Source organism: Taudactylus pleione, unplaced genomic scaffold (assembly GCF_031769625.1).
Source record: "Taudactylus pleione unplaced genomic scaffold, aTauple2 ptg000005l, whole genome shotgun sequence".
NCBI classification, from domain to species: Eukaryota; Metazoa; Chordata; class Amphibia; order Anura; family Myobatrachidae; genus Taudactylus; species Taudactylus pleione.
Genome location: NW_028284408.1, coordinates 27865698 through 28154055, shown reverse-complemented (window position 1 = coordinate 28154055; position 288358 = coordinate 27865698). Strand labels below are relative to the sequence as shown.

At 44.0% G+C, this 288358-nt stretch overlaps 3 protein-coding genes across 4 annotated transcripts in view; 1 reads left to right on the top strand and 2 right to left on the bottom strand.

Moving 5' to 3' along the window:
- Positions 1–20379, top strand: part of MCRS1 (microspherule protein 1) — a 30294-nt gene extending 9915 nt beyond the window's left edge. Inside the window, exons 8-13 of the mRNA XM_088448998.1 lie at positions 1351–1379; positions 1465–1557; positions 5549–5631; positions 5734–5821; positions 12401–12528; positions 19961–20379. Of these exons, the coding sequence (XP_088305124.1) occupies positions 1351–1379; positions 1465–1557; positions 5549–5631; positions 5734–5821; positions 12401–12528; positions 19961–20047 (508 nt within the window). The 3' untranslated portion in view covers positions 20048–20379. The remainder of the gene's footprint in view (positions 1–1350; positions 1380–1464; positions 1558–5548; positions 5632–5733; positions 5822–12400; positions 12529–19960) is intronic.
- A 3585-nt stretch (positions 20380–23964) lies between these two features.
- Positions 23965–105544, bottom strand: KCNH3 (potassium voltage-gated channel subfamily H member 3). Its single transcript, XM_088480094.1, has 16 exons — positions 105447–105544; positions 104352–104465; positions 88565–88798; positions 74661–74795; positions 74422–74552; positions 73816–74065; positions 69926–70083; positions 59751–59958; positions 54558–54827; positions 45583–45782; positions 45183–45432; positions 43014–43231; positions 27389–27639; positions 27207–27292; positions 26148–26209; positions 23965–25312 (listed from the first exon to the last, which is right to left on the bottom strand). Exons 2-16 carry the CDS (start codon positions 104428–104430, stop codon positions 24839–24841), a joined length of 3006 nt encoding a protein of 1001 aa, XP_088336220.1. The 5' UTR covers positions 104431–104465; positions 105447–105544; the 3' UTR covers positions 23965–24838.
- A 28449-nt stretch (positions 105545–133993) lies between these two features.
- On the bottom strand, positions 133994–261277 carry SPATS2 (spermatogenesis associated serine rich 2). Of its 2 annotated transcripts, none has more exons than XM_088448996.1 (13): positions 261151–261277; positions 221643–221838; positions 175130–175209; positions 161803–161911; positions 161189–161238; positions 156947–157205; positions 155851–156051; positions 154318–154453; positions 143445–143503; positions 142304–142413; positions 141448–141550; positions 139129–139328; positions 133994–136144 (listed from the first exon to the last, which is right to left on the bottom strand). In XM_088448996.1, the coding sequence occupies exons 2-13, from the start codon at positions 221665–221667 to the stop codon at positions 135833–135835; spliced, it is 1644 nt and encodes a 547-aa protein (XP_088305122.1). In that variant the 5' UTR covers positions 221668–221838; positions 261151–261277; the 3' UTR covers positions 133994–135832. The 2 variants fall into 2 exon arrangements, with proteins under 2 accessions (XP_088305122.1, XP_088305123.1); XM_088448997.1 differs by lacking the exon at positions 261151–261277 and adding an exon at positions 260915–261012.
- Positions 261278–288358: the final 27081 nt, after the last annotated feature.

Sequence of the window (288358 nt, the reverse complement as noted above, 5' to 3'; positions counted from 1 at the left end):
GTGCTCTCTAAAAGCTCCAGTGCATCTTATGCATCAGGAGATTCTTATAGATCCAAATGTAGTTTTATATATAAAATATATTACCATTTATGACTCCTTATTACCTACACTTGAATGCTCAGTCCTCACACAACACTTAGAGGGGTATTCAATATGAAACGTTAACTTCACTGTCAAAGTTAACGTTTCATATCAGAGTTTTTTTCTGCGTTAAGGTATGGTGCGCACTCCCACTTATCCCCGTATTCAATATAAAATTAACGAAAACTGGAAACTCCGAAGTTGGATTTGCGTAAAGTTACGAATTTTTCCTTAAAATAATTGTAAGACCCCCCTAAAGTTGTAAAAACATGGGGGAACACTATGGGTACCCCTGTTTTAGCCTTTAATTGAAAGTCGGGGATTTAAATAGCCGCAGCAGGTGTTTTTTTCCCGACATTGAATAAGTGATGCAGAAGAGCACATAAGGTGCGTACACACTGGGCGATAAAGTGGACGACTGAACGATAACGATATCGTTCAGTCGTCCACTTTATCGTCCATTTTTAACCCCAAAAAGATGAACGATAACGACGACGCGCGTTCCCGCGGGTCGTTCGTCATTATCGTTCATCGGGCTGACATGCAGGCCAACCTGCCGACATTGAGCACAGCCTGCCGGGCACAACACTATACGATATTGCTCAGGGAGCATATCGTGTAGTGTGTACCCACCATTAGGTTATTTTTTTCGTTTTTCTAAGTGGTCCCATCAAATTTGGGGTACATGAAAATGGGTTCTAGCATATTTTTAAGTCCCTAAAGTGTTTTTAAAAATTCTGCATTTGTGCACCTGCCGCTATAATTCTATTCTAGAAAACACCTGCCGCATACTTGCAGAATAGCCCTGAACCTATTTCCCTATTGTTAAACAATTTTTTCCCATTTTTTTCACCCTAATTTTTAAATAAATTTTTTGGGGTGTCCCTAATTTTTTTTTTTACTTCTTTTGACACAGTTCTTTTTTAAATGTCATTCCCAGGGGTGCAGGCTATTTTTTTAAAGCCTGCACCCCTAAACCCCAATTCTGCACTTTTTTTTCGACACCTATTCAATGGTGAAAAGTTATCCCCGTTTTTTATCAAAGACTTTTCAAAACTGCGATAAGTCTTACGGTGTAAAAGTAAAACCTGCGATAATGACGTCATACCTCCGATATTAACGCAAAAACGATGTTATCGAACCCATATTGAATACCCCTGTTAGATTTTTGCTGTTGCAGTGTGCAGATTTCCATGTGTATCATTTTCATTTATGTATTGTGAGAAAGCTGTTTTGCTTATATGCTCATTGATTTATTTATATTTGTAGGGATACTCGGGATGAGGTTTTAGAACACGGTGAGTTCTTTATACAGTGCCTGAAATAGGCCTTGATCCCTCAGCTAAAGGGGTCTCCCGTATTTATACTGTTGCCTTTTCACAGAGTTGACTGTTGCTGACCGTCGCCAGAAACGGGAGATCCGACAGCTGGAGCAGGAGTTGCATCGGTGGCAAGTGTTAGTGGACAGTATAACGGGTCAGCAATTTGTTTTCCCTTCACTGCAATTTCAGGCTTTATTTTATCTAAGCTTAAGAGAAGTGTATTTTTCTTTGTTAGAAACTAGAGTTAGTTAAGAGACTAGTATAGCTGTCAGTTTAACTCACTAGAGGGTGGAAAACAAATGCTTAAACCTTGCAATTGTATCATTTCCCCATATGACTTTCGGTCCTAGTTTTGCTTGTACATAGCAATCTTTCTGCTCTATATGAAATAAAAGCAGCGATTGAAGGTTTATTAAGCTGCATAAATTGCACTATATATTGTCACGTACCCACCGGCACCTCTGTGCCACTCTTGTCTATCTGTCCATGGCCTATAGATTGTAAGTTCTGACGAGCAGGGCCCCCTTTCCTCATTTATACCCCTTTCTCCTCCCAATTTCCAACAGTGGGCTGAACTTTCTGGTTTAGCCGGTGCTGAATATTTGCTGTAATGGTTTAATGGCTTATATCCTCATATGCTCTAGTGTTCATTCTAGCACCCTGCACCTGTCAAAGCTCGATCAGTTCCTCTTTCCTGCCTGGGGTGTCGCTCTCCGCTCTGGTGCGTCTAGCACACTATGGTCTGTATCTCAGTAGTTTGTTGCATCAGCTGAGTGTGCTAGAGCGACACCCCAGGCAAGAAAGAGGAACTGCACGGGTTGTGACAGGTGCTGGGTGCTGGAATGAACACTATGCACTGCACTGCTTTCTATTAAAAGTCTTTTGCACTCAAATCTGCATGGTTTCTGTTAATGCAATATGTAAGGCGCTGTGCACCCCTTGTGTCGCCATATAAATAACGGATAGTGATATTTGTTTTATCAATGTTTAAGAACCACTAAACCGAAAAGCAACTTTGCCTTCAGAGGTTCCCAAACTTTTTTGAATCATGGCGCCCTAGAGTATCAGCATTGTTTTCACGGCACCCCTATGCAAAAAGTTTATTATTGAGAAATTCAGAACCTTTTTAATAAAGTAGTAAAGTGAAATAAATTGTGCTTATCTGTCATCCTCAGGGTCAGTTATGTGGTGGTGGACAGGTTTGTGCTTCTGTTTGTCCACATATTTACATTACATTGACCATAGATAATTTGATTTGGTGCTGGGCCACCAACCTGAGGCACCCCTGTTAGTGTCCCAAGGCACACAGGGTGCCACGTCGCACACAGTTTATGAACCACTGCCTTGCTTAGAATGGTCATTAGTAACCAATAATACATGTGTAGCTTAACCCTTTCATGACAAGGGGTGTTTCATAGTTTGTTGACCAGTCCACATTTAACAGTCTTGTAGTGTGTTCAACTAATAATGCATACACACGTAAAGATTTCCTGTCCAACCATCCAACTAGCTGATTGGTTGGAATGAAAATCTGGTAAGGTATGACAGCAAATGACAATCAGCAATTTGCTCCCAAATGCTGGAAAATGGCCAAAAACTGTTGTTTGAACAAATTGTTTAGATCAAACATTTAACAAACTTGTCTGACCGACCATTTTCATCTGTTTTCTGGCATTTAGGAGCAAATTGCTGATCATCAGTTACTCCCATACGTTACCAGATTTTCATTCCAACCAATCAACTAGTTGGATGGTTGGACAGAAAATCTTTACGTGTGTACCCATCTTCAGAATCATTGTTCATATATTTTTTTATTTTTTGCAAGTGTAAATGGGTGATTTGTTTTGTTAGCATATGGAAACAAATAGCCCTTTATATTAAATGTATTTTATGTAGTAAACTGACAAAATTAGAAAAACATACTTTCCCAAGATTATCCCTATAGCGTCTATCAGTACAGAATTACCCTTTAAACTATCTATTTTTCCTTTAGTATAGTTATTCCAAATAGGTATACTTTATGCATAGTGATCGGGCCTAGAATGACATGTCACCCACTGTTAGCTTAGACTGCACTGTGTCAGTGCTGACAGGCAGGAGAAATCTGAGACCATTCTCCCTGCAGTTGCCAGGGCTTACCTACACATAGGGGGCATCATGGAGATGGAGGGCTTACCTACACATAGGGGGCATCATGGAGATGGAGGGCTTACCTACACATAGGGGGAATCATGGAGATGGAGGGCTTACCTACACATAGAGGGAATCATGGAGATGGAGGGCTTACCTACACATAGGGGGAATCATGGACATGGAGGGCTTACCTACACATAGGGGGAATCATGGACATGGAGGGCTTACCTACACATAGGGGAATCATGGACATGGAGGGCTTACCTACACATAGGGGGAATCATGGACTTGGAGGGCTTACCTACATATAGGGTGAATCATGGACATGGAGGGCTTACCTACACATAGGGGAATCATGGAGATGGAGAGCTTACCTACACATAGGGGGAATCATGGAGATGGAGGGCTTACCTACACATAGAGGGAATCATGGAGATGGAGGGCTTACCTACACATAGGGGGAATCATGGACATGGAGGGCTTACCTACACATAGGGGGAATCATGGAGATGGAGGGCTTACCTACACATAGGGGGAATCATGGAGATGGAGGGCTTACCTACACATAGGGGGAATCATGGACATGGAGGGCTTACCTACACATAGGGGGAATCATGGACATGGAGGGCTTACCTACACATAGGGGGAATCATGGACATGGAGGGCTTACCTACACATAGGGGGAATCATGGAGATGGAGGGCTTACCTACACAGGGGGAATCATGGACATGGAGGGCTTACCTACACATAGGGGGAATCATGGAGATGGAGGGCTTACCTACACATGGAGAAGTTGCCTTTGTGGTGTATGTGACAGGATTTCCTTTGCCCAGTTGGTTACCCTAGTTTTTCTCATTGAGCTTAACGAAGTGACGTCCAGTTTGAACACTATGTACAGTGATTATAAGTCACTGTTCTTTTTTGGAACATTCATGGGCAGCCAGGTTTCTTTGATGGGGCTGTGTGGACATTTGGGGGTGTTTGAGAACTAAGGGCTGATTCCGAGATTTACGCTAATGCAATCACAACTGCATGCTCTCACACAGATCGCAGTTGCTAAAATATGCTAATACCTTCCAAAGCATAGCCGGGTATAGGGACGCACATTGCGGATTCGTCCCACATCGTGTATCAGTGTAAACATCGGTACTGTCGACGCACATCGGGCAGCCACGCAGCATGCAAGTCAAGTCTGACCAGCCACAAACACTGCAGCTCTCCTGACACATGGAGAACTGTCATGCTGCGAGGGCGATCACAATGGCTTATTTATGCACACCCATGAAACTGCATTTAATCTGTCCGACGCGCCTGCGTTTTACTAAACACCCCCTGTTACTTTCCCAATCGCTGACTTCCTGTCACTCACTTTGAGAGGGGTTCCTAAGTACGAGAGTAATCGCAATGCAATCGCTGCAGGTGCACAGTTTGGCTTTTGCGCATATACATTTGCAAACAATCGCTTGATCTGCAAAAATATCGGCTTTGTGTAAATCTCTGAATCACGTTGTGAGCACAGTGGATGTTTTCATCTGTTATTTTTTTGTTTGTTTAAATACGTACATTGGGGTGATTCTCTGTGTGACACACAGGACATTTCCATACATTCAATTATGTGAACTGTTACCATAGCACATTTATTTTTTCAGTCTCGTGCATCATGCAGATTTAAAATAAATAAATAAATAAAAATTCCAGTAGGAACGGATTACTGTAGTAACATTTGTGCAGGTGTATATTTTCTACTAACAACGTATTTAAGACTTTGACACCAGGAAAAAAAAAATTGTGTTATAGAAACAGCTCATGTTCTTGTATGTATGTATGTATGTATGTATGTATGTATGTATGTAAATGTCCCTGTGCGTCACACAGAGAATCACCCATCAGACTTCCCAAGACACTGCTGAGGGCTTCTAGGGCTGAAATGGCTGGCAGCAGGGGAAATGTGCATTGCATTAAGACGTAGGACATTATTACTTTTGAGTAAATTGTGGACTCTGTTCTGTAGGAATGAGCTCACCTGACTTTGATACACAGACATTGGCGGTGTTGCGGGGACGCATGGTGCGATATCTTATGAGGTCTCGAGAGGTAAAATAACTAATGTGGTAAGAGAGAACCTGTTATGTTATTTGTTGTTTGTTCTATCGGAGCCACAAATTCTTCCTTTTTTTTTTTTGTTTTCTTTACCAGATAACTCTTGGTAGAGCCACCAAGGACAACCAGATTGATGTGGACCTGTCACTAGAGGGCCCAGCTTGGAAGATTTCTCGTAAACAAGGTTAATTTCTAGGCTGTTTTAATGAATAACTATAAAACCTTTATTGTCATAGGACATTTATTTCTGTAAAATTTATGTATACATTTACCCTAAAAATACTAAATGTAGAATGAAACTGCTATTTCTACTTCAGGGTTCATAGGGGGTCCACAGGGTTGACCTTGGGGTATAGCTGGATCTGGATCCACGGCCACCACGCAGTTAAAGCTTTCACTTATCCCAGGATGCACTTGGGTCCGTCCTCCTCTATACCCCGCCCCCGAGTCACAGGCACCACAATTTTAGTTGGTGCCCGGCCGGAGTCGGGTCACCCTGGCGCAGTGGGGCTGCATTAGCAGCCCCTAAGCTAATTTAAAATTTTTTAATGAAGATTTTATTTATTTATTTTTACTATCTTCTGAGCGGCAGCATCAGACTGTCCATCTGGACGTCCACACTGCCGCTCCAACACCCCCTCTGGCGCTGCGACGCCAGTACTGATCTGGGGATCGCAGCGGGACCCCGGAGTCAGTACTAGCGTGGCTCTGGGACCTCCCACTGACTGCTGCTGGGCTCACGGGGATCAAGGTAAGCCGCGAGCTCCCTCTTCAGGAATACCCCGCGCGTCCGCTGGACTACCATGGAATAATGACTGGAGGGGAACCAGCGTCCCTGGGGTTAATTGCTAGCCAGGGGAGGCAGTCTTCCCTGGTTTAGCGGCTCCTTCCCTCAGCTCAGCGTGCCTTCTCTTACGTGTGCTGGCGTCGCTGAGCTGTTCCTCCTGCGGCCACTCCTCCTCAGAGCTCTCCGGCGGCCATCTTTTGCTGGCTAACAACGCAGACTCCCAGGCGGTGCGTGGACCGATCCCCCTGTGTACTTCTCCTCTGCAAAGGGACAGTGTACGCAGCGCTATAGCCCTCCCAGACATTGAATCTGGGAGGTTGATTGTAGCAGAAGGTGCAGTGAGTAAATGATCTTATTGCATTGAATGTGACTATTGCTAGTGCTGCTGTCTGTGACTTATTTCTAACTTACTGTCAGCTTATACCTATCCCTTTCCTTCTCCTACGGCCCGGCAGGTGTGTGGGGGAAGGGCTTCTTCTGTGGACCTCACTTATATAAATTAACTATTTTTGAGGCCAGTCACATACAGTTGTGTGCTACACAGTACCATATTGTGGGCTGTTTGTGTTGCATACTGGTGAGAGCGCGGGTGTTGACACCATAATTCCTCTGGTGATACGTATTCCTTGAATATTTGCTGTATCATGTCTGATGAGGAGATTGAGCGCTCCGTGGCTCCTGTGTTGTTTTCCTGCAGACACTGGGCCTGATTCAGAGCCGAACGCTCTGACCAGAGCGCTCGCTCTGAATCAGGGCCCTCCTCCATGAAAATGGAGCGTCCTCCTGGACGCTCGCATAGCTGTGGGTGACCACCCACAGCTTATGCGAGCGTCCATGATGATGGTCGCGATGGTCAAGACCATCGCGACCATCGGTCTTGCGACGGAGACCCTGCGGTAAGGTCTCACTGCCGCAAGCCCTGGAGTGATTTTGGCTCACTAGTGATGTCAGTGGGGCCGGCTTCAGACGGTAGGCGCCTCCGTCTGGCAGCCACGCCCCCCAAAGGGGGTGTGCTGTCAATCAACATCGACAGCACGCCCCCTTTGGTGCGAGACCCGGAGCGACGGAGAGCCCGTCGCTATCCGGGTCTCGCGCATGCGCCCGACGGAAACAGAAACAGAGATAACAAAGGTAAGTTCTTACCATATCTCTTGTTTTATTTATACAGGAGAAAGTCTGTTATGTTGTGCTAGTGTGAAAGTTGGGATAATCTCTAATTTCTCTTTCCGTCTCTTGGGTTTGACAGGGCGCCGGGTTACTATCCGTGATACAGCCCTTGCACTAGGTGCTGCCCCACAATGCACATTTGGATTACCATACCTTTTGGGCCTTTTTCCCCGGTTTAGCTTCCCATTTTTCAACCCATGCTGAACAGACACTGCAATCATATTCTGGGACCAGCCATTTGCGGGGAAGTAGCAATGAGGTGCTGGGTTTTTTGTGGGCTCTTCCCTGTCTGTGGGATCTTACTTTTGCAGCTCAACATCTTCTTGGATTGAACAATTACAGCTGTCATAAGCTTCTTGTCCCTCATTTTTCCTATGTCCAGGAAGGGGAGTATTTGCAAGGCTCAGTCTGAGAGACAGTGGCCAAAATGTTTGTCTGCTGCAGAGGTCAATCTAAATTGCTTTGTGTCCAGTCCAGGACATATGAGGCAGCATCCCCTGAGATAGTGATGCCAGCATATGGTCCAAGCTATTGCAGAGCTCAGGCAGCTTTCCAAAAGCCCTTGAGAGCATAATAAGGATTTTGTAATTATGGAGTCATGGTATGCACAAGAAGCACTCGATGACCCGACTTGCTATTTGGCTATGGCACTGTCAGGGACAATAAGGAATCATAGATTCTGATCACTTTGTTGTTAAATGGAAAAAAAACTGTGTCTTTCCTATTTTCCACTCACTCGGAGGATCTGCTTGCTGAATCATGGACTAGGCCTGAATGAAGATTTCATGTACCTCAATCCTCTCCCAAGAATGGTTATGGCGTAATGGGAAACCACGCCTAAGGTGGTGCTTTCCACTTTAAGACCACCACCATTTCAATTCCCACACTGTAATCATAGGGCATAGCAAGCATAGGACAAATGAGGCCACATGTGCACAGGCCTTACTTAGACCAACTTATCTTTTGCTTGGGTCAATAAGACTGTGGAGGGCTGCAGAGAGGCAAGCAGGTTTGGGCAGCTAAGTGACTAGCTCCCAAGCCCTCTGACAAGTGGTCAACATGACTGGAAAGTAGCCTAACTTTAGCACTCCTGTGCTGGTGGCCTGTCTTTTCTTCTTGTTGAGAGGCATCATAAGTTGGGATACATTCTAGATCTCCTGAGGTCCTCATCGAGGCTCTGTTTCTCTTTGTCTACCTGGAGACAAGAAAAAACATTTTGCCATGAGTGAAACCATTCAGTCCCTTCTTTACGCAGGAGTAGTCACCCCAGTCCAGGATTGGCAGAAAGGTTTGGGTTTTTAGTCCAAAAACTAGATGGTTCTTTGCAACCCATTCTGAATTTGAAATCTCTTTAAGTCCTGTTAAGACGTAAGACTGTTGTTGGATTCTTTACCAACAATTGTCAACATCACGGGACAGGACACGTGCTTGGTGTCAATTGACATCAAAGATGCATACTTACATGTTCCAATCTGGGAGGGACATCAGTGCCTCCCTGGTTGGCTGTTCTTTTTCCTTTTCAAGCCATTCCGGTTGGCCAGGCCACAGTGCAGAAGGAATTTACAAAAATGATGGCATTTATGACTGCCCTTCTCAGATCCTGGGTGACTGTGTTCCCTTACCTGCATGATCTGTTGATAAGTGGAAATCCTCTGGCCTTGCTGTGAATGTCTTGAATGCAGCCTGCACCTTGGAGGCTCACCGTTGAATTCAAAATCTCATTAAATCCAATCTGACCCATTGGATGTTCATGTTGTCACCCAGCATCAGAGTGTATTCTTACTGGAGGACCAAATTATCTCTATACAGGATCGGGTCCCTCCGTTTATACACGATGGGCCTTATTGAGATTCAGGGTGTGATTTAGAGATGGACACAATGCTGACGTTTACACATTTGAGTGATGTTTTGCTACTGCACATGCTCAAAAAGCCGTGGAATCCCTTACTGCGCATGCGCAAACCCAAGTGTCCTATGGTGTGTGCAATTGCCTACGGCATCGCTTGCACCTTAAAACGCCTGCGATCCCTGGGCGTTTTAAGGTGCAAAATGGGGCCGTTTTATGGGTGTGTCCTGGCAGTGTCCCGGTCGTGTCTGGGATAGCTGCCGTGTTCCCGATCGCAGATCCACTGCTTCAGAGGCCATATTTATGTGGATTGGAGGAGAGTAGGTAGAGTACTACAAATGTCGATGGTGTGACCAATGTTGGAGTGTTTACATACTCCAATGCAAATGCACAGACCACGCAGACTGATGGTGGACATCTCGCCACTCGTACACTCCAGCACACAGTGTAGCATAAGGCTGAGATTAGCATTTGCATATTTCCGCAGCCGCATGGTGAGAGAGCGGCTGCATTACCAACTATCTCTGAATCAGGACCTCAGTCTGAAATCTCATCGCAATTTGTGATTTTTTTCTTTTTGCCCTTAAAATCGTATCTCTGTGATCTATTCACAATTAGTCGCATCTGTAAAGCTCGAGCTGTGACTCCCACCCCTTGACGTACTTCACTGGAGTTGTGACTTCATTGACCGTACTGCAAATGCTAAAACATGCAGCACACAATAGAAATATATGGAATGTAATGACCGGTCAGTGCACCTAATAAGTAATGACTTAGAGCATCAGAATGGCTAAGATGCAAATGTTGTTTATTTTCATTTCAACACCAAATATATGTGCAAGCTTCCCATTTCACGCCTTCAATGTACAATAAATAAAAGTATGTTTCCGACAGTAAATGATCTTTTGAAGATTGGTATATTTATTGCATAGACAGATGATTTATATACTGATCTTTCCGAATGTTATATATATGACATCTGTATAAAAATCACTCTTTTACTAGTATATGTTGTCAAATAATAAGGTACAGAACTATCCAGAACATGTCTGAGCTTTAAGGGGTAAGAATGGTGTAACACATGCACTGGGCAAATTAGAGACAAATCTAGTCATACCTGCACATGTCCATCAGAAGGTATTTAACACAACAAGTAATGTAACAATTTGTTCTGTGTAAGGTAACAATCTGTTCTGTATGGCTTATAAATACACTATAATAAAAATACAAAGGCCTCATAAGTGTGCAGGGAAAAGAAGAGCGGTTTTCAGTGAGCTCTGATGCAAAAATCTAATATGAAATTTCAGAAGTACAAGTTATTTTGATGATAAATGTGAATTAGCTATGAGATAACAGTGTAAATGCAGTTGCGTATGGATTAATTGGTGTCACAGAAATATAATGTTGATGCAGTTTGGCAACCAGTGAGCTATAATATGGGAATGGGTATGAAATACCGGCGGTTCGATTCCTGTCAGCGGCAGCCCGACAAGAGCAGAGTTAGAAGCAGCGGAAGCCCGACAGCGCTGGAAATCCCGATCGTGGATAGATAAGTATGTACTAACCTAACCTAACCTAACCCTCCTTAGGGGTGCCTAACCCTAACTTCCCCCCCTCTAAGTGCCTAACCCTAACCACCCCCTTCCCTGCTGCCTAAACCTGTCCCCCGGGGGGGTGCCTAACCCTAAGTCCCCCCTGGGGGTGCCTAATCCTAACCCTCCCTCCCCTAACCCTCCCGGGGGTGCCTAACCCTAAGTACCCCCCGGGAGCCCTAACCCACCCCCCCCTGCGGCTGTCCGCTTTCGGCGCCCCCGGCATCACTACGATCGGGATGCCGGGCGCCGGTCTCCCGGCATTGGGGAAATGCGGGCGTCTACATCTAGACGCCCAGCATTTCACCCTTGCCGGGATTTGACAGTCGGGAAGCCGGCTGCCGGTATTTAGGCAGTCGGCTTCCCGATTGCTTCCCATAATATGTGCATTGTCCATCTAGGCGGAGTTCTCTAATTATAAATAGTCCAATGGTAGTTATATACAGGTTGAGTCTCCCATATCCAAAATGCTTGGGACCAGGGTTATTTTGGATAACGGAATATTCCGTATTTTGGAATATTTGCATTTAATAATGAGATATCTTGGGAATAAGACCCAAATATAAACACAGAATGCATTTATGTATTATATACACCTTATACACACAGCCTGCAGGTCATTTTATACAATATTTTCAATAATTTTGTGGTTCAAACAAAGTTTGTGTACAGAAATGAAATTCATTTATGTTTCATATACACCTTATACACACAGCCTGAAGGTCATTTTATACAATATATTTAACAATTTGTGCCTAAAGCTGGCCACACACTAGACCAACTTGCATCCAACCAGCCAACTTGTTGATTGGTTGGAATGAAAATCTGGTAACGTATGGGAGTAACTGGTGATCAGCAATTTGCTCCTAAATGACAGAAAACAGATGAAAATGGTCGGTCAGACAAGTTTGTTAAATGTTTGATCTAAACAATTTGTTCAAACAACAGTTTTGGTCCATCTTCCAGCGTTTGGGAGCAAATTGCTGATTGTATTCCTTACCAGATTTTCATTCCAACCAATCAACTAGTTGGCTGGTTGAACAGAATCTTTAGATGTGTGGCCAGCTTTAGACAAAGCTTGTGTACGTTGAACCATCAAAAATCAAAGGTTTCATTATCTCAGTCATGCCAAAAAAATTCTGTATTTTGGAATATTTGGATATGGGAGACTCAACCTGTACATGCAATATATAAATGGTTAGGTGATGGATTTGTGGCTCAGTGAAGTCATGAAAGTACAGATAGATGTTAAAGTGCTTGTATTACAAAAGGGGATTGCTTCTGACTCCATTTGTACCATACGATGTCTGCTGACCTGCGCTTGGTGTGAGCTGTTAGTGAACCTGACTGATTTTATTTCCCACAATAAAGGTGTCATTAAGCTGAAGAACAATGGAGACTTTTTTATAGCAAATGAAGGCAGACGAGCTCTGTATATTGATGGTCGCCCAGTGCTGCCAGGCAGTAAGTGGAAGCTGAGTCACAACTCTGTGGTGGAAGTAAGTACATGATAAAGAGCATTATATTGTAGAGTGCATTGGCTCTGTGTAGTTACTATATTTCAGCATACCGGGCCTGATTCTGACTCGTGGTTACATCTCCCTATATATTTTATATATAGTGCATGCATTGCGGGCTGCATGCGGTCTGATCAGTGTTGTATGCATCTTAGCCCATTCTCTGTGGCTGCTTAATGGGCTTTTCTGGGTAGCAGCAATGTAACAATACATAAGAGATCAGTTCTGGGATGTGTAGCCAGAGATGCGTTCTATTCTGAGTAGTGTGTATGCACAGTGCATGACCTATAGTATGGGCTAGATGTAACTGCCAGTGATAGTGACAAGTTACTGCTGCACTTGTGGATAGAGGAGTGGAGCATAGATGGAGACTTACTGGCGCATAGTCATTTTTGCATTTTGTTTGCGTTCCGTTCGCAGCGCGAATCTGAATCTGACCCTATGTGTGCTGTTACTATGCTGTTTTATGTATTTGATGATTATTCAATTGTAGGGTGGTTATGCAAATGGGTCCTTTGTGGTGCCCTTCTTTATCAGCACAGAAACATAGACATTGCTTGGAAAATGTTTCCATAAAATAGATTAGTAATTTACTGTGCAATAAAACAACCACTGTAGGTACGCTTTTTTGTAAGACACTGGGGAATAATAATACAAATCTGAGTAACCCACAGCACCCGTATAGATGCTAGCTTGAGTGCTTGTTTGTTGCTTTATACTGACCTGTCTGGTCCTGCGTTTCCTAGCACAAGGTTGTGTGTTCTGGTGATTTGGGGTTATAGTCTGGACCAGTGTTTTCCAAACTCATTCCTCAGGGAGCAATACCATTGCATGTTTTCTAGGTCTCCTCATAGATTACCAAGTGAAATAATTAGCTCCACCTGTGGATCTTTTAAAATGTGTCAGTGAGTAATGACTACACCTTTGCCTATTGCTAGGAAAATTGGAAACCATGCACTGTTAAGCTGGCTATACACCAGACCAAGCAAATTGCTGATTGTTGTTTGCCCCCATACATTTCCGGGTTTTCATTCCAACCAACCAACTAGTTGGAGGAAAGTTGGTCTGGTGTATGGCCAGCTTTAGTGCTCCCTGAGTAATGAGTTGGGAAACACTGGTCTGGACAGATCAGAGACTTGGCTATTTGTTGGAAGTTATGGCCCATCTGATATTATTTACTTTAAACCATGATACAAATATAACTTCTGCAAAACAGGTTTGGGGTAGACACAACTAAGATCCAGCCATTAATTGTAGAGTTATGGTGCTCGTTCAGATCAACGAGCTCACGATGCCAGTATCCAATTTGGATTACATAGCACAAAGAGAAAAAGTGTGTCACTATTGGGTGCACTAGATTATAACATATCTTTCTTCTTTGGGGTCCACAGCCATTACGTTGGGGTATGAATCCCGGTCACCAAACAGTTAATACAAACAAGCTCTCTGCTCCCAGGATGCACCGGGTTTCCTCCTCATATACCCCACCTCCTGCCTCAGGTAGCCAGTTTCTTCCTGTTTGGTGTGTTCACCACATAGACAGTGGGACTGATGGAGCAGTCCTGCAGACGAGTACAAAAAAAGCGAGTTTTACTCTCTATCTCAGCGGGTGGTCTGAGCTGTCCTGGAAGCAGCCTCGTGCCTGATTGGAGGCGCACCGGCCACGCGCTGCAACTACCTCCTCCGGCGCCGCACCGCTAGCCTCGGTAGGTCCTTGGCAGGGGATTCGGCAGGGGCTTTCTGGCCCTGGACCGCAACCGGTTCAAGGGGATGGCAGGTAAGCAGGTGGTCGCGGCGGCCGGCTGTGAGACTGGCCGGAGGCGCGCTGCAGTCAGGAGGCATACGGCTTGTTCTCCTAGCCTAGACCGCCGGGATTTGATGTTCCTGACCAGCCGGGGCTTGTGGTCAGGTCAGTTTACCGGGCAGGTCCAAGCAGCATAGGGGAGGTACGCTTCCCCAGCGGCCCCTCCCCCAATCCACACGCTAGTTCAGTCCTCTGGCGCAGTTGATTGTGGATTGTTCCTCCCAGCCTCCATATAGTGCAGCCAGAGTGTATGTCAGTTGCTCTCTGAACGCTGCTCCTACAAGAGGGACGCTGGGCAGTCTCCCTGTATACCTTGCCTACTGCTGGTCTAGGTTTTTACAGGGCTCTATCCTACCTAAGCTGAGGCTGATTGTTGTAGTGAGAGCTTATATGCATATGGCTCGCAGAGTATTTATGCATGACATGTGATTGTTGTTTATGGATACTGTTTCTTCTGTAAAAGAACGGTAATTCCTGTATACTGTCACTGTCTCTCCCCTTCCCTTGCTACAGGTGTGTGGGTTGAGAGTAGAAAGCAGCACATATACACTCAGAACCAGTGGCATAGTGTTAGGTCTAAGGAGTCTGAGGGTCAGGTGGCGGGAGCCCCGTTGCTGATATCCTGTGTAGCCTGCAAGGCAGGTCTGTCCCCACAGGACTTTCTACAAAATGGGCTTTGTGGGAACTGTTTCAGACAGCCACCACACCAATTAAGTTTGCCTGTTTCAGGCCCTGAGCCTCCTTGGGCATCTTTTTCTCAGGTTATGGCTCAGGTGGCGGAACGGCTGGCTGCCCCGGTACCACCGGTTTGGGGTTTGCCTCAGCAGATGCATCCTATGCCTATGATGTGGCCCCCTTGGATGGACCCTGGTGCTGGTAAGGTTATGGCATCATCCTCGGGGGTTTTTCAGCCTCAGGCTGTCAAGCCTAAGCAGCCTAAATCTAGGCGCCATGTACCGCCTTACATGGTGAGTACTCGAGTGCCTCCTCCGAGGAGGAACAGGCACAGGACTTTTCGCAGGAGTCTAGCTCCGAGGAGGGTGATGATCATTTCCCAGTAGCCGATGTCCCTTTTCTGATAAGGGCTGTAAAATCGGTGTTAAATATCAAGCGCCAAAAAGTGGTTAAGGCAGAATTCCCAAAGTCTGAACATTTATCAGAACTTATGGAGGAAGCCTGGGTCCGTCCGGATAAGATAAGCCATTCTTCTAAAAGAATGACGCTTCTATATCCTTTTCCAGCAGAGGACTGTGCCAAGTGGGAGAATCCACCATCAGTTGATGCACATGTGGCACAGCTGATTAAACGTACCACTTTGCTAATCCCAGCAGTTTCGCTGAAGGAAACCACGGATAGGAGACTGGAGTCTTGTCTCAAATAAATTTTTTCGCTGGCATGAACGGCCACCCGCCCAGCTATATGGCCACTGCCTGGGTAGCAAGAGCTATTGAGGAGTGGGCCAAAACTCTAACAGAGTCTTTACCAGATGCCTCTAAGGAGCAACTGGATATGATCTTCTTTATTAGAGAAGGGGCCTCTTATTTGGGTGATGCCGCCTTGGATGCAGGGATCCTTTCCTCTAAAGTTTCAGCAGAGTCCGTGGTGGCACGTAGGATCCTCTGGTTGAAAGATTGGAGGGCAGATGTCGGGTCCAAAAAGGCCCTAGAATTCCTTCCATTCACAGGAGGTGTGCTCTTTGGTCCAGAACTGGACAAAATTGTATCCTCCATGGCAGCCTCAAAGACGGCAGGTTTACCATCAGCAACCTCGTCTAAATTGAGGAGGGCATCCTTTCGGGGGTTTCGGCCGCAGGGCAAGGCCAAAGGTCAGCCCTCAGCGAGATTTCCACCAAGAAAGGGAGGACCCAGGAAGCCCTGTCAGAACAAACGTCCAGGATCTAGGGTCCAGGATAAACCAGTGGCCTGATGGGACGGGCCTCCCCCTGGGGGATCCCAGGGTGGGGGGCCGACTGCTTCGGTTCTCAGAGCCCTGACACCTCACGACGGAGGATGCCTGGGTTCGGGGAGTTGTTTCCCGAGGGTACGCCCTGACGTTTTGGAGGACTCCTCCTCAAAGGTTCTTTTGTGTAAACCCGCAGGTGGGTTCTGACAGAGCTTTGGCCCTTCAGAAGGCTATTCTTGCCTTACTAGCATCAGAAGTAGTGATTCCGGTGCCAGAGAACCAGTTCCGAGAGGGGTTCTACTCCAATCTGTTCTTGGTTCTGAAACCGAATGGGTCATACCGGCCTATTCTAAATCTGAGAGAGCTCAACAAATTTGTTCGAGCCCCCGGGTTCAGGATGGAAACATTGCGATCGATTGTGTTGGCAATTCAACAGGGGGACTATATGGTGTCCCTAGACATACAAGATGCCTACCTTCACATCCCAATCACACAGGCTCATCAAAAATTTCTTCGTTTTGCAGTAGGGGAGGAACATTTTCCGTTCCAGGCCCTGCCATTTGGCCTGTCCACAGCCACTTGGGTATTCACCAAGGTGATGGCAGTGTTGATGGCATGCCTCAGGCGCCAAGGCGTCAGGATTTTGCCTTACCTGGACGACCTCCTGTTGCTGGGGCAGTCCCCACAGCAGTTACAGGATCATTTGAGGCTGACAGTATCATGTCTGTACAGTCACGGCTGGATCATAAACTGGCAGAAGTCGTCACCCTGTCCGGTACAACAGATGTGTCATTTGGGAGCGAGATTGGACTCCGTGGTGCAGAGAATATATCTGCCGGAGGAGAAGATCCTTGCTCTACAATCACGAATACGCAGGTTGCTTCGCAACAGGCAAATATCCGTTCTAGTAGCCATGCAGGTCCTGGGATCGATGGTGGCCACCTTCAAGATGGTGGAATACGCTCAATTCCACTCCAGACCACTGCAGCAATTCATTCTGTCTCGCTGGAACAAGGATCATCGCACGATCAGGTCCCAGCTGCTGCATCTCTCTCCAGAGGTACGGTTGTCCCTGAACTGGTGGTTGCAGACAAAGCATCTCAGGCAGGGTCGACCCTTTTGGGTGTCGGATTAGACATTAGTCAAAACCGACGCGATGACTGGGTCACACACTTTCCAAGGAAAGTGGTCAGTGACGGAAAGCCGGCTACCGATAAATATCCTGGAACTAAGAGCTATATTCAAAGCTTTAGTGCAGGCTCAGGAAATCTTAAAGGGCAGGTCGGTGCAGATACAGTTGGACAATCGCACCGTGGTCGCCTACCTAAATCATCAAGGGGGCACGAGGAGTCGGGCCCCCTTGGCAGAGGTATCAAGAATCCTGGTATTGGCACAGACTCATCTGCCCACGTTATCTGCCGTGTTCATTCCTTGTGGACAGGTGGGGTCTACCAGAAATAGATCTGATGGCATCAAGAAGGAACAACAAGGTTCCCAGGTACGGATCCTGGACAAGAGATCTGAGAGCCGAGTTTGTAGACGCACTGACAGTAAAGTGGCGTTACAAGCTGGTATATCTGTTTCCCCCGTTTTCTTGTGGTCAGAAAGATCAAACAAGAGGGCAGCACCGTAATATTAATAGCTCCGGCGTGGCCGAGACGGCACTGGTTCACAGATCTACGGTCTCTCTCTCCATAGACACTCCATGGCCTCTGCCATTGAGACCGGATCTGTTGCTACAGGGTCCCTGCTGGTACCTGGATCTTCATCGGCTATCTTTGACGGCATGGCTCTTGAGGCCTCCGTCTTGAGGTAAAAGGGGTTTTCCGAGTCTGTTATACGCACGATGCTGAAGGCACGAAAACCATCCTCAGCCCATATATATTATAGGGTTTGGCATACTTTCTTTCAGTGGTGTGAACTGAAAGGGTATGATCAACATAAATTCCTGATATCCAGACTGCTGGATTTTCTTCAAAGCGGTCTGGAAAAAGGGCTACGTCTGGCCTCTTTAAGGGTACAGGTGTCAGCTCTTTCAGTCTGGTTCCAACATAAAATTGCTCTGAGACCGGATATAAAGACCTTTTTTCAGGGGGTGTTGAGGATTCAGCCTCCCTTAGTTTCCCCGGTTGTTCCGTGGGACTTGACTCTAGTTCTGAAGGTTTTACAGGCTCCTCCGTTCGAGCCTTTAAATTCAATAGACATCAAGTGGATAACAGCAAAGACGGTATTCCTCCTTGTTATGGCATCTGCACGTAGAGTGTCAGATTTAGCTGCGCTTTCCTTCCAGGAGCCGTTCTTGATATTTCATCAAGATAGAGTAGTACTACGTACTAGGGAGGGTTACCTTCCGAAGGTGGTGTCTAAATTTCATATTAATGAAGAAATAGTAGTTCCAGCATTTCAGAGCACAAGTCTCTCACAAGGTGAGGCTTCCCTGGATGTGGTCCGTGCGTTGAGAATTTATGTTAAACGCACGAGCAAATGGAGGAAGTCCGATGCACTTTTTGTTTCTTTATGGTTGTCATAAGCGTGGCTGGCCAGCCAATAAACAGACACTGGCCAGGTGGATTCGCATGGCAATTTCATTGGCTTATACACAGGCTGGTATGCGTGTGCCGGATTCAGTGACGGCACATTCTACTAGGGCGGTAGGTCCATCATGGGCGGCCCGCCGGGGTGCTTCTGCTGAGCAATTATGTAAGGCAGCCACATGGTCTTCCATCCATACCTTCGTCAAATTTTATGCCTTTCACACTTTTGCCTCTCAGGATGCCTCCTTCGGGCGTAGGATTCTCCTCTCTTCCGAGAGTCAGGAGCGTCCCCGCCCGTAGGGTTAGTGCTTTGTGATATCCCCAACATTATGGCTGTGGACCCCATGTACCCCAAAGAAGAAAATAAGAGTTATGGTATAACATACCTTTGTTAACTCTTTTTCTTCGAGGTCCATGGGGTCCACAGGACACCCACCCATACGCACCTGTAGTTCTGGGGGAGGTTTTCCGTAGTTTCTTCTCTTGAGAGTCTGGACTCGTAAGTATGGGTCTTTTCTTTCTTACCCTTTGTTTGTTTCTGCCTGCTTGAGCTTGGTAACGAACTGGCTACCTGAGGCAGGAGGTGGGGTATGTGAGGAGGAAACCCGGTGCATCCTAGGAGCAGAAAGCTCGTTTGTATTAACTGTTTGGTGACCGGGATTCATACCCCAGCGTAATGGCTGTGGACCCCATGGACCTCGAAGAAAAAGAGTTAACAAAGGTATGTTATACCATAACTCTTATTTTTTTTAATTCAAGCATCTAAAATTCAATTCATTCCATATAATGTACCAGCAAGTTTTTTTTTTTTTTAAATATAGAAAAAGTATGGGGAAAAAAAAGAAATATTAAATTCTAAATATTAAAATATTGCAAAAAAAAAACTGTAATAGGGTATATAATCGCAATGTTATAATCTACATGGGAACACCTGTGTGATAGGACGGTGTATCTGTGAGAATCCAATTTGGACAAGTAGCCTTATCTTTTCTAGATCATTCAGGTCTGTTAGTGCAGTTGGAATGTGATCTTGGTTTCACAATACAATAGTCATCTTTCAACTACATTTACCAACATGTACCGTAACATGTGTTGCCAACATTTAATATTTTTAGTGGTGAGGTGAGAACCAACCACCCATTCATAGTGTATAATCACCATTTCTTTCTCATAGATATCTGGCCTCCGCTTTGTATTCCTTATCAATCAAGATCTCATAGCTCTCATTAAAGCAGAAGCCGCTAAGATGACTCAATCTTGAAAAAAATTGGTTTCTTCAACTCTAGAAGATCAGCTGACCCAAGAGCCTAAAATGACAGGAGCCGGTAGGATAGGTCTTCTGTCCTACACTCTGCTGCAAGAGAGATCCTCAGAATCCTATACAAGTAGCTGCCTCAGCAGTGTCTGGGACAGCTGAGCAGGTGACGGGAGACCAGGCTATACATAAAATAAACCTTTCTGCTGATTAAAAACATTGTTGGTTATATACCGTAGGGTATTTTCTGTTTATATTTTTGGTTTGTTTTTGTTATTAATGTAAGTATTTCTTAACTAAACTGTACTCTTATTAAATGAAATGTGCTTTGTAAGGAAGTTGCTTTCTGTTTTTTTTTTTGTTTTGTTTTTTATTAGATCAATGAGACCTTTTACTATATTGGTAAATATCAGTAAGATATTTGCATGTAAAAGTTATTGGCCATAGACAGTAATAAAAAGATTACCATGTCCTGCAGAACTTTAGAGTTAACCACTATTCCGGCTCCGTACCTTCCTGCTGATGACCACAATGCACTTGTCCTATACAAAAGCTGCACATCAGTAGCAAACGCGTCTCCTTCCCCATGCAAGTGACTGGAGCAGATGCAGCAGTAATACCATAGAGAGTGTGGCTTCACTGCGAGTACAGAAGATGCTAAGAATCACCGTACACAATGCATACCCAAGTTGTTTGTGGCATGTGATATGCTAATTGAACAAGACAAATATATATATATATATATATATATCATCATTTATTTATATGTCGCCACAAGTGTTCCGCAGCGTCTTGCAAAGTACATGAACAAATAAGTAACCAGTGACATACAATACAAAGCAGGATATGTATAATAAACATTGCTATATTAGCGGCCTTTACGCCCACATAAGCAGCCGAGTGTTGGTTGCCCTAGTGGGGAGAAAGAGATAAATTAAATTAAAGTAGGGAGAAGCACAAGAGGGTAGAGGGCCCTGCTCGTAAGAACTTACATTCTTTAAGGGAGGGGCAGACGAACAGGAGTGACACAGATGGGGTAGGCGGGGAGGAAGGCAGATGTAGCAGCAAGTTAGGATTAGATCTGGAAGGCTCTAATGAAGTAGTGGGTCTTAAGAGCTCGTTTGAAAGATTGTAGAGAGGTGCAGAGTCTGATGGGGAGAGGGAGGGAGTTCCAAAGGTGGGGAGCAGTACGGGCAAAATCTTGGCGGCGGGAGTGAGAGGAAGTAATCAATTGGCATGAAAGGCGGCGTGTATTAAGTGAACGAAGAGGGTGGACAGAAGAGTGAAGGGAGTGGAGATCAGAGATGTAAATGGGAGAGGAATGGGTGAGGGCTTTGTAAGTGAGTGTGAGAACCTTGATTTGGGTTCTGAAAGGGAAGGAGAGACAGTGGAGGGCTTATAAGAGAGGGGAGGCAGATGTAGAGCGTTTGGAGAGGAAGATGAGCCGAGAAGCAGCATTGAGCACAGACTGGAGAGGAGAGAGATGGGATTTGGGGAGGCCAGATAGGAGGAGGTTACAGTAGTCCAATCTGGAGATGACCAGTGAATGTCTGAGGGTTTATATAATATATATATATATATATATATACGCTCAGACATTCACTGGCCATCTCCAGATTGGACTACTGTAACCTCCTTTGACTAAACTTTAAGTCAACACTAATCACATATGGGCAGTCTTCCCCTTCCCAAACAGCGCGGTAAACATTGTATTTTTGAATAACGAGTGTTCAGTGCACTTTCATTTATTATATATTGGTCTCAGCAGTTTAACTTCATTTGCATTAGTGGATGTGACTAAGATGTATTCTACGAATCTGAAATGGCCTGCGGCCGTCATCCTTATTGGCTCGCAACTTGCACCAGGATTTGAGTACACGCAAGTCCTGTCTCCCCAAACCGGAACATATGTGACTTTTCCTCGGGCACAATTCTCATTAACCTGTCTACCGCCCCCCACCATTGCCATAGGGTGCTACAATTGCAAATTGCCTGGTGGAAAAAGTGTGCACTAAAAAAGAAAGCAAAGTGTGACCACAAAAAGTTGCAACTTGTGATTTACGTCCAGCTGAATGAGGTTCAGAGTGTCTTTATTTAGTTCCGTGTGACTTAATATGACTCTCCCCTTATGTACCAAATAATACACAATGCTGTAAAATATAATATTATTTTTTTGTTTGTTAATTTGGTTAGTATTGATACCATTTGGTGTTTTAGCTTTGCTGGTGTTCTTACCATATTACTCTCTGGACAGTGTAGCCACTGACCTACAATAACAGCTAAACATTATACTAAACAGACTACCTATGTATTATTTTTTATCATAGTTAAGTCCATTTCCAAACCCATCTACCTCTCTAGAAGGGATCATGAAAATAGTTGATGGCTTATGCCTTATGCATTATTTCCAAGTTATATTATTGTCCTAATCCTGAATTACCACATAGGCAAATACTTTCCAAAGTGTATCCCTTTGCCAACCAGAGCACCTGCATTTATCTGAATGTGCACCAGGGAAGGTTCAATGGGAAGACCATTAATGGAATTGTGGCTTGTGACTGGTTCTCACTCTCTGCCACCATTTAAAGATGGTGATATTTATTGGTCCAATATTCCGTCACTGGGAGAACAATGGTCCCAAATGAGGTTTACTTGCTGTATAGACATTTCATAAAGTGAGAAACTATTCTTGGGGGTCAATCCAATAAGGTGCGAGTTGCTGTTTTCTCTGTGAAATCACATAGTGAATTAATTTTGCAATCCAATTAGCAACTCGCACTGAACCAGTCAGTGTAAACTCGCATTTTTACATTTGCACCTCACTGAGGGTGATAGATGGAAGGGAAAAATCCTTTATTTCAAGGTTAAAATGCCAGGACACGGTGCTGAACCCCTTAGACACCCCCCTAATGACTAATTAGGCATTTAGAAGTTTACAATCAGCTTAATTAGTCCAATGTAATTTTTGGGGGTTAAAAAAAATGGCCTCAAATTAAGCCCCAAAATCAACTCTTTCGTTAGTTTAGGTACCTCAAATTAATTAAAAAAAATGATGAGGCAATTATTTTCAAAGTGCCCTCAAAGTACCCCAAAATCACCCTTTTTCTCCACTTTTTTTTTTTTTCAGTTTTTTTGGTTAAATCGTTTGAGATTGACCCCTTATTCCATTGGTTGCACTTTACAATAAGGATTTAGTCCATGATATTTCATGTTACACACCAAGCTAAACCGTATGTACTGTGTGTTGGTTGTGTCTTTCATTTAGGAGCCTCAGTCTTCCTTCCACTGATAATTACCTATTTGAGAGCATAAGCACAGCCTCTGTTTTTGTACATATGTTTTGTAACCATTCCAATAAAATAAATGAACACCAATCAATACTTGCTTGGTAGCCAAACCAAAAAGCTGGGGTGCGGGGAGTATTCCTATAGTCCATGCCAGCGGAATACAGGATGGAAGAAGATGCTGTTATGTAGTTTATTGGCTGTACCAACTTTTTTCCTTTATCAAGGAGAATTTTTTTTGCATAATCGTTTTCTGTCCAGTTTGAAGGGCAAGATAAGTTGTCAAAGTGTAGCTATAAGCTACTTTGGCCGCAATTCAATTCAATGTGATGTTGAATAGCCCCGGGAGGGAGCTCCCGAAGCTATTAAATTCAACGCGCTGTTTGGTCGGGCTAAAGGATTTCTTCTTGCACCCTCCTGGGGATACGAGGAGAAATCCAACAAAAGCGCCGGTCGCGCGGCTGTTTTCGGCTTAGCACGGGCAGCACTTTAGTCGGAGAATGCCGGTTCTCGCGTCTAAACAACCAGGTTAAGCCACGAGAACTTGTATTCTTCAACTTAATAGCGCACCGAATTGAATAGCCCTGGGAGCCCCCTCCCGGGGCTATTCAACATCACATTGAATTGAATCGTGGCCATTGTGTATTTCATCACCTGCTACATGCAATCAAAATTAGTTGTCTCTCCCCCCTTCTGCTCGTGATGTAGCTGTTCTAATCAGCTAAAGCGTTCCAGCATCCCACAGAAAGCAACAACTCTTATTTAGCAAGTTGTAGTTATTTAAGGGTTTGGTATAAAAGATCTTACATTAAAAAGACAGACCTCCACATGCTAGACAACCAAGAGGTAGACGGGTACAAAAGGTCGACACAAAAATGGTTGACACTTTTTTTCTAACCCTAACCTACACCTTAGCCATCCCCTTGGTGCCTAACCCTAACCATCTGGTAAGTCCCTAACCTTAAAAAAAACAAAAGTGTCAACCACTTTTATGTTGACCTTTTAACCCTGTCTACCTTCATCCATGTTAACTTTTTGTCCCTGTCTACCTATTGATTGTCTACCATGTGGTGTCTATCTAGACATTGTCAACCTTTTTAATGTAGATCCTATTGACTGGAACCTGTTTGTTGTAGTTATAGGCTACCTGTAACCATGTGTGGGCGTTGCCATCTTTCATTCACTCATTGAAGTCTAAACACGAGAAACATCACAGGCTGTGGGGTAATCTATGCCTATCATGAACTAAAGCAAGCAGGACATCTTTAAGGTTTGGGGAATTTTTAAATAACTAATACAGAACTACACCTGAGCTGCTGCACTACACAATGCACAAGGTACCTCCTGATCATGCCTCCTTCGGGAGGACTTTGCATATATTCCCGGACGTTTGTGTAAAGTGCTCCTTCTTCGCAGTTTTGCAAAACATAGATTCAATTAGTCACATTTTTACTGTTCGTAAGAAATCAGGTTGGTTGTCTAAATGACAGTCTAATACTGATCTGCTGCATCTTCACACCCCTGTTCCTTCCACTCCAGACCAGCATTCTGGCTCTGTGTTGCTTCCTCTGTGTGGAAGGATAAAGTGCATTTCTACAGAGTGAGCATCAGAAGTACTGCAAGGCTCTTCTGCAGCTGCTGTGGAAGAACCGGGCTGGCTAAAGTCTCTCTGTTCATATCCTGTGCAGCGCAGCCAGAGAGGAGTAGGGGGAGCCCACAGCCAAGATAAATGTCCCTCAGAGCAGGCTGGGGAGGCGTTGTGCATGTAGCAGACCTGAGAAGCTTTTTCTACTCTTGGAGTATGAAAAATTGAGGGACATGTACTTGTTGCATCCCCTGGAGAGTTTACACTGCTCCCACAGTGTGTATGGAAGTCTCCATGGCAGCAGGATGAAGGGCTACATGGCATTAGGGATAAATGAACTGCATGGCTGAGTGACTGCAGGCCTTCCCGCAGCTCCTGCACTTGGCAAGATAGATCAGACACCTGTGGGGGAAGGGAAGTTTGATAATGAATATATTCATAGGGTCTGCTACATGTCATTTTAGATGTTTAAGTACTAATCCATGTTACTGCAAGCTGTAGGATGCACCTATTGTTTGTTTTCGTCAAAGTAATTAGAACATTCTACTTATCCATGTACAATGTAGAATTCCTTTTTGTCTTAAATTTTCTCTACAGATTATAAGCTTGCGAGCAGGATCTTCTTACCGGTCAGTCATTACCAAGTCTTCTTTTATTACTGTGTGCCTGATTCAGCGGTGCTGATCGCAGACTCATTCTGCGAGTGTGTAGAATGGGTCCTGCGTAGTCGAATGGGTCTGCCTATTTGACAGGCAGAGGCATTTAAGGGGCGGTGCGGGGGCAAGGTTGGCCAGCGTGCCCCGTTTTCCGTGAGTGGCCAGTCCAGGATCTGCGTTGATCAACGCAATGTCCTGGGCTCGCAAGCCGGCCAGCATAAGTAAGCTGAGGCTTACTCAGCTGGCCGGAGGCCCGGCACCATCCACCATCACGACCGTCGCAGTGCTGGGATCGTAAATGCAGCAGGGGGTGTCATACACCTGCTGCATTTGCATAACAGCAAGGATCACCTGCGTGCAGCTTTGCAATTGCGACCCTTGCTGAATCAGGCCCTGTGTTCCTAATTGTACAGCGCACAGGAATATGCTGGTGCTATATAAATACTGTGGTCCATTAATCTTTTCTATTCTCATACTTGTCTACTTACAGGTGTCTGAAAGCAATATTTTATATATAAAAATGGACTAATAAAATATGTTTAGACGCTAATAATTCCCCGGGCAGTGCACTAGGTACTCACCGCCTGACTGAGACGATCCATACTTTCAGTCGCTCTTGGTTCTGATGTCAGAATCATATGATCTGCAAATAATAAAGCAGATTGCTGAACTTGAAAATAACTTAGATGTGAATGGTAAGATATGCTCTGTAAAGCGCTGCGGAATATGTGTGCGCTATATAAATAACTGATAATAAATAAACTTATTGCTAGCATGTGTGATCAGGAGCCATATTATAGCATTCAATTCAGTAGCTCTCGGCATGGAACGGCCTCATACATGCCGACTTCCATGATGGAATGGATTTATTAACTCATACAATTCTCACCATATCCTGAATCTCCAACTAGTGTGACAGTGATGGTAACTTGGTAGGTTTGACATCTGCCATCGCCTATTTATGACCAGATCCAATGAGTTGTGTGTTCTGATGGCTACTTACATACCACATTTCTCAGCTGTTTGTTCTTTACAAATGTTGAGACTACACTGACTCTCTTTCACCAACACTGTCTCTGACCACCATAATTATGTGACAATTGATATAATCATTTTGCCAAACACTATCAAGTCATCTATTCAAAGAACACCCTCTGGATAAAATCCATATGATATATCGGCGGATAGGATGCCGGTGGTCAGAACACTGACAGCGACATCCCAATGGTGAAGACCCTGACGTACCGGTAAGTAACTTAATCATCACCCCCCCAATGGTGCCCAACGCTACCCTACCCTCTCCCTGTTGGTGCCTAACCCTAACACCCCCTTCCCGCAGCCTAACCCTCCCCAGTTGGTATCTAACCCACCCCGGCAGGTAACTAAACCTTACCCCATCATCCCCAGCCTAATTTTAAGCCTAACCTGCATACTTACCTTCGCGATGCAGGCGGTCGGGATGCCAAAGTTGGTATCTTGATCCCTTCGGGATGCCATCGTCGCCATTCTGATGGGCTTCGGGATTCTGCCGTCGGTATCCTGACATCCCTCATCTTCATTGGATCTCTCTGGACATAATGCCGCCCTACTGGCTGAACTGTGCATTACAAGGGAACGTGGAATTAAAAAGTTGGTCTTACCTGAAGCATTTGGAAGTGTACTGCAGTTTGAAAATGTGAACTTCTGCTGGACTGAACCAGATGTTTCTTCTATGCCATCTACAACCCTAAGAGCAACAATTGGTAATTATTAGGTATATATACAGTGAAAGAACTGAATGAATGGTTCATGAAGAGTAAGACCATGTTTTGAGGCTCCTTACCTAGGGCTTAGGTCTGCTGGTCTGGTGCAGGGCACAAGTGGTACATGTTGGTCAGCAGAGCGCACCCTCTGAGGTGTATGCCTGGGTGTCACTTCCCTCGACCTTTGTCGAGGACTGCAGTTAGAAAATCGAGATGGGGAGAGGCGCAGATGGGGAGATGTCTTTGGAGTAAGTAAAGAAGTATTTATATTTGGGGAGACTTGATCTGGTGGATTTTCTTTCCTAGGAGTGCGCGGTGTATGGATTTCAGTCTAAAACATACAGAATAACATAACAATGCAAAAGTCAGAGGGTAACACTAAACAAACTGCCCCCTCTATTGTTGTGTATTTGTAATATCCACTAAGAATCATATACAGTAATTGCCACCATATACACATCAACTGCTAAATAGTTATGTTTGACAAGACGGTAATTGAATAAGCATACTAAATCCCACCTGTTCAAAAAAAGCCCATCCAACCACCACTTAACCATGTCACCACGTAGTATGCCTCACTCTCCAATTCTCTCACTCCTGCTTCCTGCCTCTAGCTCCCCTTACACTGTCTCACTCCTTATGTCTTCCGTTGTCTCCCCTCTCTCTTTAGACTGTAAGCTCCATGAGCAGGGCCCTTCTCCCTCTTGTTCTCACTGCCTACTTCTCTTGCACACCAGCTACACTGTACACCTCCTATTTGGGCTCTCTGCCCCCTGGACTCCACTCCTCCAGTTTTCGTTTCTTCAGATGACCTAAACCAGTGGTTCTCAAACTCTGGACCTCATTCAGAGGATTTCGCACGGGAGCGATAGGTCGCACCCAAAGTGATCGAGAATATGCAAAATGAGCGCTCAGTCGCAACGCACATCGTAAGCGCTGAAACACCCACAACAATGAAAGCACACCTATCTCTACGGCCTAATTCAGAGTCGGTCGCAGGCGGCAACCTACGTCAGCACGATTAACACCTGTTACATTGTTAATTGCCTACAAACATCGGTTGAAGTAGAAACCATCGCCTGCACTCGCAATGCTTAAGGTAGACCCTGGGCTACCCTTAGCACTATGAGCAGTAGCATCGTTATTGCAACGAGATGACGTGTGTGATGACTCGCTCAGTAATATATGCACACCCTTAAAACGCCCTTTTTAAGGTCAACCACGCCTGCGTGCGCACCACCACACCCCCGATCACAAGCACCTTCCCCTGTAACCACCCACAAACGGCACGAAATGTCAATCACAGCTACGACCTCGTAGTGACTAGCAAGCAAGAGGATTGCGGTCGGGAAGACAGGCTTGTGCACGCGCACTGTCATGTACACGCATGCACAGTTGAAATAAACATCACTCGCTACGACAAATCGCTCTGTGTGACCGCCTCTGAATGAGGTCCTCTGTCCTCAGGACCCCACACAGTTCACATTTTGCAGGTCTCCTGGCAGGTGCACAGGTGTAGTCATTACTCACAGACACATTTTAAAAGATTCACAGGTGGAGCTAATTATATCACTTGTGATTCTATGAGGAGTCCTGGAAAACATGCACTGTTTTGGGTCCTGAGGACAGAGTTTGAAATCCTGTGACCTAGACCCTGCGGTAACAGCTACAGGTTTCAGCTTACTTACTTGACTATTTCCATTGCATGAGTGGCTGTATTGAGGTTTGTACTGCTATTTGTTACTTGTCTACTGTATTGTTCTATACTGTTTTACCCTGTACTGTCATATTGTGTTGCCCTCTGTATGGCGCTGTGGACCACTTGTGGCGCCTTATAAATTAAGATTATTATTAATAATAACAACAATAATAATAATAAAGTTAGGGCTTTTGTAAATTAATATAGGTTTATTACATTATATTTTTCACGCAAGTTTTTATAGATTTGTGAATTGTCAGATGAAACTCTTTCAGTAGTTGATGCATGATAATTCCATACAAGTATTTACTTTGATACATGGTCATGTAACTATTGGATGGCACTGCTATATATGATAGATATGTTGGATGTGTGTCAGTTGTTTTTGCTTACGGTATGCATATATCTGTACAGTATATATCTTTTCTCATATAGTTGACTTGTATAATTCTAAACCCGAAGAAGCGGAACAGTGGCTGACAGTAATGATGTGTTCAATTAATTTATAATTTAATTAGTAATCACTGATTTGTGTTTATATGTGTTCGCGAGTGTCGGAGGCCTATCAATGAAATAGAATGCCTGTTCTCCAACCAGCTTTACTTTATATATTGGAAGCACATTTCTATTTCCCTTGTGCCAATGTAAACATTAAATTGTTTAAATGTTACTCATGAATTCTGACACTTTTTCCTCTCACTACTTACACAAGACACAATGAGCAGTGTTTTTAAAGAAAAAAGTAAGTTATGCTGGGTACACACTGGACAATATATATTGTTCGTACAACCGACACACGAAATATTGTTTAGTGTGTCGCCTACATGGACAGAGGAGGACCGGAACAAGGAATAGGTGAGTGTGGTATTTCTTTTTAACAGGACCCGATCTTGGGGTCATATTCAATTGGGCACGAGGTTTAGTGAGGAAAAAATGTCGTGCCCAATTTTGGATTACCGCGGGTATGCGCGCTCCCAATACCCACGGTATCCATTTAAAAAAAAGTGATCGGAGGGTGTTCAGCTGTGGACACCCCGCGCCACGTAAAAATTTTCTTTTAAAATTCTGCACTTACCTGCCCGGGGGTCTCCGGTGTTCTCCAGGGGCAGGTGGGAGAAGCAAGGACTGCTGGGAGATGTAGTTCTCCCAGCGTCCATTCCGGGAGCAGCACACAGACACTGGGGGGGTCATACACACTTACAAACACTCACACACACTGACTAACTCACCCTGCAGCAGAAGACCTGGCTTCCGATGCTGGATGCAGAAGTGTGTACCCAGCGTAAGGTTACTCTTATGCAGTGTGTGGATAGACCCTGATAGCATGATTAGGCTACTCTACTTTACACTGCACTGTCACTCTTTTTCCATTTTTCGTGTGATGCCCTGGGCTGGACATTTTTTGGGGTGCACTGCGAACCGGATGTGAACCCCTTAGTGTTAGGGACTACTAGTGACAGAGAAGCCGTGACGTGGCCTAGCAGCTTCCCATGTATTTGCAAATGCATGCAACTAATATCTCTGATTTCTATGACCATATAGTTTTCATATATTGTTGCAGGTACTATTCAGTGTGCTGAGGAATAATAGGGTGTTAAACCCCCCTCCTTTTTCTACTTAGTGTGTGCGTAGACCCTGATAGCATGCTTAGGCTACTCTTATGCAGTGTGTGCGTAGACCCTGATAGCATGCTTAGGCTACTCTTATGCAGTGTGTGGATAGACCCTGATAGCATGCTTAGGCTACTCTTATGCAGTATGTGGATAGACCCTGATAGCATGCTTAGGCTACTCTTATGCAGGGTGTGGATAGACCCTGATAGCATGCTAAGGCTACTCTTATGCAGTATGTGGATAGACCCTGATAGCATGCTTAGGCTACTCTTATGCAGTATGTGGATAGACCCTGATAGTATGCTAAGGCTACTCTTATGCAGTATGTGGATAGACCCTGATAGCATGCTTAGGCTACTCTTATGCAGTGTGTGGATAGACCCTGATAGCAGGCTAATGCTGGCCATACACCTACACGACCAGCATAAGATCCGATTCATTATACGATTTCCCTCGACTCCCCGGAGCTCCCTGGCAGTCCCGGCAGCATGTTTGTTGTTTTTCTTAGCACAGGATCTGTCGTAAGATCGATCCTGTGTCTCACGATTCTGCACGATGGATCGCATGAACAAAATAAAAGGCACGATCTGCACACGATACGATGGAACATATGGGCTGCACATCTGATCATAAGATCCGATTATAGGAGCTGCCGGAGCGCGCATCGGATCGTATCTTACTAAAATAATACACGGTTTTCACAAGATCCATCTTATGACTCATTGAAAATCGGGCAATCGGCCTGAAATCATGCAAGTGTATGGCCAGCATAAGGCTACTCTTATGCAGTGTGTGAATAGACCCGGATAGTATGCTTAGGCTACTCTTATGCAGTGTGTGGATAGATCCTGATAGCATGCTAAGGCTACTCTTATGCAGTGTGTGAATAGACCCTGAAAGCATGCTAAGGCTACTCTTATGCAGTGTGTTAATAGACCCTGAAAGCATGCTAAGGCTACTCTTATGCAGACTTGCCGACTATCTGGCTGCCCCTTCCGGGAGGGAGCAGCCAGATCGGCATTACTGGGGGACGTGGCCAGCAAACGGGGGCGGGCAGGCCAGATTACAAGGTTTCGCGGGCGGGGCGGAGCCACGTGAGTGCGTCATTTTGGCTCCGCCCCCTCTACACACTGCCGATATTACAGGCAGTGTGAAGCAGGGGGCGGTGCCAAAATGATGCAAATCGCATCACCGTCCCCCTTCGCTGCCGGGGTTTTACAAGTAATTGCGGAGGGACAGGAGGGGCCGGCGGCAGCCGGGAGACTTGCCTGCCTTCCCGGGAGGTCGGGAGCGGCACCTGATTTTCGGGAGGCTCCCGACCAAATCGGGAGGGTAGGCAAGTATGCTCTTATGCAGTGTGTGGATAGACCCTGATAGCATGCTTAGGCTACTCTTATGCAGTGTGTGGATAGACCCTGATAGCATGCTAAGGCTACTCTTATGCAGTGTGTGGATAGACCCGGATAGTATGCTAAGGCTACTCTTATGCAGTGCGTGGATAGACCCTGATAGCATGCTTAGGCTACTCTTATGCAGTGTGTGGATAGACCCTGACAGCATGCTTAGGCTACTCTTATGCAGTGTGTGGACAGACCCTGATAGCATGCTTAGGCTACTCTTATGCAGTGTGTGGATAGACCCTGATAGCATGCTAAGGCTACTCTTATGCAGTGTGTGGATAGACCCTGACAGCATGCTTAGGCTACTCTTGTGCAGTGTGTGGATAGACCCTGATAGCATGCTTAGGCTACTCTTATGCAGTGTGTGGGTAGACCCTGATAGCATGCTTAGGCTACTCTTTTATGCAGTGTGGATAGACCCTGATAGCATGATTAGGCTACTCTACTTTACACTGCACTGTCACTCTTTTTCCATTTTTCGTGTGATGCCCTGGGGGGGTCCTGGGCTGGACATTTTTTGGGGTGCACTGCGACCCGGATGTGAACCCCTTAGTGTTAGGGACTACTAGTGACAGAGAAGCCGTGACGTGGCCTAGCAGCTTCCCATGTATTTGCAAATGCATGCAACTAATATCTCTGATTTCTATGACCATATAGTTTTCATATATTGTTGCAGGTACCATTCAGTGTGCTGATGAACAATAGGGGGTTAAACCCCCCTCCTTTTTCTACTTAGTGTGTGCGTAGACCCTGATAGCATGCTTAGGCTACTCTTATGCAGTGTGTGCGTAGACCCTGATAGCATGCTTAGGCTACTCTTATGCAGTGTGTGGATAGACCCTGATAGCATGCTTAGGCTACTCTTATGCAGTGTGTGGATAGACCCTGATAGCAGGCTAATGCTGGCCATACACCTACACGACCAGCATAAGATCCGATTCATTATACGATTTCCCTCGACTCCCCGGAGCTCCCTGGCAGTCCCGGCAGCATGTTTGTTGTTTTTCTTAGCACAGGATCTGTCGTAAGATCGATCCTGTGTCTCACGATTCTGCACGATGGATCGCATGAACAAATTAAAAGGCACGATCTGCACAAGATACGATGGAACATATGGGCTGCACATCTGATCATAAGATCCGATTATAGGAGCTGCCGGAGCGCGCATCGGATCGTATCTTACTAAAATAATACACGGTTTTCACAAGATCCATCTTATGACTCATTGAAAATCGGGCAATCGGCCTGAAATCATGCAAGTGTATGGCCAGCATAAGGCTACTCTTATGCAGTGTGTGAATACACCCGGATAGTATGCTTAGGCTACTCTTATGCAGTGTGTGGATAGATCCTGATAGCATGCTAAGGCTACTCTTATGCAGTGTGTGGATAGATCCTGATAGCATGCAAAGGCTACTCTTATGCAGTGTGTGGATAGATCCTGATAGCATGCTAAGGCTACTCTTATGCAGTGTGTGGATAGATCCTGATAGCATGCTAAGGCTACTCTTATGCAGTGTGTGAATAGACCCTGAAAGCATGCTAAGGCTACTCTTATGCAGTGTGTTAATAGACCCTGAAAGCATGCTAAGGCTACTCTTATGCAGACTTGCCGACTATCTGGCTGCCCCTTCCGGGAGGGAGCAGCCAGATCGGCATTACTGGGGGACGTGGCCAGCAAACGGGGGCGGGCAGGCCAGATTACAAGGTTTCGCGGGCGGGGCGGAGCCACGTGAGTGCGTCATTTTGGCTCCGCCCCCTCTACACACTGCCGATATTACAGGCAGTGTGAAGCAGGGGGCGGTGCCAAAATGATGCAAATCGCATCACCGTCCCCCTTCGCTGCCGGGGTTTTACAAGTAATTGCGGAGGGACAGGAGGGGCCGGCGGCAGCCGGGAGACTTGCCTGCCTTCCCGGGAGGTCGGGAGCGGCACCTGATTTTCGGGAGGCTCCCGACCAAATCGGGAGGGTAGGCAAGTATGCTCTTATGCAGTGTGTGGATAGACCCTGATAGCATGCTTAGGCTACTCTTATGCAGTGTATGGATAGACCCTGATAGCATGCTAAGGCTACTCTTATGCAGTGTGTGGATAGACCCGGATAGTATGCTAAGGCTACTCTTATGCAGTGCGTGGATAGACCCTGATAGCATGCTTAGGCTACTCTTATGCAGTGTGTGGATAGACCCTGACAGCATGCTTAGGCTACTCTTATGCAGTGTGTGGACAGACCCTGATAGCATGCTTAGGCTACTCTTATGCAGTGTGTGGATAGACCCTGATAGCATGCTAAGGCTACTCTTATGCAGTGTGTGGATAGACCCTGACAGCATGCTTAGGCTACTCTTGTGCAGTGTGTGGATAGACCCTGATAGCATGCTTAGGCTACTCTTATGCAGTGTGTGGGTAGACCCTGATAGCATGCTTAGGCTACTCTTTTATGCAGTGTGGATAGACCCTGATAGCATGATTAGGCTACTCTACTTTACACTGCACTGTCACTCTTTTTCCATTTTTCGTGTGATGCCCTGGGGGGGTCCTGGGCTGGACATTTTTTGGGGTGCACTGCGACCCGGATGTGAACCCCTTAGTGTTAGGGACTACTAGTGACAGAGAAGCCGTGACGTGGCCTAGCAGCTTCCCATGTATTTGCAAATGCATGCAACTAATATCTCTGATTTCTATGACCATATAGTTTTCATATATTGTTGCAGGTACCATTCAGTGTGCTGATGAACAATAGGGGGTTAAACCCCCCTCCTTTTTCTACTTAGTGTGTGCGTAGACCCTGATAGCATGCTTAGGCTACTCTTATGCAGTGTGTGCGTAGACCCTGATAGCATGCTTAGGCTACTCTTATGCAGTGTGTGGATAGACCCTGATAGCATGCTTAGGCTACTCTTATGCAGTGTGTGGATAGACCCTGATAGCAGGCTAATGCTGGCCATACACCTACACGACCAGCATAAGATCCGATTCATTATACGATTTCCCTCGACTCCCCGGAGCTCCCTGGCAGTCCCGGCAGCATGTTTGTTGTTTTTCTTAGCACAGGATCTGTCGTAAGATCGATCCTGTGTCTCACGATTCTGCACGATGGATCGCATGAACAAATTAAAAGGCACGATCTGCACAAGATACGATGGAACATATGGGCTGCACATCTGATCATAAGATCCGATTATAGGAGCTGCCGGAGCGCGCATCGGATCGTATCTTACTAAAATAATACACGGTTTTCACAAGATCCATCTTATGACTCATTGAAAATCGGGCAATCGGCCTGAAATCATGCAAGTGTATGGCCAGCATAAGGCTACTCTTATGCAGTGTGTGAATACACCCGGATAGTATGCTTAGGCTACTCTTATGCAGTGTGTGGATAGATCCTGATAGCATGCTAAGGCTACTCTTATGCAGTGTGTGGATAGATCCTGATAGCATGCAAAGGCTACTCTTATGCAGTGTGTGGATAGATCCTGATAGCATGCTAAGGCTACTCTTATGCAGTGTGTGGATAGATCCTGATAGCATGCTAAGGCTACTCTTATGCAGTGTGTGGATAGATCCTGATAGCATAGTTAGGCTACTCTTATGCAGTGTGTGGATAGACCCTGATAGCATGCTAAGGCTACTCTTATGCAGTGTGTGAATAGACCCTGAAAGCATGCTAAGGCTACTCTTATGCAGTGTGTGAATAGTCCCCGAAAGCATGCTTAGGCTACTCTTATGCAGACTTGCCAACTATCTGGCTGCCCCTTCCGGGAGGGAGCAGCCAGATCGGCATTACTGGGGGACGTGGCCAGCAAACGGGGGCGGGCAGGCCAGATTACAAGGTTCCGCGGGCCGGGCGGAGCCACGTGAGTGCGTCATTTTGGCTCCGCCCCCTCTACACACTGCCGATATTACAGGCAGTGTGAAGCAGGGGGCAGTGCCAAAATGATGCAAATCGCATCACCGTCCCCCTTCGCTGCCGGGGTTTTACAAGTAATTGCGGTGGGATAGGAGGCGCCGGCGGCAGCCGGGAGACTTGCCTGCCTTCCCGGGAGGTCGGGAGCGGCACCTGATTTTCGGGAGGCTCCCGACCAAATCGGGAGGGTAGGCAAGTATGCTCTTATGCATTGTGTGGATAGACCCTGATAGCATGCTTAGGCTACTCTTATGCAGTGTGTGGATAGACCCTGATAGCATGCTAAGGCTACTCTTATGCAGTGTATGGATAGACCCGGATAGTATGCTAAGGCTACTCTTATGCAGTGTGTGGATAGACCCTGATAGCATGCTTAGGCTACTCTTATGCAGTGTGTGGATAGACCCTGATAGCATGCTAAGGCTACTCTTATGCAGTGTGTGGATAGACCCTGATAGCATGCTTAGGCTACTCTTATGCAGTATGTGGATAGACCCTGATAGCATGCTTAGGCTACTCTTATGCAGTTTGTGGATAGACCCTGATAGCATGCTTAGGCTACTCTTATGCAGTGTGTGGATAGACCCTGATAGCATGCTTAGGCTACTCTTATGCAGTGTGTGGATAGACCCTGATAGCATGCTAAGGCTACTCTTATGCAGTGTGTGGATAGACCCTGATAGCATGCTTAGGCTACTCTTATGCAGTGTGTGGATAGACCCTGATAGCATGCTAAGGCTACTCTTATGCAGTGTGTGGATAGACCCTGATAGCATGCTTAGGCTACTCTTATGCAGTGTGTGGATAGACCCTGACAGCATGATTAGGCTACTCTTATGCAGTATGTGGATAGACCCTGATAGCATGATTAGGCTACTCTACTTTACACTGCACTGTCACTCTTTTTCCATTTTTCATGTGAAGCCCTGGGGGGGTCCAGGGCTGGACATTTTTTGGGGTGCACGTCGACCCGGATGTGAACCCCTTAGTGTTAGGGACTACTAGTGACAGAGAAGCCGTGACGTGGCCTAGCAGTTTCCCATGTATTTGCAAATGCATGCAACTAATATCTCTGATTTCTATGACCATATAGTTTTCATATATTGTTGCAGGTACTATTCAGTGTGCTGAGGAACAATAGGGGGTTAAACCCCCCTCCTTTTTCTACTTAGTGTGTGCGTAGACCCTGATAGCATGCTTAGGCTACTCTTATGCAGTGTGTGCGTAGACCCTGATAGCATGCTTAGGCTACTCTTATGCAGTGTGTGCGTAGACCCTGATAGCATGCTTAGTCTACTCTTATCCAGGGTGTGGATAGACCCTGATAGCATGCTTAGGCTACTCTTATGCAGTATGTGGATAGACCCTGATAGCATGCTTCGGCTACTCTTATGCAGTGTGTAGATAGACCCTGATAGCAGGCTAATGCTGGCCATACACCTACACGACCAGCATAAGATCCGATTCATTATACGATTTCCCTCGACTCCCCGGAGCTCCCTGGCAGTCCCGGCAGCATGTTTGTTGTTTTTCTTAGCACAGGATCTGTCGTAAGATCGATCCTGTGTCTCACGATTCTGCACGATGGATCGAATGAACAAAATAAAAGGCACAATCTGCACACGATACGATGGAACATATGGGCTGCACATCTGATCATAAGATCCGATTATAGGAGCTGCCGGAGCGCGCATCGGATCGTATCTTACTAAAATAATACACGGTTTTCACAAGATCCATCTTATGACTCATTGAAAATCGGGCAATCGGCCTGAAATCATGCAAGTGTATGGCCAGCATAAGGCTACTCTTATGCAGTGTGTGGATAGATCCTGATAGCATAGTTAGGCTACTCTTATGCAGTGTGTGGATAGACCCTGATAGCAGGCTAAGGCTACTCTTATGCAGTGTGTGAATAGACTCTGAAAGCATGCTTAGGCTACTCTTATGCAGACTTGCCGACTATCTGGCTGCCCCTTCCGGGAGGGAGCAGCCAGATCGGCATTACTGGGGGACGTGGCCAGCAAACGGGGGCGGGCAGGCCAGATTACAAGTTTTCGCGGGTGGGGCGGAACCACGTGAGTGCGTCATTTTGGCTCCGCCCCCTCTACACACTGCCGATATTACAGGCAGTGTGAAGCAGGGGGCGGTGCCAAAATGATGCAAATCGCATCACCGTCCCCCTTCGCTGCCGGGGTTTTACAAGTAATTGCGGTGGGACAGGAGGGGCCGGCGGCAGCCGGGAGACTTGCCTGCCTTCCCGGGAGGTCGGGAGCGGCACCTGATTTTCGGGAGGCTCCCGACCAAATCGGGAGGGTAGGCAAGTATGCTCTTATGCAGTGTGTGGATAGACCCTGATAGCATGCTTAGGCTACTCTTATGCAGTGTGTGGATAGACCATGATAGCATGCTAAGGCTACTCTTATGCAGTGTGTGGATAGACCCGGATAGTATGCTAAGGCTACTCTTATGCAGTGTGTGGATAGACCCTGACAGCATGCTTAGGCTACTCTTTTATGCAGTGTGTGGATAGACCCTGATAGCATGATTAGGCTACTCTACTTTACACTGCACTGTCACTCTTTTTCCATTTTTCGTGTGATGCCCTGGGGGGGTCCTGGGCTGGACATTTTTTGGGGTGCACTGCGACCCGGATGTGAACCCCTTAGTGTTAGGGACTACTAGTGACAGAGAAGCCGTGACGTGGCCTAGCAGCTTCCCATATATTTGCAAATGCATGCAACTAATATCTCTGATTTCTATGACCATATAGTTTTCATATATTGTTGCAGGTACTATTCAGTGTGCTGAGGAACAATAGGGGGTTAAACCCCCCTCCTTTTTCTACTTAGTGTGTGCGTAGACCCTGATAGCATGCTTAGGCTACTCTTATGCAGTGTGTGCGTAGACCCTGATAGCATGCTTAGGCTACTCTTATGCAGTGTGTGCGTAGACCCTGATAGCATGCTTAGGCTACTCTTATGCAGTATGTGGATAGACCCTGATAGCATGCTTAGGCTACTCTTATGCAGTGTGTGGATAGACCCTAATAGCATGCTTAGGCTACTCTTATGCAGTGTGTGGATAGACCCTGATAGCAGGCTAATGCTGGCCATACACCTACACGACCAGCATAAGATCCGATTCATTATACGATTTCCCTCGACTCCCCGGAGCTCCCTTGCAGTCCCGGCAGCATGTTTGTTGTTTTTCTTAGCACAGGATCTGTCGTAAGATCGATCCTGTGTCTCACGATTCTGCACGATGGATCGAATGAACAAAATAAAAGGCACAATCTGCACACGATACGATGGAACATATGGGCTGCACATCTGATCATAAGATCCGATTATAGGAGCTGCCGGAGCACGCATCGGATCGTATCTTACTAAAATAATACACGGTTTTCACAAGATCCATCTTATGACTCATTGAAAATCGGGCAATCGGCCTGAAATCATGCAAGTGTATGGCCAGCATAAGGCTACTCTTATGCAGTGTGTGGATAGATCCTGATAGCATAGTTAGGCTACTCTTATGCAGTGTGTGGATAGACCCTGATAGCAGGCTAAGGCTACTCTTATGCAGTGTGTGAATAGACCCTGAAAGCATGCTAAGGCTACTCTTATGCAGACTTGCCGACTATCTGGCTGCCCCTTCCGGGAGGGAGCAGCCAGATCGGCATTACTGGGGGACGTGGCCAGCAAACGGGGGCGGGCAGGCCAGATTACAAGGTTTCGCGGGCGGGGCGAAGCCACGTGAGTGCGTCATTTTGGCTCCGCCCCCTCTACACACTGCTGATATTACAGGCAGTGTGAAGCAGGGGGCGGTGCCAAAATGATGCAAATCGCATCACCGTCCGCCTTAGCTGCCGGGGTTTTACAAGTAATTGCGGTGGGACAGGAGGGGCCGGCGGCAGCCGGGAGACTTGCCTGCCTTCCCGGGAGGTCGGGAGCGGCACCTGATTTTCGGGAGGCTCCCGGCCAAATCGGGAGGGTAGGCAAGTATGCTCTTATGCAGTGTGTGGATAGACCCTGATAGCATGCTTAGGCTACTCTTATGCAGTGTGTGGATAGACCCTGATAGCATGCTAAGGCTACTCTTATGCAGTGTGTGGATAGACCCTGATAGCATGCTAAGGCTACTCTTATGCAGTGTGTGGATAGACCCGGATAGTATGCTTAGGCTACTCTTATGCAGTGTGTGGATAGACCCTGATAGCATGCTTAGGCTACTCTTATGCAGTGTGTGGATAGACCCTGACAGCATGCTTAGGCTACTCTTATGCAGTGTGTGGATAGACCCTGATAGCATGCTTAGGCTACTCTTATGCAGTGTGTGGATAGACCCTAATAGCATGCTTAGGCTACTCTTATGCAGTGTGTGGATAGACCCGGATAGTATGCTTAGGCTACTCTTATGCAGTGTGTGGATAGACCCTGATAGCATGCTTAGGCTACTCTTATGCAGTGTGTGGATAGACCCTGACAGCATGCTTAGGCTACTCTTATGCAGTGTGTGGATAGACCCTGATAGCATGCTTAGGCTACTCTTATGCAGTGTGTGGATAGACCCTAATAGCATGCTTAGGCTACTCTTATGCAGTGTGTGGATAGACCCTGATAGCAGGCTAATGCTGGCCATACACCTACACGACCAGCATAAGATCCGATTCATTATACGATTTCCCTCGACTCCCCAGAGCTCCCTGGCAGTCCCGGCAGCATGTTTGTTGTTTTTCTTAGCACAGGATCTGTCGTAAGATCGATCCTGTGTCTCACGATTCTGCACGATGGATCGCATGAACAAAATAAAAGGCACGATCTGCACGCGATACGATGGAACATATGGGCTGCACATCTGATCATAAGATCCGATTATAGGAGCTGCCGGAGCGCGCATCGGATCGTATCGTACTAAAATAATACACGGTTTTCACAAGATCCATCTTATGACTCATTGAAAATCAGGCAATCGGCCTGAAATCATGCAAGTGTATGGCCAGCATAAGGCTACTCTTATGCAGTGTGTGGATAGACCCTGATAGCATGCTAAGGCTACTCTTATGCAGTGTGTGGATAGACCCTGATAGCATGCTAAGGCTACTCTTTTGCAGTGTGTGGATAAAGGCTACTCTTATGCAGTGTGTGGATAGATCCTGATAGCATAGTTAGGCTACTCTTATGCAGTGTGTGGATAGACCCTGATAGCATGCTAAGGCTACTCTTATGCAGTGTGTGGATAGACCCTGATAGCATGCTAAGGCTACTCTTATGCAGTGTGTGGATAGACCCTGATAGCATGCTAAGGCTACTCTTTTGCAGTGTGTGGATAAACCCTGATAGCATGCTAAGGCTACTCTTATGCAGTGTGTGGATAGATCCTGATAGCATAGTTAGGCTACTCTTATGCAGTGTGTGGATAGACCCTGATAGCATGCTAAGGCTACTCTTATGCAGTGTGTGGATAGACCCTGATAGCATGCTAAGGCTACTCTTATGCAGTGTGTGGATAGACCCTGATAGCATGCTAAGGCTACTCTTATGCAGTGTGTGAATAGACTCTGAAAGCATGCTTAGGCTACTCTTATGCAGACTTGCCGACTATCTGGCTGCCCCTTCCGGGAGGGAGCAGCCAGATCGGCATTACTGGGGGACGTGGCCAGCAAACGGGGGCGGGCAGGCCAGATTACAAGTTTTCGCGGGTGGGGCGGAACCACGTGAGTGCGTCATTTTGGCTCCGCCCCCTCTACACACTGCCGATATTACAGGCAGTGTGAAGCAGGGGGCGGTGCCAAAATGATGCAAATCGCATCACCGTCCCCCTTCGCTGCCGGGGTTTTACAAGTAATTGCGGTGGGACAGGAGGGGCCGGCAGCAGCCGGGAGACTTGCCTGCCTTCCCGGGAGGTCGGGAGCGGCACCTGATTTTCGGGAGGCTCCCGACCAAATCGGGAGGGTAGGCAAGTATGCTCTTATGCAGTGTGTGGATAGACCCTGATAGCATGCTTAGGCTACTCTTATGCAGTGTGTGGATAGACCCTGATAGTATGCTAAGGCTACTCTTATGCAGTGTGTGGATAGACCCTGACAGCATGCTTGGGCTACTCTTATGCAGTGTGTGGATAGACCCTGATAGCATGCTTAGGCTACTCTTATGCAGTGTGTGGATAGACCCTGATAGCATGCTTAGGCTACTCTTATGCAGTGTGTGGATAGACCCTGATAGCATGCTTAGGCTAATCTTATGCAGTGTGTGGATAGACCCTGATAGCATGCTAAGGCTACTCTTATGCAGTGTGTGGATAGACCCTGATAGCATGCTAAGGCTACTCTTATGCAGTGTGTGGATAGACCCTGATAGCATGCTTAGGCTACTCTTATGCAGTGTGTGGATAGACCCTGATAGCATGCTTAGGCTACTCTTATGCAGTGTGTGGATAGACCCTGATAGCATGCTAAGGCTACTCTTATGCAGTGTGTGGATAGACCCTGATAGCATGCTTAGGCTACTCTTATGCAGTGTGTGGATAGTCCCTGATAGCATGCTAAGGCTACTCTTATGCAGTGTGTGGATAGACCCTGACACTTTGCGTTTTTCAAAAAGCTGACTCCGCTAATAGAGCAGCTTTTCGGAAGTGATACTTTTGTTAATGTGGATGATGAAAGCCTCCAAACAGCTTTTTAAACTCGTAGTAAGTTTAAAGTAAGTTTTGTAATGATGAATAGAGTCCCTAGTCTCAGTCAAACAAGAATACCTATAGGTGTCCCTGACAACTCTCCATATACCATTCTGGATGAGTGACAACAAAGGTGCCTCCACTCATTTCATATAAACAGTCAACTACTCATTAATAATTATGCTAATGTTCAAAGATGATGTCCCTGATTACCAATCAAGAAGTGTGTGGGATAAGAACATATTAATTGATTAGAAATATTTCAATAATGTTCTCGAAATTGTGTAAAAAAAAAAAGCAGAAATATGAAGTATTTGTAGCAGAAAGGTCCATTTTAAAATGTGCAATAATAATAATATTATGGTTCTCTGTATTTCTATCTAGATTTGGATGTTTTTTGCTTACCTCAGGCTCACATCTGCTGTCTCCCAAGTTGTAACTGAGCTGCTGTGTGATTTGACTTGTGAATTTATGTGCATATTCCGGATACAGTGACAGCGTGTCACGTAGTCCCTTCAAACTGATGCCCTGAAGGTCACAGTATGTCAGGCCTTTGACATCCGCATTTGTTTTAATCACAGTGTCCTCAGAAGAAACCTCACAGCCAATCAGGTCACCTTTCCCTATAAACAGAGAAGCACAGAATTAATTGTGTCACTGAAGAAAGCGGCCCTACCAGGTAATCCACATATATATATATATTTTTTTTTATTTGTAACTGCAGTATTGGTTGGCAGGAAGACAGACACAGATACTGAATAGAGCAGAACTTTGGAGGTTCATATAAATTATGAACACATCTCACAAACAGATAATTGGACACATAAAGGTTCCTACAGCAATTAGCCAACAAAAATCTGAAATAAAATTATCTAAAGAGCATTGTAACCCTGCAAACATACCCTCTGGTATACACCTTGTTGGTCAAGGGTTCATCCTACAACAAGATAATGACTGAAAACATACCATCAGGCTATATCAGAACTACTGTACCATCGAGGAAAGAACATGGTCTGCTTCAAATCATGGAATGGTCAACACATTCTCCAGACTGAAACCCTATTGAGCTGGTTTGAGTTGAATTGGACAAAAGGGTGAAAGCAAAACAACCTACAAGTGCAGGCGATTTGTTGGAACTTCTGCAAATTCTGTTGGGAAGAACTTTGTGAATAATATGAGATTTCACTGCAGAAAGAATGCAAAAGGCCACTTACTTTGATGAGTCAAAACTATAGATAAAATGTTGTTAATCATGATTTCTTTTCCATCTCCAGTTGTTTAAATTCAGAATAGATAGCGATTTCAATAAAAACTGGAAAAAGGTAAATAATTTGCCAAATTTTTTTATTTGAGGCGTTTTAGTTGTTTTTCTTTGCATAGGGGCCCTGAAGCAGGGGTGACCCACTTGACCAGCAGCTCTATACAGACTGGTGGCAGCAGCACCTTCTCCTACACCAATGCCCTGTGCACAGACTGCTATGTAGCCTATCCTATTAAAGTGAACGTGGGCCCAAAACACCTCTCCCCCACCTCTTACCAGCCTCGTGCATGGTGCCACACCTATCTCTTGCATTGGGAATGTCAATAGATTTTTGGTATATATATAATTATATATATACACACACACGCAAACAGTGCTATTTTTCAGCAGGAACTCAGTTCCTGAACCTCTCATTAACTATGATGTGATGTCCTGGGCCAAGAAGTATTTTCCATAAGTTCCGATTGATTTTCAATGTCCCTTTTGAGTGCCTTATTTTCTAAACACTATATATAAACACTATATATATATATATATATATATATATATATATTTTCTCTCTGTCTCTGTCTCTCTCTGTCTCTGTCTCTGTCTCTGTCTCTCTCTCTGTCTCTCTCTGTCTCTCTCTCTCTGTCTCTCTCTCTCTCTGTCTCTCTCTCTCTCTCTCTCTTTTAAGAGCACAAAATAACTTAAAACAATTCTTAGCCTGTCTAGCTCTCACTAACATACAATTCCTTCTCTCAAGGTGGGAGTAAATCCATAGTGTCTTGGAGTGTCACACAATATAAAAACATTGAGACTTCAGCTCTAGTCCAAAAGTATTTTAAAGATTCATTGGGATCTAAACGATGGTGTTTTCTACTTAATGATATGCTTCAATAAAGTAAACTTTCTATGCTACTAAAGGTGTGTGCACCGCCCTTTTTAGATATATATCTCCATCATGTGTGTGCTAGGTGCTTTATGAGGTAGAAGATTGTATGAGGAAGAGGAAGTTTACTGTGCAACTGGGCCAGCGAGAGGGGGGGCTAAAACACAGAAACTGTACACTGGCCCCTTCCTCTCTTGGCCCAATGACGTTAAGCACCTGGCCCCACCCCTGGTGTGATCACCTGCATCTCCTCTCCAGGCTTCTTACAGGGAATGGGGGAAAAAAAGTAGACAAGTATGCCTTTTCCACTAATGAGCAAGTAAAGTGTTATTGTTACCACTTCAATGGGTGTGATCTCCCAATATGGCCTCAGACTAGAATAGGCTGTGTGATCTATACTATGGGTGTCACAGAGCATGCATCACAGCCTCTCATCACACACCTAGTATGGCTAACACGACTCCATCCTTGAGGACTTCCATGGATCCTGAGCACACACAGTACAGGGCTTCCAGTGCATCCCCTTGTCGAATGAGATACTCCCCTGGTGTGCAGAATGATGGTCTAATGTTCAGGGACAGAGAGCGCAGGCAGCCACGACTTGCTAGGGTAAAGAGAGGCATTTGGAGCAGCTCCTTGTTGAGATGCATGGCAATGTCTGCCCGCAGCTCATCTGGGAGACTGTGCAGGAGCTGCAAAATATGAAAGGACACTACAGTAAAAGGGCTGCTGAACGGAAAATACAACCTTACCCAATATGACATGCACACACGGATGTCACATACAGATACAATTTTATAAAATGAAAAAAATAAACCTATACCCTACTACCATGGTCTTACCTCATTAGTATCAATACCGTTGTTCACTGCCCACGTCGTCTGGACATACTCTAACATACGCTGTTTTAGAGGCTTGGGGATTCCATGGATACGGATGTAATCCCGGAGATCCCGAGTACGGCTGTGATATAGGAATCTCCTTGCATACAGGCGCTGGATAATTGCTGTCACATTTCCAAACACCAGAGCATGCATCAGTGCTGGAGGAAAAAGGTGAAAAGACAACATACATAAATTACTATGAACAAATGTGCAATATTCCCCAGCAACTTATCAGCAAGTGGCTATGATGCATCTAGTGCAAGTTATGCTGAGCATACACTATACAATTATCTGTCAGATATCTGTCTGGTTGGAATGACAACCTGGTAATGTATGGGAGCAAATGACAGACGATCATATGGTTTTAAACACTGGAAAACGGACAAAAAAAAACAATTGTTCAAATTGGTTAAATTGGTGTGTTTTAATCAATTTGTCTGAATGAGCATTTTTGTCTGTTTTCCAGTTTGTGAGCAAATGGTTGAATCAACCATTTGCTCCCATATTTTACCATATTTCACTCCAGCCAGATTGGACAGATATCTGACAGATAATTGTATAGTGTATGCCCAGCATAAGACAGTGAAAACAGATGTCTGATTGGCTTAGGTAGGAACATCTGACCTGGAGATGATTCCAGCTGTGTTTTACTCTTGCTGAAAAGGTAGTAACAGCAGCCAAAGGAAATGGTTTAGCAGAAGGAGGGAACAGAGATCATTATGGCAGGTATTGAATAATGTAATACTGCTCATGATAAGCCTAACCCTATCAGATGCTGTTATTTTATTTTGCCCTGTCTTGGCCTCTCTTTGACAAGTGTGATAAGATGACAGGCAATGGCCTAGGATAGTTGGAGGCTCTCTGTTAATTTTTATTAAAAAGAAATTTTTACAAAATATGCAAACACTACAGGTTGAGTCTCCCATATCCAAAATGCTTGGGACCAGGGGTATTTTGGATAACGGAATTTTCCATATTTTGGAATATTTGCATACCATAATGAAATATCTTGGGAATGGGACCCCAATATACACACAGAATGCATTTATGTGTTATATACACCTTATACACACAGCCTGCAGGTAATTTTCTACAATACTTTCAATAATTTTGTGGCTCAAGCAAAGTTTGTGTACAGAAATGAAATTAATTTATGTTTCTTATACACCCAACCTGAAGGTAATTATATACATTATATTTAATAATTTATGCCTTAGACAAAGTTTGTGTACATTGAACCATCAAAAATCAAAGGTTTCATTATCGGATTCATGCCAAAATAATTCTGTATTTCGGAATATTTGCATAAGGGAGACTCAACCTGTATTACCTTTTAAGCATGGGCAGAATTATTTCCATCTAATTTTTGTAACGGAGTATAAAATGGGACAAGAAAACTATAGCACGTTGTGACTGCCCTAAAAATGGGCTGAGGGCAAGAAGAAGAAAACAAAGAGGAAAATTGGGTCTTTATTGTTTTCTTGATAAATAGCTATTTTGGACATCAGGAAGCAATGGGATATCAGATGACGCTGTCTAAGCTGCAGGTTCAAAAGGGGGTAGTCAGCCCCCTATATAAAGAGAAAACACAAAATGGTAGAACCGCGCTAAGAATTATTAGAGTGAATATCAATATATGTATATATTGTGTACAAGTAATTCACATAACAATAAGCTCAATGCAATGAATATTCCATAGGCAAACAGAGATATAGGTATGGTAAAAAAATATAAATACGGCTTGGTTGAAATAATCAATAAAAATAGTTTAATAGCATCAATAAAAAAACATTAATGGTCTAAAAAATCAAGAAAATGATATATAAGTCTTATTGGGACGCATATTATTGTCCACTGATGGTAAGTCACTAAAAAAAAAAAAAAGAGTATTCCTTCAAAAGTCACGGAAATAAAGTGAAATGTTGAAATAGACATATATCAGTTCTCAATCCAGATTAATGTCCAGCTGTAATTGTATTTACCAGCCTCCAATGGAGCATCACGTCCTTATTGTAATTCCACCAGGTGATATTCGGCGTGGGTCCAAGGTATGGATTTGGCTGGATAAGCAAAGTCGCCGTTCCGGAATAGAGTCAGATGAATTCCCACTGGGATGAATGATAAAGGAAATAGCTAAACGCGTTTCGATGTGGAATAACCCACACCTTCCTCAGTAGCAGTGTTCCCTTAGACTGAAATGATGGCTTTTTATACTCCTAATGGGATGTAAATGGTATCAGCAGAATCAGGTGAAAAAGATGCATATAATAACTGAAGAGATGTTTCCAACCCGGGTCCAACCTCAGCCATCAATCCTCATCAGTCCCACACTGGCTCTGGATAGGTCCTGTGATCACCCTCTGCAACCAACATGGTTCTACCTTTCAAGGTCTTTATCAAGGGAACACTGCTACTGAGGAAGGTGTGGGTTATTCCACATCGAAACGCGTTTAGCTATTTCCTTTATCATTCATCCCAGTGGGAATTCATCTGACTCTATTCCGGACCGGCGACTTTGCTTATCCAGCCAAATCCATACCTTGGAACCACGCCGAATATCACCTGGTGGAATTACAATAAGGACGTGATGCTCCATTGGAGGCTGGTAAATACAATTACAGCTGGACATTAATCCGGATTGAGAACTGATATATGTCTATTTCAACATTTCACTTTATTTCCGTGACTTTTGAAGGAATACTCTTTTTTTTTTTTTCTTTTTTTAGTGACTTACCATCAGTGGACAATAATATGCGTCCCAATAAGACTTATATATCATTTTCTTGATTTTTTAGACCATTAATGTTTTCTTATTGATGCTATTAAACTATTTTTATTGATTATTTCAACCAAGCAGTATTTATATTTTTTTACCATACCTATATCTCTGTTTGCCTATGGAATATTCATTGCATTGAGTTTATTGTTATGTGAATTACTTGTACACAATATATACATATATTGATATTCACTCTAATAATTCTTAGCGCAGTTCTACCATTTTGTATTTTGGACATCAGCAGCAATGCTTTAATACCACCTGAGGAGAATGATGTGGGGCAGGAAAAGACAGGGAGTACTTGCACCACGAGTTCTAGTGCCAACAGGTTTAGTTATGATATACTTTATTGAAGGTTAATGGTTAATTATGACAAGAATAGGTGTAGTGAAAGGTAGGCCTGTGCCTGGCCAGAGCCAGTAAGAAAGAGCCTATACCCTCTGTGGGTTCTTAATTGTCATTTCCATTTCACTGCACATGTTTAAAATGTTTATTCCTTATTTCAGAGGTTCCCAAACTCGGGCCTCAAGGCACCCTAACAGTCTAGGTTGTAAGGAGATCCATGCTTGACCACAGGCAGAGGCATCACCGGGTGTGTAGTGACACCTGGTGTGCACTCTGGATACACCCCAAGCACCGAAGGCATGCCCGGACAAAAAGGGGGCATGGCCTAAATAAAGGGGTATGGTCTCACGGGGGATCCTAATAACATCACTCTGGGGGCAGCCCAGCATCTCCGGTGAGTGTCTGCACTGTCGGCTCCTCTTCTATGACAGGTGGGCTGCAGGAGAATGTTACACTGCAGCACCCGGCTCCTGTCACTGCAGAGAAGACGGCATAGCCCTCGCACCCCCCTCATGACACCACTGACCACAGGTGACTTAATTAGTACCTCAGTCAATTTGATTTAACCACCTGTGCTCAACCATGGATATCTGTAAAACTTGAACTGTTAGGGTGCCGTGAGGACCGCGTTTCAGAACCTCTGCCCTATTTGTATAGTTTCAGCAGTTGATTGGAATGATGTGTAAGTAGCCAGAAACATCCAGTCACCAGGGGTAAGAAATTGGTCATTTTCCACTGAAGGGTTAAACACACAGGCAGCCATGGCCCAATCCCTTAACAGGTCTTATCTGACCATTGTCCTCTCTGTTTACTAGGTATTGTGTAGTTGGACCAACAGCCAGGCTAATTGGAGCCAATTTAGCAGGGAACAAAGGTGGTTTTGTATAACCGGACTAAGCCCAAACTGATAAAGTCATCCAATAAGAGTCCTTTATTGGGGAAAATGAGCCTGGAGCCCGGAAAGCGATGGAGATCAGTAGTCTCTCATTAGTGGTCAGCCAGTGAGAACAACCCCAATGTAGTCCTTTGTTCCATGGTTATGGTAACAATAGGACAAGAACTGATTTGAAATTCACTAGGGCAGGACAGACGGTGTAATTTTTCGCATTACTGCATCACAGCACTGAGGTCATGGGTTCGATTCCCACCACGGCCCTTTCGAGTTTGTATATTCTCCTTGTGCTTGTGTAGGTACTCCGGGTACTCCGGTTTCCTCCCACACTCCAAAAATATACTGGTAGGTTAAATGGCTCCCAACACAAATTTAACCCTAGTGTGTGTGTGTGAGCATGTGATAGGGAATATAGAGTGTAAGCTCCACCGGGGCAGGGACTGATGTGAATGGCCGACTATTCTCTGTAAAGCGCTGCAGAATATGTATTGGGCTTACTCTTCCATAAATATCTGTCCCACATCCCAAGTCACATACTTGCAGGCCTGTACCGAAGGTGGTGCAATCTGTGCTGTTGCTGACAATATGCACAAGGAACATGAAGTACCCTGGTATGGCACTGCTGACTTAGTAAATATAATAAACCTGTTATCAGCTATGTATTCTTTCCACCTAAGGTCTTCCTTCGTTAGATCCATTTGTAATTTAGCTGGGTCTACTATGATATAAATGCAGGTTATCTAAATGATAGATTACAGTTTCATAGGCAGCTATTAATACACAGATTGGGACACAATCCACCAGCCAGCACATGTAGACACATACACCCACACACACCAGTCTCCATAGTAATGTCCCACACATGTACAGCTTAGAAATCTGTCCGACTCTGAAAACTGCTAATTAACAATGAAAAAGACTAGAAATAATTACCTGCAAAAGTAAAAGTGACCCTATAAAAAATGAAGAGATCTGTAACCCATCTCCTGCACGTTACTGCTGAAGTTACAGTTTACATTGATCTCAAGGTTTTAGCTACACACAGTTCTGCTCGTGTTTATGGGCAAATGAGGAGACAAGACCAGGAGATGAATATAGACCATGTAATAGAAACCGCCCACAGATGTATAATTGAATTCTCATTAGATTACAGCAAGGAATTAATATGAGCAATGAAAAGTGCTTAGCACCATATGTGTAATTCCAGAGAGTTTTCAAGCATTCTCACCCCATTGCAGAAACATTTATACTGTAGGTGTTATTGGAATTGATTTGAAATAAAATCGATATGGTCTTCAACTGAGTCCAAGTGATAAATCAAAAGTATCCGAGTAACAAATAAAATACAGATGTCATGATTGTCATTACTGCACACTTTGGTCCCTCAATGAGTGTGCTTAGTCTATGAATCTTTAGATTTAGTAACTGGTGCGTCTCATATAGCACTAGTCATGGCAAACGTTTCCTGTATCTGTTGTTCAATTCAGCTGGGAGGTACTTGGACCCAGTGCCCTTTAGCGATTTGCATCATCTCATTGATAGTTTTGGATTGATATAGTGATCTAATCGGTCATCTACTGGTGTGTACGGATGACCCACCGATCGCCCGTACACGTGCTGCAAGGACCGACGGTGATTGACATCTCAGCTGGGCGGGCAAATTCAAATGCCCACCCAGTTGTGATATAAAGCCTGGCACTTCAAGCAGACGATTGGTAAGTGTGTATGCACTTAACAATCGTCAGATAGGTCGATGGGTCGGCCATTTCGTCCACTTAGTGTGGTCTGGGCTTTAGTCTATATCTCTGAACTCTGACTTTAAACAATGCAAGAAAGGACTGCAGACCACAAGCTGTTAATATGAGTTCTTTGTGACCTTCCTCTTAAGCTGGGTACACACCTAAGCGGTATATCTGCAGATCGACTGATGATAGTTGTTCATACAACAGCAGCTGTCCGCTCATACACATAGCATGATATGCAGATATATTGGGCATCGGCTGAGCTGCACAGCCGACGGGATATGTCGTGAACGAGGTCATACACAGACATATCGCTGGTACACGCTGGCTGACGCACACATGATATATTGGCTGATCAATTGATCGGCCAATATACTGTATCTGCCACTGTGTATCAGCATTAGGTTTTAAAATTTTGTCATTTGTAAACAATCATAACATCCGCTTTTGGTTAGAATCCTGAGCACAAAGTACAACAATGTGATTTATAATAACCCTGTGTCTTTGGAAGTCTCCCCATTGTTCATGTTTTAAAAGTCAAAGCTGATATTTTAACATCCTCTTGTTTAAGGTTCTCCTATAGTATATGCCCAGCTTTGGAAAAAACTTTTCCTTGGATGAGGACCAGTGAAGTTTAATATTTTCCATTTAATACTGACTAATATACGGATATATTATAATAAGTACTTCTGGTTATTACATTTGCTTCCATCCTACACATGCATTTTATTCTTATGAAACACAAACTGGAACTGCAGCTCCGGTGATTATATATAATCTGGTGCTTCTAGGATTCTGGGATGGGCTATTCATTACCAGTATCCTGTGGCTTAATAAGAACCAGGCCGATTGATTTTGGACTTCTTTGTATGTATTTGTCAGTGATGACGTCACTTTTAGTTGCTGTACACGAGGAGCAGCCATCTGTTATATATGTATAAACATGCTCTGATATTTAGGAAATGTCTTTGAAAGCTGTACATTTATGTTATTGACATATGTCTGGAGCTGAAATTTGAAGTAAGCTCTAGACAGCAATCCCACACTAAGGTAGTGTTCTCCCTTTCCTGACCAATGTAACCTATTGTACAGATGTGTCCTCCTATGCTATTGCGGCTGTTGCACCAAGCAACCCTTCTGGGCGCACCAGGTCCTGTCTATGGGCCTGATTCAGAGCCGCTCGCTATTTGCGTTCGTTCGTTCTGAAACAAGGGGTGGCTATTCAAATGAACCGTTCGCTAATTGCGGTCTGTTCACGCCTCTAAGTCTGAACGAGCGAGCAAAACTTGCGGTTGTAATTTTGAGAAATACGCCCCCTGCCCGCTCGCAACCTACGTCATGTCCGCTATTTATTAGATTAATCGAGTACATCGAACAGCGTATGAACTGCTCGCTATTCTTGTGGCTGGTTTTTTCAACCGCTATTTTGCGAGCAGTTCGGAGTAAAAAAAAAACAAGTGACGTGGTCAATGACGCTGCTGTATTAATTATGCACTCCCTTAAAACGCCCGTTTTGACCTTTAAGCACGCCTGCAATCTAATTCCACACCCCCATTTTCAAGCACCTTCCCCTGTTACCACCCACATACGCCTCCCTCTGTCTCTCAAAATAGCAGGCATTCGCTATATAGCGAACAAACGATTTTCGGCCGCACTGACTGGTTCGCGCATGCGTATTAAAATCCGTACGCATGCGCAGATGTGCGAACATCGGTCAGAACGAGCGAGCGGCCGCTTACGAGAGGCTCTGAATGAGGGCCAATATTCGGATTGTGTTGAGCAACTTTTTTTGTCTGAAAATGAGCAAACAGATGTGAGAATCTGCTCTTTGAGATGTCACCGATTAATTTGATATGTGACACTTGTACATCTGTGTGCTAATTAGTCTGGATCTGTACACAAAGTGTTACCATGCAGCAGGCGCCGTTTTTTTCCACGCCATGGTCTGTTGTGCTTTGTATAAAGATTCAGCCACACACAGATATACAAGGGTCACATATCACATTAATCAGTGCAGACTTGTGAAGCAGTTTGTCACATTTGTTTGCAAATAAGACACATTTTCAGACAAAAAAGATGCTCTGCGCAAGCTGAGTCAAATGGGACCTGACAGCTGACTCGCACCAGGTGCCTTGCGTATAAAGTGGAGATGTTTCCCATAGCAACCAATCAAATTCTAGCTATTATCTTCTAGAAGGTGCAAGATAAATGCTATGGGCAACATCTCCACTACTAAAAACCCGCACTTTAATAAATATACTCCTAGGTGTATGAGGACACATCTATACATGATCTTTTATAATGAACATTAATCCACTTTCAACCTCTCAGAGCTACAAACATGTGCTCATCACTGGTGCTCCTATACATTGGTGCTCTGGGCCTACTAATGTATAAAATGGGCCTGACTGACTATGTAGATAATGGGCCTGATTCAGAGCCACTCGTAAGTGGCAGCTCGTTCGCTCCGAGCGATGTTTGCCCAACTGTGCATGCGTACGGATCGTTATACGCATGCGCGAACAACTCAGTGCGGCCGAAATTCATGTGCTCGCAAAATAGCGAATGCCTGATAATTTGAGTGACAGAAAGAGGCGTATGTGGGTGGTAACAGGGGAAGGTGCTTGAAAACGGGGAGTGGAGATCCGATCGCAGGCGTGCTTAAAGGTCAAAACGGGCGTTTTATGGGTGTGCATATTTAAAACAGCAGCGTCATTGACCACGTCACTGGGTTATTTTAGAGCCAGAACTGCTCGCAAAATTGTGGTAGCAAACACCAGCCCCAAGAATAGCGAGCAGTTCATACCCTGGTCGATGTACTCGATTAATCTAATAAATAGCGGACATGACGTAGGATGCAAGCGGCCAGGGGGCATATTTTTTCAAAAAATGAACGCAAGTTTTGTTCGCTCGTTCAGACATAGAGGAGTGAACAGATCGCAAACAGTGAACGGTTCATTTGAATAGCCACCCCTTGTTTTAGAACGAACGACCGCAAATAGCGAGTGGCTCTGAATGAGGGCCAATGAACCTTACACAGCAGAATGTGTATCCCAGGACTTAACCATATGTTTTATTACATTATTTAGATTTACATGAGCAATGAGCGGTTATATTATGCTGTACCAATCTTTACTTACCAATCTATGCATGGTATAACAGATTATGAGCATACCTCCAATTAGCATGATACAGATGGAGAAGATCTTTTCTGTGTCTGTGTTAGCTGATACATTCCCAAAGCCAACACTGGTCAGGCTGCTGAGTGCAAAGTACAGGGAAGTAATATACGAGCTTCTGGGGGAGGGTCCTCCTAGTAACATCAGGCTGGTCTCATTGGCAGTATCCTCACTGTAATTGTTCTTAGGGGGCAAGTGCCTGGTGATGTTTTTTCTTCCTATGTAATAAGGGGTTTCCAAACGCCGTGCTAGCTCTTGAAGCCAACCTGAAAAATAATATAGATGCTGTAGCTGCAAGTTTTAGAAGTGGCAGCACTTTGAATTCTTAGCCCACAGAACTAAAGTAGGTAACATAACATCAAAGGCCTAGTAATGTGATTACTTAAATGTTACTTTAATATTTGATACAATATAAAAAACATTTGAGACTGTTATACATAGAAATAAAAAGTAATTTTAAAAAGCCTGCAATAAACACAAGGATAGGTTCAATTAGAAGTACATGAGTGACAGTAGTTTGAGGTCTAAAAAGACCCCACCCACAAATCCGTGATCACCTCTATAGCAGGTTGCCATAAGAAACCTATAACTGACTTTTGATAGTGTCTGTGGATTGCCCTGACATCTGTTAAATAAACTTGAATTGCAACCTGCATTAGTACTGCACAAACACCTTTTTTTATTCATGGGGGTTCTACCAAAATTTGGTGGATGGTGAGCAAACCTCCTGATTAATGCTGCATCGAGGTAAAGTGCAAAGCATGTTGTACCAGAGGAAGAGCTCATGTTGGATGGTCTGTGAAGGTTGGGGCGAGCACTAGCTCTATGACCTGACTGTCATGTGACCACTCGAGCCCGCCCTTCAGGCAGATGTGCCTCAGCACAACAGGATGGAGGACATATTATCTGTGCAACTGATACTGTCCTCCGTTCCCCTTCTGACAGGAGAATGGACACAAACAAGGCCAGAAAGGCTTGTGTCATTGACAATTCTTCTTCAAAGGAGTTAACAGTAAAAGGAACACGATTCAAATAAATCCACTTAACACTAATGAGAGTAGCATTACCTCACAGTCTGAGGTACATTCTCAGGGGAACGCTCCTCCTCATCCACCAGAGAATATTATTTGCCGTAAATGAGAAAACATGAGAACGATGATAATGTGGAAGAAATGTCACACAGGGATGCCTGTTCATCTTTCCCTAGAATTGTATGCAGCAGACATAGCTCCCCTGCCTGTAGCTGGCACAGTACCTTGCCTAGAGCAGACGCCATGAGAAACATAAGGGGTCTCAACACCATGCTTCAATATTTAACTCTCCTGAGTTTGTATGTCCACCAGGTCCCTCTTCATAAAGACTAAGGGGTCTTTTTTCTAAGCAGATGGAGATAAAGTCGACGGAGATAAGGTGCAGCCAACCAGCTCCTGTCATTTTTCAAATACAGTCTGTGACTAGGCAGTTAGGAGCTGACTGGCTGGTACCTTACCTCCGTTGACTTTATCTCCATCCAAGGCTTAGTAAATAGATCCCTGGGTGTCAGAAGATATGAATATGTCCTCTACCTGTTCAAACAGAGGTGAGTATAGTGACATACAGATGGCCAGGATGGCACTAACTGGTAAGACCCCCCTACACCACTCTTATACCATTAAACGGTGCTTATACCATTATTAGGTGCTCTATAAAAGGTCCAAAGAATACAAATTTGCCCAGCTGGTCTTTAGATAAACGCTAATAAAAAAATTGTAAAAAGTTTTAAGGAGTTATGCATTAAAATTAGTTTAAAACAGCTGATGCTACTGTACTGGTTTTTTACTTTTTTGTTCTGGGCAAAACAGAAAAATTGGGTTTATTAGTCTGTTCATTAGAGTATCTAGTAGCTTCCAGCTATGCCCTACCTGAGACAGTTAGTAGAGACACCCTCATTATTGGCCAGACATTGAAGTATATTACAAATACATGAAGGACTCTATGGTTGGTTAAGTCTGTTAGATGCAGCTCCCTTGGCCCAGATTTAATAAATGAGGTCAAGGCTTGATACAAGGTCATTCTTGAACATCACAAGAAGCTCTTTTGGTAAGGGGGTTGTACTTCAAAAGTCAGGCTCAAGAAAAAGCATTCAAGGACATTCCCAGATCCCAAACAGGAGGGTTCTCTAATAGAACATAAAACTCCAAAGGTGCTGTGTCCTCCACCTGGAACTCCTCCAAAAGAGGCAGAAACACAGGTAAGCGTGCCTCTGTCTATTCAAACCCCTACCACTCTAACAGACGCACTGTCCTCATGAAGTCAGACTACCACAGACAGGTGGACATAAAAATTATTTCTAGGTGACTGAATGTTCTCATGATTCACTTAAAGTTCTAATAATATCCTTAGTTGAGGAGTTGCAGACCCTTGCTAGTTGATGTCTTGTCTATATATTGATAGCAGGATCAGTGTGCAAGGGCTAGCAGACAACCCATTTCTTTTATCCAGAAATTGGTTTTGCCTCAAACATAGATCTAAAAGAGTCTTTCCATTCAGTCTCTGTCCATCCTAACCACAGACAACTTTTGCGTTACTACTGTAAAGACCACATATAAAGACTACATAATGTAGACTACAATAGTGTTTGGCATCTCAATAGCAACATACATCTTGAAAGGTTTAATGAAAGCAAAGGCATCTCACCTTTGAGAGAAGGGAGTCCACTGCATAATCTACTTGAACTATATACTGCTGATACATTCAGGCCAGGACATATTAATCAGTCATGTTACCTACCCTGGCCAAGCTTGGCTACACCATAAACGAGCCAAAATCTATTCTTACTCCCTCTCAAATCAAAACCTTTTTTGGGATTTTCTAGATTGTTATAGTAATAATTATTATTTTTAGATGCATCTCTGAGAGGTTGGGGAGCGTACATCCAGGAAAAAGCAATGCGAGGCAGATAGTCCACACAGGAGCAGGTTCATATCAATCTGCTCAAATTAAGTGCAGCACAGTTAGCCCTACTGTAGGTGGCAAGACAAACTCTATTGGGTGATGTTGCCCACAGCAACCAATCAGATTCTACTTAACATGTAATTAACATCTTCTAGAAAATAATAGCTAGAATCTGATTGGTTGCTATGGGCAACATCTCCACTCCTAAAAACTCTCACTTTAGTAAATATACCCCTAGTTCTAGGGAATAGGATTGCCACCTAGTTAGAGCACCTAACTCTTCTCCACTAGATGCACCAGGAAAGAAGCCACAGACATCAATATCTAGAGACATGATATGATTTTCTCTGTCTTAGTAAGGCCCATATTCAATTAGTTTTGCGTCCATGGAAAAGTTTCATTTGCCTGACTTTCCGCCGACATCGCGTGTTTTGGATGTGGAAACTTATTGTGCGCATCCCCACTATTCGCCGTATTCAATTCCAAAACATGCAAAAACAATAAAGTCATCAATAATAGCCAGTAGCTGGCTTTGAATAGTCCGTATCCTGATATCAATTCTTCCTTAAATTGATGTGGTCTCGTTGATCAATAGATGAACGTTTTTCTTCTTGGATTAAAACAAAAAAAGTGTCCCATATTATGAGCGGAATGTCCTGAAATCATAGCCTCTCACCAAAAAATTCACCCAAAAGGAGCGGCCAATAGGCTTCTTATTAGTATCAGAATATTTATTCATGATAAAATGATATACATATATAAAATTGCTTACTTACATAATAAAAAACGGGGTCAGATAACCAACACCTTTGTGGAACAGATATTACTACCCACCAACACCCTTGAGGGTGTGAGTTCAATGGTGGGGACCTCACAAATGGCTAAGGCACTAATAACCCTACGTGTTTCATCCCCTAGGTGGGACATTTTCAGGGTACAATCAAAAACCAAGTCAACAGAAAAAATGCTCCAACTTTGTTACCCAGGATATTCATCCAGTTATGATTTGTAATCTGCTTGTAGTCCCATGTAATCCAAGTGGGTAGTGACTGACTGGTAGTAGTGATATATATACAGTATATATATAGATGCACAGATATAGATAGACATTCACAAGAGGATTTGAGCTTTTGAAGTTGGCTTCCTTTGTTCTCCAGTATTCATTCATATGTGGTGGACCACATAAACGATACCTCTATTGACCTTTTAATGCTATAAGACTACAACCAGTTAAGGTCTGGTATCGTGTGGCAGCTTTCCAGTGGACCACTTGTTCTGATTCATCTCTATAAAATATCTTGTTCATGTTTTTACAACTACTAAAGATATACCCCTGATGAAGTCTCTGAATGAGATTAAACACGTTGGTTCAAAAAAGATGGGAGATTGGGAACCAACTTTCCCTAATGTAAGGGATTTGAGAACGTAAAGCTAATATTTCCTTGTGTGGACTCTAACAGCACTTTACTACATTATGTAGCAGTTTTTTTCTAGATGACCCTTATTGGTGTGAGGGTATACTTTTAGAACCTCTGAAGAAATCACAGACAAGCTCAGACATTTAATTGGAAGTTTTGTGGCATCTCATTCTATTGCATTTAAACATGGATATACAAGGAAATTGAACACTTGGGTCAAAATCTACAAGGCTGGAATCTAGAACCTCAGAAGGATTGTGTTTATTTACAAACAATATTATTGTTACATCTCATTTTGGAGTGTTACATTATTCAAACAATTTATGTGCCCACTCAGTATACATTCAAGGTATTTGTTATCTTTGATGGGGGAGGGATATATATATATATATATATATATATACACACACACACACACACACACACACACACACACACACACACACACACACACACATACATACACACACACACAAGCAATGCAGTCATCATATGGTCATGCAGCTGTTCTTACTTATAGGATTACACATTAAGAATGTATATAGTATACATTATTCTATTTAGATAATCACAGTAACATACATATATCATAGATATCATCTGTGAGACTCTCGAATTCTGGGGATCTTTCCTGGATGCCCAAGAGAGTAGACCAACCTCCCGAATTCACCCACTACCTCAGAAAAGTTGGCGGTCCGGGAAACCAATGGCATGTTTCATGGTGAATTGCGCCATCCTGTCCCTGCCCCCTGATGCAGCAGGGCAGGTAAAAAGAACATATGATATACATCTAAAGTTGCCTGTCAAATAAAGTAATAGTAGTTTATGTGGGCTTACCAATCTCGGGCACTTCTGACTGGTTACTTTCAATTTCTCGCTGACCAATGAAATACCAGATACAGGCAACCCAGTGCGCTAGGAGAGCAAAGACAACCATCAGGAAACTGAGGACGACCGCACTGTACTGGGAATACCAGTCCAATCGTGGGAGGAGGCGCAGCAGACGCAGTAGGCGTACAGTCTTCAGAAGGTGAGCCGCAAAATACTTTCATAAGGCAGAAGATATAATACAATTATAAAACAAAATCTACTGTCATGTAGTTACAATAAAATGTTTTCCTATGTAAAGTGATACACAGTACTGCATAAGAATATTTACCAATACACTACACTGCTGGTCAAGGTTTTAGCACACCAGCATTTTTCTAATTATAATTGAAATTTAAGCAAGTCTAGTAAATAACCTGAAATGGTACAAAAGTAAGCGGGAAACCACTAGAGGTTAACAAGACAACGTGTAGGTTAGCAAAGACGGAAAAATAATGTAGATTTCAGAGTTATGAAAAAAACAACAATTTTCAAGAAACAAGTGATGGGCTAAGGAACTTACAGCTGTTCTGCAACAATGAAAAAGAGGTTTGCCTGGGCCATGAAGCGCCACCTGTGGGCTACTGAAGACTGAAAGAATGCCTTATGGACCAATAAATCAAAATGTGAAATCTTTGGTTCATCACACAGGGTTTTGTATGTTGTTAAGTAAGCAAAAGGACGGTTCCTCAGTGTGGCGCTTTTATTTACTAAGTAGAGGCTTTTAAAAGCCACCTCTTCCCAGTGTGTTTAAAACATCCCGTTATAAGATATCATACACTGATATAAAATACACTATTATACCATATCATAGACTAATATAAACTACATCATTATATTATATCATACATTGAAATCATATATACAATTACATCATATCATACACTTATATACACCATTATACGATACCAAACACTCATATAAATAAGCTAGGGATGTGCAGGCTCGGATAGGTTCGAGTTTGCATGTGGAGTTCGGATTTTTCCCTCCAAAAAAACGGAACTCAGAAAGAGGCAAAACGTCATCTTGCACGGACGAACATCATCATTCCTGGACAAAACATCATCATTCCTGGACAAAAGTCCAGGAATGATGATGTTCGTCAGTGCAAGATGACGTTTTGCCTCTTTCTGAGTTCCGTTTTTTTGAAGGGAAAAATCCGAACTCCACGTGCAAACTCGAACCTATCCGAGCCTGCACATCCCTAAAATAAACCATTACTCCATATCATAGACTAATATAATATAGATAATTATACTGTATCACACACAATTATGAAATACACCATTACACAATATCATACACTGAAATATATATATATATATATATATATATATATATACCTTTTATACCATATCAAACACTGATATAAATAATCTATTACACCATATCATATACTGTTATATTATTTCATAATTACATCATATCATAGACTGTTACTGTATAATACATTATACACTATTACATTATATCAAACACTGATATAAATAATCCATTACACCATATCATAGACTGTTATATTTTTTCTAGGGGTGAGCGGGTTCGGATTTCTGAAATCCGAACCCCCCCGAGCCCCCCCGATCCGAGTCCGATCCGAGTCAGGCTCGACTTTTCCCGCCTGACTCAGATCTGAAATCGAGGCAAAACGTCATCATCCCGCCTTCCGAGTCTCGCGGGTTTTGGATCCTATATAAGGTACCCACGTCGGCGCCATTTTCTCACTCGGCTGTGGACAGTGAAGAGGGAGGGTGGGAGTTAGGGCTGTGTAGTGTAGTGTAGTGTAGTGCTGCTGTTGTCCACTACTTCAAAGTCCATAGGGGCTGGCTGTGTTGTGCTGTGCTGCTGTTGTTAATAGGGGCTGTGTCCACTACTTCAAAGTCCATAGGGGCTGGCTGGACTGTGTTGTGCAGTCAGTTCTCCATAGGGGCTGTGTCCACTCCAAAGTCCTGTGCAGTGTCCCAGTCCTAAAGGGATGCTGTAGTGTTGTCCAGGGGGTGCTCTGTCCATCAGGGGTGCTCCCCCCAAGTGCTAAAAAATAATATATTTTCTGTGTTTGTGAATTGTGTGCGCAGTAGCCGCACGTGCATCAACAAAGTAGTGCCAAGCGTGCGCCTGTGTCATAAGTAAAGGGCCGGCTGGCTTGACCGTTAAGGGTGCTGTAACCCCCGAAAGTACACTCCAGTCCAAACCAAAACAAAAAATTATTTTCTGTGTTTGTGAATTGTGTGCGCAGTAGCCGCACGTGCATCAACAAAGTAGTGCCAAGCGTGCGCCTGTGTCATAAGTAAAGGGCCGGCTGGCTTGATCGTTAAGGGTGCTGTAACCCCCGAAAGTACACTCCAGTCCAAACCAAAAAAAAAATTATTTTCTGTGTTTGTGAATTGTGTGCGCAGTAGCCGCACGTGCATCAACAAAGTAGTGCCAAGCGTGCGCCTGTGTCATAAGTAAAGGGCCGGCTGGCTTGACCGTTAAAGGGTGCTGTAACCCCCAAAGTACACTCCAGTCCAAACCAAAAAAAAAATTATTTTCTGTGTTTGTGAATTGTGTGCGCAGTAGCCGCACGTGCATCAACAAAGTAGTGCCAAGCGTGCGCCTGTGTCATAAGTAAAGGGCCGGCTGGCTTGACCGTTAAAGGGTGCTGTAACCCCCGAAAGTACACTCCAGTCCAAACCAAAAAAAAATTATTTTCTGTGTTTGTGAATTGTGTGCGCAGTAGCCGCACGTGCATCAACAAAGTAGTGCCAAGCGTGCGCCTGTGTCATAAGTAAAGGGCCGGCTTGCTTGACCGTTAAAGGGTGCTGTAACCCCCGAAAGTACACTCCAGTCCAAACCAAAAAAAAATTATTTTCTGTGTTTGTGAATTGTGTGCGCAGTAGCCGCACGTGCATCAACAAAGTAGTGCCAAGCGTGCGCCTGTGTCATAAGTAAAGGGCCGGCTGGCTTGACCGTTAAAGGGTGCTGTAACCCCCAAAGTACACTCCAGTCCACTCCAAACCAAAAAAAAAATTATTTTCTGTGTTTGTGAATTGTGTGCGCAGTAGCCGCACGTGCATCAACAAAGTAGTGCCAAGCGTGCGCCTGTGTCATAAGTAAAGGGCCGGCTGGCTTGACAGTTAAGGGTGCTGTAACCCCCGAATGTACACTCCAGTCCAAACCAAAAAAAAAATTATTTTCCGTGTTTGTGAATTGTGTGCGCAGTAGCCGCACGTGCATCAACAAAGTAGTGCCAAGAGTGCGCCTGTGTCATAAGTAAAGGGCCGGCTGGCTTGACCGTTAAAGGGTGCTGTAACCCCCAAAGTACACTCCAGTCCAAACCAAAAAAAAAATTATTTTCTGTGTTTGTGAATTGTGTGCGCAGTAGCCGCACGTGCATCAACAAAGTAGTGCCAAGCGTGCGCCTGTGTCATAAGTAAAGGGCCGGCTGGCTTGACCATTAAAGGGTGCTGTAACCCCCGAAAGTACACTCCAGTCCAAACCAAAAAAAAATTATTTTCTGTGTTTGTGAATTGTGTGCGCAGTAGCCGCACGTGCATCAACAAAGTAGTGCCAAGCGTGCACCTGTGTCATAAGTAAAGGGCCGGCTGGCTTGACCGTTAAGGGTGCTGTAACCCCCGAAAGTACACTCCAGTCCAAACCAAAAAAAAAATTATTTTCTGTGTTTAGCCGCACGTATATATCAAATAGATATAACATAAATGGAGGACCAAACTTTCTCCGATAAAAATAAAATAGAGAAAGATCAAGAACCACTTCCTCCTAGTGCTGAAGCTGCTGCCACTAGTCATGACATAGACGATAACATGCCATCAACGTCGTCTGCCAAGGCCGATGCCCAATGTCATAGTAGAGGGCACATACAATCCCAAATGGCAAAGTTCAGGAAAATGACCTTGAAAAAGACATTTAAATCAGCTGAAGAGAAACGTAAACTTGCCAATATGCCATTTACGACACGGAGTGGCAAGGAACGGCTAAGGTCGATCCCTAGTATGTTCATGACTAGTGGTTCAGCTTCACATGACGATGGAAGCCCTCCTCCCACTAAAAAAATCAAAAGAGTTAAGCTGGCAAAAGCACAGCGAAGAACTGTGCTTTCTAAGAAGATATCACAAATCCCCAAGGAGAGTCCAAGTGTGGTGGTGGTTGCGATGCCTGACCTTCCCAGCACTGGACGGGAAGAGGTGGCTCTTTCCACCATTTGCACGCCCCCTGCAAGTGCTGAAAGGAGCACCCACAGTCCACTTGCTGATATGCAAATTGAAGATGTCACTGTTGAAGTACAACAGGATGAGGATACTGGTGTAGCTGGCGCTGAGGAGGAAGTTGGCGAGGAGGATTCTGATGGTTATGTGGTTTGTTTAAATCAGGCTCCGGGGGAGACAGTTGTTGTCCGTGGGATGAAAAAGCCCATCACGGTCATGCCTGGGCAGAAGACCAAACATTCCACCTCTTTGGTCTGGCAATATTTCTATCCAAATCCGGACAACAACTGTCTTGCCATATGTACCATATGTAAAGGTGAAATAAGTAGGGGTAGGGACGTCAACCACCTAGGAACATCCTCCCTTATACGGCACCTGCAGCGCGTTCATAAAAAGTTACTGTCAAGTTCAGAAACTTTGGCTAAGACCGTAAGCAGTCCAGGGACACCTAAATCCCGTTGTCCTGTTGTATCCAAGCGCCTGCAAACCACACCGTCAACTCCCTCCTCGTCAATTTCCTCCTTAGTCAGGATCGGAAGTAGTCCTGCAGGCCATGTCACTGGCATGACTGACTCTCCTATCCGGGATTCCTCTGGAGGATCCTGCATTGCTACGCCTACTGCTGCCGCTGCTGCTGTTGCTGCTGCTGGGAGTCGTTCATCATCCCAGAGAGGAAGTAGGAACACCACTACTTTTACTAAACAATTGACCCTCCAACAGTCCTTAGCGAGGAGGATGAAGTACGACAGCAGTCATCCTGAAGCAAAACGTATAACTGAGGCCTTGACTGCTATGTTGGTGTTAGACGTGCGTCCGGTATCCGCCATTAGTGCAGTGGGATTTAGACAATTGATGGAGGTAGTGTGTCCCCGGTTCCAAATCCCGTCTAGATTCCACTTCACTAGGCAGGCGATACCGAGACTGTACAGAAACGTCAGAAAAAGTGTCCTCAGTGTCCTGAAAAATGCCATTGTACACAATGTCCACTTAACCACGGACATGTGGACAAGTGGAACAGGGCAGACTAAGGACTATATGACTGTGACAGCCCACTGGGTAGATGTATCACCTTACGCAGCAACAGCAGCAGCGTCACCAGTAGCAGCATCTCAGAAACGCCAGCTCGTTACAAGGCAGGCTACTCTGTGTATCACCGGTTTCAGTAAGAGGCACACCGCCGACAACCTCTTAGAGAAACTGAGGGAAATCATCGCCCAGTGGCTTACCCCACTTAGACTCTCCTGGGGATTTGTGATATCTGACAACGCCACCAATATTGTGCAGGCATTACATCTGGGCAAATTCCAGCACGTCCCATGTTTTGCTCACACAATAAACTTGGTGGTGCAGAATTTTCTGAAAAGCGACAGGGGCGCGCAGGAGACGCTTTGGGTGGCCCGAAAAATTTCTGGCCACTTTCGCCATTCAACGACTGCGTGCCGAAGACTGGAGCGCCAGCAAACACTCTTGAACCTGCCCCGCCATCACCTGAAGCAAGAGGTTGTGATGCGGTGGAACTCAACCCTCTATATGCTTCAGAGGATGGAGGAGCAGCAAAAGGCCATACAAGCCTATACATCCACCTATGACATAGGCAAAGGAGGGGGTATGCACCTGACTCAAGCGCAGTGGAGAATGATTTCCGTGTTGTGCAAGGTTCTCCAGCCCTTCGAACTTGCCACACGTGAAGTCAGTTCAGACACAGCCAGCTTGAGTCAGGTCATTCCCCTCATCAGGCTTTTGCAGAAGCAGCTGGAGAAAGTGAAGGAGGAACTAAGACGGAGCGATTCCGCTCAGTATGTGGGACTTGTGGATGAAGCCCTTCATTCGCTTTGCCAGGATTCCAGGGTGGTCAATCTGTTGAAATCAGACCACTACATTTTGGCCACCGTGCTTGATCCTAGGTTTAAAGCCTATGTGGTGTCTCTCTTTCCGGCCGACACAAGCCTGCAGAGGTGCAAAGACCTGCTGGTGAACACACTGTCAGCTGAAGCGGAACGTGACACGTCAACGGCTCCTTCTTCATTTTCTCCCGCAACTGGGGCTGCCAGGAAAAAACTTAGGTATCCTAAGCAACCCGCTGGCGGTGATGCAGGGCAGGCAGGACCAAGTTTGGACATCTGGTCCGGACTGAAGGACCTGGCAACAATTTCTGACATGTCTACTGTCACTGCATATGATACTGTCACCATTGACAGAATGGTGGAGGATTACATCGGTGACAGCATCCAAGTAGGCATGTCAGACAGTCCATACCTGTACTGGCAGGAAAAAGAGGCAATTTGGAGGCCCCTGTACAAGCTGGCTCTATTTTACCTGAGTTGCCCCCCCTCCAGTGTGTACTCCGAAAGAGTGTTTAGTGCAGCCGGGAACCTTGTCAGCGAAAGGCGTAAGAGGTTGCTTCCACAAAATGTGGAGAAGATGATGTTCATCAAAATGAATTATCAGCTCTTCCAGGGAGACCAGCCTCCAGAAGGTACAGAGGGACCTGTGGTGGTGGATTCAAGTGGGGACGAGTTAATACTTTGTGAGGATGAGGATGTACACACTGAAGAGGGTGAGGAATCGGTGGATGAGGAGGATGAGGATGACATCTTGCCTCCGTAGAGCCAGTTTGTGCAGGGACACATTAATTGCCAGCTTGTTTTGTGGGGGCCCAAACGAACCAATCATTTCAGCCACAGTTGTGTGGCAGACCCTGGCGCTGAAATGATTGATTTGTTAAAGTGTGCATTTCCTGTTTATACAACATAAGGGTGGGTGGGAGGGCCCAAGGACAATTCCATCTTGCACTTCTTTTTTTTCTTTGCATTATGTACAGTTTGGGGCCTAGTTTTTCTAACTGCCATCCTGTCTGCCACTGCAGTGTCACTCCTAGATGGGTCACGTGTTTGTGCCGCCCACTCGTGTCGCTTAGCATAGTCATCCAGCTACCTCGGTGCAACCTTTTGGACATAAAAACACTATTGTGAGGTGTGAGGTGTTCAGAATAGACTGGAAATGAGTGGAAATTAAGGTTATTGAGGTTAATAATAGCATAGGAGCAGAGAAACCAACAAATTCTGTGATTTTAGCTGTTTTTATGCTTTTTTTAAAAAAAATACAGATCCAAAACACAAAACCCAGAACCCAAAACACGGAAGGGTGGTTTTGGCAAAACCAATCCAGATCCAAAACACGAAGAAAGATCCAGATCCAAAACCAAAACACAAAACACGAAAAGTGGCCGGTGCACACCCCTAATTTTTTCACCATTTTATCATATCACAGACTGATATAATATTCACCATTACACTCATAAATGACTAATACAGAGGTTCCCAAACTTTTCTGAACTATGGTGCCCTAGAGTATCAGCATTGTTTTCACGGCACCACTAAGCCAAAAGTTTGTTATTGAGAAATTCAGATTTTTTTTTTTAGTAAAGTAGTAATGTGCATTAAATTGTACTTACCTGTCATCACTAGGTTCAGTTATGTGGTGATGGACAGGTTTGCACTTCTGTTTGCCACATATTTACATTACATTGACCATAAATATTTTGATTTGGTTCGACCACCAACCTGAGCACCCTTGCAAGTGTCCCGAGGCATCACAGAGTGCTACGGCGCACGGTTTGGGAACCACTGGACTAATATATGATAATTATACTGCCACATATACTAAAAATACACCATACACTGCAATAATATATACCATTACTCCATATGAAATGCTAATATAAATAAAACTGAAATAATATACTCCATTATACCATATCAAACACTGATATATATAAACCATTATACCAGATCATATATAATATCATACTGATATAAAATTGACTATTATGCTGTATCATACCTGTCACGTTCGGGCTACGGTGGTCCCCTGTAGAGGGATTAGAAGACGTAGACCCAGGTTGAGAAAGGAATCTGAGGTGAGGGGGTTTACAAAGGAATCTGAGGCGAGGGGCTGGATATATGCCTTCCTCATCTACAAGTACTGGATGTTGCCTAGACCTGACCAAAGGTGCAGAGACTAACTTATTGGGAGGTGTTCACCAGTGATCCCTCCAAGTGGGATTTCGGCTTAAGCTACATCCAGCAAGCAGGTCGCTGCCCTTTCGTCAGGTATCCGGCACAAGTACAAAATGGAAGAACACTATCACAGGGAAAGCACAGGAGAATGATACTGGAAGTTTAGCACTTGGGTGATGTACTGGGTACACACCCTGTTGATCCAAACACAGGGCTGACATAGGAGAATGGCACTAGGAGATTGTACTTGGATGATGTATTAAGTACACACACTGTGGCTTCAGACGCAGAACTGGCATAGGAGAATGGCACTAGGAGTTTGTACTTGGATAATATTCTAAGTAAACACGCTGTGGCTTCAGACGCAGAACTGGCACAGGAGAATGGCACTAGGAGTTTGTACTTGGATGACGTACTAAGGGCTCGATTCAGACACGCTCGCTAGATGCGTACGCTCGCTCGATGCATATGCAAATCCAGCTAACAGCAAGATAGGCGATCGCACAGCAAGGCATAAGCACGCCCACTATGTCTTGGTGTGCTATCGCCCTGTGTATGTAGACGCCCACCAGCCTGTCTTAACATGCCCGCTAATGCATGTCATCTCCAGGAAGTGTATGCAACCATCGGTATCATCAGGTACCATCGGACGCGAAGGATTTGCTTGTGGTTGACCATACCCTACCACAAGCACTGCGAGCACTTCAATGTAAAATTCAGCCAGGTGACGTGTACTATGACGCTGCGTCTTAATTATGCACGCCTCTGAAACGGCATTAAGACGCTCAGACACTCCTGCGTTCGCACCTCCACCCGTTTTCATAGACCAACCCCTGTCACCACCCACAAACGGTTTCTCCTTTCACTCACTTGGCAGAGCAGTCTATTAGCAGCGAACGTACAATTCCCGATCGCTCAGACTGGTTCGCGCACACGCACTGCGACGCGTACACATGCACACAATGCAAACATTGGCAGTCTGCGGGGTGAAAGTTTCTTAGCGAGTGTGTCTGAATCGGGTCCTAAGTACACACGCTGTGGCTTCAGATGCAGAACTGGCACAGAGGAATGGCACTAGGAGTTTGTACTTGGATGACGTGCTAAGTACACATGCTGTGGTTCCAGACGCAGAACTGGCACAGGATGATGACACTTCGGAGATAGAACTCTGATGAAGTACAAAGTACACACACCGTGGGTAACACTAGGAGAGCATCACTGGAAGAAAGGAGATTGGAACCTGGAACGCTGTAACAGCAAGCATACACTGGAAGTAACAACGTTGTACAGGCAACTTCCTGTTGTCTGGAGCCCGGCTAAATACCCTAAGGTAGCAGTCCATTGGAGGATAGTGTTAGCTGACAGCAACCAATGCTACCGTTGGGTAAAGGGCAATCAGGTGATGTAGACTGTCATGGCTGCACCCATGATGGCCACCGCAGGAACCAAATCACGGAGCGAGCACATGGATGTCCTAGCAGACCGCAGGTATAATCCTCAATGCGTCACTCACTGCCGCACATGGCGTCTGACTGCTTGAGAGGTCAGGGAAAGCCGGTGCTGAGGTGAGTAATGGCCGATCCTAGGCCGCAACCTGACAATACCATGACATAAAACTAGATAATCATACTTTATCACGCACTAATACAAATAGACCATTTATACTATATGATACATTGGTGTAAAACTGACCACTATTCCATATAATATATATGGATATAAATGTTTTATAGCCATATAAAACTATATCATACACAAATATAAAACAGGTATAGAGCATCAAGCACTGATGATACAGACCACTAGCCTATACTGTAAAAATGTAGGAATACTCTGCTACAGATTAATATACAATAATGTATCATACACATAGTGCTGAAAGAAATAAAAGAGATACAACTAAGGAGGCAATGTAGATACTCACTATATTGACTTTAAAGCTGTACAGCAGATCTACAGGCATGGCAGCCAGAAGATCCAACAGAAACCATGTCCTGATGTAATGGAGGAAGATGAGACGTGGAGAGAATACCACCTGTCCGGACTGACTGACAAATGTTGTACGGAAATTCAAAATAATATCTGTTAACCAATTGAAGAGCAGACTGTTAGAAAAGTTGTTGTGTATGAAATGACATAATCTATTATCTGTAGAACAGAAGCATCTAGTAGTAGCGGAACCTGTACAAGATTCAGTCATATCAAGTGTTACCCCATTTAAAATACAGCACTTTAATTCCTAATGGGATTTAAAGCAAAGTAGCCTACCATCATTATATAGAATTATGGTAGCTGAAATGGCACCAAAGTAAGTGAGATGCGCTTTCTATTAAGTCACTGACGTTTTAGGGCAATTCCCCATTGGCAATTGATCACATCTCTTTTAAGCAAATGCTCTAATTGTGTTTAACATCTTTCTCTCTGGTGGAGCTGCTGTCTAATTGGGAGGTGCGACATATGCCACGGCACAGGGCACCACAGGGCAGGGGGCGCTGCTTGGACCTGTCAATGTTCTGTTTATAATCATTCTTACTTGTAGCTTACTTTTATTTATCCCCGGCATCTCCTCCCTGGCTGACTCCCCCTCCATCTGGCCACCTCCCCAACACCTTCAGTCACATCCTCTTTTAATTAAAACACACATTTCAAACCTATCATCTCTCACATGGCAGTCAGACACCTTACACATGGAGCTATCTGCCCCACAATTTCTGATGGAAGCCCTGAACACAGCCACCGATACCTGGCCCAGGTGTTACCAGCACACCTCAAGAACCTTTGCCGGTGAGTGCACCATACATGGGTTTCCTAGCCGCTGATATTTGCTGCATATACACTATAGGTAGCACTGTTTCTATACCTGCAGTCTGTGATCTACACTGCTGGCTCTAGGCTTGTACACGGCTGTTCTGAACAAATCTTGCTACAGGTGCAGCTTTACCAGCTCTCTGCTACATCTAGAGCTGGTGACTTACAGTGCATCTGGAAAGTATTCACAGCGCTTCACTTTTTCCACATTTTGTTATGTTACAGCCTTATTCCAAAATGGAATAAATTCATTTTTGTCCTCAAAATTCTACACACAATACCCCATAATGACAACGTGTAAAAAGTTTTTTTTGAGATTTTTGCAAATTTAATAAAAAAAAACCCCCACTAAGAATTCAAATATACATAAGTATTCACAGCCATTGCCATGAAGCTCAAAATTGAGCTCAGGTGCATCCTGTTTTCACTGATCATCCTTGAGATGTTCCTACAGCTTAATTGGAGCCTACCTCCAATTCAGTTGTTTGGACATGATTTTGAAAGGCATACACCTGTCTATATAAGGTCCCACACTTGACAGTGCATGTCAGAGCATAAACCAAGCATGAAGTCCAAGGAATTGTCTGTAGACCTCCGAGACAGGATTGTCTCAAGGCACAAATCTGGGGAAGGGTACAGAAAAAATATCTGCTGCTTTGAGGGTCCCAATGAGCACAGTGGCCTCCATCATCCGTAAATAGAAAAAGTTCAGAACCACCAGGACTCTTCCTAGAGTTGGCCGGCCGTCTGAACTGAGCGACCAGGGGAGAAGGGCCCTAGTCAGGGAGGTGACCATGAACCCGATGGTCACTCTGTGAGACCTACAGCATTCCTCTGTGGAGAGAGGAGAACCTTCCAGAAGGATAACCATCTCTGCAGCAATCCACCAATCAGGCCTGTATGGTAGAGTGGCCGGAAGCCACTCCTTAGTAAAAAAAAGCACATGTCAGCCTGTCTGGAGTTTGCCAAAATGCACCTGAAGGACTCTGGTCTGATGAGACAAAGATTGAACTCTTTGGCGTGAATGCCAGGCGTTATGTTTGGCGGAAACCAAGCACCGCTCATTACCAGGCCAGTACCATCCCTACAGTGAAGCATGGTGGTGGCAGCATTAGGCTGTGGGGATTTTTTTCAGCGGCAGGAACTGGGAGACTAGTCAGGATAGAGGGAAAGATGAATGCAGCAATGTACAGAGACATCCTGGATGAAAACCTGCTCCAGAGCGCTCTTGACCTCAGACTTTGGTGACTGTTTATATTTCAGCAGGACAACGACCCTAAGCACACAGCCAAGATATCAAAGGAGTGGCTTCAGGACAACTCTGTGAATGTCCTTGAGTGGCTCAGCCAGAGCCCAGACTTGAATCCGATTGAACATCTCTGGAGAGATCTGAAAATGGCTATGCACCGACGATTCCCATCCAACATGATGGAGCTTGAGAGGTGCTGCAAAGAGGAATGGGTGAAACTGCCCAAAGATAGGTGTGCCAAGCTTGTGGCATCATATTCAAAAAGGCTTGAGGGTGTAATTGCTGCCAAAGGTGCATCAACAAAAGTATTGAGCAAAGGCTGTGAATACTTATGTACATGTGATTTATTATTATTTTTTTTAATTAAATTTGCAAAAATCTCCAAAAACCTTTTTACAAGTTGTCATTATGGGGTATTGGTGTAGAATTTTGAGGACAAAAATGAATTTATTCTGTTTTGGAATAAGGCTGTAACATAACAAAATGTGGAAAAAGGGAAGCGCTGTGAATACTTTCTGGATGCACTGTATACTGCATAATTATGTGTATTGTCACGGGAAGCAGTCGGGAAGCTGGCGGTCGCAATGCCGACCGCTCGCTTCCCGACTGCTTAATCCCGGCATGGTACAAATGACAGTCTTCCACTCACGCCCAGGACAGAGCAGCGTGTGCTGGGCTGCTGACAGGTAAGAGGGAGGGATGCGGCATCGGACCTGGGCCCCCGCCAGGCCCCTCCAACAAGCCCAGGCCAGGATATTTAGTACACGCTCCCCCCCTCCTGCGTCCCAGTCCAACATTAATATTTATTTGGCCTTATACTAATTTTAACCTCTGTTGCAGCATAACTCACCTTCTCTCCCAACAATCATAGCAAAGCGATCACTTATCTCTGTCCTCTCCCTATAATATGACAATTGTCTAGATTTCTGATGAGCAATGATGACCAATCACAAGTTTCTCAATGTTTGGAGAGAAAATACACAGGGAAACAGCTTGCTACAGAAAACGCAATCTAGCAAATAAACTTTTACATTTGGTAAGAGAACAATATAAACTTCACTACTGTACTATAAATAATTTTTTTTTCATGTATAGAAAATCCATGAGATATTATCACTTTAATGTAGATTATTGCATAAACTGCCACCAGGTTTTGTCTCACATAAGCAAGTCTTCAACTTTCCAACTCATAGCCTAGCCATTGTGCATTCTTGTGAGACTAGTTCTGGTAGTGTAACTAGCGCCCCTTCTGAATCAGGCACCTAGTTACTAACTAGGTGTCTGATTTAGAAGAGGGTGCTAATTCCGTTGCGGCTGTCTCTTTATATGCAGCGGTAGTGAAACGTTATGCTAATGGCGCAGCCTCTGTCATTTGTACAAAGCTGCCCGCCAGGCGCATCTCTAATCTGTCACTTGTGTGCACAGACGCATCATTGATCGTACATCGGTTGCAGTTGCTGGCTGCTATATGCCCACAAAATGCTCACGTCACACCCACATTTGATTGATTTACTTCCCATATATGCAAACTGACTGTCAATCAATCTGCGACCAAATACTCACTACGACCGCCATTGGGAAACCATCACGACACATGTACAGTGCAACAAAGATGTATGCACATTACAAAGAGCATCAACCAACTGTGCAACCATCGGCATAGCATCACCTCTGAATCAGGCCCTATGGGTCTGCTTACCTGCGAAACCAACACTGCATTAATGCTTTGGACTGTTTTTGGAACAACCCATAATTACCTAGTATGAAGAGGATTTCCACAGCAAGATCACATGCACTGGGCGGGCTACGTGGACTTTGGGTACCTTCCTCTTTCCCAGCACTTAAGCAGACACTGTAAGGGACGGTCACTGCTACATAGAGGGTGGCAAGAAGGATCAAACAGTCCCAACAGGCCTTAAAGTGGCCGTAGTGCAGGAGTATGAAAGGAGATTTACGCATAGAGACAACTTTATATTCTGGAACCCGGGGCGTCTCGCCAAAAACACCCTGAGAAAAGAGGATGTAGTAAAGGAGAGCTTTGGATTAAGAGCCATTATACAGTGTTATACAGTTGTAGATTAACAATGTTCTGTAAGGACTAATCATTGTTTTTAATCAGCAGCGTACTGTCTATGGTGTTTTTGTGGTCCTTATATGTATATATGTTGCTTAGTGTAAATCAAAGTGTCTACCAAGAACCTGCATTAAATATACCCTAATTATTGGACTGCATACACATAGCTTCCTTTAGTCGTGTTATCTCCCTCTCTCTCTCTCTCTCTCTATATATATATATATACACACACACACATATATATATATATATATATATATATATATTTAGATGTGAAGACTGTACTTACCTGTCCAAGTTTAGCTTTGGCCTTATTTGGTCTCTGCAGATGCCCTGAGAGGTGGTAAAGCACAGCACGGCTCCGCCTACGGTTGGCATTAAAACCTTTTCCTATAGCACGAGTCTGCTGCTCTCCCCTCCCTGCCAAGCAAAGATGCTGCCATCAGCCAAGTTTATTTTATACTTCTACTATTAAAGAATCTAAAACACAACTTACACAGAACACGTATAGTAAAGCTCTACTTGTACCTGTCTCTTTCCAGCTCTCTGTTCCAGCCCGAGACTTGGCATCGGTGATGTCTTTGTATGAAACTAGAAACAAAACCACCTCTCCTTTCTCATTTTTGATGGGAACAACATCCAGCAAGCACCAGAATTGTGAACCTGCAAAATAGGAATGCAATTGAAACTATCAACAGGATACTTGTCTACTTGCTGGAACGTCCAGGAGACTCACAAATTTGTGGAGGTCCAACAGGACTCCCATAAGCGCTGTGCAACCTCCAGCATCCCACCCACAGCCTTAGTGAAATGGACAGGACAGGGGGTGATGATGCGATTTGCATGATCATGGTCCTGGCCACACTGCAATGAGGCAAAGAGAGTGGCCATAATGATGGGAATTGCATCACAATGCCCCCCCACACCCACACCCACACCTGCCAGTTGGGTCTCTCACCTGAGGTCTCCTGTAGGGGAGATAGAAAAAAGTAAGCAAGTAATTTCACTGCGGTCCCAGAGTAGGCCTCTCTTTCCACCCCTTTTCCCTTTCTCCTTTCGTCCATCCTCTTTCCCCTCTGTTTATTATTTCACTGTTGACTGTTCAATGAGATAATATGCTTAGATCACTTGTATACTGTACAACCAACTTTGTTTGTTGCCTACTGATGTCTATTTTTGTACCAAATTAATTGTGTGCTTCATGTTAGTGTTGTCTCTTTTTGTTTATTAGGAGTATTTTCATAAAGTATAATTGTACCTATTTTTCCGCACGCTAGAGCAGATCTCCAATTAAGTTTTTATTTTTTTCTGTGGGAGTTTTGGCTCTTGGCAGAAATGTGCATGTTGTCAAATGAAAAAAACAGCTTAGATATGGTTGTCAGGTACATTTATTTCAATTGTCAATCTTCGCTTATGAGTGTTCATTTACATTAGTTTATGAAACAGCATACATATTATCCTGTGAATCATTAGTATCCTGATTCGTACATAAAGCTGTTGCTTTCAGGTGTAAGTTCTTCACAGTTTCAATCTATAGTTTTGCTTTCTCAATATTATAGAATTGACAATAAAATTATAATTTCCTAGTTAAGAGCCTGTAAAGGTCTTTTCAAGCTAAAAGTCAGTTATACTGAAGATTTAATACTCCATTATTTATAATTGTTGTCATTTAGAAGATTAAACTGTAAGAAAACAAACATTAATCATTTAATAGTAATTTGATATATATAAGTATTATTCAATATTTGCGTTATCTGTTTATGAACTGTGAATGTCACTGTGACTTACCAAAGAGCAAATACCACTCATTTCTTATGAATCTTCCTACTTTTTGTGGTCACGTTTTGATTTCAATGTAACATTTTTGAAGTCTGATTTTTAACTTGTGATACTGTGTTTTTCAATTATTTGAAATTATTTGTATTTTAATTATTCCACTAACCATTGTTGCCTACAATAGTGAAAACTATTTTGTTAATTTTAAAATTTGTTTATCCATAACAATAGAGTTGATTATGATTTCATTAATCTAACTCATAAATAATTGTATTATATTGTTAATCTATTTTTTTGTTGTGTCTTCCCTTATTTGCCAATTCCAGCCCATACTTCATGTTTGGGTAAGAGGGTGTTTGACCACTTATATCTTAACTAGCTTTAACAGTCCTATATTGCTCAGCTCCCATTTATGGAGAGTAAAGGACTAGTTTTGCATAGCGGAAGTGTCACAGCACCAGAGATACTTTCCTGTTTTCAATTCTATTCCCTTTGGGTTAAGTTGGGAAACTCACTAGTTCTCCTTAGGTCGCACAGAATGGGTACTCGTTGGAGCCGAGGTCACACAGAATGGGTACCCGTTGGCGCTGCCCCTACATTAATTTATTACTCTTAATGCTAAACACATACTATGATCCTGTACATTACAGATTGCAATACATTTTACTATTTAATCTAAGAAAAAGGAACATACTTAAAATTTCACCACGTGTAAGTCCAGAGTTTTCATTCATTAGTTAGCCTACTTGGAGGCAGCCCATATGTGTTACCATTTTGTAGGACAGAATGTATAAAAGTTTATTAAACAGTAGCTTTTTATTTATTAATTTTTGCTATTACATAGATGAAGGTTACCCAGCAGCTGCTATTTTTTTTTACCAAAAAAAGTAAAATGTTTAAAAAATGTTTTAATGTGATTAGATAAATTCAACTCCATCTATCAGAAGTAAAAAGCATAGCCAAGGATTAAATGTTAGACCTTTATCCAAGATTCTTTCTGAGAAATTGTATATAATATCACAATTGGGGCTGGGGTTCTTTCTATTCTGAATAACCTTTGTTTGTAATAGATTCTATGGGTGAATTTTTGATAAACAATTTTTTATGTTTATCTGTACAAAAAATAAAAAATATCACATAGACCAGTTTGAACCACGACAAAGAGCGAAAAGTACATAAGGCAATAATATACATACAGGTTAACAGTATAAACATGTATAATGTACAGAAACAGAGAACTAAACAATCGGTTTGTGGGGATGAGAAATATTGGATGCCCACAGAAATAACAATAAATGGACCTGGTCTAAAAATGTAAATGAAATACAGTCAAACAAAAAAATATTAACATATACAAAGTATACATAAATAATAAAGAAAATAATAGAAAAGAATAATATAAAAAAAATATTAAAAATAGTAGTAAAAGCGCATTCTCACACAACTGAAATTCAATTCCAATCTCTGGTTTTTTACTCTCAGTTACTCTGGCTTTCCCCCTCTGGTGCTCAGACTTCCCCTTCCCGTCACATACCCAAGATACATAAACATATAGGGACTTATCAGAAACATTTCTATTCAAGTGAGGGGTCTATAAAGAATACATGTTGTTGTTTCAAATACCTTCAGGATATGATCCTTGAGGTATCCAGTATTTCAATATATATACCCCACGATTATAAAAATTAAAAATACCTTTTTCAATGTCTGGTAAGCTGGCCTCGCTGTCGATATATAAGATCTGGAATAAAATAGATTTAAGTGTGCCTAAAAAGGGGGGGTGGGGTGGCTACCGTCCAGGTTTTCAGGTTTACTTTCTTGGCAACTGCCAAGACCAGGATAAGAAAAGGTATAATCTCTTTACATTTCGGACCTAAATCCCAGTTACCAAAAAAGTAAAAAAAACATCTCTAAAAGATCACGGCTTAGTCATAGACCTGAAACTGGGCTTAGAAATGATGAAAGCTTGTCCCAAAATGTAGGGATTTTTCAGCATTCCCAGAACCGATGAATAAAACTAGCCTTAGAATGTCTACATTTGAGGCACACCCTAAGTCTCACCTGCTACAATATGTCTCCTTTGTCCCTGGGATATATAGGCTCTTTGTAACGTTTTAAAATGTACTTCTTGAAGCCTTGCTGAATGTAAGATTCTCATGGTTTGCTCATAGCGTAAAATGAGATGGGCAGGGGGCAAATCCATACCCAAATCTGCATGTCATGTAGAAATAAGTGTATCCCAAGGGCTGTCAGCTGAGCCACACATAAAATCAGTAATGATAAAATGAATTTAATAACAGGTAGTAGTATACAAAACCCAGCAGAGTATCCATCTCAGAGTAAGGGAGACAGGATATAGGGCCTGATTCAGACCCGCTCGCGAGCGCATAGTGCTCATCGATGGTCGGCCAGTGCGCACGCATGGTGTGCACAATGCGCATGCCCCGCAGCGAGTGAGAACTTCACTCGCTCCGGGGCTCACTACAAAACGGGGCGGCTGTCGATGTTGATCGACAGCTCGCCCCATTTTGTAGGTGGGGAGGGGGGGGTGGCTGGACAAACTGAGGCGTTCCCGAAGGAACGCCTGCTGTTTGTGGGCGGCCCTACTGACATAATTCGTGATAGAGCAGGAAGTTCACTCAGGCTTGCGGGAGCCGAGACCCTACCACAAGGGTCTCGTCGCAAGCCCGATGGTTGCGATAATCGCGACCATCGCCAGGCCGCTCACAAAAGCTGTGGGTGCGGCCTGGAGGCGGAATTTTTTGTAAAAAAATCCGCCCTGATTCAGAGCGAGCGCTCGCAAACAGCGAGCGCCTCTGAATCAGGCCCATAGTGTCTGACCTGTAAATACATGTAGAGAAGTGAGTGTGATAAAAAATATTTCTCACATAGCAGTGCAGTGCAAAGGACAATAGTATGCCCCCAGGATTGAATACATCTCGGATAGCCGAAATGCCCTCATCTTTCCAGATTAAGAACCGATGATTATCCAGACAAGAAGAGGATAATGGGTTTCCCATAGTGTAATAAATGTTGTGGTAAGATGGCTTCTTTTAAACCGTTTATTAATCACCAGCCAGGAGCGATAAGTATCTATAAACATGACATTAGATTGCAGTTCAGGCGGAACGTTAGATGGGGTTTGATGCAGAAGGGCGGCAGGTGAATATGGTGTAAAAAGGGCTTTAATTTATTAGTGTAGATTTCCTGTTCCGTAGCTATTCTAGAATATATCTAAGAAAAACTGGTCTGGTGAAGGTCTGAAATCTGTAGCACCCAATCCTCCCTGAGCTTTAGGAAGATGTAATTTAGAAAGAGTGACCCTAGGTTGCTTCCCCTGCCAGAGAAACGTAGCAAATTTTTTGGGGAATTATGAAAATCTTTTTTGGAAAGTACTATGGGGCACATCTGTATACTGTATGACACATGGGAAATACCACACTCTTCAGCAAAGCCACTCATCCCAATAAGGACAGCTGTAAGTGAATCCAAGTCTCTAACAATTTGGTGGTCTTGTCAAATATTGGAGGAAAGTTACATTTATATAAATCAGTAAGAATAAAGGGAATATTAATACCTAAATATGTAAGAGCATGAGTTGCCACTTAAAAGGTCTGTCTAATTGAAGTAGTATTTTGCAGAATACGTCGACCCGACCGAGGCATCACTTTGGATTTATCTAAATTAACCCAAGAGCTTTGGAAAGACAGGTAATACTGTCTATCAGTTACATGTAACGCCATCCACACATCAGCCAAATGTAATTGTTGTGAAAGAAAAGGGATACCCACTGGAACTGGGTGCACTGGTGCTAATTTAGAATATTGCCTATCCATTTTCGGGGAGGCTGATATGTTGAAATCACCTCCTCCTATTAATAAATGTAAATCAGCATGTATATAAGGCTTAGGAAGCAACTTTTGGAAAAACACTTTACTGTATACATCCAGTCGCATATGGATTACAGATAACATAACAAGATCCCTTAATAGTCACGTATACCACCACAAAATGTCCCCCCAGATCAACCACATTACAGTGTATAGTATATTGCAACAACTTTCGCAGTCTATGGATGTCTTTTAATTGCCTTAGATATCTAGGGCTGAGGTTCTGAAACTCATTCCTCAGGACCCCATACTGTTCACATTTTCCAAGTCACTAAGTAGGTGCACAGGTGTATTCATTACTCACTGACACATATTAAAAGTTCCACTCAGGCGCAAATGCAGGATTTTTATGAGTGGGGGGGTTTACAAATAAATATATATATATATATATATATATATACACACACACATACATACATACATACATACATGAATGATATACACCGCCAGCACAAACAAGCTGCGGCACTCGGACATTTGCAAAAGTAGTAAGTAGTAAGTCTGTATTCAATTTACATATATGTTACCACCAACGTTTCGGGACGCACCTGTCCCTTTATCAAGGTTCAAACAACTAGTTGTGGTTTACCATGATCTGAGGTTTGTCCCTTTTTTAAAAGCAATGACTGTTCTAAGATAATTATAACAAAATATTTAGACAGACTTAGGGGGTTCCAACCAGTTAAAATATACCTGGAGATGCCAATATAACAGCAAATCTGTGCACTGGTAAACTTGTGTTTTTATGAAAATGTACTGCCATATTTCTTAAAATAGGGGAATGTTGGGTTTCATATAAACAAGTGTTTTCTTTTCAAAATGTATTTTCTTAAGTTTTGCCACTACTAAACCATTTGCATACTTCTATTTACAGTTTCACCTTGTACTTTTTTGTTTATTTTTTTCTAGTAAAAATATATGTAGAGAATTTCTATTAAGCTAATTTGTATTTGTTGATAATAAGGGAATGTCTGAAATGCCTAGTGTTACAACGGCAACTAGCTTTAAGAATATGCATTTGTAGTTCTACTAAAAAAATAGATAAAATGATGTACTGTGCAATGGAATTGTTGTATGTATGTGAGAATGCTTATAATTGTGAAGAGTATGTATGAAATCTCAGTTTAATCCAACATATTTGGAAATATCTATACAAAGTTGTGATGATGATTTTAAAGGCAATTGATTTAGAGTCAGATGATTACATTTTGCTATTGTGTGTTTCTGAGAATTCTGACAGTCTCACTTCAATAAATTCTGAAGGGAGGGGTACTGAGCTTTCAAAAGTAAAAAGTTGAAATGCCAAGTGGGGATTTACACATGGTAATTGGTAAAGCAGTTAGTGAGCTTGAAATACAGAGAAGTGTGTGAAGTTACACAGATAGAATTTTACACTGAGATTAAGCAATGTAATCACACTACAGAATATGTGTGTGATTGTGTGATGAAAATGTCTGATGATTTGGAAAAAAAATAAAAAATGTTGAGATCCATTAATGCAGAGAATATATCCAGAAGTTAAAGTAAAAATTGAATGCAAGTGGGGTTTCTGACAAAATGTCATTGGTTTTTTGTTACTCCTGAGATGAATGATGGTATGTCTGAATTAGAATTACCAAGGATTGTCCATCTTGCAATATGTGGTTGCCTGAATGAAAATCAGGAAGTATTAGGTACCCATTAGAAGGGGTGGAGTCAAGAGAAGGAGTGGAATTGACGCCTGTCTCATTGCTCAATGAGACATGGGAGTTACCAAAGGGGTGGTAGGTAGGCAGGATTGCAGTCATAGACCATGCCTCTGAGACAGGAGATGATGCCTGTGAGAAAATTACATTTACATGGTGTGGGACACAAGCTGTAATTGTAGATTTAATGGAACATAAAAAGAAAAGAAAAAAAAGTGGAAGTGGTGATTTTCAGTTATCCAAAAGAGGGGTCAGTGAGAGAAACACACTGACACTGATGAAAAACAATGGGTCATCACATATAGTGCTGTACAGTTTTACAAACTGACTAGTAATTAGCTAACATAGGTTTTGTGAAATAGGAATGAAATTCAGATTCCAATGTACTCCCTGACAATACCTCATCAGTTAATGTTTTTTAGAAGCAGCTGAAAGATGTAGACTGAGATGTTACTTACTGCAGCGATATCAGCAGAATAAAATGTTCCTGCACATATAGAACATAAGCAGGAGAAGGGTTAAGCAGTACAGGTCTACTATAACTTAATACTTTGCAGACATAAAGATTAAGGGTTTGAGTTAGCAGAGCCAAAAGTGATAAGACTTTTTAATAGTATTTAATGTTCTAATTTTACTCCTTAGTGTGTCTATGTTATAAACACGGATAACAAAAACAATATAGACACCACTTAGCTGCCAGATTCACCAAGTATGGAGTAACATTAATTTAATATCACTATCAAAGGATGTATAGGTTTGAACACAGCTATTCTATTACAGCTGTGTCCAAAAAGAGGGAAACAATTATGATGCAGATGATAGTGCAGGAGATAGCTATGGGATAGTAGACTCAAAAACCTTTACTTTTTAATGACCATGATTGTTTTGAATTAATGCAAACTTTTTTGATAGGTCATGTTATTATGTAAAGGGTGAGTTGCACACAGATTATACAGATTAAATTGGATTTTCGTTTGCTGCTTTTCAATTGCCTAAAAATGTAGTTTTAAATAAGGTTGAAGCACACACCAGAGAAGTTACTCCAGAAGTAAAAGGAAATGCCTTAGTACCAAGCCACCAAGCAGGCCGCAGTAAAACTCCTACCTGATATTTTAATACTGGTGGCCATAAGACCACAGACATTGGACCTGGACCTTCTTAGAAAGTTGCAGGCTCAGGCTCCACGGACAGAAGTAGAAACTTGGAAAAGATGCACAACATGGTGCACAACTTCAGGCTGATGGATGGATGGTTGAGCACCATCTCTGTCTGCCACATGCACTGTTCCCAGTCTTAGCCCAAATACTTCATGGAAACACTCACTCATAGTCTAGAGACGCTATGGTGAGAATAGCCAAGAAGCGCTGAATAGCCCCAGGCTTCAGTCAGGCCACGCAGGTCTATGTTGCAGGGTGTGTAAACAGTGATTTGCACAAACCAGGAAAGGTGGTCAAGGTACCAGTAAGAAGGTACCCCACAGACATGTTATCCCTTCCAGAGATTATAGATTGATTTAATCCAGTTACTTAAGTGTTCTGGGTATAAGTATGTTCTGGTGTGTACGAACCTGTTTTCAAATTGACCATGGTCTTGTAGGGCAGCAAATGCTAAGACAATTGTAAAGAAACTGTTACCAGAAGTTGTATGCAGATTTAAGATACCAGAAGTAAATTTAAAATGACAGAAGTATCCATTTTATAGGGGAGATACTAAGATGTATACTATCAGACCTGGGGATTTTCAGCCAGACATAGTTCTATTCTAGTTAGAACAGAATGTTATTTTCCTCAGTAATTGCAGCATGAATTTGCAGATTTATCACAGTATGTCATTCATTTGCAACAAGAACTAACCAAAATATACCACCAGGTGTCTGCCTCTATTCCAGATCCCAATTTCTTAGGAAAAAACTGTAATCTGGAGCCTGAAGACTGGGTGGTTGTAAGGAAACACTGAAGAAAAGATTGGACCCACGATTCAAAGGTCCTTACCAAGTCATGTTGACTACAGTGACATGGCTGGCAAGGATACGTGGATTCAAGCTTCCCATTGCAAGAAAGTTACAAAGGAAGTATTATCCTGTAATCATTTTATACTATGTACAGATATAACCTCATAGGCACAAAGTCTGACAAAGGCCTTTGGGGATGCATTATGTGTTTTGCTATACTAATGGTGGTTATTGTGACTTTTATTTGGTCACTGATAATTGATCCTATGAGATATGATGGGTGTCAAAATTGCACACGTGAGATAAATAGTGACAGTAGAGGTAAGAGGGAGCTTACCGAACCTTCGGCAAATTCTTTTGTACAGTCACATTACAGAGCAGCCCAAAGTCAAGGATTTGCACACATTCACCAATAGCAGCAACATACATGAATTGGGTAGAAGTCACTCTTAATATGTCTGAATCATTAGCCCTTGATTTTGGAAAAGAAGAAGAGTTCAGTAAGGCATTTGCTCAGAAGTCTGTGCCTCTCATGATTGCTATGGCACGAGATCCAGGCTTTTGTTTTGAAACACCCATAACTAAAAAGAGTTACATACAGTAATCACAGGGTAGGGTAATGGTAATATAGATGAAAAGACTACGTTTAAAAGCAACCCCCTTAAGACTGGGACAAGTAAATTGTGCCCATACATAGGTAAACTTTACTCAGACCCAAGGCCACTAACTGGGATGTGAATACAGATAGCAGAGACAGCCCAGGAATGGTGGAATTGGCTAAATGTAACTCACAAATGTGAACAATCCCCAGACCAAACAGGTATGACCCCAGACCCACAAGTAGAGAGAAATGCATTGATAAACTTTCAAGCAGCTGTGCATAATATTCCATACATGTTGCCAGGAAATATATATTATCTTGTTATAGAGTTGACTAAATTGTTAGACAATATTACCCAATTGTATGGTGAAAGCTTTGAGCTTGTTTTACAAGAATAGAAAATGATAAAATGGGAGATTCAATTTCATGGAATGGTTTTAGACTACCTGACAGCTAAGGAAGGAGGTATGTGTATGATTGTAAAAACAGCCTGTTGTAATTATATTAATGATATATATGAAGTGGATGAGGCAATTGAAGACCACTTATCCCAAGTTAAACAGTTAAAGAATCAATTTGCCAAAGATCATCATGAAGATGGATGGTTTTCTGGATCATTTTCATGGCTGAATCCAGCAAACTGATTTAAGGGCATACGTGGCTGGTTTATGGGAATATTACAGTTAATTGGGAAAGGACTGTTATTGCTACTAGCCATTTAATTAACTTTTAATTTGGCTGATTAAGAAAATACTTACACTGAAATGTTCTTTTAAAGATAAAAAGAAGACTCATAAAGAACCTGCGACAGTTGGATTGGCTTTGGATCTTACTACCCCATTGTACCAGGCAAAGACTTACTACTGTAAAAAGTGCCACACAAGACAGCCAGAGGGAATTGGTTCATGTCTTGATTGCAATTGATCAGTATTAGACTTTTAACACGAGCTTTGAAACATATTTTGCTCCATTATGATTCATGCTTTTATACTTTATAATTTATATATGATGTTATTTATATATACATATATAGGGATAAGGAAGGTTCCCCAGGTAGAGGGAATGCGAGGTAATGAAAATGCTTTGCATGCACGCTAGTTTGATGAAACTTATGTTTATTATTTTTAAGTGAGGTTGAGCATTGATTCCCGTATGAAGATGTGAATGAATTTACAGAATTCCATATATTGTGTCTCTTATAGTGCAGATATGTGAATATGTGAAGTAGTGTCTTCTTAGGAACCAATGATAAGGAAAAGGAAGGAACTAGGGTGTAGATTTGAACAAAGAGAAGGGAATTGTTAAAGTGAAATATGAAGTAGAAGCATGACTCCATTTTGTGTTCAAATGTTAAAAGAAATTAGATTCTGTGTGAGACATTATGCCTGAGAAGGGCCTCATTCCTTATCTATCTATTCTAGCTCTTAGGAATGTATTCATATAGAATAACTTATGTTAGCCTATTAAGGCTAAATTCTGATTTATATGACAGGAAAGATAAGAGATTCTATGGTTCTATTCAGAATAGTGGTGTAAAATGTCAGACACTGTCTAGGATCAAGGATTTACATTTTCCAAGACTAGACATAGCTAATAAATCTGTCAAGGAGATGTCATTTAAATTTATATCTATAGATACTAATATTCGTTTATTGAAAGGTTAGGCAATACTGCCATCTACTGACGATGTATCTAATGCTTGAAATATATTCATAGATATTATAATTAGATCAGTTAGACAAAATTATTGAGCATGTGCAGACTAGATTTCTTTGTCTCTATGTTAATTTGAGTGCTATAAAATAATCTGTCTGTCCAAAATAAAGGCAGAGTGGTTTTAAAAACACACAGGTCTTTTTGTTTCCCATCATTCTCCGGCCGTAAAAATGCATTGTGTTAACTGGTGGCTGACCGCTGTATGTGAGCTGTGGAGAATAAAGGGTCTATTAAGATCAGCGTTATCACCTCATTAAGGGGTCCTTATCACTTAATTTCTACAAAAACAGGTGAAAATTTCACAGTGTTTTGAGCAGCACTGAGAGACCCAACGTGGGACCTCGGAGAGGTAAGTTTTAGATAATATGGGTGCAGGGTGTGCGGTGCGAGCCCCCCTGGACCCGGGGGTCAGTGTGCACCGCACACCCTGCACCCATTATAGATACGTTCCTGCCTCCACTCCTGTCCGGCTCCTTCCGCTGGACGTCGGGGCTCTTGTGCGCATGCGTGACCTTTAGGTCATGCATGCACACGGCTCACTGCTCCATTCGGACCCTGATAATTAACATAATGAATAGAGCACTAAGGCACTATAACTGAAAAAGGGGATTGTTGTACTCACATGTCAAGTAGCTGTTAATTGTGTTACTGGATTTCTTACATGGAAGTTGAAACTATGTAAAAGTTCCTTAATAATGCAGTAAAGGCCTGTGCTCTCCAATCATAAATTCTGCGTATCTTGGTTAGGTATAGAGCTGAATATTTTTTAATAGATTCTACATGTGGAATCTTCCGGCTGCGAATAGTAGTCTTTGAGTTTCTATGTCAAAGTCAATATAGGTAGCAGTGGAGCTACCCTTACACTGCAGTGGGCTCTCTTTCATTACCAGCAACAGTTGCCTTTCTTTATCAATAGAATTCAGACGTTTGCTATAATCGTGTGAGCTCAGGCACCTGGTGGGGAGGTCTTACCAGGGATTGGATGTGCCCTTTTAGATTACAGTAGTAACATGAAGTAAACAAGGCTCTTCCTGCAAGACTGCTGAGCAGTCATTTTCCTTATAGCTGTCCATTTTCCTGTTGCCTGTGACCTTAACGTTATTCTGTATTGCCACCTGGATTGACCTATTCTTGTGACCATAACCCTGCTTGTTATGATGCCTGGACCAACCATATGCTTGTATACTTAATTCTGCACTGAATGCCAATCACGCTCATCTACTGTCCACTATTCCACTTATGCTATAGCTGTGCATAACAGATTCGCTATTGGTAAATATTGATGCACTAGAGAATCATATAGACTGTATCATCTGACATTACCTTTTGTTGGAGCCACTCCGCTTTTTCCCATTGCAGCTGCAACTATCAATTTCTACCAGTTGCTTGACCCTCATCGCAGATTCCCTGCTCTATAATGCAGAATTGTGCTACTGACCATTCTGAGGTATTACCCATCCTGCGTGCAGCTAAACTGGTGGATTGCTTCTGCTGTAACTTGTCTATTTCGTGCACGCCAACCTTTACAGTGTTTGATGATTTCCATTGATGCTTCACTAGTACCTTGGATTTGTACCTACAGGTCAGTCTGTTTACTAGCATCCTATCTTGTGAAACAGCATCTGATAGGTTAACACAATTTTAAGATCCTAGGGACAACATTGTACTGGCAAACACATAGAGTTCTGTAAGTGAATTACTTTTCAAGACTGGTTCTGATAACTTGTGTAAGGGTTTTGTTACACCTACCTTTAACTGTAACTATTTACTCAGACATCTATGGCACTCCAACATTGATCTACTACTGTTCTCTGCTCCTCCATACCATAACTAATACTCACCATGGGGCCTATTCTTCACCACTTAAATGGCCAGTTACTCATGTGGAAATGCTAGTTCTGCATATTTAATGTGATGGGCCATTCATTATTAGGGATCCGATAGAGCTGCCTAATTAATATTCAGCAATCCCTGAAAACATAAAGTTTGCGGAGTTTGCTTGCAAGAAAAAACACACAATTTCAGATGGCACTGGTTCTCCGAGCCCCCCTCCTTCCTATGACAAGGAGGTCCAGGGTTTTGAAGGGGGATCCCTCCGCCTCCTCCGCTCTGGGTACCCAGTGACTTTGTGTATGTGTGACCTCCGGTCACATATGCACAGAAGTGTGCAATGGGGGTAGTGTAGTAAGTAACACTGCTAGTAGGATACTTAATCATCAGGGGCCACTTGGCCCCTGATGATGAATAGGACCCCATGTCACTCAGACTTTCTTAAGTCACATACACACTAGACGCATTTTATGAATGATATGGACGATAGCTATATATCGTTTAGAGTGTATGCAGAGAACGACCAACGATGCATGCTCCCGCGGGTCGCTATCAATGTCTTTGGTCGTCCGTACATGCAGGCCAATCTGACGATATCATCAAGAATTGCCTGTTCAGAGATGTGACAGGATGACTTCACTGAAAGATATCTATCAGTGTGTACACCCAATATCATTTGTCCTGCACTACAGAAAGTTCTTGGGAAATCTTTCACCAATATCGTTCATACAGCACATCGTGCCGTGTGTATGAGCCTTAAGACTTGCCACATGCCACCATGATGTCACCATTTTCTAGCCACTAGTGTTTAGTCAATTTACATTGTCATAACAATTGCTCCAACCCACTTTATAAAGGAAGGACTAGGTTTAATGGAACATTATACTGAGCAATAAATATATCTATAAATAATAAATAAATAAAGCTTCTAGTTTGGATCTTTGAACAATGACTTTGCAGAGATGAATTGGACAGTTACTCACCATTTTTCCTATAAAGTAGCAGCTCAGCCTTAAGCTCTTGTTTATCACTCAGTGCTTTCTGAATACACTGTTGGATCTGCTCCCCAGTGTCTGCACCATACAAAAAGGTGCAAGAGCACGACCTCTGCATGACCTCTGCACGGGCAAAGCCGGTGAGCTCACAAAACCCATCTGAGCAATACACCACAGGGTAAGAGTGTGGCAGCTGAGCATTGCCAAGGACAAAGTTGCTGTCTGCAAAGAGAAAAAGGGGAGAGTTAGAAGAGAGAGGGATGAGTGAGGACAAGGGTAAGAGGGACATTAAGGAAAAATTAAAGAAAGGTAACTGGGACAGGAGGGAGTGAAAGTGAAGATTTACAGGAGGGTTAGTAAGCGAAAGAGCAGAGGGACAGGAGGAGGAATAAGATATTATTATTATTATTATTATTAATAAACTTATTTTACAGGGTACCACAAATGATCCACAGCATCGTACAGAGGGCAAAACAATAAGACAGTAAATGGTAAAACAGTACAATACAGTAGACGTGTAACGTGTAACTGGTGTATAAGTAGTAGGTAGTGAGAACAGGAGGGCCCTGGTCATGGAGCTTACAGTCTAAAGGGAAGGTGGAGACAAACGGAATACATAATTAGTGAACCAGTGTATGGAGAGCTAAGGGCAGGAGCAAGGGTGAGAGAACTGGAGAATGTAAGAAGGTGAGCTAGACTATGTGGTGACATGGTAAATGGCGGATGGATATGCTTTTAGGAACAGGTGGATTTTCAGCGCCCGCTTGAAGCAATGCAGGCTGGGGTCGAGGGAGATCGTTTCAATGGTGGGGGGCAGCATGGGAGAAATCTTGGATTCTGGAGTAAGATGTGGTAACCAGATGGGAGGACAGGCGGTGGTCAATAGCCGACCATACAGGGCGGGAGGGAGTGTGAAGGAGATAAGGTTGGAGATGTAGAGGGCTGTGGAATTGGAGAGGGCCTTGTACATGACAGATAGGAGTTTGAAGAGGATTCTGTAGGGGAAGGGAAGCCAGTGAAAGGCTGGTGAGAGAGGAGAGGCAGATGTGCAGTGGCGAGAGAGGAAGATAAGTCTAGCTGCAGCGGAGTACAGATTGGACAGAAGCAAAATGGGAGCATGGGAGTCCATTGAGGAGAGAAATGATCAGTGAGAGGACAATGGAAGGGTCTGATGTGAGCAATGTTACAGAACATGTTACAGAACTGGAACTGACAGGATAGGGAAAGAGATTGAATGTGGGGGGTTAAGGAGATAATGGTAAGAGGGACAGGAGGTATAGTAAGAGAAAGGGCAGAAGGACAGGGCAGTAGTAATTAAAGCATAGTGGGAGAAGAAGGAGAGTAAGCACAAGGCAACAGTTACAGGAGGGAGAGTCAGCAAAAGGTAAGAGGGGTAAGCAGGGTAAGCGATATAGCAGAAGGACAGGGGGGGGTATAACAAAGCATAGTGTGACAAGGAGAGTAAGCAAAAGGGCAGAGGAACAAAAGGGTAACCGTAAGAGACATGGCAGACAGATAGGAGGGAGAGTAACAGAAAGTGTGACAGCATGAGGGAGTAAGAAAAAGGTCAGAAGGGACAGGAGGATGAGTAATATGAAACATTAAGGGGAGTAAGAGGAAGGGCAGAGGGACAAGAGTTTGTATAGAGGGACAGAAGGTAAAATAAAACAGAGGTAAGAGGGAAAATAAAAGAAAGCAGAGAAGGAAAGCAAAAGACATAGGATCGAGAGTAAGGCGCCTATTCATTATAACTAAAAATTCTCTGGAGGTAATTAGGTTTAGGACTCGCATGGAGTTCTACCTAATTACTGGAGGAATTCATCATTCCTCCTCTCCATAAGTATCTATTCCAAAAAGCTGTCATTTTTTTCTCTGCCTACACCTACCTTATCGCAGCTGTAATCAGTGCTGCGCATGCGCCGTTCCATTCACAAAAATGACGCATGCGCAGCAGAGATTACACCTGCAATAATTCTGTGTCCTCCCCCCCTTCACTTACCTGGCCGGCTGCAGCCGCGGATCCCGACCTCCTGCCCGGGCCCGGTCGGGCGGCAGACAGCACGGACAGGCAAAGGGGGCTGAAGATTTATTTATTTTATTTAAACTTTAGTTTGTTCTCACAGCCGCAATGGTGTAAGAACACAGAGCAGCAGCCGGAACCTAGGAAAAGACCAGAGCGATGGAGGGAGCCAGTGAAACCTGCTATACGCCACCTGAGAGTGGTGTATAGTAACACCATCAAATTCCGAAAATACATAATTTTCGGAATTTGATGAATACCATAATTTCCATATTCCCCATACTAATGTATGGGGAGTGTGGAAATTAACGCAGGGGGACTTAGCCAGGAGATATCAGTGATATCTCCTGTGTTAAGTGTCTTCATGAATACTACAAAAAACGGTAATTAAGGAAAATGTCCTTAAAAACTTTATTTTAGTGTTGTTGAATAGGCCCCTCAGAGTGTTAAAAAGAAAGTAAGAAAGATAGGGATAAAAGGGAGGGATAGTGATAAAAATGAGGGGAGAGGGATGAGGACTGGGCAGGTAAAGTGAACACACATAATGTTAGAATATAGTTTTACATGATTACATATTTATTTTTACATCAATATATTTATTAAAGTGAAGTTAAGATGTAAGGTCTAACCTAGAACTCATATTATTTGAATTCAATATACTCTAGAGCAGGGATGGGGAATCATTTGGTCTGGCCTTCGGAGCTTTTTTTCTGGTTGCCTCATCTGGCTAGCAGGGGGCCTAGAATGGCACCCTGCAGCCAGAACCTATGCAGCAGTGTCGCCTGGAGCATCCTTAGGATGCTTCAGATGGTCACACCGCTGCCCTTACAGCTCCCCGGAGCATCCTTAGGATGCTCCAGGCATTGCTGTAATCACCGGCGATTGTGGCCCGGCCCCCGTGTGATGTCAAACAGAGGGTCGTGGCCTGCACTGGGCCCGCGAATAATGTTATATATATCAAAATGGCCCTCGGCAGAAAAAAAGGTTCCCCACCCCTGCTTTAGAGAAAGATAAACAGGTGTCGGCTAATAAGATCAAAGATGTCAACTGAATACTTACATGGGTCATTTAATAATAAAGTGTACGTTATGGTACACACACAATTAACAATGACAGCAAAAGCAGCAAGACAGCTGAACTACTGGATGAGTGGCCAATTTGTCCACACACATGTAATAGTATCAGTTTGTTAAGTACAGAATCACATTTAGTCATTTGTTGCAATTGTTAGACAATGAAAGTAAATGTCTGCTACATGTACTTCAATATATACTTGTGAGTACCCTAGAATATGAACAAAACTTTTGGAAAACAAAAAGTGCATTCAGAATTATCTATATGTAAACCACAACAGTTTATCATGTTCACCGTGAAATGGCTAACTGATGGGATGGGCACAGCTCATAAACTAAGAAAAACCAATTGACAAATAAAATCAATTACTAAAAAAGATGACATAATGAAATCACTGTAACGTGCAATGCTGGCATTTTCCCTTTGATTTGTTGCTGTGCTTACTTTCATATATCAAATTATTGTTCAGTAGCTTGCTTTGGATACTGTTGCACCAAGTACCCATCAGCTTGATAAATATGCCCATATATTGTTTGTGCTCAATACTTCTATATCAACTACTAGGTGAATGTACCACTAAATCATTCCAGACATGTATTTTCCTTATAGGAGAAAGGGGGTCTTCAGGAAACAGTATTGATCTTCCCTGTGAAGCCAATTTACAGGTTTGTATGCTTTAACCCTATCGCCTCTTCCTCCGATATTAAGCCTTTCATGCATCTTAAGCCCATAAATCTTTCTTAATCTGTTCAATGTATTATCTGGTGATGCTCCTGCTAGGTGTTTTTTGTGCAATAATCATATTTATAGTGACATCTGCATTGTTTATAGAGATAGCTGACAACATATATCAGGAGTAAGCAACCTAAAAGTCTCCAGATATGGTGGAATGACAAATCTCAGCATGCTGTGCTGTCTTCTGTTGCTGCCTGTATGCACTAAACATAGGGATCAATGCTGTTTTCCTTTTTATTGTCTGTGTCCTTTTCACAGTGGGGCAGATTCACGCCACCCGGCAGTAATTACACTCACATTGCGCGCACAATACTAAATGCAGATAATCACCTATGTGCTGCACTCGCCGCCCCTATCCATAAGCTTGATTAATAGCTGTCAACACCATCAGCATGCACTTTTGCCAGCCCTATCCTTGATGCAGGGCTGGGTTAACAAAGGGGCGGATGGCACTACAACTCCAGGCCCCCCATTACTATAGGCCCACAGCATCTGTGACTTTTATGCTGTTGTAGACAGGAAACAGTGTTTTTACTGCTACAGTAGTCTGCCAGTGGCCTCCAGGCCCCGCCACCGGCTGTGACATTAATAACCATAGTTTGTAATTTTTTTTTTTTAGGTGGTTGAAAACAGGTGGGTAGCTATGCCCTCCATTGTGCTAGCCACACTCCATGTACATCATGCAACAGCATTGTGGCTGTATATTGAGCATAGTATATGCATTGTACACCTGACATACACTTATAGAAATAATACTCAGTGGCGTCACTAGGGGAGGAAGGAGGGGGGGGGGGGGTGCCAAGAACTTACAGATGGCACACTGGGTGTCACCACCCATAGGGACACCACTGATAATACTGTGTTTTTGAGACTGGCATATTATGAATATCTTGAAATACTTGTGTATGTTGAGTTCCATGTCAGTCTTCAATTATGTCAACCTCTGTAGCCTCTGAGCCTCTTACTATTTGCACTGTTAGTAAATTTCTCACAATAAGAGCTATATTTAAAAAAAAAAAAAAAAAAGGAATTGCTCTTTAGTTATGTACTAGCCTACTCTCGTGCAAATGTACAACTTTTACAGGGAAGCACATGGATTTGTTTGGCCCAAAAGGTGCACGTTTTGCTATAAAATATATGTTAGCCTGCACACGGCTTTAAATGTTTGCTTTCTTTTAGTAAATAATCCCAGTTGCATTCATATCAGCATGTGCCTTTCAGTATTGTTCTCCTGGAAGCTAAATCCATGGCTTAAAAATGAATGTGGTTGTTTAAATCCAGCATCTCCTGCCTCTTGCTTGTATTCCTAAATCGTTTTTCTTGTTGTTGACTTGTTATACAATGCAATCCTTCATCTAAATAACATGTATTGATGTCCCCCTGGGGGAGTGAGAGAGTTCTCACAGAGTATCATTACTGCTGGCTCTCAGCCCTTCCTTTCACCTCTAGTTACACAGAGGGAGGACAGAAAAACACACAGGGTGTATAAAGTCTCTCTGCTCTGCATGAGCTGCTACAGACCCCCTATTAAACTACACTGGAATCTCGGCAAATGTACCTCAGCTGGTTAACTAGAGCCCTTGTCTCACGGAAAGCTATGCACAAAATGGATTCTGAAGTGTATAATTAAGGAGGTGCTGTATGTGCCATATGGTTGTCTTATCTTTTGTTTCAGGGAATTTAGAGGGCTCATGCACATTGTAACTCCATTACATCAGCTTCTTGTTACAAGTCTATAAAATGTATATATTTATTTTACATATGCATATATCCAGAGTAGTAAAAATAAAAAGGGAAATTGTATATTTATTTATTTTATTAACAGTTTCTTATATAGCGCAGCATATTCCGTTGCGCTTTACAATTGTAAGCATTAATAGAACAAAACTGGGTAATAACAGACAGATATATAGGTAGGAAGGCCCTGCTCGCAAGCTTACAATCTATTAATTTTTGTGTACAGCTTTTGCTGAGACAAGGGCTCTAGTTAACCAGCTGAGGTACATTTGCAGAGATTCCAGAAATAAAATTGAACATAATTTGATTTAGCTGAAATTAGATAAATCAGCCTATTAGCCAGTCCACAAGTCTCTGACACAACCAGGGTAAAAACAGGATTTTGCCTTTCATTTCTTATCACCGCTATTCGTGGCATTAAGAAATCAACATCCACATGGATGCATTAATACACACATGCAGGGACAGGGGCTCCGAAAAGAGGCCATCCCTGAGATGTGTTAGGACTGAAGTCAGGGGTGTATCTACCCATTGGCCAGGATGGCATTTGCCAGGGGCGCCGGCCAAAGGGGGGCGCCGTCCGGCAGTGCCACCAGCTGCCAATGGGTGGAATCAGACCGGAACTACCATGACCGGAACTAGATGCCACTAGTCCCCCGGGCCCCACAAGTGTAGGGCAGACTGCAGTGAGAGCGGTCTGCCCTACGCAGTAACAAGCACACAGCCGCCAGAGGTTGCTGTGTGTTTGTTATAGCAGCCAGCCAATGAGAGTCGGACAGACTCTCATTGGCTGCTGCGTCCACAGAGGGAGACGGCTGGAGCTCACTCATGAGCTCCACCTTCCGGCTCCCACCGCAGCGGGTGATGGGAGAGTCGTCATGATGTCTCTCCCATAGTGCAGAGCGGGCCGGGAGGAGTGGACAGCGGCGATCATCGGCAGTATCAGGTATGGTATCAGGTAAGTTGTTGTTTTTTTTTATGTGTGTCCAAGAATGGCACAGGAGGGGGGGGAGTGTGGCTACTAGGCGGCACTGTATAGGGCGTGGCAGCTACTGGGGACACTTTATGGGGGGGGTGGCTGCTACTGGGGGCACTGTATAGGGATGACTACTACTGGGGGAAATGCAGCATAGGGGGATTACTACTGGGTGCACTGTATAGTGGGGACTATTACTGGGGGAAATGCAGCATAGGGGGATTACTACTGGGGGCACTGTATAGGGGGGACTACTACTGGGGGCAATGCATTGGGGGAACTACTACTGGGGCACTGTATTAGGGGATGGCTGGGGAGACAGATGGAGGTGCTGGCTAATGAAACATGTGGGCTGGCTGGGGAGACAGAAGGGAGGTAGCCGGGGGAAACATTTTAAGTACTTATTTAATGTATAGTGTAATTATTCAGAAATTATGGGGGAGGGGGCGCCAGTACATTAAATTGCCAGGGGCACTCGGATCCCTAGATACACCCCTGACTGAAGTGATCACATTAGCTGTCACTTTGCTCCTCTATCCGGACCCCCTGTGGCCATTCCCGGGGAGGGCTCTGGAGGAAAAAACTGTCAACAAAGTGTAATGTCCATTTCAGCACAACCTGGTTTTGCTCCCAATATTATTTGATTTGTGCTACTCCTGTTGTCCACATATGTATATCCACTCTGTTATGTTCTGATGTTACCTTCTATTATATTAATGCAGCATTGGGCATTATGAGTATGCATTTCAATTCTTATTAGTAATGGTTACAGCAGGTTACAGCAGGGTTGGTTTAAGAAAGGAGGGGGCCTGTGTGCAGGCTCCGTGCGGGCCACCTCCTCTCCAGCAGTGTGGTAGACTCCGGCTTTGTTCCAGAGTCTACTGCGCCAGGCTGTGGGAACATGGCACCTGCATTATGTTCATGTGCAAATCTCCGGGAAAATGGCCGCTGTGCCTTTTTCCTGGTGATTTCTGTCAGCACACCAACTGACACAGGTCTCCGGAGAGGTAAATATAATTATACAGGTGCAGTGTATGCCGTGTGGGCCCCCCTGGACCTAGGGGCCAGTGTGTACCACACCCTCACCCATTATAGATATGCTAGTGTGTTACAGGTAGACCCACAGATATCTCCACAATCTGTTCTCCTTATATTTACATCCTGGTCACATGAACTCCTGTGCTGATGTATATTTAAAGATACACTAACTCAACTTACTACTACTCCATAACGTACATAAACAATAATTGCCTATCCTCCCATTTCAAGCTCTAATCTCCCGCTGCCCCGAATTGTAAATCAAAACCTCCGGATTCTTTGGATTCTTCACTGTACCCGGGGCGCCACCAAGGAGTTTCTGGTCAAGGACAGCGATTGGCCGCAGTTACTTTGACTGCTGTTGACTCTCAGCAACTTCTTGTTGGACCCCCAGCTATACAAAATGCAGCTTGCCTGACCCCTGCTATCACTGGGCCTGATTCAGAGCCGCTTGTAAGCGGCCGCTCGCTCGCTCCGAGTGATGTTCGCACAACTGCGCATGCGTATGGGTTGTAATACGCATGCGCGAACCAGTCATTGCGGTCGGAAATTGTGTGGTCGCAAAATAGCGATTACCTGCTAATTTGAGTGACAGGATGAGGCGTTTGTGGGTGGTAACAGGGGAAGGTGCTTGAAAATGGGGAGTGGAGATCCGAACGCAGGCGTGCCAAATGGTCAAAACGGGCATTTTAAGGGTGTGCATAATTAACAAAGCAGCGTCATCGACCACGTCACTTGGTTGTTTCTTAGCCTGAACTGTTCGCATGATTGCGGTAGGAAAATGCTACCACAAGCACTGTGAGCAGTTCATACGCCTTTCGATGTACTCGATTAATCTAATAAATAGCGGAGATGACGTAGGATGCGAGCGGCCAGTGGGCGTTTTTAAAAAAATAGCGAGCGCATGTTTCGTTCGCTCGTTCAGACATAGAGGCGTCAACAGACCGCAAAGAGCGAGCGCTCTATTTAAATATCCGGCCCCTTTTTCTGAACGAGCGCGCGCAAATAGCGTCCGGCTCTGAATCAGGCCCACTGTCTTCTTATCTCAGAGTCTGCTGCTATTGCTAGTGTGAGTTGTGGCTGACAGTAAGAATTATTTATTAGTAATCTTTATTTAAACACCCAGAAAGGACTATACAACAAAACATTTTAAAATCCGTTTTTTTTTACAAGAGATGATCATTAAAGTAAGTCTGTATTTTCTTATCATATGTTTCCAATTGTAAAGCAAACATAATATGCTGCACTATAAAAGTGACCGTTAATGAATAAAAATAAATAAATAATAATAATAAATATGTGGTAAACCAATAATAGTTAAACAAAATATACTGTAGGTTCAAATGTAGTTGAACAATATATATCTAAAATAATGGCTACCTCAATAAGCTTGATCTAAAGCAATGATTCCCAACCTCGGTCCTCAAGGCACACTAACAGTCCTGGTTTTAATGATATCCATGATTGTACACAGATGGTTATATCAAAATAACTGAGGTACTAATTAAGTCACTTGTGCTCAAGTATGGCTATCCTTAAAACCTGGACCGTTAGTGTGCCTTGAGGACCGTGGTTGGGAACCCCTGATCTAAAGGTAAGTATATTTTTTGTAGCTGTGTAATACAGTGATTTGTGATACACTAAAAGCAGCCTGTTTAAATACTGTCAGGATCCCAAACACAATTCCTCTTAGCAACATATTCTCAGTCAACCCGGCAAAAAATATATGCTTAGAATTCACACAAAGTCAAATTGCATTTGAAATGTATTGTATAGGCATCACATTTATCATGTACTTTGTGCTGAGTGAGAAGAAAATAAATATCATAGCGAATAGTTGCAAATAAGAACTTGAGTGTTACAGGCAGCAATGTTATGGTGCACATCCACATGCCGATATTACTGAGCGATTGTACGATTACGACATCATGCAATCGATCAGTAATCGAGCACAAATCGTGCACTTATGTTGGAAATGACCAGCGATGCGCGCTTCCACTGGTCATTTCCGACATCAATCATCAGGTGGACATGCCAGTCAATCTGTCGATAACGACAGATTGAGCATGTTCACAGATGATGGAGGCTGCCTACACTGAACGACTGTAGGCACAGCACAGACTGTGAAACGACTGCACAATTACAATGTCCTAATCGTGCAGTCGTTTTTTGGTCTGCTAGCGGATGTGCGGCATTACTATCTATATTTGCAAAATGTCCCAAAATATATTGCTACTAATGTTATATAGATATATCTTGCAATAAGCATGTAAGCACAGATATGCCCATATATGGAGCTAGATATGCCCTTTGGGCAGAGCAAAATGCTCTATATTTTCCCTAAAACTACTTTTCAAAAGAAGACAAGAATGACATCAACTGTATATATTATAAGATGCTACACACATTAGGTAGTATGTGTTAAGCACTAGTCACGGATGCCATAGCCGGAGCAGAGGATAGTTACAATGAGGGGGTGTGCTACACGATATCTGGTACCCCAAGTAAATCAATGTCTCTCATACTACCAGAAAAAAAGCATGGTTACTACTATTTTAGACAGATACCTCATTAGCAAATGAGAAGCAATAGAGGGACACTTAGAGATGTACCAAGCCTTCTAAGAGTGGACAAGTGGAGAAGTAAAAAGTGGAAAATACGCCCATAACAACCAATCAGCTTTTTCCTATCATTTTATAGAATGTATTTGATAAATGTAAGCTAGAAGGTGACTGGTCACAGCTTTGAAAAAACGGCTTGTGCCGAGAAACGCGTCAGAGACACACCCCCAGTGATTTCGGAGGCTCCAGCCACACTACTCCAGAGGCTCCATTACCTCACCACCTAGTGCCGCTCACCGCTGTGTGGATTTTTTTACGCGGTGCACAGACACCAGGTGCTGGCTCCAACTGCGGTGGCTCCTTCCCACAGAATGAGCTTGGCCAGCCTGCTCACTTAGCAGCACGTACATCCAGGTGCATCTGGTCTGCTCAGCGCTGAATCCCAGTGGCCGTATACCCACACTGGCTCTCCACGATTCATGCTTTCAGACCCGGAGGTCTGTTAAACACATGCCGTCTCCTCTCAGGTACCTGAATTCATTATCTCCTGATGAGCATTTACTGTGTAAAATCAGGACCCTTTAAAGCCATTTTTGAGCAGTTTCACTGTTACCAAGTGTGAGTACATATCTACAAGTCTTTTATTTCACCTGTTGGGATCTTTATACTGATAGACCACTGTGAGACTGATTCCCACCAAGGTGGGCATTTGTGGTGTATTGTGGCACTTAAGGTGTTTATGGCCCTCATTCAGAGCCGCTCGCTATTTGCGGTCGTTCGTTCTAAAACAAGGGGTGGCTATTCAAATGAACCGTTCGCTAATTGCGGTCTGTTCACGCCTCTAAGTCTGAACGAGCGAGCAAAACTTGCGGTTGTAATTTTGAAAAATACGCCCCCTTGCCGCTTGCACCATACGTCATGTCCGCTATTTATTAGATTAATCGAGTACATCGAACAGCGTATGAACTGCTCGCTATTCTTGTGGCTGGTTTTTTCAACCGCTATTTTGCGAGCAGTTCTGAGTAAAAAAAAAACAAGTGACGTGGTCAATGACGCTGCTGTATTAATTATGCACTCCCTTAAAACACCCGTTTTGACCTTTAAGCACGCCTGCGTTCGAATTCCACACCCCCGTTTTCAAGCACCTTCCCCTGTTACCACCCACATACGCCTCCTCTTGTCACTCAAAATAGCAGGCATTCGCTATATAGCGAACAAACGATTTTCAGCCGCACTGACTAGTTCGCGCATGCGTATTAAAATCCGTACGCATGCGCAGATGTGCGAACATCGGTCAGAACGAACGAGCGGCCGCATACGAGCGGCTCTGAATCAGGGCCTATATCGATAAGGATTCCTTTGAATTATTTACAATATTCAATCATTGGCTGCTACTTAGAGGGACCTCAATTAAGGACTTTTTACCTAGAGACAATTTAGATCTATCAATATATTTTTGCTCTTTTTCAAATTTGCTATAACAAAAGTTACATCTACCTCAAGTTTCACTAAGGATCTCTAATAGAGACATTCCAGAACTGTTACAATTTATCATTTTCTCAATTGTTTCAAAAGAAGCTACAATTACTTCAAGGCTGATACATGTGGTCCCTTTCTTGCCATTTAGGAGGATATCTTATAGCCTTAGGCTATCTACCTCACTACCAGGAGTGGGCGGCAAATTTCTATTGATTATTGTCATAGTAACTATATGTATTTATTAAGTATATTTATTATGTTCATATGATTACCTTTTTTATGTTTTATTGACTATTCTTCCTATCTCTGATTTTATGTCTAGTTATTAATTATTTTTTATAAAAAAATTTATTTGTATATACTTTATGTATTAATTAATTTATATTTTATCATATGCTATATGTCCAGTGACTCTACGCTTCCATTGTTGTTTTTTGTTCTGTATTATTTGTATGAGGTCCAGCTCCTCATTGGAAGCTGCGGGACTCTAGACATATAAAGACACTTTCTGCTACAACATTTATAGATATTAATTTACATCTACTCTGACTAGCGCCCTATTGTCTTTTTTTCAGAATGTATTTGATAAATGTAAGCTAGAAGGTGACTGGTCACTTGTCCACTCTTTAGATGATTTCATACATCTCCCCTTTGTGGCCGGAGGCCGACCACACGTGATTAAAATGTTTGCCACGGCGCCGTAGGGATTAACCCTCATGCCGTTGCGCCATTTTTAAAAGGACAAAAGGCACCAGGTGCCCATTGTAAATGTGTACTCTGTGCTAGGCGCCGAGTGTTTAAACATAAAAGCGTATTCAAAATGGTATGTGCAGCACTGAGCCAGGATATGTATTTAAAATGTATGATTTTAAATATAAAATGGGTTTAAATTCACTTTTTGTATATGACATGACCAGCCTCTGTGTCTGCAGAAACTAGATGCTGATTGTGATTTCCTAGCAGGAGGTCTGATGAATAGGAAGACCTGTTGTGGTCAGTGAACTCTGGCTGGAATGTTTCTGTTTGAAGGTGTGAATGGTGTCATATAGCCAAACCCTTCAGTTACAGAACTTCCTTTGAAAAGACAATTTGTTTGTTTTTCAGAACCTTTTGGATGTCACAATGTTTTAAGGTTGGGAATGCCAACTGATTGATACTTCCATTGGGAAGATTGAATGTCATTTACTATTTCCTTTGAAATGTAATATGTTGTTAAATTATATTATGTGAGACAGCATGATTGGTTGAGTCGAACCCAGGGCGGATTAAGCCCCCTGTCATATTGTGTGTAAAAATGATATAAAAGGGGGCCCTGTGAGCCCTGTATGTTGTACATCTCTGAAAATCCTTTGTGGAGAAGAACTGCTGACTTGATAAGATTTCCTGTATGCGGAATGTACCCCTTCATTCAGAAGGTTGAGTCTTTTTTAAGACTTTGAGCAAATAAACACCTTTTCCCTTTAAATTCGACTACATCTGTACCCTGCGACCAACAGAATTGTGCCAAACACGGTTCCGTTCTCCGGCTGTGCTGGGTATTTGCAAATGTATGTAACTAATACCTCTGAATCTCTATTATCATGTAGGATTTAAGTATTTTTGATTTTGCTACAGTGTGCTGGGGGCAAATCCTTTTTTTCTGTGTTCAGTGCAAACCCCGCCCTTTACAAGCACCTGTGCTATGTCATGAAGCTGATTTGAGCAACTACCGTATTTTTTGTTTACTCTCCCGGAATGCCAGGGGCCTCCTGAAAATTGGATGGCGCTCCTGGCCACCCAATTTGAGTGGGCAGGTCTCCTGGTGCCAGCAGCCGCAGCCGCTACCAGCGTACATCGCGCCCCCCCACCCTGCTGACGCACACATCACCCACATCTGCTCACTTACCAAGCAGATTGGGGGGTGCGGGTGATGTGATGGACGCTGAATCGCGGCATCATCCCCCGCCTGAGCTTTGTAACGGAATTGTATAGTGGGGGGTGTGGCTACAATAACATGATCATGCTGGCACACCCCCCGCACTACCCACCTATGCTGTGCCATGCCCCCTCATTTTACCCCGCTGTGCTCCAGAAGGGGGCATCCAGAGTGTCGGCAAGTATGTCGCATGCTCAGACTTTGCCTGTATACAGAGTTGCATTCATCTATGCGGATGCACTGTCCCTATCCATCCACTATCAGCATGCACTTGTACCAGCCCTCTCTATCTGAGTACAGATGGAAGTCTGTATAGGCTCATCTCTAAATAGATTTTATATCCGCCTACACGCTCACAACATGCTCTTAGAACACTTAACATATGTGCAAATGTAATTTCACCCTTTCAGTTGCAAGTAAGATAGGCATTTTTGGTGTGTGTGTGCGTGCGTGAGTGTGTATGTGGGAAGGGGGGGCGGTGTAATTGACACAGTCACAGTAGTAAAGCACCTTTCTATGTATTAATGAATTTGGGTGCATGACCTAGGGCAGTGTTGGCTAACCTTGACATTCCAGCTGTTGTGGAACTATATATCCCAGCATGCCCTGCCACAGTTTTAGCATGCCCTAATAGCAAAATTGTAGCAGTGCATGCTGGGTTATGTAGTTCCATAACAGCTGGAGTGTCAAGGTTAGCCAACACTGACCTAGGGCCTGATTCAGATATAGAAGCTAATGCAGCCATGACTGCGTCTTCTTCCTTTAGCGCAACTGCGACTTTTTGCTAATGCCGCAGCCAACGCTTCCTATGAATGTGAGTCACCTATGAGAGTGGTGTCTAAGACACTGTGATACTCAATAGTACAAATGACTTAATTGTATAAAGGGTCTGGTTCAGAGGAGCATGCAGTTGCAGGGGTGATAATATGCAAATGCTAATTTCAGCACTAGTGCGCACCGGACAGTTCAAGCCCTGGGTCATCTACTTTCAATGCCAGTGGATGGTGCAATGCGCTGGTGGTTCCCTCCACCATTAACACACCATCGACACTTGCACCAACCTGTTGCTGGCACAGTGTCTCCTTCTGCACTCTGGCATGGCCTCTTTGGATGTGGGTCTGCATTTGGTAATGCAGCTGTGTTCACTAACCCCCATAACACGCCCATGAGACCTTTTTTTGCGCACACTTCAGGCCACCTTCCAGACAGCACCCAGGATGCCCATGGTTTTGCCTCGCTAGATATAATGCCAGTGCCTCCATATGCAACCGTGGTTTCCACATACACTAAGTGGAACACATGCGTCTTAGTGATTTGAAGGACTTTTTCAGCATGTGTTGTAGCAAATATTTGCTCAACTGCGCAACCATTGTGTACACCCTCTGTATCAGGCCCAAAGTAAGATATAGAAAACAATAATGGCCAAACAGAGGATAAAAGTGCCCGAGGAAGCGGGCTGGGGCTGTGAAACACGTAGCAGATGTTGGTGAGACTTTTACATTGATTTTTTATTGATTTTTTGTACTATCTGATACTGTGATCTTATTTTAATTTTATTGTTTAATGTTTCTTTTCTAACTATTTAGATGCAGTGTGTTGTCTCAAATAGTGAGAAATGTTTATATTGCGATATTTATACACTTGTCGCCATGACATATAAATAATTTGTGGTTTCAACTTTTATCCTCTGTTTGGACATTCCTGATCTATACAGTATAGCTCACTATAAGTGACTAAGGTATTTCTCCTATTGTGGGTCACAGGGTCTCCAGTTTCATAGAAGACACATTCCTGGGAACCAGGGGTAGTACCCCAAATAGAATTACAGTTATAGACACTATCTCTAGTGAATTAAGTGTTTCTATCAGCGCAGGAGAGTATTTTCCTTTTACAGAATACCCGGCCCAGGGCATAGTTGGGAGACACTTTCTCCTTGGGCCGCTTTAAGTAAACTTATGATGTTCTCCCTCATGTACATGACCAATATGGCCCAAAGTCACACAAATGATAATGCAGTACTTTTCTAAGTGTAAAGATGTGTGCTCCTTGTTATATGATAGACAGCAGAAAAACCTATAGAAATACAGTAACTTTTACAGAAATTCTCTTTAGGCATGTATTACCCCTGCTCTATATACTATTTACCCCGGAGCGCAACATAGTTCTCTTTAGACTAATAGAACATACAGTGGCTGAGGAAATACATAGTATAGAGAGAAACCAATATGTTTATTACTTACGTGTTCCATCAAACCTGGTCGCTATGGTATCTAGGAAGGTGTTCTGAGGAGCAAGCAGTCCCCTCATGGCTGGCATCATGCTACTTCTCCCTGTTCCTGCTGCACAATCTCAGGCTGGAACAGAGACATTCAGTTATGTTACCACTATGCAAGTCTGCCTAACACGAGCCATGAGAAAGCGAATGCAATGCTTATCTTTCTAGCATAGGGCTCACAGACTATTACTCTTGTAAGGACAACAGTTTAGAATAGCAATTTAAGCATCACCTGCAGCGAGTAGGCAGTTATCACTGGGTAATGGTATGATGCTCACCACATGGAATCTTTCCTGTAGTTTTACATTCATACTCACATGTAACTAATCTGTCTGCCATATCCACACAGTCTACGTATTGCTAGGCATCAGCAACACTAGTCACAGAGAGAACAACTATCTGTAGGTATCTCGGGGTAACCAGACCCACTGACGCTGCCCATGCAATATATCAGTAAAGGTCCTCATACACCAGAGATTGATTGCAGCAATCGTGCAATTTGCAATCGATTGTGTATAAAAATCTTTCCCTTTTTCAATCGATTGTGGCAATTCTGCAATCGAATAAAAAAGGGATAGATTTTTATACACAATCGATTGCAAATTGCACGATTGCTGCAATCAATCTCTGATGTATGGGGACCTTTAATCTGACCTATAGCTTTGGATATCTATTTAATCTGAAATAAATACTAACATTTAGATTCTTTACAAAGTACATGCACATACGTTTTGTCATTTGTATATGATATATTATAGAGCATTAAAGTCTAGTTGCACAGTGAATACAACTAAATATATTGTGTAAGAAGCACTTAGAACGAAACTAGCAGTTTATGGGAATAATAGGTCACTCATCCTAGACCCAGCCAGAGCCAGTGCATTTAGTATATGTATTGTAGGAAATAGATTTTAACACACTTGCATTTGCTTTCACCATAATAGGGTAATTTACATATTTCTAATTTTTCAGTATAAGTCAATAGTAAATGTGAATTAGTAAACTGAGCAGCTTGACGCATATAGGTGTGACATACACATCACAGCTTACATCTTCTCACCTGATGTCCATCATTCCCCAGTGGTCCAAAAGCAGATGTATAATAGCAGGAGACACCTGTGACAGTAATCAGACAATTCTTCTTCTCAAAGAGTTCCTGCTACCTTGTCCCACCTGAACTTCAGCATCCAGACCCCTCATCTCCCTTCTCCCAGTCCATCTGCCTGCTCTACAGCTTCTTCTAAACTGCTTGGAACAGAGAAGCCTTTTTTCTCAGCTTTAAGTTTCCATAGCTACTCTTGACACACCCGCTCTTCTTCTTAAAGGGACAATGCTTTCATCACCACTTCTATGACAGCTTCATTTCTGCACCCATGTGACCATATCTTTCATCATGACCCATTCACCCTAAACACAATGGTCTGCTCCCATTCCTCCTACTTGTGGCATTTTTAACAGCAATTACATAATTGAGCCCAGATTACTTACGTATTAATAATTTAGAAGAAGGGAAGCAGATCATTGTGTCCTGTATGAACATGTATGCTAGATGCTATGTACAGAAGCATTTCATTCTCTTAGTAGTATGGCAACACGTGTATCTTACAAAATTATCCACATTATCAATGCTTTCCACAAAATTCCCAAAAAGAATTTACCTGGTCTGTATTGAATAGTAGGATACTAAAGTATATTTTTACATCAGTTCTTCAAATCAACTCTGGGTAGTTCTATGGGGACAAGGGATGAAAATTAGAACAGATACTGGGCCTGATTCAGAGATGTACACAATGGCGATTTTTACGCAGAACGAGCGATTTTTCGCTATAGCGCATGTGTCAAAGTCTGTGCACGTGCAACGATTGTCTTGCGATTCCGCGCACACAGAGAACCCATTCATAAAGTGAGTGACAGGTAGTCAGCATTTAGGGGATGTAACAGGGGAGGTGGGGTGGTTTAGAAAAACGCAGGTGTGTATTACCATTTAAACACCGTTACATGGGCGTGCATAAATTAGCCATTGCGATCGCTTATGCAGCATGAGAGCTCTCAGCGTGTCAGGACAGCTGCTGCATTTGAAACAGGTCAGACCTGCTGCAAGGGCTGCATGGCTGATCAATGTGTGTCGATATTACCGATGTTTTATGCTGGTACGCGACACTGCACGCAGAAGACAAGGCAGCAGGGGGCGCCCCTTTGCTCGGATAAGCTTTGGAAGTTTTGGCATATTTTTGCAGCTGTGGTCCGCGCGAAATCGCACCTGCGATCAAATAAGCGTACATCTCTGAATCAAGCTCACTATACCCTGGGTAAAGTAGATTATGTAAATTGTGGTCAGGGCCGGATTAAGGGTCATATGGACCCGGGTCTGAAAATATTCAAGTATTCAAGGGCCTATATTCAGAAAGAGCCGTGACCAGAGCTGTGTGGGTGTGGCCAGATACACTGTGCAGTATACAACCCTACACTATCAGCCCCACTGTCTCCCTAAATACATAATAAATAGAAAAATTGCATTATTTTGTGAGAAAACTGGAAAAACTACTTTAATACTTATGTATGATTCATGGATGACTGTGTGGCCATATAGGCAGCTGGTCATCATCATGCTGCCATAATGATGGTCAGGCCCGCCAAGAGCTGTGGCGGGCCCCGGTAATAGGCGCTCTGAGCCCCCTCAGCCTGGCGCAAAGCCAGAAGGGGCGCGATCAGTGTAATCGCTCCCCTGCACAGGCATAGGAGACTGCTGTGGCTACTGCTCAGCAGCCACGAGCAGTCTCCAACTGCAGCTCAGCACACGCTGTGTGCTGGGCTGCTGTGAGGGGGGGGGAGTGGCGCCGGACCCGGGCGCCCGCCGGGCCCCTCAGGAAGCCCGGGCAATCTGTACCCGCTCCCCCCCCTCTCTGCGCCCCTGATGATGGTCAGGTCTGTAATTAGGGGTGTGCGACCGGTGCTGACAGAAACAGTAGCGCACGCATGGGGGGTTTCTGAGTACCCAGAAACCCCCCTAACAGACTCAAGAGCAGGCACCATGTTCTTAAGCCCCACCCACATCACTGCAAAATACCTCAATTTGAGGTCAATCTGGAGGAGGTGGAGCAAATATGATGCAGTTCCATTAGAATTGCGGCATTTGGCTCCGCCCCCTCCTGATTGTCCTGTAAATCATGGCACTTTGCCACTAGGGGGAGGAACCTAATGACATGGTAGTGTGTGAGTGAAATGCATGTGTGACACATGTATGTGTGCGTATACATGTGTGTTTTTATATATATATATATATATATATATATATATATATAGAAACCCCCTTGTAAAAATTGTGCATTCAGGGACTCGGGGGTGTGGTATAAAGATAGACAGTTAAGAGGTAGGCAATGTGTAGATAGACACCAGATGTTAGACAGGCAATAGGTCGACAGGGACAAAAGGTAGACACATTAAAGGTCGACATGGAAGAAGGTTGACAGGTACAGATGGTCAACAGGGTCAAAAGGCCGACATGTAAATGATGGTCACAAAAAGTGGTTGACATGTTTTTTTCTAACCCTAATCTTCACCATAACCCTAATCCTCTCCTTTACGCCTGACCTTAACCCTCCCTCCTGGTACTTAACCCTAGCTGTCAGGATAGGTGTCTGACCCTAACCGTCCCTACTAGTGCCTAACTCTATCTCTCCGGGAAGTGCCTAAACCTCCCTCCTGGTGCCTAAGCCAAACAGTTAGGGTAAGTGCCTAACCCTTAAAAAAAAAATGTGTCGACCAGTTGTGTGGCAACCATTTTTGTGTCAACCTTTTGACCCTGTAAACAATTTGACCCGGTCCACATTCTTTCATGTCGATCTTTAGTGTGTCGTCGTTTTGTCCCTGTCTAACATCTGAGGCTAAATGTAATAGGGTGGGAGTTTAGAAAATGTGAGAGTTTAGCAATAAACTCTCACATTGGTCGAGTTTTATCTTCAAAATGTGAAAACATCTGAATGGAGTCTGAAAAACATGCGAGTTTGCTGTGTTGCTTTGTTCTCGGACTCTATTACAATGGCCTAGTTTAAAAAGTGTGAGAAAACTCACATTTTCTAAACTCTCACCCTGTTACATTTGGTCCCTGGTGTCTATCTAGACATTGTCGACCTTTTATCTGTCTAATTATAGTCCAGGTACCGGCACTCAGACAGATTAGGATGGAAAACCAGCCCAGGAAATATCTGAAGCAGCCCAAAATGGGGAAGGGAGGAACTGGGCCTGTGGAGAGGGCAAGGTTTGATGGCGTATCTAGATGGGCCTAATGGTATATAAGGAGCATGTGAAAGAATGTGATGACATATAAGGTCATATGAAGGAGTCTGATGGCATATAGGGGGCATCTGGATGATCTGACTGCATAAAAGAATGTGTTAAAAAGCGGGGAGGGTAGTTAAGACTTTTCCGTGGGCGACAGAAGCAACAGTCACTGATCATTTTCTTTCTTCACACCATGGCCACATCCTCTCCTCCAACATCCTCCTTTCCTCACCCAGCCACATCCTCTCCTCCAACATCCTCCTTTCCTCACCCAGCCACATCCCCTCCTCCAACATCCTCCTTTCCTCACCCAGCCACATCCTCTCCTCCAACATCCTACTTTCCTCACCCAACCACATCCTCTCCTCAGGGCTGGATTCAGGGGGGCGACAGGGGCGGCATCCCCAAGGCCCCACACACATAGGGGCCCCCATACAGGGTCGGTGTGACTCTGCCAAGAGCAGGTGCCCAGTGGCACTTGTTCCCAGACGTGGGCTCAGCTGCCGTGGCTGCGTTCTACTGAATGCAGTCAATGCTGCTCCATACAGTGCAGGGCGGCTCCAGTCCTGACTGACTGACTGGGGGTTTGATTCAGCAAGTATCGCAATTCTGCTTATACATACGCACCACAGTTGCTAATATCAGCGGTGCTATTTATGTGTGTGCATTCACATTGCGCGCGCAGTCTGACATAAGGACACCCACTTCATCTTACTCACATCCGTATACTAGGGCAACATAGCAAAACAATCTGTAACATCGAGTAACATCAGGGCTGCCATCAGAAATTCTGGGGCCCAGTACTAACAAAATAGGCAGGGCCCCCCCCGGGGTTGTGGATAACGTGAGTGGAGCTATATCAGGGGTGTTGCCTAAATTTGTGCGTAAACCAGGGAGGATGGCTAGGCATGGTGGTGGGGGGTGGTACAGGGCAGGGAAGACTGGACTGGGGTGGCAAAGGGCAGGGAAGTGTGACTGGACTAGGGGGGCATGGGGCAGTAGGGGAGGGGCAGAGAAGACAGGCAGGCTGGCTGGACATGGGAGGGGCGGCAGGGAAGGCTGGCTGGACTGGGGCAGAGAAGACAGACTGGCTGGACTATGAGGGGGCACGGGGAAGACTGGCTGGACTGAGGGACAGGCAAGGCAGACTGGAAGGACTGGGGGGCATAGGGAAGGCTGGCTGGACTGGGGGGGCAGGGAAGGCAGGCTGGCCTAACTGGGGGGGGAGCAGGAAAGGCTGGCTGGCTGGATTGGGGGGGACAGTGCAGGGAAGGCTGGCTGGACAAGAGAGGGGGGGACACAGGGCAGGGTCAGCTTACCTGTTCTCCTGTCCTGAGAGAAGGGAGCCCAGCTGGCAGCGGTGAGGAATGCACCAGGCGGCAGGAAGGGAGAAAGATCATCAGCGCTGTGTCATTCAACTAAGGACTCGAGCCGGCCTCAAACATCAGGGGTGCTGCAGCATTTACTATGGAGCCGACCGTGAGCCCATCACACCACGCGGAACAGCGGCCAATCAAGAGCGGCCGCTCCTGATTGGCTGATCAAGAGCTGCTGTTCCTGATTGGCTGCCGTTCCGTCAGCCAATCACAGCTCGCGGAATGGCAGCCAATTAGGATCGGCCGCCCCTGACTGTCGTTCCGCGAGCCAATCATAGCTCGCGCCCGGCTCCAGTGACAGTCCATAGTTGAAATGTCACAGTGCTAATGATCTTTCTCCCTGCCTGCCGCCGCCGGTGCATTTCTTGTCGCTGTCAGCCGGGCCCCCTCTGTCTCCGGGCCCGGTACTGGAGTGCCGGCAGTCCCCCCCTGATGGCGGCCCTGAGTAACATTGTACCCAAAACGCACAGTTAAGGCAGGTCAGACCTCACTCAGGAATTGCTAACTTCTGCGCATGCTATGAGTACTCAGACGGCATCTGGTATCGCAGTGGCTAATTTATGCACGCCCATGCAACAGCGTTGAAGCGAACTCAAATGCCTATGTTCACCTGACCACCCCCCGGCACCACCCACACATGGCACATCCTGTCACTCACTCTGCGTAGCCTCTGCAAATGCAGTTCCCATTGCAATTTCTAGTTTGCGCACTGCAATGCATACGCAATGTGAATTAATCGTCCGATTGTGTGCGTATCAGCAACTGCATTCCTTGCTGAATCAGGCCCTGAGTCCCCTCATCGGCGTCTTGTGACACATGACATCAGTGATGCTGATGAGGGGTCTAGGGGCCTTCACAAGATTTAATCTGACCCTGCCTATCCTCAATCACTCTGCTCCAACCCTGGCCACAACCTCTCCTCCATTACCCTACTCCTTTCCTCATTTCAGCAGCATCCTCTCCCTCACACCCCAGCCACATCCTCTCCTCAATCACTCTGCTCCTTCCCTCAAACCCCGGTATCATCCTTTCCTCCATCCCACTGCTCCTTCCCTCACACCATGCCCCCTTCACTCTCCTCCATTACCCTGCTCCTTTCCTCCATCACCCTGCTCCTTCCCTCACACCCCAGCCGCATCCTCCCCCGCTCCTTCCCTCACACCCCAGCCACATCCTCTCTTCCATTACCCTGCTCCTTCCCTCACACCACAGCCGCATCCTCCCCTCCATCACCCTGCTCCTTCCCTCACACCCCAGCCACATCCTCTCTTCCATCACCCTGCTCCTTCCCTCACACCCCAGCCACATCCTCTCTTCCATCACCCTGCTCCCTCCCTCACACCATGCCCCCTTCACTTTCCTCCATCACCCTGCTCCTACCCACACCACAGCCGCATCCTCCCCTCCATCACCCTGCTCCTTCCCTCACACCATGCCCCCTTCACTCTCCTCCATCACCCTGCTCCTACCCACACCACAGCCGCATCCTCCCCTCCATCACCCTGCTCCTTCCCTCACACCCCAGCCACATCCTCTCCTCCATTTCCCTGCTCCTTCCCTCACACTCTGGCCCCACCCTTTCCTTCATCACTCTGCTCCTTCCCTCACACCATGACCCCATCCTCTTCTCTATCACCCTGCTCCTTCCCTCACACCATGACCCCATCCTCTTCTCTATCAGCCTGCTCCTTCCCTCACACCCCAGCCGCATCCTCTCTTCCATTACCCTGCTCCTCCCCTCACTCTCTGGTCCCACCCTTTCCTTCATCACTCTGCTCCTTCCCTCACACCACAGCCACATCCTCCCATCCATCACCATGCTCCTTCCCTCACATACGAGCCACATCCTCTCCTCCATCACCCTTCTCCTTCCCTCACACTCGGGCACCACCCTTTCCTTCATCACACTGCTCCTTCCCTCACACCATGGCCCCATCCTCTTCTCTATCACCCTGCTCCTTCCCTCACACCATGGCCCCATCCTCTTCTCTATCACCCTGCTCCTTCCCTCACACCCCAGCCACATCCTCTCTTCCATTACCCTGCTCCTTCCCTCACACCTGAACCACATCCTCCCCTTTATCACCCTGCTCCTCCCCTCACTCTCTGGCCCCTCCCTTTCCTTCATCATGTCCTACTGGATAGTGGCTGCCCCGTTGACGGCCTGTCTTCTGTTGATTTGACCTGTCTTTTGTTGATTCGGCCACACCTACCAAATTGCTCTAGCCTGGTTTCTATAACCATCTTTTTAACGATAGGCCGCTGCTCATGGGCCAGTGGTGTACTTGACCCCTATGCAAATTTGCTAGCCAGCTATGAGAACTTATACAGAAGCCTTGATGCCAGCACAGGTGTTGAGTTATCCAAATGCTGTTTACTCTTTGGATTATCTGTGTCACTATCCTCAGAAGACTCTTAATGTGTCTCCAAGCAACCTGTCTCTTGGTGTTGGAACCTCCTGAAATAGCTGACCACTGTCATGTGGAAAATCCTCCCAAAATATATTTTCAAAAGTTTAAAAAACAAACTTGTCAGAGCAAACAATAATATTGTAGACTGTGCTTTTATGAGCCTATCTGTAAGCCAGGAAACAAAGCATTTAATATTACATCTGGAGAAAGCTTAACTGTGCTTAGCGTATTACATTTCAACAATATTCTATCACTGTTTGGGAAATGTGAAGCACGTACAATTCTAGACATAAAAATGACAAGCATATTTTTTCAGCTACTGCATTTGTCTAACATTATCATCCAGATTATATGCATACTGCAGATTAGACTGATTTATGGTTAGTACAGCATTGTGTAAGAAAATCCCCTTTCTCCTTCATCCACCAGGGGACACTGGATCTTATACACTGGGATATAGATGGGTGTGTGAGTCGAACCAGGCACTTTAAATTTTCAAGAAGTGTAGCTGGATCCTCCCCCCTCTATAAATCCCCCTCCCTCCACCAGGCGTGCATTCTGTGTCAAAATGCCGCCTTTGTACTGTGCATGACATGCTCTAGCATGAGGGCGTGCTTCTGCAGGTTCCTTTTAAAGGTTTTTTCCGCACTTATCTGTATCTACAAACTAGCCTATGCCTCTTCCCTCTCTAGGGTAGCTTTGTGAAGGCAGTGTGTTTTCTCTGGCATAGTGGCAGCGCGGATTGTGTAATGGTTACCAATACTGCCCCACAGCATTAGAACATCAATCTGTGTGGAGTTTGCATGTTCTCACATTCAGAGTGATAAGTTAAGTCTATCTATGCTGGCTTTAGTGGCTAATTGGGCTAGAGGCACTACCATCGCTTACAATGCCCTGGTGCCCGGGTTTGTTTCCTGAAGGTAATTACATTTTAACGCAATGTTAATGTAACTGCAGGGGTTGTAAGAGGTTGGTGTCCACAAGCACTTGATATTGGAAACTAAGCAGAATAAGGCCGGGTTAGTTCTTGAATAGACACCGCCTGGGAATACCAGGTGTGATAACTGTGCCGTGATACGCACACTGAAACCACCACTGCTTCCTTCTTAGGTCTATTCTCTGTGTACAATCTTAACTGTTAGAGCATCCCGGTGTAAAAGATTCTGCAATTAGTATATTGACTGCTGACAATGGACCTGATTCAGACCCGGTCGCTAAGGTGCGGTTGCTCGCTGTGAGCAATTTTCTCCTGTCTGCGCATGTGTATAATTTGCAGTGCATGTGCGCAAGCCAGTCTTTGTGATCAGATTTTGGTTGCTCTTAAGCCACTATCAGGTCGCTGCTTTGAGTGACAGATAGTGCCATTTATGGGTGGTAACAGGGGAAGGTGCTTGTGAACAGGGGAGTGGTGTTGCGGACGCAGGCATGTCAGGCCACCAAAAGGCAGTTTAAAGGGCGTGCATAATTAGCAAAGTAGCGTCATTGTACAAGTCACCTGCATGTATTTCAGCCCACACTGTTCGCAGTGCTTTCGGCAGGGAAAGGCAACCTCAAGGGCAGCGAGCAGCTCCGACGGCTCTTGATGTTACCGATTTAATCCTACAATTCCCGGAGATGACGTGTGTTGCGCGTGGCAAGGGGGCATCTTTATACACTAGTGAGCGCACTTTGCCATAGCTCGCTAAAACATAGAAGGCGTCCTTACACGATGCAATGCGAGCGCTTAATTTAAATATCCAGCCCGTTTTTGCCAGCGGGCGGCCGCATTTTGCGAGCAGGTCTGAATGAGCTCCAATGTCCGTCACTGTTAACAGGGTTATATGTTAGAGTCTACAGGCCAATTTTAACTTGAACTGAACTATTTAGCCTATTGTACTATGGCTCAATAACTATATGGCCTCTCAGGAAATTTGGCTCTCTACTATGGCCTGTGTGTTTTACTCCCTCTCACATAAGATGGAGAAAGTACGTGTCAATAGGGCAGCTTGGTTAGTGTAATGGTTAATGCTCCTCTCTCACAGAGCTCAACTCATGTGTTTAATACCACGGCCCTATCTAGGTGAGTTGCACACTCCGTGCTTGTGAGAGGTTTTCCCGGGATGCTTTGTTGTCTTCTCAGACTCCACAAATATAACAAGGTTATACCTCACAGGACCAGTAGCTCCATACATAAAGCATCGGACTTCCTTACAGACATGTTGAGGCCTACAGACACACCAACCTCAACAGGTGTGTAGTAGCAGGTAGCTCCATTGGTAGGCTGACTGCAAAGCATGAGGACATGTTCGATTCCTATCTATGACGGGGCCCCCTTTCTCACCTCTGGTAGTAGCCAATAATTTACACTTACGTTTAAACTCTCAATCCTCTAACATCACTTTCCACAGATCGTCTTCCTCAGCGGTGTGTCAACTCTTCACCACTGCAGATTAATTTTATAACCATTTTAGAGTTTTTAAAACCATTCCTTCTCTGTTGGGGGAGAGGTTTTTCCTTATCCCTCCTACAAGGAGGACAATTTACAGTTTAGTCTGTTCCCCGGTGCAGGGATCTCTATTACCATGTATATGCATATTGTACTAAATATGATCTGTCACTCCATGCCCACTAGGGTTAGAGGGTACCCGTTACTCACTTTGGTGTTGGTACCATGCTACTGGGTTTCTCTACTTCTCTAGCTGTGCACTGCTTTGTGTGTGTATATATATATATATATATATATATATAATGTGTGTGTATATACACACACACAATATTTACATTTATTTGGTACAGCATCAGTGTGGTCTATTCATTAGCCATGTGTGTCTCCAGGGGCAAAGCAGTTACTTTTGCTATAACATTTATGCCAGTTTATCTACACAGAATGTGTTTCTTGCTGAAGCAACTCCACTCCAGGTATAAGGTAGATCTGAATCCAACCGCAACCAGACCGGTCTACTCTCAGTTTATCCTCTCGGTGACCAGGTGACTCTTAGGTGAGGTTTTTCCTCTATAGTCATATGTGGAGAAGGCCTCCTTTTCATCCATTACTAAAGGTCAGTCTGTATAAGGGTGTCTATGTTCATATAGCTACATAGATTCAACATAGACGGTGGTTTGGTTGCCTTAAACATCATGCGGAGAGTTACCTTCAAACCTGCCCTTCTCCGGGTGAGCAGTAAAATCCGAGGTTGCTGAGCCTCTTTTCACAGATTCTCCATGCATACGGTTTCTTTTACCCATGACAGGGAGGACTGGGAACACAGAACCTCCCTACGATACACCTTTCCTTGCTGGGGATGGGCTAGTTAGAAGGAACAGCAGGGCTGGGACAAAGTCTCCCTTTTCGAGTAATCTACTTGATAGTTGTTTGTTTCTAAGGGTTCTGCCAGATATACATTGATTGTCAGTGTATCCTCATTGCTCATTAATCCATTTTGGCCTCTCTCTATCCCTGAGTATTACAGTGGCCGGTTTCAGGTGCCACCTTAGTAGGTATAGATACCCATAGCCTACTGGGCTCATGCACTTGTATTGCTTAGTCTGCAGTTCCAATCTCCTGGGATCTTTTGATGTCAGTTCTACCACCTTCATACTCTATACTCATTATTGAGGACATTCCTTGCTGGTGTTTTGGTAAGTTCTCTATAGTTCACCAAGTTTGCCCTTCCAAGGGAGTCCTAGACTTGTGTCTGCTTGGGGTTTAGAGATCCTTTGCTGTACTGCATAGCTGACATTCAGCTTCAGACAGATGTAGCACAGACATTGGCTGGTTTTTTTTTTCAGGACTCACTCCTACATCACGACTTCCTACGGTTTGGGAATTCCGACTTTTTCTCTGTACCTACTGTCGAAGCTGGATTATTGGCTGAGACAAGATCAGTTTAAAATTGAATCGCATTGACACCATCTTGCGACTGTCCGCAAGACGCCATCTTGGAAATGAAATCGCCATTTTGCGAATGACCGCCTAAGTGCCATTTTAGATAAACTCACACTTTAGTACATGTGGCGATATTACTATTAGCATCATGCGATTGCATCTGTGACCATCGCCATAAGTTACGGCGATTCATCAAAAGCCCATTTCATGACTTTACGTAGTTTGGGTGCTCTGGATAAAGTGTATATTATTATAATTCCCCTAAAGGATATATTTCAGAAATGGCTGTACAGTATGTCAAAATTGGATTGCATTAGCTAAACAGAGCAAATGGCCACGTGACACCTAGCCTGTGTAGACAAGCTTCATGGACATAACGTCTGCTCTCACTCCAGGTGGCCCTGCTCAAATACAGCAAGAGGGTCGTTTGTAGCACCTTACATTAGCAGGCTTCCTACAATAAAATACCTTCAAAGCCAAGAGTGTTATCTGAGGTTTGGATCTTGTAGCTGTGCTAATTTGCATCCACACAGGCCCTGGGAGAACAAAGACCAGTATTTTGGAGCCTGAAAAGGGTGGGGGCTGCTGGGGAATGAGCAAGTCATGGAACTATAAGGCTCAGCATTCGACACAGCTAGGTGTTCACTTAGTTTAAGCGAGATTTAAGTGCACCATTTCTCATACACACATTAATACGCACAAATGCGCTGTTAACTAATCGCATATTAGCGAATTATTAAGATCCTGTATGAAAACGCTGTTTATTAGCTTCATGCTCACGCATCTGCCCCAAGTTAACTAGCGTCTTTACATCACACCCCGCATACTTACACATTACATATTCACATAAAAGGTTTAATAAGCTTTAAAGTATAAGATTTAAGTTTGTTCATTCTGTGAAATAAAGATTATTTGGTACCTTAGGTTTTATACATGATAAGTAAGCCGTGATTGGCATTGTACTGATGCGTACTCTTTCAACAGTATTCCGGTACCATCGGTGTGGAGATCGCATCATGCATTCTCAACTTATGGACCGCAGAGACTTCAAGCAACAAAATGTACATTATATGAACAACTGTTAGGATGTTGCATGAGGCAGGAAACCAGAGACTCCCAGTTGTTCGAGGCTGGGTTGTGTCTATTTGAATCAACCTGTTAAATGCCTTGTAACATATGCCCTCTCCTTTCGGACCAATGGTATTAGCAACAAACTTCTCTATTGTGTTGTTTATTTCTGGGGGGTATAAATATGTGTGCTCTGACCCTGGGTTCCTAGTCTTTGTGCTGAATGCTGATTGACGAGGGGTTTCTTGCTGATGCCTAACATCTGGACCAGAGAGCGCTGTGCATGTATAATTGTACTTGGGTCTGTAAAATCTCTTTGCGCTAAGATTATATGAGGATCATAGCGTGTAACTTACATGAATAATACTTCGTGCTTTGGAACCACATGTTCTAGGTCTGGAGTCTTTATTTACTGGATGACTGCGTATGCAAATTAGTGTCATCCTTAGAGGTTTATAGGAAGGATATTAGAAGGTATAGGCAGGGGTATATAGAGGTTCAAAGGCAGTATCCTTACTACCTTCGCTTCGGAGCCATGCCTCTGATGGTCCTTCTAGAGCTAATTGCTGAATGACAGTGGTTGCTACCACGACAGCTGGGTTTTTGTTCTTCTCTATCTGGAAATTGGTTCCCCCAATTTCCTTCCAGATGACTAGAACGCCATTACATCCCTGAGGCTGGTTTTCTTTTTCCTTTTAGGATTCAGCATACGTGTTGGGTGGCGACTGCGCACACTCGTGCCTTGCTACCTCTCAAATTGCTTTGGATGAGTGCCTTAATTTTGTCATCTTCATCTTCTGGACGTTCTTTTCACCATTCACTCCTGGGAGTTTTTTGATCTTGCCTGGCCTTGCTCAGGCTTCAAAAAAATGCCCTATTCAATTTCTTTGTCTTGGATTGGTTCTGTTACCGGTTCTTCCATCTCCAGGCTCCTGATTCTGTGACAGACAGGGTCTTCTATCCAGCTCGGTCGGGATTAAGGTTGGTCCTCGGCCTGGTCCCTCTCTTTTTCTCTTAGTCAATATATATATATTTTACATTCTGTCAGCTGTTGGGCCTGGCAGGTGGCTGACTTCCAGGTCATTTCACCGTGGGTGCTTCCATTGCCAGCTAGGTAGGCCTCTTCCCGTTCGGGTTAGGGATTTTTCTACAGCATCTGATTCTGGTACTACTTCTGTTTGCATGATATTATATTTGTACTCTGTGCATCTCCAGATGGGGCTGGACTGCTGCTGGTGCTCCTTTTGTTGTGGTTCTCAATGTGCTTGCATTGGACTATGCCTTCCCTGATTCTTTTTCTGCTCATGCACTGCATTTGGTGGGGATCTTGTGGGCAGCCGGCATGGAGTGTCCGTTTTTAGATTTAAGTGCGGCTCTAGGTTCTTGTTCTTCCTTGAGTTCCACTTCCTCCACAGCCTTTCCTACCCGGGAGGGGTCAGCTTTGGGACGTCCCCAGTGTATAAGCTCCAATGTCCCCTGATGGATAAAGGAGAAAATTGGATTTTAGTAGTTACCGATAAATCAATTTCTCCAATTCCACAGGGGACACTGGACGCCTGTCCAGTGCTGCTCTACCTGCCATGGGTTTTTGGTTTCTGGCTGCAGGTTCTTCTCTGCAAAGTTGGGTTCTCTTTCTGTGCCTATTTCAGCCCTCCGGTTGTCTTTTCAGTTAGTTCCTCCTTCTCTGGGGATCTTGTTTGTCTCCGCTCTCTATCCTCTCGGTTCTGTTATCAAAACTGGGCTCGGGAGAGGTATAGAGGGGGAGGAGCCAGCTACACGTCTTGAAAATTTAATGTACCAGGCCCGACTCACACACCCATCTATAGCCCAGTGTATAAGCTCCAGTATCCCAAGTGGAATAGGGAAATGGATTTATTGGTAAGTACCAAAATCCTGTTTTTATTATACTGTTATTTGTAACAACTTTATCAGCTAATCGAATATAAGTCAGTGATGACTGCCACATCTATTAAAAGGTGGTGTAAAGCCCAACCCCATATATAACAGGGGTGCTGGACTATAGATACAGTAAAAAAAAAAGGTAGACAAGGTCTAGATAGACACCAGATGTTGAACAGTCAATAAGTCGACAGGGACAAATGGTCGACAGGGTCAAAAGGTTGACACAAAAATGGTTGACACATGTATTTTTGTTCTTTTAAGGTTAAGCACTTACCCAGACAGTTAGGGTTAGGCACCAGGAGGGAGGGTTAGGCACTAGAAGGGACGTGAGTGTTAGGAACCAGGGAGGGAGGGTTAGGCACCAAGGGGAGAGTTAGGGTGAAGATTAGGGCTTAAAAAAACAAAATCACATGTCGACCAATTTCATGTTGACATACTTAGGTTGACTTTTAGTGTATCGGCCTTTTGTCCCAGTCAACCTATTGACTGTCTAACATCTGGTGTCTATCTAGACATAGAGAGCAAAAAGGTAGACAATCTGTTAATCCATACCCATATACAGGAACAAAATATAATAAAGCTGCGGTCAATCAATAAGATTATTTATTACAAAAAACATATGCATGTTTAAAACAGTAACAATGTCACTATAGTCTTATTTAAAATTAAATTTTATTGTGAGAGTATTACAAATTATTATTACAAATGTCCCTTTTTGCATAACTCAGGTGTTATATTACATTTGTCAAAGTGTGCCCCATAAATGCATGTCATGCTTTCAGCATTGTTTTTCATAGTTTGTTCTGTATAAGCTCCATCTAGTGGTCAGCCTGATATCAGCATAACTGAACATCTTAAATACTTCCTTAGTAGCTTCCCAAACCCACCCTGGGTAGGTCATAGTGCAGTCTCCTTAATTTCTACATGGTCCACTGCAAAAATATGCTACTATATTCCTCCCCTCAGCACAGCATCAATGGTAAGGACTCTGACCTACACCTGCCATCATAAGATCTGCGGTCAAGTTCTGAATCCTGTTTGATTTATTAGTTTTACCGATTTCTTCTACTATTACAATAAATACTATTCTTCACATCTAGATTGGTTTTCTGAACAGTAGGCTTGATTATGCGGCCTGCCTAATTTTAAAATCAGAGAAGATTACAACTGCATGGTACTAAATACTTCCTATTTAAAAATACGAGGGTTTTCTGCATCCCTAATCCAAGGCTTAAATGTGCCTTCTGAACCAACGCCAGACCATTTAAGCTTAGATGATTGAGTCCAAATGAATTTTAATTCTTGCACTTCAGTGCAAAGCTGGGCATTTTCCAATCTTTATGTGGGTGCATTTGCACTCAAAGGGCCTGATGCTGAGTCACACTCTAGGCCAATATGCACGCAGTTGGTTGATGTTTTAAAGTACTGCGCATGCGTTCCGATTGTTACCACATGGAGATGCAGAATGAATTTGGATGTAGGAAGTATGGATCTGAGAATTTTTTTTATATATATATATATATATATATATATATATATACTGTCCTTTAGAGCTACCAATGTAACATGTTAGTAGAGTGCAGCTGCCAATCAAGAAGTGCCAAATCTTCAAAGTGAATACTCTAAAATTATTGGCTGCGCACTAAAAAACACGCATGTAGTTCCACAGAAATGTATATAAAAATGTAATACAATCTAGACATTAAAAAATCTATTAAGCACTCAACAATCAGCATATTGTGTCACAAAATATTACAATCTAAATATAGAAATTCATCCAGTTAAAAAACAGTGTTTCACTTTGTAGCAAACTGTGTTGCAGTCAAAAGAAATGTGACTGTATAAACAATAAAATATATATGGATACAATGAGAGCCCCAGTATAATGAAAGAAAAAGATAGGCTATTGTTTGTATAGCTTGGTTGTATTTGAGTCAAGCTGTAAGGTGCAAAAAACAGAAAAAAGAGAAGTTGCTCACAGTCTCAATCTCTCTCTGTATAGGAGAGCCCCCGGGGATATATATATTCCAGATCCATAGTATGTACAGTATCGCGTGGGGAGATAATCTTGAAGTGTGGAAAACAGCTATATCGAAGATTGTTGTGGTGCGCTCTCTGGTGCACCAGAGCGGTGGACGCTGGCAACTCCGATCTTTCCTTACTGGCTGTGGGTATCATCCGATATCTCCGTCCGCTAAGTGAGATAAGTCCTGGACCACATGTGCACTGTACCCTTGTACCTTGTGGGAAAGCTGGTATTATGTTGTAGTCAGCTATGTGCTGATGCAGGGCGTCTCTCCTCCACACTGTATGTTTGTTTGTTTGTAACTGCTCAGCGCGTTTCAGTGTCTCTGGACACCTTCGTCAGTTACTAATCTCACTTCGTGGACAGAGATATCCGGTGATACCCACAGCCAGTACGGAAAGATCGTTGGTTGCCAGCATTCACCGCTCTGGTGCACCAGAGAGCGCACCACAACAATCTGGGATATTGCCGTTTTCCACACTTCAAGATTATCTCCCCACTGTACATAATATGGATCCGGAATATATATATATATATATATATATATATATCCCCGGGGGCTCTCCTACAGAGATTGAGACTGTGAGTAGGCTTATACAAGGCAACTTCTCTTTTTTATATTTTTTGCACCTTACAGCTTGACTCAAATACAACCAAGCTATACAAACAATAGCCTATCTTTTTCTTTCACTATACCGAGACTCTCATTGGAGCCATATATATTTTAATGTTTATACAGTTACATTTCTTTTGACTGCAACAGTTTGCTACAAAGTGATACTTTAACTGGATGAATTTTCTATATTTAGATTGTAATATTTTGTGACACAATATGCTGATTGTTGAATGCTGAATACATTTTTTAATGTCTAGACATTTCTGTGGGACTACATGAGTGTTTTTGAGTGCGCAGCCAATTATTTTAGAGTATTGAGTATAGATCTGAGTGCGCATTACAGGAAGGTAACAGGTGTGTGGCTAGGCAGACACGGTCATGTTGCTGACAGCGACTCCATCTAAAGATGCACAACCGCTCACACAACACCACACTCAGATGGAGACACTGCACCTGCCATAGGGCTGCTACAAGTTTTGATGGTGGGTCTAAAGACGCACAGAGATGGTTTCCACAGGCGTGGCAAAAGACGCAGTCACGGCCACATCTGCATGCAAAACAGAATCAACTGTAGAAGCAGGATTCTTCAAATAAACTGCTGTAGACACGGTTTCCGCCTAAAAACGTTTGTTTGGGTCTGCATCATTTACCATAAATCTGGCTCTTCCTACTAATGTACAATGTTTACATTCATGTACACAATTCTACTCTAGTGTATATGCAATGGTCAATTGATGCCCAAAGCCATGCTTCTTTAGGAAGATTTCTACATCTTTGTTGAGATATTCTCCTCCATTGTCAGACCTCAAGACTTTCAGTCTGAGACCGGTTTGATTTTCAACTAATCTCTTGTAGTCTGCAACTGTCTCTTCATCACTTCACTCTTTTCTTTAATGAAATGTGTGTCATTCTTGTGAAACCATCGATGAATGTCATGAAGTATCTGTATCCATTTATTGATTTAACTTTCATCGGACCACACACATGTAGGGCACAAACTCCAAGGGTGCCTAAGCTCTGCTTGCAGATTCTGGAAATGGACACTGGCTTTGTTTTCTTGTTATACATCTTTCACACATAGGCCTTTCTGTATCAGTCACTGATATTCCTGTAAACCATCCCATTAAGAAGTTTCTGGACATTGATCTATCCAAGGTGCCAGTGTTCCATAGACTGTGAATCAAAGTTCATCATCGCAAAACACTGTTGTGTGTCAAGGACTAATCATTGACGGCATTGGATACCTGTTGCTATTACGGTTCATCATTTATTCCACACAATACTCTTTCCTTTTGCAGCCTGGACTCTGTAACCTTTTCCTCTAGGACTCGGATAGCTATGAGATTTGTTCCCATAGGATATGGTACATAAAGGGCATCTTGGATTTCTGTAACATTTAGTTTTCAAGTGGGTGACTGTCCCAACTTTTTTTTTTTTTTTTTAACTGTAACACTTAATTTCCAATTCATTCAATTGTTATAAAATCACACGTGTTCAATGCAGTGAACCACTCCTCATTGTAGCTGAAATGTCTAGTAGCACCTGAGTCAATATACCTACAATCACTTCTGTGACACTCAATGTCGACTCATCTTTGCAGGTACATTTATTACTTTGCATAGCATTCATATTTTTCAATTTACATTGTTGCTTTGTTTCCTATCTTAATACATACATAATATTTGTATGTTCTGGGCTTTTGACTTTTAGTATGTAATGCAGTATTTTCAGCATATAACTCACCTGGCACACATTCTTGGAACTGTGGCAGTTTTGGCCTGACAATTTCTGTAGTTAGCTTGGCTGTGTTAGCTTCAAATGTCTCTTACCAGGAAATCAAATTCAGGTTTTAAATTCTATAGCATTGCTATAGCGATCTTGTCATTTACATGGTCTCCTACAGATTTTTAACTGCTGCGATATGGACATCATTTTTTCAATATAGTCACTCATACGTATGCATTAACGCAACTTGGTATTATATAACACATGCCTCAGACCAACTCTTCTCATAAGACCCCTATCGTCATATGGTGCCTGCAGAGATGCCAGAATATACCTATTGTTCCTATGACTCTTTCTACATTATCTGGGCTCGGACTGTCACCTTGCTTAACTAATGTTCCACAACATTTCACACTTTATATGCATCTCCATTTTAAATTTGCACCTTTCAATTTAATGAAATGCATCATGGACAGTTTCTGTGTACATGCAGCATATTGACATAGGTGTGCAGCTTCACTGATATTTCTTTAATAACAGTACTGACACTGTGCTGAAACATTTGTGCTGGACATTGTGTCACTCTTCTGCACTGATGCGCGTCTATGGCATCTAGGTACACAGCTTGGGTGCCTGGCGTTTTTGGTACCAGAGCCCATAACTTGTGGATGTGTGTGTGTACTATTTTGCGGTAATAAGCATAGTAAATAGTATTCACCAGTGATCAGCAGATTGCACTAAACATCTCATGACTTAACCAGGACTTTGGTTTATTGTATAGTGGTATCTTTGTAGAGTCGTACTCAGTTATATACTGAGTCCGGCACAGAGCGGAGCTTGAGCAACGCAAATAGATCATCAGGCAGTGGTGCAAGGATAACCAGTAGTTGTGCCCTTTTGGAGCTTATAAAAGCATAAAAGGAGTGTTTCTCTGGAGCTATCTGGAACACTTCTATGTTCCACTGTGGCGCTCTTACACAGTGACAAGATGGCACTGTGTATGTGCATTAGACCAAACGGTGGCCATCTTGGTAAAGGGAAAGTTACTTCGCTGAAGGGAAGACATTGAAGCTGCACAGTAGTGCGCTCCATATTTCAACATGTCTGATCTCCAAATTTAAAGCATATAAATATTAAAGGCAAAGCCCAATGTATTTAGCATTTAATATTGTTGCAGCTTTAAAATTTTGAGGTCAAACCCGCCGAGAAGCAGCAGCTTGCAAAAAGCCACCACTGTGTAAATATATCTTTATATTACACATACATTGTTCTAGGCATCCTCTAACATATCTTATAGCAAAATAGGTTTACCCAGTAGTAGCGCCAGTCTTACGTAACACATATACATTATTTATAAGCTCTTTGTGTGAACAGTATCATATATCTTGAACATCTCCATCCTAATACAAAGCTTTAGTGACACAGTAAAAAAAATACTTAAGATTAGTATTAGTCACTGTAGGTTCTTTTCTCGATTTGCTTTTAAATAATTGGTAATGTGTTTGGAAGGAGAGAAACTTATGTCGGAAAATACTGTACAGTGTTCCCTCATGTTCAGTGATGCTTTTCCTGTAAGAAAGCGGATTACGTTCCCAAGTCTGTCTATAGTGAGAGAAAGCATATTTCACATATAGATTGCTATAAGTAGGCCATTATATACATATAGAGATGTTTACAGGATAATTTAACATTAGCAAAAGATTTATTAAAAACTAACAACGGTTTACTGTACAAAACATGGTTTGAAGATTCCCTTAGTTAAGTTAACAGAATATTATAAGATAATAATGTTATGATGCTAGTATATAATGTTTGTGTGGGGGCTGTGTATATGAAGTAGCTTCATGGAATGTAAATGACAACTTTTCAAATGGCAGAGATGAACATAAACCTACTTATGGCGCATACTGTATCTCACGTGTTTTCACACTGCACATGAAACCGAGCATGTACAAGTACATTTCAGCTGCACCTATACTTATGACCGAAGAGGTATCATTTGCACCAGGAATAGGCTAGTGCAGGGGTTCCCAAACTCCGTCCAGATTTTAAGGATATCCATGCTTGTGCATAGATGGTATAATCAAAATGAGGTACTAATTAAGTCACCTATGCTTAAGTATGGATATCATGAAAACCTGGACTGTTAATGTGCCTTGGGAACTCTTGGGGACTGAGTTTAGGAACCACTGGGCTAGTGCAAGTGCGCACGGATGATAATGATGATTGCCAAACGAAGTATTCAGATAAGGTTCCTGTGCGCCACACATGTACTACTCAACATATGGGCAAACATTTGCACGCATGAAATGCAGGGGCATCCAATATGTGGTCAACTCTGCACAATGCCAATTTTTTTTTTAACGTAAATTCACCCTTTCTGCGCTCACTTTAGTTTATAAGGTGGTAACTCTGGGAGGAAGAAACACGGCTTTGGACATTTGGAACTCAAGGTAGCTTTGGGACATCCATGTGTATATTGCAGATGGATAGTTACAACATTTAGTAAAAAAGAGGAGAGGGTAGAGGGGAGTAGATTTGGGTATGGTCAGCGTAGAGGTGGTATTGAAGGTTGAATGGAGCTAATAAGCTCCCCAAGAGAAGATATGTACAGTGAGAAAAGCAGAGGGCTAAGGACAAGCCTTGTTGGACCTCAACAGATTGTGAGAGCAAAAGGTAGGATGTCCATAGGTAGAGACACTAAAAGAGTGATTCCATTGGTAGGAAGTGGACCAGGAAGAATGGCGTCACAAAGGCCTAGGGAGTGAAGGATGTGTGGGATAGTAGGGTGATCAACAGTATTGATAGTAGCACATAAGTCATTGAGGTTGAGTATGGAGAAGTAACCATTAGCTGTAAGTAGATTACTGACCAATTTTGTAAGTGCAGAAACCAGATTGTAGAGTCAAGAATGAAGAGAGAGTAGAGAAAGTCAGATATTTAGTTGAACACAAATAGTTCAAGCAGTCTGTAGACAAAGAGGTGGAGACATATATAGGGCGTAGAGAGTCTGAGATTATTTATTTAGGATTAAGATGAGCATGTGAAAATGGAGACAGATTAAAAGGGAAGTGCATATAGTGAGAGAGGTGGAGCAGAGAAGTTGGGATAGATGTGGGCTGAGATGATATGACAACCTAGGGCTGGGCAATAAGCAGCCCTCCAGCAGTTGTTGAACACCACATCCCATTTTGCTATTTGACCAAGCAAAAACTGTTGCAATGCATGCTGGTATGTGTAGTTCAACAACAGCTGGAGGGCCACTTATTGCCCACCCCTGATGTCTTAACCTATGGTCACTGTAGTGAACGCAGAGTGGGTTGGGAGGGAGAGTGTGGGACTTGGCATGAGACAGTATCTGAATATATGAATGGCATTGATTTTGTCATTGATGGTGACAAAATTATGGGTTGTGAGGGTGGAAGGAGGAGGATGTGCAGGTAGCCAGATAGGCAATAGGGATTAGAAACATTAGAGATGTTAAGTATGTTTGACAAGTAAAGGGGCAGTATAGTAAGTAGAAATTATTAATCTATAGTGGATGAAGTTGGCAATGGAGCAAAATTTCCTCCATTGGCGCACAAGTGTTATCGGATTTGTTTGGTATGCCATAGTTGTCCTTTTTGAAGGTGAAACTTTATAGAGCATTTGTAGCAACACAAAGGGGCTTATGTAATAGGTTGCGAGCTGCAGCTGCTGCGGGAACTCATGCGAGTCTTCCCATATTTTAAAGTGGCAATTATTTTAAAGAGAAAACCAAGCTGGTTCCCGCAGAATCTACAGCTCGCAACCAATTCATAAGTCCCCAAGTATTCATTTAAGATTCCTGGGAATGTTACCTATAAATTTGATGTATGTAACAGAACGGAGGCACATCCTAGCAGATAAACATGAGACCATAGGGATCATTTATGAAAGTAGAAAAAATTAATTTGTGCATTAACCGTATGCCAACATATAAAAATACATATTGTTTTACTAACAAAATATGTACAGTACTATATGATTTTCAACATTACCCTGCATAGAGGGCTGAGGAACAGTTTTCCTTGAGAGGTGGTGGTGATCAGAACTCTGCCTATATGGGACATCTTTTGCAACTCAGAGGTGATTTTATATGGTACATTCATGTGTGGGGTTGCTTCTCAGCCAAGGGAGTGGGATCACTCACAATTTTGCCTAAGAACACAGCCATGAATAAAGAATGGTACCAAAATATCCTACAAGAGCAACTTCTCCCAACCATCCAAGAACAGTTCGGTGATGAACAATGCCTTTTCCAGCATGATAGTTATCACTTTTGCCTTATGGCAAGATGCTCCAAGTGGCTTGGGGAACAAAACATTGACATTTTGGGTTCATGGCCAGGAAACTCCCCAGACCTTAATCCCATTGAGAACTTGTGGTCAATCCTCAAGAGGTGGGTGGACAAAAACCCACAAATTCTGACAAACTCCAAGCATTGATTAGGCAAGAATGGGCGGCCATCAGTCAGTATGTGGCCCAGAAGTTGATTGACAGCATGCCAGGGCGAATTGCAGAGGTCTTGAAAAAGGGTCAACACTGCAAATATTGACTCTTTGCATAAACGTAATGTAATTGTCAATAAATGCTTGTAATTTTACTTCAGTATAAGATAACATCTGACAAAAAGGTTTAAAAACACTGAAGCAGCAAACTTTGTGTAAACCAATACTTGTGTCATTCTCAAAACTTTTGGCCATGGCTGTACACGCAAGGCGGATAAATAGGGACAATTACTCAACACAGCACTTGTGCACTTTTTACACTTCATAACTTAGGTCTACAGGATGTAGAGAATTGGTAGCTTTTATTTATAGTAGTATTGGTTTAGGCTAAAAGATAGGGCTTCCACTATGTTTAGGTGAAAGTCCAGGAAACCGCCTGCTAATTTACATATGTTGAGACTTTTCCTATTATCTGGCCTAACATTAGACCAGGTGTTTTGCACTATATTGGGAGATACAGTACAAATTCCCAGGACAATCTTGGGAGCTTGTTTGATGTTTTCCAAGGATACATACGAATTACCGCCGGACACAAATCCCGACAGCGGCAGGCCGACATGGCTGAAAATCCCAATCGTCCCCAGGTAAGTATCAACTAACCTAACCCCCCCTAACCCTCCTTAGGGGTGCCTAACCCTAATCCCCCCCCTTCCCCGCAGCCTAAACCTAAGTCCCCCGGGGGGGTGCCTAACCCTAAGTCCCCCACAGGGGTGCCTAACTCTAACCCTCCCCCTAGCCTAACCCTAAGTCCCCCCCGGGAGCCCTAAACCTAACCCTCCCCCCGTGGCTGTCCGCAGCGGCGCCCGGCATCACTTCAATCGGGATGCCGGGCGCCGTTCTCCCGGCGTTGGTAAAATTACAGGTATCTAGAATTAGACGCCTGTCATTTAACCCTCGCCGAGGATAAAGCAGTCGGGAAGCCGGCTGTCGGGCTTACGTCCGCCGGGTTCCCAATTGCATACCTGTTCCAAGATGTACAAAGATACCAGTGATGTGAAAACTCATTGAAAGATGACATAACTTTGCTAAGCTCCATGATTATTATATCAGCTGGTTGTCAGTAAAAAATTCTTGCAGAAATTATGTAAATATAACCTGTTTATTACTTTGAAATGTCAAACCTAATAGTAATAAACTGATTATTCTTTCCACTTTAACATTCATATAAATTTAGGTCATGAATTTTACCAAAATAGATGATTTTAACTTAAAATGTGCAAGTTTACATATTTATAGTGTACTGGATACATGCAGATTGTCAGGTAGCTGTTTAGACCTCAGCCACATAGGTAAAATATGTACTACATTGGATATGTCATGCATGATTTACCTATGCAAAAAGCATGAACATGTAATTTGTTAATATAAATTACAAATACAGGTTGAGCTGGTCACACATCAAAAGATTATCATTCCAACCAGCCAAATAGTTGGCTGGTTGTAAAGAAAAACTGGTATCGTATATGAGCAAACAACATTTGTCCGCTTGCTCCCCAACACAGGGAGACAGACAATGGTCGTTCCGACAACTTAAATAAGTTTGATTTAAATAATTTACCTGAAAAACCATTCTTGTCTGTTTCCTGGGATTTGGGAGTAATTGGCCCATTGTCAACCATTTTTTTTAATTATTTGTTAAAGACATTTAATGCATGTTCCTTTTGGCATTGTTGAAAACCAAGTTCTGAACTGTATATGTATTCTCTATTATATGGGACCACTCATAAATTTATCAAATCTGGTGTTTATTTCAAATTTAAGGGAAAGAGTCAGGGGTTGTATTTATGGGTGCACAAAGAGATTGGGACTTAAGTTATATTTTATTATTTGATATTGGGCTAAAATTATCCCAAATCAAAAGGGATTATACAGTGAAATATAGAGGTTAAAAAACAAAACAAAAAAAACAAAACTGATTAACAAAACATGGTACTGTATGTGCAAAAAAAAGTTAGAAATAATGTGAATAGACACTTAAAAAGCAAGGTCCACTAATAAGTCTCAAACAATATAGGGTGATGCCATGTAACTAGAAAAGGTGGGAGTGTATTCACAATATATAATTGGACATTTCAGCAAAAGCAGGATATTGGTAGATTAGATTATTAACTGTAACTCGTCTGTTATTGTCTTATAATTCCTGTCTATGCCAAAAGTTACATTTTATTACTTCCCAAAACCCCCACTAATTACAAGTGCACTTAGTAGAAATCGGCCAGGAAAACCATCATTGTTGATAAAGACACAGCTTTATTAAAGATGTGTTATTAATCACAAACGTCAATTCTCAATACTCTTCGATTTGATGAGTTATTAGTATTGTATTATTGAACCCGGATCCAAATATCCCTTATTAGCACAATAAGTGTTTGAGGTTTATTAAATCAGCACAGTGAAATATACTGAAGCTACTCTGACGTCCAAGTGGCTCATATCTCGTCTGAAGGGTATTTATATGATAATTAGTTTTCCCCAATAACATACATATAGGTAGAGTCTTATTACCATTTATGTTGAAATATAATGTTATTGCCATCACTGCAACATATTCATGAATGTTGCAGAATTGTTGCTATTTCAAATTAGTTACGGATAATAAATGGTAAAAATGTAGTTTAGTTGCTGCTGCTGGCAGTATCTAAAATAATGGCTTCCTTCAGAATTGCCATTAAAGACATCTAATGTAGTAAGATAAATCATTCAACAATTGCTGATAAAATTAGAAATTCTATTGTGGTTCAAGATTCATTTAACCATGTGTGTATTATCACTATATATATATATTTTTTTAAATTATGTCTACTAAAGGGGCCTATCCACTAGGCGACCTGAAAGACTGAACGTCTAGCGTTCAGCCCTTCAGGACGCTGAGGTGTGGTGCACACACTGAGCAGCGTTCACTGAACGTCATTCAGTGCAGGAGTTCGACCTCCTATCTCTGAGCATGCCGAACCTGATGAGCATGTTCAGTAGATAGTCGGGGACGGCAAGGACCCAGCGTGCACGCACATCGCTGGTCCTTGCCGGCTATCCATTACCCGACTTTGTGAACAATGCGACCAAAACCTCCTGGTTTCGGCCGGATTGTTCACAAAGTCAGGTAATGGATAGGCCCCTTAAGAGTATTAGTAGTTATTGGGATATTATTTATGGTGACACAATCAGTGTAGGGGTATGTGTGGGAAGCTTCCCAAACTGTTACACATTAAATTATTCATATATTTACTTTCACTTTATTATGCTGACTACCAGATGGCTCACACCACCTCATAGAATGCCGTTTATCTGATATTATTCTGTGTCAATCTCCTCAGCTCTATAATGTGACTCACAATTGGAGCCACTTCATAATATGCATATATTGAACTCGTACAGGCAATAATTATTTATCAACAAAAAAAACAGTGGACCCGCTGAAACGCCAACGTGCACGTTTCACTATAAAGACAGCTTTTTTTTTTTTACCTATATATTTCACTGTATAATCCCCTTGATTTGGAATAATTGTAGCCCAATATCAAATAAAAGTTATATTATATTAAGTCCCAATCTCTTTGTGTGCCAATAAATACAACCCGACTCTTTCCCTCAACTCTATGATTCAATTTGGTTGACTAGGGCTGCAACCCCATTTCTAAATATTATTTATTTGATTATATATGGGGCCTAACTTTACAATAATTAGTGTGCAGATACCCTTCTCTCTTTTATCCTTCACGTTTATTTAAAAGTAACTGGCCATGTTCACTACTTATAATGGCCATAGTATCTATGGGGGTGATGTTTAATAGCTCCTGGATCTATTCAATTGACACCGCTGTTATCCCAGACTAGAGGATTTCTGCTCGCACCCTCCTGAGGCGAGACAGAAATCAGACTAAACTAATGCAGCGATTCTTTTCTCAGGCTTAGTGCATGTGCTAACAGCAATGTGGCAGGCACTTAAGTTTGAGAATGCAGGTTACCGCAACTAAACACCCAGTTAACGGTGCATCTACCGACTTAAACGCAGGGTGCAATGGGGACAATTGAATAGCTCTGGGAACTCAGTCCCAGCACTATTCAAATCGCACTGAACTGACTCGCCCCCTATGAGCACTGATTAAACATCTATAACATTACAAAAACAAAAATGGGTCATATATTGCACTTTGATCAAATTATACATTCACATTATTTATGTTCATAAATCTGGAATATTTTAGGCACACTACTATTGTAGGAGAGCTTACAACCTATGGTTTGCAACTGGTGCGGCAAATGACTACTACAACTAAATTGGGCATGGTCTAGTACTCTTCATTTTTCATCTGATAATGTTGGGGGATGTGCACAAGTAAAGCTGGCCACACTTCAGAATAAATCCCGCTCCGGGTAAGAAACCTGTCAGGGCTGTTTTACTGTTTAGTGCCTCTCTGCCACTTTGTTACCTCGCTACTCTGCCATCTGAACCCAGCTGACTTGCATGATGACCTGTACAAGGAGCTCCGGTTTCAGTGTGCTCCTGTGTGTGCGAGCACCTGTGTGTCTTGGTCACTGCACAGCGTGTTTGGCCGGAGCTCCAGGAGATGCTCACCTAGACTGTTTACCTGCCAGCATAACTCTTAGGTCTGCTGATCGCTGGTACATGTCCCACACAGCGGTGCTGTGGACGCTGCTTCTATGCACTGCGGTGGGTACACAGTTACTGCTATTGGCTCCTTATATATTGTGGACACAGTTCCTGTGGCTATCAGCACATCGTAGCTCTGAATTAGTACTAGCATATATTTATCCTCCTTTGCACAAAGGGTCACATTTCCAAACGTATGGAGACTGATGCCATTATGGTGAGACATTGTTGTTAGCCGTTTCTGAGCGATTTAGCCCCAGAGACTGGATTTTTATCTTACTAAGAGAGGATTCTTTTATATACATTTTTCTTGCTGAGAGATGCTTAGAAATTCTATTTGTGTTTTTTATTTTTAATATATGATATGTATTATCCTAATTAGCGTGTAATTATTGTATATGTAATAAAACATCAATTTCATGTGGTCGAGACATTATCTCCTGTTTTTACTTCCGAGTAGCTGAGTGAACGCAGCGCTGTTGTCCATTATTTGCATTTTTGGCTGGCTACCATGTAACACAACAGCTTGATTCACACACTGTTATTCATCATCAAGGTAGATTTAAATGTACTGTTTTGGTATACTGATATTTCTATTCCAGCACCTTGGGTATACTTTTTGTTTTGTTTTTTCTTGGGTTTACCATTGGAAAAAACACATAGGTAGTTATAGGTCCATAGGAAAAATCCTATAACAAGATGACAATAATGCAGACACATACTTCAAATGTTGAGAAGTAATACTTCTATTTTCAGGAACATAGCAAGCCTAGTAATGCAGCCAGCTGTGTCCTGAAGAAGAGGCTTCACTAAGGCATCTCTCATCTTGTAGGACAATGGACCTGCAATACCTGTGTCATGCATGCAGGGTAGTTTGGAGACGCACAGCAAGGACACAGTATACATCTCTTGATGACGTTTAGCAGTTTTGGATTGATACCTTTAAGAGCATTGAGAAAGTCCAGTATGAAAAGGACTGCTTGTGCTGAAATAAAAAAAACACTAATATATAAAATCACATGTGAATTTATCAATGGAAGAGCTACCACTGACATCTCACATACAAAGCATGGCCATCATAATGTTACTATATGCTGGGGATTAATTCCAGAATACCGCATCTAGAGGCAGAGAGCCATAACCACCTTACAGCATGCTGTCATCCTGTTACTAATGAGTTAGGTCCAAATGCAGGCTGCCACTTTTCAATCACTTTATTGAGGTCCTGATTGCAAAGACAAGACTTTGCCATACGTGAAGGTTCCATGCATCACTATACATTGTTAACCTGTGTGCAATAGCTCACTACCATTTATATAACTTCATGAACATGTTCCTTCTCTATAATTATATACCATGTAAAGATCATGAACCATAAGAATAAAATTCTGCATAGCATTTTTTTTAACTAATAATGTATGGTATTACTGTACAGAGTACATGACACCGGCACTACAGGATTGTTTTTAAGGATGAGAACTATTCTTCACAGTTACTCCATGGAATGTTCTTTGTGACTGTACCAAAATCAAACAGCCAGAGAGAGAGTAGAAAGCCAATAATAAAAGGCATAAGACAGCCATAACATACAAATGCTGTGCTACACATCATGGTCATTTAAGAGTTATTCCGGTACAGGCCTTACTCTGTCTGGTTACTTAACACGCCTATAGTGGATATATGTAACGTGTTTACTTTTTCATTAGTTAATGTGTGTTGTACTAGGGAATGTAACAACATCAAAGCCCTTAGAACACAGGCTGTTATATAATAATAAAGTAAAATTGGATAAACATTACTCCCTCCCTCCATTACCAAGAGAAAAACAAGACACATAAATATTGGTGCTGAAAGGTGCATCTTTGGACAAGAGGAGCAATAAGCAATGGGGATACTGCCCTAATGAGTTCACGGGATCATGAAAAAACTTGCAGCCTGTGGTCCATTACATTGCCACACCCATAGGATAGTGCAATTTCACTCTTTGGTCCACAAACGGCTGGGCGGGAGAATGACAGAGGAAGAAATGACACTAATTTGGCTCCATCTGTTTTCTACAATAATGCTGATCCTGAGCAGATGCTTAAAAATTTCCATTTTGGGCAGATAGGCAGAGAGTAGATAACAATTTGATCCTGTCTATAGTGGAAATTGTTTCAAACAAAGATGTACGGGAACTACATATTGTCAAAGAAAGGAAAAACATGGTGGCATAGTCAACCAAGTTCTAAGTACTGCTGAAAACTTGCGTCAAGCCATTCTAAAAATGGGAGAACTTATGGGAAAGACCGTTCAGCTGACACATTCCCAACAATGATTGTACTTTCCAGCTCAGACCCAAAAAGGGTAGCATTTGGGGAATGTAAGAAAGAGAGGGGAATTAGATAATACCAGTACAAAAACAAGGCACTTTGAAGACTGACAGAAGAAAGGGATATCTAGGATGTAAATAAAAGTACTGGTATATAAAGCTGAAGATAAAGGGTTTGAATACAACCACCAATATAGAAACCTAGCAATGTCACATAACGACTCCATGATGAGGTTAAAGAGTTTCATGCCTCTCCTGACATTGCATAGATTCCCATTATATACAAGTAGTGGCAGACTAAACAACTCAAGAAACTGCAATTGCTGGGAGCCCATGAGCTTGGATAGTGTAAAGATATCATTACGCCAGTGGCAAGAACTGGTAACTCCCCCAGTATGTTGTTTCTTGTCCTCCAACTAAACAAAGACAGGTGGTGGCTATTTGAGAAAGTGAGTAGCATGAAGATGCCAACACAATGTAGCAACTCATGGAAGAGCCGATAAGCAATGGCTTGAACGCTAAGGTGGGCAAAAAGTGTCCATTAAGAAAAAAAAAAGACAAGAAATGAGAGGCTTTGAAAAAGACAAGGTAAAAGGAGAAAAGTGGCACAGAAACAGCTGGCTGTAAACGTTTCTTTTTGTTAATAAATCTAACAGTTTTCTAAAGTCAAGTTACAGAGTTGAACATTGAAAGTGCGGACTAAAGGCGTAGGGTTCCTCCCGTCTCAGGAAGCTGATGCAAGGTTCACCCTTGGTTTACGTTGTGGTAGGGCCTTATTATCAGGATCTAAAACGCTTGTTTGGACGGACTCTGAGGTGGCAGCGGGTCCATTGGTTCCAGAAGGATAGGTGGACGTACGGTCACTGGGCTGACGAGGTACCTGGGGATAGTAGCTCTGGTTTCGGGGGTTGGAATGATACCAGGAGCTGTTCCGGTTGCGATTGGTGTTATCATATCTCATATTGCTAGTGTGGTAGTTTTGACGCGGGCCCTGAGGTCGATAGCCCTGTCCTGGTCTTTTATTCATTGGAAGTCCCTAAAAAAAGTGAAATTGGAAAAGGTTATAAGAGTCCTAAGCCTACCTACATGGTACAACAGTAAAACATGCTGGCTAACATGGTCTTCACAGAAACTGGATGCCTACTGACCTGTAGCAATGACACATTTATGGACAAATATTCTCAAAAAGAATGGTTTAAATCAAAATTATCTTTATGTAGATGTACATTATCTAGATTGTTAAGACGACATGTAGAAACAGATATTTAGCAGCTATATTCTGGAGCATACATGATCAATGAACAATAGTCCGTACAGTCCTATAAAGTTCATTAGCAATTACACATGACAAAAGTTAAATTACAGAAAATAAGCTATTAACAATGACGACACTGGGGAACAAAACAAAATATTTTTTTTTCTTGCCAAGGATTTAAGATCGGTTTGAGAGTACTCGCAGGTCCTATTTTTGCATTAGATCTTCGCTATAGCTGAAATGGCTCCAGTTTTCAAATTAATGAAAAATTATAAAATTCAATTATTTTCTCCATTTGAAGTACCTTACTAGTCTAGGCCTGCTTTACTTAACAGAATCGACTTTAACAACTATCCTCTTTCAACAATCACAAGAATTTGTTTTATTTGTGATAACGTAGCTGGCAGTCACGTTTGAGACACATAACACATTCAAATCTCCTCACTAACTCTGGGAGGAGGCATGGCCGCGCTCTGCTGACCCCGCTGGGACATCCTCACACCACAGCCACGCCTCCTCCCAGCATACAGAAAGACCGAGTGACGCAGTTAGCACACCTCCTGTTCCTTTGTTCGGCCCTCTCTGTCCCACCTCACCTAATTTCCCGTCATTTGGGCTTGTTTTATTCAGTACATCCCCAGCTTTTGTTGGGAGTTAGCACTGAATGTGTGAAACAAAACGTTTCTGCCGTAAAAATTAGTTCTTCTCGGAGACGGTGTACTAACAACCCTGATGTTTTTTGTTTATTTGTGGCAAATATAATGTTGCAAAAGAAAGAAAAAATATAACTGTATTCGTAAGACAAGTGTATCAGGCTTATTTTGGACATCACATAAGCCAGCAAGACAGGATTTGGGTGCCTCACAAAGTTTGTAAAACCTGCGTGGAGTCACTCAATTGGATTAAAGGTGATCGAAAAGGACTTAAAAATTCGGCATACCTATGATGGGGTTGGTGTGAGCCAAAAGTTCACGTGAGTGACTGCTATTTTTGTGCTGTAAATGTGAAGGGTATGAATCGATTTAAGAAACACAAAGAATGAATTCTGCAAGCCAACCTATACCACATAGTGAAGATTTACCTGTACCATCATTCAGTTCTTTGTGCGAAGTTGAATGTGATAACGTGGAAATGTTAACTTCATCCATTGCAAGGGACAACACAGATGAAAGTGAGTTTGAAGAAAGTTCCTCTACTCCAAACAAATTTTCTCAAAAGAAACTAAACTATTTAATTCATGACCTGAATTTATCGAAACTAGAAGCTGAGCTTTTATCATTCTGACTTCAAGAAAAGAACTGTCTTGAGCCGGATGTTACTATAACGTCGTATCGAATTAGAGAGCAAGTCATACTGCCGCTCTTTAGCCAAGATAACAATCTTGTGTATTGCAACAATATTCCAGAACTTCTCCTGATGATGGGCTTACCAGAATATTGAGAAGAAGACTGGCGGCTCTTTTTGGATAGTTCTAAAAGGAGCTTAAAATGCGTATTACTGCGCAATGGGAATACATTTGCGTCGATTCCTATCGGTCATTCAACAAAACTTAATAAAACAGTATGAAAATATCAAGTTAGTCTTAGGAAAAATTGCTTATTCTCAGCATCAGTGGTCTGTTTAGGTCGATTTAAAAATAGTAAACTTTCTACTTGGGCAGCAAAGTGGATATACTAAGTATCCCTGTCACATATAGTTATGTGATAGTCGTGCAAAACAAAAGCACTGGCAGCAAACCGTATGGCCTTTAAAGAGAAGTTATAACTGTAGGAGAAGCCAACATCATTTATGAGCCCTTAATTGACAGGAAAAAATCATACTGCCGCCTCTCCATATCAAACTGGGTTTAATGAAACAATTTGTAAAAGCATTGGACAAGTCAGCCGATTGTTTCACGTATATTTGTCGAACATTTCCACCTCTTAGTATTGAAAAATTAAAGGCAGGAATTTTTGATGGCCCACAGATACGGAAACTGGCGAAGAATCCAAATTTTACCACATCTATGTCTGAAACTGAATCTGAAGCATGGCTGAGTTATGTGTTTGCCATTCAAACATTTTTAGGCAATCACAAGGCAGACAACTATCATGATATAGTCCACTACCTGCTAAAATGTTTCGAGAAAGTAGGAGCCAACATGAGTATTAAAAGTAAATTTTTTGTACAGCCATTTAGATCACTTCCGGTGCAATCTAGGAGATTTAACTGAAGAACAGGGTGAACAGTTCCACCAGGATATTCAGGTAATGGAAGAAAGATATCAAGGAAGGTGGGATCGTCACACGATGGCTGATTACTGCAAAGGGACTGACCGCAACAAGAATACAAAAGAAAATCCTGGAAAAAACGGTTCTAATAGCTTCCTAACACTTATGTATGTAATTATCCTGTGTCTTTTTATAACATTTTATGAATCAAATTTAATAAGAATAAAAAAAAAATATTTTTAACTATTTTTAACATTGTTTAATTTAAATTTTCATAAATATTAAAGACATATGCAGATCTCAAAAACTAGAGCCAATTAAAAATAAGCATGGCATATTCATGATCAGGAGCACAAAATTAACCGAAATCGACTCTTAAGTCCCTGGCAACAGATTGACTGTTCCCCGGTGTAATAATAACAACCACAATAAGTAGTACCTGTGTATAACAACCACAATAAGTAGTACCTGTGTATAACAACCACAATAAGTAGTACCTGTGTATAACAACCACAATAAGTAGTACCTGTGTATAACAACCACAATAAGTAGTACCTGTCTAGGTGGTTGGTTTTGCCTGGCACTATAATGACTGGCTCCTGCAGACAAGTCTCCTGTGGCTGTAGGCTTTCGATTGGCTGTAATTAGGCTGGGGGTAGAGGATGGTTCTGGCGTGGACGGAGTGGAGATGTCACTGGGACTAGTCAAAGAACAACATCGAGAGCGTGCAGAGTAATTGTTCTTTGGGTGGGAAACTGAAAAGCAAATAGAAAATACATTCAGATCGCAGCATGTAGTATATCATAGTCATTACCAAACAGATTACACATAGCAAGAGATGGAGTCCTCCAGCCAACACGGTACACATGCTGTGCTAACATCACTGCTGACTTGCCAGCATTAAACATCATGCTGCTAGTTTGAAAAAGCCTACAGGCAGCATGGAGAGAATGAACTATGCTGGGAATATGGAGGTGCACAAAGAATGTCACCACAAGCTGATGTACGGAATGGAAGTATTAGATCGATGTGCACACCTTAGTCACATAAGAACATTGTATAGTTTAAAAAAAATTTTAAAAAAAATTTGTGACAAGATATTAGCAATACATCAAAACTACATATCAGCCACACCAGACAATAAAAAAAAAAAGAAAAAGGAAAAAAGACTATTACTTTAATACATATGGTCATATTTACAGTGAGCGTTCTATAAAAGCCATAACTAAGAGGCGGATTAGGAATTAAGGTGTGCGCGTGTGTAACAGATATTTGTATAGAAGCAGATGCCACATAGGGCCTGACTGCAAGTTGTGAGTGTGTCTGAGTCGCACTCCGCATGTGTGAAAGGAACATTACTGTAGTCGCACACTGCAAGCCTTATTCACAGTGTGAGGATGAGCCTTTGGGGGAGGCAACGGGGAGTGTTGGCTAAAAACACAGACGTGTTACAACCATTCTGGGGGAGTGTAACGTCCTGCGCCTGCAGTCCGTATGCAGTCAACACTGCTCTGGTGTCTCAGTTACGTGGAAATTCAATTACTTTTTAGACGCCCTACTCCTGATGCAGCAATTCAATTGTTGCCCGGTTCAGGCGTCCATACCATGGGCGCCCATTATTTCTGTGACCAGCATGATAAATGAATGGGCGCCCAGAGCTGTAACAAGTGAATATAGCCACGTTTAAAGTGACGGGTGTTCGGGCACTCAAAAACAACTGAATCGCCCCCATGAAGTCTATGTTTGTCTGATCTGATGCTGCGTTTGTGTACGCAGTTGTGGACAGCTGCAATGGCTCAGGTGGGTGCCTCCGTACAAATCCCTGCCACGCAGCTTAGCATAGTCTCGCACGTCCACGGCTACAAAAATTGCAGTTTCCGGAAATGTTAACATACAATTCTGAATCAGGCCCGTAGTGGTTAAATATGACGAATCTTAGATTACTGCTCCGCCACGCTGGATTTAGTTTACATTTTTTATGTATTTTGAGGTAATGCAGACAGCACAGTTTAGGAGCAGTCTGGAATCACAGGTTAGGATGTCAATTAGATGTCAGATGAAGAGGCTTAGTGTATTTCAATGAACACTGGATCATAATGTCTGCGAAACAGGTTCATTTAGTGGTTAAATAGTGGACAACATCCTTAGCCTAAGTGTTATTTTAGAATATGTTGTGTAACTTGCAAAGTTTATTTTTTATATTAGACGCTAATCTTACATAACTGGAACAATTAGCTCAGGTTTATCACCTCTAGAGCGATTGAAAGATTCCCATGTGCACAAAGCATAGCAACAGTTCCAGGCCAGGACCATAAACCACCTGCACGTTTCTGTGCATAGACAGTGACAGGAAGACTGAGATTAAACTGGCGATATCAGGGAGATGTACTCTAGCAGCCACAGCTAATGGGTGATGAGCTCTGTATCTAATACACATACAAACACATTGCCTGGGAACGTTCATCACTTTTATAGTAGCAGAATGCAGGATTTTTAGCACTTCGATAATGGAAACAATTAGGAAAACATAAAGCTGTCAGGGTAATGTAAGCGGCAATAACAAATACTGATTTGATGCACGCACAGTGGGTGGGGGCAGGATGGTTATTACTTCAAGACTACAGGAGCAGCTGCATCCAGTAAGAATTTATTGTACCAACAATGTTCTAATTTCAGATCACCACATATACGACCATTAAGTACCACCAGACATACCCACACAACAGCTATAACAAACATGCTAATGACACGTTATACACTAACATGTATACAAACTCACTCAGAATTAAGCTGCATTGGTCAATATAGGCCTTACATTTTATTGAGTGCTATTTCAGTGTCCTTACATACAGATAATGGATTAGGGACACTAACCTTGTCCAAAGGACTCTATGCTCTTCTTTAGGGTTTCCAGGTCTGCTGTAAAGCGAGCAGCGCGGCCCAGTTCCTCATCGTACTTGCGCTCACTGACAAAATGCTGAAAGACATAAGCTGTGATGAAGCAGCTGGGAGCTGGATTTCAGGCGAGTGTAAAAGCATGCAGCTATGTAATGCTCTGAGGAGGTGCTGGTGTGACTGGGAATCATGTGATCACGTGGAAATCTAGCTGTCAGCGCCACAGTATTGTTGCTGGAAAAACATGGAGTAATAAAGACACCAGCTAGATGTCTTGGTATTAAAGCAGCGGTTCTCAAACTGTGGGTCACGACGATCTCAGCTTGGTCCCCCCCAAAGCCTTCACAGGGGGTATAAATTTGACATTCACCTAAATGTATTAAAAAAAACACGTGGGGTCAGGGGATCCAAAAGGAGCCCGTCCCTGCGATGTGTAAGGAATGGAGTCATCGCATTAGCAGTCACTTTTGTGCCTCTGCAGCGCTACTTCTGTGCATGTGCAGTCTGCTGACCACGCATGTCTGGCGGCCATTCTGCGGTAACTTGCTGGGGTCCTGTAATCATTTTTATTGTCCGATAGGGTCCCAGGACAAAATGGTTTGTAAACTCTTGCTTCAAAGTATTTAGGACAGGGACAATAAGTACAGGGCCTGATTCCACAATCACTTTATTCAACAGAGCTTTGGAAGCGGTGTCTGGAAGATTCCATCAGCGATCATAAAAACTTGAATATAACAAACCTTTTAACATTGTACATTTCTCCTACGATATAATGGTATAAATAAACATAACAGAATAAAATATTTGATTCTGTTTTAACATCTGGATTCCCGACCTTTATATCTGCACGTAGTTCTGCCAACTGCTCCTCTGACAGACGTACGGCCACATCTGTGAGCTTCTTCAGCTCCTCTGCCTTCTTCTGCCGGCTGTCCAGGATCTCCACTGGGGAAAGAGAGGTCAGAGCAGAAACAAATCGTTGGATCTTACTGAATACACTTTAAGAAGACATAGGAAGTTTATGCAAACGAGTGTATTTTTTGAAAGAAGATATCTGATAATGAGCTTGGCACGATCCATTTCAGGTCAAATCAAGCAGAACAAGGCATAGTTCAATTTGTATATTTTCATATATTCTTTTTATACATAACGTCCTATGTCTAGTCATAGGATTGTGAAAATAAGGCACATCTGTTCTTCACTCTTTGGCAATACAGACTTTATGTTTTAGTAATTTTTGAAAATCGACAAATTCGTAAATTTGAAAAACTCTAAACAGGGAGGAAAATAATCTGGTGTAATGGAAAATGAATGCAGATCAATACGTGAAAACCAAACAATGAGGAAAATACACACACATATACATACATACATACATACATACATACATACAGGTTGAGTCTGCCATATCCAAAATGCTTGGGACCAGGGGTATTTTGGATATCGGAATATTCCGTATTTTGGAATAATTGCATATCATAATGAAATATCTTAGGTATACGGCCCAAATCTAAACACAGAATGCATTTATGATTCAAATACACCTTATACACACAGCCTGAAGGTAATTTTAGACAATATTTTCAATAATTTTGTGGCCCAAACAAAGTTTGTGTACATACATGAAATTTATTTATGTGTCATATACACCTTATACACACAGCCTATAGGTCAATTTATACCTTATTTTTAATAATTTTGTGCCTTAAACAAAGTTTGTGTGCATTGAACCATCAAAAATCAACGTTTTCACTATCTCAGTCATGCTGAAAATATTCCGTATTTCGGAATATTTGAATACTTAACGTTTGTGTGTGTGTGTGTGTATATATATATATATATATATATATATATATATATATATATTATATACACACACATATATACACACACACATACATATATATATATATATATATATATATATATATATACACATATCCTATAAATACTGCTAGGTGTGATTGAGTACATACTTGCTTCTGCTTTCACCTTGTCCATCTCTCCTAGAAGTGTCACTTCTCTGTCCATGAGGCTGAAAAAATAAGAGCAACAATAGTTATTCAATAAAAACGAACAGTAAATGTGCAAGAAAACTACAATTCAATCAGCCAGTAGGTGGCAGCAGATCTACAGTGTAGGAAAGAGGCTGTGAGAACAGGGCTACTAGTTTCTAGCTGGTTTCACAGATTCCAGTCAGCAAGAAGAGTCACTGCTATAGCCTTCCTGTTGGTAAGATTGCTCTGTAAAAGGTTGCCATGCTTATAATTGATTATCTGCATGCTTCCATCCACAGTTCCTAGATACGAGGCTTTTTCTGTGTGGTTTGGCTTTGCATGGGAAAAGTTTATGTAAATGTTAGCATACATTTTCCATCTGAAAACACTTTCTTGCACATGGAGACAGAACATATAATCATGGTGATACGAGAGTCCAGAGACCAGTTCGTTTACCACATTACTTGTATGTAGTGACAGACCACACTGCTTTCTCTACAAGAATTGATTAGCACTATATTGTAGTCTCAATAACAAGTTCTGTTCCTGTAGTATTTCAGACTTTTATGCTCAAAATGACCCTATTCCGGGGATTCTCAGCACTTCTCCTCTGTGCCCAAAAGAACAGACAGGTTCCCCGAAGAATTAATACTGTCCTGTACATCACCAATAGCAAACTGTGATCCATTCACAGCACTTTCTGCTAACTTAGCATTTAAAAGTCAGTTTCCTTAACAAAGGTAAATCTTCAATTAAAAAAGGATTTTAAAGCTATCATCATCCACTACTCCAAACAGGAAAAACCTGTGTGGATTCCATATCAGGGAGCGCCGCCATAGCTTCACTGACTTCTTGTTTGACATTTGGGAACCTGAAGGTCAAACTCACAGCACAATGGGTGCCCGCAGTGCTGGCCAATATATGTGTGCTAGAAATGGACACGGCACGTTGTGAATGTCCCCTCTCCAGATTGTCAATGCAGGGACTAGCAGCACGGGGATGCTGATGAGGTGTGCGACCATCGCATGCTAGTTATTTGGGGGCAGGGTTGTGAAATAAAAATAAGTGTAGGTTGGGTCATTCTTTTTTTATGTTCTACTTCTTAATACCTGCCTATGTCATACCTGCCTATGTCCGAATGATGCAGGGTAAGTACAATTTATATAAAATTGCCAATTGTTCTCCATGCAACCAGGAGAAGCCACGATGAGCAAGGTACCTGCCAGACGTACATTAATGGAGCCTGTAACTAATAAACCTAAAAGAATCAGCAAGGGGAAAGACTATTGAATATCGTTACCAATAGGGTAATTGGCTATATAATTTATATCTTGCTACAACACTAAAAACCCAAACACCCAGCATAGCAAAGCAGGACGGTCACAGTGGGAAGAACGTATTGGAGCACAGCTGTCATGTTGCAGTTTTTTAATTCCTTCTCCCTGTAGTTTGTAAAAACACATTTGGATTTGACAATATATGTACATTTAAAACGTCACGCATGGTATAGGCCACCCAAACAATATAGCCTAATATAATAGTATACAAAAATATCATTTATTTGACACACTAGGGAACAGTCACTAAGTTACTGGTGAGGTATTCTGCTCTCCTAGACCACTGGTCCTGTGTCATGGCCAGAGGCAGATCTTTGAAAAAAATTCCCAGAGAGCAAAATCGAGATGGTTATGAGCCTTGCACAAAGCCAATCAGAACTTGGAGAAAGGTGACCGTTTAATCAAACAGGAGATCGGGTCAGAACTGTAATCATGTGCAACAAATCAAATAGAAATTGTAAGAGGATTAAAAGAAAAGGTTCTCTACATCCGGCATCAGTCACACAGCAAAGGAACAGTTGACATGGCCTCGGCATGCCCTGACATTGGTGCAGATGTGTGACCGCAATTTACTGGGTTAATATGAAAATAAGTAATTATCTGAACAAACCTATGCTGCTATTGTATCCATTGTGCAGAAAAGGGCAAGCCACCACCCTTACTGGAAAAGCAATTCTATTAAATCCAGCTTGAACTTCGAGCAAGAGGTTTTCCCTTAATATTTATTGAAGGAGGTTCCAAGCAGGCAGAGAGCCAAAGCAGCTGATGGGTTTTCTCCACCATACGGAACTGAGCTTCCTGGTTCACACCTGCTGTGTATGCAACACTGGGATATACATGGGTTAGGGAGCTGAAGCATCTGGCTGCAGACTAGCAGGCACAGATGTCAGCCTTCGCATGAAAATCTACATCCTCTGCATACTGGGTTTTTACATACCAGGACATAAATCAACTAGTCCTCACCAAGCCCTAAAACCCTAATCTCTGCTGAAAAAGAACTCATTTCTTCAACCACAAATAAGCAAACATTCAGAAGCCACATGTGGAAAGAATGATACCACTTCCATATAGAGCAGAAGTTTCAGCAGCTGGAGCTCTCAGATTTGTGCTATCATCACACCAAGGTGAAGAGACATCTGCAGTGACCTCAGAGAGGCCATTGCTGCTGCTCATCACTCTGGAAACAGCCATCTACAAACAAGTTGAAGTCTACATCTGCATTAATGTACAAGGACCCAGACAGTAAAATTATAAAAAAAAAATAATTTTTCATTAGATATATAGATCTCCCTCAGATCGCATTCTCTCTCTCTATCATAATTAAACGTCCCCTATCCAGAACAGTTTGTAGCTTGATCTAACAACCAGAATGCCTCCAAATTTGGTAGGGAGACTAATTAGGACATGAGAAGCAGGATTCCACAAAAAACAGTTTTAGTGCAAAACGTTGCCATGATATATGGCTCTGCACAATGAGACCAGCGTGAAAATAGACAGACAAATTAATAACAAGATTAACCTGTAATGAACATTTATTCTGTTACACTAATGATAACAGCAATAAAATACTTGTCCGTTTTTACATTGTACAGCACCATATTGTCCCTATCAGCTGCTTTTTGTAGTAATTTGTATTCGGGCTTCCCATCTCCTAATTAGTCTCCCTTCCAAATTTGGTGACATACTGGTTGTTAGATCAAGCAACAGACAGCTCTGAATAGGGGAAGTTTAGTTATGGCCTAGTTATAGTTTAGTAAAGCATCCTGAGACCATTCATGTGTGTGGTTGCTTCTCAGCCAAGGGAGTGGGATCACTCACAATTTTGCCTAAGAACACAGCCATGAATAAAGAATAGTACCAAAACATCCTCCAAGAGCAACTTCTCCCAACCATCCGAGAACAGTTTGGTGATGAACAATGCCTTTTCCAGCATGATGGAGCACCTTGCCATAAGGCAAAAGTAATAACTAAGTGGCTCGGGGAACAAAACATTGACATTTTGGGTTCATGGCCAGGAAACTCCTCAGACCTTAATCCCATTGAGAACTTGTGGTCAATCCTCAAGAGACGGGTGGACAAACCAAAACCCACAAATTCTGACAAACTCCAAGCATTGATTAGGCAAGAATGGGCGGCCATCAGTCAGAATGTGGCCCAGAAGTTGATTGACAGCATGCCAGGGCGAATTGCAGAGGTCTTGAAAAAGAAGGGCCAACAATGCAAATATTGACTCTTTGCATAAACTTAATGTAATTGTCAATAAAAGCCTTTACACTTATGAGATGCTCGTAATTTTAATTCAGTATAGCATAGTAACATCTGACAAAAAGGTCTAAAAACACTGAAGCAGCAAACTTTGTGAAAACCAATACTTGTGCCATTCTGAAAACTTTTGGTGTGGAAATATATATATATATATATATATATATATATATATATACTACATAATTTTTTCTCTCAGCCCCAGTGCTGAGTAAAGTAGGGAAACATCTTTATTCTAAGTTAAAATTGTCGGGACATGTTTCGGAACTCCTGGGACACCCTCCAAGAGATCAATTAGTAGTTTTCAATTAGCTTAATTGGGCTAATAATTACATGTCATTATTGTGATATTATTCTGCAGAGTGAAGAAAATGGGCTAATAAATATGGGACCGGTATATGGGGGTGCATAAATCAGCCATTTGAGAACATATAAAATAGTGCAAAATATTCTTCTTTGGGACAGTTATCCAGTTATAGAAATGTTATCCAATGTTAAATGTAATATAGGGTAGACTGATTTCCCCATTTTTGAAAAAAATCAATTCCAGCTGGTTTATCGCATCCATTTTTTTTTACTGTATAGTGTAAGAATCGGGAAAGCGCATCACTACAGTAATAAAAAATTGGATGCAATAGCCACATTATGTTTTGCAGCAAAAATCTTGTGGCCAATTGAATATGATTGGTGTTTGTATTGGGAAATGTTAGTTTTAGCTGTTATCAGCTTCACATAGATACTGAAAGGGCCTAGTACTCTATGTACAATACAATGCATTAAACAGTGGCGTGTGAGGGATTAGTCGGGTGCTATGAACAATGTTTGTTTTTTTACAGTAAACAATAGGTTAAATTTCAGAGATTGTCCAGGTCAATAGAGCATATGTTTTGTTGTTCAGGTTTGTCAATGTGAGGAGGCAGAGGTTATCACGGGTCATAAAAATACTCCCTTGCACAATGCAGTACTGGCGTGGCAGGTTCGTGCCACAAAGGTGCTGGAGAAATGAAAAAGCCCAAGGCCATGTTTCCTGGAGTCAACACGTGAGCAGCAAGAAACGAAAGAGAGGAAACAAGCAGAGAAATGATAGAGAAGAGGAATGCTGACAGCAGAAGTGCCAGAAAGAACAAATGTATAGGTAGACTACAAGTGCATTATAAATAGAAAAACACTCACAGGGAAATTGCATTCTTTAATACATCAGAAGTCGTTACTGATTCATCAAGGCTAAGCATTGGGATATATTTTACGGAGCATGACTTGCTTGTGCATTCGTTTTAGGTTGTATTTTGTTTTAAGACCAGGAGGGGAATTCAATTAGAGGTGAAAAGCCATATTCGCCTGTTTTTTGTGAAAAATTTGCCTAAAAAAAATTCGCCAAATTCAATTCCAGGACAATTTCGCCTAAGTGGAAACAATTCTCCAAAAATGATTCTCCAATCAATAGCTGGTGAAAAAAAATGCAAAATCTTTATTTTGGGGTGCAAACGTGGGGAAACAACTCAGACCCCTTGGGACAGCCCCCCAAAGGACAAATACGCAAAAAAACAGAAACTAAAACCTAAGAACACCCCAAAAAAGACGTCATTTTTGGGGTGTAAATTTAAAAAGTGGGGGGATAAACATTAAAAGTAGCGAAAAAGACTTCTTGGGGGTCCACAAGTATGGGTCAGGTGTTTTTGGGATTGCAGGTGCATGCAGCAGGTGGATTTTTCACGGTTTTTAAAAGTTCACTTTAGAGACATAAAAACATGCTAGCACCTATTTTCAAGCACCCCAAATTTGACAGGACTACTTATTTTCACCAAAAAATACAGCTTTGTGCCATTCTTCACCACTTTTACAAAAATGCTAATAGCAAGCAATTTACACAACTTAAGTACACAAAACAGTTTTATTAGGGCTATTAGTACACATCTACATTGATTCCCTATGTTAGAGCATCTTTTTCTGGGGTACAGACTGATTTCCCCAATTCTTTCAGTACTTTTCACCTGTTCCGTATTCGCCTATTTCCGTGTTCGCCTGTTTTGCAATTGAATTAGGCGAAAAGCGGGGACGATTCGCCTCTGAAACAGGCGAATGAAGCGAACAGTCAGACAGGCGAAAACTTCGCCTCTAATTGAATATGGCTCCATGTGTGTCCCATTCATTGTGCAATTCTTACTGTACTAGTCCCCAACACCACCAAGCTGTTCTATACAACCATATGATACTTTTTAGTTTCCTTCCCTTCAGTTACATAATATCTGGTTATAGAATTGCAGCTTTATTCAGCACTCTATAGTACTCTAACCATTGAACATGTCCTGTCAACAGAAAAGGGCCACCCACCCACAGTCTGTAGTGAATGTAGCCTTTTCTATATAATGTTACCTACGTACACTGTACCCCAGCACGAGGGTAACAATCACGCGTACAAGATACCTACTTGCAGTCTGCTCTGGGTTCTGGCAGGGGAGATACAACTCTGTGCAGGTAACAGAAGTGAGAAGGGAACAGTATTTTACAGAAGAGTGGCATTCACAGAATGCTCTACCTGCCAATCATATATTCTGAGCACATTTAAGGTCTATATTTACTGCAAGGAAAGATCAAGCAACATTTTCAGAAATAACAAGCGATATGGTAAGAACTTACCTTTGTATCTCTGTTTCTACGAAGTCCATAGAGTCCACAGGGTTGACCTTGGGGTATAGGTTGGGAATCAAATCCGGGCACCACGCAGTTAAAGCTTTTAGCTCCCAGGATGCACTGGGTCCACTCTCCCTATAACCCCACCCCCAAGCCAGAGGCACTTCAGTTTGTAAGTAGCCAAAGGAGGAAAGAAAGAGAGAAGACTGGAACACTCAATAACCATACTCACAGAGAAGGAGACGGGAAACCGGTGACCAGTAACACAGCCCATATGAAGCTAGGTGAGTCAGGGCGGGCGCCCTGTGGACCATATGGACTTCGTAGAAACAGAGATAACAAAGGTAAGTTCTTACCATATCTCTTTACTACTTCAGGGTCCATAGGGGGTCCAAAGGGTTGACCTTGGGGATGTCCCAAAGCAGTCCGTATATGGGTGGGGACGCTCCTGTACTGAGAGGAGAATTCGTCGCCAAAAGGAAGCATCCTGAGAGGCAAAGGAAACCAATGCATAGAACTTTAAAAAGGTGTGGACAGAAGACCACAGCGAGCCACCCACAGCTCGAGTAGAATAAGCATCAATAGAAACAGAAAGGCCTATCCTATGTGTAGGCCCCTGAGATAGTCATACGAAGACATCTAGCCAAAGTCAGTCTATTGGCCAGCCATCTTTTCCTGTGAAATCCAAAGACCACAAATAAGGAGTCTGATTTCCTGAAGAAACTTGAACGGATGGCATAAATCCGGAGACCGGACCACAGTCAACGAGGCCACACCAGCCGAGCGGACTGGTGACTAAAATGTCAGTACCATAAGTTCCAGAATAATATGGAACTTGAAAACCACTTTAGGAAAAGACACAGGGCGAGTGCAACTCACAACCCTGACATGGTGGACTAACCAGAAAAAGGAAGCCACATGAGAACGCTCCCAATTCAGACACTCTCCTGGCAGATGCAAATGCCATAAAAGAAAGAGAGACAGAGACTAAGCTATAGACCATGTAATAGCAATCAAAGCTAGTGGTTCAAATGCCCCGGAGAGCACGAAGAACCACTACCAAATCCCAAAGAGCCCCTAGGGGAGACAAAGGGGGGCATAATCCAGAAAACACCCTGAAGGATTGATCTGATACTAGAGAGTGGAGCAATTCCACAGCCGAACCCTACTGACAGTGCAGAGATCCGCACTCTCAGAAAGACCAGGTAGAAGGCGAGACCCAAGTCAGCTGGAAGGAATGCCAGAACTTCTGGAAATCCTAAACACAGGAGGATCGCAGCGACAGGTACGATACCATAAGAATTATGTATGCCACAGTCTGTGGTAGACTATGTCAGAATGTGCGACATTCCAGTCAGTGCCACCCAACGATCAGTGTTGCCTAGGTGGAAGCCACTGTCGTGACACTGTCGGACTGAACCTTTTCAGGTTTACCATGAAATATGTGTTAGGCCAGAGTGAAGGCCCAAGACAGCCTAAAGTTCCAACAAGTTAAGTGGCAGGGCGGAATCGACAGACTTCTAACTGCCCTGAAACGAAAACGGACCAGACACTGTCCATAGCAAAGAATACTCTGGAGGAGATGGCCACAGCCACCCAGAGACCGACTCGCCTCCGAGAGAGCATCATCGTTTGAACAGTGATCCGATGGAAAAAACACGTTCCCTATGGAGAGGAGCCAATTATGGCAAGGCCTCGAATGGAACCGAGCATATTCCTCCCTTCCAAAGGTAGACACTCTGGATTTTTGACCGCGCATCAGAGAGTGTAATGACATATGTCGACTGCGTAGACGTCCGCGCACTCCTAGTTGAAGAGTGGAGATCTTGTCTTCCGCCAGAAGAATTCTCAGATTCTGAGAATCCAGCAGGGCTCCCAGATGAAGAATACCCTGTGTGGAATGCAGGGAGGACATTTTCCCCGTTGATTAACATCTGTGTCGAGAAGAAGCCAGGGTTATCCTGACCGGGCTGTAAAGTACCTCGGTGATCCTGCTAAGAGCAGGAGGCCGTCCAGATACTGGAGCAGTCGGATACACTGAATGGGTGAACTGTCAGAAAGCTGGTAAACCCGGGTAGGGCTGAGGACAGTCCCAAAAGGCAGAACCAGAAAATTGCAAGTGTTGCTGTGGCACAGCAACCTGAACCCATGCTGATAAGGGGGCTCTAGGTACCCCGTAGGTACATGTCCTGAATATTCCGAGATACCATAAAGTCCCCAGGTTCCAAATATCGGATGATGGAGCATGGTGGCCTCCTCCTGAGTCCAGGCACCCTTAGAATCTGAATCAGGAATTTGAGACAGAGGACAGGCAAATGAGGACCAGTCAGCCACTGCCCCAGAAAGAAAGTAGAACAACCAGTCCCTCGCTGAGATAGTGAGGCTGGCATAAATAGCTCTGCTTACCGCAAAGACTGTATAGCTTACTGGATTTGTAAGGCCCTGATCGGGTCTGAAGAAGGGCCCATGTAACAACACCTGTGAGGAGGCCGCCTGAGCAATGAGAGGTCGTACCTGTAAGATTACAACGCCTACCCAAGCATCCGTGGTGACTTGACACCAGCACTGGGTGAACTGAGAAAGTCGGTATCTCACTCTGGAATCCCCCAGATGTAGACCTGTCCTGTCAGGCTGAAGGTTTATCCTTAGGCTTAGAAGCAGGGTCGTCTGGAAGTCCAGGTCTGCTCGTACTGGATATGGTGGCCCTCGTGGAGGCCGACAGCCTAGGAAAAAACAGGCCTTAAGGCTGACCCTGAGGGTCAAAAGACTTAACAGATTTAGTCCAATTGTAGTGGGAGTAGCTAAAGACGGTATCTTCTCATTAGTGATAATGCCAATGATGCAACAATCTTGTCAAGGTCAGGACCAAACAAGATCCCCATAGATGGTGTCTGCACCTCTGCTTTCCCAGAGCACTGCCATAGTGTATTGCGGCGGATACAGTCGCAGCCGAAACCCAGAAGGTTAGAAGACTGGTATCCAATGTAGGTATTCCCACATATGACAACTGCAAATTTTATGTGAGCGGCAAAAGACATTTGAACCACAGACGTGTTGGAGGGGAAAAACGTTACAAATGCATCAGCCCAGTATGCAATAGTATTAACCAACCATGCGATGGCCATGGTAGGACGGGCAACAGCCCCTGAAAGAGAGTATATTAATTTCAGGCAAAGTTACCACCTACGGATCCATAAAATGCAGGTGCAGGACCGACATTCTCTATAACCAGAATGGACCTGGCTAACAGCCCCAAAGCAGAGATAATAATAATACTTGAAATCGGCTCCCCCCCATGTAAGAGGGAAAGAGCCCAATACATCATACAGTTCACGGCAGAGCCAACTGGGAAGTAACCACAGGGCGTATATCACGCCATATTGTATTTCGTAGAAAACGACATCCACCCGGGTGGCTGTTGTGGTAATCCCTGCAAGGGGAATGACAGACCTTTGTGGTACTGGAGGTAATTCACGTACTGTGAAAAACCCTTGCAGGGAGCGATAGTCTGTGACACAGGGGTAAAGTGCAAGAAACTGCGAGATACCCTGAGTTGAGAAGGGCAGTACGGTGAAGTAACCCCAAGTGAGTTACGACAATGGGGCCCGCCCGGCAATCCGCAATGGAGAGGATCCTGAGAAAACAAACCGCCCAAGGGGTCATGTAAGGGGCACAGCACCAGATGGTGCCGCATACATAACCCTTTCTGAGTCAAATCCTCTGCACTAATACCTGCAGTCCATGACATGCAGGATAGCAAAAGATGGGTGCAGTATCGCACTCTATCTCCTGGTCAGACATATCTGACTAACTATCTTGGCGGAAATATTAAGCAGCGCCATACTGGTCCTGAGTGACGCTAAGATTAGCTGCAGGGACCCATTATCAGCATATGCAACACACAGTTCCACCTAAAATATGGCAACGTGCAGCACGCAACAGTATGTGACAAACCTCACAAATATTGACAACTATATAAATGTGAGGTCTCAGAACCACCCTAGGTACAGCTGTATTAGGGCAGATAGAAAGAAAAGAGATAGAAATACACTGACAGGTGAGAGAAAAAACAGACAGTCAGCACTAGCTTAAGTCACATACAATGCAGACATATATATACTGTACATACATAAGCATGACATATAATATACTGCACAATGTCGCTACATTCAACTGCCCAGATTCAGTGTCTGGGAAGGCTATAGTGCTGTGTACACTCACCCAAAGGCCAGGTACGCAGGGGGACTGGGCTCGCTGTTATCCTTGGAGTGTTCTGCAGCTGCACCACAGAATAAAACTCCGGCCGGGCACCAACTTAAACGGAGGTGCCTCTGGCTTGGGGGTGGGGTTATAGGGAGAGTGGACCCAGTGCATCCTGGGAGCTAAAAGCTTTAACTGCGTGGTGCCCGGATTTGGTTCCCAACTATACCCCAAGGTCAACCCTGTGGACCCCCTATGGACCCTGAAGTAGAAAATCAGTTAAAGAAAACATTTTTAATGCACTGGGGGCACATACAGGTTTAATACACTACACTAGTGTAATACAAAATGAAAATACAACAAACAAAAATGCCATAATACATTTGAATATATAGACTTGGCAGCCATCTGCAGCTGCTTACCAGCTCTGCAGCTCTGAGAATGTCTGTTTCATCTTCTTGATAGAGGAGTCCATTTCTTCCTTGACCACCATGCGATACCGCGCCAGAGACACCGAGCAGCGCTGCAGGTCTTTCACAGACTTCTCAATGTTGGCACCTGTAAAATATAGGACCTTAAAACCACGATCAAAGCCATCATGGGGAAAAAGCATTAAAGCTTAGCTACACCAACTGAATAATATGTACTGTGCATTATCGAGCTGAATAAAATACAAGAAATAAAAGGTTTTTATACTGAACAACAATGAAACCCAATGGCTCTATTACAACCCTTTGTAGTAGTCTGCCATATAACACAGGTGGTGCTTCGAAATCTTTCATCACTAACTAGAGTGCTAAGGCCTGACTTGCTCCGCACAAGTGCAGCGTGTGACTTGGTGGACTAATATGTAGGGAAAGCATCAGTGAGGTCCCAGGCAGTTAAGTGACAAACTGTTAAAGATTTTTGTCCTATAGCATCCTAAATATAATTGTGGCTTGAAATATTTAATAGCACCGAGGAGGAACGTCAAGGAGACAATGAGCAGTGTATTAACTTTCATGCTATTTACACGACACAGGTTACTTTTTTAGGTTCTATTATCCTTTAAATATAACATGTCTAGAAGTTGTGTCCATCTGGGAAGAAAATTAGGCAATCATTAAAACTATTATGCTGGGCATAGGCAATGTTTCAAAGACAAAAAGCCAGGGATTAAAGCATGGAATGTGGTAAACCTTTACAGGAACTGTAAATAGTGTTCCTCGTCCCCACCAATGTTTAGGTGGCTGCACAACTCCGTTTCAAGTTAACTTGTTCAAAACTGTAAATTAAATTAATCACAATAAGAGGTGACTGAAATATCTCCAGTGACCCTTCACCTTGTTATAAGATGGCCTGTTAATATGTAATGGAAATGGTGCTTAGCTGAGGAAATCTGTTGCCCCTTTCAACAATTAATGCAACCTGGAGCTGACCTATCCACATTTGAGTGTGGGATGCAGAAAACTGAATAGAACCGTGACACCAGGGGTATATTTACTAAAGAGTTGGTTTTTAGAAGTGGATTTGTTGCCAATCAGATAGTACTTATCATTTATCTAGCACCTTCTAGAATAGGGGTGGGCAATAGGCGGCCCCCCCAGCTGTTGTAGAACTACACATCCCAGCATGCATTGCGACAGTTTTGCCATTTGGTCATGCTAAAACTGTTGCAAGCCATGCTGGGATTTGTAGTTCAACAACAGCTGGAGGGCCGCTTATTGCCCACCCCTGTTCTTGAAGATAATAGCTAGAATCTGATTGGTTGCTATGGACAACAACTCCACTTCTAAAAACTCTCACTTTAGTATATATACCCCCAGTCTATGCTTTCCTTTCATTATGCAGCACAATCAACACAGCAGTGGTCTTGAAGCTGGAAAATTGAAAGGGTTGGACGACTCCCCCTCCAAAACCGCTCACACCCATTATATTACTATATACATTGCATAGCTCCAGTTAACATCTCCTACCAAGCTTTTTAGATCCAGAGGACGAGTGGGTATCCTCTGCGACAGATGAAGACAGTGACTGAGAACTTGACACACTGCCAGACCGCACTTTGTTAGAGTGCCTATGGTCAGATGGAACAGACTTCTGGTGGGAATGATGAGGCAGGTGAGGAGCTGTCAGTTTCAGTTCTAGATCTGGACGGCCATTATGAAGCATCAAGGCTGTGGAAGGAAGATAAAAGTGTTTGTAGACATTAGTAATGCTGGCTAGAATATCCTAAGGAACATTGCTAGTGACTACCTTTATTCAATCACTCTTTCTGAAATCCAAGAAGTTAACTGAAAAGATTTCATATATGTATGCCTGCTATTCTTTCTGGACATGGCTTGCATTCTCTTTCATTAGACAATGACAAGCTCAGTGGTATGTACATTGCTGCTGTGATTAGGTTTAAACATACACAATCTCATCTTGCACAATAAGGCACTTATCACAAGTCTGTTACGCTTGCACTTTGTAAAGTTTCTTCTTTTGTGTGCAGACGCTTCCATGAAGTGAATGGCCCAGTCTGTAGCATGTTGGATGTTTTAGGAGACTCAAGCCATGTTCCAATTCTTTGTTAATGGTGTACGGCAGTGGTTCCCAAACTTTTTTGAATCACGGCGTCCTAGTGTATCAGCATTGTTTTCACGGCACCCCTAAGCCAACAGTTTGTTATTGAGAAATTCAGAAAAAAATGTAGTGATGTAGTACAGTGCAGTAATTGTGCTTACCTGTCATCCTTAGGTTTGGTTATATAGTGGAGGACAGGTTTGTCCAACTTATTTACATTACATGGACCATAAATAATTTGATTTGGTGCTGTACCACCAACCTGAGTCACCCCTGCAAGAGTCCCAAGGCACCCCAGGGAGCCGCGGTGCACAGTTTGGGAACCATTGGTGTACGGCAAATATTTGGCAATACTGCTACCCTTTCGCAATTTATGTAGATATTATTTAGTTGGGAGAACTTGGCAAAAAAAACAAAAAAAATTATCGTTAAATGAATGCAGGATGACATGTGCTCATCACGGTTGCCAAATAACCACAGTACATTTCCCTATTCATGTCGCACCTGGGGCATTTGATACATCAGGTATAGATGGCTCCGATTCTTCCAGTTCCCTAGCATCTAAAGAAAGTGTATCCAAGCCCTCACTGAGGGAATCCACTGACTCTGTGTCATGAGTAGAACCATTGATGTGATAACCGTTGAGACCGACTTTCTCAGAGGAAGCTGCAATCTGCTCCCCCTCAGGAGCTATTTTCCCAGAGTCCACTGTATTAGTCTGAGCTGCGACTTCTGCCTTAGGCTTAGTCTTCTTCTTCTTGTTCTGAGAGATGGACAAAGTGGAAATTAAAACAAGAGAACATCGTGCATATAATAGTGGCATTACACCTTTATTATAATATATCAGGTCTGATACAAAACACCAAATGGCTTAGATATTAAAGAAAAAGGTTTGACAAGAGTTAAGAACACTTGTTTGACAATTCCAATATGTCCTGCACACATGCAGCTATTTGGGAGTGAGTTGTGTAGGGGAGGAGGCTCTCCATTATCTGTAGGTTGGTGACACTGAAAATCTCTCAAAGTACCCTTTATGCAACTATATTACATTTATACCACTCACTGAGCTCATACATAAAAGGCAGAAGAGTAAACGTTAAGGGAAGAAAAACCTAGAGTCTTGCTTCAGTCTTTAAACCAAATATTTCTTGTCCAGATTGACCTAACATTTCTTGGGAACGCTGATTAACCACTAGCCTACCCCGGTGGTTTTTCGGAAAACACTTAACATAATCATTTTATAACAACCACGGCTATTTTAAACTAATTGTTTCCATTGATTTCTGCTATACAGACAATTTTTAATTGGTGTAGTGTGAAGATCTCCTTAATGTCACTCTGAGCTCCAAGTTAATCTCCGTGCATAAGCTTTAGTAAAGATTTCTAGCATACAGAGTTTAATGGGGTAGTTGATTAATCGCTGTCCCAGGAGATTATAGACGAGCCTGGGCAGGAAATGCTCATTTAAAATTAAGGACACTGGAAGTTATAAATTATTTTTATTCAGGAACTACATTGTCTTAATTTGTTATTTTCACCAGCTTTAAGATTTCCAGTGTAGCCTTTGCTTTGATGGTATTAGAGCAAATATTGGCAATTGCCCAATCTCACACTGGCCCGAAAATGACTGCGATGAGATCTAATGCTGAGAATCAAATTTAATCCGATCTTTACCAGGCATGTTTGCAAATTTGGAGACCATCACTGTCAACCTGTGTGTATGGTTATCTTCCAAACACACCAATCCTACCAGAACAGAACCAGTATGTACAATAGATAAACATTTCACAAAAACACAGTTGTCAGTACTATCCAGCAAAATGAATGTATGCTGCATTACTTCATACAGATGCATCCTCATACATCTAGCTTCAATACGCCATGCAGCACGACTTGCCTGGTGTGAGTGAGACGCCAAGTCCCATGCTACTCTGCTAGCGTTAGGAGTCTTTTCTTGTGGAAAATGCATCTAGGTCGCAAATGTGCCGCATCTAGGACATACCTGCAGAATGTGCTGATTAATTTTATATGTGCACTTGTATATCTCTCTGCACCCGAGTCTGTAAATGATCCACGAATGAACGGAACTTGGCATGAAAAAGCTGCAGCCGCTACATTGAAGCACTTTGTACAAATATTCAGAGACTCGGGCATATTCAATTAGCCGTGATAAGCCGTTTCCGGTGGAAAAGTATCGCTGATGACATAATTTCCCCAGGCGAAAAACTTATCCCCGTATTCAATTCCAAAGACTTTTCGCCTACACGGAAAGTCAGTGCTTTGGAGTAGGCGAAAAAGATTCGTCTATGAAAGCAGGCGAAAAAAAGTGCAGAATTGTGGTTTTGGGGTGCAAATGTGGGGAAACCACCCTGCACCCTTGGGACAGACCCCCAAAGGTTAAATGCATCAAAAAAATCCTAAAAGAAATATAAACACCACCCAAAAAAATGAATTTGAAAAAGGGGGCAAAACAGTACAAAATTGATGTACAAACTTAAGAACTAGCGAAAAATAAGCTTTTGGGGGTCTACAAGTATTGGGGGGGGGGGGGGGGAAAGAGTTATTTTGATTGCAGGTGCTTGCTGAAGGTGTGTTAAGGTAATTTAATAATTCACATTTGCGATTTTTAACCATGCTTGCATCCTTTTTCATGTACCCCAAATGTGCTGGGACTAGTTATTTTCTCCCAAAAAAACTGCTAAATACTAATCTTCACCACTTGTGCAAAGACACGAGTTAGCAGCTATTGAGAGCATTTAAGTACCCCAAATAGCTTCAGCAGGGCTATTCGGGGCCATATACATTGATCCCCAATGTTAGTGCATCTTTTGGGGGTGTCAGTCTGATACCCCCAAATCGGACAACACTTTTCGCCTGTTTGAGTTTCGTCTGGTCCGGTTTTCGCGTCCTTTGGAATTGAATAGGGCGAAAATCGGGGCCGTACGCGAAACGTTTGCGCCTCCAAAACACGCAAAGTCGGCGAAAAGTACGGCAGGTAAATCCTTTCATACTTTTCGTGTCTAACTGAATATGCCCCTCAGTTGCACACAGATATACAACTGTCACATATCAAATTAATCAGCTGAGTCTCCTAGTGTGTCTTAGTCGCATCACATTGAGACTAAGGGGTAAATTTACTAAAGTGAGAGTTTTTAGAAGTGAGTTTTAAAAGAGATGTTGCCCATAGGAACCAATCAGATTCTATTTAACATTTAACTAGCACCTTCTAGAAGATAATAGCTAGAATCTGATTGGTTGCTATGGGCAACATCTCTTCTAAAACACACTTCTAAAAACTCTCACTTTAGTAAATTAACCCCTAAGACACATTTTCCGCAAAAAAGATGCCCGATGCTAGCAGAGTCTCATGGGACCTGGCGTGCAGAGGGGGACATTTTTGTTCGACTGCAGCAAAGATGTGTAAGGACATCAGTATGTGCTCTTCATTTGGCTAGATATATATATATATATTAATTTGCAGACGTGAAGACAAGTGCTGATAACAATGTTCTTTGTTTTGTCCCCAAATAGGGCATTTATACTACCAGTCAAGCTGATGCCATGATTAATGTGGGTTTTAGTGAAAGCAAAGAAATCAGTACTGGTTGGCCCCCTTTACCCCAGAACAAAATTCATCCTCTATGGCATGGATTTAACAATGTGCTGTAGACCAGATTCTGGTTCCCATGAGCACATCACACAGTTGCTGCAGATTTGTCGGCTGCACATTCACACTGCAAATCCCCCATTTACCACATAAAACAGAATGGAGCACAGTGATATTTATGAGTAGTTTTTCTCCTAGCAGGCACCATCATGGTTCTAATTTTAATGATATTTGTAGCAAATAAATACATTTCTTGATTCTTCAACAATATTACCTACATGGGAAGGAAGGGCTCTTAAGAGCAAATCTAATAAAAAAGCAAAATACACTTCTGGGAATTTTGGAGACAGGAATTTATCTTTAAGTTGAACTACTTATAATGGCAAATATACCGTTACATACAAACATGTCCTCATACATCATTGCCACAGTCTCTCTCGGAGCGCCAGGTTCCGTGGAACTTGGCATTTAACGTGACTGTACTAATTAAACGGATATGTGACACTTGTACATCAGGGTGCGAATGAGTCTGAATCTGTGAACAAAGTTCTACAATGCAGCGGCTGCGACTTTTTGTCACGCCAAGTTCCGTAGTGAGTCATTGGAGATTTTGTACATTTTTCAAACTACTTCCTGTGAGGTAAAAGTCGCAGCCTGATGTCTCTGTTACAGACTGAGTGGTGTTTGGCTGTGTCTGCAGCGTCAATAAGACGCAAATTTTAAAAAAAAGTTGCTACGCGACACCATTTGGCACAGATCACTCGCAACAGGTGTCTCTTGCCGCATGGCGTATTGTTATGAGGACATTTCTGTATACCACTTTCTTGACATACAGTATCAGGTGAACCAGTATCTACAAATATACATCTTGTATGATGGGACAAAAAGAAGACATAATATCCATCACAAACACATGGTGATCTCCTACTACCTCTTTTACATACAAATAACTAACACGCCGTTTCATTCCATTCTGAATTGGTCAGTGTCTTACATTTACACAGCGCCATTCTGATAGTGACACGGAGACATAAAATGATAGGCTGTATAATAAATGGTTAAGCCCATAAAATGGCTGCCTCCTTTGCGTGTGCACTGTGGGTAAATTTTAAATATTTGCACACAATCATGCGGTTTACCTTTTTCTTGCCCAGCACAGTCCACTCTTTCAGTACTTCCACTGCGTTACCTGTGGGAACAAAATAAACGTTCAGAATAGACCAATGGAAATAAAATATGTAGCGAGTCACAGACACCACGTGGAAACAGACCACTTCTCAAAGTATTGGGAAACTGAACATAAAAATCTGATATCTGCATCTTAAATAAACTGAACCTTAGAAGTAAATGTCTGCACCACAAAAAATACCAAGGCCAATGCAGATAGGACTTCCATGCAAACAGAAGGCAAAGAACCACTAGTGAAGTTTTGTTGGAGGGAGAGATAAAGATAGATAGATAGATATCCATCTTATGGAGTAAGAAAAAGTAAGGTACATAGTATGGATAATATTTGAAGTGGACTTATTTAGACTTCGCTAAAATGCATGGTTAGTCAATACACTTCTTTTCCTGGAAGTCATACATTAAAGACTACATTAGTACTTTAGATTATTTGGTTTTACACAAATGTACTAATGTAGGAAGCAAAACGCGATCTTCGGACAACAACCTGTTCCCAGAATATATGCACTCATTGCTGGCAATAACACATCAGTTGTTCATACGTTCTTATTTGTGAGGCTGAACTGACCTTCCATGAAGGCTTGCACTGTCCTGTCCACACAGTTATCAAAGTGCTGGAGCACCAAGATGATCTCATTGTTACTCTTGTTGGGGACAACAGCTCGTACTGCGTTGATCTAGAACAAAAAATGTGGCAAAACATTATAGTCAAATACAGCGAGGAAGCTACAGATATAGTTTATTGCAAAAATAATGGGCTCATAGTAAAGGAAGAGTCATTGCAGCAACCTAGAATTTCCAATTTACCTGACTAACTATTAGAATACAGGTATCGCTCTTCTAGAACCAACATGTTTCGCTGAACCTACGTGAGCAGTGAAAATCCCAGGTCTTCGTAGATGTCACCAAATCTAATCATTTTATTAAGGTGTATCTCTCAGAACGGCCTAAAGTTATGTCACAAGACACAAATGAAAAGGGAATGTTTTGCAACAAGTAAAAATGTGCTGGTGATTTGGGAGACAGGATATGGTGCATTTGTCTTTAATGGATTTGAAGTGGACAGCCCCACAGTTACAGTATATATTGCCTGTAAGAGACATGAAATTTGTATTATATTCTAAATATACAGATGCGTCCTCGTACATCTAGTCTCAATACTCTTTTTAGCACGACTGCAGCAAAGATGTGTAAGGACACATCTGTACACAGGACAATAAGGTAGACCAAGTTGTTAGTCTCAAGATGACCAGATACTGCACCTGATTAACAGATCCCACGGGCGCACAAAGTAGGATGATACCTGCACCCAGTGGCACAGTGTGTCTAGGCACTTTAAAAAAAAATCTAATTGTTAATGAGAAATTCTGTAACACAACTATTGAGGTCATCAGTTAACGGGAAATCCAGTAACAGAGGTTATGAGGTCATCAAGTATTTTCTTGCTGAAGGGGTCTGCAGAGTATATAATACCGCCGGCCGCATGGGGTGGTTCAAATCCCGACATTGGAAGCCCGGCAGGTGTGAAGATCCAGACACCTGATTTTGGTAAGTACCCCTAACCCTACCTCCTACTCTAACCCTCCCTTAGGGGTGCCTAACCCTGAACCCTTTTCCCCGCAGCCTAAACCTAACCCTCCCGGGGGGGGGTGCATAACCCCAAGTCCCCCCGGGAGCCCTAAAACCTAACCCTCCCCCCCGCAGTTGTCCGCACCCAGCTTACCTTCGTTCGGCATGCCGGGCATCGGTCTCCCGGCGTAGGTCTAATGACAGGTGTCGAGATTTCGACGCCTATCATTAGTACCTTGCCAGGATTTGACACTTGGGAAGCCGGCGGTCGGCATTCCCCAGCATTAGTTTAGTTTAAAGGCAGTACAATTGAATCGGCTGTGGCATAAGATAAGATGTATATAAAATCAGCTTTTGGAGTAATTACTTGGTATTGCAATAATGATGTAAGAATGACCATAGGAAGAATCATGAAATATACAGAATTATGGTATAACATACCTTGGATAATTTTTTTTCTTCGAGGTTCATAGGGTCCACAGGATCTACCTTGGGGTATGTAGTTGGATCGCATCCAATGCACCAAAGAGCAAAGCTTTGGAGCTCCTAACATGCACTGGTTCTCCTCCCTATATACCCCGCCCCCAGCCACAGGCATTCTGTTTGTAACCAAGCCTAACGGCAAGAGACAGAGTGGAGAAGGAAGAAAAATTGCACAAGAAACACTCAACATACGAAGAGGAAATCTGTGAAAAAAGGCTGAAGAACAGATCCCAACTGAGGCCAGGTGCGTCAGAGTGGGTGCCCTTTGGACCCTATGGACCTCGAAGAAAAATAATTATCCAAGGTATGTTATACCATAATTCTGTATTTCTTCTTTGGGTTCCATAGGGTCCACAGGATATACCTTGGGGAAGTCCTAAAGCAGTTCCCTTAGGGGTGGGAACGCTCCTGCGCAGAGAGGAGAATCCACCGCCCAAAGGAAGCATCCTTGGAGGCAAATGTATCAAAAGCATAGAATTTGAAAACGTATTAATGGAAGACCTAGTGGCTGCCTTGCAAAGCTGTTCAGCCAAGGCGCCATATGTCTTACCGCCTACGATGGTCCAACCAGACCGAGTGGAATATGCTATCACCTTTTTAGGAACAGGGAGACCAGCCTGTGTTTAGACGTGAGAAATAGACATACGAAGCCAGCGAGCCAACGTCTATTTGTTTGCTGGCCAACCTCTTTTGTGAAATCCCTATAGCACAAAGAGAATCTGATTTCCTGATGGAACTGGTCCGATCCACGTAAATACGAAGCGCTCGAACCACATCGGGTCTGAAGACTTGAAGGCCGGAACTACAATTTCCTCATTTATATGGAAACGGGAAACCACCTTTGGGAGGTAGCCCGCCTTGGTACGGAGAAGTGCTCTATTTGGATGAAAGATTAAATATGGAGAACAACATGACAATGCTGCCAAGTCAGAAACTCTGCAAGCTGAAGAGATGGCGAGAAGAAAAAGGTGTCTTCGCAGTCATCCATCTCACGTCCACCTTAGCCAAGGGTTCAAAGGGATGTGACTGCAGTGCCCTGAGAACCAAAGACAAATCCCACAATGCCACCGGTGGGAGAAATGGAGGTTGCAGCCGCAAAACCCCCTGTAAGAATGTTCTAACATCCGGCAGAGGAGCAATCTTGCGCTGGAACCAAACTATCAAAGCCAAAACTTGGACTCTCAAGGTAGCCAGGTGAAGACCGAAGTCTAATACAGCCTGAAGAAAAAACAATATTCTCGATACCCTGAAAACTTTAGGGTCATATTTCTGTGGGAACACCAAAAGGAAAAAAGACTGCCAAATTCTGTGATAGATGCGAGCAGAAGCAGGCTTCCTTGCTCTCAGCATCGTCTGAATCACAGAAGCAGAGAAACCCCTGGCATTTAAGATGGACGACTCAAGTGCCATGCCATCAAAGCCAGCAGAGGTAAATCCTGGTAAAGACAGGGACCCTGCATTAGCAAATCCTGTCTTAGGCAGTGGAAGTGAACTGTCTACAGATAAGACGTGTCAGATCGGAGAACCAATGCCTCCTGGGCCAGGCAGGGGCTATTAGTATCATCCTCCTCCTGCTTGAACTTTCTGACGACTGTTGAGAGGAGGGAGATCGGAGGAAACAAGTATGCCAACCTGAAGTTCCATCTCACCGCCAGAGCGTCCACGAAGATGGACCCGTACCTGGGGACCTTGTGGTTGTGACGTGATGCCATGAGATCTACGTCCGGTAATCCCCACCTGTCCACCAGGAGTTGAAACACCTCCGGATAAAGAGCCCATTCTCCGGCGTATATGTCCTGGCGATTTAGGAAGTCCGCCTCCCAGTTGAGAACACCTGGGATAAATATTGCCGAGATTGCTGGAAGATGGCCCTCTGCCCACAGCAGAATCTTTGCCACTTCCCTCATGACTGCTGGACTTCGTGTGCCTCCTTGATGATTTATGTAGGCCACTGCTGTCGTATTGTCGGACTGAAACTGGACAGACCTGCCCTGAAGAAGGTCCTGCGTCAGATTGAGTGCTTTGTGCACCGCTCGAAGCTCCAATATATTTATTGGTAGGTGACTTTCATGGTCCGTCCACCTTCCCTGAAAGGTGTGATGACCAGTCACTGCTCCCCCTCCTCGCAGACTTGCGTCCGTGGTGAGGAGTACCCATTCCGGGATTCAAACGGACGATCCTTATCTAAATGAGTCATCGCCAGCCACCAAGCAAGGGAGAGCCGAACCTCTGGTGAGATGCGAATCATCTGATGCTTTATCCGATGATACTGGCCATCCCACTGGGCCAGGATCCACAGCTGTAGAGACCTGGAGTGGAACTTGGCATAAGCCACCATGTGATATGTGGCTACCATGGAGCCCAGTATCAGCATAGCGAAGTGAACGGACACAGGGCCTGATTCAGAGCCGCTCGTAAGCGCCCGCTCGTTCGCTCTGAGCGATGTTCGCACAACTGCGCATGCGTATGGGTCGTAATGCGCAAACCAGTCATTGCGGTCGGAAATCATGCGCTCGCAAAACAGCGAGGGACTGCTAATTTGATTGACAGAATGTACAGTTTGTGGGTGGTAACAGCGGAAGGTGCTTGAAAACGGGGGAGTGGAGATCCGAACGCAGGCGTGCCTAACACTCAAAAGGGCGTTTAATGGTAGTGCATAACTAGTAAAGAAGCGTCATCGACCACGTCACTTGGTTGTCTTTTAGTCTGAACTGCTCGCAGTGACTGCGGTAGGAAAAACCTACCACAAGCACTGCGAGCAGTTCAGATGCCTTTCGATGTACCCGATTAATCTAATAAATACGTGTGATGTGAACGGCAAAGGGGCGTCTTTACAAAATAGTGAGCGCATTTTTCGTTCACTCAGACATAGAGGCATCAACAAACCGCAAAGAGCGAGCGCTCAATTTAAATAGCCGGCCCCTTATTTGGAACGACCGTCCGCAAATAGCGTCCGGCTCTGAATCAGGCCCACTGTTTGCTTGCAAAGTAGATTATGCACACGAGACTGTAGTGCTAGAATCTTGTCCCGAGTTGGAGAAAGAAACTACTTTTTCCAATTGATTACCCAGCCGTGCTCCTGTAGGCAGACAATGGTCATCCATAGATGACATTGTAACATCTCCTGAGATTGTGCCAATATCAGGAGATCGTCTGGATATGGCAGTATCCTGACTCCTTGTTTTCCAAGACAAGCCGTCATGACTTCCATTATCTTGGTAAATACCCGAGGGGCTGTGGCCAGACCGAAGGGTAGAGCCTGAAATTGGTAATGTTGCTGATCTACCGTGAACCTGATAAAAGCTTGGCCCTGGGATCTTGCAATCGGGACATGCATATATGCATGAAATCTCCAGGCTCCATCGCCAGCATAATAGAGTTTCCATACGGAATTTGGGCACATGGATGAATCTGTTGAGAGAGACTTCAGATTCAGGATAGGGCGGTGAGACCCATTGGGTTTTTGAATAAAAAGTAAATTTGAGTAATAACCCCTTCCCTGTTGCGTCACAGGAACGGGGACTATGACTCCTGACCTCAGGAGTGCTCCAATAAACTCCCGGTAGGCCGAAGCTCTGACCGGGTCTGCAGGAAGGTTTGTAGCAACAAACTTCTGAGGGGGATGCCTCAGGAATGCGATGGCATAATTCTGAGAGACCAGCTCTCGCAACCAGGCATCTGTAGTTGTCTGCTGCCAGGTATGGGAGAACTGTAAAAGTCGGCCTCCAACCATGACATACTTCAGGAGAAGACCCGCCCCATCAGACAGTAAGCTTACCATCTGGCTTGGAAGCCGGGCATTTAGCAGACCAATGTTTCTTGAGCTCCAATTTCCTGTGGGACTGACTGTCTGGCCGAGGACTGTTTCTTTGTCCAACGAAAGGACCGAAATGATGACTAGAGGTAGACATAGATGGCAATTCAGCAGGCTTCGGTGTTGCCAAAGAAGTCATCCAATCCTGGCCCAAACAGTACATTCCCTGCAAAAGGCAAAGATTCCAGAGCCTTCTTAGATCCTGCGTCCGCCTTCCAGGTCTTTAGTCGAAGGGTTCTTCAGGCTGCAATAGAGTTAGCTGAGACCCTAGAAGCCAGGATGCGTGCGTCAATTCCCACTTCCCCCTATACATAGCCGCTTCCCGCATCTGGCCGAGAGGGGACTGCTGCTCTCTGACTGGATCAACTATAGTATCCTTCAGAGATTTCGTCCACTCCTCCATAGCCTTGGCCACCCAGGTTATAGCCGTAGCTGGCCAAGTAATAGCTCCAGATAGTGGAAACATTGATTTCAATTGATTATCAAGTTTTCTATCTAACCTCTTTTAGAGAGGATGCTGCAGGAATGGGCAACGTAGTGCTCCTGATAATCTTGCCACATGAGCATCTATCGTTGGGGGAATTTCCCATTTATCACACACTCCTAGTGCAAATGGTTATCGAGAGGTTATATTCCTTGTGGCATGAAAATGCTTACTAGGAGTATCCCATGCCTTAGACATGAGATTCGACAGCTGCCCAGACTGAGGGGAATAATCCTTAGTCACCGCCTGATGCCTAAAGATTGGCTCCTTAGATACCAATGACACCTACTCTTCCTCCATACGGAGGACAGATCTGACCGCTCTTACTAGAGGGGGACCACCCAACAGGGACTGATGGTCATCTTTCACTGAGCCAGACCCAGAACTCTGACTCGACCTCCTTATCAGACTCTGATACTCAGCCTCCTGAGGCAACACATGACGAGAACCTCTTATGCCCCTGCTTTTTTACTACCACAGGTCTATCCCACCTGCGGAGAGGCTGAAGATGGCAGTATACTCTGACTAGAGTGAGCAGCCAAATTACCCCAACAGGGATTCATGTGCGTACCCCATAGCATGAGGCGCTACAGCAGCCGGAGCCCGTACCTCCATGGTCTTGCTCAGGCGTAATGGCCATCCAAGAGAACTCTGGTGCTGGTGCAGGTGCACCAGATATATTGGATAGCTGTTTGCAACAGTGATTACACAATCCATACTGGTTAACATCCTGGTCCGATAAGCCTGCAGAACAGGACTTACAGGAAATAAGCACTGGAGGGCTCTCATCCTCACCTTTACCTTCAGAAATGACAATGTATAAATGGTATAAAGGTGTACACTATAAATTCAATGTGACTTTATATCAATGAAACAGCCCACACACCTTCAGAGGGATGAGGAGAAACACAGTGATAGCTGTACCCGACAGTTTTGAAAAAATAGGCAGTGTACACACAGCAGCTAGCATACAGTCACATACCATGCATAAATACATATTATTTGCTAAAGCAATATGGACTCTAAATCAACTAGCCAGCCCCGTAGGGGTAATGGTAGGATATAGAGTGTGCTATATGTCAAACCCAAGGGAGAGGTATAGAGAGAGACGGTATACAATCGGGAAACCGGCTGCCTTAATACCGACAGCCGGCTTCCCGACTGTCATATCCCGGCGAGGGTGAAATGCCGGGCATCTAGAAGTAGACGCCTGACATTTCCCCGATGCCGGGAGACCGGCGCCAGGCATCCCACGGGGGGGTTAGATTTAGGGCACCCGGGGGGGACAACTAAGGGTTAGGCACCCCCCCGGGAGGATTAGGCTAGGGGGAGGGAGGGTTAGGCACCCCCCCGGGGGACTTCGATTTAGGCAGCAGGGGGGGGGGGTTAGGGTTAGGCACTGAGAGGGGGGATTAGGGTTAGGCACTGGGGGGGGGAGGTTAGGGTTAGGCAACCCTAAGGAGGGTTAGGGGGTTAGATTAGTTTATACTTACCTTAGCGACGATCTGTCGGGCTTCCGCTACTGGGCTCTGCCAGGAATCAAACCGCCGATTCCGATACCGATTCCAGAGAGAGACAGACCAAACCTCTAAGACCAACCGCTTCAGCAGTGCAGACACTTCACGCGCAGCCACCTTCTATGCGTCTCAACACTGGAGGCGGGGGCCTGCTTCACGCACGATTCCCCGAGAGGAATCGCTTACCCGTCGTCTCCGTGACCCGACTGCAGTCCCGAACCTCAGCGAAAGCCACTAGGCAAGCCACGCTGAGGCCTGCCGAGAACCTCAGGGCATATAGTGGTGCTGGTGTTTCGGCGTCGGCGGAGGTAGGAGTCGTCGCGGTACAGGCGTCTTCCACAGCGCCTGGTACCGCTAAACTCTGAAGTTCAAAAAAAACCCAAAAAACTTAAAAAAGGTAAAACATAAAAGAAAAAAGCCTAGGACTGCCTAGCAGTCCCGCTGCTATAACAGGTGTGTCTTGCCGGGCACCAAACTAAAAAACTGAATGCCTGTGGCTGGGGGTGGGGTATATAGGGAGGAGGACCAGTGCATGCTGGGTGCTCCAAAGCTTTGCAGTTTGGTGCATTGGATGCGATCCAACTACATATCCCAAGGTAGATCCTGTGGACCCTATGGAACCAGACGAAGAAAGGGCATTTTTTTTTAGATACTATTCGCCATTCAGGGCCTTTATGCAATTAGGCTGCGAAAACCCGTTCTCGGCGAAACTTTCGCCTATGACTTAATTTTCGCATTTCTCACTTGTCCCCGTATTCAATTGTAGCGTCTTTTTGCCGGTGCGAAAACGCAATGCAGTGTAATAGGCAAAAAAGTTTCGCCTAGGATTACCTGGCGCAAAAAAGTGCAGAATTGTGGTTTTGGAGTGCAGAGATGCGGAAACCACTCTGCACCCTTTGCACACACCCCTTGACACTAATTGTGTCAAAAAACACAAAGGACTCCCCAAAAAAGCACTTTGAAAATGTGGGGCGAAAAAGTTAAAAAAGTGGGGGTACAAATTGAAATACTAGTGATATAGCCTGGGTGGGGGGGGGGTTTGTTGGTTGCAGGTGTTTGCTGAAGGTGCATTTTTTGCGCATTTTAAAACTTGACTTTAGCGATTTTTAAATATACTTGCATCCATTTTCATGTACCCCAAATTTGACACACTATTTTTTTTTAAAAACAGTGGTAAATATTGTTCTTCACCACTTGCTCAAAGACGCTAAATAGCATCTATGGAGACAATTTAAAAACCCCAAATACCTTTAGTAGGGCTATTTGGGTGAACCCCCATGTCAGAGCATCTTTTGGGGGGTGTCAGGCTGTTTTCCCCAAAAATTACAGGATTATTCGCTGTTTTCGTTTTCACCAGGTCCCATTTTTGCCGATTTGGATTGAATACGGGGATACGCGTGGACGAGCGCAATAAGTTTCGGACCAGAAAACCTCATCCGACGGCGAAAAGTCCGGCAACTGACTTTTCGCTTCAAACTGAATATGGCCCTTAGCCTCTTATAATGAACATAAAACGAAAAAAAGATAAAAGATAAATTGCAATATTCTAAAGTTAAATAAAGTTATCCCTCACAAAGTATGGTACAACATTTGGACAGAAAGTATAGACATGTAAGGCGGATTAAAAAAAAATAGTGATATATGCATTGGGTTTGCATATCGACCATATGCCCCTGCAATGTACCCCCTGGATCTGCTCCGGGCTCGGTTTTGTTACTTGTTTTCTTTTGACATAAAAGATCTCTGCATTTGTCTCTAAATATTTTCTTGAGATATTTTTCATTTTTGTTTATAGTGTGAATGTTTTTGTTATCCTGTATTACTTTATGTTACGATCTATGTATACTGTTTATGTAATGTTTGTGCAAATTCCTCTAGCACTTTGTTTTTTGTTTGCTTGTACAATACAAATATTTTTTAAAAAAAACAAAACTTATATAAAATGGTATTTTGAATTTCAAAAATATACTTAAAACTTTGCCGATTTGCAAACATGCTATAAATTAATAAGCTTAATCCTTCCAGAAAACTGTAACTCAGCACAAACAGCCATAAAAATCAATCTCCTAAAATAGGAAAGCATAAAACATATAAAACAGAATAAATACAGTACCGCATATGCATATTAATGGTTATTTTGTTTTTATTAAGTGTTCAGCAAACTGTTGGCATACGTTGTTTCTGAACATGCTGTGCTTGTATCTACTAGCATAAATAAAATGTGCCATGCTGCTTTGTTGGAGGTGTGCATAATAGAAACACAATCCCTTTATGGTTTATCAAAATTTTAGGTGGGAGGATGTTTTATTCTACAGTAGGGCTGCTCAACCAGTGGCCCACACAATGTAACCAGCAAAGTTGTTTTAAAACTGTTAAAGCTAAATGCAATATATGAAAAATTTCACTTATCAACAGCAAAACCGCAGCATTAAAGAGCTTGTGTCATATTCCAAGACTCTAAGGGGTCAATTCAATTAGGTCCTGTGAGCCATTCTCACGGCGAACCTGCACCGCGAATTGCATTTGCAATGTAGGTGTAAATGATGGGGGACAGGTATGTGGAGGTGAAAACGATGGGGGGCAGGTATGTGGAGGTGTAAACGATGCGGGGCAGTTGGGTGGAGGTGTAAATGATGTGGGGCAGGTATGTGGAGGTGTAAATGATGTGGGGCAGGTATGTGAAGGTGTAAATGATGTGGGGCAGGTATTTGAAAGTGTAAGTGATGTGGGGCAGGTATTTGAAAGTGTAAGTGATGGGAGGCAGGTATGTGGAGGTGTAAATGATATGGGGCAGGTATGTGAAGGTGTAAATGATGTGGGACAGGTATGAGGTGTAAATGATGTGGGGCAGGTATGAGGAGGTGTAAATGATGTGGGGCAGGTATGTAGAGGTGTAAATGATATGGGGCAGGTATGTAGAGGTGTAAATGATATGGGGCAGGTATGTAGAGGTGTAAATGATATGGGACAGGTATGAGGAGGTGTAAATGATATGGGACAGGTATGAGGAGGTGTAAATGATATGGGACAGGTATGAGGAGGTGTAAATGATGGGAGGCAGGTATGTGAAGGTGTAAATGATGTGGGACAGGTATGTGGAGGTGTAAATGATATGGGACAGGTATGTGGAAGTGTTGTGTTGATACGAGAGGGGTTTCTGAACTTGCAGATGAGGTAAAAGTGTTTATTCCAACTTTTTATAAACTTGTTTAAAAACACTACAGACATTTTCCTGTACCCCAAAATGCTTTAAATTTGCTGAAAAACGATAGGTTGTTATATTTTTTCAATCATTAATAAAATAAAATGCAAAAATCTTTAATTTTACACCTTTTAAGAACATCCAGTACTTTCCTTATGGCCACTAACAGTCTTCTATATGATCCTGCTATTACACTTGTCACTTTTTTGGGGTCCAGGATGGTTTCACCAGTTTTCAAGCTCTTTTCCCAGGTTGCATATTGTAGAAAAGTCTCTCAAACCTCCCCTTGAGTACAGCAAATTAGCATTTCTAATCGGACCTTGCATTTCCCAGGTGCACAAATTTACGCAATGTATGCAAGTTTTATGAAACCACCTCGCTTTTGCAAACTGGCTCTAAATTGAACTAGTAATTGAAGATCAGCTCCCTTAGTACAATGATCTCCCCTTAGGAAATCACTAAGGATATTAAAAGTCTGAAAAACACAGCAATGTGTGGAAGCAAAATTTACACTGCAGCTTACTCCAAAACAGTATCATCACCACTAGCCCCCATTTTGATGGATTTATATAATATGTATTGGTTCACACCAGCCGTATTTCACACTAAAAACAAGATATGAAAGGATGCCCATTGTCGCCACTGCTACTTGCCCTGATAATGGTTTTCCCTTGCTACGAAAACGTGCAATTTTTAAATACTTGGGAGTCTAAGCACATCCCAAAGAGCGTGGCACAGTGGCTAGCATTGCTATCTCACAGCAATGAAACCATGAGTATATTTTCACCCAGGGCCCTATATGAATTGAGTTTGTAGGTTCTCCCTGTGGTTGCATGGATTTCTTCACACAATCCAAAATGGGTGTGGTGTAAAAGATTGACAATGTAAAGGTTAACAGTCAATGAGTCGACACCACATGGTAAACATGCAACAGGTTGACTGTTTTTGTAATTTAACTCTAATCCTAACCATCTCCCTAGTGGCTAACCCAAACCCTACCTGGTGGCTACCTCACCCAAGTACCCAAACTTAACCCTAGCCTGACCCTAAAACCTTGCCCCTAGTGCCTAACCCTAACCATCATCCTAACTTTAAAGTAAAAAAATGTGTTGATAATTTTCACAGCCGACCTTTTGTACTTGTTGGCCTACTGCATGTTGACTTTTACATTGCCGATCTTCTATTCGGATACCTCCAAAATATACTGGTAGATTAATTGGCTTCTGTCAAAAAATGTGTGTGTAGGGAATTTAGAATGTAAGCTCTCAGGAGCAGGGCCCTCTTCCCTCATGTGCTTCTCCTTCACTTAATTATACTCTAATTTACAACAGCACCCAACCTTTGGTTACAGACACCATGCTGCTTATCTAAGTGTTATGCAGCAATGTATAAATCATGTATCTGTCCTGCATTGTTTGTACTGTTAATATCTGTTTTCTTGTGTGCTCATTTGTTTATGTACTGTGTAAGGCGCTGCGGAACCCTTGTGGCGCCATATAAATAAAGGATAATAATGATAAGATCCACTGAGGAAGGGACTGATGTGAATGACTAACTATTCTCTGTCAAAGCACCAATTAATGTCTGTGCACTATATAAAATAAATAGGCTTGTCCTCTAGGTAATCTCTATTCTGCTTACAATTACTAAACCCCATATCTCCCTCCTCTCCCTGTTTAAGACAGAACTATTAGAAAAGGCCCTCACCAGACAAATATATAAGCTCTATATAGCAAATCCAGTTTCATTTGGTGGGGTAGGAAGCCTAAGGTACACCTCTCTGCATAAGCATCAGGGGAAGGGGACTTGGGCATTCCCAATATACAAGAGTATAATCTTGTTGCACCCCAATGCACTATGCTATGCCAAAATAAGCGTGAAAATCTGAGGTCACAGAGAGCTCCTAGAAACTTTTTGCCTGCGTTGTCCAGATTCAAAGGACTAATTTCTGTGTTTTACCACAAAAGTAAATAGGAGGATGATATGCGGGAAGTCCTAGACCCAGAGGAGTAGACGTGCTTTATAGAAAAGTGTCCAATTCTCTGTTAAAATAAAACAGAATTCAGACAAGCTCCTATACAGGTGGTAATTAGTCCACACCATACTTCATGCAATCTACCTGGATCAAGGAGGCACCCTGTCCTACATCAGTGGGACTGTCCTAAGACCTATTATGTGAATACATAACCCTCTCCCCCCCCCCCGAATTAAAAAATAAAACCAGCATGTGGACACGAGATCTTGCATCCAGCTTTGTTCAATAAAAATCCGCCTTTGGCAGAAGGATGTTTAGTTTTCACTGGTATCTACTGAGTGATTGGTAGTAGGACTCATTGGTGTAAATCAGAAAGACTTAAATGCATTTAACACATTTTACTAAAATATAAACACAAAGACAAATGTGACACTCTAGATCAGTGATTCCCAACCTCGGTCCTCAAGGCACACTAACAGTCCTGGTTTTAGTGATATCCATGATTGAGCACAGATGGTTAAATCAAAATAACTGAGGTACTAATTAAGTCACTTGTGCTCAAGTATGGCTATCCCTAAAACCTGGACTGTTAGTGTGCCTTGAGGACCGTGGTTGGGAACCCATGCTCTAGATTATTAATACTAGATTATGAATCTCAAAAAAAAAAAAAGTAGTGATTTATAAAAAGATGATTTAAAACCCATTTTTCATTAGAAGTTATATTCCATTGCTTTTATTACACTGCCAAATGTAGTCCAGAAACGATTCCAGTGATAGAACACGTCGTCTCTTACAGAGTTCATCATCATTCACATGGGGTAATATCACAGGAGCCCATATTCATCACCTACCTTTTCTTTCATGTTCTCATATGAGCCTCCTTGTGCCATCACAGTATTAGATTGGACATCAAAGACGAAGCCTATAGGATCTGTGAGGAGAACATATAATAGCATTTATGCAGATATGACACAGATGTATAGTAAGTAACATACAGCAACAAAAGACATACAGTATGAATATATTATCTGGGGAGGGAAGCAAAAGCAACGACAGTGCCTGGAGTACAGGAGGACCGAGGCCAAAGTTTCTCTATCTTATTTTAATAAAGCTTGCAGTGTTTCATACAAGACCGCTCCTCCTCACAAGCAAGTTGATCCAGCAGCAGCTTAGATGACGTAGAATCTGCTGCATGCGTGGCCACACTGTAGCACAACCTGGAAAAACTGGAGCGTTCTCTATCCTATTAACCACGTACATTCCCCTTTCTTTGTTACACAGAGCATGCTCATATCCTGCTCAGCTCTGGCAGAATGTTTGGACTGCCACCATATGAAAGTGTAAATGCAAACAAGCATTTTTACTGTAAAGATCAGTCCATTTACAATACTGGCAGCTACACACTGGCGCAGCTGCTTATTAGAAGTAAATGAGAATGGCAACAGCTGCAAATATGTAGCTCTGATATGTACCATGCTGTTCCAGGCACTGGAGCAGAAATTACAGTTGCAAACTGTATGGCTCTAGGAAAAATATATACATGAATAAATGGAATGTACAGAATGATGTGTGTCCACCATGACATCCTCTGAGGCAGGCTGACATGTTATAGGTAGTGGAGTGGGGTGCTGGAGAGTTGGCAAGCTTCATTTGCAGAAACTGAACTGGTTACACGGGCACTGGGTCAGCATTTTACCTTCATGCTATATAGCTAAGGTCTGGTAGGCTATAATGAACAGGTAAGTTTTCAGAGCACATTTGAATTCCTGCAGGGCTGGCAGACATTCTGATAGGGGAGTTAGTAAGTTACAGAGGAGGGAAGCAACACAGGGTGAAGGAGTAGGAAATTAGCGAGGAGACAAAACAACAGAAAGAGCAGAGTGTGAGAGGTAGTGTGGATGGACATGAGGTTAGAGATGTAGGTGGGGGAGGAGTGTGAGGAGCTTAATCTTAATTCTGTATGGGAAGGGAAGCCAATAAAACGTGATGGAGATAAGAGGTTGAATCAGATCAATGACATAGAAAGACAATAGACTTAAGAGGGAAGAGATGAAGACCAGAGAGTAAAAGGTTACAGTAGTTCAGAAGGGAGATGACAAGGGCATTAATATAATTTGGCAGCCACCAGGGTCAGGAAAGGTCTGAGCCTGGTTATATTACAAAGGATTTAGAGATAGCTTGAATGTGGTGGATTAAGGAGAGTAGTCAAGGATGACAGTCAGGATGTGTACTTGAGGTACACAATAGAAAATGGTGATTGCTAAAGAGTGAGGTAGGAAAAAGGGATCTTGGATGGCAAAGGGGGACATAAGTTAACTCTTAGACATGTTAAACTAATGAAAACACTGGGGCATCCAAGACCACATCGAAAAGAATTAGCTGGAGATGAGGACAATTGTGGAGGGTTGAAAGGCCAGAGGAGGAGGAAGAGAAGTACACTTGTAAATACAAAGCAGAAAGATGGTGCTGTAGAGCGAAGGAGCTGATGAAATCACCAAGGGAGGAAGTGTGGAGAGAGAAGAGAAGGGGACCAGGGACAGAACCTTGGGGAACATCAACCGTTAGGGGAAGACAGGAGGAGGTTATGTTGGAGGTACAAATAGAGAAGGGGCAGTGAGAAAGGTAAATAGACAGCCATGAGAGGGTAGTGTCCCAGAGTCCGAAGTACTGTTGGTTTTGAAGGAGAGGGCTGTCAGCAGTATCACATCCAGTTCACAGGTCAATAAAGAATGAGAATAGTAAATGGATGCTTAGATTAAATGGTGACTTTGATAAAGGCAGTTTCTGTGTAATAAAGGGTGTGAAAACAGAATTAAAGACGGTCGAGTAGGAAGAGTGTTCCTCAGGAAGGTGAAGAGGTGATGGAAGAAAAGTCACTCCAAGAGCTTGGAGGCAAATTGGAGACGATATGGGCTGGCAGTTTGAGAGGAAGAGGAGATGGGAGGAAACAGGGTCAAGGGGGAGGATAGCAAGAGGAGAGGAAGGACTTTGTTGCAAATGACAGGAGAGGAGGAAAATGTAGTTTCAGTCAGCAATAATGTTGTATTTGTGTACTTCACTATGTATTAAACTGAGAACAGCATATTAAACTGATGCCAAGTGCATGACTCTTAAAGCACTGAAGTTGACACAGACCAATTTAACAGACAAGAAAATGTAACACTGAACAGGTCAGTGGCTAATATTTCATTAACTCAACTTTTTTCCCCAAGTGGGGAATAGAAACAGCATAATTTCTACTGTGTACGCCACACAAAGGAGGCTATTCATGAAAGCTTGGAGAGAGATAAACTTGTGAGATAAAGTGCCAACCAATCAGCTCCTGTCATTGTACAGGCTGTGTTTAAAAAAATGACAGGAGCAGATTGGTTGGTACCTTATCTCTCACAATTTTATCTCTCTCCAAACTTTCATGAATAGACCCCAAAAGGTATTGTAGTGGTGTTTTGTCCTATAGGGAAAACAGTGAAACTAACACATAAGCACAGGCAACATTGTAAAACATGGAGATCTCTTGTTGGGGAATGTAGCATATACCATTGTATGCTACATTTTGCTCTGAGCACAATGAAAAGGAAGTAAACCTATTTGTAATGTGAATACCTAGGTTTCTCACTGTACAGCATAACTGCCAAAGTTAGAATTGACGTAGCAGAAAGGCTCCAAGGCTGCTCCTCCTGTCACTGGTGGCATCTGGACACGCACTTCTAGCACAGACCTGACGTTACAATGTATGCAAGTAATACATTTTTCGGTGTACAATAAAGAATACCAAAAAATTACATAAAAAAAACAAAAGCTGGAATCAGATTTGTAAAAAAAAAACTATTAAAATGTAGGTACAAAGCCTTAAACTTGACCAGCAACTCTTCTGAAACCAAATTAGAAAAGGAAACTGGAAAAAAACTAGCATCAATGCAATGTAATTTGGGGGAGGCTGGGAATGATTACATGCCAATTACAGCTCATCATATGTACTGCTACTAAACTGCATGAAGTGTAAAGAGAATAAAATGTGTATGAGGTTCATTTTTACAGAATTGGCTAGCAGCTGAACAGTATAGGCATAGGCTGCCGTCCAGCTAAAGGCTTGCACACTTCACTAGACACAAGACGTGGCTGGAAAAGATGGGAGAAATATAGTTGTAGGAAAGGATTGGAGAAGCACAAAGATAACTAGATCTCACTGTAAAGTTTTCTAACAATAAACAGATGTTCCTAAAATGCACAGCTCTGGAATGTCCAGTACAGCAGCATATCTACTTTTATCCATGCACTTTTACAGGACACCGCTAGCTGCAGTGTTCAGCAACCTCTCGTAAATACAAGTAGTTGTATATTTTAGCAAAAACAAAATGTTTCTATACAAGATATATACAGCTGCCTGTGCACCTGCAATGATCTAATGCAGCAAATATACTACATTGTTTAATAGGTAAGAATGGAATAGGGCAACCCCTATTTAAATACAAAATTGTATTTTCTTTATATACATTACTCATTCACCCTTTTCCATTCAGGGAACAAGTAAAAGGTTTCTGTAAAAATGACATCACAACCTTAAACCAGGTACCTCAGTACATGTATCTGCTAGTTACTTACCAGTATATGAACACTGTACAGTTGCTGATGATCAGCCTGGTGAAACTAGGCAATCACAGTAGCTTGCTGAGAGACCAGGTACAGTACAGAAATTGTGAACAAGTGAAATGTACCTGCTGAGTGCACTGTGCTGTAAAGGAACGTCACATTTTTACAGGACAATGCTTTTTTTAAACCACGCCTCCTCCTGTCAAAAGTTCTCTTTTCCTACCATCACACTGGTCACAGTCAGAAGATAATCCGCACCCAAAGTAAGCACAACTATCCCTCATCATAAACGCATAGCATGCTGGCTGACGTCAATTCAGCTGGGAGGAGGCACGGCATGGACTTATAAAACACTGGACTTGGTAACACAGGTTCAACTCCAGCTGCAAAACCTTGCATATTAGAAATTATTTTATAGCCATTTTCTTCCCTTACAAATTCTTTTAGCATAACTGCAGTAAATAAATGTGAATCCTTCCTACTGCAAATATTAAATAACACTTCTGATTGGATCACAGTTACAAGGTTGTAAAAATTACAGGTATTTATTGTGGATTGACAAAACTCCTTTGTTAAATGTGGCAGTATAAAAATAACCTAACAGGGCTAATAAAAAGATCAATTAGAGGTTGACAAAAAAAGATGGGGTGCCTAACAGTAAATGCCCTCCGGGGGTGCCTAACCCTAACCCTCCCTCCCCCTAACCTCCCTGGGGGGTGCCTAACCCCAAGTCCTCCCTGGGAACCCTAAACCTCATCAACTGACATCAGCAGTGATGTCAGTGGGGAGCTTCCTGCTCGATCAGAGCAGGAAACTCCCTGGGGCTTGCGGTTACAGAGACCCAACCTTAGGGTCTCGTGGCAAGCCACGATGGTCGCGATGGTCTTGACCATCGCGACCATCAACCTGGTCGGTTGCTAAAGCTGTGGGTGGTAACCCACAGCTTAGCTAGCGAACAGGAGGCCGCACTTCAAATGGCAAGCGGCCGCTCGCATTTTGCGAGCGCCTCTGAATGAGGGCCAATGTCAGATAAACTCCACCACAGGGCAATCCTCTCCTAAGGTGCCAATGGCTATGGGATTACTAGAACCAGTGGCAATAAAAATTACAATATAATAGAAGATTGATTCAATTAGTTTTGCACCCGCGATACTTTTTCGCCGACATAGCGTGTTTTGGCAGCGTAAAATTTCCGTGCGTGTCCCCGCTATTCGCCGTATTCAATTCCAAAAGACGCGAAAACACAACCCGGTGAATGCAAACCAGGCAAAAAGTTCTGCCAGAATTGGGGATATCAGCCTGACACCCCCTAAAAGATGCACTAACATTGGGCATCAATGTACATGCCCCCGTATAGCCCTAATAAAGCTATTTGGAGTACTTAAGGTGTGTCAATTTCTTCAAATTAGAATCAAGTGGTGAAGAATAGCATTAAGCCTTTTTTGGTGAAAATAAGTAGTCCTGTCAAATTTGGGGTACTTGACAATGGGTGCAAGAGTGGTTTAAAGTCGTTAAAGTTAAGTTTTAAAAAAAAACAACGTAAAAAAACGCACCTGAAGCAAGTACCTGCAATCCAAAAAAACACCTCACCCATACTTGCGGACCCCCAAAAGTCTATTTCGCTATTTTTTAAGTTTGTACCCCCACTTTGCACTTTTTTGTCCCCATTTTCAAAGTGCCTTCTTGGGGTGTTCAAGGGTGCCGAGTGGTTTCCCCACCTTTGCACCCCAAAATAGCGATTTTGCACTATTTTTCTACACCTATTCAGAGGCAAATCTTTTTTGCCTATTACATTGCATTTTAGCGTATGCGAAAAGCGGATGGATTGAATATGGCGATACTTTTCCGACAGGCAAAAAGTCGCAATCGGCGATACTTTATCGTGGATCTCGGCTTTTTGCTTCTAATTGAATACGAGCCATAGACAGTATTCTACCATTTAAGTGTGATAAATTGTAAAAATGCAGCATTGAGGTTGACCTGTTGCCCACACAGCAGACGCAACCATTTTCAGGTCTAAATTAATATTAATATTAAGTTCCTAGGGGGCAATAACTTCCAAATATTAAAGGTCAAACTTCATGAGGCAGCACTGTTAGAGGTCACTGGTTCCCAGTAAATGTATTGGTCCCGTCTACAAAGAGAATTCCTCAGAATGAGTAGGTAACAATATGGAATAGCTTAATTTCAAAGGGGTTATCCACTTTCAGATGACCAATGTACTGACTTGTAGACACCCTGCTGCAATTTACATTGCTCAGGAGGATTTCGGAGCAGTAAACCAATAGATTCAATTTTACTCATGTTACATCAGGTAGTTTCTTTTGATTACACTGGGAAACTTTTGCTGCAATTGTATCTATCACAAGCATCAATGTCCTCCTTCTCATACAAACCCCTGATTTGGTGCTGCTGTGAGAATTCCAATAAGCAGATCCACTACAAGTCGTTCTATTCCTGTCCATTCCAACGTATTGTACACACAGATTAGATGAAGATAGTTAAAAAGGTGCTATGAACACCTAAAATGTAATGAGCAGGGGAAAAGGTCAATGAGGGAACAAACTACAGGTTAAGCCATCTGAAGGTGGGATAAACAGGGCCCCTTATAAAACCTTCTAACCTACAATTTAGGTACCTTGTTACCACAATAGTTATTGCTGTGATATCAATGCATGAGGAATTGCTCGTATAGGTCAGAAATGGATTTAATTTGATATGTTTAAATACTATTTATGTGTCAATTATACATAATAATGGTTTGTTCAGTTTTTTTAAATGGATTTTGCTTATAAGTCAAGAAGGTCTATAATTTATTTATTTTTTGCATTTTAACAGATACATTTAAGTAGTGATTTTAAGTTAACTATTTTTCCTTGTGCTTTTATTAGGGCACATTTATGTACATATAGGGGGTTCCTACATTTTACACGTTCTAAATGATTGTAAGCTTGCGAGCAGGGCCTTCCTACCTATATATCTGTCTGTTATTACCCAGTTTTGTTCTATTAATGCTTACAATTGTAAAGCGCAACGGAATATGCTGCGCTATATAAGAAACTGTTAATAAATAAAAATAAAATAAATAAATAATGATAAAGATAGCGTTCAGTACTGGAATACATTAGGCCTGATTTTGAGTTGGGAGCAAGTAACTGTGCATCTGGAAAAACCATGTAGCAAAGCAACACATGTGGGGTAAATACTGGCTGCTTTTGCATGTAGCCCAGCTTTATTTTTACACTGCAATTTAGATTGTAGAGTTTGGACATGCCCCTCTCAAATCAAAACCTCACTGCATATTTTAAATCTGCCCCACCTGTAGTGCAGCATGGTGTTACCAAGGTGCAGTTACTTGCTCTTTTCTTTACTCCCATATTAGAATCAGGCCCATTGCCCGGATCAGGGAGAAGACTGCAAACCCTAGACCTGTCCTTTTTGTGGGGGGGAAGACCCGCATTTGGTTCCAATGAAAATATGAGATATGGTAAGAACTTACCCTTGTTATCTCTATTTCTACGAAGTCCATAGGGTTCCACAGGATACCTTGGGGTATAGGTGATGACGTCAGGCATCGTGCACCATAGAGTTAAGCTTCAGCCTCCCAGGATGCACTAGGGTCCCCCTTCTATACCCCGCCCCCGAGCCAAGGCATCTCAGTTAGGTACCAAGCCATAGGCCGGAGGAGAAGGAAGAGAGAGAAGAAAGATCTGGGGACACACAAGAATCACATTCTCACCAGAGGGAGAAGGAAAAACCGGTGACCAGAGCAAAGCCCATATGCAGCACAGGTGCGACAGGGCGGGAGTCCTGTGGAACCCTATGGACTTCGTAGAAAGAGAGATAACAAGGGTAAGTTCTTACCATATCTCATATTTTCTACTTCAGGGTCCACAGGGTATCCACAGGATACCTTGGGGATGTCCCAAAGCAGTATCCTTTAAGGGTGGGGACGCTCCTGTGCTGAAAGGAGAATCCGCCGCCCGAAGGAAGCATCCTGAGAGGCAAAGGTGTCAAACGCATAATACCTCACAAAAGGTATAGACAGAGGACCACGTAGCAGCCTTGCAGATCTGGACTGCAGAGGCACCACGTCGAGCTGCCCACGATGGACCCACAGACCTAGTGAAATGAGCCTTCACAGAAGGAGGAACCGGCAGACCTTCATTAAGATAAGCTTCAGAAATAGCCATACGGATCCAGGCTGCCAAAGTTTGCTTTGAAGCAGGCCAACCCTTTTTACGGAAGCCATAGAGGACAAACAAGGCGTCTGACTTCCTAAACGAAGAAGTGTGGTCAACATAAGTCCTTAAGGCCCGCACAACATCCAAAGTGGCCTCACCCACTGAAAGGCCGGGTGAGTTAAAAGCTGGAACAACTATTTCCTCGTTAACATTAAACTGGGAAACAACTTTGGGAAGAAAATCAGGACGAGTGCGTAGCACCGCCCTGTTCCCATGAAAAATCAAGAAAGGGGGTCTACAAGAGAGAGCCCCTGAATCAGAAACACGTCTGGCCTAAGCTATGGCCAGAAGGAAAACAGTCTTAGCTGTAAGCCATTTAAGATCCACTGAGCCCAGTGGTTCAAACGGCGGTCCTTGGAGAGCTCTCAGGACCACAGCCAAGTCCCAAGGCGCAACGGGTGGTACAAAAGGCGGCTGAATTCGCAGAACGCCCTGAATAAAGGTGCGTACATCAGGGATTGTACGGTGAAACCAGACAGAGGGCAAAAACCTGCACCTTCAAAGAAGCAAGGCGAAGCCCGTGGTCTAGTCCCGCTTGTAGGAAGGCGAGTACACGAGACAAACAAAACTCCCACGGTGCATAACCTCTCGGTCGACACCACTGGAAGAACGTATGCCACACGCGATGGTATATTCTCGTTGAAGACGGTTTCCGAGCTCTTAGCATGGTTCGCACCACAGAACTGGAAAACCCCCTGGACCTTAACATGGCCGTCTCAACAGCCACGCCGTCAAAGACAGCCGAGTCAGGTCCGGGTGAAGACAAGGACCCTGTGACAGAAGGTCCGGTCGGAGCGGTAAGCGCAGAGGACTGTCCACGGACAGACCCTGAAGGTCTGAGAACCAGTGCCGTCTGGGCCATGCGGGAGCTATCAACAGGAGCGTCCCTCCTTCCTGTTTGAATTTCCGGTTTACCCGTGGAAGAAGGGAAACCGGAGGAAAGAGGTAAGCAAACCGGAACGTCCACTGGACGGACAGAGCATCCACTAGAGACGCCTCTTCATCTCTTGTGCGAGACCCGTACACCGGCAACTTGTTGTTGTGCCGGGATGCCATGAGGTCGATCTCTGGAAGACCCCACCTGTCCACCAGCAGTTGAAAAACGTCCGGGTGCAGGGACCATTCCCCTGGATGAACGTCCTGGCGACTGAGAAAGTCCGCCTCCCAGTTGAGCACTCTCGGGATGAAGACAGCCGATATGGCCGGAAGATTGCGCTCCGCCCATACCAGGATCCGAGACACCTCTACGAGAGCCGCCCGACTTCGGGTTCCTCCTTGCCGGTTTATGTAGGCCACGGTGGTAGCGTTGTCCGACTGGACCTGCACTGGGTGACCTTGGAGAACCCGATGTGCCTGCTGGAGAGCATTGAAAACCGCTCGGAGTTCCAAGATGTTTATTGGAAGCTCTGCTTCTGCCGGAGTCCACCTGCCCTGGAACAAGTGTGGACCCGAGACCGCTCCCCAGCCCCGAAGACTGGTGTCCGTTGTTAACAGGACCCAATTCGCCACCCAGAACGGACGACCCCTGTTGTGATGGGTCGTCTGCAACCACCAGGCTAGAGACAGGCGAACCTCTGGAGTGAGCACCAATGTCTGGGACTTCAGACTCTGAGGCAGTCCATTCCATTTGGACAGGATCAGGTGCTGCAGAGGTCTGGAGTGAAACTGGGCATATTCCACCATGTCGAATACCGACACCATGGAGCCCAGTAACCTCATTGCCGAGTGCCAAGACACCCGGCGGCTCTGCAGACAACTGCGCACCCTCGACTGTAAGGCAGAGATCTTTTCCCCCGTCACAAAGATCCTTTGCTGTCCCGAGTCCAATAAGGCTCCGAGATGCAGAATCCGCTGAGACGGGATCAGGGTGGACTTCTGCCAGTTTATCAACCAGCCGTGCCGTTGCAGTAGCGCAATGGTCAGGTCCAAGTGGTGCAGAAGGAGCTCCGGAGATCCTGCCACTAAGAGAAGGTCGTCCAAGTACGGCAACATGCGGACTCCCTGCAGCCGCAGGGAAGCCGCCATGACCGCCATCATCTTGGTGAAAACACGTGGTGCTGTCGCCAGGCCAAAAGGTAACGCCCGGAACTGAAAGTGATCGCTGCGGATTGCAAACCTGAGAAACTGCTGATGGCGCAACATAATAGGGACATGCAGGTAAGCGTCCTGTATGTCCAATGACACCATGTAGTCCCCAGGTTCCAGCGCCAGAATGATGGACCGAAGGGTCTCCATCCGAAACTTTTGCACCCGCAAAGACTTGTTGAGAGCTTTGAGGTTGAGAATCGGACGAAACGACCCATTGGGTTTCTGCACCAAAAACAGATTGGAATAGAAACCCTGGCCCCTATGGGAGAATGGAACAGGCACTATAACTCCAGCCTGGAGCATAGTGTGCAAGACCTTCCGCAGCTCCGTGGCTTTGTTCCGGTCTGATGGTAGACCCGTGGTGAAGAATCAAGCCGGGGGTCTGTGCCGGAAGGACAGGGCATACCCGTGTGAGACCACCTCGAGAACCCAAGTGTCCATCGTGGTGACCGACCAACACCGGGCGAACTGCAGCAGGCGGCCTCCCACTTTGGGATCCCCCAAAGGGAGGCCCGGACAGTCAGGCCGCAGGTTTGTCATCCGGCTTACGGGCCGGACGTCTGGTACTCCAGGCCTGCTTCCGGGGCTTGGCCGATTTCTTGGGGCCAGCCTGTCGGGGAAAGGACTGTGCTTTAGGCCTACCCTGGGCCCTATAAGGCCGAAAGGACGACTTACCCGAACCGGAAGGAACTGCAGCAGACGGGAGACATGCCGATTTGGCTGCCGCCAGCGTGGCTACAATTTTGTCCAGGTCCGGACCAAAGAGAACTTCTCAGTTAAAAGACAACGATTCCAAACCCTTTTTGGAATCCGCGTCCGCCTTCCAAGATCGCAACCACAATGTGCGATGAGCAGCTACAGCCGCCGAAGAAATTCGAGACGCCAGGGTACTAATATCCAAGGCCGCTTCATTGATATAAGTGGCCGAATCCCGGAGATTGACGATCAATTCCGTCTGCTCAGCCGAACAGTCGGAATCGAAGGACGCCTCCAACGTATCAGCCCAGCGCTCCATAGCTCTGGCAACCCAGCAAATGGCCATAGCTGGCCACGCTGCCCCCTCTGCAAGGGAATAGACGGACTTCAGGCAGATCTCCACCTTGCTGTCCGTAGCATCCTTAAGGGAGGACATGGATGGCATGGGTAATGTGGCACTACGGACAAGGCGTGTCACATGAGAACCACCAATTGGCAAAATAATTGTCCGCAAACGGATACGCCACTGCTAAACGCCTTTGAGGCTGATATCGTTTGCCTGGCTGTTTCCACGCTTCCTCTATATGGTCAACTAATTGCCCCGAAAGAGGAAACACTGTGGTATCTCCATTAACATCCTTGAAAAAGGCGTATTTGGACTTTGATACTGGAGGCTCCTCATCCTCAATAACTAAAGCAGTACGGACCACACGAATAAGGCCAGAAATATACACCTTAGACTTAGCGTCCGACTCTTTAGGACGGGGAGGTTCCTGGTCAGAAAGATCCAGAATCTCCCCGTCGTCGGACGTCCCGTCGTCATCCTCATAAGGAGCAGACAGAGACGCCACCGGCCGCTAGTGAGGCCGCATCACAGACTCCCCTTGCAACACTTCTGACAACTGCTGTACAGAGCTTGTTAACGAATTAACCCACGCAGGCTCATGAGAGACCTGAGGAGGGGAAATAGGGAAACTGTGGGGTACCATCAATTGTCTTGGGAAACCCTGCATGGGTGACGACACCACTGACTGCTAGGACAAACCCATCTGAGTGAAGGCAGGTTGCGGAGCTAACTGGCCCACGAGGGTTGTAAGCGCTTTGGCAAAACAAGCCCAGGGCGGCTCCTGTACCGGAGTCAACGAATAACACCGTCGACATAGTGCCTCCGCACTACCGTCCCCCTCCACTATAGGTACCTTGCATGTAGTACATAAAAGCTGGAGAGGAAAATCACTTTCAGACATAATGGTAAGTATGTGACCCCTCTCACTGATACTCGTTAGTATAGTGTGAGACCGCCCTGCAAGCACCGCACCGCAAGGGCTTTAGCAGAAAGAACAGGGACAGTTAAATGCTGACAGATAGAAAATGAAAGTACAGGCAGCAGACGCTAGCATAGGTCACATACAATGCAAAGAAATCAATTCCTGCACTATCAGCGCTGATCCTCAACTACACAGGCTCAGAGCCTGGTAGGACACAGCGCTGCATACACAGACCTTAATCCAACGGAGAGGTATGCAGGGGGACCCAGACCGCGATGCTACCGTTCATCAGCGTCCAGCAGCGCTCACCATGCTTCTTCCAAAGATGGCCACCGAGGAGCAGAGGGGAGGCCGGCCTGGGGGAGGAGCGCTGACACAGAACCAGTCAGCTAGAGCAGAGAGGGCTGTGTGCAGCGGGGGAGGTGCCGGCTGTGAGACAGGGAAGGCGCGCTCCCCTGGCATGCATTTAACCCCCCTGCTGTCCCAGGGGGGTAGTGGAAGCGCAGGTTAGAACCTGGCTCCACGCTGCAGCCAGTCCCCAGGGAGCCCCCTGCCTGGGGACTCGGGACCATGTATCAGCGGGGACCCACCGCGGGACCCCGCTGCTTACCTGTTGTCCCCCTTGATTCCGGCCATGGTCCTAAACATCTGGGGTCACCGCTAGCTGTGACCCCAGATGCCTACCAGCATCCCCGGATCAGTAACGGCGTTCTGGTACCGGCGGGGGTGTAGGGAAGATAGCATGGACGTCAGGACTGACTGTCCATGCTGTACTTCCAGATGTGCAGCCACAGCTGCATTGAAGAAACTTCAGGGGCTCTTCATGGCCCCCCTCTAACAGGTGCATCCGACTCCGGCCGGGCACCAAACTAAACTGGGATGCCTTGGCTCGGGGGCGGTATAGGAGGGGGACCCTAGTGCATCCTGGGAGGCTGAAGCTTAACTCTATGGTGCCCGATGCCTGACGTCATCACCTATACCCCAAGGTATCCTGTGGATACCCTATGGACCCTGAAGTAGAAAAATTGGAGCTGCAATTATATTTATATATGGTAAATAAGGCTATCTCGTCTTCCAACTATACAAAATATTACCTTTCATCAGGAGACCAGTTTTCAACAGCAGTGGGACTCTGTTCTATGCATTGTCATAGAAAACTCATGGAAACAGTTCAACTATTTTACTGCTGAGAATTGCGGCTATATCTGGGGTGTGTTCTCTCCATGGAAGACGTTTTACACATGGATTATTCTATAGAACATTATTTATAGTTTAAACATGAATAAATGAAAAACTTAAGGATAATTGTTAATGATATCGGGTCTAATTATTATAGTGTAATATTTATTGTCAGGAGGATACTCGGATATCTGTTCATATGGAGATCTACTAGAAGGATAACAGTGTGTGAGGTTAACCTGGCAAGTGGTGAAATTTACTGTAATTTGTTACAATCTCTATACATTTTGTTATCTCATTCCTGTGGGATATTTCTCTTTTCCTCATACAAAGAATGCAGTTTTTTTTTTTGGTTTTTAAAGTAAGTTTTCGTTTGAGATGTAAATATCTCCAGGTGAGCCAAACGTATTGCATGTAACCAAAACATTCTGTGGTGCTGCTGTAGTGGTTTAAAGTGACCCATGAGATAACCCACTAATAGGAAACAAACCTATATGTACACAACTGTACAGGAAGCAATTTATAAACAGTGTTCAATAGAAGGGACAGTGGAAACACCTGCAGTAGTGTACATGACTACATTCTACATTTCCATTCACCTTAAATGTTGCAGGTTTTGCTTTTTCTCAACTTCATAAAAATGTAAATGAATCCCTTAACATTTCAAAACACTACTACAAATCAGCAAAATATACTTTTCCAGCTACAATGTTATAAAATGTCTTTATATAGTACCCAAAAAAGTCCACTGCACAAAAACAATAATTATATTTGGAACATAAGGCAGAGAAGACTCAGATAACCTCTTAAAGAGGGTTGGAGTTAAAGACCTAATGGATTTGCAATGACCTGAATTGAAACAAAACCTGCAACAAGCTTTGGTTCAGGTCAAAGATTGATATGAGTAAATAGAAGCAGCTTTTCTGCTGGGCTGCCTGCCTGGCTCAGGTCACAATGCCCACAGGATGACTCGCCATAGGAGTCCTGGATTCCCAATATTTGTACCATTGATTAAGCAGTAAGAATAAACTATCAGGGATTAACTATACAACTCTGGGGGCGATTCAATTCAGTGCGATGTTAAATAGTGCAGGAATGAGTTCCCGGAGGTATTTAATTGGCTGCACGGTTAACCTCGACTAGAATATTTCTTGTTCCTTCTGAGGTGCGAGCAGAAATCAGACTAATCTAGGTCTGTGATGCTTGCTTCCGTCTTAGTGCGTGCGCTAACAGCATCGCGGCCGGCACTTTAGTCGCAGTAACCTGCATTCTCCGACTTAACACCTGGCTTTAGGCGGGATGTAGTTATGTTACCGACATCCAAAATGCCGCCACCAGAATCCAGACGTGGAAAGCCTGACTTGGGAGTAAAGATCGGCGTCGAAATAAGGACGCCTATCTTTAGCCCGACGGCGAAATCCCGACAGCCGGAGAGTGTTAGGCACTACTGGGGGCAGGTTAGTGTTAGACACCCACCGGGAAGGTTAGGTTTAGGTTGCGGGAAGAGGGTGTTAGACACCACCGGGGGGAGGTAAGGGTTAGGCACCACTAAAGGAGGGTTAGGGTACTTACCAGCCCCAGTCAGGATGTAGACCCTTAGGTTTTCCGGTCTTGGTATTTCATCCGGCGGCTAATCAGCCACCGACATTACATACAGATTCCCTTTAGACGCCTTAACCTACATCTCTCGACTTGCAGGGTGCGATGGGGAAAATCGATTTCTGGCGCTATTCAACTTCGCACTGAATTGAATCGCTCAGCTAGATAGTAAAATAAAAAAATCACCAGAACCCCGCAATGAAAACTACTTACTCTAAGAATGTACCCAGTCTAATGAGGCCTGTGCACTACCAGGATATAGACCTGGTCAAATACAAGTGAAAACACCCTAGGCATAAGAATTTGAATATTCAATTAAACTTTATTTTTAGCATGCAAAAACTAAACCTTGCTGATCCAGATTCTAGAAAAGTTACAAGCAGAAAATTCTGAATGTTTTGATATGCAAAACAGCATTTGTCACCCTAGAAACCCAGAAGCCACTAAAACTAAGTACAAAAGATCTAAAAAGGTACTAACTACTGTCACAAATATATATATTATATATACACATACATATATACATACATATATATATATGTAGAATTTTCCAATCATTTTCAGAACTTTTTTTTCCATCTGCAGCATACTACTCTCATCTATCAGCAATTGTATGCGTAGACATCCATCTATAGGCTTGGGGGGTTTTCTTCTTTCAGTCTCTTCCCTCTAATCCCCTGTGGCAAAGTGCACTGTGACTAAACATTGGTGGACCAAGACCCACTCATAGCTCACAAGCAATCTGTGGAATCTTCAAAATCTACAAAAGTATTGACAATATCTACCCTTCTGAAAATGAAGGACCATAAAATCAAAGAATGTTGCATAGGAATAATCACATACTAAGTACAGGCATAATGCAGAATGCATATGTAAGCCATAGCTTACCATGACCATATCCTTGAAAAAGAGAATGGCTGTCAGACACAGTCAGTTTGCTACAGACATGGGCTCACACGGCTCTCTACAGGTCATATGGGGAAGCCGACCGTCGGCTTCCCGACTGTCTAATCCCGGCTAGGGGTTAAATGACAGGTGTCGAAATCCCGACGCCTGTCATTTTACCTATGCCGGCAGCCCGACACCCGGATTACCGATCGAAGGTAAGCTGGGCGCCGGACAGCCTGCAGGGGTTGGTGGGAGGCGGGAGTGTTAGGGTTCCCAGAGGGGACTTAGGGTTAGGCAACCACCGGGAGTTTAGGGTTAGGCTAGGGGAAGGGAGGGTTAGGCACCCCCGGGGGAAGGTTAGGGCCCCCCCCGGGACATGGGTTTAGGCGGCGGGAAAAGGGGATTAGGGTTAGGCACCCCTAAGGGAGGGTAAGGGGATAGAATATGGTAGGAAATACTTACCTTGGGACGATCGGGATTTTCACTGCTGCCGGGATGCCGCTGTCGGGATTTGATGCCATGCGGCCGGCTGTCAATCATACTGAATACGGTCATATGTGATAGTATTGATGGTGAGTCACACTGCAGTCAGTGCTCAGAGGGGTCTTTCAGCGCTTCTTCCCTACATACATCATGTGCCATAAACCTCACACACCTCATTTTTTCATGGTATTTCTGCTTTAAGCAATTCATTTTCCAGCATGGATCAGGTCATGCATAAAAATCCTGGACTGTAACTAGGCTAACAAGACTGCAAGAGGAGGCCACACTGCCTTTGGAATTAAGATATTTGTTGTGTTTATCAAGTTCAGGTGTTTTAGTCAATGGAGCTCACAGGACAGAGTGGGCATGTCAAAGTAATAGCGGGGCAGCGTAAATATGCCTGTTTTCAGATGCATCTTTAGTGCCTAGTACTGGGCTGGTGCCAATCACCCCAACATGCTCACAATTCTGCATAAGGTTGAACAGGAAGTAGAGAGTGCTAATTAGTATCTCAAATAATAAAGCATTTTTCAATGCATTTATTTTTTTATCTATTAATCACTATGCCAGCTAGCACTGTCTACCTCTACCTTTCTTTTTCCTTGCTATAATTATTCAAAAAGATTAGCTCCCTCCTTAGACCACTGTTTCTATAATAGGGACACAGTAAGTGCATTGAGGCTTCTCGTCACCTATTCAACTCACCAATCCTTAATATAAATCATCTCTAGACCCAGACAGTCCGTCTCTTCCTCCCCCCATTTACACTATTTTACTGTTCGCTTCCTACCCATCAAATTGCTCCTTTAGTGTCATTACCTCTCTTATCTGTTTTAATTCTACGCTTTTTTATCTGCCCTCTGCATTTTTTTTTCAACATTTTTTTTATTGACAGGTATATATAATAAAGCCATTATTACATAACCGAAACAGTGACATAACAATCACACTATAACAGCATATAAAATATACCAAAATATCAGACCAATACAAAATAAAATAAACAGATCAATAGATTACATCGCAGAGCACACAAATTGACAATACAATCATTACAAAAAGAAATAAAAATAGGCAACCTGACAAACGTCTCAAAACGGGACTCCAGAACTAAGTACTTCCAGATTGTACCATGAAGTGAGATGAAAGCACTTTCCCTGGGCCTCCCTTACTGTGATTGATAAAGAGAGGACATACGGAAGCCATATTTCAAAAACATTTTCTGTTAGTTTCTCCTTTTTAGTGTGGTGTTAGTCCAGTCAATGGAAAACAGGAATGAAAGTCTGGGATACAGTAGAGAAATAGGGACAGGATTGGGTTTATCCACTGGGAAAGTATTGTTTTCTTGGTGGCTGCAGCTAGTTTAACAAGAAAACATGCGGTTATCCTTGGACAATTTATATTAGTGTGTTTAGGGATAAATACCACAGAAAGCCAGTTTTATCAATAGTAAACTAAATCTTTAACTTAGTGTTAATGTAAGTTTGAAGTGATCCCGATAGCACCTGTACTTTTGAGCAAGACCACAAGCAATGCACAATATCTGCCTCCGGTGACCCACCTTTATAGCAATTAGGATTAGGGGCATCCCCAATAAGGAACTTAAGTTTCGGTGTAAAATAAGAATTATGTAGAATTATCTGATGCATTTCAGCATAAGAAATAGAGGTCAGTTGTTTATTTAGCCTCCAAAGTGACTTTCTTTTTGAGGTTAGGAAAATCCGTCTCCCATCTCAACAGTCCCACATTACCGGACCCCAAAATAAGCAATGGGAGAGAGTGAGCATATATGAAGGAAGTGGGGAAGAGATTCCCCGACCTATGGCGCAACATCCCATCCAACCCACAATCTTTATCCCTGTCAGTCAGGGATGACAATACAGTTTGTACATAGCCACTAGCTTGTAAAAAGTGAAATAAGGGAATAACCAGTGATGGGTATTTCGCTTGTAGCTGAGAAATGTGTAAGGAGATTCAAAGACTCTGACTGTAGGGACTGATAAACCTAACGGAGACTCCATTATACCACATATGAAATATTGCAGAAGAGTTATGCGGGATGAAACTAGGATTACCCCACAAAGGCAGGAAGATAGAATACCGTGAGGTCGTCAGTTTTGAGTGAACAGATCGCCACCCAAGCAAGTAGTTGACGGCAACATATTATTCTTAACAGTTTCTGGGATAGACTGTGGAGGCGTATGTAAGAGTGAGACTAACTCCCAATATCATAGAAAAGTTTGCTTTAAATTCTTTGTTGTATAAATATTAAACCCTCCAAACCAGTCTAAGGCAATCCTGTAATTGGCTGCCAATGCAAAATAGCAAAGACATGGCACATTAAGACCTCCCAAATCCCGCGATTGCTGCAGTTTAAATAAAGAAACTCTCAGGCGTTTACCTGCCTGTATGTTTGGCCATAGCTGAGGATATCACCAAACTAGCTAATAATTTCCCTGGACGATTACCCCATCTGAAGAATTTGTTCTTCTGATATGATAAGCGTAGTTGTGCCTGTTCAGTACACAGCGTCAAACAGATTTCGCATCTTTATACAATAATCTACTAGCCTCTGAAGGGTCAGCTAACAAACTCGAATATGCTGTAGTGACCCCACAGGTATGCTGAAATTGCTTCTTTTTTGAAGCCACATATGACAACAAATGACCTCTTAAGACCGGCTTGGAGGCCTGCCAGAAAAGATTAATGTCATCACCATGAGCACTGTTATCTTGTACATAATAGTGACAGGACTGGAGTAGATGATTTTCAAGATCCTCTGAGGAGGCCAAATAGTCAGGAAATCGCCAATTATAAGAACAATAACATGGGGAAACTAATTGAATTGTGAGACTAATGGGAGCGTGATCAGAGGGGAGAATTTCGGCTATAGTCGAATCCTCAACCCTGTGTTGTAAAGAGCCAGATATCAGCCAGTAATCTAATCGGGAAAAAGACTTATGTGGGTGTGAGAAAAAGGAGTACTCCCTGGAAACTCTGTGCAAAAATTGCCATGGGTCTAATAATTGTAATGAGTCGATCATTAAAAGTAAAGTGGGTGGGGCATTACGGTAAAGGCGCACATCCACTAGGCGATATTAATGAGCGATTGAACGATAACGTTATCGTTCTATCGCTCATTAATCAAGCACAAATTGTGCACTATTATGTTGGAAACAACCAGCGATGCGTGCTACCGCTGGTCGTTTCCCACATCAATCATCGCCCGAACATGCCGGTCAATTTGCCAATAACGACAGATTGGCCATGTTTGGGGATAATTGAGGGTGCCTACACTGAACAATATATCGTTCAGTGTAGGCACTGCACAGTACAATGAACAACTGAATGATAACGTTCAGTCTTTTCATTGTTGCCTAGTGGATGTACCCCATAAGACCCATTTGTCTAAGTTTTAGTCAAAAACTGTATTTAGATCACCACCGATAATTAAAGAACCCTCCATACAACCCTGTAAATGAACAAATATATCCAAATAAAATGTGGCATTTGGGCCTGTAGGGGCATAAATACAGGCTAAAGTGAATGTTTCGTGTTCAATATCTACTTTCAGATATATAAATCTCGCTTCAGGGTCTAACCACTCATCCCTAATCTCATAGTGTAACGATTTACCGAACAGGATCACCATGCCACGGGACTTTGTGATAAAAGACGCACATGTATTATCGCGGACCCATATGTCTTTTAACGTGTTAGGATCGTTTACCTTCCAATGCATCTCTTGCAGAAACACCACATCAGGGCAGAACTTCTTTAAATGTTTTAAGATCTTTTTCCGCTTAACTGGTGTGTTCAACCCTTCCACCTTCCAAGACACCAGTTTGAGAATACGTTTGGCAGCAGTGTTGGAGACAGCATCAATAGGCATCCCCGAAATCAACCAACATCCAGTCTATTGAAACAAGGAGTATGAAGCCACAATATAAACACCCTCCCGCCTGTCCCAGCTAGCAGACATAGGGTCACATAAAAATACAAAAATAGTGGTTGTCAAACACTTTACAGCAAAATCCTGTGCATGAATAGTAAAAAACCAAACAAATTGTAACCTGTCAAAATTTTTACTATTTTAATGAACGCAAAATGAGGATTCCAAAAACAGTCTTAGTATAAATAAAATAAAGTACTAGTTTAGAAAAAAAAAAAGTGAGAAAAGAGGGGAGCAAATGCACCCAAAACAACAAAGCTTAGCAGCATCAATAAAAGTAAATTAATCTGCAGTGTGAGTACTATATGCATAAACATAAAAATGAAAGATATACATATAAACGATACTTAGCAATCTTCCATGTGGTCAGTCATTGTCATCCACTTGAGAACGAGGAGAGGCAGAAATGAAAGAACTGAGAAAGTTCTTGGTTGTGGCAGGAGAGGACAAGTAATTTTGCAGGATATAAAAGAGAAAAGCGGTTGCCTTTAGAAAAGAGTTCCTTGCACACTGGAGAAAATTCCAGTCTTCGTAATGCAACTTTAAAAGAAAAGTCCTGGAAGAGGAGTAACTTGGTGCCTTCGTAGCAAAGATGATCGGTTTTATGATACGCCTCCAGGATCTTCACTTTGTCATGGTACTGTAGTTCAATAATTTAAACATAAAAATCAGTGCTCTGATTGAGAACTATATAGTATGGCTCACAATAAATTTAATCTCAAAGGAATTCATATGCACAAAACAATAAAGAAAAAACAAATTGTATAGATAAAACTATATCGACAAGAAGATATAGAACGAAATAAAAAAAAATTAAAATTACCAATCCACATGAATAAAATGGTATATGTCTCAAACGATATAGTAGCATTGGTAGCTTACATCCGGAATAAAGTCCATAGTCATAAATGATCTTTTGGTGTTATATGAAGAGATGTATCCATCATGAGTATATAATTACCATTTCCAGTGTCCAAAAAATAATATGGGGTTCTTTAACAACGCTGGCAAAGCCTTTGCAGTGAAAATAGTCCCCTATGGCACAGGTCTGGTCCGCTGGTGGTGTAGCAGCTGTTTAGAACACGGATAGGCAGATGAGGATGAGCTCCCGCTAAGTATTGTGGAGTGGAGGATGAATTAGCCAGTCCCTTTCAATAATTTAAGGATTGACGCTCCGGTCCAATAAGATGTGCCCTTTCTACCATACATGATGACGGTGCCGAAGTTACACCCAAGGTCTCAGGGAGACATTTAGAAACCAAAACAAGAAGATCTTAAGGTCGTACAGTTTCCCCCAGGCCAATAAGGTGCAGGTTATTCCTCCTGTTATGGTTTTCCAATTCTTCGATCTTGTCATTTAAAGCAGCAAGATTGGACCCTTGGGATAGTAATTGTGATTTAGCTCCATTTAAGTCATCTTCTAAGGTAGGAATGCGGTCTTCAGCTTCGGTCCGACGCTTAGTATGTTGTGAAAGCTGCGCAGTAGCAGAATTAATTGCCTCAGTGAGAGGAGATAATTTAATATCCAGGAGGGGCGAGATTATGTCTGAGATTTTCATGTCCCTTTGCACAGACAGGGTGCTATACTTGTTAGTATCAAATAATGCATCTACAGGGTCATCCCCTTTAGGAGAGACTGGAGAGGGAAAAATCAGAAGTTGCAGCTTAATCCTTATCTCCTGTCTTGGTTTTAGTAGACTGAGAGCCTCTAGGACCCCTAGGGGTTCTTGCTACATATTTCTCCATGGCTGTGTGTATGAACACAGGAACAGCTTAATAGAAAATAGAGAGGCTGCAGCAATATGTGAATGTGATATAAGAATATGATGCTGTTTGATACCATTAGTACTGTCAATACACCGTAGTGCAACCCACCCAGGGAGATAGAAGGGAGCACAGTGTGACACGTGTCAGCAGCCTAAGAGCAGGGAGATGGTAGTCACCAGAGCATTCAGTCACAGAAATTGGGGGAGAGAGGAGGTATTATACCCTCTTACCCCCCAAATAGGACACCCCTGAACTGCGAGCTGTGGCCAGCAAAGTGCTCGCAGGGATGTAGTGTCAGTCTGTCTTCCTCCAAAGTGTCCGCCGGCGTTACAGCTGCAAGCACGGAATCCAGTCGAGAGAGAGTCTGGAAGCCGGCGCCAATGGTCACGTTTTGCCAGGTCTTATCCCCAGGCTTTCTCCTTGTAGATCGACGATTCTGGGGTACAAAGAGCACCTTCAAATGAAGTTATCGGTGGGGGGGAGCTCCCATTAAATGCGCCTACTGAATTGGGTCCGCCCACCGGAATTTGCCCTCTACATTTATTAATGTAGAGCAATTCTCTTGGGCAACTAATTTGCTTATTTGTCCTCCAGTACCACCTTTGAACTGATGACCACCACATATACCTCTCCCCTGACCTCCCCTATTCTATATTAAAGTAGGGATTTGTGTCCAGCGCTAACCTTATGAGTATGTGTGTATTTAGTGAGAGATGGTGTTTTACAGATGTACAGAAAACGTTATATAAATAAAAAAAAGTAGTTATTTAATTTGATTTATTTATAAAGAGGAGTCACAGTGCCCCGGTCAGTAAAATTACTCTCCAAAAGACAATAGTACTCTCCTGTTGTTGATTATGGCTCGTATTGGGTGAGGTAAGCAGGCTCCTTTAGGGTGCCTCTTTCCGTATGGCAAAAATTTGTGCCTACGTCTCCCTATAGCCAGATATTGTACCAGTTAATGGTGTATTTGGAATGACCCAGAAAATGCCAGTCCTTTCTTACGTCCTGGTTGCAGGTTACATAAACAGACTCCTTTAGGGTTTCTCTTTCCGTACAGCACCTTGCGCCTAAGTTTCCCTTTTGACACTGTATGTGACAACCTGAATCAGCTAATACAATAGTTAATTGATCTCCAATGAGTAACCCTCAAAGGAGATGCGTCCTGTATAGATGGAGTGCAGGGTATAGGTCTGCCATTGCTAGGGGGTGACCTCCGTACGAGTGGATGTATCATACGTTCCCTCACTTTATCTGTCCCAATACTGTGTATTGTAAGTGAGTGCAGTAGGTAAACAGAGACAGGGGCGGCGTCCCGCACTCCTGTCCTTACCGGATATAGTGTTCAGCCTTCTTGTGCAGCGCCGAGTCCCGTCTTTCGTCTCTACTCACAGCTTACAGCCTCTCTCCTCTCCTCCGGGGGCGCCTCTTGCCAGGACTGTTCTGACTGTCCACAGAGCGGGAGCATCGGTGCGAGGCTTGTGGCTCGTCACCACTGCCTGCGTAGTTGCATAAGGTGCCGGGTAGCTGTGCTGCATGCGGTGCCGTTGTGTCACGTGTCAACAACGCGTTTCAGCCTTTCTCAAGTTCGCACATGCTTCTCTGGGTAGTGCTTAAGTGTGCTGTTCATCCAATCAAGACCTCGGTGGGCGTTGCCACCTGTCAATCATCGTATTGGTGCCCTAATCTGCGCCTTCATGCATATATTCATAAATGCAAAAACTGCTTGGACTATATTCCTATGCTAGGCTATCTCAAGTAATGAAACATCTCTACCTCCACATGGCTTTTCCAACACGATCTAGAGCTCAACAAATCCAGAGCAGAACTTCTGTTCCCTCCCTCCAGACTGACTACCTCCCCTCAAAGGTCCCACCATCAATAAACGCCACAATTTCCTCAGACTACCAATCCAGACGTTTGTGTCACACTCGACTCACCTTTATTCCTTATATCCAGTCCCTCCCAGTCCTATCACCTACATCTTAAAAGTACTGGAAAGAATACACCATTTTATTACTCAACCCTCTTCGACTACTGCAACCTCATCCTGTCTGGCATTCCCCACAGCCATTAACCCCACTTCAAACAACCCTCCTTCACTGCTCCCTATCTGCTGCACAACTCTGCAAATTCCTACACTGGTTCTACATACCTCCAGAACACAATTCAAGTCTCCTACATACATCTCAAATGAGTTCTTCGATCTAACCCTGACCTTTGCCTCACCTCCGGTCACCTCACTCCAGTCTATAAGACCTCTCTAGTGACGCGATCGGGTGGGAGAACATAATCCAGGAATGCGGTAAGTATAGAGTTGCCAGTTTAATAAAAAAAAAAAAAAAAACAGTCTGAGGAAAAACTATATAAAGCAGAATATTAGTCTGGCTGTAGTACATAAACCGTTCACACCACCTGTCTGCATCTTTATGGATTTAGTTGTGCAAAGAGCACAAGCAACTGAAGAAGGTAATCTGATTAGAGGATAGAATCCTTCACCATGTTCTCTAAAACACAGCAGAGTGTAATGTGAGGCCATCCTTCAAAAGAAAAAAAATAAAATTATGCGGTTTTTTTTTTTTCTCCCCTCTTTAATCCTTAGTACCTATTGCAGACACTGGATTCTGGCAGCTCTAATATTGTATGGAGCATTATCCGGCCAAAGTCAATAGAGTAATTTTAAACCATTTTTCATTTATTTTTTTGACAGTAGGGGTATTTTCCAGGACGAAAAAGGTCTCCAACAACAGGAACACGTGTCAACACGCCAGTTTAACAAGCAGACATTGCTACTGCACAGGTAGGCCACACAGTACGCACTAAGTGGCTTAATTATATTGGTATTTAAATGTTTATATAATTTTTAACCACTGTCTGTATACTAAGAAACATACTTGATAGTTGAATCTTTTGATAACTGAAAGCCTGCAAGTGTCTCATACAAGCATTTCAATAAGGCAACTCCATGAATAACATCAAAATGGCACATTTCATTCAACTTATTTCATATATAATTTGGTGCATCCAAAAGACCAAATCGTGGCTGCTGTGTGAAGTGACCCTAGAAGGGAAAATGGAAGTTTGAAGGTTATTTAAAGAAATATATATATAAAAAATGGCTTAGAGATAACAATTAGTGCCTATGTTACATCACAGGTAGGTCACCCTGACCTATCTGACATGAAAGGCTACGTGATCAATCAAGTTTACACATCAGTGAAAGTGGAATTTTTAGATAACCAAAATAGTTTTATGCAATAAGGGGAAAACATTCTGTTTAATTAGTGCTAAGTAATTATACACATCAGTTGTGTTATTCGCTGGTTTCATTCACAGAAAAGAGAGCAGACATCACTATGGGGGTCGATTCAACTGGACTCTCGCGAGTCTGCGCGGCAATATGCTACACTTACAGTAGCTCCGGACTTTGATTTTACTTCGCAGACCCATAGGGCTGTGTATTAAAATCTGAAACCCCTGCCCGAGAGGGTGGCAAGATGAGGTGCCATTGTGCCATTTCCACACAGTTGGAACAGCAACTACCCCTTCTGACGGCTAATTGAATCAAGCTTACTTCTGAATCCCAGAGAAAATGTAGGTAGCATTGTATCAAGATGGGAAAGGAAAACGCAAGAAATTATTGCTGTATACTCTTCATTACAACAGAGTAATTTAACTTAAATAGGGAAAAAGGTTCACTTCCCGCCAGCAGTATTTGGTAAATCAAATTTCTTTTATTAAAGACACATATTCAGAGACAACCCACATAAGAGGTTGAAAATTCACAGAATTATTACAGAACTGCTGAGTAGTCCTGGTCAGAGTATGTGACTTGCACATTGGCTGAAGTGGGCTAGTGTATGATAGTATGACATACCACCACTTCTCCACACTGCTTTAATGGATTTAACACAACTTTCCCAGGAAACAGAACTTCAAACTATTGGGACCCTAAGGAGACCGATGAAAGTTAACATTTGCTCAAGTGATGCACCTAACCGAGATGTGTGTGTCAATGTGCACGTTAGTCACCCGTGTCTTAGCAACAGATCCAAACCACTGTTCACGAAGTCTGATGGTTCTGTAAAGCAAGGAAAATGTCTTCACACTTTAGTGAGGTCCAGATGTCTGATCTGCTGGGGCTTAGGCCAGATGCTAGACAGCAATAATTCTCCCTGCACAGTAATAAATCTTTATTTCTCCATATAGTGGATAGTAAGAACTGCAGTCATTGATCATTTTGTACTGTCATGTGTCGAATTGTAAAGGTAGATTTCATAGTAAACAGAACTTCTGCTATAATACAGACAAAAGACTGACAGTGAGCATTACCAACTTGACATCCGAGAATGTGTCGGAGAAGTCTGTCTGTTCCAAAGTGGAACCAACGAAGAATCACTATTCCTATTATAACCAACCGTGTTCTGCATGAGCACATATTACAATGTTTTCAGACACTATAACGGGACCATTAATGACTATTATTCCACATGTAGGGCTTTGCACTCCACAAATGAACACATCAAAGGAGACTCAGGAGCATAACCGCACATAAGAAAAAGGACACTCAATCCATTGGGAGTCTTACTCCAGGTCACGTGTTCAATTCCAGACCAAGGCATTATGTGTTGAGTTTGTATGTACTCCCTGATTTTGCTGGTTTCCCCTGGCTGCTTCAGTTTCCTCCCACACTCCAAAGACAAAAATATTGGAAGGTTAATTGTATTCTGACAAAATAAAATTACCCTAGTGCAGGGGTGGCCAACCAGGCAGAGACAAAGAACCCAAAAATATCTGTAGTCAAGTAAAAGAGCCGATAGCACGCACACGCCTAAGGCACGTGTGCAAAAATGGGGAGTGGCCTAGTTGTGACAAGGCCACGCCCCATTTTAGTGCACACGCCTTTAGTAGGACATTTGCAGGAGCATGACCTTGTGTCACACCCACGTTTTTAGTCACGCTGAAAAAGCCACATCCACATAAAATACACAGAAGCAGGCCAGATCCACATAAAATATATTTAAAAAACCACATCAACTTAAAATACATTGAAAAAGCAAGCTTCACATATTACACACTTCAGCTCCTCCATGTGTCACCCTAGCCCACATTCATGCGTCATTGCACCCCTCCACCCATGCCACTGCAGCGGCCGCTCATGTGCCACTCCAACCCTCCCCCAGGAGTTCTCAACAGCCCCACTCTGCCCCCATAAGCATAAAAGCAGGCTGCTCCCCTGTAGTTGTGCCAATTAAGCAATGCCCTCAGTAGTTGTGGTCCTTATGCAATGCCCCCTGTAGCTGTGCCCATTATGCAATGCCCCCAGTAGTTGTGGCCCTTCTGCAATGCTCCCTGTAGCCATGCACCCTAAAGTAGCGCTCCCTGTACTAGCTCCCCCTCCCCACCACTATGAAGAAACGAACCTGTCTTCATGCTGGCACCGCTCACCGCCATGAAGGCTCCCGAGTCACGCCGTTGCTTCCGCTGCCTGGATCCAGCAGGCATGCGGGCTCCCTGCGCACTGCAACACTGGGACCGCTGGCCTCTGAAGCAATCAGAGGGGACTAACTTCCTATCGCTTCAGGGGCCAGCGTTCACAGTACCAGTGGGAGTCTGCAGAGCCTCGTGGGGTTCGAGAGCCGCGGGTTGGCCAATCCTGCCCTAGTGTGTATGTGTGTCCATATGATCAGGAATATAGATTGTAAGCTCTATTGCGACAGGTACAGATGTGAAGGATTGAAATATCCTCTGAAGCACTGCTGCATAATGTGTGCAATATTATATATATATATATATATATATATATATATATATATATATATATATATTCTCCACAGTTTTGTCGGCACTCTGTACAACCAACAATCAGCATGATCCTGTGCCAGAATCCAGAATCCACGAATAACTCCAACAAATGAACGGCACTAGGACACAGTAATCTTACAGTAGAAAAAAAAATTGTATTGACAGATCAACAGTTTCCGAGCTACCGCTCCTTCGTCAGGACCATACATGTGCTGATCAATTGATGCTTTTAATTTTTACTTTTCCAACAATTAGTATTGTCATACTACATGTATATGGTTTATCATGCTTGAATATACTTTTGCTTAACTATACTGTCTTTATGGTTTATGGAATCCATCTATTTTTATCTTCACCCTCTAGGATGGGTGGCTGTTTTCTATTTCTAACTCCTATACCTCTATATCTTTTTTCTTTCACGCAGCGTTGTCCCAGCATCTGGATCTCCATGGTGACGTGACGCCGGGCACGCTCCGACATCACTGTCGGGGACCGTGGCGTAAGTCAGTGACTGACTCCCCGGAACTCCGCAGTGATTGCACACTGAGAGGGCTTCTCCTGTACATAAGATTAGCAAATTTCTATATTCTTTGCACCTTGATTAAGGGACATGTGGGTCCCGAAACGTTGGGCTATGTAGTAATTGTAATATACACCACTTGAATCTGAACCAGTCTCCGAGTGCCGCTGCTTGTTCGTATTCCGGATATACATGTATACATGCTGTGATTCATATATTTACAAAGTTTTTTTTTAGATTTTTTGCTAATTTAAAAAAACAAACAAAAAAAAACTAAGAAATCACGTGTACATAAGTATTCACAGCCTTTGCTCAATACTTTGTCCCCTGTTGCACGGTCACCCTCAATGTCCTTGTGGATGCTGAATGTGATGACGAGCTGTGCCGGCTCTACCATTACGCCAGGTACGCAGCCGCTTACGGCGCCACACTGAGCAGGGCGCCGCAGACCAGTCACCAACATCGCACCAGGCACTGTCACTCTCACTGGCTTAGACAGTCCTCCGCCCACCGACTCCTCTGATTGAAGTAAAGCCTGGTGTCCCTCCCCTCGACACAGTGTACCTCCTGCGCTGCACCCACGGGCGGCCGCCTGGCTGGCTCAGGGTAGACTGTGTCCTCTGCTACTGTCCGTGTCAGGGAATGGTCAGGCAACTGAACACCAGGAGCTGGATATCGGAAGCCCAGGAGAGAGCGGCACTAGCGGATCACACAGCAACACTACAAATGATGGTGCATGAATCTCAGGGGATCCTCCGAGCAGGACGACCCAGAGTTGGAAGTTGCGGTACTGCAACCCAAAGACAGAAACAAAATAGATGCACAGCAGAAAGGTCCCACACACCAAGCCGGCTGCTTCTTAATGCCACCCAGCTGGAAAAAAATTCTGGAGAGAATAATGCAGGGTGTGGGTGTAGCGGGGGTGCCGCCAGGTTCCCAGAGCAAGACCTGCTGTTTTTCCTACAATTACCGATTTTACGATTTAACAAAGATTAGATTTGCTCTGGAGGTGTGAGAAAGACACGGTGATTTCTATACAAATGACTGCATCCCATTTTCAGGCATCCAATAGCAGAACCCCATGGCTGTGGGAAAAAACCCCACACCGCTGTGGGTTCTTTAAAAATCCCGCCCGCAATTGGATTCCCCCTAAGTTTGTTTTGGGAACCAAATGTTTACACAAAACATAGAAAGTGTCCTAGATTCTCACATCAACATCCTGTAATACTTATTAGCGAGCTAGGGTGCACTGTCAGTCAGTTGCAATTGTTAAGAGGCTCAATTGTTATTTAGACTAAAAAGAGAATGAGAGTGCAATTTAAGTGGCCAATATTGGAAAGATGGGTGAGATATTATTTACATACATACATATACATACGCACACATATACACATACACTCCCCCAAGTTAGTGTAGCTCACATTTCTCTGGCCTCAGGGAAAATAAACATTAAAACAAAAACCCCAATGACATTGTATAAAAATAAACAGTAAATTTGTGCTATGTGTCAACTTAAAAGTATATTACAATAGGATCTTATTGGCAGCGAGAACATACACAGAAGACTCCCCGGATTGGAAGGGGGAGATTTGAACTTTTAAACTAGCAGAGCTTCTCCGGAGGCACCCCGGCACTGGGTTTTGCCACATGGGGTGGTGGGAGGAGGTGGTATATAATGGAATTCCTCCTCTTCTCCAGTGCCTTTACTGTCTTCTAGGTTAGGCAGGCAGGGAGTGTTTGTTTTGTTAATATATTACCTTCCCAAATATGTCTGTGGAGGGATGACTAGAAAGCAGGATAACTTAGAATATACATAATTTAACATTGGCTAAGTGTGCTTAATGTGTGAGGAACTTTTGATAAGTTTCTATGTACTGACAAAAAACATTTTTTGTACAATCACAGTTAAAAGGACAAAAAAAAGCCCTCCATACTAGACAATGGATTTCTACACAGATCCAGATTTAGGGAAACTAGATGATATTGCTCCTTTATTCCCTACAGAGCCATGTCCATTTCAGTCACACGGGTGAGTAAAGAGACCAAGGAAAAACTAGCTCATAAGGCAGACACAGTCTTCGTATCCAAACTAACAGGATGCTCACAACAGTCCAAATATTTACCCTAGTCAGTGTGATCTGCACCTCCAGCAGTCTGTCCCTCCCTGTAATTGCACTGTGCTTCCGCCTGCTTTCTAATTTAGGCCAGAGGCACGTTCTTCCTAATGTACTTAGGTGAAACCCAAAACTAGCACTGAATAGGAAGCTGCAACAACTTCACAAGAGACAAATTGTACATACAGTTTTCAATCCACTTAACATTGAGATGGACCAAGCAAACTGTAACCCATAGACATCTGTACATGTATAACCAAGAAACCGGACGCCATTTTATCATTGCCACAAGTTGAATTGTAGTGTACCGACAGTGTTGAACACTATTTGTGGTTAAGACATTTAAAGTATGTGTGCGCGTGTGTGTGTGTGTATCTCGATGTTCCCACTTCTACACACTCTGCCTACTCATTCCTGCAGAGAGGTCTACCCCTATCCCTTCGGTGAGCTGCAGTTACACAGTAGTAAGAAGGAAGCCATCCAGCAATGTGGAGTGCAACAAACATAATCCAGTACCCTGGAGGAAGTACTCCCAACACTTCAAACAATACATACAACATCCAAATATTGCTTCTGTATGTATTCAGGAAATACATACCCATATATTTCAGGTATACCAACGGAAACAAACATGTACCCCGTCCAAGACCGAAACCAGACTTCACTGTGGTCAGCTTAACCATCTGGAAACACAACTGTTCCGCAAAAAAGAACAGTCTGGATTCCACAATAACTTGTGAAACTTGCACAGCTGGGAATTTGCATCTCCAGATGCTGTAAGACTTCACACAGAGACCATACAGCTCTTTAAATACAAAATGATTGATAGACTGCAGACAGTAAGTAGTGATCGTTACAATGCAATAATATTCATCATGAACATGTTTTAATAAGTGGCATACACCAATAATAAGCATTTTAAGGCTCATTAAAAGTACTGAAGATGGGATACTTTAAAATGGAGGTTTTCTTTCAGCGTATATCTCAAAAGCACCTTTATAATATGTCTGGGATCCTTTAAAAATAAATAAAAAATGTAATCGGTCCAGACACATCCTTAGGCAGGGGAGAGATAAGTTGTGCATCAGGAAAATGGTGCAGGGCTGGATAAAAAAAAAAGAAAAAAAAAAGCCACCATGAAACTGGGTGCCGATATCTATTTAATAAGTGTGAAAGAGTGTATGTGTGTCCATTATGCACGGCCAGTTTTGGACCTACCTCCAAAAAATTTGGCAGGGTGGTGTAGTTTGACCAGGATTAGGATTTTGCCTAGGTTTGAACTGAGTCAGGGCCACATACCGTCACACAATCTGTAAAAATAGGGACACTCAAATTACACAGCTTCCGGACGAAATTGGCATTCTGACAAAACCCTGTGAGAAAGCTACAAACGTATCCTTTTAACCTCAGTCTGAGCAAACTTGATAACTCATGCATGTTCATATTAAATCCACACACGCTGTTGCATGTACAGGTGTAACTAGAACTTTGTGGGCCACATAGCAAGATCTTAAAAGATCCCTACCAGAAGTAAACAAAACAAAAAAAAACCACATACATTTTACCCCACACAGAGCCCATTCAGGTTATGCCACACAGTACTACCCCTTTTACACATTATGCCATGCAGTAGTGGTGGCCCTTATACATTATGTCACACAGTAATGTCCCTTACAGATTATGCCACATAGTAGTAGTGCCCCCTTACACATTATGCCCCGCCAGCAATTTACCTCCCTGTGGCCCTCCAGCACCCTCTCACCTCCCCCTGTGTGCCATTACAGCCAGCAGGTGAGGATTTGGGGCCTGACAGGCAGTGGCAGACATGGCAAGTCAGCGCAATTTGAATCTGGTGCCAGTCCACGAGCTTGGACTGCCTCGTGACCAGCGGTACGCTCTCTCCATAGCTGCCTGCCAGCTGTAATCAGCTGGACACCTCGGGCCACCCTCGACATTCCTGACTGGACCGGCCCACCTTGTGTGCGTGACTGGGTGCAGTGGGAGTGGTGGAATGAATCATTGGAATGGAGTTATAGGTGAGGACATTGTAAACAAAGGCTGAAGGTGTACTTCAGGGTCCAGTCTTCAACCCAGGCAACGCTGGGTATCCCAGCTTGTAGTGTGTATAGCGGGTAAAATAAGTATTGAACATATAAACATTTTTCACAGTAAATAGATTTGTAATGGGGCTATTGTAATAAAAATTGTCACCAAATGTCAGCAACATCCCTTGTAATCCACACATGCAAAGAAATCAAACCATAGATGTCCATAAATTAAGTTATGTGTAATAATGTGAAATGACACAGGGAAAAAGTATTGAACACGCTAACTGAAATTTATTTAATACTTCGTACAAAAGCCTTTGTTGGTAATGACAGCTTCAAGACGCCTCCTGTATGGAGAAACTAGTCGCGTGCATTGTTCCGGTGAGATTTTGGCCCATTCTTCCACACAAACAGTCTTCAAATCTTGAAGGTTCCGTGGGCATCTTCTATGAACTCTTATCTTTAGTTCTTTACATAGATTTTCAATTGGATTCAAGTCAGGTGATTGGCTGGGCCATTCTAGCAGCTTTATTTTCTGTCTCCAAAACCAATTGAGAGTGTCCTTGGCTGTGTGTTTAGGGTCATTATTTTGCTGAAATGTCCACCCTAGTTTCATCTTCAGCATCCTGGTAGATGGCAGCAGATATTTATCAAGGATGTCTTGGTACATTTTTCAATTCATCCTTCCTTCAATATATATGAAGTATGCCAGTACCATATGCTGAAAAATAGCCCCACACCATGATGTTCCCACCTCTAAACTTCACTGTTGGTATAGTGTTTTGGGGTGATGTGCAGTGCCATTTCTCCTCCAAACATGGTGTGTATTATGGCATCCAAAGAGTAAAATTTTGGTCTCACCTGACCAGACTATGGATCTCATTCAGAATGAGGGTGGCCGCTTGTTTTTTTTTTTTTTTTTTTAAGTGCGGCCTCCTGGTCACTAGCTAAGCTGTGGGTTACCATCCACAGCTTTAGCGACCGACCAGGTTGATGGTCGCGATGGTCAAGACCATCGCGACCATCGGGGCTTGCGACGAGACCCTAAGGTTGGGTCTCGGCAACCGCAAACCCCAGGGAGCTTCCTGCTCTGGTCGAGCAGGAAGCTCCCCACTGACATCACTGCCGATGTCAGTGCGGCCGCCAACAAAACGGCAGGTGTTCCTTAACGCCTCCGTTTGTGAAACCACCTCCCCCCGAAAACGCCTACAAAACGGGCAGAGCTGTCGATCAACATCGACAGATGCCCCTTTTGTAGTGAGCTCCGGAGTGAGAGAAATTCTCTCTCGCTCCGGGGCTTGCACACGCGCAGTGCGGCCGCTGCGCATGCGCAGGGCATAAACATCGGCTCAGCGCTTGCGACCGGGTCTGAATGAGGACCTATATTCTATTCTCCCAGTATTTCACAGGCTTGCCCAAATGTTGTGCAGCAAACTTTAAACGAGCTTCAACATGCTTTTTCTTCAGCAATGGAGTCTTGCGTGGTGAGCGTGCATACAGGCCATGCCAGTTGAGTGCATTACTAATTGTTTTCTTTGAAACAATTGTACCTGGCGCTGGCGGTTTTATGTATGTTACTCTGTAGTGTGGACCGCGCTTGTGGTCTGCACTACAGGGCCCGGAGGTTGCTGAAAATCTGGTCGCCAGGCAACCAAATCTGGTCGCCATGGCGACCTGGCTCCCGGGTTTTGTCGAGCCCTGGTTTGTTAGGTATGACCTGGAAACCAGATGCATACTGTATACGTCATTTAGGGAAAAGGAAGCTTTAAGGTCTATGCCAGTAGTGAGCTTTAACAAATGTTACCCTGCCCTAAAGTGTAAATTAAGCTTTGACTTTTAACCAAAAGCCTACTTAGAAATGTCACATTTCAAAAAACAAAGAGTTTCTTGGCTCATTAAGAGAAATCAAGAAGGCTGGATAACATGGTTGCCAAGTTGCCATCATAACTAAAAGGGACATACATACTTACACACCTGCAGGATGGAGCAGTTCCTAAATGTTATTTGTCAAAATACCCTACACAATAAATCAGCTATACTGGTCATAGACTGTATATACGGCCATTAAGGTATGCATCCTATATATCATTTATATTTGTATATAGTCTTTCAGACATTCCTAAAACATTACAAAATTCAGTCCAAATATCAATCATTTGTAAAACTGTGCAGCACTGGACTGTCAGAGTTCTAAATCACAACAGAACTAGAACAGACTAGAATAACAGCAGAGGTGCAAGATGTGAGGTACAGATTGCCCTGCTCATGACAGCTTACGTTCTAGAGAGGGGCGAATGCTGAGACAATAGGAGGGACTCAGTGGAAATGGGACTATAGCTGGTAGAACATGCAGAGGGAGTACAGCCATGGCTACAATTTTGAAAATGGCACAAGTATTGGTTTTCACAAAGTTTGCTGCGTCAGTATTTTTAGACCTTTTTGTCAGATGTTACTATGGTATACTGCAGTATACAAATTACAAGTGTTTCATAAATGTAAAACGCTTTTATTGACAATTACATTAAGTTTATGCAAAGAGTCAGTATTTGCAGTGTTGACCCTTCTTTTTCAAGACCTCTGGAATTCGCCCTGGCATGCTGTCAATCAACTTCAGGGCCCCATACTGACTGATGGCCGCCCATTCTTGCCTAATCAATGCTTGGAGTTTGTCAGAATTTGTGGGTTTTTTTGTCCACCTACCTCTTGAGGCTTGACCACAGGTTCTCAATGGGATCAAGGTCTGGGGAGTTTCCTGGCCATGGACCCAAAATGTCAATGTTTTGTTCCCTGAGCCACTTAGTTATTACTTTTGCCTTATGGCAAGGTGCTCCATCATGCTGGAAATGACATTGTTCGTCACCAAACTGTTCATGGATGGTTGGGAGAAGTTGCTCTTAGAGGATGTTTTGGTACCATTCTTTATTCATGGCTGTGTTCTTAGGCAAAACCCTTGGCTGAGAACCAACCTCACACATGAATGGTCTCAGGATGCTTTACTGTTGGCATGACACAGGACTGATTGTAGCGCTCACCATTCCTTCTCCGGACAAGAGTTTTTTCCAGATGCCCCAAACAATCTGAAAGGGGATTCATCAGAGAAAACAACTTTACCCCAGTCCTCAGCAGTCCAATCCCTGTACCTTTTGCAGAATATCAGTCTGTCCCTGGTGTTTTCCTGGAGAGAAGTGGCTTCTTTGCTGCTCTTCTTGACACCAGGCCATCCTCCAAAAGTCTTCGCCTCACTGTGCGTGAAGATGCACTCATACCTGCCTGCTGCCTTTCCTGAGCAAGCCAATACTTGCGTCATTCTCAAAACTTTTGGCCATGGCTGTAGTATTAGGTGGGGTAAAATAGGCTGCAGTGTACAGGTTGGGAGAAGAGTCTGAACAGACAGGGTAAGAAGTTCCATAAGACGGAAGCAGCACGGGAGAGGTCTTGGACGCAGTTGTGAGAAGTGTTTATCAGTGAGGGAGACAGGCATAGGATAGAAGCAGAGCTAACAAGATGAGGAGCTGGTGAGGGCTTTGAAGGAGATTGTAAGAACCTTGAATTAAATTCTGAAAAAGAGCATGTGTCAGGATTTGCTCAGATGTGCAGCAGATGAGGAATGGCTAGGAAAGGAGGATTAGACATGCCGCAGTATTTAGGAGAAATTGGAGGGAAAAGCTAGAGCTAGTAAGAGGTTGCAGTAATCAAGCAGGAGATAATGAGGGAAAGCATAAGGGTTTCGGTAACATTGTGTGAGAAAGGGGCATATTCTAGTAGTAATGTTTCTAAGAAGAATGACAAGACAGTGCCAGCTACTGGATGCGTGGGTTGAAGCGGAGAGAGGATTCAAGGATGACGCCAAGGCAACAGGCTTGAGGAACAAGAGAGACTGATATAGTTATTCATGAGGAAGACTAGAGGAGGGGTAGTGACATAAGGTGATGAGATTCATTTTGGACAAGTTGGAGTCTTATGTAGCATTGAGACATGCAGGTTAAGTTTGCAGTGAGGCAATTATAAATCAGGTTAAAGAAGGAGAGAGGTCAGGGGAGGCAAAGTAGACATTTGTGTTATTTGATCAGAGGTGCTAGTTCTAAAAACTGAATTAGTTAATTAAGAAAAGATGATGTAAAGAGGGAAAAATCAAGGGAACCAAGGGCCTGATTCAGAGATTTATGCTAATGCCATCGCAGCTGCAATCCCGTATGTGGCTACTGTGTGAAAATATGAATGTTGCAGATGTTGAGAAATGTATTGAGACGCCCACCTGCGTCGCAGATCATTTGATTATTGGTCTTCTTAGTAACCCTATGGTCATGCAGAATGGCCACGGGAGCTGCAATGCCGAGGCCATTTTTATTGTGTACGGGATTATAGACGCAGGCTGTGACACGCCCCAAAGTCTGTCACGCGACTCCTGTGTTTTTTTACCGCCACTCTCTGCTACATCCCACGAACGCTCCCTGCGAGTAAAAAGTTGCCGCAAGAAACTACGGTAATGTACCTTGACACATGCGCAGTTTACAGATAATCTCTTAACTGCGTAAATATCGGCACAGCGTACAACTCTGTATCAGGCCTTAGGAGCAGAACCGTGAGGAATCCCAGAGACATCCATTGCTGCCTGAGAGGATGTCAGTAGCAGACACACTAAAGGAGTGTTTAGAAAAGTTAAGAGACAAAGAGAACAGTGCTCCGAAGGCCAAAGAACTAAAATGCTTCAGGAAAAGAAGAGGTTGGTCAATTGTATCAAAAAAAGCAGAGAGTTTAAAGATTAGGAGTAGTTCTTGTAACCAATGCTATACTAATGGATAGTATATATTGCAATGAAACACAAGTTTTCTGGAGGTTTTATTTTTATTTTTTAGATATTTGCATTTGTAGCACAAACTTTTAAAAACTGCTGTTACGGAGAGAACATCCATCTGAATAAAGCAAATCAGCTCTTGTGTGAAATATAGGTTCCAGAATGGCATCCTATTCAATAGCAACATAGTCACAGTGTAACATGGCATAAAGCAATTTATTCTACCTGAGCAAACAGTTCATCAACTATCTACAAATGTTCAAGCTGTGACAGAGTAACGTGTTAATACATGTTACCAGCAAACCGACATCTTGCAGTGTACTCTGGTAAAGTGTCATTCTGTGGAAACACAAACTGCTACCTACAAAACAACGTACGTCACTTGGTAAATCTAAATTGAGACCTGTGACTATTCTAAATTGTTCTTCACAAAGAGCAACTGGATTACACAAGTACATAGGATGGCATGTATTTATCTAAATGCTCTGGTTTATTATTCTTATTCATTTACCAAATGTTGGTGGCTATATCAGCATTGCCTTGAAAAAGTATTAAACAAACAACACATTTTATTGCAAAAATATGGGGAAGGGAACAAAATTACAAAGACATTAAACAGCCATTGTACAGTTGTGCAGTAGTGAAAAAAGTATGAAATGACATATCTAAATCAGGCCACCTATATAAACAGAGAGAAATGAGCACACCTTGGGAAGCTAGTGAACGGTCACGCTGACACTAAACAAGCTACAGAAGTTAGTGGTAGATGGTAATATAATGTGCATCCAAGGTTTCCACAAAAAAGGATTTTATGGGAGGGTGGCAAGAAATAATATCGAAATGAAAAAACAAATACATTTCCCCACATGGCAGTAGCTTCTGTGGTCTAAAAAGGTCAAAACAAACTTATAGGCTGAATGGAAGGAATAAAATAATCAGTAGGACTAGTAAACCTAGTACTAGTACATCTCCTAAGCTGCAACGTTTTATACCTGTACAGTTCTTACAGCATAAACTGCTCTGAGGGGCGTATTCATTTCGCCAGCAGAAACTGATCCCTGTATTCAATTGTGGAGACTTTTCGCCGGTGCGGAGTGACTCTCAATGAAGCAAGCAATGAACCCGGAGACAAATTTTAGCCTAAGAATAGCAGTCGAAAAAAAGTGCAGAATTGGAGTTTTGGGATGCAGAAGTCCGGAAACCACTTAGCACCCTTGGGACAGCCCCCAAAGGTAAATTGTGTCAAAAAAAAGGTTAAATAATGCTTAAGGACGACCCAAAAAAGCACTTTCATTTTGGGGGTGAAAAAAAAAATATAAGTTGGGGGACAAAACATAAAAACTAACAAAATCGACTCCAGGGCGTCCCCAGGTATGTGCCAGGTGTTTTCTAGATTGCAGGTGCATGCGGCAGGTGGATTTTTTTACTTTTTTTTTTTTAAAACTTTACATTAGCAACTTTAAAATAGGCTAGCACCCATTTTCATGTACCCCAAATTTGCTGGGACTAGTTATTTTGCTGTAAAAATATTGCCAAATGCCATTCTTCAAAGATGCTAATAGCAAGCTTTTGAAACCCCCCATCCTCCCCAGATTAGCTTTATTAGGAGTACTATAACACCCCTATAGTGATACCATATGTTAGTGCAGCTTTTCGGGGGGGATACAAAGTGTTTTCCCCATTTTTGACAGTACTTTGCTAGGTCCGAATTTGTCGGGTGCCCTTTTCGACGATTTCTAAGTGAATATGGCGATAAGCGGGGAAGCGTGCGATACTTTTCCACATGGAAAACCAGCGATGACAGCGAAAAGTCTGGCATGCGAAAAGTTTTCGACTTTTCTCACCTAATTGAATACGCCCCTATGTACCTTTCAGTTGAGGAAAGGGTTCTGGTACACTGGTTTGCAATGTTTAGTCATGTTCTGTATTTTGTATTTCCATCCAATTAGTGCAACATGCATTTCAGTTGAACAGTGCAGCCAAGGAAGCATGCAATACAAAGCTTCTGACAAAGGGATAGAAGAGGCGCACACTCAAAGGATAAGCTATACTTGCATTGTAGGAAATAGAGGGTGCACATTGCTAATAACCCTGAAGAAATAATTTAATTAAGACTACACTAATAACCATGCATTAGTAAGTTTCAATTGTGTTTACTTAATTATATATATGAAACTATGAATACATTATGGGACCCATAATTTCTCAACCCATTTAGATGACAGGTATTAAAGCCTATACAATAGCGATTTAATACAGTTTAGACCCATAGAGAATGACAACTTCTAGATGGGGCAAAACATTGTCAAACAAATGACTTGGCCCAGGGTTTCGAATACAGGTTGAGTCTCCCATATCCAAAATGCTTGGGACCAGGGGTATTTTGGATATCGGACTATTCCGTAGTTTGGAATATTTGCATACTATAATTAAATATCTTGAGTATGGGACCCAAATCTAAACACAGAATGCATTTATGTTCTATATACACCTTATACACACAGCCTGCAGGTCTTTTTATACAATATTTTTAATAATTTTGAGCATCAAAAAAAGTTAGTGTACATACATGAAACTTATTTATGTTTCATATACACATTATACACACAGCCTAAAGGTTATTGTATACTGTATTTTAATGATTTTGTGCTTTAAAAAAAGTTTGTGTACATTGAACCATCAGAAAGCAAAGCTTTCACTTTCTCAGTCATACTAAAAATATTCTGTAATTCGGAATATTCCGTATTTTGGAATATTTGGATGTGGGATACTCAACCTGTATAGTAATACTACGGTGCAGACATGGTTATTGCCCTGCAAAATGACAAGTCATACTAACCCTGGGGGGTGCTGGATCACACTATATATTCATATCAGTACCTGGTAATTAACATTTGTTAAATGTACTCTACAAAACTGTATAAGTTTCTGTCTCCTCTGTTTATAGTTGTTGCATGGCAAGAGAATGCTGTATAGTCACATAAGGTCAATGGGATTTCATTATCCAGCAATATTAGCTGTCCAAGCTCAGTTTTGAAATACCAAAATAATCAGAAAATGATGTGCCAGAAAAGGTGACCTGTATATCATTAAAAAACATAGGAACACTAAGGGGGGAATTCAAATAGCCTGGAGTTGTTCAATTATATCCAGTGGTAAGCCACGTGGCTAACAGGCGGTAAAGCATAGATTCTAGTTAAGTGCCCAGAATTATGCAAGAACCGTGTGTAGTAAACCAGAGGTACGCCCAGAGGATGCACTTAATGCGGATTTCTGTTCACTCCTTCCTGAAGGGCATGCTCCGGGCTTACCACAGGCAATAATTGAATAGCTCTCAGCACTTAAACCAGGAGGTAAAAGCCTGCAGTAAGTTCCATGGCTAAATAAATTCTCCCTAAGTAGCTAATCCTTTTAGTTGCGAAAGGGGCCAAACATCTAGATTTAGGTGCATCCTATTAGGGGTTGATCCTATTATGAGTAATGGGGCCCATCCATCAGCGATGGATTGCCGCGATCCCGCAATGCAGCAACCCGGTATCGCAGAAATCCAACATGTCGGATTTTCACAATTTGACGATCGCGATCGTCAAATCCCCGACATTTAAAATGGAAAATGTCTGCGATCCAGTGACGGATCGTAGAACACCGATGGTGGGAGGTCGACGTTTCCACCCGGAAACGCCGGCACTTCCCATCGCATCGCCGGATCGCAAAATCCTGGGTCTGATGTATGTCACCTTAAGTTGCAGTTGCAACGGCATGGAAATGCTGGCAATGCCACAGAGTATGGGGCAAGTTCGGAATGCAAGGGGACAAATACTGATGCCTAAGAGGGTACACTTAAAACTAGATGTTTGGTTATATGAAAAACACCCTTAAGATCTAAACCATAGGTTCTCAAACTCTGTCCTCAGGACCCCAAACAGTGTATATTTTCCAGGTCTCCTCACAGAATCATAAGAGAAATAATTAGCTCCACCTTTGGATTTTTTTAAATGTATTAGCAAGTAATGAATACACCTGTGCACCTGCTGGGTGACCTGGAAAATGTGAACTGTGTGGGGTCCTGAGGACAGAGTTTGAGAACCAATTATCTAAACCATTTAAAATGTATTATTAAGAAGGAAGAAAGTCTTGAAGCATAAAAACGCTCTGTTTTGATCACAAGTTTCCACATAAAACTGCGCTGTTTTATTACGTGTGACCGGTACTATAGAAATCACAAAATGCATATTCTGTAACATGTTGATTTCATTTGAAAATACAGATTTCCAGCTTGGCAAACAAAGCCATGAGGCAGAGAAGGTCTACAGGGATCAATGTTGTGCTTTCCACAGCTAGTCACACACAGGTCTGAATGAACTACTCACAAGTGATTAGGGATGATTTCCTTCCAGCTTCTTACAACATAGGCACTTTTTGGGGTTGTTTTGTTATCTGAAATCGGCATAACTAATCTGATCCGTGATTGAGACGTTCAGTCAGGGCCGGATTAATAATGGGGCTGATGGAGCTACAGCTCCAGGCCCACTATCAGAAAAGGCCCACAGACAGAAGCATCTATTATGAGCAGCTATAGACAGGAATTTATATATCCGTATACAGCAGAAAGAGCTGCCCGAGGCCCCGTCCCCAGGCCGCACCCCCCCCCCCCCTGCCCGGATCAAAAGGCGATTACACAAACATTACAGCGGCACATGGAGGGCTTCGTTAGCCCTCTCAGTGCCGCTTACGCACCTATGACCTGCGCAGCATGTGACATCACTGCGTGTGGTGTCACATGGGAACCGCCCACCACCACCGCATCCCGAAGCTCCCCGGTCCCTTCTGTATATCTACCAGCACAGCAGCTCCGTGAACGCGGCCTGGCCCTGGCAGCAGGGGTACTGAGGTGAGGTTAAGATGCTCGTCAGTCCTGCTGGCCAGGCTGCTGACGTATAGTTACATTTTATACATTATACAGGGTAGGCTTAGCCACTAATGAAAGTTAATTAATATACTAATATTTATAATACATACACTGTGTGTGTGTGTAAAATATATATATATATATACATACACACACACACACACACTATATCTCTCCCTCTCTATACACAGTACATAGATATATATTTATCTCTATCTATGTACTGTGTGTATAGAGAGGGATATAGAAAATATATATATATCTGTATATCTTTCTAAAAATATGTATGCATATCATAATATATAATATTAAATAAAAATATATATCTTTATAAGTATACTGTATATAGAGAGCATATATATATATATATATATATATATATATATATATATATATATATTATGTGCGTGTGTTGTTTATAAATAAGTGTGTTTGTAGGTTTGCCATTGTATACTATAGTACATCTTTTACACAATATAGGGGGGTAGAGACCTTTTCAAAATGAGCGGGTTCCATAGAAAACGTTGGAGCCAATAAGATCTTGTTGTCTTAGTCTCCATCCAATTGCAGATGAGTTGCTTTGCTTTGGCACAAGCATTGGCAGATCTGTGAGCACAGAGGATGGTGCTGTGCTGGCAGGGTGAACCACACTGACACACAGTGGGAACAAGCCTGTTAGTCCATTAGTTGCCTACCCCTGCCATATTCAGTGGCCATTCTAGATTTCCCTCTGTGAAGTGGCCCAGATAGGGCTGCTTTGTCCTACCCCTTTCTGTTCCTCACTCACTCTGCAATTGTGAACGTTCTCAGGCGCTCTGCTGGTTTCACTGTCGCCGGTTCAGATAATCAGCTGGCCCACCGCAGTATAAAAGCGGCTTCAAGGACCAGGGCGGTGGCACCATCCTGTCGCTACAAACTGTTTCCCTTCTGTACATCCGTGCTGCAGAATGCACTTTCAAGCGCCTGTGCACTCTGTAATACAGAGTGGTGCATACGCCACCATCGGTCACACCAATCTTATGGCAGGTGCTGTTTCTCCTATGTCCTCCTATGCCTGCGGCTGTGCGTCTGCATACACTGACACACCTGTGAAACTCCCATAACACATCCATTACACAAACCATATTTGTGTGCATTTCTATCCTGCTTTCCTGTCACCACACAGGATCCCATCACTTTTCCACAACATTTCTGATACTGAGAGTTTTGATCACAAAAGCACCTTTTCTGTGCATACCGTATGCTCCGTAGGGGTGTTTAGAAATTTTGGAGTATGCGTAGTTGAAAAAAAATTGTTTAACTACGTGATCATCTGCATTGTGCATGGTTCTAAGTCAGGTACAGAATGTGTACTGGGGTACTACTATTTGGCATAATGTGTATCGGGGGGTACTGCAATGTGGCATAATACTGTAATGCCATGTGCTTCCCAAACTGCACCGTGGCACCCTGTCCACCACCACATAAATGAACCTAAGGATGACAGGTAAGCATAATTTACTTCACTTTACTAGTTCACAAATTTTTTTTCTGAATGTCTCAATAACAAACTTTTGGCTTAGGGGTGCCATGAAAACAATGCTGCTACTCTAGGGCGCCGTGGTTCAAAAAAGTTTGGAAACCACTGCTGTATTCATTGGTGTCACTACTAAATAAAACGGATGGTGATTGTTTTAACATCTTGAATGTGTTGTGAGTTGAAAGGGAAAAAGTGAGATTTGGTGGTGGCAGGATGGCTGTATGTGCACAGATTTGGTTCTTCTTTTTGGCCTTTGGAAAGTGATATAAATAGAAATTAAATTGCAGATGTCTTACCTCCCCTCCAGGGCCATCCATTATTCCCCCCTAACTGTCCTCTGCCCTGCAACTGTGATGCATGCAGTGAATGTATATGATTTACTGCTCCTCTTGTGTCTCTGGAATGTTTGTATAAAATGTTGTGCACTAATTAAATTAAGCCTCTGCACTGTGCTCTACAGGAACGTTTGTTACACTATTGTTTTGTTATTTTTCTCAAATGTTTTACATTATGATGGGACTCTAAAACCGTGAGGTAGGACCTCAAAATTGTATACATTATGGGACCCTTGGACTGTGATTGACAGTAGGCAGCAGCTATGCCTTCCATGGTGATCGCCACACCCCCACTGCAGACCACACCCTCATAGCACTGGTTACCCCCGCTCCCCACATCAGTAGTTACCCCTCCCCACTGTGCTTCTGCGGCAGCACAAATAGGCCCACCAGAAAGGTCAGCTCCAGGCCCATGTGGACCTTAATCTGGCACTGCGTTCAGGGCACAGATAGTTACCGGATGACAACCATCCCAAAAGATGGGATGAATGAGCCTTGTTTCTCATATTTGGTTTAGTTCTGTTCCAAAGCAGAGCTATCCATTAAGTTGTGCTAGTCCTTTACAACATGAGGAATAGTGCTCCAAGGGCCTGATTCAGAGTTAGACACAATGCTGCCCAGTGTAGCACATATATTTCCCATATGCGTTCGATTAGCAGCTCTCAAATGACAGGCTCTTTCAGACATGCCAGAGGATTCGCCTTAGGCCGATCATATGAGGTTGATCGCAGCCATACACTATACAATCGTCTGGCAGATCGGTCAGAAAATTGAATAACATATGCCCAGCATAAGATAAACTATCATCAGTGACTGATACATTGTCCTAAGTTATAAAACACTGACTTAGTAGGTTGCATTAAAAATGCAGTAACTTTTTAAAATAAATGAATTTGTTCTAAAATATTTTGTAGGAATACAAATACGCTACAGTGACCTCAAAGTTAGTTTTGCTCACTTAATCACGTAGTGAAACAAAGGTTTGCACAATAAAAGTCACAATTAAAGTTAATTAATTTCACTGCAGAAGTAATGTAGTTTAAGCCAGTAGGATACCGTATAGAATGGTTAATGCAATGATGGGCACATGGATACCTTTTCACAGTCATTCACTGCTTCAAAAAGGGGCACACATCATTCTTCTGCTGGGTACACACTGGCAGATATATTGGCTTATCAATTGATCGGCCAAAATATCTTGTTTGCGTCGGCCAGTGTGTACCAGCGATATGTCTGAACTACGTCGATCACAGACATAGAATGTCGGCTGTGCTGCACAACCGATGCAGATATATTGTGGCATCGTGCTGTGTGTACGGGCACTCTACACTCTAGTTTTGAGGTGCGAGCAGAAATCCGCTAGTCGCAGGTTTACAGAGCAGGCAATTAAATTGCTCCGGGCACATAACCCGGGAGCTACATCCCCGCAAGAGAACTGAACTATAAGTAAATTAGAGGTAATACAGCAACCTATTGTTTTGAAGTAAAGGACACTGGGATAAATTCAAGAAATAAAACCTAGCAAGCATATGTGCTCTGTGATATAAGCCAGCACGCTTTCTCCTGTGACAGATAACCATACCCACCTTTACACTAGATTTAAACAATCACATATAATCCCTAAAACAATGCCCACTTAAAGGCTTATATTGCTTTTAAGGACAATAATGACTGTAATCTGTAATAAATGAATAATTGGTATTGATTCAAACACTCTTACTTATCCTGCCTAGATAAACAGGTCAGTGGATGCCAGCCAAGTCCTCAAACAACATAAACCTTGTGTGTGGTCAGGGAACAGAATACCTAAGCTGGAGGCACAGAGTAGTGAGCCAACTATTGAGTACTGCTATCACCATTATGTCAAATACTATCACAATTCAAGGTCAGTAGAAAATGGGGCAGAGGTGTTGTAAATAAGAACATGTGTAATACATTAAATATATACATACAGGTGTCCTCATATCTAGTCCCAATACGCCACATAGCGCGACTTGCCTGGCCTGAGTGAAGCCCGAGAATGCATTTAAGTCATAAGGGGATGTGACTAGGACGCACCAGCAAACTGTGCTGAATAAATTGATGTGTGACACTTGTATATCTGGGTGCGACTGAGTCTATATATGAACCACAACGGAACTTGGAATTAAAAAGCTGCGGCCACTTTGTAGCGCTTCATATACAGATTTAGAGGCTCGGTTGTATATCAAATTAATCAGCACAGCCTACTGGTGTCCTAGTTGTGTTGAATTGCGACAGACGCAGTTTCGGCAAAAAAAAAAAGACAAAAATATCCAACGCGCCAAGAGGGGATTTTTAGTGCGAATTCAGTAAAGATGTGTAAGGATCACCTCTGCTAACAAAAAAAACAAACTAGAACAGGGGTTAAAAAGCAACAATGAACCTTCTAGTATCAGGTTATTAAAGAAAACAAAAAAAAAACAATTTAGACATGGAGATATGAAGTATAAAGGGACAGTTTCTATTTGTTGCTCAATGTTCATGAATAATAAATACAGTGGCAAATAGAATAAGAATGCGTATTAATCAGTTTTAGTTAGTTACCTTTATTACTATGCTTCCGAGACATCTTTATTTAGATTAAAGTTGGAGCCAAAAGAAGAAAGAAGGGTCCTCGTTCACACGCCTGACTGTAGTGCGATGTCAAAGCTGGGGGAAAATCTGTGACCACTGCCAGGAATGTGCAAAAACGCCGCTTTACATTAGTCTGGCTAGGTCCTCACTGGCGTCTTCATGGATTCTGCAAAGAGAAGACCCATTAGTCTGATGCCAATTTTAATGTCTCTTTTTAGGAGATTACTAGCTCATAGTCAAAGCTACATTTGTACACTTTCAATGACACACAAATCATATGTACAGTCGGATACAAAACCATATTTATAGGTCTAGATCGAGTAGTAAAAATATAAGAAGGGTGTTACGTAAAGAGCACCTAACATACCAAGTTACTGAAATTTACCACTGAATTAAATCCTGATCATAGTGTATGTACACATCTACAGTATGTATAAACGGGTTCTATTTGGGATAGTGGAAGAGGAACCTTGATTGCAATCAGAAATCTCCCCACCTGACGACCAGAAGCCCACTTCTACACATTATACAATTAAGTGCTAGCAGTACCACCTACAGGTTTAGTATCTTTAAAGACTTACTATAAAAACCAAATGTACCCTTTAAAAGATATATGAAAATATCCATACTGGTTACTAGTTTCACGTTTTGACACCAAAACATGTGCAGCCATCTGATATGTGCTTGGTCCAGCTGCACAATCAGGAAAAGAAATGTGCTGGCTTTGATGGACTTTCTGAATTCTACATTTTGTCTGCAGAGGTGTTGAAAGGCATTTGATATGATTTACCGCCGGCAGCAGCAGCACGACAGAGGAGGAAATCCCGATCGGCCTAAAGGTAAGTATAAACTAACCTAATTCTACCCCCTAACCCTCCTTTAGGGTGCCTAACCCTAACCTCCCCCCCAGTGCCTAACCCTAATCCTCCCTCTAAGTGCCTAAACCTAATCCCCCCTTCCCCACCGCCTAACCCTAAGTCCCCTGGGGGGTGCCTAACCCTAACCTACCCATGGGGGTGCCTAACCCTAACCCCCCCCCTAGCCTGACCCTAACCTCCCGGGGGGGTGCCTAACCCTAAGTCCCCCCGGGAGCCCTAAACATAACCCTGCCCCCCCGCGCTTGGCATCCCTTCGATCGGGATGCCGGGCGCCAGTGAAATTACAGGTGTCTAGATTTAGATGCCTGTCATTTAACCCTCGCCAGGATTAAGTAGTCGGGAGGCCGGCATTGCGTCCGCCGGCTTCCTGAACGTATACAGTTGAAAGAGGCAGGTGATTTAGAGGTGTTGGCAAAAAAAACCCAGAGTCTCCATGGTATATCCATACATACGTGGTGCTGAAATACAAACTTGAATTGGGGATCCTATACAAATGTTTTGAAGTCGCTTTTAAAATGGAAATTGTTTTTAGAACATGCCTCAAAAGGAGGGGAGGGGATTCAAATGAACTATGTTTTCCCTTGCACCTCTATGGGGTGCGAGGGAAAACTTGCAATGCCAGCAGCTGTGATGTGCCGTTCCAGAAGAGCACGCATCAATCACATTTAATTTAAATCCCCCGAACTCCCGGACAAACGATCTAGTGCATACACACTGTGTAGCCTTCCAAACGACCGAACTATATATTGTGCCTCGGTTGGTGGTTAGATCGTTAACTGTATAATGTCAACACACCGCCTGGTCGTCCGGTAGAGCGTACACTGCATGATTTGTGGGAAATAGTTAGCGAGATTGTCAGATTGATCTGCATGTAGGGAAGACCTGAAGATGCCACGGACGACACAGCGGGAGCGCGCATAGTGCATACACACTTGACTATTTGAATGATTTGTCATTCCGATGCATCGGTTTCGGCCAAATCAAATTATTGCCTAGTGTGCAAGAAGTACTGCATGCTTTTTACTTGTACATAATAAAGGGTAATGATCCAAATCTGTCCGGTTTTAGCACTTCGCTGTCTGTGAACCCACCAAGATGAATGTCTTATGAGACTACTCTGTGGATTTCAAAAAGGAAAACTTTGTAGAAAAACAGATCATAGAAGGGTTTGCCAAGTTAATTTCCCTCACAGTGCCATCATATATGTAATTCTAGGGACCTATACGTCTCTGTACATGACATACAGTACTATAATAGCTGCATTACACATTACTACACCTGTATTGTACTTATAATGTAAACTGTGACTATATGAAAACACAACTTTAACATAAGTTTGAATAATGATGAACATACAGACTACAAATGATGAATTGTTATGCAGTTGGCCAGTATTGAAAAATAGTGACACCTCCAGGTACAAAAGTATATTGTTCCTGAAAATTAGGTCCATTTGGCAACTTTGAAAGTATCCATGTGCCAGGAACACATTTACAGAGCTCAGCTTACCATGGTATTACCAAAGTATCCTCAGTATGGCAAAGTATGTAGCACATTATGCCCCCTGGGGAAAAAAACCCTATATAGCAGACCTAGTTGTACACAATATGAAAACAGCTGCATGTCAAATACAGCACCTTCCCTATCATATACAGTTCTAGGGGTAGAAAGACACCCTTATTGTTTTACATTCCACAATCTGTAGGTAAATTATATAAGACATTAGCTTTTTTCAGACATTAAATGCTTCCTCATCTCTAGTATATTACAAACAAAACAACTACAATAAAACCCAAAACACAAAAAAAACCTATGGAATTTATATCATTAGGGGAATTTGGAACACAACTGTGTCATAGACAAGCAGAAGGAGTTGTGGGAAAATGTGGAAATTTTTCAAGAATGTCCAAAAAATTACATTGATTCTCATTTGACTGAAAGGGGGGAATTCAATTGTTTTTTGCACGTCAGTTAGTGATGGGCAAGCAGAAGTCCGCAAAAAGTTGGTCTTTTGGGCACCCAAGGCTGCTTGTTGAGCTGAACAAACCATATTCTGATTTACTGCACATTTTGTTTGTGAGTTGCTATATTCACATTCATGTCGCTTGGAAAAACTGTTTTATCTGAAAAATTAGTGCGTGCAACTACCAAGCAGTTTAAAATGGATGTAGTGAAAGGTTGGTTTACACATTGGGGTATATTTACTAAAGTGCAGGTTTTTAGAAGTAGAACTGTTGCCTATAGAAACCAATCAGATTTTAGATAGTGTCTTCTAGAAGGTGCAAGATAAATGATAAGTAGAATTTGATTGGTTGCTATGGGCATCACCACCACTTCTAAAAACCTGCACCTTAGTAAAAAAATATGAGATATGGTAAGAACTTACCCTTGTTATCTCTACGAAGTCCATAGGGTTCCACAGGATACCTTGGGGTATAGGTGTGACGTCAGTCGCAGGGCACCAAAGAGTTAAGCTTTCAGCCTCCCAGGATGCACTAGGTCCCCCTCCTATACCCCGCCCCCGAGCCAAGGCACCTCAGTTAGTTACCAAGCCATAGGCCGGAGGAGGAGAAGGAAGAGAGAGAACAAAGATCTGGACACATACAAGAATCACATTCTCACCAGAGGGAGACGGAAAACCGGTGACCAGAGCAAAGCCCATCTGCAGCACAGGTGCGACAGGGCGGGAGTCCTGTGGAACCCTATGGACTTCGTAGAAATAGAGATAACAAGGGTAAGTTCTTACCATATCTCATATTTTCTACTTCAGGGTCCATAGGGTATCCACAGGATACCTTGGGGATGTCCCAAAGCAGTATCCTTTAAGGGTGGGGACGCTCCTGTGCAGAAAGGAGAATCCGCCGCCCGAAGGAAGCATCCTGAGAGGCGAAGGTGTCAAACCTGTAATACCTCACGAAGGTATGGACAGAAGACCACGTAGCAGCCTTGCAGATCTGAACTGCCGAGGCACCACGTCGAGCTGCCCACGAAGGACCCACAGACCTAGTGGAATGAGCCTTCACAGAAGGAGGGACCGGTAGGCCTTCATGAAGATAAGCTTCAGAAATAGCCATACGGATCCAGGCTGCCAAAGTTTGCTTTGAAGCAGGCCAACCCTTTTTACGGAAGCCATAGAGGACAAACAAAGCGTCCGACTTCCTAAACGAAGAAGTGCGGTCAACATAAGTCCTTAAGGCCCGCACAACATCCAAAGAGGCCTCACCCACGGAAAGACCCGGTGAGTTAAAGGCCGGAACAACTATTTCCTCGTTAACATGAAACTGGGAAACAACTTTGGGAAGAAACTCGGGCCGAGTGCGGAGCACTGCCCTGTTCCCATGAAAAACCAAGAAAGGGGGTCTACAAGAAAGAGCCCCTAACTCAGAAACACGTCTGGCCGAAGCAATGGCCAGAAGGAAAACAGTCTTAACTGTTAGCCATTTAATATCCACTGAGCCCAGTGGTTCAAACGGCGGTCCTTGGAGAGCCCTCAGGACCACAGCCAAATCCCAAGGCGCCACAGGTGGAACAAAGGGCGGCTGAATACGGAGAACACCTTGCATAAAGGTGCGCACATCCGGGATTGTAGCAATCCTACGGTGAAACCAGACAGATAGGGCCGAAACCTGTACCTTCAAAGAAGCAAGGCGAAGCCCATGATCTAGTCCCGCTTGCAGGAAGGCGAGAATCCGAGACAGACGAAACTCCTGCGGTGCATAACCTCTCGGTCGACACCACTGGAAGAACGTATGCCACACGCGATGGTATATCCTCGCGGAAGACGGTTTCCGAGCTCGTAACATGGTACGCACCACAGAGCTGGAAAACCCCCGGGACCTCAGCATGGCCGTCTCAACAGCCACGCCGTCAAAGACAGCCGAGTCAGGTCCGGGTGAAGGCAAGGACCCTGAGACAGAAGGTCCGGTCGTAGCAGCAACCGCAGAGGACTGTCCACGGACAGACCCTGAAGGTCTGAGAACCAGTGCCGTCTGGGCCACGCGGGAGCTATCAACAGGAGCGTCCCTCCTTCCTGTTTGAATTTCCGGATTACCCGTGGAAGAAGGGAAACCGGAGGGAACAGGTATGCGAACCGGAACGTCCACCGGACGGACAGAGCATCCACCAGAGATGCCCCTTCGTCTCTTGTGCGAGACCCGTACACCAGCAACTTGTTGTTGTGCCGGGACGCCATGAGGTCGATTTCTGGAAGACCCCACCTGTCCACCAGTAGTTGAAAAACGTCCGGGTGCAGGGACCATTCCCCTGGAAGAACGTCCTGGCGACTTAGAAAGTCCGCCTCCCAATTTAGCACTCCCGGGATGAAGACCGCTGATATGGCCGGAAGATTGCGCTCCGCCCAAACCAGGATCCGAGAGACATCTACGAGAGCCGCCCGACTGCGAGTTCCTCCTTGCCTGTTTATGTAGGCCACGGTGGTAGCGTTGTCCGACTGAACCTGCACCGGGTGACCCTGGAGAAACCGCTGTGCCTGCAGGAGAGCATTGAAGACTGCACGGAGTTCCAAGATATTTATTGGAAGCTCCGCTTCTGTCGGCGTCCACCTGCCCTGGAACAAGTGTGGACCCGAAACTGCTCCCCAGCCCCGAAGACTGGCGTCCGTTGTCAACAGGACCCAATTTGGAACCCAGAACGGACGTCCCTTGTTGAGGTGGGTCGTCTTTAACCACCAAGCAAGGGACAGGCGAACCTCCGGTGTGAGCACAATCGTCTGGAACTTCAGAGACTGAGGCAGCCCGTTCCACTTGGACAGGATCAGGTGCTGCAGAGGTCTGGAGTGAAACTGGGCGTATTCCACCATGTCGAACACCGACACCATGGAGCCCAGTAACCTCATCGCCGAGTGTAAGGACACCCGGCGGCTGTGCAGACAACTGCGCACCCTTGACTGTAAAGCAGAGATCTTGTCCTCCGTCACGAAGATCCTTTGCTGTCCCGAGTCCAATAAGGCTCCAAGATGCAGAATCCTCCGAGACGGGATTAGAGTGGACTTCTGCCAGTTGATTAGCCAGCCGTGCCGTTGCAGCAGTGCAATGGTCAGGTCCAAGTGGTGTAACAGGAGCTCTGGAGATCCTGCCACCAATAACAGGTCGTCCAAGTACGGCAACATGCGGACTCCTTGCAGCCGCAGAGAAGCCGCCATGACCGCCATCACCTTGGTGAAAACACGTGGTGCTGTCGCCAGGCCAAAAGGTAACGCCCGAAACTGGAAGTGGTCGCTGCGGATTGCAAACCGAAGGAACTCTTGATGGCGCAAAAGAATAGGGACATGCAGGTAAGCGTCCTGTATGTCCAATGACACCATGTAGTCCCCAGGTTCCAGCGCCAGAATGATGGACTGTAGGGTCTCCATTCGAAACTTCGGGACCCGCAAAGACTTGTTGAGAGCTTTGAGCTTGAGAATCGGACGATATGACCCATTGGGTTTCTGTACCAAAAATAGATTTGAATAGAAACCCTGGCCCCTCTGGGAGAATGGAACAGGCACTATAACTCCAGCCTGGAGCATAGTGTGCAATACCTTCAGCAGCTCCGTAGTCTTGTTCCGGTCTGATGGTAGACCCGTGGTGAAGAATCGAGCCGGGGGTCTGTGCCGGAAGGAGAGGGCGTACCTGTGGGAGACCACCTCCAGAACCCAAGTGTCTGTCGTAGTGAACGACCAACACCGGGAGAACTGCAGCAGGCGGCCTCCCACCCTGGGATCCCCCAAAGGGAGGCCCGGACCGTCAGGCCGCAGGCTTGTCATCTGGCTTGGGGGCCGGACGTCTGGTACTCCATGCCTGTTTCCAGGGCTTGACCGATTTCTTAGGGCCAGCCTGTCAAGGAAACGACTGTGGTTTGGGCCTGCCCTGGGCCCTAGATGACCGAAAGGACGATGGTCCAGAACCAGAAGGAGCAGCGGCCGACGAGAGACAAGCAGATTTGGCTGCCGCCAGCGTGGCCACAATCTTATCCAGATCCAGACCGAAGAGAACTTCTCCGGTAAACGGCAACGCTTCCAGACCTTTCTTGGAATCTGCGTCCGCCTTCCAGGATCGCAGCCACAAGGTGCGACGAGCAGCTACCGCTGCTGAAGAAATTCTAGACACCAGAGTACTAATGTCTAGAGCCGCCTCGTTGATGTAGGTGGCCGAATCACGGAGATTGCCAATCAACTCCGCCTGTTCAGCCGGACAGTCGGATTCAAAAGAAGCCTCTAATGAATCCGCCCATCGCTCTGGCAACCCAGCAAATGGCCATAGCCGGCCGTGCTGCCCCCCCTGCAAGGGAATAAGCGGACTTCAGGCAGATTTCTACCTTGCGGTCCGTAGCATCCTTAAGGGAGGACATGGATGGCATCGGCAATGTGGCACTACGGACAAGACGGGTCACGTGAGAATCCACCTGTGGAGGGGATTCACACTTAGCAAAATAATTATCCGCGAACGGATAAGCCACCGCCAGGCGTCTCTGCGGCTGGTATCTTTTGCCAGGTTGTTTCCACGCCTCCTCTAAATGGTCCACCAACTGACCCGAAAGAGGAAAGACTGTGGCATCGCCCTTCACGTCTTTGAAAAATACTTAGATTTAGCCGCTGGGGGTACTTCGTCCTCAATCACCAAGGCTGTGCGGACCGCCCGAATAAGTCCAGGAATATATACTTTGGACTTAGCATCAGCGTCCTTAGTATGGAGAGGTTCCTGATCGTAAGGATCCAGAATCTCCCCATCATCAGACGTCCCTTCGTCATCCTCATAAGGAGCGGACAGAGACGCCACCGGCCTTTTATGAGGCCGCATCACAGACTCCCCTTGCAACACATCCGACAAGTGCTGTACAGAACTCGTCAGGGAGTTAACCCACGCTGGCTCCTGAGAACCCGGGAGCGGGGAAATAGGGAGACTGTGGGGTACCACCAATTGTCGTGGGAACCCCTGCATGGGTGACGACACCACAGACTGCTGGGACAAACCCATCGGAGTAAACGCGGGCTGCGGAGCTAACTGGCCCACTAAAGCTGTTAGCGCCTGAGCGAAACAAGCCCAGGGCGGCTCCTGTACCGGTGCTGTAACCGTAATAGGCCGCACCATGGACAAACACTGCCGGCAAAGGCCCTCCGCGCTACCCTCCCCCTCCGCTAACGGTACTTTGCACGTGGTACACTGTAGCCGGAGGGGAAAATCACTTTCAGACATGATGGCACCACGTATGTGACCTCTCTCACCAATTAAGTATTAAATAGGCGAGAGACCACCCTGCAGCACCGCACTGCAAGGGCTTTAGCAGAAAGAACAGGGACAGTAATAAAGCTGACAGTTTTGAGAAGATAAAGTTACAGGCAGCAGCGCTAGCACAGTCACATACAATGCAGAGAAATAACAATTCCTGCACTAACTACACAGACACAGGGCCTGGTAGGACACAGCGCTGCATACACAGACCTGAGCCACAGCGGAGGAGAGGTATGCGGGGGGACCCAGACCACGATGCTTCCTTCCAGGCTTCCAGCAGCGTTCACCATGCGTTGCAGAGAAGATGGCCGCCGAGGAGCAGAGAGAAGCTGGCCTGGGGGAGGAGCGCTGACACAGGACCAGTCAGCACAGTGCAGAGAGGGCTGTGTGCAGCGGGGGAGGCGCCGGCTGTGAGACAGGGAAGGCGCGCTCCCCTGGCATGCATTTAACCCCTGGGACGCCGCAGCGCTACCGCTCTGCTGCGGTCCGCTGTCCCAGGGGGTAGTGGAAAGCGCAGGTTCAGTATCTGCTCCACGCTGCAGCCAGTCCCCAGGGAGCCCCCTGCCTGGGGACTTAGGACCATGTGACCAGCGGGGACCCACCGCGGGACCCCGCTGCTTACCTTTGTCCCCCTTGGATCCGGCCATGGTCCGGAACATCTGGGGTCACCGCTAGCTGTGACCCCAGATGCTCACCAGCATCCCCGGATCGGTACCGGCGTTCTGGTACCGGCGGGGGTGTAGGGAAGACAGCATGGACGTCAGGACTGACTGTCCATGCTGTACATCCAGATGTGCAGCCACAGCTGCACTGAAGAAAGCTTCAGGGGCTCTTCTAGCCCCCACTCCGACAGGTGCACCCGACGCCGGCCGGGCACCAAACTAAACTGAGGTGCCTTGGCCCGGGGGCGGGGTATAGGAGGGGGACCTAGTGCATCCTGGGAGGCTGAAAGCTTAACTCTTTGGTGCCCTGCGACTGACGTCACACCTATACCCCAAGGTATCCTGTGGATACCCTATGGACCCTGAAGTAGAGAAAAAAATGGTGTCAACCAGAACGCATCCCTCCTTCACACACTTGGGATAGTGGAAGGGGAGCTCATATGCACAGATACCAGCTGTGACCGTACATAAGCAGGCAAGTTCTTGAAACTAGCTTTACTGAATGTCTGCTTCATAGATGTTTATGTACGTTTATATAAACTAAACAAATGCATCAACTGTGTATTTACATATTATAAGATAAGCCGCTAACCTTTATTAAACTTGTATTATTTGCATTAGCTAGATTTCAGTAGTTGCTTAGTTTGGTAATTATGTAATATTTTTCATGAGATTTACATTTTCAAACCTTGTCTTGTCTTTTCTTTTTATACATTAGTGGCTGCAGGGCATCCATTTTGCCGCGAACATTATAATGAAAAAGGATGCAACAGCTCACAGTTATACATACACACGATGCACGACTATTCTGCTGCAGTATGGAACCTGGCAGCAACTTGTCTTCAGCCTTTGGTGCATGTTTGTAAATACGGCCCCCACCACCACTGCATAGTCCTATAAGAGCTAAATCATCATTGTTGTTGTTGTTCAGGACTAAGGGGCCTATGTATTATTAATCTTGGAACTGCCGTGATTATTAAAGTTCCATACTCATATTTTTAATGACAATAACCCCACTATGTACAAAAAGGAACTTGCAGGGACAGCAGTTGGGGTAACAGATGTGAGATACATCCCCGGCATTTTGTAGACATCTTTAACTTTTGCGAAAGGCAAAAGACTACTCCGGGGGAAGCTGACACTGCGCATGCACACAGTGTCAGTTTCCACCGCTGGCCAAAGGCTGCGGGAGAGAGATCGGAAGGCTTAAAGCAGTGTATACCATCTGAAGATGGTTTAACTAAATGGGACCAAACTCAGAAAAGCTTTGTTTTTGGAGTTTAGTACATAGGGGTCAGATCGTAGTCCCCATTGGTAATAATGGGAACTGTGATCTGCAATTAGCACTTTGTCAGAGATTTCTGTGAACTCTCCTGCATTGTGCTATTAGTACATAGCAACAATTAAAAAAAACTGCAGTTTCTACATAATTTTATGAAAGAAAAGCTTGATACATAGGCCCCCAAGTCTTTTAATCGTTGATTATTTATCACCTTTAAAAGATTTTTTTTATTTGGAAGAATTCTCTTGGGGATGACTTTGCATGGCATGAGTGCAGTTGCATTCATTCTGTCTGAAGTTGAATGCATTTTGACTCTTCTGTGAAAGTGGTATATAGGAAGTGTCAAGAGAAAGAAACATACCAGAGTTTGTACAGGGAGTATGACCATGATTTTCCTGCTAAGAGTACATTATGGAAGAAATGAAGATGTAGCTTACTGTCCCACTGCAAAGACAGCTATTAGAGTGAGGGTTACTTTACACTTCAATGAGTCAGACCTGACATACAATGCTGTGCTGTGCCTGTTTGAATGGTATTTGACAATGTGCTGAAGAGACTGTACAAAATCCTACTGCTAGTAGGAGGTTTTGCAGCCATTCAAGACCAAAAACAACCATCAGTTGTCAACTGACCAATTTGTTTCCATAACCAATGAAGGAGACCCAGCTAGCCGGACCACTGGACTCTTCTGTGTGCAAAGAAACAAATGTCAAAACGCAGGCAATTGTATCATCATTTAAGAACATCTGCTTGGTTTGGTAAAATATATAAAGTAGCCATGGCTACTGCACTTAAAATTGTCAATACACTTCAAGCCAGGACTCCCCAGAGTAATCTCCGCAGAGATGTAAAAGAATACAAGGCAGAAGACGGTGACCCTTTGCTGCTCACTGCTGTGCGATGACTAAGCAGAGGTAACAGGCTGCAGCATCTATTGCCTGAACCAAAGGAATTTCTAGTCTCCAGAGATGCACAGTACAAGCAGTTGGAAGACAAAAGTATGGCTGCTCGAATTAGCTTTTAACCAGTAACATTCCATTCAATCAACAATGCTATGAAAAGACAAACAGTTGGTTGAAACACTTAGGTCTGTAAATTCAATTAAATAAAAATTAAATTGCTTCGCTTGAAAGTACAGCAGTACAAAAATAAAAGCTGCAGATAAAAAATCCTTGAAAAAGATTTAAATTAAACCAGAGAACGTATATTTACCAGTATCAAACTATACTTTACGAGACGTCAGCTGGATTTTCCGGAACTTTGCAGTCCTTAAACCAACATTTTTATGCTTCTACTTTGGTGTGGACTTTAAGGGGTCAATTCAATTAAGCAGAAGCTCCCTCCCATTGTAGCCTCATGTGGTGTCTCCACGGGCTGTTACTTGTACTGAACATCACTTATTTCTTCTCACACATGACAGAGGTAAGCAAAAATGCTTCTTGTACTGTAACATTCTGAAGTGTATTCCCATTGTAGCCTCGCACATCACTTACCGTAATCTGCCCCTAATATTTCATCAATGGAAAAAAATTTAAATGTGCACCTTTATTTCACGTAACTTAATTTGCAACTGAAATTGTGATTATTGATTTTCAAAAAGGCATCTACATACGTAGTCACGGCCTCTGGGGAACCTCCCTGCTGGGTATAGATACAGAATGCACATTGCTGCCTGCAAAACAGCTAGTTTTTACGTGTACCCCACGGGGTCCATGGGAAATATAAAGATGTTCACATTACTGTATTTGGCAGATATATGTGCAGCTGAATATCAGTGATGTTCAGCAAAGCGACCCCTAAGTGAGAATACTTAAGTGTAATGTACAGTTTCTTCCCAAAAACTGTTAATATGCGTGATTGAGTTATTTCCTCCCCTGTACCGTAGCCTTCTAAAACCATTAGACCACAGGTTCTCAAAACCCGGTCCTCAGGACTCCAAACAGTAGATGTTTTCCAGGTCTCCTGACAGAATCACAATTGAAATAATTAGCTTCACCTGTGGATCTTTTAAAATGTGTCAGTGAGTAATGAGTACACCTGTGCACCTGCTGGGTGACCTGCAGAACATGAACTGTGTGGGGTCCTGAGGACCGAGTTTGAGAACCACTGCATTAGACAAAAGGTTTAGCTTACCTGACACAGCCAAGCAAACAAGATCAGTTATGCGGGCTCTGACAAAAATAGCCCTGGCTTTGTGCACAAATTCATCCATTGGTGCAAAGTATTTATGATAATAAGAAGGATAGAATAGCTATGCTCTAAAATATTTAAATGATAAATGTAGTTTTAAAATATTATGCCCTACAATAAAGGGAGAAACCGGGATTCCTAGAAAAAAGAAAAAAAAAAAAAAAAGAGATTTTGGTACTCACCGTTAAATCTGTTTCTTTGAAGCCACAGGAGACACTGGAGCTAGTACTGTGGGGTAAAGATCGGGTCTAGAGAGGAACCGGCACTTTAAGAATTAAATCAGTGTGACCGGCTCCTCCCGCTCTATGCCCCCCTCATCCCCAATTTAAGAACTGAGCCGAGAGGAGACAGAGAAGAACAACTCTAGAAGGAGGAGGAAACAGAACAGCAAACAAATATGACAGTCTGAAACATAACAGTGACACTAGAACACAACCAGAGAGCAGCGCAGGGTGGTCGTCCAGTGTCCCCTGTGGCTTCAAACAAACAGATTTATGGGTGAGTACCAAAATTTATTTTTCTTTATCAGCCATAGGGGACACTGGAGCTAGTACTGTGGGGACGTTCCAAAGCTCCCCGTCTGGGAGGGAGAACACTGCGACACCTGAAGAACCGAACGGCCAAATCGAGAATCAGAAGCCGCAAAGGTGTCAAACCTATAAAAACGAACAAATGTGTGAACTGCTGCCCAAGTAGCCACCCAGCAAAGTTGAGAAAGAGAAACCCCCCTGGCAGCCGCCCAGGAAGGTCCAACAGAACGCATAGAATGCGCAGAAATGGAAGCCAGAGGAGTTTGAGCAGTTGCAAAATAAACTTGACGTATAGTCAGTCGAATCCAACGTCACTGGTTTCCTAGCCTTAAGCATGGTTGCAATAACCACCCTCGGAATACCCTTACATCTTAACAACTCAGTTTTAAACAGCCACGCCGTCAAACGTAGGCGCCTTAAGTCTGGATAAAGAAACTGACCCTGTTGAAGGAGGTCAGGGCGTAACAGAATGGTCATCTGCAAGAAGCTGCAGGTCTGAGAACTAAGCCCTGCGAGGTCAGCTCGGCGCTACCAGAATGCAAGAGCCCCGCTCTCTCGATGCGCGTTAGAATTCGAGAGAGAAGGGGAAACTCAAGAAATAGATACGCAAACTGGAGCTAGTCAGGATAGAGGGAAAGATGAATGCAGCAATGTACAGAGACCTCCTGGATGAAAACCTGCTCCAGAGCACTCTTGACTGGGGCGATGGTTCATTTTTCAGCAGGACAACGACCCTAAGCACACAGCCAAGATATCAAAGGAGTGGCTTCAGGACAACTCTGTGAATGTCCTTGAGTGGCCCAGCGAGAGCCCAGACTTGAATCCAATTGAACATCTTTGGAGAGATATCTGAAAATGGCTGTGCACCGACGCTTCCCATCCAACCTGATGGAGCTTAAGAGTTCTGCAAAGAGGAATGGGCGAAACTGCCCAAAGATAGGTGTGCCAAGCTTATGGCATCATATTCAAAAAGACTTGAGGCTGTAATTGCCACCAAAGGTGCATCAACAAAGTATTGAGCAAAGGCTGTGAATACTTATGTACATGTGATTTCTTCTTTTTTTAATTAAATTTGCAAAAATCTAAAAAAAAAACAAACAAAAAAACTTATTACACGTTGTCATTATGGGGTATTGTGTGTAGAATTTTGAGGACAAAATTTATATTGTATTGGAATTTTGATTATATTATTCGAAATAGAACCTCCAATTGTCAACTGTTTGAATCCATGTGCTTTTTCCATTTTGCTCTTTACAAAATGTATGACTTTCTTTTCAATAAAAACAGTTTGTGTAAAAAAATAATAAAAAAAAATGAATTTATTCCATTTTGAAATAAGGCTGTAACATAACAAAATGAGGAAAAAGTGAAGCGCTGTGAATACTTTCCGGATGCATCGGATGTATCTGGGTTTCCCTCCAATGCTGAACCAGCTGTTGGAAAACCTGAGGGTGAAGGGCCCATTCTCCCGGATTTAAGTCCTGACGACTGAGGTAATCCGCTTCACAATTGTCCACTCCTGGAATGAAAATTGCCGACAGAGCCATCCCGCCTTTCCACCAAACTAAGAATACGAGCAACCTCCTTCATGGCACCTAGACTTCTTGTTCCGCCTTGGCGATTGATGTAAGCCCCCGCGGTCGCATTATCGGACTGAACTCTGATGGGTAGTCCTCAACAGAGGAAACGACTCCCGTAAGGCTTACTGTCGAGACCAGCGGCCCTGGAATTGACGAACTAGAACAACTGCCCCCCAGCCTCGAAGGCTGGCACCCGTTGTTCGAAAGATCCAATCTGAAATCCCGAACCGCCGACAGATGGCTGGACTGCAGCCACCACAGGAGGGAAAGGCGCATCTCGGGAGCCAAACGGACCAGGCTGTACATGTGTAGGTGAGAGCCTGGCCACTGGGATAGGAGATCCAACTGAAAAGTCCAGGAGTGAAATCGTCCGAAACTCCAAAGCCTCGAAGGCCGACACCATCTTGCCTAGCAGACGAATGCATTAATGCACTGAAACCCATCGAGGCTGAAGAAGAAGGCGAGCCAACTCCTGGATCGGCAGGAAAACCTTCTGAACCCTGGTGTCCAAAATAATACCCATTAATTGGAGGCGTTGGAAAGGAACCAACTGAAACTTTGAAAAGTTGAGGATCCAACCGTGACGCAACAAAAGGTGGTGGGAACATCCTGGAAAAGTCTCTCTTGGGATGGAGCCTTGATGAGATCATCTAAATATGGAATTATTGTTGTCCCCTGAAGACGAAATAGAGCCATAATAACAGCCATGACTTTTGTGAAGACACTGGGAGCTCGGAACTGGTAATGAGACTCTAGAATGGCGAACCGGAGAAATGTCTCATGTAGTTCCCAAAATGAGAGTGTGTAAGTAAGTGTCCTTGATATCCAAGGACACCAGAAATTCTCCCGGTTCCAGACTTGCAATCACTGAATGCAGGGATTCCATCTTGAATCTGGAATATACTAAGTGAAGATTCAACAGTTTTAGATTTAAAATAGGTTTGACCGAGCCGTCCGGGTTCGGCACTACAAAAAGATTCAAATAGAATCCTTCTTTACACTGGTGAGAAGGAACTGTAACTAGAACCTCTACCTCCAGAAGCTTTGCGATAGCCTGCGATAACCCTCTCGCCCTTACAGGCGAGGAACGAAGACCTGTCGTGAAGAAACAAAGAGGAGGCCGGAATGCAAAATGTATGCTGTATCCTTGAGAGACCAGATTGCGAACTCAGGAGTCTTTGAAAGTCTGTGAACAGACATCTCTGAAGAGAAAAAAAATCATGCACCCACCATGGAGGCTCCCAGATGGGCCGGCATCCCATCATGCCACAGGTTTGTCGACTGGCGGAGCCCCCCTCTACACTTTGATCCTCTGGTAGCAGTGGAGGAACCTCTTGATTGGCCTCTGAATCTAGAGGGAACACGAAAGGAACAAAAGGAAGTACCTGACAGAGATTTCCATGGCCCTGAGGTTGAAGAGGAAGAAGGCACAAAGGTGGACTTGCCACCCGTGGCCTGGGAAATCCACTTATCCAATTCTGGCCCGAACAGCATATCCCCCATGAAAGGTAACACTTCCACTGCCTTCTTGGACTCGGCATCCGCCTGCCAGGAACGAAAACAAAGAGCTCCGCGAGCTGCAATTGCAAAATAAATCCGAGATCCAAGTGAACCAATATCCCTAGAAGCCTCCCCTAGGTATATGGATGACTCCCTAATGCGCTCTGCCAGGGTGAGAAGCTCTGATCTAGGCGCTCCCGAACGCAAACCCTTGGCCAATTCCTTGGCCCAGCATTCTATAGCCTTGTTGACCCACGAGCCCACCAAGGTTGGATGTAGAAGAACACCTGCTACAGAGAAAATGGATTTCAGAGTAGTCTCAAACTTACAGCCAGAGGCTTCTTTCAGGGAAATTGCACCAGGAACTGGAAGAGTAGTCTTTTTTGACACACAGGATACAGACTAATCCACCGGTGGAGGGGATTCCCACTTAGCCCTATTTCCTGCAGGGAAAGGATAGGAAGAAAGAAAACGTTTTGAGATCTGGAACTTTTTGTCCGGATGTTTCCAAGCCACTGCCGGTTGATCGTCTAGTTCCTATGAAATAGGAAAAGTAATAGAAGACCGTTGTGTCTTAGTAAAAAGGGATGACTGAGCTGGGGGCTCATCGCCCATTACCTTAAGGATCTGACTAATGGCCAGAATGAGAGCCTCTGGTCCTTGAGGACAGACGTCCATCTCCTGAGGATTCTCCTCAGCTAGCAAATCCTCATCTGAATTTTGTAGGAATTCCCATTCCTCTATCTGAGAAGTATGGTCCTCCTCTGACTCATCAGATTGCAAATTAGCCGGAATAGCCCCTTTTTAGGTGGCGGATGTGGGATTACCTGACCCTGGGATGAGGAGCCCACCACTTGAGCCCAATTATTCACTGACCAGGTTAAAGACTGCACCCAGGTCGGTACTGTCTGCCATGTAGATAATGATCCCGCATTGGAATTGTGCGTCCTGGATGCTTCTCTCTCTCTCTCTGAGTATTTCAGCTAACTCAGCCGAGAGATGTGACATAACACCGGTCAGGGAAGTAATCCAAGGGGGAGAGAGGTCCTGGACTGGGGTGGGTATTGCCGAGCTGGGTCCCCTGAATCACAGGCATCACACAATAAAGACTCATCAGAGTGAGCCTGAGTGAACTTAGAGATGCACTTTTTACAGGCATATAGCTGCTGTGAAGCTTTAGATGCTGCTCCCCTGCCTGTCAAACTGCACTCCAGGAGAGAGAAAATAGCAGAATCAACACCACACAGGCACATGTGACAGTGAGGAGAAGAGTGAGCAGCAAGACACAGATATAGAGAGGGAGAAGTGTCACACACCACCACCCCCAATTAATGGCTCCCCAATATACCAAACCGCCCCCCCACCCCACCCCCCACAATACACTCACTGCCCTTAGTAGTAGAGACGCTGTGGTGCTTGGAGGAAGAGCCGGCAATCTGGAAAACCCTTTAGCGGTGTCTGTATCAGCGTTTCTGCAGGCAGAGGAGCTGATGGCTGCTACGCGGGAAGAGGGCATGGGAGATTTGCGCTCTTGTCTAGTCAAGAAGTAGGATGAAGCTCCACCCACCTCATAGCTAGCACCCGGCCAGTGTTTGTAATGGGCGCGAGTGTTTGTCCGCTTCAGAGTTACACAGAGCTGCTGACTAGGGACCCGGACGTACGCTTTAGGAAGCGGCGGCGTCTCCAACGGCGCAGGCAGACAGGGGCTAACTGTCTTCCTGTGTCTCATTCTAAATTAATTAAAGAAAAAATAAATAATAATAAATCCTTAGGAGTTGATGCCCAGGGATCCGCCTCCCTCGAGGCACAATACTTAAACTGGGGGTGAAGGGGACATAGAGGGAGGAGCCAGTCACACTGATTTAATTCTTAAAGTGCCGGCTCCTCTCTAGACCCGATCCATACCCCACAATACTAGCTCCAGTGTCCCCTATGGCTGATCAAGAAAAAGAGAGAAACCATGTATAAGAGTAAAAGCTAAATTCAGCATAACAGACAAAGCAACCTGGACCTGGGGCACAAGAAAAACACCGTCCAACTCCTAACTAGGGGACAAAGTGGGAGGAGCTCAGACTCAGGTTTGCCGAAGCTACTGCACAGAGCTTTAAGTCACATGGTTCAACGGATGCAAGAGAAAAAAAAATATTTTATTATTATACCAGATAAGTCAGCAAGATACGTTCATAACAAGGAATCGGTATGATATGTCGACGTCGAAATCCAGATCGTCCAACATCCTGACAGGAGCGGTAAGTACCCTAACCCTCCCCCTCTTCCCTCCTTAAACCCAACCCTTCCTTGGTGGTGCCTAACCCTAACCTCCCACAAGTGCTGCCTACCCCCTCCCCCCCCTCCCCCAACACTGACCCCCCCTGGGGGTGCCTAACCGTAAACTCCCCCCGGGAGTCTGCAAAACTAAGCCACCATCCCCGGAGAAATTCTAATACTTACCTGGATCCTTACATTCTGGATGAAGATGCCGCTATCCTGATCTCATTCGGTATAGCGGCGTCAGCATTTTGCCGGGTGACGGGACTCCGACATCGGTATGTTGACATCCGGGACCCCATCCGCCAGCAAATTTAAAAGTATACCCATAATAATACCTGCAGTTGCAAAATATAATGGATCAATGACTATACTCAGCAAGGTTATATAGGACCATGACTATGCCCATTAATTAGACCATTAGTGAGTAGTAAGGCCCTGTAAGACACCCACTAATTACATTATGTGAAATATAAACCTAATTGTAACATAAAAAGATGTTCACCCCCTTGCCTCCGCTCCTACCCTCCTTTTTCTCCAAACCACCAATTAAAGTGCTTCCCCAGTGGTGCACATGGTCACATGGTGTGTCATGAGAATAGGAGCTACTGTATTTAGAAGGCAGTAAGTGTAGTCTCATGGCAAGTAACAGGTTACCGAGTGCCACTTGCAGCTCTCTCCAAAGCTGGATAATTCTCAGAAGACAGGTAGATAATGTGACTGCCTGTTGTGCAACTTTAGAGAGATACTTCCATCAATGTCACTGGAACTAAATCACTACAGAATTCTACATTATGGAGCCAAACACACTTATAAGCAATGTGCTACCTAAAGGATTTCTAAAAATGCCCCTGGAGACAGAGAGCCGTGTTTTGCTCTTCGGCTTAAAAAACAAAGTCAATGTCTTGTGGTAACATCTGGCTAATTGGCTTTTGAGTAAAGCTGTCCCTAAACAAGCTATTTTCAGCTTGTTGATCAAGTGCTGGAAAAGAAGCTTGGAATAAATATTAACTGTGCTGTTCATACCATTGTATATATTAATCTGTAACCTGTGCATGGCACCTGGAAAAACAGAATTGTCCTTAGCCTCCTGAGCAGCTCTAGAATTGGATACATGAGGAAAGAGAAAACGGCGCCAACACTCAGGAAAACTGCAGCCTACGTCTTACTTGCAGACCTTCCCTTTAAGGTCTCTTTAGCAATTGGGTAAAAATTGAGGATGAGAAGGATGTGATGGCGCTGTCTCCGGTTGTGCACAGAAAATGTGGGAATAATGTTTAAGGAATACTTATCTGTAGGTATCTATTCCTGCGTTGTTATAAAGGTGATTTTCTCACACAGATGTTCCCTCAATGTGAAAAAAGGGAATAAAACAATAAGACATGTGTAGTATCGTTTTGGATCATAATGTTATCATAAAGATGTATGAGATCATTGTCAGCGCACCTCACTTACACGTAAGAGTGCGTGTTAAAACTTCTAAAAGTATCCTGAGCAGCTGTATACAGAGGTCTGGGAAAGATTTCTGGACTGCACAACCTGACATACATACATATATATATACACACACACACACAACACACACCGGTATATATATGTATGTATATATATATATATATATATATATATATATATATATATATATATATATAAAATGGGAGGTGCTACCTGATGAGACTAATTGCAGGCACAGAAACAGACAAATCTTAGGTGCACAACTCCAAATTATTAATAATAATTGTAAAGCGCAACGGAATATGCTGCGCTATATAAGAAACTGTTAATAAATAAAATGAATAAATAAATAATATATATAAATGCAATAAAATTTTGTATACACAGAAACAGACAAATCTCAGGTGCACAACTCCAAATTTTTATTTTCATTCTTTATATGCAGCTGCTCCTAACTATCTCTTTACACTGCACTTTTCTTACTATGCTTGTGCCCTGGGGCGGCTTGGCTGGGGCAGTTTTGGGGGGTCCTGCGCTCTGGATTTGAACCCTAGTATGATAGGGACCTACCCAAAAGAGGTTACCTGGATATGGTGGGTAGGCCCATAACCTTGGCCATGATTATGCTAAAAACCTCTACTGATTGCAAAATTTTATTGTGTGTATATATATATATATATATATATATATATATATACACATACACACTGTGTGTGTGTGTGTGTATATATATATATATATATATATATATATATACACACACATACATACATACACACACACAGTATATATATGTACACACAATAAAATTTTGCAATCAGTAGAGGTTTTTAGCATAATCATGGCCAAGGTTATGGGCCTACCCACCATATCCAGGTAACCTCTTTCGGGTAGGTCCCTAACATACTAGGGTTCAAATCCAGAGCGCAGGACCCCCCAAAACTGCTCCAGCCAAGCCGCCCCAGGGCACAAGCATAGTAAGAAAAGTGCAGTGTAAAGAGATAGTTAGGAGCAGCTGCATATAAAGAATGAAAATAAAAATTTGGAGTTGTGCACCTGAGATTTGTCTGTTTCTGTGTATACAAAATTTTATTGCATTTATATATATTATTAATAATTTGGAGTTGTGCACCTGAGATTTGTCTGTTTCTGTGTATACAGAGGTCTGCATGCTGTGCGCCCAGAAAATACATCAGTAGCAACAGAGTCTCAACATGAGCATCAAACAAAGTCATAGATTGTACATAACATGCGACAATCATTCTTAGCAGGCCTCTGGAGAAAGGAAAACCAGTTCTATTTAGCTTAAACGTGTCAGACTTGTCAATCTAATGCAGATTTTGTGCCGATTCATAAAGTCATGGTTGTCTAATATGATTGATGGCTGTACATTAAACTGTCATAGTTATAGCTTCACCAGGATGATTAGGAAGTATATTTAGTTGTAATGATCCATCCAAAACTCTGATACGACTATATTACATGGTTTAAAAGCAAATCACTACGCACAAGCAAAAAAAATAAGGTTATGGTATTTTTATAAAGATAGACATACTTCAGGAGGACCCTTATCAGTCTCCCTGCATTCAAGGTGTACTCAGGGCAGCACGGATGGTGTCATGGCTAGCATTATTGCTTCACAGCACTGAGGTTTTGGGTTCGATTCCCATCACAGCCCTAACTGTGTGGAGTTTGTATATTCTCTTCTCTCTATTCTTGGGTGGGTTTCCTCTGGGTACTCCAGTTTCCTCCCACACTCCAAAAATATACTGGTAGGTTAATTGGCTCCTGACAGAAAAAAAAAAATAACCCTAGTGTGTATGTGTACGAGTATGTGGAAGGGAATACAGAATGTAAGCTCCAGTGGGGCAGTAACTGATGTGAATGGGCAAATATCCTCTGTAAAGCACTGCGGAATATGTGCGCGCTATACAAAATAACTGGTAATATAGTGTTCACTCTAGCCCCGGTGGCAGGCAGGGCGCTGGAGCTAGAGAGGGCACTTCCGTGCGCGCGCCTTCGCGCTCCCGAAAAGGGGGCATGGCCATTGGAAAGGGGGCGTGTCTATAAAACGCATCCCCTTTTCGTCACTCTTGGGGGCGTGCCTGTTACTTACGGACACGCCGGGCAACACCCAAGCGCTGCCAACAGGGAGAATAGATGCAGGGCGCATACGCCCGGCATCTATTCTCCGGTGGTGACCGTGTCTCCGCGCATTTCCCCACCCGTGGGACACTGCGACCCGCGGGTGAAGACAGCACCCGCAGGCTGTGAGGGCAGGGTGCTTTTTGCCCTCCAGAATTAGGGCAGGACGCCGCACCCAGCTAAAACAGCCTAGCGGGAACGCTATAATAAATATGCCCTGCTTTCTTTTCTTTACAACTAAAGGCTGGTTACACACTGCACAATTTGTCATTTCCAGGCAAATTGGATCAACATATCGTGCATATCATCCAGTGCGTATACACAAATGTGCGCTCCCGTGGGTCGTACACAATATCTTTTGGTTGGCCGTGCTGCACGGCCAATCAGAAGATTTCGTGTACGAGGTGGTGCAATTTAATGAAGGACGGACTAAGGCACTGTTCCGCCGTTCATTAAATTGCACATTGTATACGGGCAATCACGGATGGTCTGGGACGAAGGGAACAACATTGGCCCGACATAAAAAAAAGTTTTTTAAATAAAATGTAAATCCCAAGCTTACATTTGTATAAGTCAATCAGTAGATGTTGATCTTCTCTGGCATACCAACAGGTTGCATGAACATATTTGTCTATACTAAAGAGTGTGTGTGTGTGTGTGTGTGTGTGTGTGTGTGTGTGTGTGTGTGTGTGTGTGTGTCAGAAGCCATCAGAGAAGGAGTTAAGTACCTGTATCCATGCTAGCTTTTACTTGTTGAACAGTCTGGCCCACACTCTGCCCTCCCTGATTAAACAACCCTATGCTCTGTGGTGTGTGTAGCACAGAGCTTTAGCATGTGTAGAGCATAAGAACAGATTCCCTGCAAAAAATATCTAGGGGTAAATGTACTAATCGGCGGTTGCACAAGTGCCCCCTTCTTGTCATGTTTTAGCAGTATATGCAGGATGGCGAGACTATTTACAACAAACACGACTTTAGCGGGCGGATTTTACAACCGCTAATAAGTAAAATTTACCCCTAGATATTCTTGCGGGGGATAAACTATAATGCTCTTGACATGCTAATAAGTACCGCCTGGTGTACAAGAAAATGGATCAGGCAGATCTTGGTGCCTGAAAAAGCAGTGACCTCTTTATTAACCTGTTGCAGACTTCGTTGATAGAGACTAGTGGTTCGGTTTTGGCTTGGATCTTCCCCCCCATGCTCATTTTTCTCAGAAAGAAGTCAAAATGTCGTCATTCCGGAAATCTCTGCTACTGTGCAAGAGCCGAGATTTCCGGAAAAGTTACCTATTTATTCCTTAAAGTATTGAGAAGAATTTAATATCAATTGGCATCCATTATTTGGGGAACAAATTAACCCACATTTTAAGTCTATTTCCTTCTGAAGTCTATGAATGTGTTTTTTATTCATCACGCAAATGCCAGTCCATATTCTGTTATCTGTAATGAGGATTACAATTCTAGAGTGTGATACTAATTTAATTATATTTCAATTAAAAGTTCTAAATAAAGAGACCATGCAGCTCTAATGCAAGAAACAGCTTCGTTTTAAAGAACACATGACGCTGCGCAGAGGGGGTGGGGCCACTAGCACCGGGAAGTACAGCATTGGCCAGAGGACCTCAGGACGCTCTGGGCGACTGTACACACTGCAGTGTGGATGCCTGGAGCGTCCAAATGCTCCAGGCAGCACTGCAGCAGCGAAACTGGCTGCAGGTTGCCATTACAGGCACCCTGCCAGCCACATGCAGGGACTGTGGGGCACGACGGTGCCACCCACAGAGCCCTGTGCAACATCACATTATATATAATGTCACATTATATATAATGCAATGCTCAAAGAGGACACAGATCTTACTTGACTTCCATAAAAGTGTTGTCAAGCATAGATGTGTAGATTACCCCTCCCCAGAAAGACACTGTATTCAGTTAAGTCCCATAGTAATATTCACTGTATTCAGTTAAGTCCCATAGTAATAATTTCTTCTGTCAATCTTATTGCTTTAACTTTGGTCATAACCCTGTGACAATGGACAAAATAATGCTACAACTTGAGATACAGTATCAGGGGATTCACTTGTTTTCTACACCATGATAATTAATTGGCGCCCAATGGAGCAATTCAATTGTTGCTACGTTCGGACGAGAATGCTGTGGGAGGACATTCCTGCTCGCACCCCACTGAGCAGAAATGTGCGATAAGACCTGTTTTTAGGTGCCCAAACTGCTGTTTGCGCACGCTAACCAGGACTTTTGGCGGGCTTAGACGTTAAACGCGGCTAACCTGGTCTACTTGAGCGAGACAAGCGCGATAATTAATGGGGGGGGGGGGGGACACTAAATTTATTTTTTAAAAACCACATTAATGTTAGCTCTACTTTAAGCTGAAAGTGGAAGATGTGTAACTCTAGTGATCTATTACATATTATATCTTCATATCCCATTGGGTGTTTACCTAGAACAACTACCTCAGAAATGAACTTTAAGGTTCTGTCTTTAGACACTTTGTTCCAATTACACTGAAAAGGTCTTTACTTGAAGAGCAAATAGAGATTTAATAAGCATAATTGATCCCTAATGGGTTGCTCATAAACACTAGAAAAAAAATCTCCAGCAACCCACATCATCTATCTAATCTATGGGGTGTAGAACTCTCCGGGGCAAGGCATTTCGGCTGGTTTATTTTAACACATAATACAATACCAACTATTTAATCTATGCAATAAATAGAAACATATCCAGTAAAACATGATGGCTATGTTCTGCTGTCTGGAGATGGAGATATATAAAGATGTATTTTTTTTATGTATTTTATTTTGACAAAGGGCACGGAGCAGCATAAAACGTTGCAGTTTCTTCATCAATGTTCATACAAACACTGTGGTGTTCAACATTATCCTTGAGTGCTGTACTTCTTGCTTTCTTCAATATCATTACTGGCAAACATTATTGCATATGATTTTTGGAGTGCTCTACCCTATCAATTTTAAATAATAAATGTTATTTATTTACCACTTATATCCCAATAGGATTCAAAGTGCTTTACATTTGCATAAAAAAAAACACAAAAGATACAAAACAAACATAAGTAGTAATAGTGTACATCAGAGAGCCACGCATGTGTTGTTTTTTTTTTTTTAGAAATCAAAAATAATGTACCTTTTCCTTAAATGATACTCAAACAATATTTAAAGTCTGATTCCCATAGGATGTGGGAAGTGTGTGTGTGTGTATGATATATATATATATATATATATATATATATATAATATGTGTTCTCGCTAGGCTGTTTGGTCACCGCCGGAGAATAGACGCCGGGCGCTTTCTGCAGCGCTTGGGGGCTGCCCGGCATGTCCGTAAGCGCCGGGCATGCCCCCAAGTATGACGAAAAGGGGACGCGTCTTATAGACACGCCCCCTTTTCATAACCACGCGCCTTTGGATTGCCCTCTCTAGCTCCGGCGCCCTGCCTGCCGCCGGAGCTAGAGGGAACACACACATATATATATATATATATATATATACACATACATATACACACACACACACACACATACATACATATACACACACATCATTTGTCTGTGTGTATTACACTGGCTAGTATAGTCTCCTTGACAGTGCTTTTACGCTTGGTTCCACGACTTACCTGTCACTTCCTGGTGCTCTGATCTGTATAACATGCACTACTAGATGTTCCCCAAAGGACTGGAGTTGGTAAACACTGGAGTAGAGGATTAATGTTATGTGGCAGGAGCAAGGCTGGTTAACAGCTTGGCTGTTTTATTTTGTAGACGAAAACACAGTATAACACTGAAAAAAGAAACGCAGAGGTAGTATCTGCTGCAGGGGAAACCGCACAGAGCTGAGCCCTGTTTTATAAGCCACACATTGGAGGGATGACGATACCTGACCACTTCTCTCGGCAAAATGCGCATCTTATTACTCATGAGGACACCCGTTAAGCACTAATGAGACCATGATCTTCTGTCTACCCTGCTACCAAAGGTAATTGTTCCTTTGTAATACCACTGCATACTTTGTTTCTCTCACTGAAGGGATACAATTCCTGCACTGACAGGCAGGGCTCAGCTGTCTGCCATTTTCCCAGCTGCCGATAACACTGCACTTATTCTGCTTCCCATCTTGTTATTCAATGCATCTATGTGCATACACAGGACAGCAGAAGTATAATCTCAGGTAGAGGAGAATATCTATATTTGCAATCTACAAAAGACCTTATTGGGCATAGATTACTGTAGTTCTCTCATTTATGTCCTGCGCCAAAACCCTAGACAACATTTTTTGTTTTTATTTTTGTCCCATTTCCATATAGGATTTTTATTTCTTCTTGGGCTCCTAATTTTGCCCTTTATTCCCCATTTTCACATATCCTATACTTCATTTTGCGATTATTCAATTCAAGATTACTGCCTGATCCCTCTGAGGAAACCAGCGGAGAAACATGTTAGGGCTGTTACTGCTTATGGCACTTTGTGTGGAATAACTTGCTGATCAAGTGTGTCCATACTCATCTTTAATCATCAAGCTGATCCTTGCTGACTGCTGCCTGTGTAAGCCGCTGCGTCCTGGCCACACTCTCCCTCCCCTGCATCACAGGAGAAGGACTAAGATTCGGAGCTACTGCCCACATATGGGTAAAGACACCTACTGAATAATGTGTTTGGAAATCCAGGGGGAGGTTGAAATAAGTCCTGGCAGCAGATAGTTTTACAAGCTGGCTAAGTAGAGATATTCAAGTGTGCTTTAATCTAAAGGACTGGGCATTTGATTACAATAGAACTCTCTATATTGGAATCAGACTGATACAGACTATTTTGTTCGTCAAACTGGACAGGTGCCTAATGCAGTGATCTATATTAAGGCTTTTTAAGCCTATGTCATATATATGAATTATTTATATATTTTTTATGTTATAGTTGACCTTATGTGCATAATTAAAATTAATTTGATACCACATATAGCGCTCTTTATGAGTATACTAAATACTTTTGTTCTATATAACTTTGGTGTTACAGAGTCACTATATAGGAGCTGCTTAGGTGTAAAGGCATTCATCAATTTAATAATTGAATTTTAAGAATATTTATATATACTTTAGCATCTGAATTTTTGTTATCTCTTTGTATGCATGTTTTTATGCATTCTTGGTATTCATACTATTTATTATTCAATGAAGGTTAGACTTTAGTCATTTACTGATTACTTCAATCCCAAGGGGATACTACAGTAGTGTGGCCCTTACCTCGGAGTTTCTTCTGCCAGCGTTATACTGTATTTTCGCCTAGACTTTGCTTACTTCCTTACCATGGTGTCGGCTGTCAGATCTTCAGATTGACCTGCACCAATATATCGTCTAGTGTGCACCCAGCTCTAGTATCTTTACTCTCACGTGACAGCACAAGACTCCAATAATTTTAATGAGTATGGGGGTAAATGTACTAAGCCTTGGAGAGGGATGAAGTGCCAACCAAACAGCTCCTGTCACTGTAAAGTTAGGAACGGTTGCTTGGTACTTTATCTTTCTGCAAGGCTTAGTACATCTCCCCCTACATTGCTAACTGCAGTAATCAAATAACTCTGTAGTAGAATTGCGGGTTGCATGATGCTTCGCTTAAAAGGTCTCCACTAATTTTTGCTCACAAAATGCAATCAAAAATTATCAGGGTATCCACAGCCGTAATTGCCTTTAATTGTAACATGCGAGACTACTACAGAGCCTCGCAGCTAATTCAATCACCACCTAAGTAGACCAAAAGAATATCCCATATTTTGTGTCTCTGCTGACAATCAGAATGCCAAAAGCATTCTAGACTTAATTACAGCAGAGGAGGAACCCACACTTATATGATGTAGCTACAAAATTGGGAAGACAATTGATTGAAGCCCTTGACTTGCACAATACATTTACAATAAGTGAAATTACAGTTCCAATGGTTTTAAATGCAAATCCATAAAAAAAAAAATAAAAAAAAAAATTTATATATAAAATGGGATTTTGGTACCTACCGGTAAATCCTTTTCTCTGATTCCACAGGGGACACTGGAGGTGCTTACGCTGGGGTATAGAGGTGTGGATAACTGGAGCTGGCACTTTAAAATAATCTAGAAGTGTGAAGCTCCTCCCCCTCTATGCCCCATCAGCACTCAGTTTAAAAAATGAAGACAGAGACGAGATGGAGAACAAGCGGAGTAAAAGGGAGAGAAGAACACACAATAATCAAAACATACAACATACGGAACAAACCGAACAGGCAGGCGAAGAGTGCTGAGGTGGGCGTCCAGTGTCCCCTGTGGAATCAGAGAAAAGGATTTACCGGTAGGTACCAAAATCCCATTTTCTCTTTCATCCACTAGGGGACACTGGAGGTGCTTACGCTGGGGACGTCCCAAAGTTTTCCCCACAGGCAGGAGCGCTCTGCAGCACCTGCAGAACTAGGCAGCCAACACAGTATGCCGAAACAGCGAACGTATCAAATCTGTAAAACTTGACAAACGTGTGAACTGAAGACCAAGTGGGCGCACGGCACAATTGTGACGTGAAGGCTCCCCTACCGGCCGCCCATGACACACCCACAGAACGTGTGGGATGAGCCGAAATGGATGAAGGAGGCCGGCGGTCGGCATTAACATAAGCCTGATGAATGGTCAGCCGGATCCAACGTGCCAAAGTCTGCTTAGACGCTGGCCAACCCCTCCGCACCGCATCATAGAGGACAAAAAACGACTCAGACTTACGGAGGGAAGCAGTCCTGTCAACATAGATGCGGAGAGCTTCAACCACATCCAAGGTAGAAGAACCACCAGAGTCCTCCACCAAAGATGGTACCACAATAGGTTGATTAATATGAAAAGCCGACACTACCTTGGGAAGGAAGGCGGCTACTGTCCGGAGTTCCGCCCTATCAGCATGAAACACAAGGTAAGGTGGCTTATAGGACAGAGCACTCAATTCTGAAACTCTACGAGCGAATGCTAGAGCCAGGAAGAGGACCGTCTTCCAAGACTAGTACTTAATATCACCCTCTTCCAAAGGTTCAAACATGGATGACTGAAGAAACAGAAGCACCAAGTTCAAGTCCCAGGGAGCTATCGGAGGTACAAAAAGGAGGCTGCAAACGCAAGACTCCCTGAAGAAACGCCTGTACCTCATTTTGAAAGAAAATGGAAAGGGCAGAAATCTGCACCTTTAAAGTTCCAAGACGAAGGCCAGAATCCAGACCAGTCTGAAGAAAAAGCAGATACCGGGACACCGAAAAATCCTAGAGGGAAGATGCCGACTGGAACACCACGAGATAGAAGAACGCCAGAGGCGATGATAATGCGCAGCCGAAACTGGTTTCCTGGCGTGTAGCATGGTGGGAATAACAGAGTCTGGGATTCCTCTGCGTCTTAGGACATCGGTTTCAAGAGCCACCCCGTTAAACTCAGTTTAACTAGGTTGGTGTATGAAAGGACCCAGCTGCAGCAGATTCGGGCGCAGAGGAAGGGGCCACGGATCATCTGCCAATAGGGACCGAAGGTCCGAGAACCAACTACTCCCAAGGTCAGTTCGGAGCCACGAGAATGACAGAGGCTGACTCGTGTTTTATCCTTTTTAGCAGTCGAGGAAGAAGTGGAATCGGAGGAAAAAAAAAAAAAAGGTAAACAAAGTCATAGATCCACGGAACTGTCAGAGCGTCTACTGCCACTGCCTGCGGATCTCGAGTTCTGGACACGTATACCGGAAACTGATGATTCAATAGTGACGACATGAGGTCCACCCGAGGACATCCCCATCGACGTATCAGCGCGTTGAACACGTCTGGATGAAGCTTCCATTCCCCGGGATGGATATTCTGGCGGTTTAGGTAATCTGCTTCCCAGTTGTCCACACCCGGGATGAATACCGCCGACAGGATTACAGACTGGCTCTCGGCCCACCTGAGAACCTGAGTTACTTCTCGCATGGCCCTGCGACTCCGAGTCCCTTCTTGGCGGTTGATGTACACGACGGCCGTCGCGTTGTCGGACTGAACTCTTACTGGACGAGTTCTTAGAAACTCTGTTGCTTCTATCAGAGCATTGTAAATCGCTCTGAGTTCCAACACATTAATGGGCCACTTTTGTTTTAGAAGGGACCATCGACCTTGAAAGTGATAATCGAGGATTACTGCTCCCTATCCTCGAAGGCTGGCATCTGTTGTTACGATGATCCAGTCCCACACTCAATCTCCGTCCTACTAAAAGATTGTTGGATTGTGTCCACCAGAAAAGGGTCACTCTGGTAGCTGGGCTCAGACAGATCTGTCGATGTAGAAGCAGATGAGACCCTGACCCCTGTGTTAGTAGGTCCAGCTGAAACACCCTGGAGTGGAATCGCCCGAACTGTAGTGGTCTGAGGAGCAGCTGAACCAACCACCGGATATCCTGGGCTCTGTCTATTGGAAGGAAGATACTCTGTGATGCCGTATCTAAGATCATGCCCAGAAACAGGAGCTTCTGGGAATGATTGAGATTTGATTTCTTGAAGTTTATTATCCAACAGTGTTGGAATGTGGTTCCCAGATGGGAACGTGGAGATAGGTATCCGTGATATCCAGGGATAATAGGAATTCTCCTGGTTCCAAGCTCGCAATAACTGACCGCAGAGACTCCATTTGGAACCGATACATCTTCAGATACAGGTTCAATGACTTTGGCCTGACCGATCCATCCGGTTTGGGTACTACAAACAGGTTTGAGTAAAACCCCATACCTTGTTGATGTTCTGGAACCGGAACTAGCACAGATGATACTACTAGAGATTGGATAGCCTCCTGTAGAACCCTGGCCTTGTCTGCAGGTATTGGCAGACTTGTAGTGAAGAACCGAGGTGGAGGGGTGACCTCGAAGTCTATTCGGTACCCCAGGGAAATTAGTCTGCGGATCCACAGTACTGGAGACGTCTGGTTCCAAACTTATTGAAATCTTTGCAGGCGGGCTACCACTGTAGGTGGTCCCAGGTGGGGTAGAAGACCGTCATGCCACCTGTTTCTCAGCAGACTTAGGCTCCTGTCTACGTGCAACCGTGTGTGAGCGGCCTCTACCTCTGTCGCCTCTGGCTTGGGAGGGAGCCCCTCTGGCTGTCCCACGAAAGGAATGTGGCGCACGAAAGGAATGAAACGAAGGTCCAGCGTATACTCTTCTGGGAGCCGGTGCAGTTGACGGGAGGAAGGAAGACTTACCCCCCCGTGGCCTGGGATATCCATTTGTCTAATTCCGGGCCAAACCGCATGTCACCATTGAATGGTAAACCCTCCACTGCACACCTGGATTCTGCGTCCGCATGCCAGGCACGCAACCAGAGGGGTCTGCGGCCCGAAATAGCAGAAGCAGATATGCAAGCACTAATCTGACTAATATCTTTTGACACTTCTCCCAGGTAAACTGCAGACTCATGGATGTGTTCTGCTAGTAGGCGTAACTCTGCTCTGGAAGTACCAGAGTCCAAACCTGTAATCAACTGGTCAGCCCAGCAAACCACCACCTTGTTAACCCAAGCAGTAACAAGGGTGGGCCTAAGCTGAGCACCCGCTGCGGTATAAATAGATCTTAGCGTTGTCTCCAATTTACGATCCGAAGGATCTTTTAGTACTGTAACTCCCGGTACTGGGAGTGCTGTTTTCTTAGAGAGACGGGAGACGGACGCATCTACTGGAGGTGGCATTTCCCACTTCTACATCATGGATGATGAAAAAGAGTAGCTAGAAGGAAACCGGCGCGGAATTTGGAACCGTTTATCCGGTTGTTTCCAGGCCACTGAGAGCGGTTTTTGAAGATGCAGTGAGAACGGAAAAACCGCCGAGCTCTTTGGTTGTTCATGAAATAATTCACACTCCTGGGATGCAGGAATAACATCCTCAGGTAATTTAAGGATTTTTCTAACCGCCAAAATTAGAGATTCCACCCCAGGAGAGGTGGACTCTAACTCTAGAGGGGTATCGTCCTGTAATGCTTCCTCCAATTCCCCTTCCTCTTCGTAGCGAGGAATTCCTCGTCAGACTCTTCTGACTGGAGAACAGCCGATAAAGGACGCTTTTGTGTCGGTCCCTGTAAGGAAGTGGAGGGTGCGGACACAGCTGTACCCATAACCTGTACCAGGGTGTCAAGAGACTTGGTTAGCCCAGCAACCCAGGGAGGCTGAGACTTGCGTGCCTCAGCTAACTCAGACGTTAAATCCGTCATTACTCCTACCATGTCAGCGGCCCATGGAGGCGCAGGTGAGGCAATAATAGCCATAGGTGGATCAATTGCTATACAAGCATCACATAACCTGGACCCAGCAGCATGCGGCTTGGATAGTTTGTTGTTACACCTAGAACAAAAACATCTTTTGAGACGCCTTTGTTCTGTTTGACATGGATACACACAGTCACCACACACAGAGGGACAGAGCATATACAGAAGTAAATAAAAACAGAAGGCTGGCTTGGGACACAGAGGAGGAGATACACCCCACTCCCTTCCCACAGATCAGATTCCCTGCACCCCCAGTGTATTATGCACAGCCTCTGTACCAGATCCTTCTGTGCTTAACTTGTAGCTTTGTAGCCAGGAATGGGGAGCAAAAGAATCCAGCCTTCAGTTCTGCTGCACTCTTCCTGGATAAGGGAGAGATACAGGCAAGAAACAGTTAACAAACGGCAGCCACGCTGTTATCTACAGGCGCTTGCCGCGTATAGTGGAGAGAGAGCCCGCACTGATTAGGCTCCGCCCCTCTTCATGCCCTAAGGGCTCCATTATGTCTGTTATGTGGCCCATCCCTCCTCCCCTCTACCCGCATGTATCAGCGGGGAGAGGGAAGAAGCAGGTAGCCGCGTGTAGCGCTGTGTACACACAGCTTCCCTTAGACAGCGCAGGGCAGCGCCGACAGCGGGCTTCCCTTACACAGCGCACAGGTGTAGCGCTGTTTAACTGTCCTATGCACACACCAACACAGCGCAGCATGCTGTGTCAGCGCCGAGCAGCGGGGCAGGAGCCGGGGGATGCGCAGCTTGTTACTCACTGCATGTCCCCTGTAGTCTCTCTCTCGGCAGGTCAGCAGTCTTCTCTTCTTGTGTGAAGACCTGCTGTGGCGGTAAGGAGCGGTCAGGAGCTTTTTTAGAATGAGCCCTGCGCACTCCTTCCTGGTGTTTGCTAAAATACCAGGGCACCAGGTACCCGGACCCCACCTTTTAGATAGGTGGCGAAGGGTACCTATAGGAGTATAAAAGATGCTTTGAAATAAAAAAATGTAATTAAATAAATGTATTTGCTGGAGCACAGCATAATGTGACCAGCTCCTAGAGGCACATTTTCTAAACTGAGGGCTGATGGGGCATAGAGGGAGAGGAGCTTCACACTTCTAGATTATTTTAAAGTGCCAGCTCCAGTTATCCACACCTCTATACCCCAGCGTAAGCACCTCCAGTGTCCCCTAGTGGATGAAAGAGAAATAATATTTATTTTATTTTTTTTACATAAATCACTCCGGTTTCCTATATGAAGATGCATGTGGGCATTCACTTTTACATACTTGTTTCTTCGAGCCGCTATTAATTTACAGATTGTCAAGTGCCATGTTACTAGCATGGCAAACCATGACATGACATAATGTAGTACAATAGTCAGAATCTGATAAAATAGCAGAGAAACACGTAAAAATGTTATATAGTGCCACACGGACTGCTGGTAAAGAATTGTGCACTTTCATCCAAATCACAAGTTAACAACTTTCCACTTTGCCTTGAATGTGGCAGCCCAAATTAAGGTGAATGGATAGAAATAGAGAATGTCTCCTAATGCTGGGGACACTTTCCAGAGCACGGATTTCCACCCCTAAAAGCGGTATTAAATCCAGATTGCATTCACGGTTAGACATTGCTATGGTACTTAATATACATTGGACACTATCCCGTGAGCCTGATCAGCCCGTGTTCCTCTGACAGATGCACCTTTGGAACTGCACTAAGAATTCACTAAAAGTCCTTCAAAAGTCTACGGTTGGTTATAATATTAGCAGCTCCTCCTGTTTAATAAATACTCTATTTAGGGTTCATTAAATAATATTTTGTTATATTGTGGTTTCACTCATCCTTTTTAATATAACAACTGTATGATTTATTAATTTAGTAATTAAATGGGCCTGGCATCTGCCAGGTAACCTCACCCAATTCACTCCCTCCCATCTCCGCACCAGTCCCCCTGACCCTCCCATTATACTTACCCCCATTCCCAGTCCTCCTCTGTCCCATCATTGCAGCACGCAGGTGCACGTCACACCTAATGAATGCGACAGGCTCAGTGCTGCCGTGGGATGAGTGCCGCAAACTTAATGGCCTTTTTTTTTTAACAGGCTATGATATTATAATAATAGATATAGTAGTTTGTTGTCATTACTAATGATAAGGTTATTATCTCAGTGCTACTATCTGCTTTTTGTTGTCTTTTTGAGACCTCTCAGATTCTAATAAGCAGCAATGTAAAAAAATACAATCTGTATTCAGAAATTCATAGAATTACGTATAATCTGCTCCATAATTTCTCTGAGGCTTGGAATGCACCTTTTGCCAGCCGGCATGTTCTTGGTACAATAGCCCCCCCGCTCCCCCATTCCTATGCCAACATATACCTGGAGGTAGGGCTCTGACTCCAGTATGTGACTCTCTCTTCAGAAACAAGTTTGAATGCTTAAACTCTAATCCAGAGGTTCCCAAACACGGTCCTCAAGGCTCCCCAACAGTTCCGGTTTTAGAGATATCCATGGCTGAGTACAGATGGTTAAATCAAATTGACTATCTCTAATACCTGAGCTGTTGGGAAGCCTTGAGGACCGCGTTTGGGAACCTCTGCTCTAATGTGTTCCAGTATCATACAGTGACCACACCAGCCTCCCACTTACACTAATACCCCTTTTCCATTGACCTGAAAAATGCCGGGTTATTGCACATGAATGTGCAACAACCCAGGATGTTTGTCATTGGAAACAGCTCTACCCGGGTCCAGTCACCCAGGAATCCTTCCAGGGTACCTAGCAGGGTTTCTCCCAGGAAGGATCTGGGTAAGCTGAGTGTGAAAACGGGTAACCCGGGTCGTCCCACTCTGGTCCCATTTACAGCACGGAGGAGGGCACCATTCCGGTGCAAGGAGATGATGTCATCTCCAAGCACCGACACTGCACCCTAAAGAGATATAGGAGGGCATCCTAGAAAAAGGACTAGAAACTTCATGTTAGAAAGGCACAAAACATGAAGGAAGCAGAATAAATAAAAAACACATATACAGGAGTTCAGCAGTTTTAAGGATAACCAGTCACCTAAACACATTGAACACATCAATTCTGTGGATTAAACAAGTTTAAAGAAACATACAGCATCGTCTGACATTCAGGAAGTACAGATCCATACATCTAGTCTCAATACGCCATGTGACGCAAGTCCTCAGCGACTCTTGCTAGCACCGGCATCTTTTTCGCAACTTTAAGCGACTAGGACACACCAGGAGACTACACTGATTAATTTGATATGCGACTGAGTCTGTACACGAACCTCAATGGAACTTTGTGTGGAAAAAAGGCTGTGGCTACTGCATCTTAGCAATTCATACACAGATTCAGGCTCAGTCACACACAGATATAAAAGTGTTGCATTGCAAATTAATCAGCACAGTCTCCTGGTGCATCCTAGTCACATCACTTTACAAATAAGACACATTTTTGACCGAAAAAGACGCGCAGCGCGAACAGAGTCGCACAGGACCTGGTGTGCCAAGAGGGACTGTTTGGCTCACCTGCAGCAAGGATGTATGAGAACACGGCTTTACAGATTCCTTGTAAATGAACTACATTTCTATAAATACTGGCTCAGCACACAAAATGGATGCTCCACTGTATTAGGAAAAACATGTCACCTACATAGTCATTTAAATGTGTAAAATTAGCATCCACCTCTCAGAAGACACAAAATAAAAATTAATGGATATACTATTTAATTTTAATAACAGTATTTACTAAATGAAAAATAAGATGGCACAATGACTATGAAATATGTACTGCCAACTGGTATAAAACTGCAGCCATATCATAGAAAACTTTGAGTATCACAATCAGTAATCCCAAAATTGATTTGCTAAAATATAAATCCCAGAGACTATACAGCTAAAAGTCTGTTCATTCTTTAAAGCGGGTTAAGAGGGGGAGCTTTCCCCCCCCCCCTCTCAGTCTTCTGCCCCTAAACTCCCATTCAATAACCATGACTGGGAACACATCGCTCCTGTCTGACTGAGCAAGAAAACTGAAACCAGAGTCACTGACTGCCCAGCTATACAAAGAAGGCTTGTCTAGAACTAGCCAGTCTACCTGAAAATAATCCCAGCTGTGTCAAAAGGCCTAGAGAAGTTCAAACGTTAAAGGAACTTTTCTTAACCTGGCATCGACTGAATTGCCATCAGGTATTAAACATTGTGACACTAAATAATATTTGCAAATGGACAAAAAAGTCATACTGAAAAATATAAGCAAACTAGTAATTTTTTTTTTTTTTTAGAAAAAGTAAAATAAAAATGTGGAGTGAAATAGCACCGTTCTATTCCAAAGGGGTTTACAGCTCAAAATCTTAGACGCCCATTTCTGAAGTCCATGTCTGTGTGGCAGTTCTCAGCATAAGGAGGCAGCAAAGTGTTTAATACAAGACTAACAGGTACTGTAGATAAACAGAGAGACAGGAAAATGAGGAGAAGATTTACCTAGTCACACAAAGGATACGCGTGACACAGAAGCAGCCTTTTCCAATTTCTATTGCGTAATACAAGAGAAAGTTAAAGGTCTTTATAGGAGGATACAAAAACAAACAGTCGATAGACAAACAGAAAGCTGCTGTAATAAAACGCAGGCCTCTTAAGATATCTCCAAGCATATGCTGTCTGAAGTCTCATTTGGTCCCACAAGATAGTCTTTTCTGATCATGACAGGCATCATTACCACATTATCTGCTTTAGATCTAAATAATATCCTTTCCTCTAGTGAAGGAGTGGACACACTGACAGCCACACTGCTCTAACCAATTTTCGAGGATACAATCAGTGTCTCTTATAGCTCCTATCCTGACTTCCATGAAATCCAGTTCACCTACTATACTAAACGTGAACAGCTCCACAGGTGTATATGTACTGTATCAAATTGAATGATGCTTACTGACCATATTAATGTCAGCTATAATATCTATTTAAACCAGATTACAAAAAAAAAAAAAAAATCACACACACCAATGTTCCTCAGGCCCCTTTAACAGAACAATATAATAAAAGGATGTGAGGTTTCAGATCATACAGAAACCAAGTATATATATTTGCATGCATTTCCTTAAATAGCCCATCTGTAGACTGACTGATGGGTTTCCCATGTTGGGAAATATTTACTTGTTAATATTTACAGTGTCCAGCAGACAGCTATGATTTCACTGGGCTGACTGGAAGACATTTTTTTCTACTCAAAATGGAAACACTAGGACCAAATGTAATAGGGTGAGAGATTAGAAAATGTGATAGTTCTGCAGTAAACGTTCCAATTTTTAAACTCGGCCAATGTAATAGAGTGAGAGAACATGAAAACTCGCGTGTTTTTAGGGGCCTGTGTATCAAAGCAGGGAGAGAGATAAAATTGTAACAAATATATTAGCAACCAATCAGCTCCTATCATTTTTTTTTTTTTTAAACACAGCCTGCAAAATGTAAATTGGAAGCCGATTGGTTAATACTTTATCTCTCACAATTTTATCTCTCTCCCAGCTTTGATACATAGGCCCCATACACTCAAAAAACTCACGATTTAAACGCTCATCAAGATGTTTTCCCATTTTGAAGATAAAACTCGACCAATGCGAGTTTATTGCTAAACTCTCATCCGATTACATTTGGCCCCAGAGTTTAGTGTTGAAGGCAAACTGATATGTAGGACGAGAGAAAGTTACTTATTTAAGCACCGGTCCTGAAGTAAAAGGTGCGTACACACGGGACGATGCTACCTGAACGAACATCGTCCCGTGTGTCCCCAGCAGTTTGTGCTCAGTGTCGTTAACGACACTGAGCACAAAACACTGAACGACATCAAGAACGATTTTGTTCAGTGCCAGGCTCCCTCCCTCATCCCCAAACATGTCCAACCTGACAATATCGTCAGGTTGGACAGGAAGTTCGGATGATGAACGAAAACTACAAACGGGAGCGCGCATTTGTAGTTTTCATTCATCGTTATACCTCAGAAACTGAACGATTTTTTAAACAATTTGTCGTTAACGACAAATCGATCAAAAAATCGTCCCGTGTGTACGCAAGACCGCACATTACAACTGCATTTAAGAAAAAAATGCATCGGACACTATACTATAAGCTTACATTCAGTTGTAAAAATGGAAGCATGTTGCAAGCAGGTCATTCAGTATGGCTTCTGAGAGACCACATCTGTAGCCTGATTAGCCACACTTGCGGCATGTCAAACTGCACAGTACATGAAATTTTTTGATATAGTATGTTTAACTGTCAGCATGATAAATGCAGGATCTCATACAGTCACAGGCAGATGTAATATAAGCATGCTATCTGACCAGAATGTCATAAATTAAAATTGTGGACTAAATTAGCCTAGATTTTCCAGCCAAGTCAGTGGTTCCCAAACTTTTTTGAATCACAGCGCCCTAGTGCATCAGCATTGTTTTCATGGCACCCCTAATCCAAAAGCTTTTTATTGAGAAATTCAGAAACAAATGTAGTGAAGTAGATTGTGTTTACCTGTCATCCTTGGGTTTGGTTATATAGTGGTGGACAGGTTTGTGCTTCTTTTTTGTGCACATATTTAAATTACGGTACATTGACCATAAAGAATTTAATTTGGTGCTGGACCACCAACCTGAGGCACCCCTGCAAGTGTCCCAAGGCACCCCAGGGTGCCACGGCGCACAGTTTGGGAACCACTAAGCTAAGGTTTAAATCAGATCAACAACTTTAGTCTGTTGGATTAGGTCTTAAAAGTTAAATTAATAAAAAGCAAAAAGGGAAATATCTATGTACAATGTAGCACTTCTGATGAGCAGTTATTGTGCATTGTATGCAGCCCTTTATGTGATTGCATTATCTCCATGTCATGTCACTGTATCAGATAGAAGGAAGTCTGTGATAGGTACTACCCTGTGCTGTAAATAGCAGGGTTCCTCCACAGACACCTCAGATATATGCTGCTGAGCCTCGAATCACACCCCCTACAGACCTCTGCAGCAGGCGATCTCCTCCATGTATGTGCCCCACCAAGCACACAGCCCATGTATGTCATAGCTGTAACACAGGCATCTGGTACGTGTACAGCCAGGTTCCCCCTCCTTCCCTCCAGCACATGCACCTCAGCCTGGATGATACAGCCACGCCGCCAGCCATAGGACCAGGCTCTGCACCTCCATCCTGCCCTGCAGCATCCCCTGCTCTTCCTCCTCCCCCACTCCCTCCAGCATCCTCACCGCTCTCCCGCAGCACCCAGCGCGGATACAAGGCATATAGCCCCCGGCCAGACACACAGCCCGGGCCCCCTGTCCTAGTGGTCGCAGGCAGAGGGAGAGGCTCAGGCCACGGATGGAACACAATTGAACCGCCGTGATTAATGGGAGAGTGGAGTGCAGGGTCCTAAAGGCCGGAATGTGAGCGCCCCCCACAGTACGGCTCCGTCATCCTCGGTCACTACGCACAGGGCTCATACCGTTGCTCGCCTCCGCGGTGTCCGGGGCAGGTCCGGTGCCGGGTCCGAGTCCTCAGCGGCTGAGGTGGAAGGTTTTTTTTTCCCTTCTAAAACTGGGAGGAGAGGTGGGTGGGGCGATGAATCTTTGAGGGGGCGGGGAAACACAGGCCACCAATAGAAACACTGCTTCACCTTACGCACGAGGGCGGGACCGACACGAGAACAAAAAAAAAAAAAAAGTCTGTCCCACGGGCAATTGTAAGGAAAGATGGGATTGGATGATGTGTCCGGAAATAGACGAGGTTTTCCGAGCAGAGATGGACATTGGCGGAAATAGACGATTGAATCCGAAATGAGCCGAAGGACAGTCATAGTCTCACTGTGATCAGCATCATGCTATGTCAGAGGAAATACATGGAAGCAGGAGCTGTAGTTTCCTCAATAGGAGAGGAAGTTGTGCATATCCTGAAGGAAACTGAATGTAATAACATATCACCTTTGCAAGAACCTAATAAATATTGTGCATATTAATTATGCATGCAACGTGGTTTCATCGTGGACAATAAAAATTGCATGAGGGTATGTTTTTATTAATTATGTAACATTATTACCCCATCGCAGGGGTTAGGTACTGTACATAGGTGTCAGACCGTAGTGCCCACTGATGATAATAGGGACTGCGGTCTGCAGTTCTATTGTAGTTAGCCTTCTGCAGGAGATTTCAGCTAAATCTAATGAATTTTGCTATTAGTACAGTTTGCTATTAATACATAGCGAATTATTATTATTATTATTATCCTTTATTTATATGGCGCCACAAGGGTTCCGCAGCGCCTTACATAGTACAGAAACATAGTACATAAACAGAACAAGAAAACAGTGTCATACAGTTTAAGACACTACAAGACATGTACATGGTATATAAACACTGCTGCAACAGAAGCAGGATGGCAAAAGTCACGGGTTAGGTGCTTTTGAGTATAGAGCAGATAGTATAAGTAAAGAAAGGATAAGCACAAGAGGATAGAGGGCCCTGCTCGTGAGAGCTTACATAAACATAAAATGATGCAGAAACTGCAATTCTGAATAATTTTATGAAAACACCCTTGATGAATAGACCCTATACAACTTCTAGTGATCTACTGGAGTTTAGCTTAATACATTAAGGGGCTTTTGTATCAAAGCTTGAGGAGAGATAAAATTGTGAGAGAAAACTATTAACCAATCAGCTCTGTCATTTTGGTTGGTTGGCTGATTGGTTGGTGATTTTATCTCTCATCAAACTTTGATACATAGGCCCCTAAGTGCAATCCTAATGCTTTAGACAAAGACATCTCTAAGATGTATTCCAAATTAGCCCCCGCATTCTGGGAGGGCGCAACTTGAAAATGTAAAGATAACTTATGTTTGGAGGGAAATGGGGGAAGGCACAGCGCAGACAGTGTGTATAAATAAAATCACCTAACAATACACAATGGTGTATATTGAGGACTAATAAGGGAATGGGTTTGAAATGCCGGCGGCTGTTTCAAATCCCGACAGCGGATACCCGACAGGTGGAGGTCCATACTGGGGCAGGTAAGTATCCTAACCCTCCCCTGTCCCCTCCCTAACCCTACCCCTCCCTTAGTGGTGCCTAACTCCCCCCCCTAGTGCCTAACTCTAACCTCCCCCCAGGGGTGCCTAAACCTAACCCCCCCTCCCAGCAACCTAAACCTCCCGGGGGGGTGCCTAAACCTAACCCTCCCCCTAGGGGTGCCTATCCCTAATCCCCTCCCAAACCTAACCCCGCTAGAGTCCCTAATTATAACCCTCCCGGGGGGTACCTAAACCTAACCTCTGTTCCGAATTCCGATGCCTACCCCATGTGACACTACAAGAACCCAGCTAGCGAGATCTTCTGCCAGTAACAACCGCCCATTGTTCCCTTAGAACTAGGATACATTCACCGGTACTTAGGCGGCCACCTGGACTTATGCTCGAGGTAGTATCGGCTCACATGGAGATACAGGGGAATTCAATAGGTAAAGAATGTACAGTTAGGACTGACACAGTTGATGATAAGGATATCGATGGTGCGGATGTTGTGAGAGTACAGTTTGGTTTTTTGGACAATAGCTTGGGAGCCGATGGTGTGGCAGCTGTGCCGATGGTGCGGCAATAGCCGTAGATAAACAGTCTAGGGTTAGCAAATGGCTCTTAGAGCCGATGGTGTGGCAACTGTGCCGATGTTGCAGCGATGGTGCCGATGTTGGGGCAATAGCTGTAGATAAACACTCTATGGTTTGATAATGGCTTTGAGAGCTGATGGTGCGCAAGTGTGCCGATGGTGCCGATGTTGGGACAATTGCCTTAGATAAGCAGTCTATGGTTTAATGGCTTTGAAAGCCGATGGTGCGGCAAGTGTGCCGATGTTGCAGCGATGGTGCCGATGTTGGGGCAATTGCCGTAGATAAACAGTCTATGGTTTGATAATGTCTTTGAGAGCTGATGGTGCGGCAAGAGCACAGATGTTGCAGCGATGGTGCTGATGTTGGGGTAATTGCTATAGATAAACAGCCTAGGGTTGGATAATGGCTTTGAGAGCCGATGGTGTGGCAAGTGTGCCGTATGATGAACGTTGGCAGCATGGGAGCTGCTGGATGTGTAGTGTTCCCTCTAGCTCCGGCGGCAGGCAGGGCGCCGGAGCTAGAGAGGGCAATCTTGTGCGCGCGTCCGAAAAGGGGGCGTGGTTATGAAAAGGGGGCGTGTCTATAAGACGCGTCCCCTTTTCGTCATACTTGGGGGCGTGCCCGGCGCTTACGGACATGCCGGGCAGCCCCCAAGCGCTGCAGACAGGGAGAATAGATGCCGGGCGCATGTGCCCGGCGTCTATTCTCCGGCAGTGACCGGGACACCGCATGTTTCTCCACCCGTGGGACACTGCGTCCCGCGGGTGAGAACGGCTCCCGCAGGCTGTTAGGGCAGGGCGCTTTTTGCCCTCCTCCTGGAGGGCAGGGTGCTTTTTGCCCTCCAGAAGGAGGGCAGGGCGCCGCGCCCCGCTAAAACAGCCTAGCGGGAACGCTAGATGTGGCTAGGAAGCCGTTTGGAGATTGGTTGTAGCACGGAAGCTACTTGGAGCGGCTAGGAAGTTGTGTGGGAGTTCAGTGAACAGGAGAACAGGAACAACCTGACTCTGCAGCCAGGCTGAGAGAACTCACAGACACTCTATAGTCAGCACAGGTGCAATAGATCAGTGAGTATAAATAGGCTGAAGTCCCAATCAGGTTTGCACTTGTGAAATACACATCACTTCCTGAGGCGTGCTGATCTCCTAGCAACAGGAAGAACTGGAGTATCCCCGTCCTGTCTGGGCATACTGTCAGAAAGTGTGACTACGAATTGTAGACGACCCCTGGAAATTCTAGAGTCCAAGATTTTCTCCACTATGAACTCGTGTTGACCATGGATCATCACCGAAGTAGGCCTGGAAGAGGACCTGAGTTTGAATTTGGCTGAAGAGAATACCGGTTTGAGCAAGGAACAATGGAAAGTATTATTAATAGAGAGAGTTGGGCAATTGAAGTTTGAAGGCTACTGGGTTCACCTGTGAAATAATTCGGAATGGACAATAAATCTGGGACCCAACTTCTGTGTAGGCTGATGGAGCTTGATGTTTTTGGTGGAGAGCCAAACCAAATCACCTTTCTTAAAACAACACGACCTCCGATGCTTGTCAACAGATTCTGTGGAGCGGAGAGATACCTTCCGAAGGCTTTGATGAACCTTGCCCCAAATATGTCGGAGCCGAGAGACAGAAGAAGAAGCTGGTGATCCGGAGTCGAAGGCATTTGACCTCAGATGTCCTATAACACAGAAGAATGGGGACACAGAAGATGCAGAATGGCATGAATTATTAAAAGTAAACTCAGCAAGCGGCAGATGAGATACCCAGTCATTATGACACTTGGAAACATAGCAGCGTAGATATTGTTCCAGACACTGATTAACGCGCTCAGTCTGTGAATTCAACTGAGGATGGTAACCTGAAGAAAGACTAAGCTCAATGCCCAGAGAGGAACAGAACACTCTCCAGAACTGTGCCACAAATTGTTATCCTCGATCTGACTAGATATCCATCGGTAAGCCATGTACTCGAAAAATGTGTTGAAGAAACAGGCTGGAGAGTTCCTTAGCGGAAGGAAGTTTTTGCAATGGTATGAAGTTTGCCATTTTGCTAAACCGGTCCACCACCGTCCAGATAAGGAAACATCGAGCAGATAGTGGGAGGTCAACAATGAAATCCATGGCAATGTGAGTCCAGGGTCTCCTAGGTATGGAAAGTGGAAGTAACAGACCAGAAGGAGCCGTCCGAAGGTGTTTTATTACGGGCACATACCTCACATGCCAAGACAAATTCATGCACATCTTTGTTCAAAGACTGCCACCAAACAGAGCAGGAGAGTAATTGTAAAGTTTTACTGATGCCAGGATGACCAGCAACTCGAGAGGCATGAAAATCCAGAAGAACTGCTCTTCTAAACTTCTCTGGGACAAACAATCGACCAGAAGGCTTCTCCGAAGGTGCTTCCGATTGACATGCCCGAATGAGATCTGCCAGATTTCGGGTGAGTGCACAGTGGAAGAAAGAGTCAGGAATGATAGCTTCATCTGACCTGGATATCTGTTGACTAGGTCCAAAACTCCTGGAAAGGTCGTCAGCCTTGATGTTCTTGGAACCAGGACAGAAGGAGATGAGGAAGTTGAACTGCGTAAAAAATAAAGCCCAACGTGCTTGCCGGGAATTCAACCTTTTAGCGGACTGAATGGAGGACAGGTTCTTGTGGTCAGTAAGAACCAAAATTTGGTGTTTGGCCCCCTCCAGCCAGTGTCTCCAGTCCTCGAAAGCCCATTTAATAGCTAGTAATACCCGATTTCCTATATCATAATTGCATTCGGCAGAGGAAAATTTGCGAGAAAAGAATGCACATGGGTGCAACTTACTATCTGCAGGGTCTTTCTGTGACAAAACGGCTCCAGCTCCTACTTCAGAGGCATCTACCGCTAAGATAAAAGGAAGGTCAGGATCAGGATCAGGATGTCGAAGAACAGGTGCCTGAGTGAAAGCAACCTTGAGAGTTTTGAAAGACTGGATCGCCTCAATTGGCCAGTTTAAAGTATCCGCTCCTTTTTTGGTCAGATTAACAATGGGTGCCACAATGCTGGAAAAGGATTTAATAAATCGTCGGTAATAGTTCGAAAAGCTGAGGAACTGCTGGATGGCCTTAAGGGAAGTTGGTTGGTCCCACTTAAGTATGGCCTTGACTTTTCCATGATCCATTGAAAATCCCTGGGACGAGTTTGTATATCCCAGAAAAGAAAACTGAGTGATGAAAAAATGAGGATGTTCAGATATACGACCACGAACACCCCCAAAAACTCCCGAAGAATGCCATTGATCAGGTCCTGAAACACAGCTGGGGCATTGGATAAGCCAAAGGCATGACTAGATACTCGTAGTGTCGGGAATAAGTACTGAAGGCCATTTTCCACTCGTCTCCACTCTTGATTCAAATCAGGTTGTATGCCCCTCGGAGGTCAATCTTGGAGAAGACATTAGCCTGACGCAGTTGATCAAACAGTACCGGAATGAGAGGTAACGGATATAAATTTTTTACCATAATGTTGTTGAGTCCCCTGTAGTCAATACAGGGACGAAGAGATCCATCCTTCTTACGTACGAAGAAAAACTCAGCTCCCAATGGTGATTTTGAGAGACGGATGAATCCTTTAACCAAGGCATCCTCAATGTACTCTCTCATAGCTTTGTCCTCCGGTATAGAAAGGGAATACAACCGGCCTTTGGGTAACTTGGCATCTGGAATCAAGTTGATGGCAACATCTTAAGATCTATGTGGAGGAATAACATCGTTTTTTGGAGAAAACGTCAGCGTAATCCCGGTACTGCAGCGGAATCGCTAGAGATGTCTCAGCAACGGTAGCAAGTACGGACCGAGTAGGCATGGTCAAACAACAATTCTGACAAGTCTGACTCCATCTGATTATCTCACTGGATTGCCAATCAATCACGGGATTATGTTCACTAAGCCATGGGAAACCAAGAACGACTAGAGCCAAGGGACAATGGAGGAGATAAAAAGACAAAGTCTCAGAGTGTAAGGAACCCACCGATAAACGGAGAGGAGGTGTCTTAAACTTCACATGACCTGATGAAATCAAACCTCCGTCTAGACCACACATAGGAATTTCTTGTTCCAAAGGGACAGCTGATACTCCCAGAGTGCGAAAGAAAAGAAAATCCATAAAATTGCCTGCTGCCCCGCTATCCAGGAAGGCTGAAGTAGACAAAGTGGAATTGGCAAGCTGGATGACTGCTGGGATTAAAATACAGTTTTTGGAGAAAATGGATGCCAGGCCTAAGTGCAAATCATCCCGAACACTTAAGCCTTGTGTTTAACTGGTCTGAGTGGACAGTTATTCACCGTGTGCCCCTTGTCACCGCAGTACATACAGAGGCCAAGAGACCGTCTTCTGCATCTCTACTGACGATAGGCGAGAGGCGCCAATCTGCATAGGTTCCTCTGTGACCGAGGATGGAACCCAAGCGGGAGTACGAGGCGATCTGACGGAAAGATCTTGTTCACGTTTGCGTTCCCGTAACTGCTGGTCAATCCTTATGGCTCGTTGCATGAGGTCATCCAAGGACTCAGAAGGTGGATGTTGCACAAGGATGTCCTTGATGGCGTAAAGCCAGGTCGTTCCAACCGGAGTCAGTAGCCCATCTGCGGAACTCTGATGAGTAATCCTCTGCTGCCTTCTGGCCCTGTTTGAGAGCACGCAACTTGGACTCAGCCAAAGCAGCACGTTCTGGGTCATCATACAATAGGCCCAAGGCTGTAAAGAAAGCCTCCACTGACTGTAATGCCGCGTGAGAAGAAGGCAGTCCGAAGGCCCAAGTTTGTGGGTCCCCCTGATGTACAGAGATTACCAGTCCAACTTGTTGCAACGGTGTCCCTGAAGTGGCTGGACGAAGTCGGAAATAGAGCTTGCAACTTTCACGAAAGTTTAAAAACTGTCGGCGATCCCCAGAAAACCGATCTGGCAAATTCATCTTAGGTTCTAGATGAGGAGCTGCATGCACAGGAGAACGGTTCTCTTCAACTCATATAGTGAGTTCCTGGACTTTCTGGGTAAGAGTTTGGCTCTGGGCTGCAAGCATCTGAGCAAGACTCGGGCCCTGATTCAGAGCCGGACGCTCTGACCAGAGCGCTCGCTCTGAATCAGGGCCGTCCTATTTAAATGTGGAGCGGCCTTTTGGCGTCCCATGGGAACGCCTCCGTCTGGCAGCCACGCCCCCGGCACACCCACCAAAGGGGGCGTGCTGTCAGTAACCATCGACAGCACGCCCCCTTTGGTGCGAGACCCGGAGCGACAGCTTGGCTGTTGCTGTCCGGGTCTCGCGCATGCGCATGACGGAGCTCCCTCCGTCGTGCGCATGCGCATTGGGGTAACATCGACCCGCTTGCGAGCATCCTGCGCTCGCGAGCAGGTCTGGATGAGACCCTCTGTCCCTGCTCCATAACAGCAGAAGTTATAAGTCAGACACAACACTTTCTGAGACTATATCCAACTATTATTTTTTGGGCCTACTATAATGTTACGAATTCTGACGCCTACCCCATGTGACACCACAAGAACCCAGCTAGCGAGATCTTCTGCCAATAACAAGTGCCCGTTGTTCCCTTAGAACTAGGATACTTTCACCGGTACTTAGGCGGCCGCCTGGACTTATGCTCGAGGTAGTAGCGGCTCACATGGAGATACAGGGGAATTCAATAGGTAAAGAACGTACAGTTAGGACTGACACAGTTGATGATGATGAGGATATCGATGTTACGGATGTTGTGAGAGTACAGGTTGTTTTTTTGGACAATAGCTTGGGAGCCGATGGTGTGGCAGCTGTGCCAATGGTGCGACAATAGCCATAGATAAACAGTCTAGGGTTAGCAAATGGCTTTGAGAGCAGATGGTGCAGCAACTGTGCCGATGTTGCAGCGATGGTGACTAAACATCGACCCGCTTGCGAGCGCTCAGCGCTTGCGAGCGGGTCTGAATGAGGTCCTGTGTGCAGATCGTGTGGAGATCATGTGCAGAGCTACCGGGGAGAGTTTCATGGGAAATCATACACAAATCGTACACATTGGCTGATCATGTGCAGATCGCCATGTGTGTGGCCAGCTTAAGTTCCCCACGAACAGCGTCCTATCAGCCCATCTCTCTTCTGTGTGCCCAGCAGCAGCAGTCGATGGGTGACGTGATGTCACCGTGCAGTGCCTTTTGGGGCCTAATTTTCAAACTGCCATCCTGTCTGTCACTGCAGTGCCACTCCTAGATGGGCCACATGTTTACGCCGCCCACTTGTGTCGCTTAGCATAGTCATCCAGTTACCTTGGTGCAACCTTTTGGCCTAAAAACAATATTGTGAGGTGTTCAGAATAGACTGGAAATGAGTGGAAATTAATGTGATTGAGGTTAATAATAGTGTAGGAACAAACAAACCAAAATTCGGTTATTTTAGCTATTTTTATGCTTTTTTCCCAAAAAATACAGATCCCCCGTGTTTTGGTATTGTATCTGGATCTCCCCTGTTTTTGGTTTTGGATCTGGTTTTGGATTTTTTTTCCTTGGTGTTTTTGTTTTTGGATCTGGATTTTTTCTTAAAATATAATAAAAACAGCTTAAATCTCATAAAATGTGCCTGTTTTTGGACCTACAGTATTTATAACCTCTATATCATTTATTTCCAGTAATTTCCAATCAATTTTGACCACCTCACAATCTAATTTTTTTCATCTAGTTAAGGCCAAAAGGTTGCATCTAGCTAGCTGGCTGACTAAGCTAAGCGACACAGTTCAGCTTCCAAGTTCCATCACAAATACAGTGTGTTGTACAGTGTGGGTTGGATACACCAATAGTGCACTTACTGTTATAGCAGTGTCGGCAGGGTACTGGTGGTGTCCTCAATGCAAGAGTTCCAGTGGTGTCCTCAATGCGGAAGTGCCATCAATGTTGGCAGTGTGGCAGTGTTGACAGAGTGGGGGCCCTGGCAGTATCCTGAGTGCATAGTGATAGCAGTGTTGGCAGAGCAGGGGTGCCAGCGGTGTCCTCAGTGCAGGAGTGCTGACAGTGTTGGCTGTGCAAGGATTCCCTCGGTGTGGGAGTAGCGGCAGTGTGGGGTCGCTGACGGAGTCTTCAATACGTGGGGCAATAGTGCGGGGGGTCCTGGCAGTGTCCTCAGTGCAGGGTGCTGGTGGTGTTGGCAAAGCAGGGGTACCAGCGGTGTCCTCAGTGCATGTGTGCTGACAGTGTCGACAGTGCAGGGCTGCTGGTGGTGTCCTCAGTGTGGTAGTGTCGGCAGTGCAGGGGTTGCTGACAGTGTCCTCAGTATGTGGAATGGCAGTGCTGCGGTGCTGGCAGTGTCCTCAATGAAAGGTACCAGCGATTTCGGCAGTGCGGGGGTGCCAGCTGTCTTCAGTGCAGGTTTGCTGACTGTGTCAACAGTGCAGGGGTGTTCTCAATGCACGGTGCCGATGATGTTGGCAGAGAAGGGTTGCCAGTGGTGTCCTCAGTGCAGGTGTCGGCAGTGTGCTCAGTGCATGTGTGCTGACAGTGTTGGCAGTGCAGGGGTGCTGGTGGTGTCCTCAGTGTTGGAGTGACAGCAGTGTGGGGGTCGCTGACAGTGTCCTCAGTACGTGGGGCAGCAGTGCAGGGATTCCGGCAGTGTTGGCAGCGGTGGTGTCAGCAGCGGGGATGCTGCCAGTGGGAGTGCTGGCGGTGTCTGCACCAGGGGGTGCCGGTAGTGTCAGGCAGCAGGGGATGGCGGGCACCATATTCTTTTGCTTCCTGTGTGCTTATTAAAAGGGCTTAACGCTGATTGGCTGAGAGCCATGACAGACGGCTCCCTCAGCCAATCAGCGTTAAGCCCGCTCAATACAAAACCTCATGACCCGACAGCGGGATCGCGAGGTTTTGCCTCGGGTGAGGGATCCGGGGCAGGCAGGGAGATCCGAGACTGTAGTGGCCTTTATACATGTTACACCACACGGTAGTGCCCTTGTACAGATAATGCCACAGTAGTACACACAGTAATGCCCCTTATACAGTATGCCAAACATTAGCAATGCCCTCATACACATAATGCCACACAGTAATACCCCTTACACATTATGCAACACATTAGTAATGCCCTTATACAAACAATGCCACACAATAATGCCCCTTACACATTATACCCCACATTAGTAATGCCCTTATACACATAATGCCACACATTGTTACTCCCCAACCTCCCCACACCCCCTGCACAGCACTCACCCGGTCAATAAAACTGACTTCGTCACCTTAGCCTGCTTGGACACTGCAGATATTGAAGTATACTTGCCGACATTGGAGTTTTCCTAATCGGGAGCATATTTAAATAAGGGGCAGGCCAAAATGATGCGGTTCTCATAGGATCATGTCTTTAGGTCTCGCCCCCTACTGGCGCAAGCCCCGGACCGAGAGAGAAATTCTTTCGCTCCGGAGCTCACTACAAAAGGGGCGGCTGTTGATGTTGATCGACAGCTTGCCCCATTTTGTAGGTGTGGTTGGGGGGTGGTTTCACAAACAGAGGCATTCCTTAAGGAACGCCTGCCATTTTGTGGGCGGCCGCACTCACATCAGCAGTGATGACAGTGGGGAGCTTCCTGCTCGATAAGAGCAGGAAGCTCCCTGGGGCTTGCAGTTGCCGAGGCCCAACCTTAGGGTCTCGTCGCAAGCCCCGATGGTGGCGATGGTCTTGACCATCGCGACCATCAACCTGGTCGGTCGCTAAAGCTGTGGGTGGTAACCCACAGCTTAGCTAGCGACCAGGAGGCCACACTTCAAAATACAAGCGGCCGCCCACATTCAGAACGAGCGCTCGCATTTTGCGAGCGCCTCTGAATGAGGGCCACAATTTGGTGTCCAATCTTCAAACGATCTCTCCTGCAGTCAGACTTTCACAGTGCATCCCAAAAATGTGGTAGCTGCTCAATCAGCTAATTGGCATACCACAGGTGCTTGTAAAGGGCGGGGGTTTATACTGAACACAGAAAAAAGGGGATTTGCCCTCCAGCACACTGTAGCCAAAACAATACTTAAATCCTACTTGGTAATAGAGATTCAGAGGTATTAGTTACATACATTTGCAAACATATGAATAAGCGCCAGGCCTCGTCAAGGCAACTCTATACTGGCGTCCCTAACATTAAGGGGTTCACGTCCGAGAAACAAGGCACCCAAAAAATTCCAGCCAAGGACCATCCCCAGGGCATCACACGAAGAAAGGAAAAAAGGTGATAGTGAAGTGTAAAGGATAGATGTGTAAGAATAAATCAATAAGTGTTAATGAAATGAGAAAGAATTAAAATGACATAAATAATATACAAACAATCAGAGAAGTGAAAAAATATTCTATGTGAATTAAGTGGTGATGCCATGAGAAAGGTCCAGCCAGAACAACCCCAGGGGCCCCACTCCCAAATGCTCACCCCAAAATAATTATTGCTACATAATAGTAGCACCCACCCTGGGTCATATAATTACAAAATGGTGTACTGCATGATAACAGTACATGTATGAGCTGAGAGCTAACTTACCTAGGAGGTACCCCAAAAGACCTCCACATGGCACTATAAGGATCAGCACCTCCTCCTAATGCTGACTCCCTTCATGCCTCTCCAAACTGCAAACCAAAAATGTGGTAGTTGCTCAATCAGCTAATTGGCATACCACAGGTGCTTGTAAAGGGCGGGGGTTTATACTAGAGATGAGCGGGTTCGGATTTACTCGGATTTACTCGGATCTCAAAACGGTATTTTATTGGCTATCGGCTATCACGTGTTTTGGATAGCCAATAAAATAAATCCGAACTAATCCGAACTTGCGGTAAAATGGCGATAAGAACCGAGTAAATCCGAACCTGCACATCTCTAGTTTATACTGAACACAGAAAAAGGGGATTTGCCCTCCAGCACACTGTAGCCAAAACAATACTTAAATCCTACTTGATAATAGAGATTCAAGGGTATTAGTTACATACATTTGCAAACATATGAATAAGCACCAGGCCTCGTCAAGGCTCCTCTATACTGGCGTCCCTAACATTAAGGGGTTCACGTCCGAGAAACAAGGCACCCCAAAAAATTCCAGCCAAGGACCATCCCCAGGGCATCACACGAAAAGAGGAAAAAAGGTGATAGTGAAGTGTAAAGGATAGATGTGTAAGAATAAATCAATAAGTGTTAATGAAATGAGAAAAAATTAAAATGACATAAATAATATACAAACAATCAGAGAAGTGAAAAAATATTCTATGTGAATTAAGTGGTGATGCCATAAGAAAGGTCCAGCCAGAACAACTCCAGGGGCCCCACTCCCAAATGCTCACCCCAAAATAATTATTGCTACATAATAGTAGCACCCACTCTGGGTCATATAATTACAAATTGGTGTACTGCATGATAACAGTACATGTATGAGCTGAGAGCTAACTTACCTAGGAGGTACCCCAAAAGACCTCCACATGGCACTATAAGGATCAGCACCTGCTCCTAATACTGACTCCCTTCATGCCTCTCCAAACTGCAAACCAAAAATGTGGTAGTTGCTCAATCAGCTAATTAGCATACCACAGGTGCTTGTAAAGAGCGGGGGTTTATACTGAACACAGAAAAAAGGGGATTTGCCCTCCAGCACACTGTAGCCAAAACAATACTTAAATCCTACTTGATAATAGAGATTCAGAGGTATTAGTTACATACATTTGCAAACATATGAATGCCATGTGGAGGTCTTTTGGGGTACCTCCTAGGTAAGTTAGCTCTCAGCTCATACATGTACTGTTATCATGCAGTACACCAATTTGTAATTATATTACCCAGAGTGGGTGCTACTATTATGTAGTAATAATTATTTTGGGGTGAGCATTTGGGAGTGGGGCCCCTGGGGTTGTTCTGGCTGGACCTTTTTCATGACATCACCACTTAATTCACATAGAATATTTTTTCACTTCTCTGACTGTATATTATTTATGTCATTTTAATTCTTTCTCATTTCATTAACACTTATTGGTTTATTCTTAAACATCTATCCTTTACACTTCACTATCACCTTTTTTCCTCTTTTCGTGTGATGCCCTGGGGATGGTCCTTGGCTGGAATTTTTTGGGGTGCCTTGTTTCTCGGACGTGAATCCCTTAATGTTAGGGACGCCAGTATAGAGGAGCCTTGACGAGGCCTGGCGCTTATTCATATGTTTGCAAATGTATGTAACTAATACCTCTGAATCTCTATTATCAAGTAGGATTTAAGTATTGTTTTGGCTACAGTGTGCTGGAGGGCAAATCCCCTTTTTTCTGTGTTCAGTATAAACCCCCACCCTTTACAAACACCTGTGGTATGCCAATTAGCTGATTGAGCAACTACCACATTTTTGGTTTGCAGTTTGGAGAGGCATGAAGGGAGTCAGCATTAGGAGGAGGTGCTGATCCTTATGGTGCCATGTGGAGGTCTTTTGGGGTACCTCCTAGGTAAGTTAGCTCTCAGCTCATACATGTACTGTTATCATGCAGTACACCAATTTGTAATTATATGACCCAGAGTGGGTGCTACTATTATGTAGCAATAATTATTTTGGGGTGAGCATTTGGGAGTGGGGCCCCTGGGGTTGTTCTGGCTGGACATTTCTCATGGCATCACCACTTAATTCACATAGAATATTTTTTCACTTCTCTGATTGTTTGTATATTATTTATGTCATTTTAATTCTTTCTCATTTCATTAACACTTATTGATTTATTCTTACACATCTATCCTTTACACTTCACTATCACCTTTTTTCCTCTTTTTGTGTGATGCCCTGGGGATGGTCCTTGGCTGGAATTTTTTGGGGTGCCTTGTTTCTCAGATGTGAACCCCTTAATGTTAGGGATGCCAGTATAGAGGAGCCTTGTCGAGGCCTGGCGCTTATTCATATGTTTGCAAATGTATGTAACTAATACCTCTGAATCTCTATTATCAAGTAGGATTTAAGTATTGTTTTGGCTACAGTGTGCTGGAGGGCAAATCCCCTTGTTTCACAGTGCATTGCCTCCTAGATTGTCAGATCTGCCCTACTGCACAGCAGATCTGACGATGCGAAGTGCGACTAGCGGGGGACGCGCATCGTGATCGTGAGTGGGGACTAAAAATTTACTCAGGATTTGGCCATATTTTACACGATCTGTCGTTCCAATGTGTCGGAATCGGCCAGATCGGGTAAAATATCGCTATGTGTGGCCAGCATTAGATCCCAGGGCCACCGAGGAGATCCTGTTCAAGCTGTTTCTACAGGCTGGTCCTGAAACTAATGTTAAATTTCCAAAGGACAAGGATGGAAAGTCAAAGCAATTTGCTTTTGTCAATTTCAAAAATGAGTCTGTTCCCTATGGAATGAGCGCCTGTTTCAGACCCGGTCGCAAGCGCTGAGCGCTCGCAACCGGGTCAATGGTGGCCCAGAGCGCATGCGAACGATGGAGCCGGCTCCATAGTGCGCATTCGCGAGACCCGGATAGCGACAGGCAATCCGTCACTCCGAGTCTCGCACCAAAGTGGGCGTGCTGTCGATGTTGAGTGACAGCACACCCCCTTTGGTGGGTGGGTCGGGGGGGGTAGCTGCCCAGACGGAGGCATTCCCATGAGAACACCTACCATTTGGGGGCAGCTCCACTGACATCACAAGTGATGTCAGTGGGAGAGTTTTCGGCTCTGTTTGAACCGAAAGCTCTCTGGGGCTTGCGACTACGAGACCCTACCACAAGGGTCTAGTCACAAGCCCGATGGTCTTGACCATCACGATCATCATCCTGGCCGCTCGCATTAGCTGTAGGTGGCAACCCACAGCAATGCGAGCGGCCAGGAGGCCGCTCCATAAAAAAAAAAGACGCCCTTATTCAGAGCGAGCGCTCTGTCAGAGCATCCGGCTCTGAATCAGGGCCTGAGTTTGTTAAATGGAATCAAACTCTTTGGGAGGCCGCTGAAAATTCAATTCAGATGAGGAAGCAGCCATGGCTCCGCAGAAGCAAATAGCGCAGCCTACTCACCACAAGGAAATGGCAGTTTTACTGGAAACATTCCATCAACACATGACCGCAGGCATGATGGCAATGGGGAGATCATGAAATAGTCTGAACTTTCACCTCTTGTTCCAAACTATCAGAGATCTTACTCTTCTCCAGACAATCTTCAAAGACAAGCAATGATTAATAACTTCTATAGGTTGGAAGCCCCTCATGGATCCAGCACAGCATTGATGGCCCAACCCAGTTACTCGCCATCACATTATCCGCCTCACCAAAGTCGATACAGTCACGGATCTGATCATTCTACCCCCACACAGATAGGATTCCTCTTCCAGCCACCGATCCAGTATAAGCCATAGCTCTCATCCTTATCAAAAGCAGAGTTACCACAGTAGCAGAGACTAGGGATGTGCAGGCACCGATTAGTTAGGACTTTCCCACCGTTCAGATTTTTCCCACCACAAATCGGGTCTTAGAAAGAGGCAAAAAGTCATCTTTCATGGACAATCATCATCTTTCAAGAACTTTTGTACAGGACAGCCCTGTAAAAATTATTTTGATGAAGGGCAGCATACAACCCACAGGACAGCCCCTGAAAAATTACTTTTTTATGAGCATACCATTACAGCAGACAGGGCAGCCCCTGTAAAAATTATTTGTATGAGCGTACCCCTACAGCAGATAGGGCAGCCCCTGTAAAAATGATTTGTATGAGCGTACCCCTACAGCAGACAGGGCAGCCCCTGTAAAAATTATTTGTATTAGCGTACCCCTACAGCAGACAGGGCATCCCCTGTAAAAATTACTTGTATGAGCGTACCCCTACTGAATACAAGGCACCCCCTGTAAAAAATTATTTGTATGAGCGTACTCCTACAGCAGACAGGGCACCCCCTGTAAAAATGATTTGTATGAGCATACCCCTACAGCAGCCAGGGCCCCCTCTGTAAAAATTATTTGTGTGAGCATACCCCTACAGCAGACAGGGCACCCCCTGTAAAAAATATTATTTTATGAGCATACCCCTACAGCAGACAGGGCAGCCCCTGTAAAAATGATTTGTATGAGCACACCCCTACAGCAGACAGGGCAGCCCCTGTAAAAATGATTTGTATGAGCGTACCTCTACAGCAAACAGGGCCCCCCTGTAAAACTTATTTGTATGAGCATACCCCTACAGCAGACAGGGCACTCCCTGTAAAAATTATTATTTTATGAGCGTACACCTACAGCAGACAGGGCAGCCCCTGTAAAAATCATTTGTATGAGCGTACCCCTACAGCAGACAGGACACCCCCTGTAAAAATTATTTGTATGAGCGAAACCCTACAGCAGACGGCACCCCCTGTAAAAATAATTTGTATGAGCATACCCCTACAGCAGACATGGCACCCCCTGTAAAAATGAGTTGTATGAGCGTACCCCTACAGCAGACAGGGCAGCCCCTGTAAAATTTATTTGTATGAGCTTACCCCTACAGCAGACACTGCAGCCCCAGTAAACATTATTTCTATGAATGTACCCCTACAGCAGACAGGGCAGCCCCTGTAAAAATATTTTTTTAATAAGCGTACCCCTACAGCAGACAGGGCACCCCCTGTAAAAATAATTTGTATGAGCGTACCCCTACAGCAAACAGGGCACCCCCTGTAAAAATTATTTGTATGACCGTACCCCTACAGCAGACAGGGCACCCCCTGTAAAAATAATTTCTATAAGCGTACCCCTACAGCAGACAGGGCACCCCCTGTAAAAAAAAATTATGAGCGTACCCCTACAGCAGACAAGGCACCCCCTGTAAAAATTATTTGTATGAACGTACCCTTACAGCAGACAGGGCAACCCCTGTAAAAATTAATTGTATGAGCGAACCCCTACAGCAGACAGGGCACCCCCTGTAAAACTTATTTGTATGAGCGAACCCCTACAGCAGTCACGGCACCCCCTGTAAAAATTATTTGTAGGAGCGTACCCCTACAGCAGACAGGGCACCCCCTGTTAAAATTATTTGTATGAGCGTACCCCTACAGCAGCCACGGCACCCCCTGTAAAAATTATTTGTATGAGCGTACCCCTACAGCAGACAGGGCAGCCCCTGTAAAAATGATTTGTATGAGCACACCCCTACAGCAGACAGGGCAGCCCCTGTAAAAATTATTTGTATGAGCGTACCTCTACAGCAAACAGGGCCCCCCTGTAAAACTTATTTGTATGAGCATACCCCTACAGCAGACAGGGCACTCCCTGTAAAAATTATTATTTTATGAGCGCACACCTACAGCAGACAGGGCAGCCCCTGTAAAAATCATTTGTATGAGCGTACCCCTACAGCAGACAGGACACCCCCTGTAAAAATTATTTGTATGAGCGAAACCCTACAGCAGACGGCACCCCCTGTAAAAATAATTTGTATGAGCATACCCCTACAGCAGAAATGGCACCCCCTGTAAAAATGAGTTGTATGAGCGTACCCCTACAGCAGACAGGGCAGCCCCTGTAAAATTTATTTGTATGAGCTTACCCCTACAGCAGACACTGCAGCCCCAATAAACATTATTCCTATGAATGTACCCCTACAGCAGATAGGGCACCTCCTGTAAAAATAATTTGTATGAGCATACCCCTATAGCAGACAGGGCACCCCCTGTAAAAATTATTTGTATGAGCATACCGCTACAGCAGATAGGGCAGCCCCTGTAAAAATAATTTGTATGAGCATACCCCTACAGCAGACAGGGCACCCCCTGTAAAAATTATTTGTATGAGCATACCCCTACAGCAGACAGGGCAGCCCCTGTAAAAATTATTTGTATGAGTGTACTGCTACAGCAGATAGGGCAGCCCCTGTAAAAATAATTTGTATGAGCATACCCCTACAGCAGACAGGGCAGCCCCTGTAAAAATAATTTGTATGAGCATACCCCTACAGCAGACAGGGCAGCCCCAGTAAAAAAAATTTGTATGAGCATACCCCTACAGCAGACAGGGCACCCCCTGTAAATATTATTTGTATGAGCGTACCCCTACAGCAGACAGGGCACTCCCTGTAAAAATTATTTGTATGAGCGTACCCCTACAGCAGACAGGGCAGCCCCTGTAAAAATAATTTGTATTAGCATACCCCTACAGCAGACAGGGCACCCCCTGTAAAAATAATTTCTATAAGCGTACCCCTACAGCAGACAGGGCACCCCCTGTAAAAAAAAATTATGAGCGTACCCCTACAGCAGACAAGGCACCCCCTGTAAAAATTATTTGTATGAACATACCCTTACAGCAGACAGGGCACCCCCTGTAAAAATTAATTGTATGAGCGAACCCCTACAGCAGACAGGGCACCCCCTGTAAAACTTATTTGTATGAGCGAACCCCTACAGCAGTCACGGCACCCCCTGTAAAAATTATTTGTAGGAGCGTACCCCTACAGCAGACAGGGCACCCCCTGTTAAAATTATTTGTATGAGCGTACCCCTACAGCAGCCACAGCACCCCCTGTAAAAATTATTTGTATGAGCGTACCCCTACAGCAGACAGGGCAGCCCCTGTAAAAATGATTTGTATGAGCACACCCCTACAGCAGACAGGGCAGCCCCTGTAAAAATTATTTGTATGAGCGTACCTCTACAGCAAACAGGGCCCCCCTGTAAAACTTATTTGTATGAGCATACCCCTACAGCAGACAGGGCACTCCCTGTAAAAATTATTATTTTATGAGCGCACACCTACAGCAGACAGGGCAGCCCCTGTAAAAATCATTTGTATGAGCGTACCCCTACAGCAGACAGGACACCCCCTGTAAAAATTATTTGTATGAGCGAAACCCTACAGCAGACGGCACCCCCTGTAAAAATAATTTGTATGAGCATACCCCTACAGCAGACATGGCACCCCCTGTAAAAATGAGTTGTATGAGCGTACCCCTACAGCAGACAGGGCAGCCCCTGTAAAATTTATTTGTATGAGCTTACCCCTACAGCAGACACTGCAGCCCCAATAAACATTATTTCTATGAATGTACCCCTACAGCAGACAGGGCAGCCCCTGTAAAAATATTTTTTTTATAAGCGTACCCCTACAGCAGACAGGGCACCCCCTGTAAAAATTATTTGTATGAGCGTACCCCTACAGCAAACAGGGCACCCCCTGTAAAAATAATTTGTATGAGCGTACCCCTACAGCAAACAGGGCACCCCCTGTAAAAATTATTTGTATGACCGTACCCCTACAGCAGACAGGGCACCCCCTGTAAAAATAATTTCTATAAGCGTACCCCTACAGCAGACAGGGCACCCCCTGTAAAAAAAAATTATGAGCGTACCCCTACAGCAGACAAGGCACCCCCTGTAAAAATTATTTGTATGAACGTACCCTTACAGCAGACAGGGCACCCCCTGTAAAAATTAGTTGTATGAGCGTAACATACAGCAGACAGGGCACCCCCTGTAAAACTTATTTGTATGAGCGAACCCCTACAGCAGTCATGGCACCCCCTGTAAAACTTATTTGTAGGAGCGTACCCCTACAGCAGACAGGGCACCCCCTGTTAAAATTATTTGTATGAGCTTACCCCTACAGCAGCCACGGCACCCCCTGTAAAAATTATTTGTATGAGCGTACCCCTACAGCAGACTGGGCACCCCCTGTAAAAATGATTTGTATGAGCGTACCACTGCAGCAGACAGGGCAGCTCCTGTAAAAATTATTTGTATGAGCGTACCCCTACAGCAGACAGGGCACCCCCTGTAAAAATAATTTGTATGAGCGTACCCTTACAGCAGACAGGGCACCCCTTGTAAAAATTATTTGTATGAGCGAACCCCTACAGCAGACAGGGCACCCCCTGTAGAAATAATTTGTATGAGCATACCCCTACAGCAGACAGGGCACCCCCTGTAAAAATTATTTGTATGAGTGTACCGCTACAGCAGACAGGGCAGCCCCTGTAAAAATAATTTGTATGAGCATACCCCTACAGCAGATAGGGCACCTCCTGTAAAAATAATTTGTATGAGCATACCCCTATAGCAGACAGGGCACCCCCTGTAAAAATTATTTGTATGAGCATACCGCTACAGCAGATAGGGCAGCCCCTGTAAAAATAATTTGTATGAGCATACCCCTACAGCAGACAGGGCACCCCCTGTAAAAATTATTTGTATGAGCATACCCCTACAGCAGACAGGGCAGCCCCTGTAAAAATTATTTGTATGAGTGTACTGCTACAGCAGATAGGGCAGCCCCTGTAAAAATTATTTGTATGAGCATACCCCTACAGCAGACAGGGCAGCCCCTGTAAAAATAATTTGTATGAGCATACCCCTACAGCAGACAGGGCAGCCCCAGTAAAAAAAATTTGTATGAGCATACCCCTACAGCAGACATGGCACCCCCTGTAAAAATTATTTGAGCATACCCCTACAGCAGACAGGGCACCCCCTGTAAAAATAATTTGTATGATCATACCTACAGCAGACATTGCACCCCCTGTAAAATTTATTTGTATAAGCTTACCCCTACAGCAGACAGGGCAGCCCCTGTAAAAATTATTTGTATGAGCATACCCCTACAGCAGACAGGGCAGCCCCTGTAAAAATAATTTGTATGAGCATACCCCTACAGCAGACAGGGCAGCCACAGTAAAAAAAATTTGTATGAGCATACCCCTACAGCAGACAGGGCACCCCCTGTAAATATTATTTGTATGAGCGTACCCCTACAGCAGACAGGGCACCCCCTGTAAAAATTATTTGTATAAGCGTACCCCTACAGCAGACAGGGCAGCCCCTGTAAAAATAATTTGTATTAGCATACCCCTACAGCAGACAGGGCACCCCCTGTAAAAAGTATTTGTATGAGTGTACCCATGCAGCAGACAGGGCACCCCCTGTAAAAATTATTTGTATGAGCATACGCCTACAGCAGACACGGCACCCCCTGTAAAAATTATTTGAGCATACCCCTACAGCAGACAGGGCACCCCCTGTAAAAATAATTTGTATGATCATACCCCTACAGCAGACATTGCACCCCCTGTAAAATTTATTTGTATAAGCTTACCCCTACAGCAGACAGGGCAGCCCCTGTAAAAATTATTTGTATGAGCGTACCCCTACAGCAAAAAGGGCACCCCCTGTAAAAATTATTTGTATGGGTGTACCCCTACAGCAGACAGGGCACCCCCTGTAAAAATAATTTGTATGAGCGTACCCTTACAGCAGACAGGGCACCCCTTGTAAAAATTATTTGTATGAGCGAACCCCTACAGCAGACAGGGCACCCCCTGTAGAAAAAATTTTTATGAGCATACCCCTACAGCAGACAAGGCACCCCCTGTAAAAATTATTTGTATGAGCGAACCTCTACAGCAGCCACGGCACCCCCTGTAAAAATTATTTGTATGAGCGTACCGCTACAGCAGACAGGGCACCCCCTGTAAAAATTATTTGTATGAGCATACCGCTACAGCAGATAGGGCAGCCCCTGTAAAAATAATTTTTATGAGCATACCCCTACAGCAGACAGGGCACCCCCTGTAAAAATAATTTGTATGAGCATACCCCTACAGCAGACAGGGCACCCCCTGTAAAAATTATTTGTATGAGCGAACCTCTACAGCAGCCACGGCACCCCCTGTAAAAATTATTTGTATGAGCGTACCGCTACAGCAGATAGGGCAGCCCCTGTAAAAATAATTTGTATGAGCGTACCGCTACAGCAGATAGGGCAGCCCCTGTAAAAATTATTTGTATGAGCGTACCCCTACAGCACACCGGGCACCCCCTGTAAAAATTATTTGTATGAGCATACCCCTGTAGCAGACAGGGTAGCCCCTGTAAAAATTAGTTGTATGAGCGTAACATACAGCAGACAGGGCACCCCCTGTAAAAAAAATTTTTATGAGCATACCCCTACAGAAGACAGGGCACCCCCTGTAAAAATTATTTGTATGAGCGTACCGCTACAGCAGATAGGGCAGCCCCTGTAAAAATAATTTGTACGAGCGTACCCCTTCAGCAGACGGTACCCCCTGTAAAAATAATTTGTATGAGCATACCCCTACAGCAGACAGGGCAGCCCCTGTAAAAATTATTTGTATGAGCAAACCCCTACAGCAGACAGGGCAACCCCTGTAAAAATTATTTGTATGAGCGTACCCCTACAGCAGACAGGGCACCCCCTGTAAAAAATAATTTCTATGAGCATACCCCTACAGCAGACAGGGCACCCCCTGTAAAAATAATTTGTATGAGCATACCCCTACGGCAGACAGGGCACCCCCTGTAAAAATTATTTGTATGAGTGTACCCCTACAGCAGACAGGGCACCCCCTGTAAAAATTATTTGTATGAGCATACCCCTACAGCAGACAGGGCACCCCCTGTAAAAATTATTTGTATGAGCATACCCCTACAGCAGAGAGGGCCCCCTCTGTAAAAATTATTTGTATGAGTGTACCGCTACAGCAGACAGGGCACCCCTTGGGCAACACAGCAGTACAGCCAGCCAGCCCCTATGGACAGGACAACAGCCATCCCCTATATGGACAAGGACAACAGTAGCCAGCCAGCCAGCCCCTATGTATTGTATATGGACAACAGTAGCCAGCCAGCCCCTATGGTCAGCATCAGCAACAGCTCCAAGCTCCCTCTCTCCCTCTTCACAGTAGCCAGCCAGCAGTACTTTGATATTTTTATTTTTATAACTAGGTCTAACAGTGTAACACACAACACTGAGCTCCCTGCTCCCTAACTCTGCACACTCCACAGCTGGAATGAAAAATGGCAGCGATCACGGGGCCTTTATAGATTCCAAAGCCGCGAGAATCCGACAGTGGGATGATGATGTTTTGCCTCGATTTCAGATCCGAGCCAGCTGGGAAAACCCGAGTCTAACTCGGTTCCCGGCTCGGATCCGCGGGGCTCGGGGGGGTTCGGATTACAGAAATACGAACCTGCTCATCCCTACTTCAGACCCATATTCCAACACTTTTTACCTTTTTTTTACATGTCTTTTTTGGGGTGAATTAAGTCCCAACATTTGTATCCCAAAATATGGATTTTGCACTTCTTTTCTCTTGCCTTTTGGTGGAGAAATTTTGCCTATTTTTGCCTATGGAGTTTTTGCCTTAGCGAAAACGTCCTGGAATTGAATAGAGCGATATTTCGGAAACAGGCGAAAACCACGCATCGGCAAAAGGTTTTCGCCGATCGCGGCTTTTCACCTCTAATTGAATACGAGCCTGTGTTAGGGTGAAGACAAGAGGAGAAAGGAGGAGGAAGTATAGTTACATATATGAAGCAGTCACTGTCAATATGTACCACTGCTTGTCGCAATGGTAGTAAACAGGTTACTGCTGCAATTCATGAAAGTAACACCCCCTTGTGACATGAAGCAAAAATTTGGCCTCAACATGAAAGTGTTCAATGTATTCTGCATGCAATGTAACCACTTTGTTATATATGAAAAGACCACTGTATGCGTATTTAGGATTTTACACTAGGCCCTGCAGGGGAAATGCACAGGGCCGCATTACTTAGTATGGGGACAATGAGGGGAGGAGTGGGGCAGTAGTTCCTCCTCTCTGTGTACACTACAATCACATGCAACGTCTTCTCTACCTATTCCCACCACTGCAAAGTGACTGTCCCAGAGGCAGAACAACTACCGGCGGTGCAGCCGATGCACTGCATCGGGGCCTGCCGCAATATAGGGGTCCACACTGCCCAGCGCCGTTTGTAAATGGCAGGCTGCAGTGCAGCTGCTTGCCGGGCAGTCACCAAGGCTGTGACGGAGCTGGCCGGCAGCTACACGCAGAGGACCAGTACACAGTGCAGTCAGGCTCAGCACTGCAGTGCACTACTGGGTAATAAATCCCAGTAGTCTCTGCAGTTGGGTCAGAGGAGCATGTGCTGAGCTCTGATTGGAAGAGCCCATCAGTTTATCAGCAGCGCAGCCTCATGGAAGTGACTAATTGTGAGGCTGTTAGGGATGGGCAGAGTGATTCATTGTACTGAGTTGAGCCACATGGCTCAACTCAGTGGTGTGTCTCGAGACAGTGTCTCGGGACACTGCTCTTTTAGTTTCTGCAGAGCAGTAGCAAGCAGGGGTGCTGGCGACTCTGAGTGAGTACTCTGCCGGCTGCCTTAGGATAATGTGTGGGAACTACAGTGTGACATAATGTGTGGGGACTACAGTGTAGCATATTGTGTGGGCACAGGGGCGTATCTGTAATGGGTGCAGGGTGTGCAGGGCACACGGGCCTCTGGGTCCATGGGGTCCCCGCACTGCACACCCTGCACCCACAGTATTACTTACCTCTCCGGAGTCCACGTCGGCGCGGGGGTCCAGCACGGTAAAAATTACTATAAAATGGCTGCCACAGCCATTTTCCTGTCGTTTGCGCATGCGCAGTACAGGGAAAATGGCAGTTGCGGCCGTTTTCCCGGTGACCTGCGCATACTCTTTAGACTATGGGCGCACTCTAGTGCCCAGAGTCTATAGCTCCGGCGCTGGCCACGCACAGCTCAGTGCGCTGGCGGCTGCCGGACAGAGAGGAGGGGGCCCGTGTTGAAGACTGCACATGGGCCCCCTCCTCTGTAGAAACTCCCCTGTGTGGGCACTAGAGATGGCATAATGTGTGGGGCACTACAGTGACAGAATGTGGGGGGCACTACAGTGTGATATAATGTGTCATGGCACCCACTGCATCTCCATGTCACCCGCTGCCTGTCACCTCTTCATATCACCCTCTCCCTGTCACCCACTGCCTCTTCCCTCTCCCTGTAACACACTGCCTGTCATCCTCTCCCTGTCACCCACTGCCTATCCCCTCTGCCTTTCACCCATTGCCTGTCAACTATCCCTGTCACTCTCTCCCCTTCTCTGTCACCCACTGCTTCTCCCTGTCACCTCTCACCCTCTTCCCTGTCACCCACTGCCTCTTCCCTCTCCGTCACCCACTGCCCTTCACCTCTCCCTGTCACACAGTGCTTCTCCCTGTCACACACTGCCTGTCACCTCTCCCTATCACACTCTCCCTGTCACCCACTGCCTCTTCTCTCTCTCCCTGTCACCCACTGCCTGTTATTTCTCCCTGTCACCCACTGCTTCTCCCTGTCACACACTGCCTGTCACCTCTCCCTATCACACTCTCCCTGTCACCCACTGCCTCTTCCCTCTCCGTCACCCACTGCCCTTCACCTCTCCGTCACCCACTGCTTCTCCCTGTCACCCACTGCCTGTCACCTCTCCCTATCACACTCTCCCTGTCATCCACTGCCTCTTCTCTCTCCCTGTCACCCACTGCCTGTTATTTCTCCCTGTCACCCACTGCTTCTCCCTGTCACACACTGCCTGTCACCTCTCCCTATTCACACTCTCCCTGTCACCCACTGCCTCTTCTCTCTCCCTGTCACCCACTGCCTGTTATTTCTCCCTGTCACCCACTGCTTCTCGCTGTCACCCACCTCCTTGCCTTTCTTAGTCTACCTCTTGCCTCTCCCTTTCACCCTCTACCTATCCCTGTCACCCACTGCACTTTGAACTTGGAGTAGGAAGGAGGAGGGGGGCCCAAAGCACATTTTTGCACTTTGGCCCACCACTCACAAGTTCCACCACAGGACTGCCCATCTGCAAGAGTGGGAAAAAGGGAGGAGTTAGAGTATTGCGGGGTCTCATCTCCAACTTCCAGCAGGCACAGCACATGGCTATCACTGAGACCATCACCCTGGGCTTCTCATCTCTAAAATTTGCAAGAGCAAAATGGGGATTTAATGATATAAAGGAATATTGCGTGGGACCAGGGGCGTAAATAAATACAGGAGGCAATGGAAGGCGGTCGCCTCTGGGCATTAGCCCTGAAGGGGGCACACTGACCTTCTCCATTGCTCTAGGTTCTGCTTTATGTGCAGGAATAAGCAGGGAGCCCTGGAGGCATGTGCCATGGTTATACCTCTTCCTGGGCCCCCACCCTGAAGTTGGGTCTACAGGGATGGATCTGCAGTAAGAGGCTGCACAAATGTTCATAAAAGGGACATTGCAAAGGCTGGATTGTATGGCCCCTCCTTAGCTGGTCCTCACACATACGTGACCTGCTCCCTCTGCTGTTGCTGTGGGAGCAGCAAATAGCAAGAACGGAAAACCCTGATTAGCAACAGGTATTATTTGCATGCTGGGGTATTGATAGTTCATTGGTGGAGGAGTGTATGCCTGGTTGCTGCTGCTGCTGTGTTGGTATGGCAGTGAATGCAGGGAGGGAGAGTGTGTGGGTTCTGCTTGGGTGTTGGCACTGAATGCAGCAGGAGGAACATCTGTGACTAGGTGCTGCTGGGGCATTGGAAGTGAATGCAGGGGTAGGAGAGTGTGTGTCTGGGCCCTGCTGGGATGTTGGAAGTGAATGCAGGGGTAGCAGAGTATGTGTGTGCACTGCTGGGCTAGGAGAGTGTGTGACTGGGCACTGCTGTGGTGTTGGCAGTGAATAGGGGTTTGGGGGAGCGAGTGTGAGTGCTGCTGGGACTAAAATGTTGGTAGTGCATGCGAGCAGAGGGGGGCGCCAACAACTATCTTTCCTCCAGGCCCTATGTGTGGGACTTGATATTTGGAGTATTGGGGGAACATTATGATAAGAAGGATGATTGATTACATTAAAATAATGCTAGACACGCACCCTGACTGATGCTAGACAACCCGCATATGCAGAGCTAGATGTGGGAAACTGTGGGGGACGGAGGTGTCGGCGTGGCGAGTGTCTGGTGCCATTTGGAGGTTTCTGGGGTACCTCCTAGGTGAGTCAGCTCTCGGCTTGTATATGTGCTGTTATTATGCAGTACATTAATTGTAATTATATGACCCAAAGTAGGTGCTACTATTTGGTAGCAATAATTATTTTGGGGTGAGCGTTTGGGCGTGGGGCCCCCGGGGTTACTCTGGCTGGGCCTTTTTCAGGGCATCACCACTTAATTCACATAAATACTTTTTCGTCACTTTTCTATTTGTTTATTATTTATGTAATTTTATTCTTTCTTATTATATTAGCACTTGTTGATTATCTTTTATACATCTATACGTTACACTTCACTATCTCCTTTCTTC

What these genes read in the sequence shown, in the direction of transcription:
- SPATS2 (XM_088448996.1), bottom strand. Translation starts at nt 221,667, where the DNA reads ATGTCTCGGAAGCATAGTAATAAAG. An exon ending in AGTGCAAGCCTTCATGGAAG is followed by an intron (nt 161,239 to 161,802) that starts GTCAGTTCAGCC and finishes TTGTTCCCACAG; the next exon opens with GTAACGCAGTGGAAGTACTG. An exon ending in AAAACCAACCACCTAGACAG is followed by an intron (nt 136,145 to 139,128) that starts GTACTACTTATT and finishes CACTTTTTTTAG; the next exon opens with GGACTTCCAATGAATAAAAG.
- KCNH3 (XM_088480094.1), bottom strand. Translation starts at nt 104,430, where the DNA reads ATGATGCCAGCCATGAGGGGACTGCTTGCTCCTCAGAACACCTTCCTA. An exon ending in CCAAAGCTAAACTTGGACAG is followed by an intron (nt 74,066 to 74,421) that starts GTAAGTACAGTC and finishes CTCTTTTCTCAG; the next exon opens with GGTGTTTTTGGCGAGACGCC. An exon ending in GTCAGAAGTGCCCGAGATTG is followed by an intron (nt 54,828 to 59,750) that starts GTAAGCCCACAT and finishes ATTATTTTTCAG; the next exon opens with GTTGGCTTCAAGAGCTAGCA.